Consider the following 270,940-nt stretch of genomic DNA (forward strand, 5'->3'; position numbering starts at 1 on the left):
ATAATATAAAGAGGTAAAGTTTTAAGCTTTTATAATTGCCAACAATAAGAATCAGGCGATATTATCAGTATTTGATTCCAATGAAGGAGGAGAGGGAGAGACAGAGACAGAGAGTAATTTAAAAAAGAAACAACGCATAAACTCTCCGTTTCAGATATCCAACCAAAAACTTGGAAGGAGACTTTTAGGTTCTCTACAAGAAGAAAACAAAGGGCATGAGCATGCTGACTAATGTTTGTCCATGCAACCCGAAAACGAAAACTTGATAACAAACAACTTCAAACTTAATGCCGTTTGAACACCCTTTCCAGCTACAAAACACAAAATCCAACTCGAACCACAACGAAACGGAAACCAGAAACCACCCAAACTCCCTTCTGATCACAAAATCACAGAATTAGCACGCAAGAGAATCACAGTACCTAACAACTACTTCCTCAATATTGGTTTGAAAGTATTCGATGTAAGCCAAGTCTTCCGCTACTTCCTTGCTTAGCGTCAGAGGATATTAAAAGAATAAACTGTATTCTGAACTACACTAGCACTGCTCCCATTCAAAACTGCAAGCATGTGACATGGCATGTCACCCCTTTGTCTCTCTGTCGTCCTCACTTCTCCTCCTCTTCTCCTCTTCTCTTCTCCTTCTTCCCTCTTCTCTCCCACACTCTAAGTTGAAGATCTTGATGGTATGGAATCCTGAAATCAACAACCAAATCAACCTCCAACTTCATTTTCAGATGATGAAGTGGAAACCCTTCAATTCATCCCCGAGATCTCAATCTCAATCCAAAATCTTGAAGTGAACCCAATTGACCCGAATAACCACGGAAAGCCACCTACGGAACCAAAGAACTATAAGTTCATGGTTGACCGTCCTCTAGAACAAATAATTGGTTATCAAAAAGCAAGATATCAACTCACGAAACTATGGTAAAATAGTAAGATATCAACTCACGAACCTATGGTTTTTGCTTCTCAAAGAGAGCCCAGATGCTTTGTTGAGGCCAAAAAAGAAAAAAAAATTGTTATAGTAATGCAAGAAGAATTGAATCAATTTGAAAGAAATAATGTTTGGACACTAGTTCCTAGACCCGAAAATCAACAAGTCATTGGAACAAAATGGGTCCTTAGGAACAAATCAAAAGAAGAAAACCAAGTAGTGAGAAACAAAGCTAGGTTAGTTGTCAAAGGATATAACCAAGAAAAAGGTATAGATTTCAAATAAACCTATGCACCTTTCCCTAGACTAGAGGCAAATCGAATACTCCTAGCCTATGCTTGTCACATGAAGTTCAAGTTGTACCAAATGGATGTAAAGAGTGTTTTCTTAAATGGGTACATCCAGAAGTATATTTTGAACAACCTGAAGGATTTGAATATACGAGGAAACATTGTATATAAAGGATTTGACCATGTATATAAATTACATAAAGCATTGTATGGGTTAAAGAAAGCTCCAAGAGCGTGGTATGAAAGATTAAGCGAATTCTAAGAAAAGAATGGTTATAAGAGAGGACGTGGAGATAAGATTATATTTACTCAAAACCACGATCAAAACAAGGAGAAAATATCTATGAATATTTAGCTCGATTCAGAAGCCTTCTTCAAGAATGGAAGTTAGTTCAGCCTAACTCCTCTAATGTCTTTGTCCAAGACAAGCAAAATGAAGCTTTTTCCACTGCCATTTGTTTAGCAAATATTAAGTTATATCTCAAGGTTGCTAAAACTCAACTCTTTAGCACCTCTACTATTCCCACCTTTGATGATGTATGTGTCTCATTACTCTGCATTCCTGACTCATCTTCCCCTTCTCCCACTAAAGTATCATCCTCTAAGTACTCCGGGAATAGGGGAACATCAATCGACCGCGGCCGAGGCCGTGGAAGAAGTTATAAAGGAGGATGAGGAAGAGGTGCAAGGAATGGTTCCTCCATAACAGAAGGCAAGGAATGCACCCACAGTGGGAAATATGGCTACACTATCGATCAGTGTTGGAAATCCATGACAAGCCAAAATGGGCCAAGGTTAATCAAGCCTCAATAAGTGGTACAAAGGAGAACAAGTCTGCCCCAAAACCAGAAAAGAATACCCTTACTAATAATGAGTATGACTTATTTCAGAAAATGAAAACTCTGATGGTCTCTCCTCCAAGTTCGTCCTCAACTGTTGCTGCCACCCCCGCTTTAGGTATGCACTCTACCACTTCCGCCTCTTCATCCTGGATAATTAACTCAAGGGCCTCCAAGCATCTCACAGGTAACAAAAATCTACTCCACTTTCTCTCTCCTTGTCTCTCAGATAAATTTGTTACCTTTGTTTCGCCATCACTTCCGCTCACAAATATTATTTTTTTTCCTACCTTTCCCTTGAATCTTTTATTTGTTAGTCAAGTTACAGAATATTTCAATTGCTCCATCACCTTCTCACCCATTTCCTGTGCGTTTCAGGATGTTACACCGAAACAAATGATTGGTGGAGGCCATGAACAAGGGGGGCTCTACTATTTGAATGTGCCTCAAATAAATGTCATCTAGACCCACACTGAGACAAGTCTATGGCACAATCAGTTGGGACATCCATCTGCACAATCTCTTCATCATTATTTTTTTCCTACCTTTAAGGATATGTCAAGTTTAAATTATGAAGTGTGTCAATTGAGCAAACACCAGAGGACCACATACTCTCCTCTACCTGAACTTAAAAGTATTGCCCCTTTTTCATTGATTCACATAGATGTATGGGAACCCTTGAGCGTCTCTAACATTTCCTGAGTTATGTACTTTATTACCTTTATTAATGATTTTACTAGTACCACATGGCTATTTCTTTTTAAAGAGCGATTTGAAATACCATCAATTTTTAAATCCTTTCATGTTATGGTGGTCACTCAATTTGGTCAGAAAATAAAAAGTACTTAGGTCTGATAATGTCAAAGCATATATCTCTAATGATCTTGATTCTTTTTGTAATTAAAATGACATTACCATCAAACATCTTGTGTCTACACTCCTCAACAGAATGGTGTGGCAGAATGGAATAACCTTCATCTTCTTGAGGTAGCTTATGGCATATTATATACCATGAAAGTACCACACTTTTACTGGCCACATGTCATCCTTACTGCATGCTTTCTTATAAATAGATTACCCTCTTCTATTCTCAATCATAAATCCCCATATTCCTTATTGTTTCCATATGGTTATCCTTTTTCGCTTCCCTTGAAAGTCTTTAGGTGTACATACTTTGTTCATATTACCTTGCCACAACATAGTAAACTTTATCCAAAATCGATCGAGTGTATCTTCTTAGGATACTCTCGCATGCAGAAGGGTAATGTTTGCTATAATCCTACTCTCCAAAGGTTACTTGTGTCTAGGGATGTAACCTTTTTTGAAGATTCTTCATACTACGAAAATGCCCCTCCATGTCTCTCCTTTGTACAACCTCTCCTCGACCAGTTGTGCCTCGTGCTACGGAAATTGTTCAACCCCCTGAAGCATTGGCTGACACCACACCAATGGAGTTTGTGGATCCCATTGAGGTTAGTCCATCTTCTCTTGTTCCTTTTGGACCACAATATGATACTCGACCCATCGCCTTAAGGAAATAACCCAGAGCTTGCACTAGGCCCTCTACTTCTCATCCCATATCAAATTTTGTGTCTCATCGTCGTTTTTCTTCATGTTGTCAATTTCTTGCATCTATCTCCTCCATCTTTGTCACATAGACCTATTAGGAGGCTCTGAGACATCCAGGGTGGAAGATGACAATTGAAGAAGAAATGCAGGCACTCTATGAAAATCAGACAAGGGTTGTAGTTCCTCTTCCATCAGGCATAAAACCCGTATCTTATTATCTCTTGCTGCTAATTCTTTCGGGTAGGTCAGTTGCTCGCCTTAAAGCCCACCTCATTTCCAAAGGCTATACTCATTCGTATGGGTTCTATTATGAGGAAATGTTCTCTCCTATGGCCAAATTGAACTCGGTACATATCTTATTATCTCTTGCTGCTAATTCTTCCTAGTCGGTCTTTCAGCTTGATATGCAGAATGATTTCCCCAATGGGGATATAAAATAAGAAATTTATATGCATCAACCACCTGGATTTGTGGTTGAGGGGGAGTCGGTATGTCAATTGAAGAAATCCCTCTATGGTCTGCAATAGTCTCCTCGTTCATGGTTTGATAAATTTAGCCAAGCACAGATACGGGCCAAATTTCACAGATGTTTCGTAGATCACTGTGTGTTTCTTAAAGACACGTCTAAAGGGAAAGTTCTTTTGGCCGTCTATGTTGATAATATTGTCTTAATCGACAGTGATCTTGAGAGCATTCAGAAAATAAAGGAAAAGATATGTGAAGAGTTCAAGAAAAAGGTCTTGGACTACTTAAAATACTTTATAGGTATTGAAGTACTACAGTCCAAAAATGAGATTATACTATCTCAAAGGCAGTATGTCCTTGATCTATAGGCACTGGAGAAGATGTAGATATCAAAAAATATCAAAGACTTGTGGGGAAACTCATTTATCTCTGTGTAACAAAGTCGGATATATCATATGTAGTAAGTGTGTTGAGTCAATACATGTACAAACCACAACTTACTCATTGGCAAGCACTGGAAAGAATATTGTGATACTTGAAAGGAGCTCCAGGAAGAGGGCTTCAATATAGAAAGATTCTCAGATGCAGACTAGGCTGGATCCTTGGATGATAGAAAATCTACTTCGGGTTATTATATAATGGTTGGAGGGAACTTGGTTACATGGAGAAGCAAGAAGCAAAATGTAGCTGCAAGGTTAGGTGCAGAAGCATAATACAGGGTCATGGCACACACAGTTAATGAGCTTCTATGAATCAAGTCCCTTCTCACTGAACTGGGATTCTATAAATAAACTCTTATGGATCTACATTGTGATAATCAAGCGGTGATTCATATCACCTCGAATCCAATCTTCCATGATAAAACAAAGCACATTGAGGTGGATTGTCACTTTATATGCGAGAAATTCTAAGCCAACATATTATTTTTCAAACATATCTCCTCACAAGGGCAAGTTGCAAACATATCCACCATTTGTAGCAAGTTGGGCATCTATGATATTTTCACACCCCCAACTTGAGGGGGAGTGTTAGAAAGTGGGACCAAACCCACCATGCCCACACGAGGTGGCATGATGTGTCACCACACAAGGTGACATGATGAGTCACCACACGACATGGCATGATGAGTCATCACGAAAGGTGAAATCCTCATCACATAAGGTGGAAGATTTGGCAATCTTCCGTGATGAATATAATTAATTGATCTTCCTTTGATTGATGTAATTTAGCTAATCATGATTTACGTAATTAGGGATCCTAATTGATTGAGGAGTTTCCCTAAATATGTAATGAAAATAGTATAAATAGGGATCTTAGTTGAAGCCTTCAATCAAACTCTCCTCTTCTCAAATTCATGGAAGAATCTCTCTCCTAGCCTAAAGTCCCTCTTCTTCCGTTTCTCTTCTCTCCTTTCTACCCGAGTTCTCTCTCTCTCTTTGTTCTTTTCTTCTCTTCTCTTCTCCCACTCTTATCTTGCTCGAGGTTTCAAGCATGGTCTTTAAATTCAACACAAAGCAAGACAAATATTAGCTTCAATGGAACCACCTAGTAGATCTAGGTGAAACTGAATCAAAAAGTTAGCTCAACTCCCGATATTTAATTAAAAACCTCCAAATTAAACAAACTAATTGAATGAATGAAAATGTGTAATGTTTGAATGAATGAGAATGAGATACCATGATTATTCTCAAGATCACAAAAAGAAGAGACGTATACTAATTGCTAGTATATTCAAAATTTATTTGTGCAATGCTTTTATGTTCTAATGGTAAAATTTGAAGGAACGATTGCATGCATGAACATATAGAGGAGTGTAAAAAAAAAGAGAAAGGAATTATACATAATAAAAAATGTACATGCCATATAAAGGGGGAGTAGAATACAATGGCTAAAAAAAAAACTATGTGATGATAGGGAGAGCATAATGTTTGACCAATGGTAAAATCATGTTGTCTCCATTATTGGGATAATAATAAAATGGGTAGCTTAAAAGTGTGCTACTAATGGTGTTATCAATATATTTTAGATTGATGCTTTGCAGGTCAAATATTATGAGATCTATGGCAAAAGTTCAAGAGAAAAGAATGATCAATCAAGTTGTCAAGTTAAGATCCGAATAAAAAAATACATTAAATATCGTTATTTTGAAATAGAACTTACATAAAGAAAAATACTGAAGACTTTAAGACTAGAGTTAAAGTCAAATAGAAAAGTTCAAGAACACTAGTTGTGTATGTAAATAGCCAACCAAACTTCAATTTTTGAAGCACATCTATATTATGGACCTTTAGTGCATAAAATATTTTAAAACCATGTTTTAACTGATAAATATTTTACAACTATAAATCCCTTTGAATAGCCTACATCATTCTTAAATGTCATATCATACACTAGCATATGACATGATCAATCAACCTACATAGGTTTGATCGATCGTCCAAAACTTAGTCTAACATAACCTATAAAGCATGATCAATCCTTGGCTCAAGCATGATCGATCATACAAAATGTTGCTAGGAAGATGATATAAAACATGATAAATCATCTCCTATTGCATGATTGATCATACAAAATTTTGCATATCCAGTTCTATAAGGCATGATCGATCGATCGAATTGGGTTGATTAATGTTATGAAAAAATTGAAAACTCCTTGATTGATGTCATGATCAATCAATAGGCTTAGGAAACACAAAATATATAGCCGGTATCCATGGTTGATTGATTATATATTTTCATTCATTGATCAACACTTTTTGCAGATTTTTATAAATGGTAAAAAAATGATTAGTTTGGTGAAAACTTATATTGGCATACCAAACCTCTAAAAAAATATTTCTTAGCTTCATATTCCAATTTTAGCCTTTTGAAGAGAAAAAAATCCATATTTGCCTAAACCTTCCATTCTCTCTTCACTCTCTTTGTATTCAAAGTTCCTTCAAACTTGTTACACTTCATCTCACTTGCTTAAAGTTTTTAGAGGTTTGGATCTCACTAGGAGAAAGGCCATTTCTTCGATTTTTTTTATAAGTTTATACTTTCCTTTATAGAGATTTTCTAGTACCTTAAAGCTAGATCAATAGACATTTTAGAGCCTGAACTCTAAAAAGGGATTATCAAATAGAGCTAAAATCTACTTTGTATTGAATCTCTGAGGGAGAGATCAATTTGTGTAGTTGGGGATTATACTTGGTTTAAAGAGAGCTTGAAATCTCTTTGTAATTTTTACCTAATAGAGCACATGAAGAAATTTTTTTCGAGCAAGGGTTCTTGGGTGGTGACTACCATTAGGGGAACATTGAGAAAAAAATCATTGTCTCCTTATGGTGTGTGCTTATTTTATTATTTGTCATACTTTACTTTAGCACTCCATGCGCTAAATTAAAAAATATCAATTCAACCACCTGGGCCAATAATTGGTATCAGAGCAAGCCAAACTTTGAAATCAAAATCCTAATTGATTTCCTTGAAATATTTCAATAATATTTTTAAAAGAAATTATGTCCTAGAGGCTAATGATCCCTATTTTGTACCCATGTTTGATAGTTCACAATACTTATGGTGGAAAATTAGAATGGGGTTTTTCTTACAATCTATTGGGTTTGAATTATGTGAATAAATAATTAGTGGACCCTTCATCCCATCCCATAATATAAAAGGAATGATTATTCCTAAACAAGTATATGATTGGGATGACCTAAACATTACAAAAGTTGATGGCAATGCTAAAGGCTATGGAACTCATTCTTAGTTTCTTAAGTGATGAATTGATACTCTTTTTCATCTTGTAAATCAACCAAAGATTTATGGATAAATTAGAATCTAATTTTTCTAGCATCATTGAATGTAGCTCTTCACACTTCGATTGCACTATACATAGTGACATTATAGACATTGAAGATTGTAGCACTCATGCTTAGTTGGCAACATCATCTTAGATAGAGATGCAATTTCAAATAGTGATAGTTATGGAGAATTGGAAAAGGAAGAACTTATGAGACACCTAGATGAATCCATGTCCTCACTTAGAAGACAAAAAAAAGAAAAAAAAAATTAAGAAGGCAACTTTTAAAATTAAAAAAGGAGATTGATTCCTTGAATGTGGATTGTTCCTCCAAGCTAGAAGAACTAAGAGAAGAAAATAATAGTATCATCTGAGAATGCAAAAGACTTGAACTCCATTATTAAAACATTCAAGAGTTGAGAAATGAAAATAATGTCATTTACTCTAGGATTTTAGAATGTCAAGAAGAAAAAAAATACTAAGATCTCTCAAATGGGTAGCTGAAAGAAAATCCCTTGACTTATCCCATGCTTTAGAGAAATTAACTTTAGAAAAAGTCACTCCTCCAAATAAATAAAAATATAAAACAAAAAGTGAGAAAAACAAAACTTGGAGTTGAGGTCCATGAGACAAGAATGAAGTGCATTATCCGAGTCAAGGTAGATACTAAATGAAAATCACCTTAATATCTTTGTGAGATATAAATTGTGCAAATTGAATTCTAAATCTGATGTCAATTTGGATATTCTATATGAAACTTGATTATTTCATCATTTAACATGATGCACCAATCCTTCACTAGTTTATGTAGATTAAGTGGTTATGATTCAAGTGATTGACTTATGTCAAATGAACATTTTGAACTCATATTTTGAAATCCTTTTCCATCTTAATCACTACAAAGGATTCTAAAAAACGTTGACAAACTATAATTGGACATTGAGAAAAAAACTCAAGGGAATGTTATGGATCTTTCCAAAATATCAAAATTTCAACTTGAAATTGATTTCTAGTGATAATTAATTACCCTCCTTTCTTTTTAAAGAAATATCTCCATGTATATCTATCGACAAAATGAGGGTATTTTCCAACGAGAGACTTTTGAGCAAAAGAGTCTACAAATGGGTCATTTACCATAATAGATTTCTCACCATGAGACTCTAAAAAACCCTCTCTCTAAAATTGGGAGAGAGACACCCACTGTAGGGGCCTCACTTTCATTTACATTTTTTACTAAAATTAAACCATTTTGTATGTTTCTTTGTCATTCAAAGTCTACCTTTTTGTTTCTAATCTTGTTCTTGATTGTTGTCTATGTAACCTCCAATAACTTTTTTGCATGTCACATTGTTTTATAATATTTTGCCCATGTTTTATGATTTATTGGTTATTACCCTTCAACATTTACATAATTTCCTATCATATAAATGTCACATAATGGTTGATTAATTTGACATTTATATGATAGGAAATTATGTAAATGTTGAAGGGTAGTTACCTGTATACTTTAGAACCATGATGTGCTTCCACTTCTTATAAAGTGTAATTACATGTAGGGGTGACTTCGAACCAAGTCGACTCACGAGTGGCTTGGTGCCAGCTCGGTTACATTCGGTATCTCTTGAGAAATCAGCTCATTTGAGTTAACGAGCCAAGCTCGACCGAATCAAGGTTCGGCTCAAAAGCTCGCGGGCCGGACGAGTCGCAGGATCGGGATTGGGGGGGGGGGGGGGGGGATACCGTGCCCCTGCCATCCGCCTCTGTCGGTGTCGATAGCTCCTCGCCGGCACCCCCACCCCCCTTCTAAAGTCGAGATCATAAACAAGTAAAAAAAAAAAAAATTCCCTTCCTGATGGTTCTTGAAGAAATTGAAAAGACATTTTAGTAGAAATACGTTTCTTGAGACTTTTAGTGGTTCAATAAATGTTGAAAAGATATTTTTAGTAGAAATATATGGACCATTAGTGCCTCATGTTTTTTGAAAATATTTTTCTAATAATAAATTCTTGTTAAAAATCATATAATTTTCTAAGTAAGATTTTTTTGCTAAGATAGGCTAGAAAACCGTATAGAAAAATTTTGAATAAGTATTTTAAAGTTAATGATATAATACTTTTAGCATGAGGCAATTTTCATAACAATTTTGTGTTTGACATTTTATTTGATTAAAAATTTATTGATAAGTATAGTAATATATTAGATCAATTATTAATTTTTATTTATTTCCTTAAAAGAGGCAATAAGAGGTCCGTTTAACTTTCCTAAGAAAATTTTAAAAAATTTCTTGTAAGTCTCTAATAGTAATAGGATTTTATTTAAAGTTTTTTTTGGAAATGTGTATCCGAGGAAAAATATTTCTAGTTTTTCCTAGAATATAAATTTTCAATGAGGGGGCACTAAGGAGGTCATAGTAAATTTATGGCCAGATTCAAAAATTACAAAATAAGCTAAACAATATTTGGGGTAAAAAATATTAATATTGGTGGGTTCTAATATATTATCGAGATTCAATCCTGAACCTCCCCTATTATTTTAATTTTTTTTAAATGCATGCATAATTTTATAGATAATTTATTTGACATATATTTTATGTAGAGTATTAAAATTAGGTTAACTTCGAACTCGGCTAGAGCTCAAGCTCGAACTCAGTTAAAATTATCAGGCTCCAGTTTGATTACAATTTTAGGCTTGAGGCTAGGTCGGCTCGAGCTCAAGTTCGAAATCATTAAATCAAACTCGGCTCGAACATAGGAAGGTGTAGACTCAGTTGGATTTGATGCCACCCTTATGCTCAATTTTAAGTAGAAGTCATGCCCAATTTTATGTAAAATGTATGTCAAATTTTATGTAAAATGTATGTCCAATTTTAAGTAAAATGTATGTATAATTTTATATACTATTTATTTGACATATATTTTTTGAAAAGTTTTAAATGTATGTTGGAGCTTGAACTCGAGACATGTAATTTTTGAAAATTTTAAACGAATGTTGAAGTTCGAGCTCGGTTAAAATTATTGGGTTTAAACTCGATAATAATTTTAGGCTCAAGGCTAAGCTCGCCTCGAGCTTGAGTTCAAAATATTTAAATCATGCTTGGCTTAATTATAGGCAAGTTCGGGTTTGGCTCGGGCTCCATGCCATCCCTAATTACTTGTATATTTTGAGCGGACCCAAAATATAACGGGTTCCTTTTGGACCGCGTTGTTTGATTGGTTTAAAAATCGGACCCGTTTTGGCCATGAGTTACCCCTGCGTTGCAGTCTTCTCGAAGCATTTCCGAATTCCGACTGGCGCATTTTAGCCAGCCACTGCAACTCGTTCTGTTTTACAATGTTGTAGTTATAATAACATCAAGCTCTCAGAAGCCCAGATCCGAACTCCGCCATCAAAACCAGTCCACGAGGATTGCCTTTCTCTGATCGAACAAATTTGCTGCTTCCCTTTTTGCTATTATCAAATCCTTGAGGTTATAGGTTAAGCAGTTAAGTCCGACTCGCTGGAGTTTGCGGATCTCCCAGCAAAAGCTTACATTTGCGATTTTATTTCTATGGATTGATGTGTCTTTGATTTGTGGCCATGGACTCCTTGCCGTCCCAATCAGGAAGGCCGTCAGCGGCTAATTCTGCAGAGATCTCGCTCTCGACGGTGAAGATCAAAGAGCCGGCGACGACGAGCTTCGGCCGGATAAATTCTTCGTCGAATAGATCCAACTCTGATGTCGACTCCCCATCCTACCACTCGCTATCTTCAATTCTGAATAATCCTCATGTCGGAAAGTCAGGAGTGTACTCAGCCGATGGTTGGACCAGTTGGTGGGCGCCGTCCGCCAATCCTCCAGAGATCGCACCCCCAGTGACACTCAACAAGACCTTCTTAGACATATCTCGAAGCGACTTCCAGACGTACCTGGCTGCCATTTCTGAGCCATATGGGCGCTTCGAGGACATACAGCTCCACGCTAGTAAAGAAAGCCCCGATCCCGAAATTCCATCCATCAGTTCTAGAAGCGGTCCTGGGGAGGCGCTCGTGGCGTGTTTGCGAGAAGTGCCATCGCTGTACTTCAAGGAAGACTTTGCATTGGAAGAAGGAGCGACCTTCCGTGCTGCCTGTCCATTTTCTACGATTTCTGAAAATATGGTGCTTCAGGAAAAGCTGTCTCATTATTTGGATGTCGTGGAGGTTCACTTGGTGAAGGAGATTGCGTTGAGGTCGGACTCGTTCTTTGAAGCGCAGGGGCAGCTTCAAGATTTGAATGTAAGGATTGTCGAGGCGTGCGGGAGGATTAGGGAGCTCAAGGAGACAATAAGGCTTTTGGATGCAGGTTTGGTAGGTCCTGCAAGGGAGATTCAAGAGTTGAATGCGACAAGAAGTAACTTGTTGGCGCTTCAAGAGAAGCTGAGGCTTATTGTAAATGTGAACCAAGCCCTTTCTGCTTTGAAATTGGTAAGCTTCCTTTGTTTATTTTACAATTTTGGTGAATGTTCCGGTGTCATTTGCATCAACTAGAAATGTTCTTCTTTGAAACTTTTATTATTCTAGAATTTATCTTAGTTTCAGTGAAACGTTTCCAAATGAGGGAGTATATTTATGAAACTTTCAGTAAATCTTGGCGTTAATAGGCGCTACTTTGAACTTTGTTTGGTTTTTGGGCACTTTCATGCAGATGTCAGCAATCTTGGTATCACTGAAGTTTTTCCACCTTGTTATTTGGGAATGCTGATTGCCTTGTGGATTTTTCTGTGTTAATGATCAATATGATGACCTAAGGCCGTTTGGTCTAGTGGTATTCTGTTTACATTAGGTGCGTAAGGGGTATTTCCCTCCAACATGTTGTTGTGGAGGAAAGCCTTTCTAGATTGGTATTGTATTCTCTCTCTTCTTAGTAATATATTCACACATTTCTCTGAAAAAAATGATCAATATGATGCATTGATCACCATTCTACCTATAATTTATTAATGTAATTGTAGGATTTGCAGAAGTTTGCAATGTGAGATGGGCAAGGTTGGTTACTTAAATGATATTAAAGTTGATTGTGCAGTAGTAATATAATTAGACATTAATAAATGGCTCTGCAGTATCGGTATTAGACACATGCTTCCAGGTATAAAGATCAACAATTTTTAATTGGTTATCTATGTCTAGGGATTCAATTCAATGCAATGAATGGATCATATTCCTCCTCTTTAGGGGGGAAAAAAACTTCTATTTTTTTTTGTGTAACTGGGTTGGTTAATGAACAAAGTTCCATTCTGAGAAGGTAGGGCTGAACGCAGACAAAATTCCTAACTTTTGAGACCTGAGATCCAAACTGGTTAAGGTTATTTCCTTATCCTGTTTCAATCTAGACCACACATTTATAGACAGTGACTCTGTGACCGTCCCCAGAATTAAAAAAAAAGAAAGAACCTGAGTGAAATATGGAACCACAGGTAGGCTTTCTGTATGAGAAGGTGCATTCTGTTCAACAACCCTTCATATGGGTTCCACAGTTGGAAAAAGTTTCAAGTGACCATTTCAAGTAGGATTGGCGTCTTGTGGCCTTAAAAGGGCATGGGTCAGTTTTGTAACTCAAATCTGATGACTTGGTTGAACATGGATAGAAGCATGAGGTAAGAAAAGATGAACAACACAACCAATTTAAATTTGAAATTTACATCTTGTTAACGTAAAGCCATCCTTATTGGTCTCCTTTATTCATTCCTCTTGAAGACTTAAACCTTTTCCTAATTTCTCACATTTTGAGGTCAGTTATATTTGTTTTCTTTATGAAAATCATCCCAATCAATTTTCTAGCACTTTAGGAAAGGCATGGAGTTTTATTTCATCAACACCTTGTGGTATTGAATAAGCAACGAAACTCTACGTTTTGTCTATGCACTTATCTGAGAAAATGAGATTATCTAATCAAGTTCTTGTCTCTATAAGTTTTGTATTTATTTCATTGTGTTCAAATGATTTTCCATATTTGTATCCTTTCTTATTCTCAGTGTGAAGGATAACATTACAAAATGAAATTGACTATATAGCCAGTAAATAAATGGAAATTGCTGCCTGATGTTGAGTGTTATCTTCTTCTAAGAGCACTATTTCAAAAAAAATAAAAAAATTGAAAATACTTTATCATTTACTCTTGTTTTATCTAGTGCATGTGGATTAATGAAGTTTATCGTGGATGCAGCTTGTTGCGTCAGGTGATTGCACTGGAGCCCTTGATGTCACTGATGACTTGCAACATTTGCTGGTGAGGATAACTTTTTTTCCTCTTGTCCTCTGTGAGTTTGTGTGTGTAGTTTAGAGAACTCTGTGTCTCCTTTGCTTTTTGTTTTTAACTTTTTTTTTTATTTGAAAATGATGAGCTTTGTTAAGCACAAGAGAGCAAACTACCAACAATCAAGGATGGAATCCCGAATCAATAAGCGATTGGAGAGGAGTCCCATTCCTAGCAAGGGCATCAGCCAAAGAATTGGTCGAAGGCAGTACATGCGTCCAAATAAAAGAAAGGGAAGGAGCTATCCTTAATGTCATAAAAGGCATTCCAGTGGCGCCAAGGAGATTCATAAATGGAGGAGGAGCACTAGGAGATCATCACCTTGGAGTCGCCTTTAACAATGACTAGACCGGAGAAGTGATCCCAAAATAGAAAGAGTCCCTGCGGAGGGCCATAGGCTCCACAATAGTAAAATCCAACATTCCCAAATGCCCAGAATTGCGGATGACACGATCAAGGCTGGCATGTCCCGGGTTACCAAGCGAACTCCCATCAAAATTGATCTTGAGAAAGCTCGGTAGCGGAGGGGTCCACTCATGAACAAATGGGCTGGGTGACGAGGCAGACATCTGTGCAACAAAACACCAATTGTTACAGATAGGGATGTTGCCCAAGTGGGTGAACTCCTTTAGTGAGGATAAAAAATGAAATCTTCCAAGTGATGCCCTAGTAACTTCCTTACTGCTGAAAAATTTAAAGTTGAAGTTGTAGTTATTTCTTTTCCTCCAAAGCCCCCAAGGGATGTGAGCCAAACAGGTAGAAAGAAGGAAGGGGATATCTGAGGAGTTGATGGCAGGCGGAACTGAGATTGCTAGGAGGCAAATTTGGATGCCAATATTGCTTGAGCAGAGTCCATATTCTCCAAGCAAAAGGGCCGTGAAGGAGTAAGTGAGGGACACTCTCCTTGTCAAGGCCGTAGAGGAGGTAGTGGGTAGTAGATCCCATATTGCCACGCTTTTGGTGGTTGTCAACCTTCAGGATTTTTTTTTTTTTTTGGATGGGTGCTCCATATAAAAATCTGATTTTTGGAGGGGCAGAGAGACACCAAACAAATGCTACATGGTGCTGCCAAGGCTCGGCACCCAACTGGAAAGGTGGAGGTAGACGGAGGCAACCAACAATTTCCCACAAGTAATGTACTTCTAGATGATCTTGTCCTCAAGCAAGGCATGAAGAGGAATTGAGCCAAGGTCCTTCAAGAGGGCGCAAGTATCAATGGTATCAGCATCATTGAGACTTCGCCTGAGATGAAGGTTCCAACATGCGTCAACCCTCCATGAGTCAGCTACAAAGATGGAATGGTTGCGACTAAGGGCTGACACAGCGAGGGGTAAGATTCCTTGAGTGGTCTAAGGTCACACCTTAACCCAAAACTGGATGAAGCGGCCATTCCCAACAAAGTATCTCATCACCTCCACAAAGGTAGGCAACAACAATTACATAGAGTGCCCAATGGGAGAAAACTTATGATATGGTGCTCCACTCGTCCACCACTGCATCCCCTTGTTGAGTCTTATAGCAACCATGTACCTCCAAATAGCATGTGGGGAGGTGTTAGACTTTCGAAACCACTTAAGAAGGAGAGCCAAGTTCATGGTTCTAGTAAGGCGAATACCCAACCCACTAAGGGCCTTCTGTTGGCAAACCTCCTTCCAATTAATGAGGTGGTACTTGAAACCGTCATTTGCTCCCCTCTAAAGAAATCTTCTTTTAATGCAGTCAAGGTGATGGCAAATGGACGCCCGAATGTGAGGAATGAGAGGTAATAATTGGGAAGCCCAACAAGACAAGAGTTGCGTAGTGTGAGGTGACCAGCCTTGGAAAGGAGCCTTCCCTGCCTAGTTGCTTGTCTACAACCTTTCTTCTTGATTAGAGGGGCCCATAAATTTTTATGAGGGCGATTGTTGAAGAGGGGGAAGCCCTACTAGGTTGCGAGTCTAAAACCTATCTTCTCGATTAGAGGGGCCCATAAATTTTTATGAGGGCGATTGCTGAAGAGGGGGAAGCCGAGGTATGTGGCAAGATGAGTGGTGGTGGTGGATCCAAGGCAATCAACCATGGACTGGAGAGCCTTTGGAGTGATATGGAATCCCATGATGGTGGTTTTGCACTAGTTGATCTATTGCCTGGACAAGATTTTAAACAATACAAGGAGGGTCTTGATTCTATTGACTTGCTCAAGGGTGCCGTCACCTAATCAGAGAGTGTCATCCACAAATTGCAAAATAGGGATGTCAAACTCCAGTTGCTCATCAATGGGGGAGAGCCATCCAATGGTCTTGGCTGAGTAGATCAAGGTAGATAGGTACTTTGCAACAAGGTTGAATAGGAGGGGGAGAAAAGATCTACTTGGTGGAGGCCTTTGGTGCTTCGGAAGTAGCTGCAAACAGTTCCGTTGAGGAGGATGGAGTAAGAAGCCGAGGAGATGCAACTCTTAATCCAAAATTGCCAATGAGCACCAAAATCCACCTGATCAAGGATGTCATCTAGAAGCTGCCAATAGACTCGGTCAAAAGCCTTCTCAAGGTCCAGCTTGATAACAATCTTGGGCTTTTGAGAATGCTTGAAGTGGTCCACGAGTACATGAGCTGCCATGGCATAGTTGAGGATAGAGTGTACCCTTTCATAAAAGGCACATTGTCCGTGATGGATGATGGTGGGAAGGGCAGCTTTGAGGAGCAAGGATACGTGAAATGATCTTGTAAGGGCTATAGACCAAGCTAATGGGATTGAAGTCTTGGGGCTGCTCCATAATAGCCTTCTTAGGGACGAGAAGCTCCCATAACCTGAAAGGTGATTCACTTGTGATCGAAACTTCAGACCATGAAGGCAATGCCATCCGCTGGTCCTCCAATTAGTCAAGTTGGGAAATCTGGGATAAGAGTGCAGATCTTTCCCTAGTGGCAGTAGTGCAGAGGTTGGAGGATCAGGCCTTGAGTTTTCCTTTGATGGCCTTGAGCTTTTGAGGGATCTTCCACCCAAAGGCTCTAGTGGTGGTAGTGCTAGACCACCAATCAGCAAGGAGGTGATCGAAGTCCTTCTCAAGAAGCCAGCAATTCTCGAACTTGAAAGGATTGGCACATCTGCCGGCCTTGGTGTCCAATTGGCCAGTGGTCAGAACCAACACGGTTGATGATCTAGCCTATGGCATTTGCATATAGTCTCTGCCAGTTCCCATTGTCAATGAAGTATCAAGCTTTGAAAGAATAGGCTGAGCTTGCCCGTTGGACCAGGTAAAGATCTTGCCAGAAGTACTTATCTCGTCAAGCTCACAACTCCTAATAAAGTCAGGAAAAGCACGCATAGAGGAGGAAATGCGGGGGGCAGGGGGTGATCGCTTATTGCAGCAGTGAATGGCATTGAAGTTGCCCGCAAACAGCCACAGTTGGCTCCATGTAAGTGTGAGGGACAAGAGTTCATCCCAGAAGATCTGCATATCTTGATATCTAGCAGGGCCATTGACACCTGCCAGGCACCAATTGGCCCCTAGAGCTGCGATCATGTAGGGATAGGGCAATGGAGAAAGTACTATGCACAGTATCAAGGATGCTAACAAAGTTGGAGTCCCAAAGAATGAGAATACCCCTGCATGATCCACCGCATCAAGTGCTGTCCAGTTGAAAGATGCATAGTTCCAGAGATCATGGGCGATCAAACCAGACTGAGCTTTAGCTTCTTGGAGAAAGACGATGGTAAACCTGTTGGAAGCCAGAAGATTTTTGATTGTAGCTCTCTTCCGTTGAAAGCCAACTCTGAGAACGTTCCAAGAGGTGATGATCATTTTGGTCTAGGTTTGGTTTTACTAACTCCTTTGCCATCGTCATCTCCTGGCAGGTGGCCCTTGTAGACGACTCCCTTGATCTCAGCCCACTCCATCATTTGACGCTAGGTATCATCATCGTATTTGTATCTTTCAGATTGAAGCTCGACCACAAAATTGCGAGATCTGTCATCTGGTGGTGGGAACATAATCCGGCCAGATAAGGAGTCGGTTTGGAATTGTTTGTAGTTGATGGATTCCCCATGGATAAGTCAGCGCTGAGTTCTTTTCCCTTGTATTTGGTATGTTGCAAGAAGAGGTGGGGAGGCATTCTCAGGGTAGTCCTAATGTGTAGTCTCTGCTGTTATGGTTGGTGAAGGGACTAGGTTTTGGTGGGGGTGGCAGATTCAGAATCAGAGTGAGGGTGGGGATGTAAGTCAGAAGGGTGGTCAGGATGTGGTGGTGAAGGCAGAAGGTCCTCAATGCCGGAGGTGGCAAGGCGAGGGGTTTCGTGGCAGGGGGCTTGTGCACTGTCTGAGTTAAAAAGGGAAAGGGTAGGTGGAATGGGATTTCCAGTCGGGGTACTGTGGTCATGCCAGGTGTCTAGGGAAAAAGCTTACTAGTGTTTTTATTGTTGGATTTTGGTTTCATGAGTCTCAAGAACCAAGATGTTTCTTGTAGTTGAGGTTTCTTTAGTGAGGACAATATCTTCTTTCTCTTCATCCTCTCTCTCTCTCTCTCTCTCTCTCATTGTGTATGTTTAGCGCTGTTCATGTACAAAGCAACATACAAAATATCAAGGTACTTTGAATCTATATTTTTTGATCAATATTTAGTGGTTCTCTTTGGAACGACTAAAGTTTTGTTAAAGTTGGGTCCACATCTATCCAAAATGATGAGCCAAAGTTACGAGGCTGATCCCTAAATAATGACGGATGTAACTTTTCTTAGCACGTACCTACTTTGGATTATTCCCACTAACATTCCCCCTCATGTTCAGGCTTATGTAAGTGGACAACAGGCTTGAGATATAGACAACACAAAAGAAGCCCAAACTAAACAAACACAAAAGAAGTACAAACTAAACAGGGTGTAAACTAGGCCTAACAAACAAATATCCTGCTCTGATGTTATGTTAAAATTGGGTTCGATTTCATCTTGAAATGACTAGCCAAAGTTAGAAGTTAATTTTACAAATAATAATCATATAATTTTTTTAGCACTTATCTATGTGTGATTATTCCCACTCAGAAGTTTCTAGTAGTCTAGGTTTCTTGGTGATGATAATTTCTTCTTCCTCATCTTCCTTTCTCACTCTCTTATTCTTTTTTTTTTTTTATGAAATGTGATTTTATTAAGAGAGCAAAGAGGAGGAGCTAACTCCTAACAACAATTCTCTCTCTCTCTCTCTCTCTCTTATTCTCTCTCTTACTTTGTGTGTGTACGGGCAAATGTTGCCAGTTTTATTATCACTACAACATATACAAAGCAGCATACAAAATATCAAGGTACTTTGAATGTATATCTATTGGGATTGACCATTATTTATGTACTTACCTGTATCTGCATCACAAATATGGACAATAGATTGTGGTGATTACTAGAACAAAATTTACTGCTGCAACCACAGTACAAATTTAAGATGGCGCAGGCATTTGTTGATTAGCTCATCTGAGGGCATTCTATGTATGGTTATTTGCTCCCATAGAAAACTCTCCTATCTTCCTATGCTGTTCTAAGATTTTATTTTTTCTGGTTTGACAGGACAGTGATGAACTAACTGGTCTCCACTGCTTTCGTCATCTTCGTGATCAGTTAGTGACATCTGTTGATTCCATAAACAGGTGAGCCCCCTCAGATCTGAAATGACCTGAGAGTTGAGTTTGGAATTTCTTGCTGATGATTTCATATTATTATTGTTATTATTATTATGTTGTTGTTTTTGTTTTCTTTCCTGCAAAAGTACAAGTGATATGTAATAGAATAAAATGCTTTGACAGTTGAGTATGCTCTTGTGTCTCTAAAACCCGCTCCAGTCCAACTGGTTGAATCTTGGATTAAGACTTGGAATTAGTTTGGGTCTTTTATACTCGGGTGAACCAGGTGACTTGACTCAGCTGGGTCAAGCAAAACGGACCACCCCACTTACTTTGAAATGCATGAATACATATTAGAACCTGCACAATGTGAGAGCAAGTGGGATAGAAGATCCATGAAGTACATTTTTTATTTTTTTGAAATAGTGCTGAGTTATTTTAAAAGGCTCCAAAGAGCCAAATTACAAGGAGGGGGAACCGACCCATGAAGTACGTTCTTGCATGCGAAGTAATTTGCTAAAGCAAATGATACAATGTATATTAAAGAAAACTTTTAATGCATTCTTTCTTGGCTTTTATGACAGGCTTAGTGGTATTCTAAACCAAAGTACTTTTATTTCTATGAAAATTATATTATTTATATGTACTCTTATCTTCATATTTCAATTCCTATGAAGATTATAGTATTTATATGTACTCTTATCTTCATATAGTTGAGTTTATTGTAACATTCATATTTTAAAATTATGTGTGTGCATGCTGTTCTATAAAGTGTGTATTTTCTATTATTGTCATTTGACCTAATATGTTTGTTATGTTATTTAGATACTAAAACTTTGATAATTCGTGCAATTAATATTTGAATCTGAAGTTTAAGGTCAATTAATTATTGTTGATGATTTGAATTAGCTGTAGAGAATCTCAAGAGGTGTCACCCTTCACCTGGGTACTTTCCCTCCTCTAGCTCGAGATGATGCTGGAAAATCTTATCAATAATTTTTTTTTTGGTGATATTAAAGATTTTTTGGAAGAAAAACAACAAATATGAAAGACACTCCTCATGGAGACAAGAGGACGCTGACTACAAGTTGCTGCATATTACATCCTTCTTTAGCAAGGTGGTCAACAGAGGAGTATGCCAATTGTAAAATTTGAGACCTAAGAACTAACTAGATTGTCTACTGTGGCTTGAATTTAAAGAACTTGCTATTCTTATTAGCATGAGAGACTAAGAGGGCAAATGATTCTGTATTCTAAGTGTTTTTTTTTTAAAATGATGTATTTAAGTGTGAATTGTTGAAACTTTACATCTTACTAGAACACCACGTATTTCAAAATCAACATTGATATTGGAAACCCCTCAAGATTCTCGAGCGATGCTTCGAGCCTCCCGAGTAGAGAGTGCCCTATTGCCCCCCCTCGGGCTCGGTACCCCTCCATTCAGGAGCGCCTCGTCACCACCCCACCTCGCCACCTCCTTTGGCGAGATTTGACACCGAAACTGACGGCAAAAGACCTTATCGGTAGAAGCAGCAACAGAACGGCACGCAAACGACGAGTTCCCAAGATGACTGTGATGCCAGTTGGCAAGCGGTGGTTAGCCAGACATCGCCAGAAGAGTATGGTTGACCTCGACCGGTGACACCTATTTTCAAGTTTTGATATGGGAAGGCGATCACATCTTGTCGGAAGACCCATGAGCGATTTGGAGATGCGGTGTGAATCCTCTCCAGATCGAGGACAAAGCGCTCTTTCGTCACAATACCTCTCTTGGCGGCCGACTCGTTCCTCCTACTATTTGACAAGGTCCTCTCAGACAAAACTGGTCACAACTTTGCCCACACACTGTGAGCCGGAGATTTCACCTTCCACCTCTTCACACAGCACTGCCGCGGCTCCCTAGAGTGCAACATCACCAACGGGGCGGAAATACAATCATGGGTATGCGCTTTTTACCCCAAAAAACAAACTGCGAATTTTGGTGGGCCACTTTCCGCTCTTGCATATTACAAATCACCCTTGCAACAAAAATACCTCCGTCTACTCAACCACCTCCGGAAGCCACCCCAAACAGGCCTGCCAACTCCCTTACTTTTCCTCAAATACCTCTGCTACCCCCTCGAAATTCACTATCGGACCCTCAACACCCCCCGTTCTCTTTGAACCCCGGCCAACCTGGTCACATGCTCCCACCTCCGCCTCCTCCATTGGTTCAACATTCTGTAGATTTCACATCCCTCGCCCTCCTGGCCAAGGCCCTCCCTCTCCGAAGATACTAGCCGACTTTCCGATGCCGTAGTGGTTACTGCCCAACCCTCTTGCTCCTTCGAGCCTCATATTTCGTTCTGGCTCGACACCCAATTTCCGCTCTCGGAAAAGCCGACTATCTCCCATAACAACGGCCATCACTGGTTGATCCTCTTCAGAACAACGAAAGATAGGTGCTTGGCGAAGGCTGCCTCTGATAAATCGACTCCCCTCTCGAGCGACTATTGGATTGGTCCCTGGACCTTTTGCGCTTCCTGATGGGACAATGAGTAACAGCTTAGGGAATCCCTATTGAACTCCGGTGCTGACACACTGAATGCATTGCCGGCATCTATGGTGACATCCTCTGGCATGATGATTGCTTTGATCTGCTGGTAGACCTCCAACATACAAAGTTTTTCCTCCACCTGAATCGAACGGTAAGTGATCATCAAAAACTCAAAACTCATTTCTCGCACATCTGCTTTCTAGGCTCATCTCGCGTTCGGAGACCTGGAAACCCTATGATGAGTCCTGGTTAGTCCCACATCGGTTAGTAAGGGTGGTCTTGGGTGTTATTTATATGGGTTTGTAAGCCTCCCCTCTTGAGCTAGCTTTTGGGGCGGAGTTAGGCAGGTTCATATCATCTGGTATCAGAGCCGTACCTTGACTAGTCGATGGGCCCATACGCCGGTTCCCTGCACGAGGACGTGCAGTTTAAAAGGGGTGAGATATGATGAATCTTAGTTAGTCCCACATCGGTTAGCCAAGGTGGTCTTGGGTGTTATATATATGGGTTTGTAATTGAGCTATTTTTTAGGGCGGAGTTAGGCAGGTTCATATCATCTGGTATCAGAGTCGTACCTTTACTAGTCGTCGATGGGCCCATACGCCGATTCCCTGCACGAGGACGTGCAGTTTAAAGGGGTCGGGTATGATGAGTCCCGGTTAGTCCCACATCGGTTAGCAAGGGTGGTCTTGGGTGTTATTTATATGGGTTTGTAAACCTCCCCTCTTGGCCTAGCTTTTGGGGCGGAGTTAGGCAAGTTAATATCACCCTATCCCCCATGATCCCCAACTTGCAAGATCCCCAACCCAGTCTTGCTCACCATGACCCTATACTGCTTCGTGCTGAGTCAATTCGAGCTCTCGCCCCAGCCTCCAACCCCCTTAACCTGGCCCCAACTTAGGCCGAGTTAACTCACCCACCTGTCACTTGTCAAAATTCAAATCATCTCCCCCCTTCCCCTCGATTGGCCCGCCCCTCCTGAGTTTGACAACCCCCTCTGCTAGATCTGTCCTCCTGTTCAATCTTGAACACCTAAAACTGCCGTCGGGGGTTCATCCTAGCATTTCGGGAACTGTGGTTTGCAGGTCTCCAAATCCCATCGAACTACCATAGAAACCGAAGCCTCCAGCCCTACTTTGGAAAAGACCCCTATGACATCGCCTGCTGCTTCGAGTTGTGTGCTCCCCAACCCCCCAAAAAATCTCCCCCATGCTGACACCTGGCAGCCCCCCTGCTTCCACCTAATTCCTCGCTCACCGAGCCTCTCCTGCACCTTTCACTTTCCAGGTAGTAACTGCCTGGGAAATTGACGAAAATCATTTCCCCTTAGCTTTATGATCAAGGCCACCTTTGTCAAGTTACCTGGATAAGATTGACCGGGCACTTGATGACCGACTGCATGACACAGATTCACATTTCCAGTGGAATATTGAGGTGCCAGACTCTTCACATCAACCACCTCTTCCCGAAATCTGGCTTCCGCTTCATTTTCCTTTCATTAGTTAGCCACCCACTACTGTATCTACCCCCCACCCACATTCTGTGTCCTACCCCGCTCGCCATCATGAAGCCTAGTGCACACTTCCAACCCGAACTCTCCGATCTTGAATCCTCCAACCAGTCTACCACTATCCCGATCAAGTGTACTTACTTCCATCGGCGAAATAAAACCCGGGCCTAGAAAGATGCCTTGATCGAATCCTGCAAATCCACTTATCTTCCCAACGGCTCCCAAACCGGGCCTGCCCCCCGGGCGCCCAACCCTATCCCCCAGCGAGCGCTCCCGACGATTCATTGAGGCCCTCTAGCCTGAAAGGCACAAATACCCCCCCTCATGAATGGGAGATGATGATGGAACTCGCTGTGGAATTCGGCGCAATCTACAACGACCAGCTGAACAAGGGAGAGGAGCCTGAACCAACCCCCCTCGTCCCCCTAATATGATCATTCTCTCTTGGATTATTAGGGGAATCGGGTCGTGCTCCAAGCGAGCCACTGTCAAATTCCCTCGTAGGCATCTATGGCCTCACTCCCCATCATGACCATGCCAAATTCTGGGATGAACTCCTACACCTTGTCCAACTTTGGAACCTTCCTTGGCTCCTCGTCGAGGACTTCAATGCCATCTGCCTTTGTTGTGAAAAATCCCCTCCATAAAAAAAAATCACCTCCACCATGCGGACTTTTGCTGATCTCATCGGTTGCTTTGACCTTTCTGAAACCCCTCTGTCTGGAAAAGAGTTACTTGCTCAAACGGGCAGTCCCCCCCCCCCTGATTCTTTCCAAACTTGACAGATTCCTTGAAAATCCTGATTGGCTCAACTTGTATGGGAATACTTTTGGACAAGTCCTCAACCGAGCTTGCTCAGGCCATTGGCCGATTCAAATAAACACTCACCCCACTTTTGGGGCCGCTCTCTCTTTTCTTGGTATTTGGATCCGCTATCCATTTTTTTGTGGGATGATGGCCGCAGTCTGAATTTTTGGATGGACTGGTGGAGTGGGGATGGCCCTGTGGTTAATTCTTTCCAACCCATTATGCAGCTCATAACTTGTCGGGACTTGACCTTGGCCGAAGTGTGGAGAAATGGGTTGTGTAACCTTCACTTGAGGAGAGGGCCCACTGATGAGGAAGCCTTTATGGCTTGTAACCTGGTTGATGGTCTAGCGTCTATCAAGATAAGCTGATTTGGCTTCTCGTTACCACCTGCCGCTTCTCTGTGGCCTCTGCCTACAAACATATTTTGGGATGGACTTGGTCTTCTGATGATCATATGGCTGTTGCTGCTGCTTGGCGTCTCATGGCCCCCCTATAAAGTTAAATTTCTCCTTTGGAACACCTACCTTAATAAGATTCTTACCGTCGACAATCTTCAAAGACGGGGCAATTTTGCCGCTTGCCCTTTTTGCCCCCTTTGTAATCTGGAAGAGGAAATTGTAAGTCACCTTCTCCTCCACTATTCATTTTCCTGACATATTTAGACTTCACTTCTCAACAAATTGGGAATTCATTTCTGCCTCCCTGAAGTTTTGGGTGAGATGTGTCGTTTCTCCTTTTGGGACTCGCTTCCTCAAATTAGATAGACTTTTCCTCTTGGCTGGTATTGCTCACATCCCCTGGTGCATTTGGAAAGAAACAAATAACCGAAGATTCAATGACAAGTACATCACCGTTGATGAGGTCATTTGTTACACCACTGGTCTCATTTCCACATGGCTTCACATCAGAAAGAAATTTGACTGCTTGAAAAATGTCCCTCTTCGCACCAACTAGCGTGCAGTTGCCCACATGCCACACCTGCCCTGCCTCCCCCAGTTGCATGCTGGCAACCTTCCCCACATGACTACCTTAAGCTCAACTTTGATTGAAGTGCTATTGGCAATCTAGGAGCTGTGGGTTTTGGTGGAGTGTTCCGATATTCTGATGGTATTCCTCTCATCTCATATTCAGGACCTTTGCGTATTGCAGATTATATCACTGCTGAATTTTTTGCCCTTTTCCATGGCTTTCGCATTTATCACGATCATTTCAGTAGCCCTCTCATCATCGAAGGAGACTCTAAGGTGGTGATCAGTTGGTGTTCTACTGCCTCGACACCCCCTTGGTGCCATTGGGATACTTTTCTGGATATTTTGGACCTTATTTCCTTTATATCATGTATTTGGTCTCATGTTCCCCTGTCAGCTAATTCTATTGGTGTCTCTTGTGCTAAGCTTGGAACCTCCATGCAATCTTTTGTTCTAAGGAAAAGTCTCCCTTGATGTAATTTCTGGCTTCTTTTTGCAATAAAATTATCACCTTTTCAAAAAAAGAAACTTAGGAGCAGTTTAGAGAAAAAAAATTAGGTGAGTGTTGTTTAAGAGGCTTAGAGCATTCTCTATTGTGGCTTATAATCCATTAGTGAGAAAAGTCTTGTTAAAGAGGTAGGCCAGAATTGACATGCTGGAAGTGGTAAATGAGACTTTGAAAGAAAGGTACCAATGAACCACATTTTTCTTATATTGTATTTTTTTAATTCTGTTATCTAAGAATGGAGTTAGGCATCTATTGGAACAGCAGGCCAATCAGTTGGCTAACTCTTTACAAGAAGCAAAGGCTCTTGACAACTTGCTGGAAGTTTCTTTCCCTTGATTCTTAAATTAACTCTTTACAAGAAGCAAAGTCTCTTGACAACTTGCTGGAAGGTCCCTTCCCTTGATTCTTAAAAGGATGTGCATTTTGTAACTCTTTGTATGTGATTGGTCTACTACAAAATCTTTTTTCCGTGAATGGAGAATCGGCTTCTTTTGAGGTACCTGTTGATGGAATGAAGGAGTGATAAAACATAATGGAGGATTATTCATGTAGTGCACTCTAACAATGTTGTGATGAGACTGTAGATAATGATATTGACTTGCAGATTTCTCATTGGAAGTGTCATTTCTCTTTGGAATCATCTGCTTTCTTTCAATAATCTCTCTGTGATTTTTATGATTTAACCTTTATTGGTTTGGTTTTAGCTTGTGTAATTGCTCTTTCTGGCCTCGATATTTGTTAAAGGCATACCTTTTTTTTTGTAAAAGAGGAATCTGTTTTATATTTAGTATTGATACCCTTTTGCTATTATATTTGTTTAGAGGGAAATACACGAAAAATTTATATGGTATTTTATCTTGAAGCTAAACTGGTGCAATTCATCTTGTGTAGCATTCTTTCAGCGGAGTTTATGCGTGCTTGCATTCACGATACGAAGGATGCTGATTCTGCAATTTTGTCCAAACTGAAAGTAAGAGCTGCCAATGCCATGATTGAGAAAGAAGATGAAGTGAGTTTTTTACATCTCAGTGAATATCTGGTAGCAACTGCTTTTTTTTCTTCATTAAATTCTGAATTTAGGTTTGTAAAAATTGCAAAAGTATATGAATTTGAGGGATTTAATACCATGAGCTTAAACACTCTCTCTTCCTCTCTTTGTTCCTCTCTTTGTTCCTCCCCTTCCACAGTTACACACCCACACAGATACTCCTATATTGCTCTCTTAAAGTTGGTTCTTTTTTGGTTTCTTGAATGTTGTACGCAAAATTTTATTGGCTTTGGGTTTTTAGATATCTTTGCATGCATTGTAACTGTTCTTCTAAGCTTCCACATGTCAAAATGCACTCTGCAATGAGAGCATTCCAGCTCACCTGCACATAGAGCTGGGGTGGGGGAGAGAGGGAGACGGAAAGTGAGAGACAGAGAGCAGTACTCTAGTGTTTTGAGTCAAAAGAAGGAAACAAGATTAGGGTTGTAATTGACTAAAAATTCAAAGAAAGATTTTGCCTTCACTTAGAGTAAAACAAACACAATTTGGAAAGAGAAAAAAACATTTGATCTAAGAAAAGATACCTGTTTTGAACTCTTTTTTGGTACTGTCTAGAATTTAGACTTTAAGAGGGGTCTTAGAGATCACGAGCTTGAGGAGGCTTCTTCCATCATCTTTTAGAAAGTAATTGTTTTAGGAAGGGATTAGATGAACTTAAATGGAAATATTGTTCAATTCAGTGAATTAGATGAACTTCTATGGGAATATTTTTCGTCCACGGAATTAGATGAACATGTATGGGAATATTGTTCAATTGGATTATTTATGGTATCTTCTTTTCATTTGAAGCTTTTGAATGTAGGTGCCCAAATTCAAAATTCAAAATTCAAAATTTTTTTCCCTGTCCCCTCGATCGGCCTGCCCTTCCAAAACTTGACAGTCCTTCCTGCCAGCTCAACCATCTCCATCAAATCCCCTGTCAATGCCGTTGGGATGTCATCTCAAAGCTTTGGAAACTACAAATTGTAGGCTTGATTTGAATCCTGGTCAAATCTCCTTTGACAATCACCAAACCTGAAGCATCCAGCCTTATCTTCAGGAGGCTTCCCCATTTCTAGAAGTGTCTCGTACCTTGACACCGTCTGCCATGGGGAGCCACGTGCCACCCAGTCTTCTAAAAACCCCCCCTCTGTTGACACCTGGTAACCCCCTTTACCGCCACCTGTTCCCTCCCTCGTTGAACCTCCCTTGTGTCTTCCTCGTCCCAACCAGTTGGCTGCCTTGGAAACTGAAGGCAATCAACTCACTCTGACCTTACATCAAGTCCTTGCGGATAGCCTCAAAGATCGATGCGCTCCTCTGTCAAGTCACCTAGATAACTCTAACCGGGTGCCACTCGATGATCTGATCCACGACACGGAACGACGTCTCATGTGGAATCATGAGGTGCCCGAACCTTTATTCCAAAATTCCCCTCCTGACATCTGGCAACTTCAATTCACTTCTTCGGGTCCACACGCTCTGTCAACCAACCACTTCTATATCTACCCGAACCACTTCCCTTTTGTGCCTCACACCGCTCGCCATCATGAAGCCAAACACGCCTCTCCCAGCCGAACTCTCTGTTGCCGAATCCTCCCGGTCCATCGCCACTACCCAACAATCTACAACCCTGATTTAGTACATCTACATCTGGCAACAGAGTAAATCCCAACCCAAAAAGCTACACCGACCAAATCCTATGAGTCTACTACACTCCCCATCGGCTCTCAATCTGCTCCTGCTTTTGGGTGACCATCCCTCTCCTCCCCAGTGAGTGATCTTGGCAGTTTATTGAGGCCATTCAGCCTGAAAAGCATCGATACCCACCTCATGGATGGGCTAAGATGATGGAGCTCGCCGTGGAGTTTGGCAAAATCTACAATGGCCGGCTGAATAACGATGAGGAGATTGCACCAATGCCCCAACTTTCCCCTCAATGATCATCCTTTCTTGGAACATTTAGGGAATCGGCTCGCGCTCCAAATGTGCTACAGTCAAATCTATCATTTCTAATTGTAAACCTTCTATTATAATTTTTCAATAAACAAAAGCACAATCTCTTGATGACTCTATCATTCATGACCTCTGGTACTCTCTGGACCCGGGGTGGACCGTTATTAATGTTGTTGGTCACACCAACGGTATCCTCATTGTTTGGAACTCCAACACTGTTGAAGCCACTCTCACTATCCCGGTTACGCAATTCTGTGATCTTTTCTGGGTTACACTTGGGCCCTTGCTGGTATCTATGGCCCCACTTGCCACCATGACAAGCCAACTTTTGGGATGAGCTCCTCCACCTCGTCCTGCTTTGGTACCTTCCCTGGCTCCTCGGTGGGGACTTCAATGCCATTCGTCTCTGTTGTGAGAAGTCCCATCCATCCACAAGAATCACCTCCACTATGAGGGCCTTCGCTGACCTTATCGGCTGCCTTGAATTCTCGGAAATCCCACTCTCTAGGAAAGAGTTCACCTGGTCAAATGCGCAGTCCCCCTCGATACTCTCCAAGCTTGATAGATTCCTCGCCAACTCGGACTGGCTCCAAGTGTACGGTAATACTTCTGGCCACATCCTCAATCGTGCTTGCTCGGATCACTGGCCAATCCAAATAAACACTCGTCCCCCCTCCTGGGGCCGCTCTCCTTTCTGGTTCAAGAACTGCTGGTTTCAAGATCGGAGTTTTTCTTCAAACCTCGGTAGCTAGTGGTAATCAATACCAACTAACCTAAATCCTGGTTGGGCTCTCCCACACAAACTGAAGGCTCTGAAAGCTAAGATTCGCCTCTGGTTAAACAACTGCCTAGGATTCATGTTTTTGTTGTGTGATGGTCCCCTAGGATTTGCTTAAACTTAATTTTGACGGAATTTCTAAAGGTAATACTGTGCGGCCCATAGGGGGAGGTGTTTTTAGAGATAATTCAGGCATGTCCTTTATGTTTTCTCTATTCCCTTATTTTTTTTTTAACTTTTTAGAGGCAGAATTTCACACTCTTCTCCATGGTTTGAGGCTCTATAAGCAATTCTTACAGCTCCCCTTGTAATTGTAGGAGATTCTTTGATTACATCCACCATGGTGGTTACTTCTTGTGTCTATGATGAGATTCGTCTCTTTATATGGGTGTGGTCTTTGTGGGCATTCATGTTTTATGAAGTGCTAGCTGTATTGCAGATTCTCTAACACAGCTGGGGGTTGGTTTACACGATATTATTGTGGGTGATTAATTCCCTTTAGATATGGGATGAGTCTTTTCTTTGGGTTGCTTCATGACCTTAATTTGTACTCATGTAATTTTTCTCTTTAATTGAATATCTCACTTTATTAAAACAAAAGAAGTTGAGGTATTTTGGTTGTTTGGAGACATGTAATTAGAAGTGCAAACTCCATGGAAGATTCTCTTGCTATGCATGGAGTTTCTCTAGAGAATGTTGTTGTGAGTGTTCCTTTCCTCTAGATACAGGTTGAATTGTTTGTTTTTTGTTTTGAAGGGCTCTCTTTGTTGCTGCCCTTATTTTTTCTTTCGTATATTCTTCTCTGGATGAAGTTCTCATCTTTTTGAAGAAAAAATTGTCACATGTATGCAACATGTCTTTGGAAATTTTTGGAACTGGAGTCCACTTGCGTGGTCTGAATAGTTGGTATGAATCATAGTTCAAATATTTCTCTTGAGCTATTCTATGTATTGTTTACCTGAGACATGAATAAATATCGGATGATGCAGAAAGTTATTAGACCAAAATATGCTCACTTTTAGAACCACAGAACTTGACACCTATATTTATAGTATTGCTTTTTTTTTTTTTTCCTTTTCTTGGTGACCCCCGCCTCCCCTGTGACCATTAAGCCAAAGGCCCAAGTCAATAACTGCAGAATTTCTGTTACTTAAGAATTCTTATTACATGCTAACAAAAAAGAATAACACTGCAGTTAATTCAGTGTAGAATTTTGTTCATGTGGTGGTGCTCTATTGGTTAAAGTGTTGAAATATGCCACAAAACTAAAGAAGGCAGTGAAGAAATAGATCTTGTTCTCTCTTCTCTTTAATCCTTCCCATTTGCCTTGTTTTAGAAAGGAATTATGCATCTTTTGAAGTCTTGTTTCACTTGTCGTTTTGTTGCTTTGCATTTGGTATGAATGCTTAGCAACTGGCTAGAATTGAGTAACAAAATAGAGGAAGAGGACTAAATTGACAAGAGGAAAAAAGTAGTAACCGGCAAAATTAACTAGAAGGAAGCTACCTTCTCTATTTAATTTATTTCTAAGCGACTAAAGAGATTTTATGAAGCAATAAGGCTCCTGGGCTAGATAGACAATTGACTACTATCCCACCTGAGAAGGTGTTATGAATTGGAAGACAATGCAACTAGTCTTATGTGCATATCTGTTAATGGACAAAGTGTTGAACGAGACTCTGTTAGTGTTTCTTATGGCAAACTGAGATCCAGTTCAAGGTTCCCTTTTTTTGGCACTCTTTTCTTACTGTAGTGTAACAGTTGGGTTTTAGCAATGTGTAATCTCAGAGTAGTGACTGACAACTTGGTTTCACAGTTTAAGTTGGATGAAGAAGAAAGTTCTGCTCTGCGAGACCGGCTGCTCCCACTTATCATTGGACTGCTCAGAACGGTGAGCTCCTATTTACTTGATCACCAAAACTTTGTCTTGTTAAAAAATTAAAAGATGAGAGAAAGAGATGGTAAGAGGTTCCTGAATGTATATTAGCTTAATGTGGTTGAAAGAACCGTGAGTATTACAGAATTTTGATTTACTATTGGGGCATGCATATGCAATTATATCTTTATTTTCATCTTAATTTTTTTCCTTTTCTTTTCTTCTCTTTTCTCTGGGAAGTGAGGTTCTTGATGGGTTTAACTGTTTATTATTTGTCTATCATTCTCTCAGGCAAGACTGCCTTCAGTATTGAGGATTTACCGTGATACTCTTGTCGCTGACATGAAGACCGCAATTAAGAACACAGTTGCAGAGTTGCTACCAATTTTGGTGGCACGGCCAGTAGATCCGGATTTTGCAGCTGGGGAACGAGCAGAGTTAGATGGTAAGAACATAACTGTTCTCTCTCTCTCTCTCTCTCCCTCTTCTCTCTCTCAAGTCATCTTGATCATGAATCAGGTACTGGTTTGTCACTCGCCAGCAAGCTAAGGAGCCTTTCATCTGAGGGCTTTGTCCAACTATTGGTTGCTATATTCAAGATTGTGCAGGTAAGTAGTGTTTGTGATTTTTATTTTATTTATAAAGAAATTAGAAAGAAGGTTAACTTTTCAGAACCATCCATTTCATGGTACTGGCTCTGGTAAAAGTTCTTCTTGTCTGGGATGAGATTGACCAGATGTGACAGCTGATACTGAACTACTGCTAATATTGTTAATCCTGTGGAACCATTAAGTGTCCTTTGGACATAGATTTTGAGTGGCGGTTGGGGAGAGAGTGCTTAGGGCCTTTGTTTATCTTTAGTCCTGTCTCAGTCTGTAGGTAGATCAAAGTCGGTTGGTCTCTCAGTTCAGTGCAAGTGACTCATAGATGAAACCTTTGTTCCTCTTTCAATACTTTTTCTTGGCTTTCTTCTCTCTGTAAAACCTATTATATATTTCCCTGTCAGCTAATTTCCTTTCAACGCTGCTAAAAGCTGAGGAAGGAAGAGATACAGAAATCTTTTTAGATGTTCTTCTATATTGGGGTGCTACAGTAGTTTGCTTTCAGCTATTGATGGTGTTAGTGGATCCCTTGTCATGCATAGGAAATTCCCAGAATCAAATAGTTAGATAATGAGCAGCTTTGTTTACTGTGGCCTTTGTCTTCTAGAGAAATCACAGATATTCAAGACATGTAGCCTAAATTAATTTGATTGCATGTGCCAGATTAATTAACTTGATAGTTGCTGTTTTGGTCATCAGGGAGTGACCTGTTAAGAGCTTTTCACTTGGAATCATATCCTTCTCTACGTGGCTTTCATCATTTTATCCCATTGAAGGATATTTGTCTTCTCTATTTGATAAAATCTTCACTCTTAGATTTTAGCCATTGCAGTAGTGGTGTTTTGTTAGTAGAAATGTGAAAGCTTATCTATTTAGGATGGTGTGTCTGAGATTGGTCAATTTTTCAATGTCAAGTTGTTGTTTTCATTAATTGGAGCAATGCATGGGAACAACGGATGATTGATGAGGAACTTTTTTTTGTTTGAAAATGATGAAATTTTATTGCAACAAACAAGCCAAAACAACAAAATCAAGGGAGCACTATTCTAACAACAAGAGATTGGAGGGAGGCTCCCTGCTTAGCAAACATATCAACAAAAGTTTTTGCTGATCTAGGAACATGAGACCAATTGCACAAAATTGAGGATACAATATCAGAAATTTCATAAGAAAACATTCCAATGGGGCCAATGTGGATCAAAAGAGGAAGAACACTAGCTGGTCACCACCTTAGAGTCACCTTCAATGAAAAGTGGACCATTGAGGTGATCATGATAAGATGAGTTCTTGGAGAAAGGCAAAGAGCTTAGTGGCAGTAGAACTAGTGATCCCTAAATGGCTTGAGTAAGAAGTGAGAGGGCTGCCATCCGCATTACTGGATACTCCACCAAATCCAGCTTTGCCTGGATTGCCAAGGCATTACATTAAAGTTTTAAGGGTGCCCGGTTGAGGAGGCTGCCATTCATTCAACATAGGGTGTTTGGGAGGAGCAAACATTTGAGCCACAACCTGCCAATCGGTACGTGTTGAAGAGCAGGTAAGGAAGAGTCTCACATGACTCTCACAACAAAAAGTCTTACAGAGCCAAAATTATTATAGGAGGCCTCACAAAAGAGTCTTAGTTCAAAAGGTGTTTTATTTATGTTAGTCTTCTATGTATGTTCAGTTGTTTAATTATTCTAGGACTTGTCTTTTAGTGTTTAACTTTGGGTGTAACTGGGATAATGGTAGTCTAATTGTAATTGGATTCTACTTGTTTCGTCTATTATAAACAAAGGCTCGTGTACTCAAATTATATCAAGTCAATGAAGTTTTTTTCTATTCCAGAAATTCAACATGGTATCAGGGTAGGTTTTGTGAGTTGACTCAGTCAATCCAGAAAGATAATGTGATCCTTTTCTGATCTTCATCTCAAATAGTTTAGGTTTATATTCTATTTTTTTTCTTTATGTCATGTTTCGATACTCGTTGTTTTCTTGCTGTTCGTACTTCTATACTGAGATTTTCATATTACAAATTATACATTGACGGAAAGATCTCCAAGTTGACTTTCCAACGCAAAAAGAATTTTGGCAATCGAAGTTTTTTACAAAGAGAAATTGATATTTGAAGTAGCAAATGTCAGACTGCAAGAGAGTTTCGAGTAGCAACAAAACGCTTCAACTTTTGACCCATTTATGCCATCAAGAACAAGACTTTATATGAAGATTTATATGTCAAAAGAAAGATCTATAAGTCTATTTTCTACCTTATCAAACCAATTCTCAATCTGAGTTTTCAAGAGGGAGATCAATTTCGCAAGCATCAATGGTCATGCTGGCCAAAGAAGAAAGAGTACTTAGTTCGCCAGATTACAGAGTTCAAAATCTACCAGATTCTTTTTCTCAAAAGAAGTATATTTTATGAAGATATATTTTACTTGGATGAAAGGTATCAAAGTCTAGTTTCAAAAGGAGAAAATTTCATGTCAATCTGATCTATATTTAAGGAGATATTCACATTGGAATCAACACAGGTCAAGGTACAGAATGAAGAGAATGAAGAGGTCATAAAAGATTCAAGAACGAATCTTTTTATGTCAAATTAGATATCAAATTAAAGCTTTTTGAGTATAGTTTCTTAAGCAACAAACCGTTTGTGATTTTGAGCTATATTTTGGGAGATATTGATATTAGAAGTACCAAAGGTCAGTTCTGCCGAAAATCTCTTCTTTCCTATTTCCTCTCTTATTATCTCTCCAGGCATTGACATGAATTGAGTTTCCTTCTCCTAAAATCTGAGTTTTTAGCCAAATTTGTCTTCTAATTAGAGAGTTTTGGTCCTACTTAATCACTCCATGATGTGCTCATTCAAGATATGCAATATCTTGCATCAGTGTTGTTTTCAAGTTTTTTGTTTTTGTACTTGGTTGTATATCTCCCGCATAGTTAACTCCGAAATATAGTGGTCACCCACAAAAAAGTTATACTTGGTCAAATTTGTTCAGTTGTTTCATTACTACTGTTACAATCTCCATATTAAGGTGGTAGTTATTTTCTCTTCCTTTAATTCTCTATTACCTTTTACTTGGTAGCCTTTCTCCTACCATCCTTTTTTTTACTCTCGTTTACCCTCTTTTTGGCCAACCCTTTGGTGCATTGCTTTGGTTGGTCTTTTTTTTATGGGTGTTTTTAAGTCCAGTAACAATTTTTTATTGGTACCCTTGGGTTTCTATCTTTGTCTTGTTAGTGACAAGCATACCCACTTTATTGATTATTGTCACTATTTTTGTTCGAATGCCTTTGAGGTTGATTTTGACTTATGTTTTTATCACCCATTTTTTGCTTTTTGAGGGTCTATGTCTGGTTCCGTACTTATCCTTGGGGACACCTTGATGGAGGAGATCATTATTACAACTATTTTATTTGTTTCAAGTTGGGAACATTGCCATTACCTTCTAGCTTGAGGGAGAGAATAGAAGGAGAAATATGGGGATGAGATTGGAAGTTGAGTGCTGCAGTGGTTGCACCTCCCTCTGAATTCCACGTTTGAGAAGTAGTATAATCTATAATGAAGAATTCTACATGTTGTGGTAAGTTTTATGTGACCAAAATAATCAAGAAAGGGGGAGAACAAAGATGGAAGTTTTTACATCTATGAAGAATTTTTTCAATTAAGAAGATTGAAGACCAAGAATCTTTTTCATAGCAAGTTGAAGTTATAAACTCTAGCTTGAGGGAGAGTGTTGAAGAGTAGGTATGGACACATGATTTTCACAACAAGAAGTCTTACAGAGCCAGAATTATTATAGAAGGAGGTCTCACAGAAGAGTCTCAGTTTAAAGATGTTTTAGTTATGTTAGTCTTCTATTTATGTTCAGTTGTTTAATTGTTCTAGGACTTTATCTTTTAGTGTTTAACTTTGGATGTAATTAGGATAAGGGCAGTTTAATCGTAATTGAATTCTACTTGTTTCCTCTATTATAAATAAAGACTCGTGTACTCAAATTACATCAAGTCATTGAAGTTTTTCTCTTTTTCAGAAATTTAACAGTACGAAGAAGAACATGATTTAAACAGTCAAACTCTTTCTTTGTGTCAAGCCACGAAGAATCCACGCTACTAATTCTGAAATTAAATCTCCGATTGTTCTTTTCTTTCTAAAGGCACCAAGGAATATAAGCAAGACATGTTGAGACAAGAATTTTTTCCAACTTATGAATTGTTGACTGTAAGGATCTTGTTGAGGCAGACACTCTAGAGAAAGAACTTGATTTTATGTGGGGGCCAAGAGGTGGCAAACAATAGCAACATCATGTTCGCTATCCACCTGTTGATGTGCAAATAAGTTGATGATATAGAAAAAATTGCCACTTTCCCCTAGCATCCAATTCATCTGGTCATTTACATGCCCATAGATTCTCACAGATTCAATGTCATTGATTAGGCGACAAACAACAAGAGTCTCATCGTCATTTAGCCCATGCCAGCCTCCTACCTGGGATTACCTCTCTTGGATAGCCAACCTCTCAAGCAACTTTGAATTCCCGTCATTGAAAGACTTGAAAAAGGACTTGCCACTTGGAGATGACGCCTTCTTGTCACAGCTGGGCGTCTTGTTCTTCTCAATTCTTGCCTCGCGGGGATGCCCCACTACTTCCTCTCTTTCATTCATTGCCCATTGGTGGTTTGTCACCAGATTGACGCTCTCAAGCCTCACTTTCTTTGGTGAGGGGCTTTGGTTGGCTTCAAATACCACCTAGTTAAATGGAATGATATCTGCTAACCAAAACTCATGGGTGGCCTTGGCATTCTTCGCACCAAGGATATGAATCATGCCTTCATTCTCAAGTGGTTTTGGAAATACAACATGGAACCTAAATCCATTTGGCGCCCTATGCTTGCCGCTAATATAAATTGGCGCTTGACTTGGTGGATCACTGGTGGAAGGCGCCCCAACCTCTCTCTCTTGTGACATGCTTTTTTCTTCTTCTCAATTTCTTCGGGAAAGGAATTCGTTTCTTTGCCGACAATGGAACTATGTTGAAATTCTGGTCTAATATGGTGGTGTGGTCGAGGACCTATTTCCTCCACTTATCCAATTCTCAACTTGATTAGCTCTTGTCCTCTTGCCTTAGTCGCAGACTTCTGGTCCCCTCCCGATGATTGGAATTACCGCTTTTGTTGAGGACTTAATGATGTGGAGGCAACAATGGTCTCTGCCTTATCCTTGGATTTACAACAAATTAATCTTTGGCCTCACATTAGGGATAAGATTGTATAGCACAACGAAGACAATGACACCATTATTTCATCATCATACAATCTCATCAGAGGATGGTCCACTGCCTCTCCCCCCGATGAGGTATCCTTTATCTGGAAGCTGGTGGCCCCTCTCAAGATCCTTTTCTTCCTCCTGTGTGCCACCCAAGATAAGATCCTCACAACCACTAATCTTCACAAAAGACGAAACAATATGCCATGTATCTTATGCCCCTTCTGCAATGCTGTTGAGGAAACAACTTGCCACCTTCTTTTGCATTTGTCGCTTCGCCTGGACAGTTTGGACCAACATCCTCCGCCGAACCAGGATCCAGCTCTGCATGTCAAACAATCTCCTTGACACCTAAAGATACCTCGGTGGTGCTCCCTTTCCTACCCTTGGTAAGCTCATCCTGTCCTCTTGTTGCGGCCACATCCCTTGGGCTCTTTGGAAAGAATAGAACTAGAGACGTTTCAATTTCAGAACCAGTAGTGTCGACATGGTGTCCAGTAGTATCATCAACCTTGTTTGCCACTTGGCTATCCACCAAAAAGGAGTTCAACTCGATTGGTTTTCCCCTTCGCCTCATTTAGAAAGAAATCGCCAATTTATATCATTGTGGACGCTCACCCATTAATCTTGCCTGGACTCCTCCTCTAGGTATTCTCAAGTTTAACTTTGATGGGAGTGCACGTGGTTGTCCCGGAATTGCAGGTTATGGGAGTGTCTTACGCAATGCTGAAAGCCATATATCCTCATCACCTACTTGGGGCCAATGGGTCTAGCTGACTCCATGGAGGCAGAATTATTCGCTCTATTGCATGGACTTATCATCTTCAAGAAATACCTCTCCAACCCCCTCATCATTGAGGGCGATTGACCCGTCTCCTCCCTCCCTTGAAGACATTGGAATGTATTCAACAAATTTTTTGATATACTTTCTCCTTTTGACTTTTTTGGACCATGTACCGAGGTCAACTGACTCCCTAGCTGATTCTCTTGCTAAAGATGGAGCCTCCCTCCAATCCCTTGTTGTAAAGGGAGTGCCCTATTAAGTCGGTTTGTATTCTTTCTCTTGAATAAATTATCATTTCACTAAAAAAAAAAATCGCTAACTAGTAACGAGTCATTGATCGAAAAGCTGGAAGCAGGAAGAATATAGATCTCCAAATTGGGGACAAACTGTGATGTCTCCTACCAGTGGTTCACCAAACATCCTCCAATTGAAGCTTTGTAGCAACCATGGGCCGACAGTCAAACATAGGTAGACCGAGGTAGGTGGCAAGAGGGTTGGCTAGAGAACAACCCAAGTAGTCAGCCATGGAATGAAGCACATGTGGATCAATATGATATCCTAGTAGAGTAGTCTTGCACAAGTTGATCTTCTGCCTAGAGGTAAGCTCAAATAGACCAAGAAGAGCTTTAATCTTCTTAATTTGGTCAAAGGTGCCTTCCCCAAAATATGTAGTGTCATTGGTGAACTAAAACAAAGGAATATCAAACTCAGCTTGAGGAGCAATTGCACTAAGCCATCCCAAGTTCTTCGCCGAGTAGATCATAGAGGATAGATACTCAACAATAAAGTTGAAGAGAAGTGGGGATATGGGGTCTCCTTGCCGCGTGCCTCTAGTATTGCTGAAGAAACCACAAACGGTGCCATTGAGGAGTGAGTAGGATGCTGAAGAGATGCAGCTATTGATCAAAGATCTCCAACACTTTCGAATCCCATATGCCCCATGATGTCATCCCAAAGCATCTAGTTGACTCGATCGAAGGTTTTCTCAAGGTCAAGTTTCAAAACAAATCGATGCAATCTAGACCGCTTAAAATAGTCTAGGATTTCATGAGTAGGCAGAATCAAGTATGCATCGCCACTTCACAAAAGCACTTTGTCTTGAATGAATTGCCATTGCAAGAATAGCCTTGAGTGGATGGGCAAGTAGACGAGCAATGATTTTGTACGAGCTGGGCACAAAGCTGATTGACCGGAAATCACTAGTGTTCTTCACGTTTGCTGTTTTGGAGATAAGGGCAATGAGAGAGGTGTCAATGCTTCGAAATGATATGCCCCAATTGTAGAAGTTGTGTGCTATAGATAAGATATTATCCTTGATTATCAACCAACTTTGCTTATAGAATTCACCTTTGTAGCCGTTTGGCCCAAGCGCACGGTCATTAGGCATGCCTAGAACAGCAGCCTCCACCTCTTTTGGTAGAGAATGGCAGCTCAAGAAGCACAACTGCTGAGGGAGAGATCGTTGAGAGATGGATTTCTTGGAGCTTTGGTATGTCAAAGCGTTTCTCCTAGTAAAGAGCTGCATAAAAACTCACTGGAGCATTAGTTATTGAGGGTCTATCTGACGTTACTTCGTTATTGGCGCATAACAAAGTAATTCGGTTAGTCCTCCTCCTTGTTGAAGCAACTGCATGGAAGAATTTTGCATTAGCATCTCCCTTAGCCAGCCATTTAAATCGTGCTCGCTGCTTCCATTGCACTCGCTCACAGTAAACAAGCAATTCAAATGTGTTTTGGAGAGAATTTTTTTTGTAAAACTCAATGGAGGTAAGGCACGAGTGAAGTGGTTGAATGCAACAACAAGAATTAGACTAGCAAAAGAGATTGAAGTGATGAAGATGAAGAGAGGTGGACATTGGTGCTTTGTAGGAGAAGAATGCCAGAAGGGAAGAATCAAATGAGAAAGGGCCAATCCGCTACAATGGCAAAGAGTTTCTTTTGGGATTAGAGGTGCTCTCTATTAAGAGAGATGAGAGGAAGAAAGAATGCAGGAGAGTGGGCAATTAGAAATCGCCACAAATATGGAGATTGCAGTCGAGGGACTTGCTGAGGACTGGCACCCGTGTCTTGAGGGCAAGGAGAGGCTCGAGTTGGTTGTGGACTAGTGTGAGGACGATGGCTGGACTGTCATGGCGAGGAAGGAGGAGGCTACCCATCGTGCATCAGCCAGGTCAAGACTCTTCCGATATGAAGCCACAATGCTGAAGATGGATGAACTGCAAGAAACTCTGTCAAGATTATTGTCAGCAATGGTGCAAAGTTTTCCATTGTCAAGATTCCTTATTCCATTTAAAGGCTCTTCCTGTTGTAGTCACAATCCATCTTCCATGGCAATAACATCCACACCCGATCCAAGGAAATTTGGGAGGGGAACCTGCAATTCATCCTTTAACTGTTTTATTACAAAACGACTGAATGCAAGATCATGCATCTTTGGGAAGGAAGGTCCTTGGCTGTATCTACAATCCGAAAGCAATGATGGATGACTTTGATTGGCATAACCTCACTAGCACCCTAGAGATATTTTTGGGAGCCGAACTTGCTCTCCCTCCACCTGTTGAGAACCATCACCACCCTACCAAGCAAACACACACCACCACCACCCCCGTATCCGATCACCACGGCCTGGGTCACACCTATCCAAACCGTCCTTGTCTTTGAACAATCGAAATTCCCCTTTCCCCCAATTGCCTTGCTGATGGTCGAGCCGCCTTAGCTAACAAATTGGTACCTCTATCTGCTGAAACCTCCATAAACGTTGTAAAATGAGACGAGAGAAGATATTGATGGAGGAAGAAAGGAAGAAGAGAGAGATGGTAAGGAAAAGAGGGCTCGGTGAGAGGCAACTTGATTTGGGGGGGGGGGGGGGGGGGGGTTGGTGAAGTTTACCTTCGTCTCTATTTTGTTAGCCTCTTAAGATGTACATAAGAATGTACATCTTACATAGGGACATGTACATAAGAGCCAAAAAACAGCCTCTAAAATAATCTGAAAATTATGTACTAACTATCCTAACTCCATACTATAAATCTGTGACCTCTTGGCTACATCATCACAGATTTATCACCACTATGAAATGACTCCAGTACTCTCCCTCAAGCTGGGGCGAATATATCCAACAAGCCCAGCCTGGTCCCATGTTCTCTCGGCTGCCAATAACTTAGCAGATAGTTAGCTAATGAGAGCTCTGGCATATAAGTTAGCTAAAGAGGGCTTCTATCTTCAACATCATGTTGTGAATATTGTTCCCCCCTTTACCTTGTTGTAGCCCTTTGGTTTTTTTTTTTTTTTTTTTTTGTACAATTTTCACCATTTTAAAAAAAAATCACTATTAAGAAAACTAATGTGAAAATTATCTCAAGAACAAAACTTCAGGGGACAGAATATGTAGTTATGGAATTTGTATTGCTCAATATATTTAGACAAACCTGATCCTTGTTTAGTGGTAATTTAGGTCAAGTTTGCCAAAGCAATTGTAGCCTCTGGGATGGCCAAATCAATCACCTTTCACTTGACAATCTAAACAAAGAGTAAGCAGCCATATTTGGGCATAAGTCAAATATGGCCTTGATTTCAAATTATCTACGTGGTTTTAACATTGGGTGTAAGTATTAGCTGGATGATTTCAATGTTCTGGAATGATTGTAATCTAAGTATGACATAATGTAATTTTTCTTCTTTTAGTGAATGCAGGCACATTTGGTTCATGCTGCTGAAGTTAAGAAGGTCATTGAGTGGATCATGGGAAGTCTTGATGGCTACTATGCAGCCGGTGAAACTGTTACTACAACTGGTGCTGTTTATGTTGAAGAGACCTCCAGTCATGTGAGTCCATATCTGCCTTACTTTCTTCAAAAGAATGCCAGTAGGTTCCCTTTGGTTCAGGGAAAGATGAATGAGGCAGCTGCCAGTCCCACTATGCCGAAGAATTTCCGGTAATCTCATTTCTAATTTTTTCCTGTTCACTTATTCTGTTAAACAACAATTGGTTTTCCATGTTATTCTAGATGATATTCTTGAATGAGATAGCTTAGGTCTTGTGTTGCATATAATTTTTTGTGTCTGCTAGTGTTGGTTTTATTTATTTTTCTTTTTTTGTTGAATGACATGTTGATTAGTAAAAGAAAGAGGCACAAGATAAAATATATTTTTTTATTTTTGTGAAGAAGATCCTATCAAGAGGAATGGTCTTCACATTGAAGGGGTTTGTCAATTGTCATCTCAGCCTTTGAGAACTATTTGGTGCTTTCTTCACTTGTTTGATAAGATGAAGATTTGAGTTGGCTTTTGACCATCTTGTCAGCTCACATGCCCTAGAGTGCCAACAGCCTTTCTAATGCCTTATCTAGAAGTGGGTTCAGATTGGTTGCAATGAAATAAGTGCGCAACACAAGCAACAGTTGTTCAGAGCTCATGGAAATGATGTAGCAAGGAGTTATGTGGCCTGTCGGATGACTCCCCAATTGAAAAAATTCGGCGTTAGTGGATATGAGTTATGTTGGCTGCATCTTCGACACTTATGAATTTGCAGTTGAATTTTCTATTCTTCCTCCTTCCAGATGCCTCATGGGGTTTTAGCTAAGTAGGCCAAGAGGATAATTTTTCCTGGCTTTGAAATGTGGGTGGCGAGAATCATTCTGCAGGTTTCAAGAAGATCATTCGGAAGGTAGAGTTGAAGGCCAATATGGTTGAGCGAGTGTCCAAACTCTCCAAGAATAGGGATAGTGGAGAAGGAGATGGGGGGCTGTTTCATCAATACCATTGCGGAGATGACAAAGTGTGCAAGAGGTGAAATTACCCCTCTTCCTTAGATTACCCACCGTAAGAATTTTTTGAGAAGAGCACACCAAAGGACAAAACAAACCTTTAAAGGCCCAGATAGACGCTAGACAATATCAGCTCCATGTGGTTTGGTATTTCTCGTCCAACCATTGAGGGCATTGTAGGCTGAGGTAACTGAAAAAAAGCAATTGTCTTCGTGTCTCCAAATAATCTTATCCTAAGCATGGCTACAAATTTTAGTTGGTTGTCTTCTAAAAGATTGGAGACAAGCTGAGTCTCTGAGTCATTTAATCCTTGTCGGAAATGAAAGTTCCAGAAATCATTAGAAGTCTTCAACTTTTAACTATAGTGACATTTTTTTTTTTTGAAATAGTGCTGATTTATATTAAAAGGCTCAAAAGAGCAAGATTACAAGGAGGGGGAACCATCCTAAACAATGAGAGATTGTTGGGAGGTTCCAAATTTAGTTAGCCTATCAACCACAAAATTGGCTGACCTAGGAATGTGATTCCAAGTATAAGAAAAGGAAGATACAATATCTGTAATTGGCCAATGCCGCCAAGGGGGGAGGCTGAATTAGAGCACCAGCTGATGACCACTTGTGAGTCCCTCTCAATTAGCAGCTTCCCTTGTAGTCGGTCTTTGAAAATCTTCAACCCAAAATGAAGAGCATTCATAGAATCTGCGATGCCAACTAGCCCAGCATAGGAAAGAATAGTCTTCTCCACTATGATTCCTGAGTACCTACCCCCCCCCCCCCCCCCCCCAATCCCAGAGCACTACCGTCGAAATTCAGCATAATGCAATCACTAGGGGGAGGCTCCTACTCAGCCATGATCGGAATCTTCTGGGGAAGACACCAATTCCATCAAAGGGAGCAACAATGGCATTTTGGCAAGAGCTTATTTTCATCGGAGTGTCGTATCTATCGTAAAGGGGGCTTTGGCAGTCCACCAGTCATTCCAAAAGAGCCGTTTTGTCCCCTTGCTACCATAGAATCGAACTCCATTCTCAAAAATTGGGAGGAGGGGGTAGAGAGATCGCCAAAAATTGGGAGGAAGGGGGGAGAATTTCTGACGTCGTCCACCAGCAGTCCACCAAGGCTTAGTGCACCCAAGTTTGACAACAATCATGGGTCACCAAATAGTGTTTGGAGAAAAGTTGAACTTCCATATCCATTTGAGTAGGAGTGCTTTATTCATATCATGTGTAAGCCGAATCCCCAAACCACCAAGAGATTTAGGCTTGCAAACATTATTCCATCCTACTAGGTGTTATTTGTAGTCACCACTCGAGCCTCGCCACAAAAATCTTCTTCTTAACATTTCAATTTGTTGGCAAACAGCCGCAAGACAAGGCATGAAGGATAGGAAATAGTTCGGTATTCAGAATACATGGGTTGAGAAGCACAAATCTCCCAACCATAGATAGAAGGCACCCTCTCCATGTGGCAAGATGCCTTTCCAAGTTTTCAATCAAAGCATAGGATGCACACTTCACTTGAACCAGCCATACTTTTTTTTTGAGGGAAAGTGTGTGAATATTCAATAAAATAGAGAAAAAATATACAACCTACTAGGGAGGGCCGACCTCCACAACAAGGCATATGATGCACACTTCACCTGAACCAACCATACTAGCAGAATAGTATCACAAAACAGCACAATTTCACTTTCCAAACAATTGTGTTGACCAAGTATGCGGACCCCACCTAAAAAAATTAGGGTTAGGGCAACAGTATGATATGTGCACTTCAAACAACTTCAAACAACCACGACAATTGCGATTTCGGAGAAATTAATCCCAAAAACCCTTTAATTAGGTTGACATCAGCCTAGAACGAGATGACACAATCACTGGGCTAGGCAGGGCTAGCACACATTCCAAGTGTTAAAAAAAACCCACGTGTGTAGGGGTGGCATGACTAGTAAATAAGGAGAATTTCCTTAGATATGGCATAAAATTGTAAATATGTAAGTTGGTGTATGTCCTTTTATGTTTTTTTTCCTTTTGAAGCCTGTAGCCATAAGGGCATTGTAATCATTGTAAACACCTTCCCACAACTATAAATACAGCCTCAAGGCATGGGATCGAGTATTCAAGCCTCTTCCTCTTAGCTCAAATTCTTCCTTACACCTCTCTCACTCTCTTCCTCTTCTTTCTCTCTTTTGGTTTCTTCTCTCCACTCTTCCAAGAGTTAGAGTTCTTCTTTTCTCTCCTTCCCTTGAGATCTTTTGTGTTGATGTGTTGACCCTAGAAATCAACACGAAGAAAAGCTCAATAAACCCTCATACGACAATTAAATTCCAGAGAACTGCTCAATAAGTAGCTAGGGTATGGCAGAGAAAGAAAAGAGAAAAAATGATTTTTTACCAACCAGTCACCAAAAAACTTGAAAGATCTCTCTTCTAGAAGTTCATCTCTTAAAAAATGAATGCCACTAAGAAAAAAAGGACTCCCAGATGCGATCTGTTGTTCGGATACCATGAAAAAGTGAAGATTTGAGTGAAATAAGAGAGAAATAGAGAGGGAGAGAGGAGACTTGAGAAAAACTCAAAAACAGAGTTCATCAGGGGTTGTGCTCAACCTCCTTCTTTATTTAATGATTGGTTTAGGAGAATTACAAAAATGCCCTTCTTACACTTAAACCACTTAACTTCTTGTATCTTCTATTCTGCATATCCTATGTACATGAAACTTGGACTATAGACATAACTAAACATGCAGAACAAAATAACATAGAAATAGAAAACATATGCTAAGGTGAAATGACCAAAATGCCCTTGAGTAGAATTTCTAACAGGAAGTTTGCAGTGAACTGTAGTATTTATTCTCTGGCGAGAATACAAAGCTTGGTGTTACCATTGATTCTTTTGGGCTTGGATTGTGATGCAACTTAAAGTTGGAATCTGGTTGTGAATGAATTCAGCAAACAAAATTAAAATTGCTCTTGAATTTTATTAATTTCAATCTAAAAAATAAAGTCAAATCGGTACTCTCCTATACCAGATAATCATTTCCTGGAACTGAGTTGTTATTAAAACACAGCTATAGACTTTCTGATTCAAGTTACTAACTAACATAACGCTTTCACTGGAGTAAGCTGACTAATTAAATTTCAGCTTTGACTTTCTAAACCAGGCATAGAGAAAATCCCAGCAACTACATAGGAAAGACTTACTATCAATGGACTTCTTAATATAAACAATCTACTAAAATAAAACCTGCTAACTATAGACTTTCTCCAATATGACTTTCCTTAAAAACAATGCTGGTTTGAAAAATTAGCTTCACCGCTGCATTGACATTCCAAGTACTGGCTTTCCAAAAATAGAAATACTAAAATAATATTTCTGAGAAGCTTTCTTCCCTTTCCTCGAGTATGTCTTCCCATAAAATTTGCCCGTATTTGCTCTGCATCACATTGGTTTTGGAAAATTTCTTATTGATGTTTTTTATGCCTTTTGTCTTATTATCACTGTGAAGACAATGGATGGGATGTGGAATTTTTACTACTCTTTCTATTTTCCTTTATTTTCTTCTTGCTATGTTGGAATGTCTATCATTTTAGCATCCTTAATGTAATTATTGATGACAGTGCTGATGTATTGAGAGAAAACACAGAAGCTATATTCGCTGCTTGTGATGCTGCCCACGGTAGGTGGGCTAAGCTCCTTGGTGTTCGTGCTCTTCTTCATCCTAAGTTAAGACTACAGGAATTTGTGAGCATTTATAACCTAACTCAAGATTTCCAGGCTACTACAGAGAAGGTAATCTCATTGTCAAACTAAAATACATTTGGTCATATAAACATGAAGTGTCTAGCTCACTTGGCAAAGTGTTATTGTAGATTGGTGGAAGATCAGGATTTAGCATACGAGGAACCCTGCAATCACAGTCAAAAGCGTTCCTGGAGTTCCAACATGAAACTCGAGTGAGTTAGTTGTCTTTGATAATTTCACATGCCTAGATTAATGATGCAATTTCACCTGAGCTGCCATTGTCGGAGCTAAACATGCCAGTCTCTGTTAAAAGATCAACAGTCTGATGACCTGGCACATCCAATTAGTGGTCCAAGAGTAATCTGAATGCTCATCTTTTTCTCTTTTCTTTCTGCTGATTGCTAGTTGGATGATTTGTAGTATTTAAGCAGTGTGCTTATGCATGATTGGCAGTCTCTTGTTGAATGCACCTGATAAATGGTCCATATCCAGATATGGAGGTTCTTAATCTTACATAGGCATAATTGCTTTGCATACTGACAGTATGTCATGGGGTTTTTGGTAGATGACGAAGATCAAGGCAGTTCTTGATCAAGAAACGTGGGTTTCGGTAGAAGTTCCTGATGAATTTCAAGGGATTGTTGAATGGCTTACTGCTGAAGCTTCAACTAATGGGCGCTTTGCGGATGCCCATACTACTGCAGCACTTTCCAATGATATTGGATGGGCCCCAACAAATAATGATGTTTCTGCAGATAACTCAATTGGCCAACCTAAACAAGTTAAGCCATCTTCTGTTAAGAAAGATGGTAATAACATTATTGAGCCTGGAAAATCTACATCACTGACTCTTATGTGTCGAGGTGTCTGTTATCACATGGTAAACTGGTTAGTTTTCTTCACACTGAACTTATTAAGTTGAATGTTGTTTATGTTTGTTATCTAATTATTTTTGTCATTGTTTTTTTTTGTTTGATTTGAACTTGATACTTCTGAGTCCACACTACAGTGCACCATGCTTGCCTTAGTTGAGAACCACCTTTGAATCTCCTTCCAGTTGAAGCAGGCCATTGAAGGACCTTTCTAGATAATCACTGCCAAGAAATCCATTTCAGTCATTTTTGAACCAACTACTACCCAAAAGGGGCAGAGATGGTTCAGCCAGTTGTGTAGCCTTATCATATTTAAACAATTTATAAGCATCCCACCAGGTTGGGTCACTAGAGCCCCTGCCAAATTTGAGCTCAAATTCTTCCGATGAAATAAAGAATACATTAAATACATCGAATAGTATGCAAGATAACGTCGCCAAGCATCCCTCTTCTTTCTCCCTTTCCTCTTTCTGTCGCCGATGTCCACAACCATCACCGTAAACCAGTCCTCCACCGTCCAACACATCGTCGACAACACCCAAAGTCGACGCCTTCGTCACGCCGTAGAAAATACCCATAGAAGCCGCTGAGAAGCTCGTCGCTGTTGTCGCCGGCTGCCATCACCAAAGTTGAACCTCCGGACGCTGTCCGTCGCCACCGCCATCGCCCACTGCCCTCTCCTGAGCCGACTCCCCAATGCACCCTTCCCTTTTGACCTCGCCATCGAGCTGCTGATTAATCAGGAGCTTGGGAAGGAGAAGGCGCCCAAACGTGCAAATTTTGCACGTGTGAGCGAGAGTAAGTGAAGCACGTGTGAAAAAAGTGGGTTTATAAAAAAACAAAGCATTATAAAAAATAAAAGAAAAACGCTTCCGCTCGAAGACTGCTTGCTTGCTGTTTAGCTCCAGCTCATTGCCTATTTTACCTACGTCGAATCGGCCCGTTCTAGATCGGTTTACGAGGTGACGTCGTTCCTACCCCTCTTTGGTATTCCACTATTTGTTTTAAATTGCATCAAGTATCTATTTTGTGCTGGTAGCTAGCTTTTTCATTATTAAGGCCTACTTGAGCTGAATTCAACCTCGAGACCCGTGCCCAAAAAAGAAAAAAAAAATTATTTGGTTGATTGTACCATCTCTGTGCGGTTAATCTTTGGTGTTAATTTTAAAGCTCAGCTTGTAGGTACAATTGTTATGGGCTCATAACCCACTGTTCTTGGGGTTAAGTACCTATGTCTTCCGCTCCTAACAGGCCGGTCTTTTGGGTAGTATTGGCTAGGTGCTTAACATTTGGTATCAGAGCTAGCGCTTCGACACGAGTTCGAATCCCAGCGTGGGCGATCGCGAATCCCAGCGTGGGCGATCGCGAATCCCAGATGCAAGCAACCATCCTCGTCGCGCTGTGTTAAGCAGCCGGGACGTCGGCTTTTGAAGGTGGGTGTGATGTTATGGACTCATAACCCACTAGTCCTGGGGTTAAGTACCTATGCTTTCTGGTCCTAACAGGCCGGTCTTTTGGGTAGTATTGGCTAGGTGCTTAACAACAATCTACATCATTGCTAAGGATTAACCCTTTCTTTACTTTAGTGGTGTCTGCACTCTTAATTTGTTGATTTGAATCTTGACTAGTCACCAACAAAGTAATAAATAATTAACTAAAATATGCATTGAGTTTGTTTGGGATTTACTTGCTAGGATCCACTAGTACATGCATTTGCGTAGTGGTAACGTCATGTCAGGTGTTACTTCATCTTCAGTTGTAGACAACAAAGATGACACACTCAAGCAAATCCTAGAACAGTTAGGCACCATAAATGATAGGCTCACTGCCCTAGAAGTCGATCCTCAAAAGGGAAAAGTCTTGTAGAAGTTAGGTCTCCTAGGGGTTATGACAGTGAAGATGGGGAGTTTGCTTTACGCGTCCTCACATATTCGCCTGTTCTAGGAACCACACACCCTATATCCCCTGCCACGAAGGGTCTAAAGACAAAATGTTGAAACATATAAAGGTCGAGGCCCCTACATTTGATGGTCGCTTAGGCCCCTGGGTATTCTCCTCATGGGTTCGTGAGATAGACAATTTTTTAGTGGTACGAGCTTTCTGAGAATAGAAAAGTTAGGTTCGCGAAAATGAAATTAACAGACACCACTCAACTTTTTTGAGAAAACATTAAGAAGGATATCATGAGAAGACGCGAACTTCCTATTACCCATTGGGAGGAAATGAAACTCAAAAGTCCAAATTAAATATCTTCCTCTCCTATAGGAGCACTCTTTTGGACTAGTGCTCAATCTTAGGCAGGGAAATAAGTCGGTTGCCAAATACTTTATTCAATTTAATGAGTTTTGGATGTGGTGTTATGTCATGGAAGATGAGGTGATTACTTTGAGCAGGTTCCGAAAAGGCCTGAACGATGACCTTAGGTGAGAGATGATGCTTTGGGGTGTCACTACAATGGAGGATGCTTATGCATTTGCGCATAATTACGAGTTGGCCTCCAAGTTTCATCCAACACGTGGGTTAGACGCCTGTACAACTTCTTCTAGGTGTCCCGCTATTAGTCCTCCAACCACAGGAAAGTCAATTTTAGGGGCTCCCCCTCAAAGACTGAATCGCAATGTGGACCTCCCTACATCATAGGCAGGGAATGAAATGTCAAAATTCAATTTGAGGATTCAGTGTCACAAGTGTCGAGGATTTGGGCACGTCGCATCTAATTGTAGCACTCAGATCCTTCTTATCGAGGATCAGGAGTACTCATAGGAAGAACAGGAAAATGTGGAGTACGAGCCTGACCACGCCAACTTTGATCTCTTAGATGAGGCAGGTGAGGAAAGCACAACCACTCTGAATTGTGTTAGGCCTTCTCACACTCTCATCCACAGACTGGATATTGTTTGGTATGTGCTGACTCAGCCCAAGGAGTCTGATGATTGGCGTCAGACTACTATCCTTCACACTTACATCAAGTGTGGAGGGAAAGGCTGCAAATTCATCATTGATAGCGGTAATTGAATCAATGCCGTCTCATCCCACACTATTGCCTGCCTTGGCCTTAAGAGTGTTCGACATCCTAGACCTTATCAAGTTTCATGGGTCGCTGACACTTCCATTTCAGTTGAGGGTAGATGTCTCGTTCTCATTCAATTCCTCTTCCATTTCAGTTGAGGGTAGATGTCTCGTTCTCATTCAATTCCTCGAATACAAGGAGGACATCTGGTGTGATGTAATTACTATGGATGTGGGTCATATCATTTTGGGTAGGTTCTGGTTGTATGATCGAAATGTTACCATTTATGAGCGCTCTAATATTTGCTGCTTCTTGTTCAAAGGAAAGACCATCCACCTTAAATCACTGCCACCAAAACCTGTTACGCAAGGTAAAGCAAAATTGAGCTCTCAAAAGATAACCTTGCATTTCATGAATCCCATATATTTGGAAATACTACATGAGTCTGCAGTTTTTGTAGTGGAGCTCACGAAGTACCCATGAATTCCTCAATTGACTCCCCAACAGAGGTTTGAGTCCATTTATAGGTATTCCAAAATGTCTTTCCCAAAGGAGCTTCTAGAGACTCTGCCACCTATGCGTGACATCCAACATGTCATAGATTTGGTATTGGGAGCTATATTGCCAAACTTACCGCACTATTGGATGAATCCTACCGAGCAAGGAGCATGACAATGGCAGGTGAATAAGCTCCTCCAAAAGGAATTCATCAATGAGAGCTTCAGTCCTTGTGCAGTACTGACCCTACTCACATCGAAGAAGGATAACACTTGGCAAATGTGTGTGGACAGTAGGGCCATCAATAAAATCACCACGAAATATCGGTTCCCGATTCCCCGGTTGGATGACATGATAGATATGTTGATGGGTGCCACTATAGTTTCAAATATAAACCTCAAAAGTTGTTACCATCACATTTGTATCCACCCAGGAGACGAATGAAAGACAACCTTCAAAACAAAAGATGGGTTGTATGAATGGATGGTCATGCCATTCGTACTATCGAATGCACCTAGCACTTTTATCCGCATGATGACGCAAGTGTTTCGACCATTCCTTGGCAAGTCCTTAGTGGTATATTTTGATGATATCCTCATTTACAGCCAGACCAAAGACCAATACCTTGACCATCTCCACCAAGTTCGCCACGCGCTTCGGAAGGAGAAGTTTTATGCCAATCTCCATAAATGTTCATTCCTGACTCATCAAGTGGTTTTCTTGGGTTTTGTGTTGCATCACTACCGACCCCGAGAAGGTGAAAGCCATCATTGAGTGGCCAAAACCATCTACTCTCCATGAGTTTTGCAGTTTTCATGGTCTTGCCACTTTCTTCCTATGATTTATTAGGGGATTCAACGCCATCATGTCCCCAATCATTGATTGCATGGAGAAAGGGAAGTTCTTGTGGTCGAAAGCTGCCTCTCATGCTTTTCAAGAAATCAAGAAACGTATGACAAAGGCACCTGTTATGAGATTACCTGACTCCTCTAAGGTCTTTGAGGTAGAATGCGACACATTAGGTATAGGCATAGGAGTGCTTAGTTAGGAGTGACATCTAGTTGCGTATTTTAGTAAAAAACTTAATGCCGCCAAACAAAAGCACTCAATCTATAATAAGGAGTTCTATGCGGTGGTTCAAGCCTTACGTTACTTGCGTCACTATCTACTCTTGCAAGAATTTGTCCCGTACTCTGACCACGAGGCCTTTCGCTACCTCAACTCCCAAAAGAAACTCAATCACAGGCATGGTTGGTGGATCGAGTACTTGTATGAGTATTCGTTTGTTTTTTTTTAAACAGTGATGATTTTATTACGAAGCAAAGCAAGAGAATACATCAAGGGAGGCCTCCCCTTACAACATGAGAATGTAGGGAGGGACCCAATTTAGTATACGAATCAACAGCCGAATTGGCTGAGCAAGAACATAAGACCAAGTACAAGAGGTTGTGGAAACAATGTCCATAATATCAAGAAAAAACTGCCAGTGATGCCACGGGGGGAAAGAGGCAGTGGAACACCACACTAGTTGATGATGACTTTGGAGTCTCCCTCCACAATAAGCGGACCTTTGAAGTGACCCTGGAAAATGCGAAGCCCGTGGAGGAAACCAGAGAGCTTAGCAATGGTCGAGTTTGCAACGCCGAGAGGACCAGAGTAAGAAATAATAGTTGTGCCTCCAGGATAAAAAAAACATCCCACCAATGCCAGCCAATCCCGAATTCCCAAAAGTGTCGTCGTCAAAGTTAAGCTTATAATAGCCGGTGACAACAACCCGATTGGGCGCAGAGGGAATGGACATATGAGCAATAATCATCTAGTAGGTGCAGGAAGGGGCACAAGAGAGGCAGACAAATTCTTTTCGAGTGCGAATCCAAGTGGAGATGAGGCTCGTAGTAGTGCAGATCACCTCAACGACAGTGCAAAGCACGGTTAAACCATCTGGAGTTCCTCTTTGTCCAGAGGCACCGAGGGATGTAAGCAATGCAAGCAGCTAACAGGAGCTTACTGAGGTTGGAGAGATGAGTCCCAGATGAGTAGCGGCACATGGTGATCAGGTCAAGGGGGATGCAGAAATTGAGGCCCATGTTGTCAACCATAGAAGTCCAGACCTGCCAAGCGAAAGCACAGTGGAGGAGAAGGTGGTTGATAGTCTCGGCTTCCACCCCATAGAAGGGGCAGAGAGGATCAAGAGTAGTGTTTCCATGCCTAATAAGATTGTCAATAGTGAGAATTTTGTTGCGGCAAACACTCCAGAGGAAAATTTTCACCTTGGGAGGAGCCAAGAGCCGCCAAGCAAAGGCGGCTGAGTGAGGGGCAGGAGGCTGGGTCCAACCCATAAGATGACGATAGGCCGAGGAGACCGAGAAGCACCTGCTGTCATCTGGAAGCTAGATCAGTCGGTCAGTCACCAAAGGGTGGACCTTAACACTGCCAAGACCATCAATCATGTCACACACAGATATGGCCTCCACGTCAGTAAAGCCACGTCCCAGAAAGAGATCCCAAGAGTCATTCTCCCATGCATCAGAGACTGAGAGGTCACGATAGGAGGTGATCTGAAGAAGAGCCGGGTAGGAAGAGGCAAGAGGGCTATCGCTCGACCACCAATCCGTCCAAAAACGAAAGCTGGAGCCATTCCCAACAAAGAACCGAATAGCATCACGGAATGTGGAAAATAGATGGAACATGTCCTTCCAGATAGGTGAGAGGTGACGTCTGTTGCCATTAGAGATCCATCTATCACCAAGACACCGAAGCTTGGAGGCCACCATTGGTTTCCAGGAGGCTCCCAAGGGGGAGTTGAGTTTCTGGAACCACTTGAGTAACAAGGACTGTCCCATCTCTTTGGTGCGTCTAATCCCAAGCCCGCCCAAAGACTTCGAGATACAAACATCGTCCCAACTGACAAGATGGTAACGGAACCCATTCCTAGTGCCACGCCACAAGAAGCCTCTTGATCGTGTCAATGCGCCAGCTGATGGAGGCGGGGTAGGGTAGGAATGAGAGAAAATAGTTGGGAATACCCACAAGGCACGAATTGAGAAGAGTCAGTCTATCCACCTTAGAGAGCATCCTACCCTTCCAAGTAGAGAGTCGCCGCTCAATTACCATGGCCTATAATCTCATTCGGGGCCGACAATCAGTAAGAGGAAGGCTTAGGTAGTGAGAAGGCTCAATATGATATCCCATGATGGTCGTCTTTCCCTTGTTAACCTTCTGACCAGAAGTGATCTCAAATAGGCCAAGAACGGCCTTAATGTTGTGGACCTGATCAAGCGTGCCAGCACCGAAGCAGATAGTGTCGTCTGCAAAGTGGAGTAAATATCAAAGCAAATCTGGTCAGAAACGGCTTCAAGCCAACAAATACTGCGAGCAAAGTAGAACATAGATGGCATGTACTCAACAATAATGTTGAAGAGAGGAGCATTTGTATGTCCTTAAGCATAAATTAGTGGCTGATACATTTTAAAAAAGAAAATAAAATAAAGTGGCTGATGCCCTAAGCCGTAGAATTACCCTATTGTCCACCATGAGCACTCGGGTTACAAGCTTTGAGAAGCTCATAGATGAGTACCCTTCATGTCCCGACTTCGATAGCATTTATATTGAACTGTGGAAGGCACTGCATTGTACATTTGATGACTATCACATTTAGAATGGTTATCTATTTCGGTCCAACAAGTTATGCGTTCCCCACATGTCAATACAAGACTTCTTAATTTGGAAAACTCATGCAAGGGGACTCGGTGAACATTTTTGGACACAATAAGACTATCACGGAGGTAGAGTGTCGATTTTATTGGCCTAGTTTAAAAAGGGACGTTGCCAAGTTGGTAGGAACTGCCAATTCACAGTAAACAGAACACAAGATTTTAAATTCCCCTACCAGTCCCCGTATATTTTCGTCTTAGGCCTTTCCCATACCTTTAGGAAACACGACTCCATCTTCGTTGTGGTGGAACGTTTTTCCAAGATGGCTTATTTTATCCCCTATACTAAAACTGTTGACGCCTCCAAGCTCGCTTGACTTTTCTTTGATGAGATCGTCAAGTTATATGGCCTACCTCAGACCATTGTTTCAGATAGGGATCTCTGCTTTATGAGCTATTTGTGGAAAACTCTTTAGCACTTGATTGGTACCAAATTGAAATTCTCTAATGCCTACCTCCCCCAAACTGATGGTCAAACTGAAGTCGTCAATCAGACCTTGGGGAACCTCCTTCACTACCTCGTAGGAGATCACCATCGCACTTGGGATTCGATTCTCTCCACGACTCAATTTGCATACTCGGTCAATAGGTCCATAGGCATGAGCTTGTTTTAAATTGTCCATGGTTATCGGCCTAGGAAGCCTTTGAATCTCATACCCATGTCACCTCATGCTAGGGTTTTAGAGTCTGCCACAATATTTGCACTTTGGGTTCAAGACTTGCATGTCAAAATCACTAAACGAATCCAAGCAAGTAATGCCCAATATAAACTTCAAGCCGACGTGCATAAAAGTGATAAGCAATTTAATGTGGGTGACTATGTCATGGTTCGGATTAGTCTTGAGCGGGTTTGCTAAAAAATTGCAAGCTCGTAATGCTGGACCTTTTATAGTGCTAAAAAGGGTAGGTCAAAATGCTTATGTTGTTGATTTGCCATCAGATTTAGGCATTAGCTCTATTTTTAACTTTGAAGACTTGATGACTTATAGGGACCACACCTCTATTCTTGATGACTCTTTTTTATCACCTTCTAATTGCGCCTCATCACCCAATACACCCCCTCCTTCCTTGCCTGATACCTCTTTGAATGTTGTTCCATTACCCATAACACCAACACCTAAAGAATATATTGATGCTATTTTGGATGAACTAGTTGTTTTTACCAGAAGTGGCGTGGTTCAACGTTTCCTAGTGCGATGGACAGGACGACCAAATTCCAGCTGCACATGGATTACGAGAGACACATTACAGCAGTTCGATCCTGATTTGTTGGAGTACTATCAGAGTTATCAAGAATCTTACTTGACAGGGTTGAGTATTCCCCCAACTGAGAGAGTTGGTGAGGACACCTCTCGTGTACAGCTGATTACAGGAGTCTATACTTGAAGATGGTGACTACGACAAGACCCACCTTGTTGTGGTTGGGGAGTGAGGCATTTAGGACAGATTAGTTGTTATTTTATTTATTTATAGTTTGTATTGTCCTTATAAGTAATTGTTTTATTTGTTCTAGGAAATTTATGTCTGCAGGGGTATTTTGGTCATTTTGAAATGTCCCTAGGGTTTTGGACTCCATTTAAACTCATGATGTTTGGAAATCAGCATTATTGAATGAAATTGAAATTTTCCTCCCTGACTTTTCTCTCCTTTCTTCCCTCCCTGCTCTCGGCTCCCTACTTCCCTTCTTCTTTCGTCTCTTCCCCCTCACGGCAGCAGCACACCACCATTGTCCTGCGTCACATATAGGACAAATGACCAAGATAAACTAGGTGTGGCCTGAACAACATCCTCCCCTTAAACACTAGACTTGGAACCATCTGCCAATGCAACTTTTTTATGAGATGATATTCCTAACATGTGTGCTGAAGCACTTGAGTCAAGGATCCAATTAGAAGGGGAAGACACATGTAAGGGTGGCATACCTGAAGTTACAAGAGTGGAACTGGCAATTGAAGGAGGTTCAGAAACTGAACTAACAGAAGAAGTGGATATTTGTCCTAACTTTTGAACCAACCATTGAATTTATCCAAGTCAGGTTGGACCTAGTACTTGCTTTACCCATGAGCTATGTATCACTGTTTTAGGTTGTACTGCAGAAAACACTGCCTGGCTTCAGTGCATGAGAGATGCTAGTGGGTGAACTTTTAAGTGAAAAGTATATAATGTTTTTTATTTTTGGAGTTCTTTACTTTATGTCTTGTAATCTTGTATGGAAAATATTGCATTTGCTTGAATTTGATCACTCAATTTTTTTCTCTCTTGTTTTTGCCAGTGGTTTGATATTGCTGAAAATGTTAGCTGAGTACATTGATATAAGCAAATGTTTGCCATTACTGTCTCCTGAAGTTGTCAACCGAGTTATTGAGATTTTGAAACTTTTCAACACAAGGACTTGTCAGCTTGTCCTTGGTGCTGGTGCCATGCAGGTAACTGTTGTTTCCTGATCCTCTTCCTTATCATCATTATCAATGCTAACTGCTGCTAAAAATCCCTATACATTAAGTGATTTAAAGAAACTGGTTTAATCTATAATGGAGGAGAGAGAGATGGAAATAGAGAAGAACTTTTTAGTTAATCTGCTGTTGAAGTTGAAATTTATTTCCTTCATTTATTTTGAAGGATGCGAAAATTTAGTGCCTCAGCTTTAGTGAGTCTTTCTTAATGAGACTCATTAATGAGGGCTAAGGATCAGAATTTCTACACCTTGATTGGTGAGCTCTGCCCTAACATTGGCAGGCATAATTCTTGAACTGGTGACCAAGGTCCACTTCTAGGTTTTGTTTGTTATCTATTGTTGAAACAGTTTTTGGGAAGTACATAGTTGTAACTTCTTTTCATTGTGTCTGCAAGAAGAACTGGTCTTGCTAATTCTAGGTTTTGTTTGTCATCTATTGTTGAAACAGTTTTTGGGAAGTACGTAGTTGTAATTTCTTTTCATTGTGCTTGCAAGATGAACTGGTCTTGCTAAGTTTAGTTTTTATTTCCTGGTTGGACCCTTCTGTAAATCATGATATCCTATTATTGGTTGTTGAGCTCTAGTTCCGTGATGGGGGGTAATAAGTAAGAGGAGAGAGCTAGAGCACCAAGACACCAAAAGAAGAGAAACAAGCTACAAAAGAGAGAAGAAAGGTTGATTATCATCTTGACACTACACTGGTTTGTTTGTAACCTTTGTACATGAAGGCATCCTAGTTTGAGTTGGTTTCAACTAGTACAATTCTTCATATATCTTGGACTTATCATCTGACTAGGATTCTAATTCCTTAGGCAGCCAGAACAATCGTCAAAGTTCTTTACATGGTTCTTTTTTTTTTAAATGATGTGTATAAACTATTAAAAGAAGAGTGAAGTACAAATCAAACCTAGGAAAGAGGGCCTTCCTCCACAACAAGGTGTTGGAGTGAAATGCCCGCCTTAGCCTGAATGTCTGCCAAATGATTGGCAGAACGAGGAACGTGCTTCCAAGTACAATTCAAAAGGGAATTAAATTACAAATTTATGAGTACATGTCCCAGTGACGCCACGGAAGTCTGATGGAGTTTGCACACAGGTTAATGACAATCTTTGAGTCTCCTTCAATGCAAAGTGGGCCGTGAACCGGCTAGAGAAAACTCAAATTCCATTCAGCAAGCCCGAGAGTTTTGCTGTTGTAGAGTCAAAGATACCAAGAGGGCCTGCGAAGGAGAAGAAGAGATGACCATTTGCATCATGGATAACTCCCTCCATATCCCCCAGGACTAGGGCAACCAAGAGCGCTTCCATCGAAGTTAAACTTGAAGTGGTCCGATGGTGGGGGTGCCCAAATAGTCATGATCGGGGGGCGAGAGGGCTGAGACAGCCCAACAACCAGCTGCCAATTTCCTCTAAAGTTTGAGTTGCTGAAGTTTCTGAATTCTTTTCGGTTTAGAAGCCAGATAGTTACTTGGCCCGTAATGTTATCAGTCAGAATTTCAGTAGGGGAAGATTTGAATTTGAATTTCCTCCTATTTCTTTCTTTCCATAGTCCCCGTAGGATATGCCCAATGCAGCACAAGAGAATCATCTTTCCTAGCTTTGGGAGGCTAGTGTCAATGAGTGAGAGTAGTGGATGACAGATTTGATGCAGCACAGTACTGGAGCCCAATTTTTTTTAAAAGAGTGGTCCAAATAGAATGGGTATAATGGCAGGATAGGAGAATGTGATTGGTTATTGCTGGAGCATTTTGACAGAAAGGACACAAGGGGTCTGGGATGTGGGTTCCCCGCTGGATTAAGGAGTCAAAGGTGAGGATTTTATTCCCGCAAGCGGTCTAGATGAAAAAATTTGCTCGCGGAGGGGCAAGGAGATTCCAAGTAGTGGCCGTAGGGTGATTTGATTAAACTGAGCAAGAGTTACAGAGGAGGTTGTATGCTGAAGTAGTAGAGAAGGAACATTTTGTACAAGGTGTCCAGATCAAAGTATCTTGGCTGTTATTGGGTTTGGTTGTGGGTAGGCTCGATAGGAGATTGTAAGCCAGAATGGATTCCAAATCCGAAAGATCTCTTATGAGGTTCAACTTCCATCCCCCAGTTTCAGACCACATTTCGGAGATAGCGGCATCAGTATTTCTGGCAAGGATTGAGATAGATTCATGGCTAAATTTGAGGCTGGAGTGGCCAATCCACCAATCGGACCAAAATTTTGGTGAGGTTCCATTGGCCAACATAGCATTTGACTGCTTTCTTGAAATCAGGGAGTAGTAAGACGATTTTTTCCCTAGCAGGGGATAGACGAGAGTGTCTTCCCCCCTCTGTCCACCAACCCAATTGCTTGTTAGCTTTTGCAGATACTAAAGCTCTCTAGATTAGATCAGGGAAGAGGTTGAATTTCCATATCCATTTAAGGAGAAGAGCAGAATTAGTAGTGGTAGTATCACGAATACCCAGTTTTCCAAGGAATTTTGGTTTGCAGACCTCTTCCCATTTTCCTAAGTGATATTTGTTTTTCAATATTTGGCCCTACCCACAGAAATCTTCTTTTAAGTAGCTCAATTTTGTTTCTAATAGAAGCAAGACATCAGAACATAGACAGATAGTAGCTAGGGATTCCATGGAGACAGGATTTTATTAGAACCATCTTTCTAGCTTTGGAGAGGAATTTTCCTCTCCAGGATGCCAATCGCCCTTCCAGTCTCTCAATGACTGGGTGCCAAGAAGACTTTGAAGGTAATCTAGGGGTCAGGGGAAGCCCCAGATAAGTGCATGTAGACATCTCCTCAATTTTGCATACAAGATAGCTTGACATGGAGTTCAACAGGTTTGGTTGAATGTTAAATCTAGTAATAGATGATTTTGACCAACTGACTTTCTGGCGGATGAGATTTCAAATAGGTTAAGCAGGGCTTTAATGTGGTGTATTTGATTTAAAGAGCCTTCACAGAAGAAGATAGTGTCATCCACATATTGAAGTAGGGCTATGTCTTGTGGAGGATCACAGGAGATGGGGCTGAGTCATCCTGATCTATGAGCCAGTCGAACCACGGCAGACAAGTGCTCCCCAATAAGGGTGAAGATGAAAGGAGAGAGTGGGTCTCCCTGCTTGATACCCTTAGTACTATTGAAGTACCCAAATGGCTTACTGTTGACAAGAACAGAATATGAAGCATTAGAAATGCAGCAGCAGTTATTTCAGATCATTTTGGAAATCAGCTCATCACTTATGCTGGCCCTCTTGGCATATCTGACTCTATGTCTGCAGAGTTACATGGTCTCCTCTCCGGTCTCCGCGTCTTTAAAGATAAATGCAGTGGGCCTCTTCATATTAAAGGTGACTCAAAAGTGGTTATAGGCTGGTGTGAGAATGCCTCTCCCCCGTGGAGGCGTTGGAATACCTTTAAGGAAATTTTAGATATTACCTCAATTGTTTCTTGTATTTGGACTCACATTCCGAGATCCGCAAATTTGGCGGCATATGTGCTTGCCAGGCAGGGAGCTACCCTACAATCGCTGGTTGTAAGGGACATGATCCCCCAAATTTTTTAATTTCTCTTGTTTTATTAATACTTCTTTTTCAAAAAAAAAAAGCATTAGAAATGCAGCTTCTCATCCAGAACCTCCAGCGGGTGGTGAAGCCCATTTCACTGAAGAGGTGGTTGATCAGCTTCTTGTTGACCCAGTCAAAGGCTTTCTCGAAATCGAGTTTGATGACAACTCTTGGTTGACTGGATTTTTTGAAAGAGTGAAGTAATTCATGTGCTGCCATTGCTGAGTCCAAGATATTGCGGCCTCGGATAAAGGCACTTTGGCATGGGCTAATAACACGGGGGAGGATAACCCTTAGACGGTTGGAAAGAATTGGGGTAAAATTTTGTATGTGTTGGTGGTTAGGCTGATAGGTCTGAAGTCCTGAGGGAGGGTTGAGTTGGCTTTTTTGGGGATTAGGGCAATGAAAGAGGCCCCGATGGATTTGTGGGTGATGCCAACTTGATGGAAGTTTTTAACAAAGGCATGGACATCATTCCTGATTGCTCTCCAAGATTTGTGGTAAAATTCTCCATTGAACCCATTTGGGCCGGGGGCTCGATCCTTTGGTAGACCAAGTGCAACCGTATCAATTTCCTCTGGAGAGAAAGGGCACTCCAGAAGAGCTGCTTCTGAGGTAGAGATATGATAGAACTCGAGCTGATCAAGAGTAGGACGGTTGAAACACTCCTCTGTATAGAGATCTGAAAAAAACTTCGCAAGGACATTAGCAATGGAAACGCTATTCGTAATCTCCTTATCTTCATGATTAATAAAGGATATACGGTTAGCTCTCCGACGAGCTGAGGCAATGACATGGAAGAATTTGGTATTTCCATCCCCGTTGGTCAGCCTGTGGAATCTGGCCCGTTGCTTCCAGTGAGTGGTTTCATTCTTAAGAAGATTTGAAAGATCAAAATTTAAATGATTTCGAAGAATAAGTTCAAAGGATGGAGTGACTTTTGCTCTTCAAGGAGATCAAGCTCAGAGAGACGGAGCTATATAGAATCTTTTCCAGATGCAACAGTAGCACAAAGGCATCGAGCCCATGATCAGATCTTTAGCTTTAGTGCTTTGAGCTTCAGGGGAAAGGACCATCCAGGATTTGGGTGGTGACTGAATTCTTCCCACCAGTCTTTCAGTTGGGGGACAAAAGAACCATTAAGAAGCCAGGAGTTTTCGAAACGGAAAGGAGGGTGTCACCAGGCTTGGGGGTGGGTGTTGATTTGGATTGGCCAGTGGTCAGAGCCAATTTTGTTAAGGACTTGCCAAAAAAGGGTCTAATTTGGATAGGATAGAGGGGTTTTGTCCATTGGATCAAGTGAATTTTTTTAAACAAGGGGATTCCTAACTTTCAAAAAATAAGAAATAAAAGAGGAGTGTCGATTCAGTTTGGTTTTCTACTGATCCTATTTAAAATGGTAACTTGGAGTCTTGACCAAGTAATGGAAACATGACTCAATGTGTATGTATACTATAAAACTCAAAACTAGAAGAATATGGTAAGTAATACTATAAATTTGTGTGATAATTTGGTTCAAAAGATCATAAACCATGTATTATCTCTAATAATTGAGTGGATTCCACTTCTTGAATGTTGGCTATAGCTAAACTTTGATGGGAGTTCTAGGGGTATCTGGACCCATTTGAGGCTGAATGGTATGGTCTGCACTTGTTTCATTAGTGTTACATTTCTCGTCTTGTAATTGAAAAGGATCCCCCCACCGATTTCTCCATATTTTATGAGATTGAAGTGATCCGTTGGCTTCATTAAATTCATTGCATTCATGCTGCTTGTTGCCAACTCAATGACAGATTAGTTGCTGCATCATGATGTTTCTGTACAGGGGCTATTAGTGGGGGATTTTTTCCCCTCTGATGTTTACTGACCGTATTTTGTTTCTTTCTAGGGCTCTTTGTGTATTCTCTCTCTTTAATGAAATTCTCATCGTTCTAAAAAATATAAACCCGTTTCGCTTAAATAGTAAGGGTCAAAGAATGCTTTAATTTCTTAGACAGGTAAGGAATTATATGGCGTATCCTACTATAGTCAGGTGGTATAATTGGTTAAATTGCAAGCCATATCTCCTACCTCGTACTCAGAATACTAAAAACAGTGGACAGGCTTCTATCATGAGTTAGCCAAGATAGCCCCATAGCCAATTATCAGCAAGTCTTTCTGACTTCAAGCTCATGTCCTAATTCCAGTGGCAATTTGTGGGTGTTTTATATTTTTGATTCGTCTCAAATAATATTATTTTTCCTTACATTACCATTTTAAGACTTACTGCCTGCCCTCCTTTTGCAGGTGTCTGGATTGAAGTCCATTACTTCAAAGCACCTGGCTCTTGCAAGTCAAGTAATCAGCTTTACCTATGCTATTATACCAGGTATTGTGCATACATAGTCATCATGTGTTTTTTGCCTATGAAGGGGAATTTTTCATTTCTTTCTTTTTAACAGTGAGATTTTCATTAAAGAAGGAAAAGAATGTACAAGAGAAACTAGCAAAAGTTATCTTGTCTGATGCCTTGTCAGCCTGATGATGAAGTATTATGTTGTTTTCCAAATTGACTTTAAATTTTCTTCCCTAAAGTAATCAATCCTAAGGAGCTGTGTATTTGATAGTTTTTTACTACCATTGTGTTTTGGATTGTATGGTCTCATATCACAAGTCTAATTACTCTTGACTCAAAAATAAAAACATCAGCAGCTTGTGAGTAAACTAGAGAAGAGGAGAATTACATAAGGCAGAAAGGAGAAGAGAGAATAGCGAGATGATAGAAAAGAGACATCTTTGAGAGAAGAGATGCAGTTGAGATTGCAGTCCTTGAGCCCTCTCTAAATTGTTTAGAGGAAGGCTTAACTTCCAAATTATACCAGCATCCTTCTATTAGTAACCTAAAAGCAGGAATGTCTCAATTAAATATTACAGTAACTCAAATTACACTTATTCGTCTTTTCTCTGGAACTTATTAAATAATGAAGAAAGATTCTGTGAATGAAGATTAAAAGCAAGTGAAAGAATTAGTGAAAGTGCCAACAATAGGCCGGACTATTGTTTTTCATTTTTCTCATTCCGGTGATTTTATTGCACGAACGAGAAAGCCTGAAAGGGGATACAGATAACAATCACATGAAAAGAAAATGGACAGGACTAATGTATCCAGTTAGCACATTAAAAGGAAGAAAGATTTTCACAACAAAGTGTTTGGAACACATTCTTGCATATTGGCAGGAAATTACAAGAATTTGGGATCTTCAAAGGTGGAGGTTATTCGAGATCCTGTATTTACAAGTCTGATAAGTTTCATAAATCATGCAAAAAATTGTGCTCTGTTTTTAATCTTGCTAAGAATTGGAAGGCTAGAATTAAAAATTGTAAATCAAGACCCCAAAGAGTGGCATGGCCCAGCAATATTTATGCCAAAGCTAATATTGCTTTATTATTTGGTATTTTGCATTTGGTATAAAACATTAGTTGTACCAGAAAAGAAGTATATGATGCATGTTAGAAGAAACAGAATGCAAATAGGCAAGCTTCAGCCCAACAACCTGAAATTCTCTGGCGCCTCCTTATCTAATTAATATAGCAACTTGGTGAAATGCTGCATTTTGTTTGTTTTTTGAAAATATCTCTTTAGACGGTTCATCTTGGTGGAGAGTCTTCATGTACAGTTGGTCCTTTCGTTATTAAAAATGTTATGAACAGGTTATTATCACTTTTCGTCATTTCATGTGTTTGAAGAAGAAGCATCAACATCTAGATGAATAAAGCACTGGCTGTTTTTTAGAGAAAGTAGAGGATGCTTTGACATGAAAATGAATAGAGCACCAGCCGTTTAATACAGAAAATAGAGGATGCATCTACATCTATTTGCAACACCAGCTCTAACACAAATTATCTTGTCTCTAATGCATTGAAGTACTGATTATTCAAAAATGCCTGTAGTCTCTGTTAGTGGGATGCAAAATATTTAATGGTGTTACAAGTGTTGAGAAATTTTTTGCATTTAGGAAAATCTGCATAGTAGGTTACTTTAAGGACTAGGACCATATCCATATGTAATCTAGTTAGTCATTTTTGTAGTTATTATTATATTATTTTTATGGTGGGTATACTTTCTTAAGAGGGAAAAAGAAGGACAATTGCACAACCCAACCCAGAGAGAAGTGAGGCAAAGAAAGGAGAAAGAAAAAATATGTGGCTAGGCAACATGCAGCCAGAGGGAGAAAAGAAAAAGAAAACTCTAAAGTGAAGCTGTTCAGCACAAGATAGTGATATCATCCCCTCCTTAGCAAGCACATTCGTAGTGAAATAGCTGATCTAGGTGTACATGCATCCACAGGATGGAGTCCGTCCTTATTATAAGGTTTTAGTGTATTGAACAATTGACATGTTTGTTTAGTATGTCCTGTGGTCCTGTGTTTTGTCTTATCATTTGCATGTAGCTACTTCTAACTGACAAAGGGTTATCTAAAGTTTTGAATAATATACATTAAAAAAAGCTATAGTTTTTTTTTTTTTTTTTTTGAGAAAGAAGCTATAAATAATATATGAAGATAAATGTTCATGAGCCATATGGCTATCATAAGTTTTATTTTCTTTGTATATTACTATATTTGTTGAGATAATATTTTCTCCCATTGATTTTGGGTCTTGATGCTCCTGAAATTGAAGGTAGGAATTGGAACATGATGCAATCATTAAAAATGGTGGAACAATTTTGCTTTTAGTTTTCACCTTTTTTGGTCTCACATCCTGAGATCAGCAAATTCTGTGATCGATTGTTTGGCCAAGCAGGGAGCTTCCTTGCAATCTCTTGTTCTTAGGGGTTAGCTCCCCCTTTTTTCTCTGTTTCTTTTAATAAAATCATCCTTCATAAAAAAAAAAATTTGCTTTTAGTTTTCACTTGATTGTTACTGTAAAGTTGGGTCCAAGGCCCATCCCAAAATGACTAGTCAACTAAGAATCATCTTTCCCAACTAATAAACTCAAAATATTTGTACTCACAAATCCATTTGGGACTATTCCTTAACACTCCCCCTCACATGTAGGCTCTTCTTTTGTGGCTCTACAAGTGGATAACTTAGGTTGATGCCCGCATATGAGTACCTGCTCTGATACCATATAAAGTTGTGTCCAAGGCCCAACCCAAAATGACTAGTCAACTTAAGAATCCTCTTTCACAACTAATAAACTCAAGATCTCTGTACTCACTAATCCATGTGGGACTATTTCTTAACAGTTACCATCAACAGTTCTACCTTTGCATACTGGTTTGTTATCTCCCTCTCTTTATGTATCAATGTATAGACAAATGGATAGAGCGAAAGGAGGTAGGTCTCAAGTTTGAGTTAAGTTTGGCTGCTCTCAACTTTTCCCTTCTCCTTAAATAGTTATGCTCTTTTCAAGTCCCAATAAACTTGCATCTAGTTTGTCTATTGAGTTCCTCTTTTTCTTTCTGGCTACAGTTCAGTCTTGGAAAGGGTTCCACTCGCTGCTAAAACTGCTTGAGGTTGATCTAGGGTGCTGCTACTCTGTTCCTTCTTGTTTTTCTTCTTTGCGCCGATTGTCTCTTGACCATATTTGTCTGATACCATTTGATTAGAAAAACTTTGTGAACTAGGTTTCTTTAGGGATATTGGATAATTTATATAAGTGAAGATGGTTGCTGAGCACAGAAATGGAAATCTCAGTGTGATTATGGCAAACGTTACTGATCTTTAGAGGGCCAAACCTCCGGAAGACTGGGTTTTAAAATGTTCGATCTGTAGTCCATCTTCTCTTCTATTACAAACGATTTGACTAAATTTCCCTTAAAACTGACTTAACCCTGCTAATCCACTCTGACACTTGGGCATGGACCTGTCGTCTTTTTCTTTACACACCCACACTAAAGGTATGTATTTACATATGTATCTATGTAATTACAACCTGTTAAAGTCATAGTTTCTATTGTTTGTACATTACTCAGCTAATGGTTTTAGCTGATTCACTGGCTAAAGAGCGGGGGACCCTCCAATCCCTCATTGTAAGGGCTCCCTCTCCTTGATTGTTTCAACTTTGGCCTTCTGGTTATCAAAAAGTGCCTTATTTGGGGAAAAAATTACTTGTGCTTTCCTGATTTCTGGAGCCTGACATGATTTTTTTTGTTTTGCAAACCTAGATATTAGAAGAATACTTCTCCTCCAAATTCCTGAATCCAAAGCACAGATGCAATCAGATATTATTGATAAAGTTGCTCAGGTACAAATATTTTCTACTTCTTTATCTTCAGTGTTTGTGCTTTATTCTGGAATAGCTTGAGTTGTATAATTAAAATAGTGTTTTGTTTATAGTTGGTACACTCATTGGTGTCAATCTTTTCTGTTAATGGTTCTTTTAGTTTGATAGCACATTTTGTTTCTTCTCATCATATTTACTGTTTTACTGTTGTTTGAAAAGGTATTTTCATCTAATAAAGCTATGCTGGAACATAGTGCTTCTTAGTGTTGAAATTATTATATTTAGAGGCAGGGCTATAGTTGTAATTTTGTGTAGTACTCTTTTCTGTTTGTATTTACCTTTATTTCCTTTCCTTAAATAAAGCTTCTCACTTTTAAAAAGAAAAGATAATGCAAATAAATGGAGGTCTCATGGAGGGTTTTTAGTGTGAGGTCTTGGGTTCAAGTCTCACTAGGGATAAGAACGGGGGGGGGGGTGGTGGTCATGTAATCAACATGCAACAAAAAAGAAAAAAAGAGGTAAAAGTTGAGGAAACAGAACTTATACATCTAACATCACATTTCACTTCATCTCTCTCTCTCGTCCTCTGTCTCTCTCTTCTTCTTCCTCTATACATAGTCCTACAATTTCTCATGCTTAACTATGTACTACGGTATACTCCCTGTGTTTGCCTCACTTCTGTGCTTCTCTTGTTTCGCATCATGAAACTTTATGATGTTGTATAGCAATGTTGTCATGGTATCAGAGTAGCAACTTGGGAATTCATTATCTGCTCAAAATGTTTAGAGTATACCTTGATTGGATGAATTAGAAGACAACGATCTATGGAAGTTTCTCCTTTAATTATGTTTGTTCTTGGGAGGAGTAACTTCTAGATGGAAGATCTGCTTTTCTAGTGCTCCTCAACCAGTCTCGATTGATGGTTTAAATGGTCAAGAATCCGTAGTGCAAAGCTGTCCCTAAGCTGGGTTGGAGACTGAATTTCGGACTCCAAATTGTCAGGAACCGAGTGTTCTGTTTATGTTGATGGATGCTACTATTGTGTGGAAGAGATGATCAAGTATTTGCCAGTTCTGCTACCACTTTCCCCGTCTGTGAAGTGTGGGGATTCTAGTTTGTGTCTCACAGTGTGCCAGGTTAGAAGAGTTTTTTGGTTTGTTACTAGTTATTGCTGGATTTAAAGTCCAGGTTGCACTCAGACTGGTTACCAGCTGAGGACTATTAAACTTGATGTGCGTCAATATATGTTTCAAATTACTACCTGATATTCTGTGAAGTTGGTTTGTCTGCAGACTGTCATCCATGCGTGCTACAAGTTTGGGTGGCCATGGCTGAGGGTGGTGAAGTTATCACTCTAGTAAGTAGTGTGGAGAAATCTGGTGAGAAGTATAGTAGGATCCAGTCACAACCGTTAATTAAATAGGAAAAACTATCTCATGTGAGCAAGAGAAATTGAGATCCGTATAGAAACAAAGAAAAAAGAGAATATATTTAAAACCCCTCCTCCATCACAGTCAGCAGAGTGGAAATTTGAGAGCTATGTTGCCTTGGCTACTAAACAGTGTGAAAACATGTATTAGTCAAGTTATTTTTTGTAAAACTGCTAGGATATTTGAAAATCCCTCCAAAAGAAAATATTATATGGAAATCCCTCCAAATTTTTTTTTGCCAAGAACAAGCCTATCTAGAGTGTATGACTTTGTGATAGTTTAACATGTGTGCAGTTATATTTGTGCTTTTACTGTTTTATCCTTTCTTGTTTGACTCTTTGTTTTTTGAATGGCGAGTGATTAATAAAAAGTCAAAATAGTATGTATAAAAATAAATAAGAAAAAAATTACAAAAGAAAAGAAAAGAAAGAAATTCTGATAAATACATAAGAAAGACAGAAATGTATACATCTTGTAACTTACCACTTTGTATCAGCTGTAATTCTGTTATCGCTATTGTAACTTATCCTGATTACTTCCTGTGCTAGGCTATAAATGAGAACTGTCCCCACTCTTTGTGGGTCTGGCCTAAAATCTTTCAGGGTGTTGAGGCTTATCACCTAGGCTTCTTTGAGTTTCATCCAGAGCTTTCCTGTTCTATCCTGTGGTTTCCACTAGAGAGTCATCTTCCTCTGATGGAATTACTCATACTTATTCTTCCTCACTTGCCTCTCGTCTTCTCGTCATCAACATCAAGTCCCTCATACTAGTTGAACTCAATCACTCTAATAATCTTGTTTGGAAATCTATTTTCCAGCACATTTGCCCCTAATAGAGTATGCACTCAAAAGTGGGTATGCATCAAGGATCCCGACAGCCTAAGTGACTTGATTCCACATCATTTACTTATGCTACATGTGCCTATTGGCAACTTCAATGGTGCACAATTTTTTTTTTTTTTTTTTTTTTTTAAATGATGTTGATTTTTATTAAGACAAAAGCTCAAAAGAGCAATTTACAAAGGAGGGAAGTTTTCCCAAACGATGAGAGATTGCTCGGAAGTTCCGAATTTTGCCAATTTATCAACCAAAAAGTTGGCTGATCTAGGAATGAGATTCCAATTACAATGAGTAGAAGATACAATGTCAGCAATACTATCAGTGATGGGTTAGTAGCGCCAAGGGGGGGAGCTGTCTTTGGAACAACTAATAATAGTCTTCGAGTCGCCTTCAATGATTAACTTGCCATGGAGACGATCCCTGAAGATTTGGAGGTTGAACAACAGAGCACTAACTTCATCAGTATTAGAATCGGCAATGCCCACTGGACCAACATAAGAAAGAATAGGGTTTCCATTGTGACCTCTGAACACACCGCCTGCTCCAGCCGGCCCAGGACATCCAATAGCACTACCATCAAAATTCAGCTTAATGCAGTCGCAAGGGGGACGATCCCAGATGGCCATACTTGGAGTTCTGCAGAGGCCATACATATAGGCGATCAAATTCCAATTTTCCTGAAGGGAAACCCACGATAAAGTGGCAAAATCCTTCCTTGTATGAAGCCAGCTCGAGATGAGTCCAACGGCATGAGAAGCCGTGTTGTCCAGGGTGCTAGCTTTGGAGTTGAATCCTGGTTGTTCCGCTCGAGCCAAATGCACTATTTTGTTTCAGTCGATATGTAATCCCTTGCAACTACTTGAGAAATTTAATATGCAAAATCTCAGTGTCTTGTTTTACACCTCTTGCTATTTGTGCTCAACTTTCTTCTCATGATGGCAAATTATTTGACAGCCTTTCTGAGTATAGATAAGTTGTGGGTGGTATACAATATTTAACCTTTATATATTTGGGTCTCTCATATGCAGTCAATCTTGAATCATATTTTATGCCATAGCTGAGAGACACACATCTTAAAGAAGTCAAGTTTATTCTTTGGTATCTCAAGGGATCCTTACATTGTGGCCAACATATTATGAAGTTTAGCACTTCTTCACCAATTGTGTACTCTTAATGTAGAGTAGGTCTACTTCAGGTACTTGTATATTTCTTGGTTCAATCTGTTAAGTGGGTTTGCAAAGATACAACCAACTATCTCGAGATCAATAATAGAAACAGAATATAGGTCTATGGCTACTTCAATACTTGCAGTTTCATCTACCTATTCCTGTGACACTCAATTGTGATAATGGTAGTGCGACATCTTTGGCAGTCATTCTGTCTTCCATGGTCTTAGAACATGTAGAACGAGACCAGCATTTTATTTGAGAAAATGTGCTAAATGATGATGACCTTATTCTCAAGCATATTTTGTTTGCTAGTCAGGATGTTGAAGTGTTTACAAAATGCTTTTCTGACACTAATTTTCAATAACTGCAAAGCAATCTTGACATCTTTCCCAAGGAGGTTCAGATTTAGGAGGGCTCACAAAACAAAATGTGTGCAATTATACTTTTACTGTTTTCCCTCGTGTACCAACTGTAACTCTGTTATCACTACTGTAACTCTGTTATCTCTATTGTAACTACCTGTATTGGTTTGTAAATGAGAAGCATCCCCACACATCGTGGGTTATCTAGCCAAAAATCTTCCAAATTGTTACCTGTTGAGATACGTCTGTGATTGACTTTGTTTGAGAGTTGGATGGGAAGAACTTGCTAGAGGAGCTTAGGGATGTTAGGCTTTTCGATGGCTTTTGACCTGAAATTGAAGTAATCAGGTCACAAATTTCAGCTGGTAAAGAGACTCTCCTTTGAGAAATTAGTTTCTGGGGTCTTAAACGCTGAACCAGCTATTCTGGGATCAATAAGCCAATTCTTTGGCTGACTTTCTTGCTAAAAGCGCAGCTTCCCTGCAATCTCCTATTGTAACAGGAACGCTTCCCTAATTGTTTTGTGTGCTTCACTGCTATATAAAACTCATCAATTTCAAAAAAGAAAAGGGAGTTACCCTCTACTCCCTCATTGTAAGAGGTCCTCCTCTATTATCTTTTCTTTGTCTGTTGCTGTCTGCCTTCAAGCTTAATGAAATCACACCCTTTCTCAAAATAAAACAAAAAAAAAGTGTTATTACAACTTAGGGACACTATTTTCTCTCAGTTGAAACCAAATCTATTGTAATTTAGGAGCTGATGCTATGAGTAGCTGACAACATCTTGTTTTAGTGCTTAATTAGAGTTACTCTTTTTGTAACTTTTCTGTTTTATTTTGGTTTCATGTTATTGATGTTGGCTATTTTAAGTGACTTCTAACAATCTGGCTTCCTTGGATGTATGAACTTCTCTTTTACAAGTTTACATACAGACACTATTTAGATTCTGTTTAAAGTGCTTTGTGGAGCATTTTATAGTACTGCTTTAACCCATCGTTTCAAATCGTGTTTCCAGGATTATAAGGTTCACCGTGACGAAATACATACGAAACTAGTTCAAATAATGAGGGAAAGGGTTTTGGTCCATCTACGTGGACTGCCCCAAATTGTTGAGAGTTGGAGTAGAACAGAAGAAAATGAGCAACAACCTAGTCAATTTGCTCGGTCCCTCACTAAGGTGTGTTCTTGTATGTCGATTCTGTTTCTCATTTTGTATGTAAAATTTAAAATATGCTAGTTTCTGTTTACTTATTTAGGTTTAATTTTTTGGATTAGAATGTTTGGTTGTGTTAAATTGGGTCCAAGGCCCTATCCCAAAATGACTAGCCAACTTAGGAAACCTTTTTACCAACTAATAAAATCAAGATCTTTGTACTCACTAATCTATGTGGGACTATTCCTTAACACTCCACCTCACGTGTAGACCATCTTTTGTGGTTCTACAAGTGGATAATTTAGGAGTAGGCAGTTTTGGTGTAGGCCCTCTTTTGTGGCTCTACTGTACCTGCTCTGATACCATGTTAAATTAGGTCCAAGGCCCTATCCCAAAATGACTAGCCAACTTAGGAAACTTTTTTACCAACTAATAAACTCAAGATCTTTGTATTCACTAATCTATGTGGGACTATTCTTTAACAGGTTGTGTTTAAGCCCTTGTGTCACAAGGCACTGGTGTGGCCATTGGGTCAACTGTCCAGTCACATAGATATATATACCACATTCGCACACCAGCACGATTGAATTCAATGTCTTTTTTGAGTTACATTGTTTTCTTGAGTTAAAAATACGAATTACCAATCATAGAAGGTTCCTTGACAGTTTATGGAACTCGAATGCTTTTGGAAGATCCATGAAAGTTGAAAGTTGAAAATTGAAAAGCGAAGACATGCTCTGTTTATTGTTGACCCTCTGATGAAAATTTTTGAGTCACTTTATAGTACTGCTTCCATGTCTTTTATGGTTAATAATTAATCCGACGTAAAAAGGTGGAATATTCAATACTTGTTGAAATTTGCAGGAGAAAAAAGATGGGAGAGCTTAGGGTTCATAGTCCCCTCGCTTCTATCTATGACTTAAATTATAATAAAAATTACTTCTATATCTTTGCAACCCATAAACCCTAGGAAACTACATTCTATAACAAACAATTTTCCTAGAAAAAAAAAAACTAAATAGACTCTTAACTATAACTTCCAACACTCTCCCTTAAGCTAGAGCATATAGCTTTAGCTTGTTACAAAATTCGTCTCTCGATTATTATTTTAAGCATAAAAAGAAAATACAAAAATTGGTCTTAGAAAAGCCACTGTGTATGGGGCTTGAAAATCTTCAAAATCTGTGGCTTTTGGAGTCTTTGGCATCACACACTTGTACTTTTTTCCCTATCAAACTAGGCAGTACTTGAAAATGATCCTCGACTTGATCATAATCAAAACTTTATATTGCAAATGTTTTCTTAATCCATCTCCCCCTGAATAACAAACCATCTTGAGGTATCCTAACGATAACTATGAAAGCAAAGGACTTTCACAACCTTAACTAGAGTGTAAAATTCAAGAAAAGGGTAAAAGACATATGAATGACACAAATAAGAAAATTCAAAATCGACATAAGATGATTTCGAATGCAAATAGTGATAACAATCACTAAGCAATCAAAGCCAATCACTAAGGAACAACAATAGAAGACCCACTCAAGGGCAATACAATACCCACTTAATGGCAATAAAACACCCATATAAAACAAAAATAAGAAGTCCAACCAAAGGAACTCGTTTAAACATAGGTGTCACAGAAAGCAGATGTCATGTTTACTTTGCCATCTTTGCCTGTTGTGGATTACTTCAATAATCAATAATTAACATCAATTGTTGTGATGTGAACACCATGTGAGATGAAATTCAGAAGTTCCTTGCAATCTCATGGCAGAAGGTGACAGGGAAATGTCTCTTGATGTCAAATAGAAACAAATGGCCAGGTGCAGAACTTGAATGGTGACAGCTGTCCCGTCATTACAACATACATGCTGTCTCTAAAAAGTCTCGCTGAAGTTTATGCCTATTTTTTATCTTTAACAAAAAAATTAATTGACTGTCAACTATTCAAAATTTAGGTTCCTATATTGCAACACTTCTTGCCAGGATCTGACTTGATTTACTATTTATTTTATTTACTTATTTCTCAGGAAGTTGGGTATCTTCAACGTGTATTATCACGTACCCTACATGAGATGGATGTTCAATCAATTTTCAGGTAGAGGCACTATCTTGTTTATGCGTGAACTGATCATTGTTCATTGATGGATGGATAGCAATTTACTTATTTGGCATGTAATGCTTAATTAGGTGAGATGAATCCTGGGGAACAGATTTGACTAAAGAACTGTGTACTTTGAAATTGATATATAGCATCATTTCAAAAAAAAATTGATATATGTCAAAATAATGTGGAATTCATGAGAATGTTACTGCAGAAATTGTTGAACGTGGTTCTATTGGTCTTTCTGGCATTTTGAATCTTAAATTTTGAGATCTACAGAATAATTTAAAGAGAGAAGCACATCAATTGAATGTATAAACATTTTGGGAACTGCAGGCAAGTGGTTGAAATCCTGCATGCACAACTTTCAGAAGCTTTTTCTAGCATAGACATTAGCAATACCCAAGTAAAAAAAAGGTGAGACTTTGACAAAGTCATTCTTTTCCAATCAGAATAATGTCAATCCCTTGTTTTTCATTATTTAAACTGCAATTTAAGTGCCACTTCTATACTGTAGATTATATCAAGATATTCAGCACATTCTTGGTTGTATACATACATTACCTTCTGGAATTTCGATGGAAAATAACATGCCAAACTCCGGGAAGCTTGATGAATTCTTGGCACAAAGACTTCGAGCAGAAGAAGCAGATCAATGAGTATTCGTCTGTAAATTAGAAATCAATTAATCTCTATTTGAGGAATAACCTCACTCCAAGGAAACTTGATCAAGTGGTCTTCATGGCATCTGAACATATTCTGTAAAATTGAGATAAGGTATGTTTCTACTGCACCTTCCTTTTTCCTTTTTTTTTTTAGTCTCTATACATGAGTTCTCCAATTCAATGAATTATAATACTTCCTTGCTTCAATCAGATAGTTTTCCTGATACCCATTATTTGGTGTGATTCCTAGTCTTTTAAAAATAATTTAATGGGCGCTGCAAATTTAATAATATCTAGAAATGAGCATAAACAAGACCCATTCACTAATAAGGAAAAAAAATTGGGTTCAATGGAACAACAAAAAGAATTCATATAACAGTTTATTGTGATTGAGAAGGCTATACTTTGGAAATAAAATATCTAAATGCCTATCTTTAGAAATATCTAAAAGGGCTATAATTGAAAATTTACCTTATATTTTACAGCAATCTGACACCTCAAACTGTCAATTTGTAATATAATAACGGTATTTTTGTAATTATGGGGTTTAGATATGTTGTTGGTATAGTACTTCTAATGGGTAACATGCAAATCTGAGGCTTGTAATTTTGATGTCTGAGGTATTGTGGTAGTTTGTGTAATGAATGATAAGTCAATAAAGTATGGGAGGAAGAGGGGGTTGTTTATGAAGACCTAATTTTCTTCTTTCTCTTTGACACAAACCTGTTGTGCCACCACCTTTTGGTTGATGGTTTAAGTGTGTATCCTGTGTTTTGTTCGTTTGAGGTTGTGTTCCAATAGTTTACCTGCCAGACTGCCAATAAGCTATTTTTGTGTGTTTTGGTGCTGCAAATTGCTGTATTTGGTGTGCTGTTTCTACCTATTGGTGGTATAAATTACCGTTTATGTACTGTTGTTCATCATTAATGTTTTATTGTACAGTTGTTTGTCATTTGGCACTGTGTTTTTGTATTTTTATTACATAGTTTTTACATTTAGTTATAATGTTATTCCGTTTATTTACCTGATTACCCGTTTTACCTGAACAGTAATCAGTATATAAATGGTATACAGAACAGTCAATATATAATCGGAATGCCATGTGCAATAACTTATTTCATTCCACTTATATACCACTTACACCCATACTCACAGGTAATATAAAAAAGTTGTCTTACCTTTCTTCTGTATTTCAGGCTTGGACTTCTTCAAATTTAAGTTTGCTGCTTCTTTTATTTCCCATTCTGATAATAAAAGTAATTTTTCTGAAAAAAAATACTATACATTCCTTGCCAATACAAGAAAAGCATTCAAGCTCACTCTTTTCATTACTTTCTTTGGATTGGCCGCAAGTAAAGATGAGTGAAACAGTGTAGTACTTCTACAAGTCATAAAACTACAATGAATTTCATCCACATCATATTGGTGATATATGTTTCCGTTTATGCTTGTTAGAAACTGTTTCAGGTGTACCTTTTACTGCCTTGATGACTGGCGGAAGTGCGACTCAAGTATCACAGAGATTATTTCAGTATGTTAACACTAGCAATCTTGTAATCTAGCTAGAATTTACTTTACCCTACATGCATACATTAAGAAATGTGAGGGCTCTCCTGCTTTTGCTGTTCCTTCTGTCAGTTAAGTGATTTTTTGTGCCATCTGGCAATTCGAGTTGCATAACATTTTCATTTGTATCAATTCATTTTTTTTTTTTTGTTATTTTAAAAGTGAAGTTACTGTTAAGCTTTTTAGTATTAGGTGTCCACATGAGTGGTTGCTCTATTTGATTCTAATGTATCTTTTGTAGTAGAACCTCAAGACTAGTGGTGGACAGAGAAATCTCTTAAATTTTGGGTTGAATTTGGAATGAACTTCTTTTCTTCGATTTTGGTGTTACTGAGTTCGACCCCTTCCTTAAAATGCATGGGTGGAGCACTTCACCTAATATCAGACCAGCCTAGACTATGGAAATGTATTTTGACATCTAATACACAGTTTTAACTTACATCTTGAAAGATTGGACAGATGGATCAGGCTTATGTGTTGATAGCAAGAAAGACTAGTCTTCACTACCAAGTAACCTAGGTACTGAAGTAACTTCTTTTCTTTTCTAGGGGTTCCAAATAGATGGTAGAAGTTAAAATTTCCTCTCCGAAAATTGTTGGGAGAGGTATTCCTTATTCCCTCCCTCGGTCTCTCTTTAAACCATGTCACGATGATACAGAGCATATTGACATGCAAATCATCCTGTTCAAGTTCAGACTATACCAACCAGCCAAGTATTTATGCTTTAAGCCAAAAATCATTCTTATGTGAGAACCACAAAAGGGTCTGGTTTCGATCTAGTCATATTGAACTAGCTGATTTATTCTGATTTTGATAACATCTGTTTTAGCGTGGAGTTGGGAGGAAGAATCCTGATTGCTTTAAAAGGAATCTAAGAAATTTACATATGCAACTCTCTCTTCAAAGTGTATGGTTTACATTAGCAATTTGTTGAATAGAGAAACCCTAACTTTACATGGTTATTGAACTAATATTGGACAAAAACGTTAGCAAGTATTATTGAACCCTAACTAATATTGTGGAAATTTTCCACAATGGGTGCAAGATAAAATTAAACTCATAGAATATGATTGTAAAGATACCGTAGAAAAGTCCTTTGCTCGACTACTTAATCAAATACTGAATTTCATTCCATTTAATAAATGGTAAGTTGGTAATCGGGTAAAATTATCCAAATGCCTAACTCGGAATGAATTTTTATTCTATTTTCATTCAATTTAATAATCAATAAATAAAAAAGGATAAATCAGTAAAATTGACACCTCTAACAAGATTATAAGAGGGTCCAAGCATCTTAGCGTCTTTGTTTACTTGCCAATGAATTTGCTCATACAAAATCAGCCAAAGTGCAGATGAGCGAGAGGTCAATAAATGAATCCAAATAGGACCTTATTTCCAAACAATGAAACGAGGAAAGTACCCAAAATATGTGACTTGAGGGGCATTATAATACATTAATGGAGGGGTTAGCGCCCTTCCATGAAGGTTGGGACCTGTCCACCTTGCATTGAGTTCCTCTAGCTTTTTAATTTTTCAATTTACATGTTTATAAGATTATATCAATTAACATGGTTGAACTGGTTCAATCAGAACAGACGATTTTTAAAGATTGGAGTCAGCCAAGGAGTCTAGCACTTTAGAAAATTGCTCATTTTAGCTAAAAATATCTTAATTAAAAAGGGAGGGAGGAATCGTGCATAAACACCAGCAACATTCACCATTTGCAAGTGAAAACAAGCCGAGTCCCTCGACCTGATGCGTCGATTAAACTACGCAAATTTCATGCAGAAGCTTGAATCTTTTCGGTGTTCATTGTAACTAGAATATCTTACTTTATCTCGGAACAATTATATGGTCCCACAGGTTCTCTCAAGCAACTGGATATTGCCATAACTGCAGCTTCAATAGATGCATCTTCCCCCTGTTTCAACCACAGAAGAATTGTGTTTTTTGAGATTTTTCTTAGTCGTTTAGAAGGAAGATTTTAGCAAAACATTGGTCAAAAGGATCCCTCAAATAAAGCTACATAAAACATTGCACCTTCTCTTTCCAATAGAACATAGTCCCATACTTGCCCGCCAAGCGGCTCCAAAAGCTCCTAGGAATGTCTAAATCAACAGTCTCACCAACATTGAAGTTCAAGATGTTACCTGCCCCATGTGTCCAACAAAATAGCCAAACTCACTCAGAAAATTAACTATAGATGCCATCTAAACACAATTACTTTTCCCTTTGGGTATTTACATTGAATTTCTTACCAAAGGTTGGGTCTGCAACAAAGACAATAGTTCTATCATCAACTTGCCAGAAATCTCTCACTGCTAGTCCTGCCATATAAAGAAGCGTACAATGACAACTTAAAAGGCAAAAGTATTATAGCATGGGTGGAACTTTGGTTTAAATATTACCTGGTGTTTCAGGATAATTCTGAGCAAGAACCCTCAGCTTGAATCCAGTGTCCTTCTCAAGATTCTGAATTTCCTGGATAAGTCTATTCTCCTAACCACATCCCAGTATATGTTAGTAACAAAAACGTCTAGGCCCCATCATTTCAAATGATTCAATATCTGGGATTAACAGCCAAACAATAGTAAATTTCATAGTTGGAAGCAGAGCAGAATCTAACAAAGAAGGTAAAAAAATAATTTGGAACCAGAATGACAATTATAGTGACTAAGGGTAAGTAACAATAGGAAATTGAACAGCATTTAGAAAAACTAATGGTTGACTGAATATAGAACCATGATGGACACTGTCACTATTTTCTACAGTGGAGAGAAACAAAATTAAGAAAGGAAAGTACAAAGTGTGCTCCAAAAAACCACGCAGGAAGCATTATAAAGAAAATAAAAAGAACAAAACAATATAAACCAATGATTATGGATACGAATCTCCATGACAAGGTATTGACTAGAGATGTTACTTGTGCATCAAATAGACTTGTGGAAATTGCACATACATAGAGAAGAGAGAGAAAGCAGAGGAGAAAAAACACAGAGAATGAGCGAGAGACTTAAAAGCAGAACTAGTGTAATGAGAACATCAGGGTTTTGGATGACCCCTCTCCCCTACCTATAACTTTAAGTTATAATGGAAAAGTACAAAATTACCCTTGGTCTCCCAAACACCCATGGAAAAAGGATTCCACTAGAAAAATCATTCCTAGGAAACTTTAAAATGAATTCCAAATTACATAATCTAACACTCTCCTTCAAGATGAAGCGTATAAGTCAAAGAACTTCAACTTGTAGAAAATAAATCACACTATTTCCCATTTTAATCCTAAGCAAAAATATCACCCAACCATTTTCTGAATGCAATCTGGGCATCTGACTTGTCAGTGCTACGTAGCATCGACTTTGTCTACATTGTGTCTCACAGAAAATATGCTATTGAAAAAGGTTCAAAGCTATGAATGGCCTCTTAGGCTTGCATTTTTAACATAATTTCTTGGACCAACCTTCATCAATACAAATGGTTCTTGTATCATGCTTCATCAATACAAATGATTCTTGTATCATGCTTCATCAATACCAACATCCTTAGACTGTAACTCTCCCACAAGCTATGGAGTACATATCACAGGGCCCTAGCTTGAAGATAAAGGAAAAGACTTCAGTTGTTGGAGTATATGAAAAATCGAAGTTCTAGTCAGACAATGAATCCTAGTTTAATGGAAAATATATTTAAGTCTTTGGAATACTGCTTAAACTATGGTTTTTTATGTATAAAGTTATAATAAAGTAGTGTTAGTTTGAGATGATTATCAACCTCTATCATGAAATCTCTCCTCTCTTCTCTTTTCATTTTTCTCTCTCATCTTACTCGTTCTTCCCTACAGTTGGACTTTAGTGCATAATTTGGTATCCAAGCATGTTCTAAAGTCCCTAATGCTACTAGTTGAAGTGTAAAAAGTGTGAAAAACCTAGAGAGAGAGAAGAGGAAGAGAGAGAAAGAGAGGAAGAAAAGAAAAAAGGAGGCAAAGCTCTGAATGAGTTGTGTTGGGGGTTGTGCACGACCCCAATGCTATTTATTAGGTTTTAAGTCATAAATTACAGAAATTACGACAATGCCCCTCTTACATAGAAAACACTTATTTCTTTATAACTCCCATTTTACTCTGCCTATGAATATAAAAATTTGTACATAGACTAAAACAAACATGCTGAACAAGACAGTGTCATAATATTTTTTTTTAAATGATGGTGATTTTTATTAAGACAAAAGCTCAAAAGAACAATTTACAAAGGAGGGAAGCCTTCCCAAACAATGAGAGATTGCTGGGAAGTTCCGAATTTTGCCAATTTATCAGCCAAAGAGTTGGCTAATATAAAAATGAGATCCCAATTACAATCAATAGAAGATACAATGTCAACAATACTATCCGTGACGGACCAGTGGCGCCAAGGGGGGGGGAGCTGTCTCTAGGCACCAACTAATAACGGTTTTCGGGTTGCCTTCACTGATCAACTTACCATGGAGATGATCCCTGAAGATTTGGAGGGAAAACAGCAGAACACTAACTTCAGTAGTAATAGAATCGGCAATGCCCACCGGACCAGCATAAGAAAGAATAGGGTCATCATTGTGACCTCTGAACACACTGCCTGCTTTAGCCGGCCCAGGACAACCAATAGCACTACCATCAAAATTCAGCTTAATGCAATCGCAAGGGGGAAGATCCCAAGATGACCATACTTGGAGTTCTACAGGGGCCAGACATATGGGCGATCAAACTCCAATTTACCCGAAGGGAAACACCTGATAAAACGGCAAATTCCTTCCTTGTATGAAGCCAGCTTGAGATGAGACTCACGGCATGAGAAGTTGTGTAGTCCGGGGTGCAAGCAAGATAGTGTCATAATATAAATTATTCGATCATGTAAAATAACTAAAATACCCCTAGCTGATTTTCTCACACTCTTCAAGCTGGAGTATATATATCTATGAGGCCCAACTTGTCACAGAAGTTCATGAATTCACACTTCCCTAATGCCTTAAAACATCTCAAAGTTGATCAGCCGACCAAATATAAAGGGTGATCACATCTTTCTTCATCACAGCATCTCTAACAAAATGGCAATCCACCTTTATGTATTTTGTTCTCTCATAAAAAACTGGATTGTTGGCAATAAATATAGTGGACTGGTTATCACAAAACATATTCATGGCTTCATTCTGATGGAAGCCTAACTCCTTAGAAATCGATCTCACCTACATGAGCATGCTAACAACATGTGCCATAGTTTTGTATTCCGCTTCTACATTGGATCTAGCTATCACCCAAAAAGACATAGTAGCATGTAGTTGATTTTTTGTCTAGCTTTGACCCAGCATAGTCTGCATCAAAGAAAGCCTCATTTTTCAAGTAACCATTATTTTTAAAGAAAAGACCTTTCCTTGTGGCTCCCTTGAGATATCTCAAGATCCTCTGAACTGCTTCGAGATAGATCTTCCATGGGTGTTCCATAAACTGGCTTACTACACTCACTACAAAAAACATATCCAGGCACGTAACTGTGGCATATATAAGCTTCCCAACCGGTCTCCTATAAAATGTTTTATCATTCAATTCTACTCTCTGGTCATCGTGCAGTTTGAGTCCAACTTCCATCGGAGTATCTACCGGTTTAGCTCCCAATAATCCATATTTATGTAGCATATTGGTTATATTCTTTCTTTGAGATAACACGAGTCATTCTTTGCTTCTTGCAACTTCGACACCCAAAAAATATTTAAATGCCTCAAGTCTTTGGTTTGGAAGTGAGTAGCAAGCAACCTTCTTCAACTCCAAAGGCATCAATACCAAACAACATAATATCATCCACATATACAAGTAAAATTATGATCCCCGAAGGCCTTTTCATGACAAACAGCGAATGATCGCAGTGCTTCTAGAGAAGCCCATAGACATTCACTACTCGGCTAAATTTTTCAAACCAAGTACGAGGACTTTTTTTCAGGCCATAGATTGCTTTCTTGAGTTTACAAACCTTGTGCATCTCCCCCCGAGCAACATAACCTAGAGGTTGCTCCTTGTAAACTTCTTGACACAGAACGAGCGTTGTGTATGGTTGTAGTGAAGGAATATAGCGAAATAGAGGAAGAAGAAGAATAAGGAAGAGAGAAGGAAGAAGAAAGCCAGCTAGGGATCTCTTGTTGTTAGGGTTTCGCTCCCTCTTCCATCGTAATTTTTTCTCTGCTAATAATATATACATCATTTTCAAAAAAAAAAAAAAAAACCAAGTAGGGTAAAGAAAATTATCAATTCATTCAATGATCCTCAATTACGCACATAACGGATTTAAATAGTGATCCAAAACCTAAAAAATTTCAAAATGACCCAAATGCCCCTGATAGTACAAATACCCCTAAAGACCAAAATGCCCCTGAACAAATAATACAATTACTTCTAAGGACAATACAAAATATAAATAAATAACATAACAATTAATTTCTCTTAAACGCCTCACTCTCCAACCACAATGTGGTGGGACTTGTCATAGTCCCAGTGTCTCCGATTGTATAGATTCGTGTAATCGGCGACACATGAGGGATGTCCCCATCAACTCTCCCAGATTGGGAAAAACTCGAGTCTGTCGAGCATGACTCCTGCTAACTTTGGTAGTACTTGAACAAATCAAGATCCAATTGTTGTGGTTTGTCTCTGGTAATCCATGTGTAGTCAGAATCTGGTCACCTTGTCCATCGCACTAGGAAACATTGAACCGCACCACTCCTGGCAAAAACAACTTTTTCATCCAAAATAGCATCAATATGTTCTTTATGTGTTGGTGCTAGCAGGAGAGGAAGGAGGGGGGGGTGTCATGCGATGGCGTGGAGTCAAAAGGTGAGGAAAACTAATGGAGGTGTGGTCCCTATATGCCATCAAATCTTCAATGTTAAAAGTGGAGCTAATGCCCGAATTTGATGGCAAATCCATAACATAAACATTATGACCAACTCTTTTCAGCACTTTAAAAGGTCCTGCACTACGAGACTACACTTTTAGGCGGGTCCAGTAGGAAACTGCTTAGGCCTAATCCGAATCATGACATAGTCACCCACTTTAAATTGTTTATGATGTTTATGCATAACATCCCTATTAGATACAATGGTATGAGGTAGACCATATAGCTTAACGATCTCGCAAAGAAAAGTCGAGCAATTTTCAAGTCGTCACACATTTTAGTGCAAGGGGTAAAATGTGCCATATTGGAAAAACGGTCTACTACGACGTAGATGGAGTCGTGATTTCGAAAAGTACACAAGAGGCCTAAAACAAAGTATATGTTGAGGTCTTGCCAAGGATATGTAAGGACTAGTAGAGGAGAATATAGCTCATTGTTTTGTTTAGTGCGTTTGGTTAATTGGCATGTCCTACACTGTCCTACTAGCTTGGCAACATCCCTTTTCAAACTAGGCCAGTAAAACTGACACTCTACTTCTGTGATGGTCATATTGAGCCCAAAATGTCCCCCTAGTCACCCTATATGAGTTTCCCAAATTAAGAAGTCTCGTATAGACATGTGGGGAATGCATAGCTTGTTAGACTGAAATAGATAATCGTTTTGGATGTGGTAATCCTCAATGGGAGGATTTCATTCACTTGCCGTTGTAATTCTCCATGTTCAACGAGATTCATTCGATAATGTAGTAGATTTGGCAGTGTGGCTCATGGTACCAAATCTATGGCATGTTGGATGTCACGCAAAGGTGGCAGTGTATCTGGAAGCTCTTCGGGAAAGACATCCTAGAATTCTCATAATATGGACTCAACTTCAGATGGGGGTCGCTTGAGGATTTCACAATTAAACCACGGGCTACCACTACAAAAACTGCAAATTCGTGCAATGTTTCAAATCTTTGGGACTGATGAAATGCGATGTTTTCTTTTCTGAGCTTGATTGTGTTTTACCATTCGTACAACGTTTTGGTGGCAGTGGTTTAAGGTGGATGGTCTTTCCATTAAACAGGAAGGAGCAAATATTTGAATGCCCATAAATGGTAACATCTCAATCATACAACCAAGGCCTACCCAAGATAATGTGACCCACATCCATGGTAATTACATTACACCAAGTGTCTTCATTGGATTCAAGGAATTGAATGGGAACCACACCTACCCTTGACTGAAATGGATGTGTCATCAACCCATGAAACTCAATAGGGTCTGGGATGTGGAACTGTCTTTAGGCCGAGGTGGGCGACGGTGCGAGATGAAACAGCATTCATGCAACTACCGCTATCAATGATGACTTTGAAGCCCTTATCTCCATACTTGATGTAAGTGTGAAAGATAGTAGTCCGACATCAATCGTCAGACTCCTTGGGTTGAGTCAACGCACATCAAACAACATTCAGTTTGTTAACGGGAGTGTAAGCAAGCCTAACGCAATTCACGATGGTTATGTTTCCCTCACCTGTCTCATCTAGGAGATCAAAGTCGGCAGGATTAGGATCATATTCCACGTTTTCTTGGTCTTCCTGCGGATATTCCTAATCCTCAACAAGAAGACTCGAGTGCTACAATTGAACACGATGTGCCTAAATCTTCGACACTTATGACACTAAATCCTCAAATTAAATTTTGACAATTCTTTTCCTGCCCCTGATGGAGAGATGTCCAGATTGCGACGCAGTCTCTGAGGGAGAGCTCCTAAAATTGTCTTTCCTGAAACTTGAGGACTAGTGGTGAAAGACCTAAAAGGCATCGTACAGGTGTTTGACCCTCATATGGGTGTAAATTTGGAGGCTAACTCGTAATTATGTGCAAGTGTGTCAGCATCCTCCATGGTGGCGACACCCAGAAGCATCATCTCTTGTCTAAGGTCATCATTTAGGCCCTTTGGAACTTGCTTATAAATGATGACTTCATCTTCCATAACAGAACACCACATTCGGAACTCATCAAATTGAGCTATGTACTTGGCGACTGATTTATTCCCCTGCCTAAGATTGTACTACTGATCTAGAAGGGTGCTTCTATAGGAAGGGAGAAGGTATTTTGTCGAGAGCTTGAGTTTCATTTCCTGCAAGTGAGTAATGGGAGGCTCTTACCTTCTCGAGATATCCCTTTCAACGTTTTCCCAGAAAAGTTGAGCGGTACCTATCAATTTCATTTTCACAAACCTAACTTTTCTATCCTCGAATAGGTCGTACCACTCGAAAAATTGGTACATCTCACGAAGCCATGTGGAGAACACCCAGGGGCCTAAGCGACCATCGAACGTAGGGGCCTCAACCTTTCTGTGTTTCAGCATTTTGTCTTTAGGTTCCTCATGGCGAGGAATGTAGGGTGTGTGGTTCTTAGGAGGAGAAAATATATATAGGCGCGAATGGACAAGTTCCTCATCCTCAGTGTCATAACCCCTAGGTGTCCTCACTCCTACTGAACTTTTCCCTTTCGAGGTCCGAACCACTAGGGCGGTGAGCCTACCATTGATGGTCCTTAATTATTCTAGGATTTGCTTGAGTTTGTCATCCTTGATTTCTACAACAGAAAATGAAGCAACGCCTTATATGATGCGACCACTACATAATTGCATGTACCAGTGGATCCTAGCAAGTAAAGCCCAAACAAACTCAATGCACTTTAAAATTAATTATTTATTAGCTTAATTGGTGACTAGTCAAGATTCAAAACAACAAAATTGCAAATTACTAGTGCAGATGCCAGTAAATAAAGAAAGGATCAATCCTATGCAATAGCGGATAACACCGATGGGCTGGGCTCTAAAAATTAACATTAAAGATTGACCACACACGGTACTCGAATGAGTTTTTTTTGGCACAGATCTTGAGGTCAACGTCGGTTTTAGTGGGCCCTAACAATGAATAAGCTACCAGCACAAAATAGATACCTGATGCAATTTAAGACAAACAATAGAATACCAAGGGGTAGGAGCAACGTCACCTTGTAAATCAATTTGGAACTAACTGAGTCGACGTACGTAAAATAGGCAATGAACTGAAGCCAAAAACAGCAAGCAAGCTGTCTTCTTCCTTGTTATTTTTTTCGCACATGCGAGATTCACACGTGTCACTTACTCTCGCTCACATGTGTGAGAGGCTTTCTCCTTCCCAAGCTTTTGTTTAATCAGAAGCTCAATGGTTGACGATGGTGAAGGGTGTGCCGGGGGAATCTCCCAACGACGGTAGTGGCGACGAATGGCCCTCGAAGGCTCAGCTACGGCAGTGGCGGCGAACTCTTCAATGGCTGTTGCGGGGGTAATCGACTTCTACCCTGCCTAAATACCACTTCAAGTGAGAAAATAAGTATAATGATAGTATTACCCCTCTATATCAATCTACCCATTACTCTCTAATTACAAGACATAAAAAGCTCAAACTTTAATCAGTTAACTACTAAGTAACTCATAACACTTTCCTAGTCCTAGAAGGGTAAACTTATAGGAATGAAATGACAAAATGCCCATGTTATATATGATTTATTAACCCCTCAAGCTAGAGCATATATATCAAGTAGCCCCAACTTGTTACAAAAGAACACAAATTCTAGTGTTCCTAAGGCCTTGGTAACAATATCACTAAATTGATCTGCAGTTTTGACATAGAGAGTGACCACTATATCACTCATGACAACATCTCGAATTAAATGGCAATCAACCTCAACATGCTTGGAACATAGGGTTACTAGCAACAAAGTTGGCAGCTTTATTGTCACAAAGGATCACCATAGAGTCCTTTCTGATGAACCCAAACTCAGTTAAAACATATCGTTCCCATATAATTCCATTGATTGTGTGAGTCATTGCCCTGTATTCTACTTCTACACTAACTAAGCAACCATGTTTTGTTTCTTGCTCTTCAAACTAAAGAGATTTCCTCCAACAAACATACAATACCCGGTGGTTAATTTCATGTCCAACCTATATCTAGTATAGTCAACATTAGAATACCCACAATCTCCAAAAGACCATGAGGTTCATGTAGAAGCCTTTCCCTAACGCCCCTTTGAGATACTTCAAAATTCTTTGTGCCCCCTCCAGATGAATCTTCTATGAGTTTCTATAAATTCCTCACCACATTAATAGCAAACGAGATGTTCAGCCAAGTTATAATTGCACAGGTCAATTTGCCCACAAGTCTTCTATACATGGTCCTATCCTTTTAAGTATTGGGCTAGTGTCTTCGAGAAGGTTATGATTCACCTCCATAGGTGTTTCACCAAGTTTTGCTACCAAGAAACCATATCTTTTGCACCATGTATGTGACATACTTTCTGTGTGTCAACACAATTCTTGTTTACTTCTCACTACCTCAATACCAAACAAATACTTTGCGACCCCAAGTCCTTTATTTGAAAGCGTCTCCAAAGATGTTACTTCACTTCTTCAATCCCCTTTAGATCAGACAGCACTATGTAATCAATATACACCATCAATACCACCACACTAGTTGGCCTTTTCATAACAAACAATGAATGGTTACAATGACTTCATATAAATACAAAAGACAACCACTTTATTGAACTTGTCAAACCATGCCCTAGGACTTTGTTTATGGTCATAAATAGGCTTCTTGAATTTATACACTTTCTAGGCCTCCCCTTGAGCAACATACCCAAGAGGTTGTTGTATGTAAACCTCTTTCTTTCTTTTTTTATGAAGGATGTAAAAACTTGTAAACCTCTTATTCTAAATCATCATATAAGAATGACCTTTTAATATCCAAATAAAAGAGGGGCCAGCCTTTGTTCACTATCACAAAAATCAAGATGAACTAAGCTCAACCTTGCTATATGAGAAAAAATTTCAAAGACATCTAAACCATAGATTCGGGTGTAACCATTAGCCTAGTCGTGCTTTACATCACTCGAAAGACCCACCAGCCTTGTACTTCACAGGATAAACCCAGCGATAGGCCATAATGGCAACATCTAGTGGTGGGTCACACAATGTCCAAGAGCCCCTTTCAACTAAGGCATCCATCTCCTCATCCATAGCTTCCTTCTACCCAAGAGGAGACACTCCCTCCTATACGGAACAAGGAATAGCACAAGAGAATAATGATAAAGCAAAAGTCTTAGAGGAACCAAACAAAGAGAAAAAAGAAACAAAATTAGAGAGAGAATGTTGATTACATGTATGGACACTTTTACAAAAGCAATGGAAAGATCCAAATTACTTACCTCAGAAGCCACAGGCCAAAAGGGAACTAGGAGGGAGAGAGAAGGATTCTTTGAAAGACATCTTGTGTGGTTTTCTGCACTGATAAATCGGCAAGGGAAAGCCAATCTCCAGTAGATTATCTACACTGCAAAGGCAGATCTAAAGATATGATTTCATAAGATTATGAGAGTGTGAACTGTGTCCAAAACTTTCTCAAGCAGACCAGGCTTCCTCCAAGGTGATGGGGCTGAGTAAGATAGTGCAAGTCAAATAAATACCTTTTAAAAAATGCTGAACATATGGGAGAGTAGAGGTCGACCAAACCGAGGATCAGGCTTGGTGGTACTCGACACTACCATCGAAAAAATGCATATTTGAAAGAAGAGGCAGTATATATAACTGACAAATCAAACTTCTAAACTGTTTGCAGGGGAAATTTGGTCATTTTCTCTTGTGGGTAATTTTAGGTATTGTGCCTCATTCTCTTAGGGTGTTTAACTCTTCCTTCTTCTCTTCTCAGTTTCTCCCTCTATCTCTGCTAGAAACTTGTTATTCTTCAATATTTCATCATACTTTCCACTTGCAGATGTTTTTATAAAGGCCTTAACATCAGCTATGTTGTCATCTGTCTTTGGCAAGATGGACACCTCTGATGCATATGGGCCAGATTTAGGGGAAATATTGAAGTATACTAAAGAGAACTGCTTGAGTAAAAGACAAATTAGAGTTAAAAAAATGGAAATATTATTTATAGTTTTATGTTTTGATTCATTTACTGTTATATATATTTATTTATTTTAAATGATGCTGCATTTACTGTTATATTACTCGTACTAGTATTCATGTAATGAAATAAATAAATAAACTATGAGGGAATGGGAAGGATATACCCCCATCACCCTCTTCCTATCCTTTCTCAACTTTCTCCCAAATTCCTAATTTTACTCTAATTATTGAAGCCTAACATAACCTCTAAAATTGAGTTTCCTATTAAAACTTGGCCATAGTTCCATCACAATAATAGAACTTTCCAGTAACTAAACTTTTTAACTACTAAAATTTTTTTACTTCAGAACTAAAAAAAATTATGGGAGAAATTCCAGCAGCTAGGTAGAAAAAGAAACTACTAATCAGAAATTACTAACTTCAGACTTTCTAAGTGATAGATGTCATATTCTGACATGAGAACTAGGTTAATTATAATAGAATAACCTTTATAATTGTGTTATAGGTGGTTACTTATCGGTTTTCAAATGAAATGAGCATTTATTGAATTTGGCATTAATCACTGTCGATATTGCATATTTCTCTCTCCTGAATTATATTTCATTATTTTTTAGTATTATTTCTTCCTGAAATGCTTTTTATAGATTCAATTATGGAATTTCAGGAGAATTTGGGTGGAAAAGAAGATATTTACCAAAATGCCCTTAGTGAAATGGAGGTAATTTCTAGGGCAAATCGTTTTAAAATAAGAAAAATCATATTTAAAGGAAAAGGAAGCGTCGAACGAAGGGGGGAAGGAGCGTGAATAGAAACCGAAATGGAGACCAAAACAGAGGTTTTTTGACCGGAAATAGGGGAGGACCCGAGAGGAGTTCCCCACCGTCGTTCGCCGGGCCAATATCTTCCGCCGCGCCACCGTCATCCACCGCCGTCCACTGCCGTCCAGCAACCGAGAACAAACCCGAGGAGAGCTCGAGAGAGTCTCCGTCGAGGTGAGTTCGACAGTCGTCGCTCGCTAGACCGAGAAGTGATCCGAGAGGGCTTCTCCGGTGCAACTTCCGCTTTCCGACCATCCTCCGGCGTCGGTTACGTATTTCCGACCATTCCCGGAGCTATTCCGACTCCAACCGAGACTCGAGAGAGCCGGTTAGAGAACGTCAGCTCTGTTTCGCTCTTCGCCGGACGTTACCTCCGTCCGTCGGCTTCTAACCGTCGTCGCCGGCGTCGTCTCTACCTCCGGCCACTCACTCTTGCCAACCTAAAGCCATTGATTTCTGGAAATTGCAGCACCCGTGAGAACGAGTTGCTGCCCGAGCGAGAGGAGGAAGAAGGGGAGTAATTCGTCATTATTGAATTTAATTTTTCATATAGTTTGAACTTAGGTTTGAATGTTAATTGAATCTGATTTGATAATTAAGGTTTATTTAAGATTTGTTTTCTTGATATTTGATTAAATTAGCTAATTAGGGTAAGATTATAATTGAGGTTGGATTTTGGTATTTTAATCCGATTTCTGTCTTTAACTCTAGGCGCCCGAGAGGGGCTAGACGCAAGGATTGAGAATCCGGATTCGTGGTTACGTGGCGCTCGAGAGAGGCACAAATCACGGTAAAATCCAGAGTTGACGTTTCCTGTTGTGCAAGTAGTTAATTAAATTATTGCTTGATAATTTAGGAAGTAGTTAATTAAATTATTGCTTGATAATTTAGGATATAATTAGTGTTTAGTTCAGATTAATTCATCATATTTGGTTAGGCTAGTTGACTGAAGAATACACAAAATTCAATCCTCCCTGTGGATATGACCCTCGCTTACTGCTAGATTACATGAACGATTCGTACACTTCCGAGGTATAAAAGTCGATGTAACTAAAATTACACATCACTAAGCTACTAAATATTAAAAAAAAAAACTATCCTGACAGACTAAGCAACTACTAAAAGTGGATTGATTTCCTAGAATCCAAAAAGGTACTAATTTGAACACACACCCCCCTTCCCCCCCCCCCCCCCCCCCCCTTTCTTTCCTCAAGTGTGGTCATTGTGTGAAAGGGATTGTTTCATTTTTCTCCATATTCTTCAGCTAATTTTGCCACATTTGACATCTCTACTACAGCAAATAACATTCAAGCTTAATTCCACATTTAGAAACAGATAAAGGAATTATGATACAAAGCCAAAAATCAGAAAAGCAAATAGTCACACACCTGGCCTGTGGAAAGGAAGCCAGCGATATCAATAACCGGGGTGGACTCCTTCGGGAGCAATTCTGGTTTGTTAACCCCAACTTTTGCATCTGCATATTGAAGCCCTAAAAATTGAAAGAACACTAACATAAACCACCAACTCAACAAGAAATCTTTACAACACAAACACAAACAGCACTTAGAAAGTTTATAAATAAACAGATGTTATCTCCTCCACTGGTAGGTCATCCATCTAATGAGATAGCTCACAGGATCCATGATCAGATGGCAACCCTGCATAACACCAAAAGGCACTAGGCTAGATGGCATGAGCCAAAAGCCATGTTCTAGACAAGACATAATAGCAATTTTTTTAGGGCATAACTTATTTTCCAATGTCCCTGATAGTATTATGTAACCTTAGGGATTTACAAGGGTGTCTTTGTAGTTAAGCTAAATAAAGTAAGTTTTATCATTTAAAAACCTATAATAAGGCTAGCACTACATCTTTTCAGTAAAAAAGGAAAAACATTAGGGTCGCACTAGCATGGCTGCATCACCAAAGGAGTGAGTAGCAGGAATAAGTAAGGATTAGCATATTTATTTATTTTTAAATGATGCTGATTTTTATTAAGACAAAAGCTCAAAGAGCTAATTACAAAGGAGGGAATCCTTCCCATACAATGAGAGATTGTTGGGAAGTTCCGAATTTAGCCAATTTATCAACCAGAGAGTTGGCTGATCTAGGAATGAGATTCCAATTACAATACAAAGAAGATACAATGTCAACAATACTATCAGTGATGGGCCAATGGCGCCAAGGGGGGAGGCTGTCTTTGGAACACCAACTAATAACCGTCTTCGAGTCGCCTTCAATGATTAACTTGCCATGGAGACGATCTCTGAAGATTTGGAGGCCAAACAGCAAAGCACTAACTTCAGCAATATTAGAATCGGCAATACCCACCGAACCCGCATAAGAAAGAATGGGGCCTCCATTGTGACCTCTAAATATACCACCTGCTCCTGCTGGTCCAGGACATCCAATAGCACTACCATCAAAATTCAGCTTTATGCAGTCACTGGGGGGAGGATCCCAGATAACCATTCTAGGAGCTCTGCTAGGGCCAGACATGTGAGTAATCAAATTTCAATTTTCCCGAAGGGAAACCCCTGAAAGAGTGGCAAAATCCTTCTTTGTATTAAGCCAACTCGAGATGAGGCCGACGGCATGAGAAGCCGTGTTGTCTGGGGTACTAGCTTTGGAGTTGAATCTTCGGTTGTTCCGCTCAAGCCAAATGCACCATGGAACATGAGCAAGACAGGCTGAAAGAATTAACTTGCCCAGCCGAAGAAGGAGCATCCCTCGAACCATCTCAAAGGTGCCAAAGAGGTCCTGATGTAGCCCCAGTTGGAGTCCGATTTCCTGAAATATCTTCATCCAAACTTACCACGAAAATCCACAGTGTAAGAGGACATGCTGGACTGTCTCTTCACACTCACCGCATAGGGGACAAGAAAGATCGGGGGCAGTGAAGCCTCTTCTGTGAAGGTTGTTTGAAGTAAGAATTTGTTCTCTGATAGTTGACCACACGAAGAACTTGATTTTCCTTGGCATTGAGAGTTTCCAAGCCAGATTTGCCTTGTGCTCATGAGGACTATAGTCTTGCTTTCTGATATGAGAGTAAGTCGAAGTGATAGTGAATCGACCATTATTACTGGGCTTCCAAATCATTTTATCAATTGAGTGTTCTCAAAGAATAGTACTACTAAGTTTAGTAAGGAGAGAACAAAAAGCCAATGATTCCTCATCATTTAATCCCCGACGAAATTGAAGACTCCACGAGTGATCACTCCATGAATCAGCCACAGAGCAAGAGAGGTTGTTTGTCACCCTATGCAGCCCCAGAAAGTCTTCTGAGAGAGATCGGGGGCCACACCATTCGTCCGACCAGAAGAGAAGGGTCCTTCCGTTGCCCGTGTGATATGCAGTAGCATCTCTAAATACTGGAAGGAGCTTGAAAACTGATTTCCATATCAGGGATAGGAGGCAAGCAGCACCACCCTCCCTCCACCATGCACCCAAAAACTGAAGGTAAAATTTCACCATATTCTTCCATAAACGGTTGTGCTTGTTGTTAAAATTCCAAATCCATTTGAGCATAAGAGTTTTGTTCATTTCTTTTGTAGGCCAAATGGCCAAACCTCCCCTATTATGGGGCATGCAAATATCCTTCCAACTGACCAGATGGTATCTAAAGGTATCTTCTGAACCCCTCCACAGAAATCGTCAACAGATGGCATCAATTTTGGAGCAGACGGAGGTTGGACAGTGCATGAGTGATAACAGATAATTTGGAAGCCCCGCCAGACAAGACTTGCGGAGAGTGAGACGCCCCGCTGTTGATAAGAGTACCCCTCCAAGTGGCTAGCCTCTTTTCAAATTTCTCAATGAGGGGGGCCCATAGTGAAGCCAAAGGCCGAGAATCAAAAAGTGGGAGCCCAAGATACGTAGCTGGCATATTTCCCACAGAGCATCCAAGATAGTCTGCCATATTCCGAAGTTCAACTGGATCAATATGATAGCCAAGGAGAGTGGTTTTTCCCCAGTTTATGCTCTGACCAGAAGCCAATTCAAATAATCCAACTATGGCACGTAATTTTCTGATCTGATCCATAGTACCAACCCCGAAGCAAATAGTATCATCTGCAAACTGGAAAATCGGAATATCGAAAGTTGTGCAGTCCGTTGTGGGCAGGAGCCATCCCATGTTCTTAGCCAAGTAGATCAAGGAGGATAGGTATTTTGCTACCATATTGAAGAGTAGGGGGGAGAGGGGGTCTCCCTGTCTGATTACTCAGGTTCCCTTAAAATACCCTTAGCATATTTTGGAGATAATTAAAGCATTTTTTGGGAATATCTTGAGGGGAAACTATCAGACACCCACCCTACAGCAAACCCAGTTTTCTCTATAAATACAAGGCCATCCAAGTAAAGACTCAATTTTTTTTAGCCCCAAACAAATTGTTTCTCTGTGTTACTTTGTTTCCCATGTTCTTGTACTAGTTTTCCTTCTCCTCAATCCTTCTCTTTTGATTCTCAACTTCGATGCCAAATAGTGCTGCCTGGCACAAAGGAACTAGATTCATTGCCCTAGGTTTGTACCAATTTGGTCACAGACCAACGGTTCAAGGGCTGACACTAAAAAGGAGGGAGAGCAAGTGCAAAGAATTTTTTTTTCTCTTTTATTTGGGGATTTGTAAATTAGGAAGCCAAACTGAGCATCTCTCTCCATTGTTTCAACTGAAGAAAACAATTTCTCACCCCGAGAAGACTGAAGACCCAATCTATGTCCCACTCAAGAAAAGATTTTTGTCGAACGCAACAAACAGTTTGTCAAAGTCATTTGTCTATAGAAAAAATTATCATAAAAAACAACAACAGCCTAACTACACAACCCTCTCCATTGTTTCTATTATGTACCTCTTTCACATGCATTAGGTGCTGGGTTAAATTTGGTGAACCAACATGGGCCAATTCGTCTATTCATGACAGCAGTGAAACCCCAACTGAGGTGGTGAATACTGTTACACCAGGGGCTCCAAATAAGATGCACCAGTTACTTCAGCAACAGCAGCAGATTGTGCGACATATGGCTCTACTTTCAGTTGCCTCCTCTTCAACATCTATGGCTCAGACTTCTGCTCCTACAACCACTCTAGCAAGCTCAGGTATAGCTGCCCTTCATGTGCGTCCGTCATCTACCTAGGATCTTGACTTAAGGGCTACCATTCATATGTCAAGGATAATGCCTTTGTTTTCTGATATCAAAAAGTCTTTGACAGGGCTCATCTCTACTTGGATCCGCACTCAGAAAGAATTCACTTGCCTCTCTTGTGCCCCGACCCACACCAATTAGAAGATTATTGCTCAAATGTCCATCCCCTCTACCGCCTGCCGAATTGTTGTTTGGGCGCCTCCTCCCACCGGATATTATAAGTTGAAATTTGATGGCAATACCTTTGGGAACCCGGGTTTGGCTGGTTTTGGCGAGGTGATTTTTTATCTAAGAGGCATTGCCATACTCTCTTACTCTAGCCCTCTCGGTATTGCTGAGCTCTCTGGTCTCCTTCACGGCTTGCATATTTTTCAGACCGCTTTAGTGGTCCTCTTATCATGGAGAGAGACTCCAAGGTCGTCATCGAATAGTGCTCCACCTCATCCTTCCCCCCATGGCATCACTGGCAGACTTTTCTTGATATTTTGGACATTGTTTCCACCATTTTTTGTACTTGGTCTCATTTACTTAGATCAACCAATTCCGCAACTGATTTTTGTGCTAAATTTGCCTCCCCCCCCCCCCCTCCCCTCTTCAATCTCTTGTTGTTAAGGGAGGTCCCCCTTGATGTATCCTCCTCTTTGAAATAAAATTATCAACATTTCAAAAAAAAAGTCTTTGACTGTAAAGCATGTTAATCTAGCTGATGGGTTTATTTCTTATGTTCAGAGAGTTGGTACTGTCACTCCTATTGTCTTTCTTATCTTCTCAATCTGCTTTACTTGTCCCTAAATTTCCTTTGAATCTGTTGTCTGTTAGTCAACTAACCTAGCCAATGCATTGTTCTTTGTCCTTCTATCCTACTCATTTTGTGTTTCAGGATCTCGCAACGAAGAAGATGGGCGCTTCCTTTATTGCTCTCATACCCAAGAAGGTGAACGTGGATAGCCTAAGGATTATTGCCCTATCAGCTTAGTCTCCAACTCTAATAAGATAATTACCAATCCTCTTGCCCACCGGCTCAAGGTGGCCTTGCCATTGGTCGTTCACCGGGGACAAAGTGTTTTTGTTAAGGGGAGAAATATCCTTCATTCTGTTATGGCTGCTCACGAGCTTCTAGCTTTTTTTAAGAGATCCAAGTTACCACATTTTGCCCTAAAGTTTGACCTCGAAAAAGGCTTTCGGCAGAGTTAATTGGACTCTTATAGCTGATTTGCTTGGGATCGTGGGCTTTGGGCAGAGATGGAGATTCTAGATTAAAAGTTGTATATCTTCAGCTTCTTACTCCCTCATCCTAAATGGCATCGCTTGTTGATTTTTCAAAGGCTCAAAAGAGGCATTCATCAGGGGGCTCCTCTCTCACCTATGCTCTTCAACATCGTGGCCAAGTATTTTTCCTCCATAGTGTATGCGGCCAAGGATGCTGGCCGGATTAGACCTATTGCTACCAAACCAGAGTTTGATATTCGCCTTCTCTAGTTCACGGATGATACTCTCTATTTTGAAGAGGGTACACTGCAACAGATCGATAAGATCAAGGCTTTACTGGGGTTATTTGAACTGTCTTCGGGACAAGGAGAATCAATTGGAGAAAAACCACTCTAATGGGATATCACATTAACACTGAAGACCTTCGTGCTATGGCAGATTATTTGGGGTGCACATTGACCTCACCCCCCCCCCCCCTCTACTTACCTTGGTCTACCTCTCTTTGATTATCGGCTACAAAAATAGTTTTTGGCTCCCCTGATTGAGAAGATCGAACAGCACCTTGCAACATGGAGGGGCAGCTCCTTTCTAATGCTAGTTGCCTCATCCTACACAACTCTTGCATTGCAGGACTTCCAAATTACCATTTATCACTCATGTCATGTCCTACCTCCATCTATCGACGTATAGAAGCTATTAAAAAGTGGTTTATCTAGAGGGGATGTTGGGATACATTTAAGTACCACCTCGTGAATTGGGCTGATGTTTGCATGCCGAAGACTATGGGTGGACTAGGCGTTCAACTTAGGAAGAACATGAATACGGCACTTCAAGTAAAATTGGAAATTCAATTATTCTCAGACCAGCATTTGGAAGCCCATGGTTGCTGAGAAGCTGAGGCTGAGTGGCTTTCTAGAGGAAGGCGTAGTCGGCTCTTGCCCCTTTGGAGGTCCTTATTTCTCCTCCTCCCTTCTTTTCAATCCGCAGTCAGACTCTTTATTGGTAATGGCCAGCGTGTTCTATTCTGGAATGATAGATGGGCAGGGAGCGAGCCGTTATGTGATCACTTCAGCACCTTATTGCAAGTCGGTCCAAGCAATAGCGACATCATGAGGGGTTGTCGGTCTGACCATTGATGAGTCTGTAGGCCAAAGTAACTGAGAAAAGACCGCTCCAAAATTTTGGTCCTGATTGTTAAGCCAAATTCTGATTGGCTAGAGACCAACAAGGAGTCTTGTAACTAGTTGGGCTTCATCGTCAGCCAATCCCTGTCAGAAGTTGAGATTCCAGCAAGCATTGGAAGCCCATGAATCAACAACCGAGGTGTTCTTCCTTGTACTGATTTGAAGTAGTAGCGCATAGTCATTGCAAAGGGGGCCAATGTCACTCCAATCAAACCAGAAACTTAAGGACGAGCCACACCCAGCATAAAATCTAATTCCATGCTCAAAAGTGTGGAGGAGAGGGAAGAAAGATCGCCAAAAGGGAGAGAGCCTCTGCCATCTACTACCAGAAATCCACCAGGTTTCGGTCCAATTTAGCTTGGCTGCTAGCATCGGTCTTTTGGGGAATAGTTGAACTTCCAAAACCACTAGAGGATGAAAGCCTGGTTCATGTCCTTCGTAAGCCAAATACTCCAACCACGTTGCTCCCTTGGTCAGCAAACCTCAGTCCAGCTGACTAGATGATATTTGAATGCATCATTTGATCCTTTCCAGAGGAAACGTCCTTGAGAGCCTCAATTTGGTGACAAACAGTTGGGCAGTGAAGAAAGGAGAGATAATAGTTGGGGATCCTGGCAATAGAGGATTTCAAGAGGGTGAGTCTTCCAGCCTTTGATAGAAGACACCCTCTCCTAGTGGTCAGATGGCTCTCGTGTTTTTCAACAGCAAGGCTCCAGAGCTGCTTGTGGGGATGGCAATCAAGTAGTAGAACACCGAGATGAGTAACAGGCAATGTCCTAATCTTGCAACCCAAGTAGGAGGCCATAACTTCCAGGACCCTTTCCTCAATGTGTTAGCCGATGATTGAGGTATTTTTCCAATTAACTTTCTGACCAGATGTTCTTTCGAAGAGACCAAGGAGAGCTTTCTGACTTTAACTTATATGAGGTTATTTTTTCACTGACAACAATCATGAACATTCACACTTCAGACTCCATGGGCTATTTTAACAAGATCATTCTAATCACAGCAGTATATCTCACCAACCACTTTGGACAAAAGTTCTGAAGCAAATAAGACATATTATTCACAGATGACTTGTATTGATAGCTCATACAAATTTGTCACTAAAGTTTCTCTTTTCTTATTCATTTTATTTTCAACCTCAGGAATCTTCTGCTTCTTCTGTTTCGGATCTTCTAATCCCTGGTTAATAAACCTGATTTTCTTACTTTTCTTTAGCATCCAATAGACCTTGCTTCTGCCTTTAGAAAAAAAAATGAATGCCAAGAAAAATACTTTTAACTTTTTTACCTTCTGAGGTGTAAGTGTACGAGAACTAGAAAGCCTCTCAATAATCTACCACATGCCGACGTGATTCGCAAATTCTATGGCTCTGGACATCCCATAGGCACACTGGCAGCGGAAAGCATCTAAGACGCCCACTTAGCAAACAATGAAGAAAAGTGTAAATTTGACAGCGGTTGCTATCGAACAACATGGAAGACTCACTCTACAATCAACTAGACCACACTGTCTCCAAGATTACCATCACCCAGAAGAAGCTCATGTTGAAAGAAAGGTATATGCTGCTTTAGCTAAATTGGGCATTAAAACAGTTTTCCAATAAAGAATTTTCCACGAATACACTCCGAAGTAAAGACAGCATGAAAAAGAAAGACTTACATAAAATGAGGTGAATGCTATTGACAACGATAATACGCAAGCAAATGGAAGATAGATTCAAGTAAATAAACTCACCATTGAAAAAAAATCCAAGAACAAGTGCGCTGGAGACCGCAAATTTAAGCGGTTTCTTCCCAAACTCTAGTATCGACTTCGTCAGACTCTTTGAAGAAACATGAGGTGTTTTCGCTTCGGCATGGATGTCGCAATCCCATTTCACGAAATGGGCCCTAAATGAACGAAGAGACGATTCTGAAAGACAGGAAAGTGGTTGCAACACTCTAGTGCAGCAAGTGGCCATCATTCTGAAGTCCAGAGAGTCGGAGACCTGCAAAGTCGGAAGAGCCTTTGTCCAATCGTATCGCCTCTGAATGGGTTTATCGGGTTGATCGAAAGCATCTTGATTGGACCAATTAGGTAATTCACCCGTACGGCTAGGTCGATCTGTTCGCCTCTCCAGTTTTTTTATGCTCTCCCCCCCTTCCCCTTACCCTCTCTTTCTTCTAGCTGTCCGTGGCTCTTTCTATCCTATACTATAATAAAAAATAAAAAATAAAATTTCTGTACATTCCATTAATTAACACAAAAGAATATTTTTGCTATGTAAAACACTTCACTTCCGGGTAATCTACTTTCATTATGCACTAAACCCCTTTTAAATTCCTTGAGCCTGGTGAAAGTGAAAATAGAAATAGAAAAGACATAATGCACTAAACCCCTTTTAAATTCCTTGAGCATGGTGAAAGTGAAAATAGAAATAGAAAAGAATAAAAAGAATAAAAAGAGAAAAAAGAAAAGAAGATGATTTTTTCTTGTTTAGATTCTCATGAAAAATGAGAGAGAAAACGAAAGAGAAATATGGTTTCTCTTGTTTGGATGCACATATAGAATGGAAAAGAAAAAATTATTAATATTTAAAAAATTAAATGATTAAAATCAATTTTGAACTAAAATACCTATAAGTATTAAAATATTATCAAAATTATTAATAGAGTTTTATTTGTTAATTAAAATAAATATTAACAACAATCTTTTATTTGTAAATTTTATCATAAATAAACATGTTATTTCTTAATAATTTTGTGAATTTGAAATTTTTTGAGACAATACTTGCATTTTTTTATAGTATAAAAATATAAAATATTTAAGAAAATAATAGTATAAATTATAGCTATTTTTAAAATAATATTTCTAAATAAATTTTAAAGTCTCTAATGATAACAATGCCTCAATCTAACCTAAGAAAATAATTAGGGAACATCAAAATGAACGTGGCATGACCCACCTTTTCAAAACTTTGAACAGGAGAGTTCAATTTCGGTTTGGACTCCAGTCATCACCTCATCCAATCCAATTCCTAGATTATTTTCTACCATAATTTTCTATTTGCTTAGTATTGCTTTCATTTTTTTAATCATTGTTAAGGAACAATAATCGACATACATATAAATATTAAAATCACAATGAAATATGGATCTTGGTGGATTTGTGCATAGTTTGTTTTAATCCTTTTAAGCGCAATTTTATGAGTGCCTAGGTGTTTTCGATTCAAATTCCCTATTTTTTCTTCTCTCCCTTTTTTTGTCATACTAAAAAAGATAGTGAAATTAAACACATAGAGTACAACAAAAAGTGGTTCAAATGTCATATCATAAAAATGTTCAAATAGTTACAAAGTTATGTGTACAAGTAAAAAACCATACATACAAGTATATCAAATATACACATGTACATTGGAAGTAAAAAAAAAAAGTAGACAGATGGATCTAAGGTCAACTAAGCTAGAGGTGGAAGTCAGCTGAGGATGGTGTCAAACTGTTGCTTGATCCTTTGCAATTGTGCCTTCACCTCGTCAAGGTTAGACATAATTGCTACTGAGTAGCCTGAACATCTGTTGCGTCTTCGAGAGTGGAGAGCCAATAAGTGACGATGAAGCACCTTCTTCCATTCTTTTCCTCTTCACAAACTCGTACTGATCCACAAAAGGTCTTGACTAAGCTTGTCTCTGGAAGCGACAAGTTGTGGGGCTGATTCATTGGGTATCTTCTCTTTTTGGATCCATTGTCCATGCCATTCTCTAAACCCAAATTTTCCAACCTTGATTTCTCTGATGGACATCTTCCTTGTTATGTCCATAGATACCTCATCTGAGAGGTCTACACCACTGTGGAGAAGGATGGCAGTGATTTTTTGTGCACAAATAAATAATAAAAATAAGATTAAAAGTAAAAAGTAGGTGATAAATAATTAATTAAGTTCTTTTTGGTTTATTTTTAATTTTTTTATTGAAGCAATAGGAAACTTATCATTCAATCTTTTTTAATACTTCTTAAAGATGAGAAGAATCAAGAAGAATCATAAAAACAAAATTTCATGTCCCAAAAATGCAAAAATATTGAAAAAAAATTATTCAGCAAGAAAATTCTATGGTAACATTTTTCCTATATTTTACTATTGGCAAAACACACCCCAATAGTCTACTAATCTATTTTGAGACTACCGATTCTTCAAACCACAAGTGTAAAATGATAACACTGCAAAATTCAACTGAGGAATTTTTTTCTTTTAATATTTCTCCTCACAATCGGTATTAAAAAAACCAACATAGATATTAATATCACAAATACCGACTTTGAAGTTACGTCCAACGAAGTATCATTGGTACTAAAGTTCTACTTGTTGGAAGATAAATAACATGTTTCTAAGTCAGTTGAAACCAAGAAGCAAGGAAATCATTTTTGTTGGATGTAAGTTGTCATTTTTTTAATCTAGAAAAAACAACAAGTTCTACTAAAGATTATGGACTTCTTTGAAAAAAAAAATTGAATTAAAGAAATTTTTTTCTAAGACTAACAGTCAGCCAATCTTATTTTCGAAACTACCTATTCTTCAAACCGCATTATTAGTCAATGTCCACATAATCGTAAAATGATGACACTGCAAAATTCAACTTAAGAACTTTTTCTTCAAATGATTCTCTTAAAATAGGTATTAAAAAAATTGATGAACAAGTTGGTATCACAAATGCCAACTTTGAAGTTAATATTACATCTACCAAATTTGAAGTTGGTATCACTGACATCAACTTTAAAGTCGATATTGCGTCCAAATATTTATTTTGAAATGAAATAAATGAGTAAAACTGCATAATAGAACTAATTAGTAGTTATCAACTTTGACAATGACCAAAACAAGACATTTGTTTCCTTCACTTGTTCCCTTATTTCTAGAGGCGGGAAATGAGTTAGCTCAATATTGAGACTTAGTGCTCGTTGCTTTGATATGCCTAAAAAATTGCTCTCTCTTCTTTCCTTTTCTATGCCTTTAACAAGCAAAGAATAATAGATTCAAAACTATTACAAGTCAAAATTTTGAAACTTAGAAACAAATAACTAGTAGTGAAATATGAAGAGGAGAAAAACAAACATTCAATGACAACTTAATGTAAAATGTCCAGTGAAAATGAAAAAACGAAATGACAGAGAATATAAAAAATTAGAAGTTTAATTGAAGTTCGTATTAGATTTAGGATCCCATGACAAGGTCCTCGACCAAGGTAGTGAGAGAGGAGAGGAAGAAGAAGAGGAGAAGAAAGGAAGAGGAAGAAAGAAGAAGAGAGGTAAAGGGGAGAGACTTAATGATCCACCCCATGTCTTAAGCCGCTATTTATAATTGTGAAAGGAGGTTCAGAATGACTACAATGCCCTCAGGGATACAAACTTTGAAAAAGAAAAGACATAAGTAGACATACGTCATATTTCTTAATTACACTCTTGTGTTATCCCTATGAGAGGACCTTTTAATTACCTCATTTGCCATCTCTTTGACGTGGGAGAGGTATTTACATTGATTCTAATTAGAGATGTCTTCCAACAGTTGGAATCATAAATACCAACTTCACTTAAAATATAGTCAATATTTGTGAAGGAGAACTGATCGGTTGATCTGCTTAGTGACCTTACCCTCAATATCCAAGATGTTATACAATTATTAGTTAGAAAGATATCATGAAGCTCATACTAAGTGAAGATCAAGGACCTCAATATGGATAGGAGGGTCATCATAGAGATTGTCACACATGTCTTCAACTGAGGAAAGGGACATTTTCCCGACTGACCAAGCTAAAATCTTTTGGATGTGAGCCATCACACAAAAAGTTCAACTCTACTTCAGCTACTTTATGGCGATTAGGATGATGAACATCACCTCGAGTACACGAGCGGATGCACTGCCACTTGCTCAAAAGATCACCACAATCCAACAACATTGCAGAGTTGACCTCACCAATAACGAGAGTGTGCACATCACAAGGAAGATGTCGATTGGTGAGACCAAGGTAAGCAAATTCATCTATACCAAGTGGAGCAGCAAGTGGATTTTGAAGGATACCATGGGAAGGAGGCACCACAAATAGTCGGCTTCAGTGATGAAATGAGCTTGAGATCACCAATCGAGTAGTTTGAATTTGCAAAGAAAAAGAGAACTGAAGAAGCATCCTTCTCTTCAAACCGATTGAATGAATTGGAAGATGATATGGATGATGTGAGGGCCACCCAGTAGATATTCTTGCCACTCAAGAACAGTTGAAGATGGGTCAGACTGAGCTACATGAGTGCCAGAGAGGGATTGAGAGTATGCTAGAGATTCTCATCAATAGCTCAACTCCACCTCCACCGCTTCAATAGTTGCATTCCTACCTATTTTGACCAGCCGAGTCCTTTTTACGTACATGTACTTGTTTTGAATGTATTTTTTTGCTTTAAACACTTGTAATTACAACTCTTTTTGTAACTTTTGACTTCTATATATATGAAAAGGCCATTGAGCCAACCTTTTACTCAAACTTGTAACTGCAAATCTTTTTGAATATGACAAAAAAAAAGGGGGACAAAAGAGAAGATACATACTACACAGTAAAAATAAAAAATTAAATCTTAAAATGTGAAATCAAATATGCATAGATTAAGCGGGAGCTATTCCAAAATTTTCACAATCTACTTATCTCCAATTCTTAGGGATGTAATATTTTTTATTTTTCAACATTAGGTTTTGTCATCATAAAAAGGGGAGGTTTTTTACCAAGCGTTGATTCCCTTCTTGATTTTGATGATAACAAAATTTAATTGAGCTAACAATTGCAATTATAGTATTTCAAATACATTTCCTTCAAGAGACAAAATTCAAAGGTCAAATTGACACAAACTTCTCAAAGACCTCAAGCACCATAGAATGTCAAAGTACTCGAAGAACCTCCCTCATAAAGAAGAAGAAAATTGAAGACTAGAGTTTATGAATCATTGAAATGTCAAAACTCAATCTATAAGAGAGCAACCATATTCTTCCAAAACTTGAGGTACAATGTAAATTTTGGACCTTTAAGACATAATTTGCGTTTAAACATGTTTTATAAATGCCTACACACATTTCATACATGTTAAAATCACTTAGATCACACATTGCCATGCTTTAAAAATTCAAATATTGAACTGGCACTGGAATGATCGATCGACATTTGCCAATGATTGATCAACCAAAAGTACGCAAGCCAAGAACATAAAGCATGATCGATCAACCAAGATCAATTGATCAATCATCTAGAACATGACCTGTTATGGTCCTGGGTTAAGTACCTAAAATGTTAAGTACCTAGCCAATACATCCCAAAAAAATGGCCTATTAGGAGTAGAAGACATAGGTACTTATCCCAAGACCATAACATCACATCCCACCTTCACAAGCCGACGACCACGGCTACGCAGTGACATTGGCCCAACCGCAGCCTACCAGTAATTTTAATTTAGCCTCGGTGACCTACCAGTAATTTTAATCCAGCCTATGCGCTCCTCGAGACTCGAACTCGCGACGTGGGAGCCCGTTCTGATACCAAATGTTAAGCACCTAGCCAATACATCCCAAAAGACCAGCCGGTTAGGAGCGAAAGGCATAGGTACTTAACCCAGGACCATAACATGGCCAAACTATGCTATAGAGCATGATCAATCAAACCAAGAGGACTAATCAATTAATATTGTATAGGTTGATTTATCAACCCTCAATGACTTATCAATTATACAAAATATTGCCAACTAGGGACATAAAGGATGATTAATCATAGCAATGGGAATTCTATTGATCGATCATGCCATGTACATTAATTGGTCAACTTAAAATGTCAAACCAACGGGAAGTTATTGATCATTCATACAAGTCAATCCATAAGTCATATTATGATTGAAAAACAGTCGTTACACTCGATTAATAGATCAACCACTTTACACTGATTGATCAATGTAAAATCAACTTTTTTGTACAAGGGCAAAATACCAACTAGTTTGGCTTGGGGAACTTAAAAATACCCCACCAAACCTCCTATTGAGAAACTAATGAGCTTTTATTGGCATACCTACAACTATTCATTAGCATTGACTTGAAATTCCTTCCCAAGTTCTATTTTGAGAAAGAAATAGCCTATTTTGTAAAACTCTACCATTCATTTCTCATTCCAACTCTTTGCATTCATATTAGTCAAACTCCTATCTACTCCATTATGCATCAAAGGCTAGAAGCTTGAAACACACAAGGAGAAGATTATCTCTCCATAATTCAAAGGGTATAAATTACCTTTCTTTGTAAACTTTTATTTTTTGAAAGGTCCATCTAGACCCTTACTAAATCTATATAGAAAGGCATGCTAGAGCTAAAATCTAGCTAATCTCTTGGAGAGATGAAATTTTAATCGTGTATATGAGTATACACATGGCTTGAAGGAGAGTCGAAATATCTTTCTTGTAATTCCAAGGTAATAGAGTGATTATTAGTGGAATTTCCCAAACACAAGTTCTTGGGTGGTGAATAACAATAGAGGAATATCGATAACAAAACATTTGCTATTCAATTGTGGTGTGTGTAATTGCATTCTCCCCCTCCCCTTCTAGAGAAGCCACTTGGGCCAACAATTGGTATCAGGGTAGGCTAAAACTTGATTTATGTCAAATTCTACTTGACTTTGAAATTTGATTATTATGATATTTCAGGATAAATTGTTCATTCCCGAAGGATAATTCGTCAACCATCCCCCATTTTTTAACAGATTTAACTATGCGTATTGGGAGGTAAGAATGAAATTCTTCCTCCAATCAATGGATTGGGAAATTTGGCATGTGATAAAGAATGGCCAATTTGAGGCTCTAAAACTTGATAATGACATTCTTGTCACAAAGAGCTTCAATGAGTTGACTAGGAAAGATAAAGAGAAACGCACAACAAACGCCAAGGCCATTGACTTGTTGTTGTGTGCCTTAGGACCAAATGAGTTAAATCAGGCCTCCACATGTAAGAACACCAAGGACATATGGGATAAAGTAGAGGTCACACATGAAGGGACCACTAGAGTCAAGTGTTGACCTTAGGTTGACTCCCTTATTGATTTTGATGATAACAAAACTTAAATAGAACTAACAATTTGCAACTAAAGTATTTTAGATATTTTACCTTCAAGTGACAATGCATTTCAAGGTCTAAAGTTTCAAAATGATCAAACCTACACAAGTCCTCAAGCAACATTGAAGGACTCTTGAACAAGCACCTATTAAGAAGAAGATAATGAGAAGACTAGAGTCTTAAGTGTCATTGATGTATATCAAAACTTGATAAAAAATGTAAGAGCAATCTTAACTCCTTTTATTTAAAGTATAATGGTGCACGTGGAGCTTTAGGACATACGTTGCATATACACATGTTTAGGAACATCATACACATATTCTAGAACATGTTAGAGAACTTAGATTAAATCATTCACATGATTTAAATGTCAATTTAGTTAACCTGGCACTGAAATGTTGGAAGATAGGCCCAAGCCTACAAGACCAAGGTAGGTAAACATATTCAAGAGTGTTGGAAGATGGGCCCAAGCCCATAAGATATAGACTCACCATGATCACGAGCTAGTGGGATCCACCATGATCACGTGAGGTAGCATGAGAAGTCTTACACAATAAGAAGTCTTACAGAGCCAAAATTATTATGGAAGCAAATCTCACAAAAGAGTTTCAGTTTAAAGGTGTTTTAGTCATGTTCTTCTTCAATTTATATTGGGTTATTTAATTATGTTATGACTTACCTTTAAGTGTTAGAGTTTGGGTGTAATTGGGACAAGGGTAGTTTAATTGTAATTGGACTCTACTACCTTCCTCTATTATAAATAGAGGTTCATGAACTTTGATTATAATAAGTCAATGAAGTATTTCTCTTTTCCATAAATTCAAAATGGTATCAGATCAGGTTATGTGAGTTGACTCGGTCAACCCATAGAGATAATGTGATCCTTTTTTGATCTATTATCTCTAGCAGTTTAGGTTCGTATTTATTTTATTTTTTTCTTTTTTCAATCCCTAAACCTGTTGTTTGCTTTGTATTTTCACCTATATACTAAGATTCTCATATTGCATATTATATATTGATGGAACGATATTCGAGTTTAATTTCCAAGAAAATGACTTTTTTAATCGGAGTTATCTATAAAGAGAAATCGATATTTGAAGTAGCAAAGGTCAAATTGCAAAAGAGGGTCAAGTAGCCGAGCTATTTGATGCTATTAAGAACGAGACTTTGTATGAAGAATTATATATCCAAAGAAATATGTGTAAGTCAATTTTCTTACCTATTCAACCAATTCTAGATCTTAGTTTTTTATATGGAGATATTGATCTTGGAAGAGTCAATGGTCATACTTGCAAAAGGAGAATGAGTACTTAGTTCGGCTGGATTATAGAGACCAAAATCTATCAGATTATATATCTCAATAGAAGTATATTTTACGAAGAGAAATTATACTTGGATCAAAGGTATTTAAGTCTATTTTTAGAAAGAGAAAGTTCCATGTCAATCGGATCTATATTTAAGGATATATTTGCATTGGAATATTCAAAGGTCATGTTGGTATCATGTTGCATCGAAAATTCCGAATTTAAGCCGAATTATTTCATGTGTCCTTATTACTCTTAAGGACTTTCATTATTTACCAGTTATCAACTGTTATACTACTACTATTGTGTCTCTTAGACTGAGATATTATTATGAAAGAAGGACTCCTTGATTGCTATCTATAGTCTGCATTGGTTATCTTGATGAAGATTTGAATAAAGAACATTGTGGCTCCAACATCTTATCTTCTTTTGATTCCCATTAGCACGTTATTGTTATTTGGCATACTTACTCTACTATTACTACATATATGTTATTTGGTTCAAGTTGGGATCACTGTCATTACCTCCTAATTTGAGGGGGAGAAGTACAAGAAGTAAAAGAAAGAGGTATTTTATATGTTATAGTAATGTGACAAAAAAATTCAAGAAAAGGGGAGCACAAAAGATGAAGCTTTTGCATCTAAGAAGAAATTTTTTCAGCAAAGAAAATTGAAGACCAAGAATCCTGATTCGCAATAATATTTGTGATACTCGCATCGGATTATTTCATGGGTCATTTTACAAGGTTTATTATTTGGTTCGTGTTATACGGGCCCAAGCTCATTGCGGCTGTTGCTATTGTGTCTCTTTGGATGAGACATTATTATTGAAGAAGTGGTGACCTCAGTATTTGATGAGAATGCAAAATGTCATATTTTTCTCCCTTAATACTTAGGCTTTTATAATTATTTGGTGCCTAAATATACTCATTATTCTTATATTTTGATTTAGGATGCAAATGGTGGCGTTAAGTGCAAAACGAAGTTAATTGGGCGATTTTGGACAGTTTCAACATTGCTTCATACTCTGGGCATAACTCTCTCATCCAGGCTCTGATTGAGATGATTCAAGATGATATGGAACGCAACGGAAACGTTCTACAACTTTTATGCTTTGAGCTGAATCTAGGTCAAAATCTGGCTTGAAGTCGTAGCATGTGCACTGTGACGTCCTGGAACCGGAAAAGGGGTGGGGGGGTGTGGGCTCTATTGGTCTTCTCCAGCTTTTCCTTCTCTTTTCTCTATTTTTTCCTTCAATTCTCTTCATGGCCCTACATGGCTAAACTTTCAGACTTGGTCAAAGGAAATTGAAGCCATCAGAATCAATAAAACTGTGAGATCTGATTTGTTTTCATCGTTCAATTTATGTTTTGAGTATCAGATGTTCTTCTGTAATTTTTTGTCATGATTGCCTCGTTTAATCACTAGGAGACCTACTAGTTTATTACTCGTTGCAATCTACTGCTAGGTTAGATGTCAAATTCGTAATTGTTTGATCCCTCTAACTTCTGAAGCAATTGAGATTTGATGATTTGTTGCGTCAGGAATTATTAGATCTTAAGAAGGACACTTGACTAAATAAAATGTAACCGCTTGTGCTTGTGTTATTTAGTTTCATCGATCTCTATAATTCTTAAGGTTGTGCTAGATTAAATCTTTAACACTTGTCTTGGGTTGTTTAGTAGTTAGGGTTAATTGGATCACTTGTTTTCTAATTAACTATGACTAAGGAGAGATAGGAAGATAGTTCCAATGGTGAATACTCAAGTGCAAATTGTTATATGCTTGCATCGATGATCAGTTGTGAAATTTTGATGGTTGATGTTGACTTAGACCAAGGTTTGTTCTTTTGATTTTTTTTATCCTTTAATTTGAATTGTTTATCAGTTGTTTTTCTTAAAAGTGTTTTCGTAACACTAGTCCCTCCCCCCCCCCCCCCCCCCCCCCCCCCCCTCGTCCTTGTTCATGGAGCATAAAATTAGATTAATCAATCTTTGTGGGAACGATCCTTACTCGCACTGCTACATATATTTTTAAAAGTATAAGTTTTATTTTTTGGTTGCCTACGACAACACACTAGTATCCTATCTCCTACCATCCTTTATTTGACTCTCACAAACCTCTTTGGGCCAACCTCTTGTGTGTTACTTCGGTTGGTTGTTTTTAAGTCCATTGAGACTTTTTTATATATATAGACCCATGGGTCTTTCATCATCGTCATGTGAATGATAGGCATTACCCACTTATCATGTCTTTTATCATTGTCTTATTAATGACAGACATTTATCATGTATCACGTCTTTTATTGTTGTCATGTGAATGACAAACATTTATCACCTATTTCTACCTGTGAGAGTCGGTGCCCGGATTGGGACACCATGAGGGAGGAGCTTATTACTACATATATGTTACCCCCCTTAATTGGCATTTATTACTCCTACCACTTGAGAGTCGTTGTCCTGTGGAGGGACATGGTGATGGAGGAGTTTTACTACACTTTTGAGCACTGTGTATAGACCCACTACCTAAGAATGATAGGAGTGTGCCCTACATCCAGCATGGGTTATGACTGGAGTATGGAGCGATGCCATACGATATCTTATGCCAGTTGGGCCTCATGGAAGAGATCACTGGTGTGAGGGAAATATTGGAAGATATGGATGACTGCCATTTTTATGAGAAAATCTTATACACCATTTGCAGCAAGCTGGGAGTTTATGATGTTCTCTCTCCCCCAGCTTGAGGGACCGAGTTGGAAGATGGGCCCAAGCCCATAAGATATGGACCCACTATGATCACGAGCTGGTGGGACCCACCATGATCATGTGAGGTAGCATGAGAAGTCTTACAAAGCCAGAATTATTATGGAAGTAGGTCTCATAGAAGATTTTTAGTTTAAAGGTGTTTTAGTCATGTTAGTCTTCTATTTATGTTGAGTTATTTAATTATACTATGACTTATATTTAAGTGTTAGAGTTTGGGTGTAATTGGGACAAGGATAGTTTAATTGTAATTGGACTCTACTACTTTCCTCTATTATAAATAGAGGTTCATGTACTCTGATTATAATAAGTCAATGAAGTATTTTTCTTTTCCATAAATTCAACACTATTAAAGGAATTGGTAAAATCGGTACCTCTACCTCTTTCATATCCGATGTTTATTACATTGAAGGGTTGATGCATTATTTACTAAGCATTAGTCAATTTTGTGATAAAGGAAATAGGGTTTCATTTGAAAAGTACAAACTCATAGTAAATAATGAAAAGGATGAACTAGTTCTAGAGGGACAAAGAAATAGGAGTCTCTATGTTACTAACATAGTCAATATATCTTCAACTAGTGCTATCTGTTTTGGTGAGAAAATTGATGAATCTTGGTTATGGCATAAGAGACTAGGACACATAGGAATAAATTATTTGAACAAATTAGTGAAAAAGAACCAAGTGAGATGACTACTGGATAAAAAATTTGTAAGAGAGAAACCTTGTGATACTTGACAACTTGGAAAACAACACAAAACTTATTTCAAGACTAAGAATGTAGTTTCAAGTTATCGCCCTCTTCAACTAATCCACATGGACTTAGTTGGACCTACCCGAACCTTAAGCTTAAATGGGAAGCGCTTCACCCTAGTGGTGGTAGACGACTATTCAAAGTTGACTTGCATAGATTATCCTAGCCCACAAGGATGATGTTTTTGCCACCTTTATTAAATTATGTGAAAAAGTTCAAAAGGAACAAGGTTATAATATTATCAAAATTAGGAGTGACCATGGAGGAGAATTCAAAATTTTACATTTTGAGGAATATTGCACAAAGCATGGTATATACCATATATTCTTAGCTCCTCGAAATCCTCAACAAAATGTTGTTGTTGAGAGAAGAAATTGAACCTTAATTGAAACGGCTAGAGCTATCATGCATACAATATGCCACATAGGCTTTGGGCCGAAGCTGTGAACACCGCATGCTATATCATTAATCAAGTAAGCATAAGGCCACTTCTCAACAAAACTCCATACGAGTTTTATACAAGTACCCTTCCCTACATTACTTAATTTAAAACTGTTGAAACTTAGGATTCTATGATGTATAATCACAGTAGAAGAGGCTTAAGGGGTGAGAAGAAGAAGAAGAGTTATGGAGATATGGTTTTAGGAGTAGAAGAGGAAGAGTGATGAATTTGGAAAAAAGAGGAGGAAGAATAGGGTAATGGACTTTTCCAAACCCTCCCCATTAAGTTGTATTTTAGATATCAAAAGTAATAATATTATAAGAATACCCTTCACCATAGTAAGAGTGAATAAGAGACATAAATCATAAATTAATTACATCAGTGTCACCCTAATTACATCATATTTTCAAACACTCCCCCTCAAGCTGGGAGGTAATGGCAGTGATCCCAACTTGAAGTAAATAACATAGATGTAGTAATAAGCTTCTCCATCACGGTGTCCCAACACCAGGCATCGACTCAAAGGGTAGAAATGGGTGATAAAATATAAGTCAAAACCAACATCAAATAATTTTTTACCAAATATGGTGGTAATGATCACTAAAGTGGGTAACGCCTATCATTCACACGGCGATGATAAAAGCCTCAAGGGAACCAATAAAATGTAGAGTGGGTGATGCCTGTCATTCACAAGACAACAATAAAAGGCCCATGGGTACCGGTCTCAAAGGACTTAAATCACCCATATAAATAAAAGGGACCAACCAAAGCAATGCTTCAAATTTTTTTGGCCAAAGGGGTAAGTGAAAGCCTGCTAAATAAGAGGGTAATGGGTAATGAGGAAGATATGATGTTGAGGCTACCACTTTACATGGAGAGGTACCGGTCTCAAAGATATGATGTTTTATTTTTTTAAGAAACTCAAATTATGCATCAAACGAACCACTGCTGACAATAGTTAGCAACCTAGGAGTCCTTCAATAATAATGTCTCAGTCAAAGAGACACAATGGCAACAACGGATATAGGCCGATGCCCAAATAATGAAAGTCCTTAATAAGGACACATGAAATAATCCAATGTGAGTCCATCTTTGAATAAGGATGATATGCACCAAAGAACACACTGGAACCAAGTACTAAGCAACCGATAATCCAAGTGTTATTAATCTTTTAAAAAATAATAATTGAACTGAGTGTTGTTGGTTCCGAGAGAAGCTGCAAGGTATATCTTTCTTTTGATATATAATTCTCCATGTAAATTGATGGCATAATATGGCTCAAAATTTGAAGCTTCCTACTGCTACACAAAAGTTTTTTGTTGTTTGACCTTTGCTGCTTTAGATATTGATTTCTCTTTCTAGAAAAGTTTGATTTCAACAATTCATTTTGAGTTGGAAACTAGACTAAAATACATTTCCAACTATATACAACTTTTTATATGAAACAAACGATAAGATAGTTAAAAATCCAATGAAAAACTTGAATTGGGAAAAAAGACTAAAGAAAAAAAGAGAAACTTCTCTAGTTTTTTTTTTTTTCTTCCTCCCCTTATTCTACATCTCAAATATTTTCCAGCTCTGATACCATGTTGAAACTTAGGATTTTATGATGTATAATCACAGTAGAAGAGGATTAAGGGGTGAAAATAAGAAAAAAGAGTTGTGGAGAGAAGGTTTTAGAAGGAGAAGAGGAAGAGTGACAAATTTGGAGAAAAGATGAGGAAGAATAGGGCAATGGACTTTTCCAAACCATCTCCCTTAAGTTGTATATATAGATATCAAAAGAATTAATATTATAAGAATACTCTTTACCCTAGTAAGAGTGCATAAGAGATAAATCATAAACTAATTACACCAGTGCCAACCTAATTACATCATATCTTCCAACAAGAACCTTTTGATGCAAAGTATTCATATTGAAATAACCAAAGAAAAAATTAGGGAAAATTGACTCGTGCTAATATAGGAATTTTCTTCGATTATTTTACTCATAACAAATTTATATAGTTTTTAACCTCGGTTCATGTTGAGTTTTATGAATTTAATTCGCTAAATCCAACTCCAACTCCAATTTCTAATTCATCCCTGGGATCTCAACCTCAAGACCATAATTTTAAAGATAATCCAATTGACCCAAATAACCCAAGAAGAGCCACCTGTGGAGCAAAAAAACTATAAGTTCATGGCTGATCATCCTCTAGAATAAATCATTGGTGAACCTCAAGGCAAATTGCAAGTAGAGGAGCAACTCATGGAATTGTGGCAAATAGTGCCTCCATTTATCAAATGGAGCCCAAAAGCTTCGTCGAGGCCCAAAAAAGATGATTTTTGGATTACGACAATGCAAGAAGAATTGAATCAATTTGAAAGAAACAACGTTTGGATTCTAGAACCTAGACTTGAAAATCAACAAGTCATTGGAACAAAATGGGTCTTTAGGGACAGAGTGAATGAAGAAAATCAAGTAGTGATAAAGAAAGCAAGGTTAGTTGCCAAAGGATATAACTACGAAGAAGGTATAATTTTTTAAGAAACCTATGCACCCGTGGCAAGACTAGAGGCATTTCGAATCCTCCTAGCCTATGCTTGTCACATGAAATTTAAGATGTACCAAATGGATATAAAAAGTGCCTTTTTAAATGGGTACATACAAAAAGAGGTGTATGTTGATCAACCCGAAGGATTTGAAGATGTGAGTAAGCTTGACCAAGTATAAAAATTACATAAAGGAATATATGGGTTAAATCAAGCACCAAGAGCGTGGTGTGAAACATTAAGAGAATTCTTAGAAAAAATGGATATAGGAGAGGAGGTGTAGATAAAACTCTATTTACTAAGAACCATGATCAAAACTTGATTATCGTTCGAATTTATGTTGATGATATCATATTTGGTTCTACAAATCCCTCTCATTGTGAAATTTTTTATAGTGTAATGAAAAATGAGTTTCAAATGAGTTTAATGGGTGAACTCACATTCTTCTTTGGACTTCAAGTAACTCAGACTAAAAATGACACATTCATAAATCAATCCAAATACACTAAGGGATTGCTTATGAGATTCAACATCGAAAATCTTAAGTCAAGTAGCACACCCATGAGTTCGTCCTTGAAACTTGACTCAGACAACTCCGATATGGCCATAGATAAAAAACTGTATAGAAGCATAATAGGATCCCTACTTTGCCTTTCAGCCAGTAGAGCATATATAATGTTCTCAGTATGCCTATGTGCTAGATATCAATCTGATCCTAAAGATTCTCACTTAGTGGGAGTAAAAAGAATTTTCCGTTATCTACTTGGGACACCCAACTTTGGTCTTTGGTACTCAAACTCTTCAACCATTTATCTAGTTGGTTACTCGGATGTTGATTATTTCAGTTACAAAATTGACAAAAAGAGTACAAGTGGTAGTTGCCAATTACTTGGCAATATGCTTGTCTCTTGGTTTTCCAAGGAACAACACTCAGTTGCACAATCCGCTACCGAAGCTGAATAAGTAGCATGTGAAAGTTGTTGTGCTCAACTTTTTTGCATGAAACATCAACTTGACGATTATGGCTTAAAACAAAAAGAAATTCCAGTCCATTGTGACAACATGAGCGACATAAATCTAAGTAAGAATCTAGTTCACCACTCTCGATCAAAACACAAATAAATTAAACATCAATTTATCAAAGAGGTGGTCCCAACCAAATTTATTAAATCTGAGTTTGTTCCCATTGAAAATCAATTAGCAGGTATTCTTACAAAGCCATTAGGATTTGACTATTTCTCTGAGCTTTAAGGAGAACTAGGCATGAGAAACCCACCTTGATTCACTTCAACTGAAAAAACTTGAGCTTAATGTACATATCCCATAATTATAGTGCCTAAAGATTGAAATGGAAATCAAAGGATCACATTTCAGTCGCTTTGCACGAGTCGTTGATCGATCAACTTAAGCAATTGATCAATCAATCAAAACAGAACGATCGATCATTCACGGTGCAAACAAAGGAGATGAAGAGTCACAATCAAAATTTTAACTTATCTCTTCGTCCCAAATTATTCCAAAATCCATTTCAACGATTTTCCAGAGCTCTACTAACCCCAAATCTTTTTTTCATTTTCATTTTTGAGAGATTTTCCATCAAATCATAGGCTAAAAACCTCATTTCTCCATTTTCTCTAAAAATTTGAACTAAGCATAAATGTTAGAACAAAGCTCATTTTGAAGAAGAAGACTTTGAGGAAGGAGAACGACATTTGCGAGGAAATGCCAAATTGGAGGGAGTACTTCCATACTCGGACTCAAAGAGAAAGGCATTTGTCTACTTTTGAGAGTCGTTGAACCAACGAAAGTGGATATTTCCTTTTGTGAAAGGGAAATAGAAGGTTTTGCAGAGATCTTCCAGCCTTATAAAGGCTTTTTGGAGAGAGAGGAGTCAGTGTATCTCCTTCTACTGAACTTGTTTTCCACAAACATAGAAATTGAGGAGATTGGGCCTCATAGTCTCAATATTTCTTCCTATGTGAGGAAAACACCCATCTGCATTCAAACCCCCTCTCTCAATGATCTCTTCGGCTCCACCGTCACAGGCATGATGAGATACCTTGAGGAAAATTGACCGACGGATCTCCATGAGGACCTCATTTAGAATATCAAGAGGTTATCTTCATGATCACTGGACAGACAGTAGGGAACTCCTAAGAGGTGAGAATAAGGGACCTCACCATGCTACATTGAGTCGCCTTGGAGATGGTGACTCACATATTGAATCCTAGGAAGGGAACCTTCTCTTGGCTTACAATATTGATATTTTCCGGTTGATGTCTATCTTCTAGAAGGTCCCTTTGAATTATGGGTATTTCATGGCCAGTAGGATGCCCCATATAGCTATAAATTCAAAGGTGAACAATACTTATTTCTAGTGTAGATGCAAATAACTTAACTAATTTTCCATTATTTCTAATAGCGGACCAAATACAAGAAAACCAGCAAAAACGATTTCCTGGCTTCTCAGTCCCACGTGAGTCAGGAGCACGTTTTATCTTCCAACCAACAATTGCCACGTCCTAAAATTTACTCCGACCTTGCTCTCTGCTTAAGGATTTATAACCGCTTTTTTGACGATCTTCAGTGGGTTGAAAAGACGGTGAACTTTTGCTTTGGAATTTGGATTCTCGTTGGGTGTCGATGGCGTCGAAGATTAACCGATTGTCGTTTCGTCCAATATTTAATTGCATGACTGGAAACGGTGATTCGCCATCTGCCTTAGCCGGCTTGTGTCACAAGAAGAAGAGCTTATGCTCTCTCTCCCTTCAGTCGGACGCTCTTATGTCATCTTTGAAAAGGAAAAGTGATCTGTAACTGTCGGTTTCAAATTGTTTCTCTGCTACCTATTATTCCTTGAATTCCTTTTCCTTTTTGCAATGGTTGGTGACCTGGGGGAATTTTGAGGAAATTGGTGGAGAAAAATGTTCAAGTTGCATCGCCACAAGTCACATAAATCTGGGGAGAGATTTGACTTCAAGTTTTCTCACTTCGAGGCTGTTCAGGTACCCAGTACGTACGATGCATTTTTTTGTTTTCTGTTGTCATCTGTATCTTTTGAATTTATTTGAGGGGAACCCCGAGCTTTTTAGGAATTTTGAAACGTCATGTCTCTGGAAGTTTAGATTGCCGTAGGAACCGTTTGGTTTACTTCATATTATGTTAAAGTGAATTAAAATAATTTGATTATTTTCTGCATTATTTATTTGAATATTGAGACCCTTACCTCAGTGAGACTTGATTCGATACATCACATGAAAAGCCATCTCGTAATGTTAACCAAGAATGGGTGTTTTTTAACCGATTTGAGCTGTTTGAAAAGGTACTGCTACAATCTTGAATGGGTGGCGAAACAAAAAATAGCTATGCTTAGAAAGAACAGTATATCTTGCTCATCTAGGAATTTCATTGACAGATACTCATAATTTTAGCCCAGAATAATATCTATCTGATCCTCTGGTAACTAAAATACTCTAGAAATCTGTTCCCACGGATTTACTCCAATGAGATCTCTCTAGCATGTATAAAAGGTCTCGCCAAATTGTTCCTGGGATATAGAATTATGAAATTTTAGTGACACCTGGAATGTGGTAAGAGAGAAATAGCTGAGACAAATAATCAGGCTGATGGTCGTCTTCTCTCTATGATGTAGTTGGTACTAAATTCAAGTATGATACTTTAATTGAAACTTACAGCTAACATGCTCAGACATGAACACATTTAGTTATCTAGCTTTCCTGAATGTCATCTTGGCCAATGATGATCTATCCTTCTCTCAAAAAATGATCTTTTCTTTTGAATTTGGGTATTTGAGTTTCCAACTCATAATACGTTTCATCTTGAAATGTTGTTTATTGTTCTTTGGTCAAAACATGTTTGACTTTAGGGTGAAAGGTTATCTTTGTGGAACTTTCTGTTACTAACTTATGCTGTTATGACATTATTAAGCCACATGGAAAAGAAAAAGTACAGCTGAAGACGAAAAAAAGACATACAAAGAAAATCCGTTTTTATCCAAAAACATTAATTAGTTGATTTAAGCTGATCAGTGGTTGTCATAAGGATGATTGTGTTGTCCAATTCAGTGGGTGTGAGATTTCATGTAATTACAAACTGACTAGAAATTGATTAATCTGAAGAAAAAAAGAAAAAAATACTACAAGGTTATTTACCTTAGTATCTGTATGCTTGAGTTGGTGAGATCTAATGAATTTTATTTGGTATATGATGTTGAAAATTCTATTAATTCTCTTAGCTATTATTATCAGTGACGTTGTTGTTTTATTCTCGATTATGACAGCTTTTACCAGATATGGGCATTTTGTTTGGACAAATAAGTGACTTACTGTTAAATAATTTTTAGCCATTGATGTGGGTTGGTTGCTATGAGCAAGTGCTTTGGAATTTTGTGATTGATCCAGCTGACTCCTCTAGCTATCTGCTCTAGTGTCTTGTGTCAAGCTAGATGATATGTTGTTTTCCTTGTTCAGGTTAATTGTTGTTTTTTATTGAGTAGTTTATTTAAATATTTGTTTGTTTAGCTTATTTAATTTGGACATTTCAAAAATAAAGAAATTAATCGAATAATTAATAGCTTAAAAAATTAATTGTTCCAATAAGTTAAAAACAAGTGGCTATTTTAGTGAAAAATAAAATGTTTTAAATTCTATTTAAAATACTATTAGCATCTGATGTTCTTCAAACAAAATGCCCCATATGTCATGTTAAAGGGATCAAAACAGTGAAGAGAATTTAGAGTGTGCTGTAGGGTCTATGGATTGGACCTACTTCAGAATTTTTATAACTTGCTCAATTTATTATTTTCTGTTGTAGGCATTTTTTCTTTTTCCTTGGGATGATATGTAAGATCATAAAAACAGGGCAGTTGAGGCATAGAACTGTTGTTCAAGTGGCCTCACCACCATGGATTTAAGTATGAAATCTTTGTTTTTCTTTAATTGGTAGAACTTGAAAACTGATGGCTCTTCTGTAGTGATTTGGGCTTTTGGCTCAATGGTCACATGGGTGATTTCTAGTGTGAGGTCCTGGGTTCATGTACCTGCAAGGGTTAAGGGTGTGTTTTTGTGTGTGTATGTAATGTTAAAAAAGAAAAATTGTTTCAGAGAAAACAGTAATTAGGATAACTGGAGGATACCTATGAAACTGTTCTAGCATAAAAAAGTGAAAAATAAAGATTCCTATCTTGTTAAAGTTGGATCCTACTACATTCCAAAATGATTAGCCAGTGTTAGGAAGTTTTTTTTGCAACCAATAGCTACAAATTTTTTCTTGATGATAATTAATGTCATATTATTCCCACTAGCGCTCCCCCTACATCTAGGCTTAAACAAACCGACGATAAGCTTGATACGTGGACAACATAAATGAGGTACAAATTGAACTGGGTATGAATTGAGCCCAATGGAACAAACAATCCAGTTAAAGTTAGGTCCAGGTTCATCCAAAATGACTAGCTAAAGTGAGGAGATTTTTTTGCAACTAATGACTGCAACATTCTTCTTGATATTAAGCTATATGGGGTTATTCTCACTACACCATTTTAAAAGTTGAAAAGAAATTGTTCCTTTTCTTCTAGTAATACATCCACACCTTTTTCTCACAAAAAAAAAAAAAACAATTGAAAAGAAATTGTACTAATTATTGAAACTGATGCAATTTATAGTCTCTCCTTGTTTATAACCTCCTAGATCTGATAAACCAAATGCTATTGCCACTATCGCACTTTCCTAAAAGTGAACTATCTAAATATAGTAGAACTTTGGAGTGTCTAAGCTGAATCAACTAGCCATGGAAAGAAATCCCTTTTAGTTAAGACAATTACTCATTATGGTTTTGCTAATTCTAGACTTCTCAAAACAAATACTATTATTTAAAGGAAAGAACTAAAACTTTTGAACTAAGCCCAAAACAAACAATTCTATGTGAAGAAATATGTATATTCTGACTAAAAACTTCCTCGTAATAAAACTCTATTCTTCATAGGACTTCATATTCTTCCTTTTTCTTGTTCTTCTTCCTATTCAACCTTAATTATTGTCTTTCTCATCTTTCCTTGTTTCATTAATTATCAATTTCTGTCGGTGGATCTATCTTTTCTTAAATTCTCCAAGTACTTTTTCCACACCAGAGCCATGCTTTTGTGTTTGAAGTAGTCCCTCTGAGCTCAGTTGGATATAATTATTGCTAGTTTTTTTCTAACAGTAGAGAGTGGTTTCATGTGGGTGATTTAGCTTTTCTTGACAGATGTGGGTGTTTTAGCTTGGAAATCTATAACAGATTTGGCTTGTTTAAAGATAATCTGTATAATTTAATTTGAATACTGGTTCCCTACATATGATTAGAGTTAGATACCTACATCTCTATTTCCAATTATGATTCTTTAAAAATTATGTAGCAGGTGGTTTGGGCCGATGCTCAATAGCCACATGGGAGGGTTTATTGTGCGATTTTTTTGCTTCAAGTCTGTTGTGTTTGTGTGTAATCAACATTCACAGAAAAGAAAAAAAGAAAGAATGTTACCTTTCAGAAAAAAAGAAAGTTGCCTAATGTCTTACCATAAAGTGATTTACCCAGGTGCCTAAAGGGTGGGACAAGCTTGTTGTATCCGTCACATCTGTTGAAACTGGGAAGACTGTTGCTAAATCAAACAAAACATTCGTACGCAATGGAACTTGTCGATGGACAGAAACACTTTCAGAGTCTATATGGATTGCACAAGATGCTTCGAAGGAACTTGAAGAATGCCAATTCAAATTTGTTCTTGCCATGGTTTGAACCTGACTTTCCTTCACATTAGATTTCAGTTTTAATAATTATCACAGCCTTGTCCATCCAGATGTCTGCATTTAGTACTATATATATATATATATATATCAATGTATATATTTTTGTTTTGCTTCGTTTGATGATAACTATACTTAAACAATTTCTACTTATGAGTGACAGGGTTCTGCTAGATCTGGTATTCTTGGCGAGACTACGGTAGACCTGACAAAATACATCAACTCAAAAGTTGATGTTAGTGTTTCACTACCTTTAAAAAAGTGTAGTTATGAAACCATTTTGCAAGTAAGTTTCAATTAAATTTTTTTTTCTGTCTTTATTTAAAAAAATTTACCAATTATTTCTGTTATGCTTATGTCAAGATTAAGGTATTATGTCACTCACATTTTCCTCTTCTGTTTTTTTTTTTTTTTTTTTTTTTTTTTTTTAACTTATATTCGTCGGTTCTTGCTGATATATACTTCACTAATATATTGTAGTAAACCTAGTGATAAAAAAGCCCTGAATAAAACTTGATAGGAAACCTGTTATTTGGGTTTAGTGGTTGTTAAATTGGGTCCAAGGCCTTATCCGAAAATGACTAGCCAACTTAGGAAACCTCCTTACCAACTAATAAACTCAAGATTTTTGTACTCAATAATATATGTGGGACTATTCCTTAACACTCCCCCTCTGTGTAGACCTTCTTTTGTGGCTCTACAAGTGGATAATTTAGGAGTAGGCAGTTTAGGTGTAAGCCCTATTTTTTTGTGGCTCTACAAGTGGATAGTTTTAGGTGTAGGGCATCTTTTGTGGCTCTACAAGTAGATAGTTTAGGTGCAGGCCCACATATGAGTATCCGCTCTGATACCATGTTAAATTGGGTCCAAGGCCCTATTCGAAAACGACTTGCCAACTTAGGAAACCTCTTTACCAACTAATAAACTCAAGATTTTTGTACTCACTAATCTATGTGGGACTATTCCTTAACAGTGGTAAACAAGCATATATTAGTTTGGTGAAAAAATAAGTGCTTCTTTGTGTTGGGTGGACTCAATAAGATGAAGAGGAAAAAGACAGAAAGAGGCACAGAGTTGTTCTTGCATTAAACCATTGAAGTTGAAACAAATCCAGGAGAACTAAAAAATTAGAAGGGCTTCGCTAAATAGATTCCTGCATGTCATGATTTTTTTAGCATAGTGTATGTATAACTAATATCAGCTTTGATAATGTTAAGTTACTTGTGACTTATGGCTTCATCATTTGAGAGAAGGAAGAGAGCCAGAGAGAACAAGGCTAGTGCAAAGCAGAATAAGGGAGGAGGAAGGCTCAGAAGTTGGAGATGAGAAAAGAGAAGAATGAAAAGACGAAAAAGGAAGAAGAGAGAGTTAGTGGCTGAATGAGGGAGACAAATCTGCCTAGTTTTGGCCCCATAATACAAGTTAATCATATAGGAAGCCTCGGAGTGTTGCTCAACATTTGGCTTTTCCACTTCTTTGTTCTTCCCTTGAGGAGGGATGACATAACAAGAAATCCAAATGGACAGGATCTATGGCAAGTAAAAGATCCAATAGGCTAATACAAATAATTAAAATGCAGAGAGGAGCTCTGAAAACCCATCCAGAGCTTAGAACTGAATACAAAAGAAAAGGAAGATGGGGGAGGTGGGTTGAAACAAACAAAGAATAAAAAATTTGATATCAACAAAACTATGTAAGATGATTTCTAACAAAAAATAGTAAAAAAAGGATGAAAAATTGAAAAACATATGGGTGTAAATTTTTTCCCACTAATAACTAGTCAATCATGAAGGCAATCACACAACAAAAAATTCTTTGGGAAATTAAAAAAAAATCAGTAAATTCTAAATAAATCTTGAAAAAATTACGGGAAATTTTTCAAAATTTTTAGATATGCAAAAAATTCTTGTAGAGTCCAAGAAAATTCCATAAGATTTTTGAAAATTTCCAACCTTTTTAAAAAATCATATAAATTTCAAAATTTCTTGAAAATTCCATAAAGTTGTAGGAGTTCCCTCCCTTGTTTTCTCAATCAGTTCTTTCCCTCATTCCGACATGCTTCAACAGACCAATCCATCTTTTACTGGATCCAAATAGGGTATCTCTTGGCTTTTTGGTTCTTCGTTACCCACATCAATAAGGTTATTTTATAAGAGTTTTGGTGGGGAGGAGTATGAAGACTCTCGAGTAGTAATTCCATCACAACAAAAGCAAATGAGTAAAAGAGGACTTCTTTCTATCTATTGAGATCAAAATCGTATTTTTTTTGTTTTGGAACTCTCAGTTTTTTGTTCTAAATTAAGAGCCACTTCTATTTTCTTGTTTGAACCTTGTTCATACTTGCTCTTGTTTGAATTATATTTTTATAAATAGTATTCCCATTGTTTTTGGATTTGATTAAAGCCTTTATTTTGAATTTTTTTGGTTGCTTTTCTTTCTTTGGAGAAATAGCCTTTATGGAATTTTGAAGGACTTTGAGAAGTTTTCTGGAATTTGATGAGTTTTTTTGATGGAGTTATGAGGACTCTAAGCAGAAATTTCATCTCAACACAAGCATATGATTGAAAGACAACTCTTCTTTTCATTTGGTGAGATCAAACTTTTGTTTTTTTTTTTTTAAATAGTGCTGGATTATATTAAAGTCTCAAAAGAGCAAAATTACTAGGGGGGAACCGTCCCAAACAATGAGAGATTGTTGAGATGTTCCAAATTTAGCAAGCCTATCGGCCAATGAATTGACTGACCTGGGAATGTGGCTCAATGTACAAGAAAGGATATACAATGTCTACTATGGAAGAAATGGTGAGGCAATGTCGCCATGGGGGGGAGGCGGTGTTGGAGCACCAACTAATGACAACTTTAGAATCCCCTTCAACCATCAACTTTTGTGAAGACGGTCCTTGAAAATTTCTAACCCATGGAGAAGGGCAGTCATATCTGTGGTGTTGGAGTCGGCAATACCAACCGGCCTTGCATAAGAAAGAATAGTCTCACCTTTGTGGTTTCTGAAGATACCACCCATACCGGTTGGTTCTCAGCACCACAAAGCACTTCCATCAAAATTTAACTTCATGCAGTCACTAGGGGGAGGCTCCCATTCGGTCATGGCCGACACCTTTTGAGGACCCGCCATATGGGCCGGAAGATTCCAATTCTAGCGAAGGGATATTCCCGCTTGAGGCGCAAATTCCTTCCTAGTATGCAATTAGTTGGAGATCATTCCTACTGCGCAGGAGATAGTGCTTTATAGGCTTCTGAATTTGAGGTTAAACCTCCTATTGTTCCACTCCAACCAAAGACACTACGGAATATGGGCAAGACATGCAGAGAGAAGCAGTTTGCCAATTCTTGGCACACGCGACCCCAATACCATCTGGAAGGTGCAGAAAAGGTCTTGATGAAGGCCCACTTGAATACCAATTTTTTGGAAAATCGCCATCCATACTTGCCATGAGTACCCGCCGTGAAGGAGAATATGCTGAACAAACTCCTCACAAACACCACAAAGAGGGCAAGTGTTATCAGGGACGGATAAGCCCCTCTTTTGAAGGTTGTCTACTGTGAGGATTTGTTCTCTGATGGCTGTCCATATGAAATTTTTTATCTTGCTGGGCTCTGAGAGCTTCCATGCAAGATTTTCCTTGTGCTCAGGAATGTTGGGGTCATCTTCTTTGATATGGGAATAAGTTGAGGCCACCGAGAAGATACCGTTAATGCTAGGCTTCCAGATCAATTTATCATGCACCCGATGCCGAATGACAGTGTTGCTGAGGCTGGAAAGAAGCGAGCAGAGGACATTGGCTTCATCATCATTCAGACCACAACGAAAGAGGAGGCTACAAGACTGATTACACCATGAATCGGCCACCGAGTAAGATGGATCCATAGCAATCTTCGCTAGCTCCAGGTAATCCTCCGACAATGGCTGGTGACCGCACCACTTGTCGGTCCAGAAGCGAAGGGTCCTCCTGTTACTAAGATAGAAGGAGGTTGCAGCCTTGAATGTGGGAAACAATTTGTAAACACATTTCCAAATTGGGGATAAACGGCTAGGGGCACCCCCCTCTCTCCACCAGTGGCTTGGGAGCTGAAGGTAGAATCTCACCATGTTCCTCCACAAACTGTTGTGCTTGGAATTGAGGTTCCAAATCCACTTAAGAAGGAGAGCACTATTCATATCCTTCGTAGACCGGATGCCCAAGCCACCTTTGATTTGGGGCTGTCATATTTCTTTCCAATTGACCAAATGGTATATGAAAGTGTCTTCAATACTCTCTAGAGAAAGCACTGGCGAATAGCATCAATCTTTGAGCACATCGAGGCTGGGCAATGAGTGAAGGATAGGAGGTTATTGGGCAGACCCGCCAAACATGATTTTAGTAGGGTAAGTCATTCTGCTGTGGATAGAAGCTTGCCCTGCCATGTGGCAAGTCTCTTCTTGAACTTCTCAATGAGGGGGGGGGCGGGGGGGGGGGGGGGGGGGGGGGGGATCAAAGAGCTGCCGTGGGGCGTGTGTCAAACAAAGGTAGGCCCAAATATGTAGCAAGTGTGCTCTCTAGTGCACAACCCAATAATTCCGCCATATCTCGAATCACTGAGTCATCCATATAGTATCCCAGAAGAGTGGTTTTCTTCCGATTGATGCTCTAACCCGAAGCCAACTCAAATAAGCCTAGAACTGCTCTCAACTTCCTGATCTGGTCCATGGTGCTCACACCAAAACAAATGGTGTCGTCCGCAAACTAAAGAATTGGAGTATCAAAGTCCTCTGTGTCAGCTATGGGGAGAAGGATCCAATTCCTTTGGCTGAGTAAATTAGAGAGGAGTGGTACTCGACAACCACATTGAAGTGCAGAGGGGACATGGGGTCTCCTTGACGGATACCACGAGTTCCCTTAAAGTAGCTGCAAACAGTCCCATTAAGAAGTACCAAGTAGTTGGCTGAGGAGATGCAACTTTGAATCTAGAATCTCCACTTGTCTCCGAACCCCCTTTTTCTCATAAAAATATCCAGAAGCTTCCAATTTACTTTGTCAAAAGCCTTCTCCAAGTTGAGCTTGAGGATAAATATGGGTTGCTTCAAAGTCTGGAAGTGATGAAGGAGCTCATGGCAAGCCATTGCCGAGTCCAGAATATTCCTCCCTTTGATGAAGGCACTCTGTCCCTGATGAATGACAACCGGAAGAATCGCCCAGAGACGGTTGGCAAAGAGACGAGTAATTGCCTTATAAGGTGCTGGTGGTGAGGCTAATAGGCCGGAAATCCGAAGGAAGCTCTGCCCCATCTTTCTTGTGTATGAGGTCAATGAAGGAAGCCCCAATACTCTTGAACACAATGCCGTGGTGGTAGAATGAGTGGGCCATGTGGGTGATGGCCAATGAAGAGCCAACAATGTTGGTAAAATTCTCCATTGAAACCATCCGGCCCCGAAGCTTTGTCTAGAGGAAGGCCCATAGCAGCTTTTTCAATTTCTCTTCTTGAGAAGGGAAGCTCAATAAGATTTGAAGCCGCTGTGGGAATAGCCAAGATGTTGACACTCTGGAAGAAAGGCTGAAGTGGTTGGCATTCGGTATAGAGACTTGCAAAAAAACTCACCAAGGCATTAGAAGTAAGGGATCGGTTTGAGGTAACTTCTCCATTGATGCTAAGCGAGGTTATCTTGTTGGCTCTTCTCTTGGCTGTGGTGATGACATGAAAAAATTTAGTGTTAGCATCCCTCTCCGAGAGCCATCTAAATGGAGCTTGTTGTTTCCAGTACACGAGTTCGTAGTGAACGAACAATTGCAATTGCTCCTAAAGGGCATAGCGCTAAGCCATTTCAGCATTGGCCAGGCTTCTAGACTCCTCTTTCGAGTCAAGAGCATCCACCTGAGCAAGGGTGTCAGCCTTGTTAGCCGAACAGGAGGACTGGCGCTCTAATGCCCAAGCGTACAAAAGGGGCTTTAGCAGCTTGAGCTTCATCGGGAGGCCCACCCACTTGGGCCAACCGCAACAATTTTTTTCCAGAAGAATTGGACGGAAGTATCAAAGGTGAGGTCTTTGTTCCATGCATTGTTGAACCTGAAGGGAGGAGGGTCCTATTTGTTTTTTTTTTTTTTTTAAATGACAATTTTTTTTTTTTTTAAATGACCCTAGTTGTTTTTTTTTGGAAATTCACTATTTTTTGGTTTTAAATTTAGAACTGCTTCAATTTCTTGTTTTAGACCTTGTTCTTACTTTCTCTTGTTTGACTTTTTTTTTTTTTTTTTTTTTGAAAATGTGATGATTTTATTGCAAACAAAATGAGAACAAAATTATATCAAGGGAGACCTCCCCTTGCAACAAGAGATTGCAAAGAGGAACTTAATTTTGCACAAGAGTTAGTAATAGAATTTGCTTATCTAGGAACATGAGACCAAGTACAAGAAATAGAAGATACAAGATCCAAAATGTCCAAAAAAATGCCAGTGGCACCAGGGAGTGTGACGAAGACGACACCTACCAGTTACCACCTTGGAGTTACCTTCCACGATGAGGGGGCTACTAAAATGATCGTGGTAGGTGCAAAGGCAATGAAGAAGGGCAGAGAGCTAGACAGTAGTGGAGTCAGCAATACCCAGAGGCCCAAAATAGGAGATAAGGGGAGAACCCTCTAAGTCATGGAACACACCTCCGAATCCTATGGCTCCAAAGTGGCCAATGGCACTACCATCAAAGTTGAGCTTGAGGTAACCAGGCGGAGGAGGCACCCAACAAGCTACTGGGGTGAGGGGGGGATTTGACTGCTTGAAGAATGTCCCCCTTTGCACCAACTGGCATGTGGTTTCTTGGATGTTCGTTCCTGCCTCCAACCCGCCAAGTGAACGAGCAATGAAGAAGGAGATGACTCATAGTTTCCTCCTTCAAGCCACAAAAAGGGTAGAGCGGGTTAGGAGATGAATTGCCACGCTATAGAAGGTTATTTGCAGTAAGAATTCTGTTAAGGCAAGCTCTTTAGAGGAAGAACTTCACTTTGTGGGGAGCCATGGGACACCAAGCGGTTGCGACTATGTGGGTGTCGGAGGTCTGATTCCACCCCATGAGATATCGGTATGCCGAGGAGACTAAGAAACACACTGTCAACGAGGAGCCAAATCATCTTGTCTTTCATATGACTCCAAACCTTAGTGGAGCTTAGGCCATCAGCCAGATTACGAAGAGTGAGAGCTTCCTTGTCCATGAGTCCACGTCTCAGATGAAGATTCCATGAGCCATTCATCCAAGCATCAACCACAGATAAGTCTCAGCGAGTAGTGAGCTGACAAAGGGGTTGGAAGGAGTTGATGAGGGGGCCATCCCCACTCCACCAATCCGTTCAAAAATTCTGGCTAGACTCGTCCCCAACAAATAAACAAATAGCGCAGCAGAAAACCCTTCCCAGCCCTTCTACTGGGGGAGGGGGGTGGAGGCAAGAATGGACATCGAAGAAACCACACACTAGTTGGTGCAGAGGGGGGCATTCTTCAAGCGGTCAAATTCCTTTCTAGTGTGCAGCCAAGTACAGATGAGGTCGGTGGCATAACAAATGACTTCGTCTGCTGTGCTGGATATACAGTTGAATCTCCAAGAATTCTTTTCTTTACAAAGGCACCATGGGATGTGGGCCACACAAGCAGAGAGGAGAAACTTACCCAGTTTGGGGAGGCGGGGCTCAAAGGGGAAATGACTCATCTCGCTAAGGTCACGAGGGAGGCAAATCTGGATGCCCAATTTGCTAAGAAGAGAAGTCTAGACCCACCAAGTGAACGAGCAGTGAAGAAGGAGATGACTTATAGTTTCCTCCTTCAAGCCAAAAAAAGGGTAAAGCGGGTTAGGAGATGAATTGCCATGCCATAGGAGGTTATCTGTAGTAAGAATTCTGTTTTTTTTTTTTTTTTTTTTTGAAATGATGCTGAATTTTATTATGAGAGCTCAAACGAGCTGATTACACGAGGGGAAGCCTTCCCAAACAATGAGAGATTGCTGGGAGGTTTCGAATTTTGCCAATTTATCAGCCAAAGAATTAGCTGATCTAGGAACGAGGTTCCAATTACAATAAATGGATGACATAATGTCAGCAATACAATCAATGATTGGCCAGTGGCACCAAAGAGGGGAGCTTTCTTTTGAACACCAGCTGATGACAGTCTTTGAATCGCCTTCAATAATCAGCTTGCCATGGAGCCGCTCTTTAAAGATTTGCTGGCCGAACAGAAGAGCACTCACTTCAGCAGTATTTGAATCAACGATACCCACTGGCCCTACATAGGATAAAATAGGGTCTCCACTTCTATCTCTGAAAACACCACCAGCTCTGCCGGCCCAGGACAACCTAAAGCACTGGCATCAAAATTGAGTTTGATGCAGTCGTAAGGGGGAGGATCCCAGGTGGCCATAACTGGATTCCTACGAGGGCCCGCTATGTGCGCTATCAAACCCCAATTTTCTCGAAGGGAGACGCCCGATAGAGAAGCAAACTCCTTCCTCGAATGTAGCCAGCTCGAGATAAGGCCCACTGCTTGAGAAGCTATATTATCCGGGTTGCTAGCCTTGGAATTGAATCTCTGGTTGTTTTGCTCTAGCCATTTACACCATGGGACATGTGCAAGGCATGCTAAGAGAATTATCTTGCCCAGCTTAGGAAGGCGCATCCCCATAACCATCTCAAAGGTGCCAAAAAGGCCCTGATGTAGCCCCAATTGGAGACCAATCTTCTGAAATATCTTCATCCAGACTTGCCATGAAAAGTCGCAATGTAAGAGAACATGCTGGATTGTCTCATCACACACACCATAAAGGGGACAAGTGCGATTGGGGGCGGTGTAACCTCTTTTATGGAGGTTGTCAAAGGTGAGGATTTGTTCCCTGATGGCCGTCCACACGAAGAATTTGATTTTATTAGGCGCTGAGAGCTTCCATGCTAGGTTTGCCTTGTGCTCATGCATGCTGTAATCTTGTTTTCTAATGTGAGAGTAGGCGGATGCAACTGTAAATCGGCCATTAATGCTGGGCTTCTATATCAATTTATCAACTGCACACTCACGAATACTAGTGCTGCTGAGCTTGGAGAGGAGAGAGCAAAAAGCAGTAGTTTCCTCGTCATTTAATCCCCGGGCGAAATGTAAGACTCCATGAGTGATCTCTCCAAGAGTCAGCCACTGAGCAAGAGAGATCCCTCGCCACCCTAGAGAGCCCTGGGAAATCCTTAGAGAGGGGGCGGGGGCCACACCATTCATCCAACCAAAAGAGGAGGGTCCTTCCATTTCCTGTGTGAAAGAAAGTTGCATCTCTAAATATTGGGAGGAGCTTTTGAATTGATTTCCATATCGGGGATAGGAGCCGAGTAGCGCCATCCTCCCTCCACCAGGCACCCAAAGGTTGAAGATAGAACCTGACCAGATCACCCCATAGGCTGTTATGCAAGCGCTCTAGAGGAAGAACTTCACTTTGTGGGGAGCCATGGGACACCAAGCGGTTGCGGCCATGTGGGTGTCGGAGGGTTGAGACTCTTTTGTGAGACCTTTTCTTGTGAGACTCCTGTAAGACGCCACCATATTAATTCTAGGTCTATGAGAGTTCTTACTGTGAGAGTCATGTAAGACCCTTCCATACTTGTTCTTCAACAGATTGAGACAGAGAGAGTTCTAGAGAGGACTGCTCTAATACCAATTTGATAGAGACCCCTCGGGGAAGTCCTATTTATTTATTTATTTTTAAATTGCATGGAGGGATTGAAAGAGGATTCTGCCCGGGTCTGGCTGGGTTTGGAGTAATTATTGATGATGATAATAACTGTCTTCTCTACACCTTTGCGGGCCCTCTGGGTATCTTTGACTCTACCACCGCTGAACTCACCGAATTGCTACAAGGGCTTATAGGCATTGGGATATTTATTTTGAAATTTGTAACATAACTTCTCATCTAAATTGTACATGGACCCACACCCCCAGATCTACCAATCATTTGGCAGACTTTCACACTAAACAGGAATCTTCCCTCCAACACCTTGTTGTGGATGATGGCTCACCTCGCTAGGTTGTTTTCTCTCTTGTTTTATTGAATATTCACACACCTTCCTTCAAATAAAAAAAGGAGGGATTGAAAGTGAGGTTAAGAGGGTTAGAATAAGAGAGAAGGGAAGAAGAGAAAAATAAAGTAGAGGAAGAGAGGGGGATAGAGAGAGCTAGAAGGAAAAGATAGAAGAAGAGAGAAGAAAAGAGAGGAGTTAGGGCACGAATTTGAGAGAGAGAGAGAGAGGGAGAGTAAAGTAAAATAAATTCTTTGGTTTTGGATGATTTGTTCACACAGCTTCCTCTATTTATAGTTTTTCCTTTCCGTTCACTAGGAAACTCCTACTTCGATTAGGATTTCCAATTACATCAATCAAGGAAAAGATTACATAAATCAAGGAGAAGATCGCATAATTTAAGGAAATTGCTAAATCAAATGAAAATTCTATCTCTAGAGAATTTAATAAGAATAGGAAGGTAATATTGCTTTGACTTGTTTTAACCAGCCTCTTGGAATTCCAGAAGTACCCTTGAGTTGACTCCAACATGAAAATTTGGTGCAAACTCCATTTTTGCCCCTGGGTGAGGTCCCCTTGCTTTTTTTGCTTTTGACGCCACCTTCACTGCTCATTCTTGTTTGTGCCTCCATTTGCTAACTTGTGCTTCTTTGCTTCTTCTTTTCTTCTCATTTAGATTCTTTTGAGGGTTAATTGAGTATTCTATCATTAAATTTGATCGAGTGCCCTTGGGGAAGCCCTATTTTTTTCCTTAAAATTGCAAGGAGGGATTGAAAGAGAGGTCAAGAGGGTTGAAAGGAAAAGAGAGTAGTAGAGGAGGAAAGGGTGATAGAGAGAGAGTTAGAAGAAAAAGAGGGGAGAGATGCTAGGGTACAAATATGAGAGAGAGAGAGAGAGAGAGAGGGAGAGTAAACCAAAATAAATTCTTTGGCTTTGGATAATTTGTTTATCCTAGCCTCCTATATTTATAGTTTTTCCTTTACATCTTCTAGGAAACCCCTACTTTAATTAGGATTTCCAATTACATCAATTAAGGAAAAGATTACATAAATCAAAGAGAATATTGCATAATTCAAGGAAATTGCTAAATCAAATAAAAATACTCTCTAGAGAATTTAATAAGAATAGGAAGGTAAAGATTGCTTTGACTAGCTTTGACCAGTCTCTTAGAATTTCAGTAGTACCCTTGTGTTGGCTCCACATGAAAAATTGGTGCAAATTCAATTTCCCCCTAAGGTCACGCTCCCTTGCTTTTTTGCTTTTGGCCATCTTCACTTGCTAATTCTTGTTGGTGCTTCCTCCACTTGCTATCTTGTGCTTCTTTACTTTTTTTTCTTCTTCTCATTTAGGTTCTTTTGAGTGTTTATTGAGTATTCTCTCAGGATGTTGAAGGGCAACTCCAGTATAAGCCAAATAATTCATCATTCATCCAAGTTTCTTCAGTTTAATTAATATTGCCACTCTTTTCCCTATTTGAAACCACGATTGTTTCATAAAATTTTTCAAGAAGTTAAATTATTTGAGCTCCTGAATATTTGGCCTCTCTTGCTAGGTGCTGGCTGGTTTTATCTCTTTTTTATCATTTGATTTGTTTAATTAATAATTGATTTATTGTTTTGCAGTTCAAAATTCAGTGTCTGACCCCAAAATCAAGGTTTGGATTGCAGTTTCTGCAATGAATAGAAGTGATATTAATTTTTCTTTGAAAAAATAGCTTTTCCTTTTGCTTAAATTGTCGCATTTGTTACAGGGATGAAAAGCAATTGAAAGAAACAACTCTGGTTGTGGAAGATTCGAGCACAGGTTATGATGATATTGACAATAAATCAGATGGATCTGATATGTTTTCTAGGAGCATTGAATCTTCATCAAGTAATCAATTTGGCAGCAATTATTATCCTGGCGACTTTGGAAGTCAGGTGAGCTATTTCACTTAAACAATTTACCTTCAAATTCAATTGTGTAATCTAGTCTATGGAGTTCCTAATCTCTGTGGCATGACACTCATTCCCACGTGTACATAACATGCCACTCTGAGCTGTCATAAAAGAATACTTATAGCTTTTTGGGGATTTTCAGGAAAAAATTAGATCTAATTGCTGGTGGACATGTTGAATTTCTAGAGACCAAAATAACTTTAACATTTAATATTATATACAGTGAAACATATTTCTACATTCATCTTCAATGGAGATCCCAACTGCAATTTGTTGTAGATCTGAGTTTTTAAGTGTAATGCATTTTGCATTAGCTTCTGTATTTCAAGTTTAGGGAGTCCAACTAAATCAGTAAAGACTATTTTGTGAATAAATCCTGCTAGAAATTACGTGGATACTCAACTCTGTTGTATTTCTTGTATGAGCTAATTATGTAAAAGACCCTAGCATGCAAAATAATTATTGAAAGTACACAAATCTGTCACCCGTTGATATATAGCAAAGGCATTGCAAAGGAAGGGGCATATGGACAAAGATCTAAAGCCAAAAAATGAAATTTATATATGTTGAGAAGAGATCAAGGAATACATAATTGCATGAAGAAATGGTCAAGGTAAAAATTGACCCCTGCCTATTTCTATTGTGTTACTTAAGTCACAAAATATGGATAAACTAGAATGCCCTTCTTTTTCTTTTTATACGATGATTGCTTTTATTAAGCTAAAGAATTTAATTGAATAATAAGATACGAATAACTCAAACTACAATGGAAGGGAGAACCTGGATACAAGGGATAGGTGAGAGATGCCCTCTCTAGAGGATACATCAGCAGTGGAATTTGCAGCCCTTAATATATGCTGCCTGCAACCATATGATGTCTACAAATGTCCACGATCTTTTCACGAATGTATCTAAATTGCCAGTGAGGCTTGAGCTTGTCCTTCAATAAATGGGCAGAGAAGTTCTTCAAGTGCAACTTGGCCAAGCCTTACTGAATCCTTCCAACCAATAGAGCTCGAGAAAGCTATTGAATTTGTAGGAGAAAAGTGGCGGAGAAGATATGGGTTTAGAGACCTGTTTCCCCTATTTATAATGTAAGCAATATTTGAAATCACACTTATGTTCTTACAAGCCATAAACCCTAGGATTCTACTTTGTACAAGACTTTCCTACGAAATAAACAAAACTACATAAAATTGAAAATATAACATCTAACACTTCCCCTTAAACTGGAGCAGTCATCTTAATTTTATCATGTCCTCTGATAGGTTAGACTCGTTCCCTATCCGTTTTACGGGTAAAAATTACAGTGCCTGGGAATTTCAGTTTTGTTTATTTGTTATGGGAAAGGAGTTATGGGGTCATATAGATGGGACTGATCCCGCACCTCGAGAGGCCGAGGCTTTGTCCAAGTGGACAGTCAAGGACGTTAGGGTCATGACCTGGATCCTTGGCTCCGTTGAGCCTCACTTTGTTCTCAATCTGTCGCTTTATAGAAATGTGGCTGACATGTGGAGTTACCTCGCCCAGGTTTACCATCAAGACAACACGGCTCGGCGTTTTCAATTGGAGTATAAGATGGCTAATTTCACAAAAGGAAGTCTATCCATCGAGGCATAATTTTCTAGTTTTCAAAACCTTTAGGCTGACTATGCCGACATTGTTTATTCTACTGTTCCCGTTACAGCTCTCTATGCTATTCAAGAAGTGCATGAAACCAGCATGAGAGATCAATTCTTGATGAAACTCTATTCCAATTTTGAAATTGCACGGTCTAATCTGATGAATCGTCATCCTGTACCATATCTAGCTGCTTGTTTTAGTGAACTTCTCCGTGAGGAGCAGCGTATAGCAACTCAGGCTGGCATCGAACATCGGGCTAATGTTAGTGCCCCTGTTACTGTGGCTTATGCAACCCAGGGGAGGAATTAGGGACAAGACATAAGTGTTGTTCAGTGCTATAGTTGTAAAGCTTTTGGTCATTGCTCGGGATTGCCCTAAGAAACTAGGTCATATCATCTCTACTTGCCCCATTCGACCTGAAAGGAAGCCGGATACTGCTTATCATGCCTATGCTGGTGCCTCTAGTTCTACTGCATTGCCTGCTGCCTCGCCGGTTGTTCCTGCTGCACCTACAACTTCCACCAACCCGAACATACTCACTCCTGAGATGGTACAACAGATGATCATTTCTGCTTTCTCTACTTTTGGGCTCTCAGGTAATCATAAAGTTTCTTCTAAGCCATGGTATTTTGACTCCGGAGCTTCTAATCATTGTTTCTCTTTCCAATGTCAGAAATTATGATGGAAATCAGAAAATTAACACCGTTGATGGCAGTTCTCTGCCTATCAGTGCTATTGGTGGTCTTTCCTCTTGTTTAACTGATGTTTTTGTCTCTTGACCTCTCCACAAAATCTTATTTCTGTTGGTCAATTGGTCGATAATAATTGTAATGTCCATTTCTCTGGATCTGGTTGTGTTGTGCAAGATCAAGTGTCCGGGATGATGATCGCGATGGGGCCTAAAGTGGAACGACTCTTTCCTCTTTATGTTTTTCCTCCCACCATTAGTCCTAGTTTTCCTTTCCTTTCCTTTGCATGTAATGTTGTTGGTTTTAGACCTAAGATGTGGCATAAACGTATAGGCCACCCAAACTCTGATGTACTTCGAAAGTTATTTAATTCAGGTGTATTAGGACATACAACATGTTCTTCTCTTGATCTTTCTTTTGACTGTCCATCATGCAAACTTGGCAAAAGTAAAGTTCTACCTTTTCCTCATTATGCATCTCATGCCTTACAATGTTTCGATATTATTTATACTGATGTTTGGGGGATTGCACCTGTTGTTTCTCATGCGCATTACAAGTACTTTGTCACCTTTATTGATGACTGTAGTCAGTTTACTTGGGTTTACTTTCTACGGGTTAAGTCCAAAGTTTTTTTAGTATTTAAGCGTTTTCTTGCGCTTCTAGAGACTCAATTCTCTGCCAGCATCAAGGTCTTGCGCCTTGATTCTGGCGGCGAATACATGTCTAATGAGTTTCAGGACTTTCTTCAAAGCAAAGGGATCGTCTCTCAACGCTCTTGTCCTTCGACACCGCAACAAAATGGTGTTGTTGAGAGGAAAAATTGTCACCTTCTTGATGTGGTCAGAACCCTTTCACTTGAATCATCTGTTCCTACTCGTTTTTGGTGTGAAACGCTTTCTACTTTGGTTCATTTGATCAATCGTTTACCTTCTCCAACACTACATCATGCTTCTCCCTTCTTTAAGTTGTTTGGCCATTCTCCTTCCTATTTTGATCTTCAAACATTTGGTTGTGTTTGTTTTGTGCATCTCCCTGCTCATGAACGACATAAACTTACAACCCAATCAGTTAAGTGTGCTTTTCTTGGTTATGTTATACCTTAAAAGGGTTATGTTTGTTATGATCCACATGCTCGTCGTATACGTGTTTCTCGGAATGTGGTTTTCTTTGAAAATCAATTTTTTTTCCATCTCATGTTGAGCCGCCATTTGCATCTTTCTCTCTTCTACCTTGTTTTGATGATTCTCCGACAATTGTGGAAAGGTTCAAACCTGGTTTTTGTGTATGGAAGACGTAGTGGACATGAGTCTGGGTCTACTTCCTCTGTGCCCCCTCACGATCTTGTCCTAGTGCCTGATCCTACTCCTGCTCCAGCGGTCTACTCGCCTTTCTAGGCCTCTTCATTGGTATGGTTTCTCCTCCACTGTCTCTCCTGTCGCTACTTTATCCTCTATTTCCATTCCCACTTGTTACAAACAGGCCATGACACATGAGTGTTGGCAGAATGCAATGCAAACAGAACTTCGAGCACTTGAGGAGAATCACACTTGGGATATTGTTCCTTGCCCTCCTACAATTAAGCCTCTTGGGAGTAAATGGGTTTTCTTTGTCAAACTTCGCTCTGATGGCTCTTTGGATCAGTACAAAGCTCGTCTAATAGCTCTGGGCAACAAGCAGGAATATGGGATTGATTATGAAGAGACATTTGTGCCAGTTGCCAAGATGACCACGGTCCATACTATATTCGCGATTGCAGCCTCTCAGTCCTGGCCATTGCATCAGATGGATGTGAAGAATGTCTTTCTCCACGGTGACCTCCAGGAAGATGTATACATGAAGCTCCCTTCGGGTATGACTACCTCCTATCCTGATTAGGTTTGCAAGCTTCGTCGTCCTCTGTATGGGCTTAAGCAAGCCCCCCGGGCTTGGTTTGAGAAATTTTGTGGCACCCTTATTCTCCACAGGTTTACACAAAGTCAGTATGATTCATCTCTATTCTATCATAAGTCTGCCGTGGGCATGGTCATTCTCCTAGTTTATGTGGATGACATCATTATTACTGGCACCGACTCTGGACTGATTCCCAAGCTGCAACAGGTGTTACATGCCACTTTCCATATGAAAGATCTTGGCCAGCTCACGTACTTCTTAGGGCTGGCAATCCATCATCAGGCCAATGGTATTTTCTTAAACCAGCATAAGTATATTCAAGATATTATTACCTTGGCTGGTTTGGAGGGCACCTCTTCTGTTGATACTCCTATGGAGGTAAATGTCAAATACAGGAAAGATGAAGGGGACCTTCTAGATGAACCTACTCTCTGTCGGCGCCTGGTTGAGAGTCTCATCTACTTGACCACTACTCGCCCTGACATCTCCTATGCCGTTCATCAGGTCAGTCAGTTTATGTCCTCTCCTCGTCATCTCCATATTGCTGCAGTTCGACGCATCATCCGCTATCTTTGAGGTTCTCCTACTCGTGGATTATTCTTTCCTACAGGCTCATTTCTTCAACTTATTGCTTATAGTGATGCTGATTGGGTTGGGTGTCTGGATACCCGTCACTCTATTACATGTTGGTGTATGTTTTTAGGTGATGCCTTAATTTCTTGGAGATGTAAGAAACAAGATCGTGTTTCTAAATCCTCTATTGAAGCTGAGTATCGTGCCATGTCTACTGCTTGTTATGAGATTGTATAGCTACACGGTCTTCTTGCAGAGCTTGAGTTCCCTCAGACTACTTCTACCCCTCTTCATGCTGATAACACTAGTGCTATTCAGATTGCCACCAACCCTGTTTTCCATGAACGCACCAAGCACATTGAGGTTGAATGTCATTCTATCTGCGATACCTTGGATAGTCGGGTGATATCTCTTCTTTACATTTCTTCGGATCTCCAAGTGGTTGATGTCTTTACCAAAGCAATGACTCGGCAGCGGCATCAATTTTTGGTCGGCAAATTGTTGTTGGTTGACTTACCAGCATCAATTTGAGGGGGGATGTTATCGTATATAAGGGCATTATTGTAAATTTGTATCTTATAAGGGCATTATTGTAAATTTGTATCTTATAAGGGCATTATTGTAATTTCTGTCTTAAACTTCTATATCTATGTATCGAACAGAAAATCAGGTATCGAAATCGATCTCTTGGTTTGGGAAATCTTGTCACTAACAAGAAGAGAAAGAAAGAACTAAGTGGACCCATTTAGGGTCACATGTCACACAACTATGCAAAATGGTTCACAGGCAATGCCTTAGTAAACACTCTGCTAGTTGATCTTCAAACTGGATAAATGAGTACTAATTCCCACTCTGCACTGCTTCACAAATAAAGTGTGGTATGCTCATAGAATGCTGAACTGTTGGCAATGAAGGTAGATGCTTGATTGTCACAGGCTATAGTCATTGACAAAGGAACTCATATCTGCTGTGTGAGCTATAGTCCTATATTTTTCTTCAATACTTGATCTTGCCACAACAGTTTACTTTTTATTTTTCCATGAGACCAAGTAAAAGTTAACATGTCATAACACACAAACACACACAACTATGGACTTGCAGCACTTACAATCAGCAAACCCAATACTCAAAAAGAGAGTTTTCACGATTGTACGACTGGTAACCCTACCAACATCAGCAACAGCTCTCCCACATAAACCTCATTTTTTAATTATTTTTTGAAAAAGGATGTATATATTAACAAAGAGAATTACAAAGAGCCAAGGAGCATAACCCTAACAACAAGAGAATCAAGGAGCATAACCCTCCCACATAAACCTCATGCAGCAACATATATGCAGAAACCCTCTCTTCAACACTGGAGGGCTCTGAGTTGAGCATTATGTAGGCTATCATCTTGGAAGGTTCCAGACAGAAAAACACATGATGAAATCTTTTAATCAGAAACCATCAAGAAGCATGCAATGATTCTACTCACCATTTTGCAGCTGAAATCCAATGAACGTCTCGAGATGTGCTTACTAATCTGGGATTGGTTTTGAATTTGAAACAAGGTTCTTTACTTGTTTGGTTTGAAACCTCATTAATGTCAAATTATAACCCTGCCCCTCTGAGCTTACAAGCTGAAAATAAGAAAAAAAGTAAACTCAACACCACTAAATAAAATTAATTAATTTCTCACAATATGATCTTCAGACTCATTATCTAAAAGACAATGTTTGCATTGTTTAACCTAAACCACCTGATCTATGTTGAGAGAATTTTGCCATTAGAGACAACCTACATAAAAGGCTTGACTTTTAGCTGGACTTTGTCATCCTCTGCAGATAAAAAATTGAAAAAAACCTAGTGCAAGGGAAAAAAAAAATTAAAAAAGAAACGTTTTTCCAAAAACAGCAAGATACAAACCCTGCAAATGGCTAAATTGTTTAAAAGCCATCAAAATTATATATGACCTGAAAAGAGGAATCTTTTCTTGCAAACCAACATAGATACATAGATAGATAGAAATAATGTTACTAAATTCATATAATATGGTGAAATAAGAGGATTTTAATGGTCAAGTTCTGTCCTGATTTCCAACATTCGCCACTCACATGTCATTTCAAAAAAAAAAGTTCTGTCCTGATTTAATCAACCTAGGCAAACTACTGTTTTCTCGTGTATGGAAAAATATCAGCTGGTAGCACAAACCCTTTTTGAAACAATAAATATCTTGAAGCTCCTACATGGTTTTCATTATTCACACACATCATGGACTGCCTTGCCCTCATTTTGATATGCAATTATTGCAATTCCTGGTCTGTCTAACATTTCTTTTGCTGTAGGACATGAGTCGTTCGGCATCAGGGTCCCACCATAGTTCTGATTCTGGGGAGGTTTCTGTTGGCAGGATTTTCTCCTCTCCTGTAAACAATTTTACTGGGGATTTATACAATCCCTTTGGGAGACAAGATTCTGCAGGCTCCCAGAGCAACACTGCATTTAGCATGGGTGCCAATGATGACCCTCCCAGATCCAATCCTCCATCCTTTAATTCAAAGACTGTTCTTCCAAATCAGTGGCAAGAAGTTGCAAGGTATAGCCCTTCCCGTGTCCGTACAGCATTAGCACAACGGACTGCTAATTCTTCCTCAAAAGACCTCCTTGAAGCTGCAGAAGATAAAATTGAGGAGCTCCGTTCAGAAGCCAAAATGTGGGAAAGAAATGCAAGGAAGTTAAAGCTTGATCTAGATACACTAAACAAGGAATATTCTGAACAGTCAAAGCATCAGAGGGATATGAATTTGGAGCTTTCTGCTTCATATAGTGAACGTGATGGCTTGAAACTTGAGATTGACCAGCTTCAACAGTTATTGGAAGAGCAAAAAGCTTCTGATATTTTTAAAAAAACAGAAGCGGTGGCCAACTTGCAAAGGCAATTGGAAGATGAGCTGAAGTTTCATAAACAATCCAATTCTGATTTATCTCTTCAATTGAAGAGAACTCAAGAGTCGAATATTGAGCTTGTTGCGATTCTCCAAGAACTGGAAGAGACCATCGAGCAGCAGAGACAGGAGATAGAAAATCATTCATCAAGGAAGACAGAGATGTTAGAGCTGCAGGAATCTGAAAAAAAGTTGCAGGTTTATGTGGAATCATTAGAGAGGAGCTTGGAAGAGACCATCGAGCAGCAGAGACAGGAGATAGAAAATCATTCATCAAGGAAGACAGAGATGTTAGAGCTGCAGGAATCTGAAAAAAAGTTGCAGGTTTATGTGGAATCATTAGAGAGGAGCTTGGAAGAGAAAACCCAAGAGATTAAGCAGACTCAGTTAGATTCTGATGAAGAATGGAAAAGTAAACTATCTGCCAAACAGGACGAGCTTACTAAATTACAGGAAAAGTTATCAGATACATGTGTTGAAAATGATGTTGATCTGATAACGGAAATCAATTTCTTAAAAGCTAAAGTCCAGGAGCTTGAGATGGACTGTAATGAGCTTACAGAGGAAAATTTGGCACTTATATTTAAGATGAAGGAATCACAAAGAAGCTCAACTGGGACGGAGGGTTCTCTGGATTTGGAATATCAAAATTCTGAACTTAAAGCAAAGGTGTATGAACTTGAGCAGAAAATAAAAGAGAAGGAAATGGTAGAGAAGGAGCTCATAGAGCTTCAGAACAAGTGCACAGATTTAGAAACTCAACTTCATAATTTCAAGGAAAAGGCTTATGATCTTAGTGAGGAAATCCATAAACGACTCCAAGCGGAAACCAATGTGAAGGAATTTGCTGAATCAGAATGGCAGTTACATCATTTCCAAGATAGAGAACTTTACTGGGAAGATCAGCATTCTGTTACCTCAACAAGTACTGCAGACACTGAATTATGTAGGCCTGTTGAACAATTGAATAGATTCCCAAATCCATTTATGTTGCATCAGATGAGTTGTGAGAACGGTGAATTTCAAGTGAATATCGTAAATGAAAAGTCTACAAGCTTGGAAAATACTAATCTTTCTGTCCAGCAATCCAAAATTATGAAGCCAAAACTGCAATCTGATTTTTGTAGGGAATTAGCAGAGAAAAACTATGAGATTGAGAAATTGCAAGCTTCCTTATCATTCAAAGAGGAGGAGAATACTGCACTAATAAATTCAGTAGCAGAGCTAGAAACTATGGTTTCTAACTTGCAAAAGCAAAAAGGTGAATTGGAGGAAAAATTAGAAACTGCAAAGAGGGAAACTGACATTACCTCCAAATGTTTGGATGATGTAAAACAGGAAATGATGGTGCTCACAAGCAGTATGGATTTACAAATATCTAACTCTAAGTTGCTCGAAAGAAGATCAAGGGAGCTAGAAGCTACAAAAGCTGAACTTGAATCCCATTTATCAGAGCTTGAAGAAGAAAATATACAGTTATTTGAACGTATATCAGGTATGGAAGCTCAGTTACGATACTTGACAAATGAAAAAGAGGCCAGTAGATTGGAATTAGAAAACTCTCGTTGCAAAGTTATGGATCTTCAGAATGAAATTGAAAGACAGGTTACTGAAATTGAGAGACAAAAAGTGGAAACAAAGCAAAGACTGCAGGAAAGCCATAATAAGTTTTCAAAAGCTCATGAAGAATCAGAAATTTCTAAGAGGGGGAACTTAAAACTGCAAACTACCATTGAAAACCTCATGGAGGAGTGTAGTTCTCTTCAGAGTGTGAATGAAGATTTGAGAAGGCAAAGAGTGGAATTACAAGAAAAATGTACCAATTTAGAATCCAAATTAAGAGAATCACAGCAAAGTCTTACCACATTTTGTAAATATTTTGAGATTTTAGATGTCAAACTCTCTTCAATGGAAAGGGAAGTGAGCTCCAAAGAGACATATCTGATTTCAGAAATAGAAGCTCTTTTTCTTGAACAGAAGGACTATGACAGGAAGCTTACTGAGGCACAAAATTTGTTAAATGGGGCTTACTTTGAAAAGTTGGCAGAAGTTGAGAGCCTTCATAGAGAGGTTACTCACCTCTCTGCACAGATATCTTCAAGTCTTGATGAAAGAGAGAAAATTGCATCTGATGCTGTACTTGAGGTATCAGGACTACGTGCAGATAAAGCAAAACTGGAAGCTTCTCTTCAAGAAGTTGTTCCCAAGGTCAGGGTTTATGAGAGCGAGCTTAATGATCTCCGTATAGAATCAAAAAATACGATACAAGAGTTAAACAATAACCTCAATGCTTCTAAAGATAAGGAAAATCTCCTTAGACACGAGTTTGAGAATATGAAAAAATTAGTGGAAGATTCAAAATTTAGTGAGGAGAACAGCAACCTTGTGTTGGGTGACCTTGAAGTGAAGCTTAAAACATCAGAATATAGAAGGCAACAGCTGGTAGAAGATGTTTCCTACTTGAGAGAGGAACTACAAAAGATATCATATCTTCAAGATGAAATTTTGTCTTTAAAGAACTCACTTGATGAAATAAAATTTGAGAAGGTTAAAGTGGAAGAGTTATTACAATTACTATCAGAAGATTATGAAGAACTGAAAAGAGAGAAATTTTCTCTATTAGAGAAAATTTCTAGCATGCAGAAGGGTTTGGCTGAAGGTGAGGAGGCCAAACTCGGTAAGGTTGCCTTAGAAGAGAAGCTTCTACGGTTGGAGTGTGATCTAAATGCTAGAGAAGCCTTGTGTGCTCAGGATGCTGATCTGAAAAATGAACTTGGTCGAGTTAAGAGATCAAACAGCCAATTTCAACGAAAAATACAACAGCTTGAGGAGGAGAAAGATGAATGCATGAGGAGATCTAAAACCCTTGAAGAGGAACTGCAGGTGAAGAATGGCCACAAAAATTCGATGGAGAAAGACATTGACTCGAGACATGGACATCTTCTGGAGTTCCATGGCTCAGAGAAGCTGCAATTCTTACAGGTTTGACTTGATTTAAATCTTTCCGTTCTTCTATATATAATCTTATCCAGTAGTGCATGGAATTGAATAAATAATTTTTGTGATTGTGTTAAAGTGTAAGGGTATTTTGTAATTTACTATGGTGTGTTGTGTCCTTAAGTTATAGTTAGAAAAGTGTTGATTAGACATGTCCAATGATGTATTTTTGCCTTTTTTGTTGTTTTCTATGCTTGTAAGTGATATAGGTGTAGTAGGGGTATTATGAACTTCAGGTGCAATGGAAGCAATGGGCTTGCTTTAAGTGGCTGGCTGAGGGCGACGCCAACACAAAGTTCTTTCATGCTATTGCCTCGGCTTGCCGGAGGACTAACCGAGTCACCTCGGATAAGGCCTCTATTAATTATGCTCTTCTTAAGTTTTTTCACAGATCTTTGCAGGGAAGACTGCCACCACCGCCCCCGTCTATCTAGCCTTTGCTTCACCTCGGTCTCTCCTCCTTGGTGGCCTTTATTGAGTTACCTTTCTCGGATTTGGAATTTTTTTTTTAAGAAGTGTGTCTATAGATTAAAAAAGAAAAGAACAAACAAACCTAGGTCAGGGGGCCTGCCTCCACAACAAGGTGTTAGAGTGAAATGCCCTTTTTGGCCTGGGTGTCTGCCAAGTGGTTGGCAGAGCGAGGAATGTGCTTCCAATTACAATTTAAATGAGAAAATAAATTACATATCTCCGAATACATATCCCAGTGATGCCATGGGGGCTTGATGGACTTTGCACACCAGTTGATGATCACCTTTGAATCGGCTTCAATGCAGAGAGGACCCGAGAGATGATTTGAGAAAATTTTGATTTCGTTTAACCATCCCGAAAGTTCCACTGTTGTAGAGTTAGAGTTGGCAAGGGGGCCCGCATAAGAGAAGAGGAGGTCGCCATTCCCACATGACCCGAGCATTCGAGAGCACTCCCATCAAAGTTAAGCTTGAAATGGCTCAGTGGGTGCGGGGTACATATAACCATGATCGGAGGGTGAGAGGGCTGACAGAGCCCTGCAATCATTTGCCAATTTTCCCTGAAGTTGGTGTCACTAAAGTTTCTGAATTCTTTTCTGTTAAGGAGCCAGATAGTTGGCTGGAGATTTGCTCTGTTAGAACTTCGATAGGGGAGGATTTGAATTTGAATTTTCTCTTGTTATGCTCTTTCCATAGAACCCAAATGATATGACCAATACAACATGATATAATCATTTTCTCGGATTTGGAAGTTGAGGATGCGGTTTTGGGCCTCGACGGGTATATTGGAGAATTCTACAGAACTTGTTGGCCTACCTTGAGGAAGCACGTTATCTCCATGGTCTGCAACTTTTATGATCGTAGTATCACTTTTAAAAGCATTGGTGCCTCCAACATTGCGCTGGTGCCCAAGAAAGCTAATGTTGAGTGCCCCCATGATTTCAAACTGATCAGCCTTGTCTCTAGCCCGTACAAGATCATTGCTCGCATCCTGGCTCGCTGTTTCAAGGCTGTTCTCCCCATCATCATCCATCGTGGTCAATGTGCTTTTATCCGTGGCCGTGACATCCTCGACTCTGCCATGGTCACTCACAAGATTATTGTTCACTTTGTCAAGTTGGGCCTCCAACAGTTTTTCCTCAAGATTGATCTTGAAAGGCCTTGAGCTGGTCCCTTCTGGATGGTATTCTTCAGCACATGGGCTTTGGGGCCAGATGGAGATTTTGTATCCACAGTTGTATCTCTTCGGTCTCTTACTCCCTGCTTCTCAACGACACACCTGTGGCTTTTTTCATGGCTCTTGCAGCATTCGGCAAGGATATCTCCTCTCCTTGCTGCTCTTCAATATATTATTGCGGAGTAACTATCCTCTATGTTTTGCCCGTAGCCTTGGCTGGCTTGACACTGTCTATGACCAGAGTTGCTTTGATATTCCTTTACTTCATGAATGCATGCTGGCAGACTGGTCATATGCGCTAAATAGAAAAGCTTGTGCGCGAGTTCGAATCCCCGCGGGTGCAAAATTTTGATTTTGAGAATCGAGTCGGCTCGGTCCTCTCTCGAGCGAGCCGACTCAGCCTGTCTGAGTCGACCCGATCCTCCCGATTCGACCCTTAACATCCGAGTCGCGCCAACCCGACCGACTCGTCTCAACCAGCCTGATTCTCCGCAATTGATTTGAGTTGACTCGTAATTTAAATCAAACCTAACTTAGGTTTAAAAAAAAAACAAAGGTGATTCGGAGAAAAATGGCGCTTCTGGATCCAAAGTTGCATCTCCTCTGCAACTTTGGATCTCTCTCGATTGCTATTGTGCTCTTGCTATGTCAAAAGCAGTCGTTCTCCTTTATTTTCCTTCATTGTCGCTCCTCACAAGTGAAAATAAATTCATTTTCTCTTTCATTGATCATTATATGCTAGAAGAATTTTGATATGCAATTTAATGGTTCTCTTCATGAGGGTAGGTTTAAATTAAAATCTGATGGTAGCTCAAGAGGAAACCTACGCCCTGTGAGGGGAGGTGGGGTTTTCACGAATCATTGAGTAATATCATTTGCATATTTTCTACTTCTCTTGGGTATTGCGACTCTACTAAGGCTGACCTTCGTTCTCTTCTTTATGGTTCCGGAATTTTTTAGTAGTTCTCTTGTCCTTTAGAAGTGGAGGGTGATCCAACTAGGATCTTTAGTAGGTTCTGCTCAAGACAGATGCCTTGGTGTTTTCTGCATTTTTTTTTTTTTTTTGGTGAGATTTTTTGACATTGCATGTTAGCTTCAGACCCCTAGGAGTGCCAATTCTATAGCAGATAGCATGTGCTGGGTTCTCTCCGTCGCTTTCTTTCAGGAGAGCAGTTCCCTTAGTTTATCTATCTTTCATGTACTTCTCACTATTTTCCAAAAGAAGAAAAAAAGAAATGTGATGATAAGATTAGCTCCCTTGCTTATTGCTAAGTCTGTGTGTCATGCGAGTAACAAAATATTTTATACATTAGAAACAAAGAAAATGTGTACCATATGCCATGTGACACCTAATAAGACATAGCAACTCTTATAGTTAGACGTGCTTGTGTAGTGACATTTTGAACGTGCTGTTTCTCTTCTATTTAAGGATGAACAGGAGGGCCATGACAAGAAAGACTCATCACTGGTAGAGAGGACAGATCATCTTGATAAGATCCAGATGCTTGAAACTAAACTTGCTGAAGCTATGGAAGCAAACAACCTGTATAAGATGCAGCTTAGGAGGTAAGTTTTTCTGCTCAATTTTGATATTTTAACCTACTGTAAAGAACACCATCCATCTGATTATGCCTTCACGTTTGTGATTGTCTGACTTTAAATGAGGGAAAAAAGAAGGAAGAAAGAAGAAGAAAATGGTAGAAAATATGAATTGTCAAGCCTAATGACTCTCAACATATGACTATTTGTTAATAAGTATCTCTAGATACAATATACATCAACCTTCCCTAGTTTGAGTAGGAAACAAATATGTAATTAAAATACACAAATAGTACGTGAACCAAGGCAGAGTCTAGTAAGTTTTCTCTTCTACATAACATAAGTAACGTTCCCCTTCATATAGACCATAGATATTCTACTTGTCACCAATAGATGCCAACTGAGTTTATACCGAAACTTTCTAAAGAGCTTTGCTAGCTAATCCTGGAAAATGGAATGTGTTGATTGGTTGAGTTCTTCCTACACCTTGTGGCAAATTTGTTGGCTGTGTATGGGCTTTGCAACTGTTAAACACACTTTTTGGACAAGATTAGTAATTAATTCCCCCTCAAGCTGGGGAGTTCATAGCATGGAGGTGTAACTTCAACCTGACGAATATCTGAATGGACAGAGTATAGGGCAGATTAAAAGCTTACAGGCTACAAAAAATAATTAAGATGAAGAGAGGGACACCCAAAATTCTAACTAGACAGTAAGACAGAATAAAAAAGAAGGGCGATTAAACACAAGAGTAAAAATACAATCAACAAAAATATGAAAGATAGTTTTGAACTGAAAATAGTGACAAGAATCACTAAATAGAAAAACTTGAGTAGGAAATATTGGAATAATTTTATTGCACTAATAACATATCATAGTTAGAAAAGAATCATCCCATAAATTTACAAAAAAGGAGATCAGCCCAAGAAACTAAAAATGAAGGGTCTAATCAAATTCCAGAATAGAAGGAAGCTTTATTGTCCAAAATAAAATAGAAGGACATGTTCCAATAAAAAAGAACTTGGGAAAGCCATAAGAAGGCTTGGACAAGGAAAGAGGATTGGTTCTAAACTTAGAAAGAAAAAATACTAGAGTTCCCAATGTAATAAGAAGGTTGATCTCCCAAATAAAAAAGGAGTCCTTATTTAGATTCCACACAGCCTTCTCCATAAAAAATATCACCGAATACCTATATGTCTAGTTGATAATAAGGAGTGCAACTAATAGCATAAAGCCTGTATCATTCCAAAAGAAGGTAGAAAAGCTAGTGCATGTAGAAAATAGGGATAACATCTCTTGAATTTCTAGCCGACAGAAGATTGATCACATTGTTAGATTTTAGGGTTCAAGCTGGACTTGATTGAAATATTGTATTCAAGTGGGGAAGAAGAGAGGAGGAAGTAGGATACACATGGGAAGGAAAACTTAAATGAAGTGGGTTATGGTGTGGAGAGAGAGAGAGAGAGAGAGAGAGAGAGAAGGTACAAGGGTGTAATTTTCTGATATCACATAAGCTGTTGTAGGGTGTCACACATGAAGGGTATTTTTAATTTTCTCCTTCGGATCAAGCTCAATTTTGATGATAGCGCCCTTGGCAGCCTTGTTGTTGCTGGCTTTGGTGGCGTTTTCGGGACTCTAGTCACTCTCCTCTTATCACTTTCTCAGGGCCCTTAGCTATTGTTGATTCTACCTCGACGGAAGTCTTTTCGTCTTTTTGGACGACCTTAATGGTCCTTTGCTCATTGAGGGTGACTCCAAAGTTGCTATTGGCTGGTGCTCCGCCTCTGCTTTGCCCCCTTAGAGACATTGGAATGAGTTGTATCAATTTTTTATATTACTTCTATCATTATTTTTGGTCCCATGTACCTAGATCAACAAATTCTTTTACTGACAAGCTTGCAAAGTAAAGGGCCTCCCTCCAATCTCTTATTGTAAAAGGAGGACCCCTCTTTAAGTTGTTTGTTCTTTGCTCTTGTCCTTTGCAATAAACTTGTACCATTTAATTTATATATATATATATATATATATATACATATATATATATATTTTTTATTTATTTATTTGACTTGAACAAAACCTATTCAAGTCTAGTTTTAAATTCAACAAGTTTCATGTCGATCCTATCTCCCTATAGGGAGAAATCTCCATTTGAGTCTGTAAGGGTCATGCTGCATGCGTATTCAATCACGCAGTCAAGGAAGATAAAATAACAAAGATTTGTATATCGAATTCTATATCAAATTAAATCTGTTTTGAGTGTAGTTGAGTTTTATTGAAAATATATCTGCATTTGAAGCAGCTATCTCTTATTTTTCCTTGCATTAGAATCCCACTTGACCTAGGTCTCCCTCTCCCTTTACTCAGAACACTATTTAGATCAAACTACCTTGCTTTCCTACTTCATACACGTGCCTAATCCCTATCCCAATAGGATTTCTCCACCCCTTCAACAGACCTTATCCTAACCTATTCAACTCACCTGGTATCCTACTTCCTCCAAACCATCTCACTCCCCTTTAGCAATTTTCCTATTTTTTTCCTTTTCTATATAAAAACCTCTTGACCTCACCCCCTCACCTCTCCTAGCCATCATTTCAGATGTCCAAAGGCTTATGTAGTGATTGAGATGGACAAACATTTCTTCCATCAAGTGTGAAGGGAAACATACCATCAGTTGAGTCACTACGGGAAGTAGGAAGATGCGGGACCACCACAAGAAGAACAAGTTTGCTATGAGCATCAGGGTTATTCAAGTTTCTAGTAGGGTTGATCACTAGTAGGGACCCACACCATTGCAACAACAGAAAGGTGATTCATGCCAGACAGATGCCTACTAACCAAGAAGCAAAAACCAAAGGGCAGCTGAGAAAAAGGTTGCAACCGTCTCTAGCTACTCCTCTAATGGTTCCTCACAAGACGATACTTCTCTAAAGGTTTGAAGTTACTAATATCGTATTAGAGGAGTAGAAATATAGCTGAGATTCCAGGAGTTGAGGTAGATGGAATATCCTATTGAACTTCATGGAAGAACTCAAGGCATATGTGGACCAAGTTGGTACGAAGAAGAGTATTCTTGCATGCATGCATATGTGTGTGTAGGTGTTTTTAATACTTGTATGTGGGGGCAAATTTGGTATTTTGAAAAATGGAGCTGCAAACCTAATGGGAAATAATAAAGAGCAGAGCACGAGAAGAGGATCATTGTTTTCCTCCTTCCATGTAAACTGTTTCTTTTTAGTTCTTCGTCTTCTTTCTTCTCAATCTCTCTTTCTCCTTAAAGTTTTACACATTCGGTTGAGCTTGTAAAGAACCTAAACAAGTCGTTTTTTAGATGGAAAGAAGCAGATTGAAGATCTAGATGATATCCTATTGCTTGCCACCCAGTTGCTTTAATGGTCAAGGAGCATTGAGTACATTAGAGGATGAAAAGATCAAGTGCCATCAAAACAACTGACGCCTAAGAAGCCCACACAAAGAGACAAGCAGGTGAGCCTTGAGACAAGGCCCTGTGAGAAAATCAGCTCAAGGGTATTTTGGTCATTTTACATGATCGGATATTTTATATTGTAGTAAAATCTTGTTCAACATGCTGGATTTAGTCTGTGTACAAATTTTGTACTCATAGGAAGAGTAAAATGGGAGTTATAAGGGAATAAGTGTTTTCTATGTAAGAAAGGCATTTTGGTCATTTCTGTAATTTATGACTTAAAACCTAATAAATAGCATTGGGGGTCGTGCACAACCCCCAACACAGCTCATTCAGAGCTTGTGCCTCTTTTCTCTCCTCTTGCTCACTCTCTCTCTCTCTCTCTCTTGCTCTCTCTAGATTTTTTCATACTTTTTATATCGTATCAGAACAGTGATCGTTGCTGGGAGTATATCTTAGCCAAAAAACCTCTGTTAAAAGACACCCACATGTGTAGGGTGGCATGGCTAGTAAATAAGGACTAACTTCCATAGAGATGGCATAGAATTGTCATTATGCAAGTTGGTGTATGTCATCTTATGTCTTTTTCTTTTTGAAGCATATAGCCCTAAGGGCATTGTAGTCATTGCAAATGCCTTCATACAACTATAAATACATCCTCAAGGCATGGGGTAGAGTATTCAAGCCTCTTCCTCTTGGCTCAATTCCTCTTCTTTCTCTCCCATGGTTTCTTCTCTCCTCTCTTCCAAGAGTTAGAGTTCCTCTCTTCTTTCCTTCCCTTTAGATTTCTTCTATTTATGTGTTGGCCCTAGAAGAAGAAGAAGAAGACGAAGAAGAAGAAGATGAAAAGAGGAGAGTTTCTCATTTTTCCTTTAGTCTTCTTTCCCAATTCCTGTTTTTCATTGGATGTTTTACTCTCTTACTGTATGTTTCATATAGCAAATTATATACCGTTGGAAAGATCTTTGAGTCAAGTTTCCAACTCAAAAATAATCGTTGAAATAAGATTTTTTTGGAAAGAGAAATCGACATTTGAAGCCACAAAGGTCAAACAGTAGAAAAGTTTTGTATTGTAGTAGAAAGCCTCAACTTTCTGAACAGTTTGTACCAAAATAACCGAGAATTTACATTGAGAATTATATCTCAAAAGAAAGCTATGTGAGTCTACTTTCTGTCTCAATAAATCTTTTCTCAATCTGATCTTTCTAGAGAGAGATCCACATTGGAAGAATTCGTTCTCCTTTTTTGTACAAATTCATCACTCTTCCTCTTCTCCTTCTAAAACCTTCTCTCCACAACTTTTCTTCTTCTTCTCACCCCTTAATCCTCATATATTGTGATTTCATGGAATCCTAAGTTTTAACATGGTATCAAAGCCGGGAAATATCTCAGATAGAAAAGGAGAAGAAGATGGAGAAGAAGGGGAGGAAGAAGAAGAAGAAGAAAAAGAAAAAGAAACACGAGTTTCTCGTTTTTCCTTTAGTCTTCTTTTCCAATTCATGTTTTCATTGGATTTTTAACTCTCTTACCATATGTTTCATATAGCATCTTATATATCGTTGGAAAGATATTTGAGTCTACTTTCCAACTCAAAATGAATTGTTGAAATCAGATTTTCTAGAAAGAGAAATCGACATATGAAGCAGCAAAGGTCAAGCAGTAGAAACGTTTCGTACAACAACAGAAAACTTCAACCTTCGACCGTTTTATGCCTTCAAGGATGAGACTTTATATGGAGAATTATATATCAAAAGAAAGATCCGTAATTCTATTTTCTTAGCTATTCAACCAATTATCAATCTGAGTTTTTTATATGGAGATATTGATCTTGGAAGAGTCAATGGGCATGCTAGCCAAAGTAGAAAAAGTATTTAGTTCGGCCAGATTACAGAGTCTGAAATCTATCAGATTATTTATCTCAAAAGAAGTATATTTTATGAAGAGAAGGTATACTTGGATGAAAAAGTATTTAAGTCTAGTTTCAGAAAAAAAATTATGTCAATTTGATCTATATTTAAAGAGATAATTCACATTGGAAGAATCAAAGGTCATGTTGGTATCCTGTTGCATGAAAAGATCTGAATTTAAACCGATTTGTTTGCTTCATTTTTGAGTTGTTGTTATTGATCAACAATAACAGGAATGTATCTCATGATCTACCCTTGGAAAGTTTTTGTTTGTTAACTAACAATATCTAGAAATTATCTTTAGAAGATCATCTTATTTTTAGAAACTTTCCTTTATTTATTTGTCAAAGAGAAGAAGCTATCCTGAATTATGGCAACTTCCCAAAAAAAAAATAGTTATTTGATTTAATGCTGCAAATTACAGAAGTATATATGTAAGGAGATTCTGATCAAGGATCAAATTCAAAACATGTGTTTTTTCTTTGGTTATGAGAAATCTTTGTAGCATGTTGGAGCTGGACTCGGTGTACTTATCCCCTTATGAAGTGAACAGCCTCGCTTATCTTATCACTCAATGAAATCCTTTCAAGCTATAATTGGACACTTATGTCGTTGGCTGCTAATTAGTTGGTTTTATATGGCTAGCTCTCGGTTTGGTGTGTGAATTAATCACTGATGCAATAAGCGAGGAAGCAACATCCATTACTGATTTATTCACTCTTCTTTGTTTTTTAGAAGACCTTGCAGCTGCTCTTGGGACCAACAACACTTAGTTCAGTTATTCTTTTTGAGAAGGTTAATAGCACTTGGATTATTGGTTACTTATTACTCGGTTCCAGCGTATTATTTGGTGCATATCTTCCTTATTCAAGGATGGACTCGCAACGGATGATTTCATATGTCCTTATTAAATACTTTCATTATTTGGTACGTGTTATTTGGGCCTTGACCCATATCCGCTACTACTATTGTGTCTTTTTTACTGAGGCATTATTATTGAAGGACTCCTCGGTTGTTGACTACTGTCAGCATTGGTTCGTCTAATGCAGAATTTGAATTTCTTTGGAAAAAGCACATGGTGGCCTTAACATTTTATCTTCCTCATTACCCATTACCCTCTTATTTGGCAACCTTTCTCCTACCGTAATTTATTTGACTCTCACTTACCCCTTTGGCCAACCCTTTTGGAACATTGCTTTGGTTGGTCCCTTTTATTTATATGGGTGTTTTAAGTCATTTGAGACTTTTTATTGGTACCCATGGGTCTGTTATCGTCGTCTTGTGAATGACATGCACCACCCACTCTACTTTTTATTGGTACCCTTGGGTCTTTTATCGCCGTCTTGTGAATGACAGACATTCCCCACTTTAGTGATTATTATCACTATATTTGGTCGAAATTCTTTGAGGTTGGTTTCGACTTATATATTATTACCCATTTATACCCTTCAAGAGTCAGTGCCCAGTGTTGGGACACCGTGATGGAGGAGCTTATTACTACATCCATGTTATTTGCAACTACTATAACTCAAGTTTTGCCTGATTCATACAAGGCACAACCCAAAGGAGAGAGCTAGTTTTTAATACCTTCCAATAGCTAGCAATCCAGTTTTTCACGAGAGAACAAAACACATAGAGGTGGATTGTCATTTTGTTAGAGATGTTATGATGAAGAAAGATGTTATCGGGTTTGTTCGTCCAGCTGATCAACTTGGATATGTCTTCACCAAGGCATTAGAAAATCGTGAATTTCTGAACTTCTGTGACAAGTTGGGTCTCATAGATATAAATGCTCCAACTTGAAAGGAGTGTGAGAAAATCAGTTCAAGGGAATTTTTGTTATTTTACATGGTCGGATATTTTATATTACGACACTAACTTGTTCAGTGTGCTTGATTTAGTTTGTGTACAAATTTTTATATTCATAGGAAGAGTAAAATGGGAGTTATAAGGGAATAAGTGTTTTCTATGAAAGAAGGGCATTTTTGTTATTTCTGTAATTTATGACTTAAAACCTAATAAAATCGTGCACAACCCCCAGCACAGCTCATTTAGAGCTTGTGCCTCTTTTCTCTCCTCTTTCTCACTCTCTCTCCTCTCTCTCTCTCTAGATTTTTCTTACTTTTTACAAGTTCATCTCAAGCAGGGAGGATTTTTTTTCAAACCCCTATTATCAACTTGGGTCATACTATGTTGGCCATAAGGGATAAGCTGAAACAGTAAGGGTGAAATTCTCTTGCATGGGCTAATAATGTATGATCGAGTCCGTAGAGTAGAATTGTGACTAGGTTTCAAGTAAGTTAGGGTCTAGGTTCAATGTATGCAAAGGAGTCCTAAGGCAAGAAGAAGTAGCTGGGTGGAGAAGCAAGCTAGAAGATAAAGTAAAAGAGTCTCCAAGACAAGGAGCAAACTCCAACCTTATCAAGAAGGATGAGCACGAGCCCACCGGAGCAAGGTGACTTGCAGAAGAATTAAGGGCAAGGAAGTCCAGATTCGATGCATCAAGTAGTAGAAGTCAGAGTTAGTGTTGAAGTCCTAGAAGTCTATATATAGTTGTAGGCTTTATGCCATTTTCATCCAATTCAGTACAAAACAAAACCAGCTTTTGCCACCCCAAGGCTTCTGACCGATAATAACAGGTCACTGGGTGGCTAACCCCCGATTCGAGGGTTTATATCCCACAGATCTTTTGAGCTCCATCAACCATTTTCTTATGTCCACCTCTGCCATGATGTTTCTGAAATACTCGAGCCTAACCCACTCAATCCTAAGCTCACAATTCAGCTGTCCACCCAAAGAAAGTTCCTCTTACCCATGTATTTTTCGTTGGCACTACCTTCCATCCCAGCCATTCTAACTCTTAGTCACCTAGCCATCCATGTGAGTCTCTTATTCCACCCTAGTTCACATTCACTAGCCAAGCCACCGCCAATGACTTCAACAAGTCTTCCCATAACCTCCAGTCACCTCTCCTCCTCCCTAGAGCAGCCTAAATTCTAACTCTAGCTTCCCTAACCTCTCCTTACGTCCTGGATTTCATATTGGAGTCTTCCCACTTCTCTTTCTCTTGCCAACCTACCTTAACCCAATTCTAGAACTGGAACTCTAATTCGGCCTTGCCGGCCGAAGTTCCATCGGAAGTACCCTCTTCCTCAATTGCAAATAGTCCTAAAGGTCCCCAACCCATTGCTCTGGCCTCTGAAGCTCTATAGGAAACTAGGATCGTAACAGCTTATGATTAGAAATTCCAATATGATAGACAATGCATGAGTTAAACAGACGAAATCAACTTATTGATTAGACCAGCAATCAACCAAAGCAGAAAACACTATGTTTAGCATATTAGATGCACAAGACATGCATAAACAGAAGTCAGCCATGAAACCTGTTAAACTGAGACTAAAACTGGCCAAACAAATAACTGCAACTTATTGTAAGACAAACCAGATTGAGTTCAGAGGCTAAACCACTAAGACAACAACTCAATTCATTGGAAGCAACTAAAGAAGTGCTTGCATATCACCACAGGGCACTCAGATCAAGCAATCTAGATTAAATGTAAACTGCAGACAATAACTGACATACTGGAATTATCTCAGACTTGAAACAGGGAAAAGACACATATCTCTGTAGGCAAAACTCAAACTTAACATAGATTGCCTGATCTTCGATGGCTGATGTGAACTTCTTCAAAGAAAGAGCAGGTCGAACAGCAATATTGTAACCCTAGAATTGTCACTCTCGTACCATACTGGCTTATTGGGTCTCATGTTGAACTGATTGAAGTGTTGTGTTTGAGTGAGGAGAAGAAGATTTGAGGAAGAAGAATGTGTGTGGGAAGGAGAACTTTGGAGAAGTTATTTAGGGTGAAAAGAGAGAAACAGAGAGAGGGAGAGAAGAACAAAAGTGTGGAGCAAAAAGAGGGAATAAAGAATAATCCTTCACTTCCCATAGTGCCTTGTTTTTAACTTATTTCCCCTGGTGACAAAAATACCACGGTACATAATAACTCAAGTAAGGGTAAGCACATAAGTAACCAAATTACAAAAGAACCATAATAATGTAAGGTATCGTATACAAATAAATCGTTCTGGTAGCTTCAAGCATTCACCAATGACTTATTTTGGATAAGTTTTGAGTGGAAAGGTAGTAATTTGTAGGATTTCCAGATTTGCCTCTAGCCATGGACATAACAATTTTGTCAGCCATAGACCACTGGTGAGACAAGGAAACGAAATGATGGAGTAAATAAGGAATGAGACTCAAAAAACATTTTGGAACTTCATAGGATTTTCTTGGATTTTTTCTAAGATTTGTTTAGAAAATTTCTAAAATTTTTGGGGATTTTCTTCCTCCAGTTTAAACAATGAATAACACTCTCTTTTACTCCAATTTTTTCCTGGTTTTGTTTTGCCCTAATGGTATATGAGGCAGTGCGAACTCGGTCCTTAGCTCATATGTTAACACTTCTTTGAATCCTTAATAGCACTCTAAAAATGTATATACTTTGATTGCCAAAAAATGAGAACCTGACATGCAAGCTCACTTAAATCAGTACGTAAAAAACTGTTTTCTAGATATAAACTAAAGACGTATGACTGCAAATCTTTATATTTGTAACCGTTGTCAGTCATTATTTAGGTAAAAATCACCCAGGACTTGTAAACAGATCATCCAAAAGTATTCTCTCATTATACCATTGTCTGTTTAAGGGATCCAACATCATTTAATACATACAAGATTGAGTGACAACCATTTTATAGTCCTGATGATTTTTATTTTATGTAGTTTTCTATCTGAGAATCAAAATGCTCATGGGAATGCTCTAAATAAATCTTTGTATGAAGAAGATGTGAGGAACAATGGATTTGAGAACAAGGATTTGTCACTTGAGGCAGAGCTGAGAGATTTGCGTGAACGCTACTTCCATATGAGTCTAAAATTTGCTGAAGTAGAAGCCCAGCGTGAAGACTTGGTAATGAAGGTTAAGTCTCTAAAGGGTGGCACGAGGTGGTTCACAAGAACGTGAAATATTTTTTATTTTTTATTATTTTCATTAATTGTGTATTTCACTTGTTATTCATGTAATCGAGAGAGAACATAGTGCAGTAGTAGTTCATTGGAGGCTAGTATATATCTGCTAGAAGTTCAAGATTGTCCAGATCCTAGTTTTAAATAAAACAGATTAGGGGGAATGGATCCCAATGTATCTATCAATAAAAAGCTAAAGTTCATTTTCTAAGAGCATTGTTTGAAATATTTTAGAAGTTTCCTCATTTCAATGTTTAGGCATAATACATTGTTTTGATTTTTATTGGTTAATTTCTCATTGCTTTGATGAAGAAGATAGGTAGGGGTGGCATGGAGAGCCGAACCCGAAACCTGTCTATGTTCGAGCTGAACTTGATTTAAATATTTCGAACTCGAGTCTAAAATTGTTATCGAGCTCGATCCTAATAATTTTAACTGAGTTCGATTTATTTAAAACTTTTCAAAAAATACAAGTCTCGAGTTCGAGTTCTAACATACATTTAAAATTTTTCAAATAATATACTTTAAATAAATTGTATGTAAAATTATGCATAATTTTACATAAAATTGAGTATACATTTTACATAAAATTGGACATGACCTCTACATAAAATTGGACATAACCTCTACTTAAAATTGGGCATAAGGGTGACATCGAATTGAGCTGAGCCAGAACTTTCCTATGTTCGAGCCGAGTTTGATTTAAATATTTTAAATTCGAGCTCGAGCTGACCCTAGGCTTGAGCCTAAAATTGTAATTGAGCTCGAGCCGAGCCCAACCTCGAGCCTAAAATTGTTATCGAGCTCGAGCTCAATAATTTTAACCGAGTTCGAGCTTTAACATTCATTTAAAACTTTTCAAAAAATACAAGTCTCGAGTTCGAGCTCCAATATACATTTATTACTTTTCAAAAAATACATGTTAAATAAATTATATATAAAATTATGCATACATTTTACAAAAAATTGGACATAACCTCTATTTAAAATTGGGCATGACCTCTACTTAAAATTGGGCATATGGGTGACATTGAATTAAGTTGATCCCAAACCTTCCTATGTTCGAACTGAGTTTGATTTAAATATTTCAAACTCGAGCTCGAGCCGACCCTAGCCTCGAGCATAAAATTGTAATCGAGCTCGAGCCTAATAATTTTAACCGAGTTCAAACTCGAGCTCTAGCCGAGTTCGAGCTTAACCTACATTTACTCTACATAAAATATATATCAAATAAATTATATATAAAATTATGCATACATTTTATAAAAAGAATGATAGGGGAGGTTCGGGATTGAATCTCGACAATGGATTAGAACGCACTAATATTAATCTTTTTTATCCCAAATGTTGTTTAGCTTATTTTGTAATTTTTGAATCTGGCCATAAATTTATTATGGCCTCCTTAGTGCCCCTGGTTAAAAATTTATATTCTAAGAAAAACTAGAAAAAATAAAATCATATTTCCAAAAAAACCTTTAAATAAAATCATATTACTATTAGTGACTTACTAAAAAATTACAAGAAATACTTTAAATTTTTTTTAGGAAAGTTAAATAGACCTTTTATTGCCTCTTCTAGGGAAATAAATAAAAATTAATAATTAATCTAATATATTATTATACTTATAGATAAATTTTTAATCAAATAAAATGTCAAACACAAAATTGCTATAAAAACTACCTCATACTAAAAGTATTACAACATCAACTGTCAAATACTTATTCAAAAAATTTCTATACGGTTTTCGTAGGAAAATCTTACTTAAAATATTAAATAATTTTTTTAATAAAAATTTCCAATTAGAAAAATATTTTAAAAAAATATGTGGCACTAATAGTCTCTATAAACTTATTTATACCAAAAAAAATTTTTCAACATTTATTAAAAAACCACTAATAGTTCCTAAAATATTTTATTATTTTTTTCACTTGTTTATGATCTCACAACCAAGGAAAAGTAAGTCATTTTCTAACAACCGTTTATTTTAAAAACAGTTAAAAATATTATATATTCCAGAAAAAGAATATGAACAACAGATCAGGAAAAGAAGTTCTTCATCATCAAAAGAAATTTAGTAATTCCGTTATGTATCATATAAAATATGCGAACATATAAACTTGATCGCACCACAGACAGCCGAGATCAGACAACAACAACAAAAAAACAAAAAAAAACTGTTCAGCAATCCTAACAGCAACAAAAAAATCCGGAGAAGTTTGCAGGAAAAAAATTTAATACCAGTCTTCGAATCTTCTGGGCAGGAGAAGACAAAGAAAAGTCGGAGAAATCATCATAAACTTCCTCAAGATCCTTCTGTTTCGACTTCACCGACAGGAAACTCGCCATTTTCGAGCCAAAAAAGGGGGGGAAACGCTACAGAAACTTGACCGAGATCAAATCCCTTGCACAGACAAACAAAAAACGACTAAAAAGTGAGAAATAGTGATGATAGCGCTGCGATTTCCAAACCCTCACAAGTAAGAGTGACAGGTAGTTGAGGTCCTCTGGTTTCCGCCGAGGACGAGGAACGACGCTGAGGGAAAAGCTTCCACCGGCGCCGGCGAGGAACTTTCATCGGGGATAACGGCTGCGACGATGAGAGGAAGAATTTTTCCTCCCTTTTTTGGCTCGAAAATGGATCAAAGGCATTTAAATGGATTTCATACAAAAGGTTGAAAATGCATCAACCAGTCATCCATTCGATTGTTTGAAGTTGCAGAAAGCAACAAGAGCTTAGAATGAAAATACCATTTGAATGAAGTCAATTCATTTGAATGGATTCAACAACAGGAGGCAAACAAAGCTCAAAATGAAAAAGAACAGTCCAATAGAAAATAACTTTTTCTCATGCCCCCACGTACCTGATTATATTAGCACTTGCAGCCCACCACCACCGGTGGGCAGACCAGCTTGTCTTTCCAGAAAAACGCAAAAGGGGGCTACCATTATTTGTTTATTTGGAATTTTGTCCATTCCAGATCATATGACTCGGTAAGGTCCGCTCCCAATGGATCTGGTCAAAATCTGCAGATCATCGTCCCCAACAGGAGTGACTCCATCACATGGCATCTTATCCGCATCGGCTTACGTGTACCTGCTTTAGCATCTCCAGTCTAGAATGTTTTGGAGTGGATCCTCGTCGTGCTGCCAGTTGCAAGTGGCGAAGAGCCGCCGAGATTGAAATTCTGAAAGCCTCCATGGACCACAACTACCTCAACGTGTATGCATTAAAAGGAAGCCACCTATATAAACAGCCTTTTGCTTCCAGTCAGTCTCACGAATCAAACACTGGATCGAACTCAGTTCTTTAGCAACAAGAATGGGTGTTCGGCTTGTTTCCTGCTTCGTTCTTTGTTTCTCTTTCCTCTCCACAGTATCCCGAGCCATTGTCCCCGACTCCCAGAGGTTCAAGTACGTCAACGAAGGTGAATTTGGAGAGTATCTCACCGAATATGATGCCAGTTATCGGCTTCTTCCTGTGGACGCCTTTCCCTTTCAATTGTGCTTCTACAACACCACCCCAAACGCCTTCTACTTGGCTCTGCGCATGGGTCATCGCCGGTCTGAATCTATTTTACGATGGGTCTGGGAGGCTAACCGCAACGTTCCTGTCCAGGAGAATGCTACTCTTACCTTCGGCCGGGACGGAAACCTGGTGCTGGCGAATCCCAACGGTCGCGTGGTTTGGTCCACCGGCACGGCCAACAAGGGCGTCGTGGGTCTGAGACTACTTCCTACTGGCAACTTGGTCCTCTACGATAACAAAGGGAAGTTTCTGTGGCAAAGCTTTGATCATCCAACAGACACTCTCTTGGTCGGCCAATCCCTCAAAGTCGGAGGAGCTACCAAGCTTGTTAGCCGTGTATCCGACTCCGATGGGTCTGAGGGGCCTTACAGTTTCGTGATGGAGTCCGGTGGGCTTTCCATGTACCTTAAAGTGGCCGGGAGCAAGGGAATTTCTTACACTTCCGACACCTTCAGCGTGACAGGAAACCCCCTCAGTGCGGTCACATTCAGCAGTGAACCTGAAACAGCCGAGGCACATGCCTACGAGCTGAAGTTGAATCTCGCCCAAGGTGGCTCCTCCGCCGGGGCTTTCATTCTGGGCAGAGCAAAATACAACGGTACATTATCCTTCTTGAAAATTGGCTCCGATGGAAATCTCAGGACCTACACTTACAATGAGAAGGTAGATTATAGAGCTTGGGAGGTGACTTTCACTTTCTTCTCCGGTGACGGACGTCTAAGTGGCTGTAGATTACCCGCCAAGTGTGGTTCCTTGGGGGTATGCGAAGACGAGATGTGTGTTGCTTGCCCACGGCCTCAAGGGCTAGTTGGATGGAGCAAGAATTGCCTACCTCCGAAGATCAGTTCCTGTAGCGGGAGATTCGATTACTACAAGGTGGAGGGAGTGGAGCACTTTCTGAGTGCATCAAATGATGGTGTAGGGCCTGTGAAGATCGCACAGTGCAGAGACAAATGCAGCAAGGATTGCAAGTGTGTGGGTTTCACGTACAAACAAGAGTCTTCCAGGTGTTTGTTGGTTCCAGTGCTTGGCACCCTCAGCAGAGTTGAGAATGCCTCTCGCTCGGTATACATCAAGATCGCCAAGTAGGGACTTTGTCTTTACAACTTGATGCAAATAAAAACTAGCTTAATTCGGCTGGTCATGTTTCTCTTTTGTGTGTGGCAGATGGTTTCACTTTATTTGAATGTATGAGAGAGTTGAAGAAAGATGTGAACAGCTTTTAAAACATCAAAAGTATTAGATATGAACTATCATCCTTGGTTTTGTATACAGGTAACATAGTTAGCAAAATTTTGGTTTATTGCATGAATCAAGAGAAGTAATACAAAAAGACAAAATTATGTACAAAAATTCCTCCAATCGGTTTACTTAGAGTGTCAATTTTGTCAGTTTATCCGATTTTCTATTCACTATCTATTAAATAGAATGAAAATGGCACAAAGATCTTACCCAATTAGACATTCGGATAATTTTACCCAATTAGAACAGAAAGGGATAAAGGTTATTCCATATCTGATTATCTCATTTTATAGTTTAAGTTTCAGGGGTATAATTATAATATTATAGTTTTATTCATCTATAATTAGAGCTCAGGGTCCATAACCTCATTCTTCCTCTTGTTTTCTCCCCAACATGCCTTCTCTCCTTTTCTCCATGGCGTAATCCATAGAGTCTTGAAAATCAACATGGTAAGTTTCCGGGGTATAATTATAATATTATAGTTTTATTCATCTATAATTAGAGCTTAGGGTCCAGAACCTCATTCTTCCTCCTATTTTCTCCCCAGCATGCCTTCTCTCATTTTCTCCATTTCTCCATGGCGTAATCCGTGGAGTCCTGAAAATCAACATAGTATCAGAACATTGATTTTCAAGACTCACAAGTATGGTTTTCTATTCACTATAAAATGGCACAAAGATCTTACCCAATTAGACATTAAGATAATTTTACCCAATTACTGATATACCATTTATTAAATAAAACAGAAATGGATAAAGGTTATTCCATATATGATTATCTCATTCTATAGTTTAAGTTTTAGGGGCGTAATTATAATATTGTAGTTTTATTCATCTATAATTAGAGCTTAGGGTCCAAAACCTCATTCTTCCTCCTGTTTTCTCCCCAGCATGCCTTCTCTCCTTTTCTCCATGGCGTAATCCATGGAGTCCTGAAAATCAATGTTCAAGACTCACAGGTATGATTTTCTATTCACTATCTATTAAATAGAATGAAAATGGCACAAAGATCTTACCCAATTAGACATTCGGATAATTTTACCCAATTAGAACAGAAATGGATAAAGGTTATTCCATATTTGATTATCTCATTCTATAGTTTAAGTTTCAGGGGTATAATTATAATATTATAGTTTTATTCATCTATAATTAGAGCTTAGGTTCCAAAACCTCATTCTTCCTCCCTTTTTCTCCCCAACATGTCTTCTCTCCTTTTCTCCATGGCGTAATCCATGGAGTCCTGAAAATCATCATAGTAAGTTTCAGGGGTATAATTATAATATTATAGTTTTATTCATTTATAATTAGAGCTTAGGGTCCAAAACCTCATTCTTCCTCCTGTTTTCTCCCCAGCATGCCTTCTCTCCTTGTGGCGTTCAATACCGACTTATCAAACGGATTTCCATCACCGTTTGTCGCGTCTTCACTATACCAAGGTTCTTGTTTTGCTAAGCAACGGGTCGCGGTTTCCATCAAACTTGAAAGATCTTGGGAACGATTTCCAGATTTGGTATCAGGTTTCATCATGGGTTGATGTGGTTTGTGTCAGAAGGTTGCTATCCGACAATGCTCCGTTTATTTTTGGAAGTATCAATTGTTGTCAAGCCGAAGGTTTCTTTTTCGTATGAATCTGAGTTTATTTATGGAAGTTATTTTGATTTTGAATAGTCGCTCAATCAGTGTGAAATTATCACACGTCTGGATTGTTGTCATCCTGGCATTACTGCTGTCCACCAACTCATTATATGCTGCCAGAATTTTTGAGAGATTATACAAGTTGTCGAGTTGTTAATTATTATCAGCAAAACGTTAAAGAGAGACTTCCGAATTGTTGGTTCATCACTGTTTCCATCCCAAGAGTTGCTATTTTCAGAAACTAATAAGCTGGCTGATTTCCCGTAATTCTCGTTGTTATCCTATTGCCTATTTCTGCAACCAGCCTCTGCATTGCTGTTTTCTGGAGGACGAAGCCCGGCTATTTCTAATTCTCGCTCGTTTATCGCCATCAACGACTCTCTTGTTGTTGCTCCGCTGCAAAAACAAGAGCTCCATTGCCACTTACAAAGAGCAGTTTTTTTTAAACCTCTCAGCTCTCGCTGTTGTCCCGCTCTCTTCGGAAGCAAGCAGGGAAGAAGATATTGTTAATAAAAGTTTCAGGAAACTTGAATTAATCTAGCGCTGGTTCTGAGTCTCGTGCCAGGCCGCGCCTATTTTGACCCAACCCGCACCGGGTCGAGTTCACCCAGCGAACCAGAGATCACTTGATATTTTAGATCTACCAAGTTAACTTGGCTCAACCTGGTCTGGGTCAACTTGGTCGGGTCAACCTGACTTGGCCCACTTATTTTCTGCCTCGGATATACGAGTTCGGGTCACAAGGTTTATACCTATTTCCCTGCGACTCGGCTATAGTGGTTTGATATGTTATTCCATTCGACTCGATTCTATTTCTCCATCTAGATTATTATTTTGAGGTATTCGAAACATACTTCTTGGTCAACATATTATTTGGTACAGGTACTCGCATCGGATTATTTCGTGGGTCCTTTTACAAGGATTTTTATTATTTTGGTTCGTGTTATATGGGTCCAGACCCATTTCAACTGTAGTTATTGTCTCTTTGGATGAGACATTATTATTGAAGAAGGACTTCTTAGTTGTTGATTTTTATCAGCAATTGCTATTCTGATTGATGATGAAAACGGTGGCCCCAGAATATTATCTTTCAGTTAATTACCCGTTACCTCCTTTAATTAGCATTTATTACTCCTACCACTTGAGAGTCAGTGTCCCGAGTTGGGACACGGTGATGGAGGAGTTTTATTCCCACTACCTACAGAAGATAGGAGTGTCTCTTACATCCAGCATGAGTTATGTTACGGTTCCGTATCTGACAAGATGATTCATAGGTAGGAAGAAGATAAAGACGAAAATCAAGCCAAAGGGAAGCTTGAAAACCCTAGGTTCTTTGAGGATAACACACAACCTGAGCTCATTGAGGAGAACTCAAAACCCTTGTTTACTCTAAATCAATGTTTGCTTTTTCTCATTATTCTTACCCCTTACATAGGGTTCACCCTTACAAGGTTCAAGATAAAATATTACAAAAATACCCCTGTGGCGTATTAATTCTTTAACTGAAATAAAATAAAGTAAATTATAGGAAAATAATTAATTAGACTCTAAATAACTTAATAATGTTATTGCGTGCATAACATTACACCAACCTTGGAGAAAGAGCTTGTCCTCAAGCTCGAAGGTAGGGTCTATTTGCCAACGTTTCCACCTGGTCTTGAGTAGCATCTGCGGAATCTGTGTCAGCCCACTGGTCGACAAAACTGGAGCATTCCACCTGAGAAGCAAATTTGTTTTGGCGACACTGCCAACATCACGTGTTGTAGCACACCCCAATACGGTTAAGCAACCAAACAACAAGTTGAACTTGCTTTATTCTGGCAACTTCGGCTTCTACATTAACAACCCTTGTGTGATAAGACCCAATGGCTGCCTCATGGCCAAAAAGGAGCATGTCCCCGGTAACCTTAGTAACCTGATTGAGCATATTCCTAATTACTACTGGTTGCCCAAGTTCATCCAGTGGTACGTCCCTTGTCAGAGCATACATTGCTACTATTGTCAAAAACAATGTAGAGGGCACAATACTCTTGTCAGCCAATTGGCATTGTGGATGATCGTGTAGCATATCAACCAAACTATGTTGGAGGTCTGACTTGGCAGCAGCAATGTTGCTGGAATTGGCAGTGGCAATGTTGCTCTAATACCAGTTATTATGGTCCCGAATCTGACATGGCGATTCGTAGGGAGGAAGAAGAGAAAGACGAAAATCAAGCTGAAGGGAAGCTTAAAAACCCTAGGTTCTTTGAGGAGAATGCATACCCTAAGCTCGTTCAGGAGAACTCAAAACCCTTGTTTACTCTAAATTAATGCTTGATTTTTCTCAATACTCTTACCCTTTAAATAGGGTTCACCCTTACAAGGTTCAAGATAAAATATTACAAAAATGGCCCTATGGCCTATTAATTCTTTAACTAAAATAAAATAAAGTAAATTAAGAAAAATAATTAATTAGACCCTAAATAACTTAATAATGTTATTGCGTGCATAACAAGTTATGACTGGAGTATGGAGCGATGTCATACGATATGGAGTGATTTTACTCTCATTTATCTTATGCTAGCTAGGCCTCATTGAAGAGACCACCAACGTGAGGGGGAGTATTGGAAAATATGGAGGACTGCCATTTTAAATGAGAAGATCCTATACACCATTTGCAGCAAGCTGAGAGTTCATGGTGTTCTCACACTCCCAGCTTAAGGGGGAATATTGGAAGATGGGCCCAAGCCCACACGACCAAGGAAGGCTCACATATCCAAGTGTGTTGGAATATGGGCCCAGGCCCATAAGATATGGACCCACCATGATCATGTGAGGTGGCATGATGAGTCCTACACAATAAGAAGTCTTACAAAGCCAAAATTATTATGGAAGTAGGTGTCATAAAAGAATCTCAGTTTAAAGGTGTTTTAGTTATGTTAGTCTTCTATTTATGTTGAGTTATTTAATTATGATAGGACTTATCTTTAAGAGTTAGAGTTTAGGTGTAATTGGGACAAGGGTAGTTTAATTGTAATTGGACTCTACTATTTTCCTCTATTATAAATATGGGTTCATGTACTCGGATTACAACAAGCCAATGAAGTATTTCTCTTTTTCATAAATTCAACAATATCGATATTAGAAGTATCAATGGTCAGTTCTACCAAAAAATCTCTCCTTTATCCTACTTCAATGTTGTTTTCAAGTTTTGAATTTTCATTACTTGGTTGTGTATCTTACTCATCATCAACTCCAAAAATTTTAGTCACCCAAAAAAAAATTATACTTAATCAAATTTATTAAGTTCTACCATTATACTCTCCCCTTGTTTTTTTTTTAAAGGTAAGTTTTCTACATTGAATTTTCATAACCTTTGACTTCGCATTTCTTCTGGCATATTTTAGGTAAGAAAATGTAGAGAATAACTCAACAATTGGATGGTTAAATCATTGCAAAATCTAGCAGCTTCTTTCCAAAAAAAAAAAAAAATCCTTCTCTTAATAATCAAGAATAAGTTTTCAATGAACTCTATAGAGAGCAAATCAAACAAATAACAACATGCAATCCAAAGATGCTTCAATAATCTCAAACATGCTTTTAATCATGGTAATCCAAAGATACATAAGAAAACTAAAAGATCTTAATCCAACGTATAATTTTCTAAGGAAAAAATTGAACTTACATGCATAAGTTTTCGCTTTATCGAACTTGCATGATTTAGAGCAAACCGAGTACTAAAATCTTATGCTAAAGCATAAGTCATATAAACACTTAACCTTCTATCCAAATTGGACTAGAAAGCTTATATGTCAATCATCTTTTAAGGATCAAATATCAGTAAAACATCTCATCAAAGAAGGGAGAAAACAAAAAAAAAAAAATTTTGAACAATCTGAATCTTTGCTTCACCAACAAGAGTCCCACGTGAAGCTTGATAAAAAATTCAATTTAACATCATCTTAACCTCGAGATCTTAAACCCATAACTTTGATACCATATTGGATTTCATGATAAATAACGCGAACTAATCAATCAAAGGTGTGAAAGAAGAAGAGAAAAAAGAAGAGAGAAAGAGAGAAAGAGAGAGGAACGACTTGAGAGAGTTTGAGAGAGAGAGAAGGAGGATTAGGGATTGAGTGACGTGCCTAATTCCTTCCCTCATCATCTATTTATAATAATGAAAAGTTACATATTTACATCAATAACCTTTACCCTAATAAGGGAGGAAATGGACAAAAAGTGAAGATATTTTACATCATTGCCATTATACTCATGTTACATCTTTCAACATAATACAAGTAGCAAAGTATTATAAAGCATGATCGATCATCTTAATAGGCATAATCTATCATACTCTACAGGATGATCAATTATCCAGAATTATGCATAGATAGCGATAAAGCATGGCCTATCAATCAAATAGGCTTGATTAATAAATTGGGTTTTATAAGAGATTTAAAACATGTTGATCGATGCTATGGTTGCTCAACAAGCCTAGGAAACCAAAAAAATATAATTGTTACACACGGTTGATCATTCATACCTTGATCAATTAATAAATCTATTAGCTTTTCTTTTCTTTTTCATTTTCCAAGTGTATCCAAATATGAAGAACTATATTTATCTTCCATTTTCTTTCTCATTTTCCATGGGCGTCCAAACAAAAGAAAAGAAACCTCTTTTATTTTCTTTTCTTTTTTGTTCTTTTTTTCTTCACCTCCTTCTCTTTTCTCTCCATTTTCTGTGTTCCAAACACAACCTTGGAAGTGTTCATGCACCTCAATATAGGAAGGAAAACCCCACTAAAGCTATAATCTAGTTGTATAATCTCTACAAGAGAGATTTTTCATAGAATATAATTGGGAATTACACTTAGCTTAAAGAAAGTTGGAATCGCTTTGGAGTTGTAAAATTTCAGATAATAGAACTAATTAGTAGAATTTTCTCTAACAATGGTTCTTGGACTGTGATTACCATTATGGGATTTTGGACGAGAGGATCTCTTAGAGATTACATTTTGTCCTCAATGGATCTTGTGAATAGGGATTTTGTGCATACAGGCATCTCCTCGAAATCTCAAATAGTGGTTGCACCAACTAACGAGTTTCTTGGAGAACTAGACCAAGTAAGAGCCGACAGTAGGCCGGCACGCCTCGTGCGAGGTGTGCTAGCTCGTCATCTTCCTTTCATCCGAGAGGACTTCACACAGGGAACGCCAACATTCGCCACTGATGCTTCCAAAGCATCAATCCGGTGGTAGCAAGAAACTTTTCTGACCACCAAAGAAGAAAGAGAGAAGGAAAAGTGGGGAAAATAAGAGAATCGAAAAAAGGAGGACATTGAAGGAGGTCTGGCAGAAGCGAGAGTTCCGGCCACTTTCATCCCAAACCCAGAAACCGAAAACAAAGAAAAGAAAAAAGAGACGAGGAAGGAGTAGGACAAAACAAAGAGAAAGAAAAAAAAAAACAAAAAAGAGTATAGCTCTTTGCTCTCGGGTGGCCAAGCCAAGCCCAACCACAGCTCTAATCTCCATGGATGAAGGGTTGAAGAAAAACAAAAAGAGTTGCACTCAAACCCAAGTCTAGAAGACCAAAAACAAAAACCTAAATGTAGAAGAAAAAAAATGGAGAGAAGAAAGTTAGAGACACCGAGCAATGATCTCATCTGCTCTAGTCCAAAAGATTGGAAGTAAAAACAATGAAAACAAAGAGAAAAAAATGGGAAAAAAGAGAAGGAATAGATAACGGAAGAACACAATCAAGACTTATCACGGGAAACGTTGCTTGGAGCAGACTGGTTTTAGTGTCAGAACTTGGGTCCTATCGTCGGTGCAAACCAAACAGAGAGAAAGAACGGAGTTGAATTCAAATTTTCATGCAACTGCAAGGGGTCCACAACAACCAAAATCCAATGGTGGAATTTTCATCGTCAGTTTTAAGAGCCAAGATTTGACAGAAAAGACAACTCGTACCCCTCAAGAGGGGGCACTTAATGACATAATATTATGGACATCAAAGGGTTATTTTCATAAATTCACCTCTAAGGGTATTTTGATCATTTTGACTAAAATTGTCAAATTTATGGTCTAGAAGTACAAGCCCACGGCAGCTCAAGCTCAAGGAATCCAACAAAAAGCCCATCACCAAATCAACTTTTCAAATCAACCCAAATCGAACTAGAATGAAGCCAAGAGACAAGCAACCATAAGGTTTCTCAAGATTAAAATTGGATGTCATCAAATATTGGACGAACAAAGAGGTCATGGCCCTCCAAAACTATAATGCTCTCTATTTGTGCAGACTCCTTAAATGGTAAGAGGCTAAGATGTTGGTGAATTAATTCCTACTTAAGATCTTTAGTACTCAACCTAGATGAAGCTTTTTTAGTACATTTGCTCTATATGACTTGTTAGGTTTGATGAGGAATAAACTTAGAGAGTAGGTGAATGGAGGTTTGTTTATTTTTTCTGCTAATTTGACTTTTTTATTATTATTTTCATCTTATGTATTTACAATCTTAAATGCTATTTATGTGCAAAATTCATTTTACAATCGAAGGTGCGTACACAAAGCATTTGAACTCACAAAATTTTTGTAATGGTTCACATGTTAGTCTAAACGGTAAAATCATGTTGTTCTTCATTACTTTGATGATAACAAAATAGGTAACTTAAAAGTGTGCTACTAATGGTGTTATTAGTGTATTTTAACCTAATGCTTCTAACACATTTATTAGGAGGTCTATGGCAAAAGTTCAAGACACAAGAACTATCAATCAAGTTGCCAAGTCAAGACCTGAAGCAAAAATACGTTGAAGATTGTTCCTAAGAAGAACTTACAAAATAAATAAGAACAAAGATTTAAATACTAGAATCGGAGTCAAATAGAACATCTCAAGAACTCTAGCATGTAAATAGATAGTCAACCAAACTTCAATTTTAACCATATTTATGTTATAGATTTTTAGGGAAAAAATATTTTCAAAATCGTGTTTATTTGATGCATATTAATGTTTTCAACTTGTTAGAAACCCTTTGGATCAATTTTATCATGCTTAGGAGCCTAGTTTAGAAAACTGGCAATTGGCATGATCGGTTATACTATTAGTAATGATCAATCATCCAGAGTGCAAACTAGCTATCTACTGGTAATGATCAATCATCCAAAGTGCAAACTAGCTAGCAGTATAAAGTATAATGGATCAAACAAATAGGATTTGTCAATCACCCAAAGTTATGCCAAAATGAGCGATAAAAGCATAATTGATCATCAAGTTGTGCCAAAATAAGCGATAAAGCATGATCGATCAACCCCAACAAATTAATTAATCATACCTAGTCCAAACATTGAAAAGTATAAGACATGATAGATCATGCCTAGTCCAGACATTGAAAAGTATAAGGCATGACCAATCATACCTATAATATTGATCGTTCAAACAAAACCATGCCTTTAAGGACATAAAACATGATCGATAGATCAAACCTCTTATATTGGTCGATCGTACTTAGTTTTGTATAGCTAGAGTTTCACCACTTGATCGATCAATCGACTAGGATCAATCAACTTATTTTTTGAAGGCTTGAAAACGGATTGATTGATCATGTGATCAATCATTAAGCTTAAGGTTTCATAAAAATATAGCTGTTATACACGATAATGGGTGATTGATCATACATTTTCGTTGATCTAGAGATTTGTATACCAACTTTTTGGCAACAGGTAAAAAATGGTTAGTTTGGATGAAAAACTTTTAAATAACCCACTAAAAGTTTGTTGCATCATTCATTGAGCTTATATTGGCATACCAAAACTCTAGAAAATTTGTTATTGCCTTAATTTCCTATTACCATTTTTTATAGAAAAAGTGGCATTTTCTCAAATCCCTCTTCTTTTCTCAATTTTTTTTTTTTTGCATACTTAGGTCCATCAAACTCCAAATAAATTGTATCTCGTGCTTAAAATTTTGGAAGTTTGAATCTCGCTTGGAAAACAACTCTCTCGATTACAAAGTTTATAAATTTGATTTGATTTATATTTTATATTTTCTTTGTTAGAGGTTCACTAGTACCTTAAAGCTAGATCAATTGGCATTCTAAAGCGTGTAATCTAGAAAAGAATGCAAACTATTGGAAGATGGGCTCAGCCCACAAGACCAATGAAGGTTCATACGTCCAAGAGAGGTGTGTTAAAAGATGGATGCAAGCCCACACATCCAAAGAAGGACCACACGTCCAAGAGAGGTGGAAGATGGGATCAAACCCACATGACCAAGGAAGGCCCACATGACCAAGAGGTGCCATGATGGTAAATAAGAAGTCATCTCATAAAGATGGAACTGATGTAATTAGTTTAAGTTTTTTGTCTCTTTTTTACTCTTCTAGGGTAAGGGCATAATTATAATATTATAGTTTTATTCATTTATAAATAGAATTTCAAGGGGAGGGTTAGGACACAAGTCCATAACCTCATTCTTCCTCCTATTTTCTCCCCAACATGCATTCTCTCCTTTTCTCTATGGCATAATCCATGGTGTCCCAAAAATCAATATGGTATCAGAGCATTGATTTTTAAGACTCGTAGCTATGAGTTTTTAGACCAGTTTATGCCTCGCCTCTACCTTCTCTCTCTTCTACTCTGAAACATTTTTTTGATTTTTTAGAGATATGTACCATGATAAATTTGACACCTTTAGACAACTTCGAAGGTCATTGTCTCCATATCATTTAGACTTTTCTAGAGGAGCAATCAACAAGGACACTTGTCATGCAATTCAAAGCTCATGGCTGAGAATAGCATCCACTCCCTCAAAAACATTGTCCATACAGACTCCTTCTATTGCATGCTGAAAGATGTACTTGTCAACCATCTCCGTAGAGGCAATAGAAATAGAAATAAGAAAAGACTTCCAATGGCTCCACCATTGATCAGTGCATGTTTGTTTCGTTTTTTTTTAGTCTTGTTGGCGACCACATCCCTGGTCAGTGGAGCTTGATTTATCCACTTGCAAGAAAGACCATTTAGCAGAAGCCCATCAGTCAAAATCTGATCCTTGGGTAACCTTCAAGTTCTAGAGCAGACACAGTGTTATTTTTTAGAACATCGCACTTGGCTATGGGAACACCAACTTTGCTCTAATTTCTTCTACTAGGTGATCTGGTATCTCTGCTTCAACAATCAGCCAAGCATCGTCGTCGTCGTGATTTTTTTCTGATTCATCATCGTCTAGAATTTTTTGGAAAGTTGACTCATCAGCCAACAATCTGATACAATATTTTTGCTCTAGATCTTATCTACATCATTTTCGGAATTTTTTTCGTTGGCACTTCTAATATCCTGCACACTAACGAAAGAAACTCAACCAAGATTGAGATCTTATTTTTGGAATCAACAACTAGCACTCCGATTGGTATCTTTGTTATTTCTGGAAATACATCTTTGGTATCTTAGTGTCCAACTGGTTCGGTAGTTGGAAATCATCTAGCTGGTGGCAAAATCCAACCTTTGTTTCCACTCAAAGTCAGAAACTAGTTCGGAAAGTTCTCTCGAGATCGACCTTCTGCACTATGGCTGGAATAGTTGGTCATCTCACTGATTATTTCCCATCGCCATTGTGTTGCCGTTTCTGGATGATGAATCAATATGCTATCCAGCTCTATTCGAAAGCTTGCATCATGGGGAAGATGAAACACTGCTTTCAAATTAAAGTACCGCTTAGGTAGTTATTGATTTTCACCTAGCGAGGTAGCCCAACTAATCGGACCAGTATTCTACTCGGGGTAACTCTGACCGAGTCAGCCACCATATTTTTTGTTGTTATGCCGGGTTTAACGGAGTCAACTCGGTCTTAGTCAATCTAACTCCGCCATCTCAACCCGGTCTCTTGACTCGACGTGACTCATTTATTGACTCGGATTATTATCTTGGATAATTGACAACTTAGTATTTGGTGTTCAACTTTCTGATGAACTTGCAACGGATTATTTGAAGGACTTTCATTATTTGGACCCAAACCCATTTTCGCTAATACTATTGTGTCTCTCTAACTGAGACATCATTATTGAAGGACTCCTCGGTTGTTGACTGTTGTTAGCATATGTTATTTTGATGAAGAAAATAAAGCACATGGTAGCCCCGATATATTATTTTTTGGTGATGCCATATTACCCTCTTGTTATTTGTTAAAATCGCTTTTGAGTAATGCCTATAGACCCACTTCCTACAAAGGATAGGAATGTGCCCAACATCCAATGTGAATCAAGTCTATTATTCACCCAAGAGGAATTTTTTGTGCTACCCTTAGAAAGTGAGTAAACTCTGTGCCCCACAGTTGGGCTACTTTTCCACCTTTGAAATTAAGCGAAGAGTATTTCATATTATGACCATTTTGACTGAAGTTGGTCTCTTTTAATTCTTGTTGTGTCTTGGCAAGCACCTGTGCATTAGTTGGAGGGCAGCCATATAGGGTTTACATAAAGAAAAAAATTATAAACTAAAGGGTTTTTGAAAGAATTAAAAGGGTACTCTAATTTTATTTTATAATACTTTATATCAACTAGCTCTTACATTTTGAGAAAATTTGAGATGAATTAAGCTAATAAGAACCTTGTCTATAAGCTAAACTAAATCATTATATATATTATATTAAATGACAAAAAAAACATGATTTTCATGAAAATAGTACCATCTAAATGCCTATTGTGTTTAGATAATTATTCTACTGCTGCTCACTTCATGAAATTCTACATCCATGAGATCATTCATTTGTCATAGTGAGTGAGGCGGGGGAGCTTCAATGAATCTTCTCTGAAAGAGAAAAGGAGAATCAGGTTCAGGCATTTAACAATCAGAAAATAGTGTTAAATAAGGCTCTTTCTGATAATTCGGATAGTTTCATTAACCTAAATACCAAACAGGCAAAAAAACAGCAAGAATCTGGTTTAAATTTTCTATACCAACTCAGAGAGACTAAAAACTGTAGTAGAAATGATAGCTAAAGTTGCTTGTCAACATTTGATCTTCTGTGGAGGAGCCCTGCCTGGTTGCAACCTCCTTCCCTGGCTCATAAAACGTAGAACTTTCATAGTTTGGATTGGAAAATAAAATAAAACAAGAATCAAAAGCTTGGTTGCATGCAAGAACCAATCATGGCATAGAAAGAAGTCGATCTCTCGCTTGCCAATTAAAAAAAAAAAAAAAAAAGGGCTCCGAGATGGATGCTTGGAGAAGACGATCCAAGGATGCCCGTGAGCCAAAGCTGAGCCCACAGCAGCAGTGACTTGAAACTTAAAACCTTCGCCATTGACTACAACTGTAAAGATGACCAACTTTAAAGCGACAGCCACCAGCCCCACATTACCAACCAGTTTTTTACCTTGACGGAAAACCCTAGAAGATGCCATGCAAGTGGCATTCTCGTTATTATCGCCAAGCAGAGACTTGTATTGTTAATCCCGTAACCCTAGAAGAATAAAGAAAAAACGAAGAGTAGTGGGACTGTAGTGACGTAAATGTGATAAGGATTGCCAGCAAGCCGGAGGATTGTTCCTTTTGCAGGTTCTGATTAAATTTGGGAGACTACACCAAAATAATTATTTAATGAGATTCGGATTGAGATAACTCCGGAGAAGATTTCTTCTTCACTCTCTAGTCTCAGTAGCTGAGTTTTTTCAAAGTAACGTCAGTTGCTCTACCTTTTTCATTTTTCTCAGAAAAGCCTGCTTTCTTGCTATATTCAAACCTCAGTGAGAAGTGAGAATACTTGTTCTTCTTCAACTTTTACACTTTAATCCCAATCTGGGTAGTTCTAAACTGGTTAAAAAGAAGCATGCAGAAAGATGTCCAGAACGGGAAGGATGTATCTTTCTATCTGTTTTTGGCTACTGAGCCTAAAATCCCCATGTTTGCAGAGAGAATTATAGCGTTTTTTTTTTTTTCTCTTTTGTTTTCGATATGATTCAGTTCATCTTTTTGTTTTTCACTTTTAAGCATTGAAGTCATCCAGTTTTCATTTAACCTCACTTTATTGAGTTGAATTATATAAAAATGTTTCTGGACTCGAACCATTCACTGAAAGGTTGTATCTGCTGCTCGCTTTTTGTTTTTTTCTTTTTGTTTGGTTTCAAAATTAGTCTGAAGATGGGAATCCGAGGGAGGTTTTAGTTTACAGGTGAAGCTATACCACTAAATGAGCTGCGATTTTAGACCATACAAAGAGAAAGTTTGTCCACTGGCTGAAGAATCGAATCGGACGGCCTCCACAGTCGAAAGCCAGGTTGAATAGAGGTTAGAGAAAGAGATAGTGCAAATGGATCTCATTCCTGCCAAGCAGATTTTTGGAAGCTAGCGATCTGAGTAAATACACGTAAACACGTTTGTCTGTTTATGGAGCCAATATATCAAGATTAAATTGTTATTATTAGTAATATTAATAATTAATTAATTAATAGTCTCTTTTTTAGTCTAAATGGGTGATTTTCTATAAAGAATTTTGGACCAAGAAATAACCTATGGATTGCATGGCCTTAAGTACCTAAAAACTCATGCATGCTTTCGAATTTAACTTTAGGGTAATTTTTATATAAAAAATGTCGTGTCAAAGAGTCTAAGATGAATCTCATGTCGAACCTTTTTCACAAACTTCAGAAAGTTTACGATGCATCTAATGTAAGACAAGTCTCACGAGTGAAACAAGCTCAAAGAAAAAAACTAGGAGGACGTTTCTTTGTTAGATCGTATCAGGTAACTCCTTTGCAGTTGTCTAGCAGAAGTGCAACATCTACCAAGTTGTACTAGGCAGTGTTGTCGGAACCTGGATTAGCCAATTCAACCCGATTGAACCGGAAGTGAACCCTTTTTTGGTTCTCACATAAAAAAAAAAACGGATTTGACATAAAAACTTGAATCATTTTGATCTAAACTTGAATCAAATCAGTTAGTTTGATGTGATTCAATCATTTTCTTTTGAAGAAGGTGAAACAATTCTTACCAGAGAGAAGATTCAAAATTATACCTACTTAGAAAAGGTAGTATCAACCAACTAAAGCTTGATTCATGATCTAATAAGAGTACATGAATTTTGATAATTTTTTACTTGGGAGCATCTATATTTAAGATAAAAACATGATTAAACAACCTTTTTTTTAACAACTATGTAAATTTTTTTTAAAATTTTTGTTATATATTAGTATGTTTTTTCTTATATGATGATATAATTTTATATTTTATAAATATTTAAATTCTTTGTTTCACTTATTTACTTGATTACCTATTATGTCGTCGTATAAATAGGTAAATATAATATATATATAAATAACTGAATAATATCATATATGAATATTACTGAATATACCCAAAAGACCGACCTGTTAAGAGCGGAAGGCATAAGTACTTAACTACTTAGGACCATCACATCACACCCGCCCTCACAAGCTAACGTCTACGACGGCTTAATATTAAGTACCTAACTAATACTATAAAAAAAATCTGGCCTATTACGTATTGGAAAGCCAAAGACTTAACCAAGGACCGTTACAATCACTGAATGTTGTTGCCACCCTAATAACCCTAACACAATTATAAAATGAACAACACTTGGTTGGGCATCTATACCTTTTAAAATTCTTACACGCTTCACACTCGTGTGAAGTGAGAGTTGCCAAATGGGACGACGCAGGATCGCATTCTTATCAATCATGGCCGGGTGGGCCATAATTAAAGTCGCAACTCGCAATTCTCACCACCAAAACCCCTTATCTCGTGGCGGAAGTGGAATTTATGGACCCCACCCACGAATTTTTGGTCCAACCATCATGCGTGTGGCGTCTATGATGAGAGTGACCCACTCCAAATCTCGTCACTTCGGAAAAGACGCTGATTTCAAAACCCAGCGTTTGTGCTCCTGAACAGAGGTTGACGATAACGATAAAAAAGAGGGAAAAAGATGATTTCATTGATGGACTCAACCTTTGCGAAGACGATGCGATGACATTTATCTTTCAAATCACTTCGTTTTTCCCCTCTTTTTTTGTTAAAAAAACAGAGAAATCTTTGGCAGGTTTATCGATGGGTTGATGTAAGTGAAGGGGAGAATCAGTCACTAACTTTGCCGACAGGTGAAAAATTTCTCCCCAAGTAGAAGACACCCGCTTTCATCATGGCACCGACTTTCAGATAATATCAAGAAGCCTATCATCATCTATATTAAAACCAAAAAGCTTCCAATTAATCTTGTATTATATCAATCGTATCGCCGATTCATAATTTGAGGAAGTCGCAAATTAATTGAAAATACCCCGATTTTCTGCTTCGATTTTGTATTTCTTCTTCGGGGTATTTCTTGTTTAAGAAAACCGCGAGTTCCGCCTGCGACTCTGCTTTCGGACCGCAAGGTAGATGCGTAGAAGATGTGAAACAGGAGGAAGATAGCTCATGAGGTTCGTCATAGATGCGGATATGGAAGTTTATGGGTTCGAATACTCTGACGAGGAACCTGAAGAACAGGAAGAAGGTTTGGTGGAAACTGAACCAGAGGGAGCACTTGGTGGTTCTGCTGAAGCTCTTCGTATGGAAGCAGAGAAGATAGAAATCTTCTGGAACTTCGAGCCAGAAATCATTTCTTTGGAATTAAAAATAAATATTATTCATAAAAATAAATAATTATTTATGTGATATTATATAAGAACTTCCAAGTGATGTGATAATAAAAAAAACAAAAAAATTAATATTTTTTATAACTAGAAAAAATAATTTTAATATTTATATTTTAATAATTATTCTTAAAAATAAATATATTATTAACACACTTAATATTTATGCTTATATTTTTTAACTTATAATTTCATCCCATAAAAAATAAAATAGGAAGTAATTTAATTATTAAATTAGTAGAACATAAAAAAATTAAATTAATGAATTATTTATATTATAAAATTTTAAATTAATTAAAAACTATTAAAAATAGTAATCAATTTCTTTCTTTTTTATTTTAATTTTAAAATATATTTTGCTTAAAATAAAAATAAAAGTATCATGTATGAAATATAAAATGAAAATAACTATATTGAAAATTTTTAAAATTAATTATTTCTAAATATTTATATGATAAGAGTATTATAAATCTGTATTAAATATTAAAAAATATTAAATTTATAAAATTTAATCATGTAAATGTAAAATTTAAATGAAAATAAAATTTATATTATTTTCTTATTTATAATTTGACTTCGTAAAATCATAAAATTATAAATTTAATTTAAAAATAATAATTAATTTATTTCATTTTAAAATTAATTGATTTAAGATTGTAATAAAAATTATCATGTTAAATATTAAATAATTATCACTAAATTAAATTAGATTGTTTTAAAATATTTCAAAGTTAGAAACATTTACATCATGAATGTATTGAAGAAACTAAAAATATATTTAAATAATAAATTAAATAATAAAATAATAAAAATAAATAAAAGTATGAAATGTAAAATATTTGAAAATCTTAAAATATAAATATTTTAAAATAATATATATATATATATATTTTTTTTTTAAAAATAAAATAAATATTTATATTTTTATGTCTCCTCAAGCTTCATATCCATTCAGAGAAGATGCGATGTCACTAGTTCGTTTAATTTCATGGACGGCGAAGAAGGACTGAAAGGGGCATATCAATTCTCGTACCGGGTCGTATCTGGAATTGAACTCTCTCAAGTCCTCTCCTCCAAAAACACGCTCAGATGATCTCTGTGTATCATCTCTCTGTTTTTAATCAATCTATTTGGATCATCCGTCACCTCCGATTTGTCCCTTCCGGAGAACCAGTCTCTCGCTTCACGACACGTTCGTTTTCCTATTAAAACATTTGTTCTTCTGGTTTTCTGACTTCTCTCTCGGAAAACTCGATTCTGACGAAAAAGGCGAACCGGGTGTTGTTGACGACGAAATCGAGCGATTTCTGGGCGACTTGGAAACCAGAGGGCCTGTAGAATATCGGCTTGGGTTGAGGAGCGGGGAGGTAGAAGAAGTGTCGGAACGTCTTTTCTTTGCCTCGTTTAAGGGTAAAACCAGTCGTCCACGCAAAAGATCGTCTGCCGCTTCAATTCACACTCACGCCCACGGCTGACTGCCCCCGTACAACCGGCACATAACGTCATCCTTCTCCCGACCGCTCTTTTGCAGTCGCTCCTCCGTTTCCGCCGGCTCTTTTTCTTTAAATTAATTTAATAATTTATTTTTTAATTTCTCTAATTTTTTATTATTAATTTTTTAAAATTAATTTAAAAATAAATAAATCACTTAAATTACTATTTCAAATTAATAATTATTAAATAAAATAAATAAACGAAAAGAAAACGCTTGTGTACGCGCGAGTACAGAACGTAGCGAGAGTAGCCATAAATGGGGCGACTCACGAGCTTCAGTTATTTCTTTAATTCGTCACCTGAAGTGCATACGTCAGCCGGTGACAGTTTGACCGCCAGACGACTCGTTCACTCCAGTGGTATTTTCGAAAATTTCAGTTTAAGTGCAGCATCTGTCCGGCGACAAAGCTTCCTTGGAGCTTTCAGCGAATTGGATCTGAACACGTGGCACAAACTAACTGTTCGGGAGATCCTTCAATCTTAGTAAATTAACGCTGCAGCGTGGGCAGTTATTTCGTCAGGCAGCCGGAACAAATCATTTACAGTAGTGGCAATTTTGTATTTTTAAGAAAAAGTAAGGGCGGTTGTTCTCTTCGTGTTCGGTTTTGGAAGATATGCCTGCTTTTACAAGAGAGCTTGTGTTGTGCAGGGAGGGAACCACGCTCTCTCCATCCACTCTCCCACCGGCCACTCTCCCACCGGCCTCTCACCGAGCTCTCGCCGTTAGATGTAACGGAGACTGAACTTGGGATTTCTTCGTCGAATTCCGCCTGGTTGTTTTTGGGAATTTGGATTGCGAAGAGAGTTGTAGGATCAGCTCGGGTTGTTGCAATTCGTTCCATTTTGGAAGGTAAATTTGTTTGACAAGGTTTGATTTTATGGATTTTGGTTTCCAATCGAGATCAGGTTCGGTTTCAGCGTCTTTCACCAAAATTACTGCTCTCCATTTTTGGAGGATCTGCTCAGTCTCATACGCTTTGCTTTTGATTTCAGTTGAGTAGATCAGAATCTCTCTCACCGGAAAGTTTTTTCTCCTTTTACTATTTATTCTTTTTTTTTTTCGCGAAAAGAATCGGAAACTGTGGATTTTATTGCAAGATCCGTTCCTTCCTGAAAGTCTGTCTGAAAATTATCGTTTTCTCTTATGGTACTTCTTTTCTGGGTAAGCGGAACTGTGTTGATGGCTGTTCTCTTGCCGGTACTTTGATTTTTTTGGGTATTATATTTCCAACTTCTCGTATTTATTAATTTGTTTATTTTATTCTTGAAGTTGTGGTATTTTTTAGTACCTCTGGAGCTCGTCGCCTACATTGTCATGGAAGGAAAACGTCTGTGAATTTCTTAGGTTGGAATGCTGGAAGCTATGCGACTGATTTTGAAGTGCAGAAGAGTCGATACCAGAAATTAAGCTGTTGATTCTCCGTATACTGTCAACAACATCTTTGGTTTCTGCAAGCTTATTTTACCTTCTGGTTGCGATTTTCGTTCTTCTTTCGTTCTTCCGTTGATCTTTCTCAAACAACAGTAGGCTGTTATTTCCATTTCTTGTTTGCTTATTTGTATGTTTTTATTTTTATTTTTTTCTGTGTCTTCCCCTTCTTTCTTATTTTCTGAAGTGCATCGCAAGAGTTCTTTGCTGTTATCAGACTAATATTCTTATATTTTGTGGTGCTTCAAATACGATTTCTTGATCTTCAGGTTTGTTTGTCTTTACTTCAAATGTACGTATTTCGATCGCATCGTTCCTTCTTTGTTGGCTTTCATCGTCTTCTCTCATTCATTGCCATGTTGCTCAGACAAAACCAAATGGACTTACAGGAGCGTGGTAGTGGCTGAAAGCAGTTTTGCGAGTGCTCGTAGTCGAATATCTGAGAGATGTTACTCTAGCTTCCAGAAGTGAAGCAGGTAGCTGCTTGTGTCTCCATTTGAAAGAAGGCATATAGACACATACAGCAATCTTCATGATTATATACACAGATGAAGCAAAATCTTGGTGAGATTTGAAGTGGTGATCATTAGAGCCCATGTCAGAGAGGTTTGACGGAGGAGGATGTTTGTTCCCAGCAACAGGCTTAGAGAAATCAATGCTTGGAATGAGCAGTTTTAGGGCGGAATCCCATGTTGCACAGCAAAGCCGACGAGACAAGCTGCGGGTCCAGCAAAACTCAAACCAAACAAACCATATCCAAGAGCTACCGAGTCATCTTCTCCATCAGTCGCGAGAGCCATTACTGAGCCCGGATGTTGTTCAAGTCCGGAAAAGTCGAAATTGCGAGCTGTTGAACGATCCCACTGCCATGTTCTCCTCCGATATGCTCAACTTCGCATCCAGTGCCCACCTGCTCCCTCACAAGGAAGTGGTCTCGCATCAGGAGCAGCTGGGTGTTGATCGGTCCGGCAGGCCGGAGGAGGCCCCTTTTGGATGTTCTCCGTCACAGCACCATTCCTCCAAAGGTGGTGAGGCTCAAGGATCGAATTATTGGAGTGCAAATTATTTGAGTGGGTCAGGAAGTAATGTCTGCAATCAAAGTCCTTTAGTTGTTGGTAGCATAGTTCCTGGAAATATGAAGGAAAACAGTATCTTTGCAGCTACTTCTTGCTTGAAGCCAGGCCAGGGTGGGTACCAGGATGTTCAGGCTTCCTTGAACTACCCACCTAGTGAGCTTTCAAATCAAGATGCTCACAAGCAGTTGGGAGAGATGTGTTTCAGCTCCCCATCTTTTTACCAGAATGCCCTTCAAGAGGTTGTCACGTCCGCCAGCGTTGGCAGCCAAGGATTCGAGATGCCCGCCTTGCTTCATCCAAACGCTAGGGAATGCGGTCATGGGTCGTGGAACGGTGCAGGCAACGAACTGGTTCTTCTTCCTAACTACGGAACGGCTCATGCTACACCTCCGAGGCTTTGTAACGCAGGCCAGTGGAGCAACAGGAGCACGGAGAACAATCACAGTGCCGGAGGAGGCTTTCTTGCAAACAAAACTGATGCAAATTTTGGAACCGTTGGGAGCGTTGATAATACAGCTCAAAGACTCTCCTTGTCACTCTCATCCCATCAACCTTCTGAGCTGAACGCTATCCAGATTGAACGTAGGTTTGGACCTGCATCCGTGGTATTTCCGTCAAGAGGCGGAGCTTTCCATTCTTTTCAAGACTCGAAGTGTACCCATGATGTTGGGTCCCCTAGTTTCTACTCCAAACCTTTGGTTGGTGGCAGTAAATTCTTTGGGAACTCGACTCACAGTGTCGTGACTTCTTCCATGGATGTCCGGCGGAGTCCTGCAGGCCCGCTCGGACCCTTCACTGGATATGCCACAATCTTGAAGAGCTCAAAGTTCTTGAAGCCCGCTCGACAGCTCTTGGATGAACTCTGCTGCATTTCTGGGTTGAAGCGCGTGAAAGCAACTGAAACGTCGGAGAGGGGTTCCGGTGAAGCAAGCACCTCCGGTGACGCCTTTTATGTCAATAATGAGGTTGGTGGGTTAGGTGGGACCTCAGGTGGGTCTAGTTCTTCTCCTTTTTACAGCTCCACTGAAATTTGCACGGATATTGGAGGTAGCAGCGCTGTTTATCAAAGTTTTTGCCCTGAGTTTCAGAGGAGGAAAGCAAAGCTCTTGAGCATGCAAGAAGAGGTTTGTAGATATCCATCTGATACTCTTGCATTTGCTATAATAACCCAACTGGCTTTTAAGTTTGTTAATTCATTAATTAAGTTTTTGCTCTAATTCATACTCTTTCATGGTGAATTTTGGCTGAATATTCAAAGTTTGTTCCTGGTTAAATATTCCATCCGAGCTTTTTCGATCTCAGAATTTTATAACATAATTCTCGAATTCGTTGTTGTTTATTGAAGCCTTGAGAACTCTTTCGGTTTTTCGAAATCTCGCGATGTAAGGGGGAAATATTCTACAATCTTATGTACTCAATTATGAGATTTCATGGAAAAAAACTGAGTGAACTCAAAAAAAGAGGATGTAGGTGATGAAAACAAATGTAAAAGAGAAATAAATGAAATTTACGGGAAGTCGGTGCACATCAAATCTACATAAATTACACATTGTAAATGTTCGATTCCTTATATTTATCGATATTATTTAGTGTAAGGGAGTAGAAGTTTTTCATTTGGGGTTTTGCTATATGTTTTCACATACTGACCTGTTCCCTTAGGTGAAGACTCTAAATGTAGTACTTTGGTGTGCCATGATGGCTTACATCAATGGATGGCCAGTTTGCTAATTTGGTGTAATTAAGTAATTAAGAATGGTAATGAAATAGGGATGCTCGGTGCAGAAGCTTGCTTTGAACTATATGGGAGTCATTTTGTTCACATCATTACATGAATGAGGCATGTTTCTGTGCTTGGTTGTGCCAACATTGTGTGACAATCATCAGTCAATAACTAATGCTTTCTTTCTACTTAATTTTTTCGAGAAAAAACAAAACCCGTAAGTCACATTCTGATGAAGAACTTTTGCATGTTACTGTTCTAATTTGCTTAATTATTTTCTTTTTTGTCTGAGAGATTAGTAAAATTATTGATGTTACAGAGTGCAGGTAATTTTGATACTCACCTGATCTTGAGATTTCAGATTTTTCTAGGATTAGTTAGGAAGGGAAGACTAGTACATGGCTGAATTTGCATTTTGTTTTTTCACTCAAATCTTCGTGTTATGAGAAAAGAGTCTTGAGTGATGGGAAATTTGGTCTCTACATTTTCTTTCTTTTAATTTTCATTGAAATACTTAACAACCGAGGTGAAGGGATGTGCTGCAAACAATTTTTTCATACACTTGGTTTTATGTATTTTTGCATTGCAGTGTTAGAATTAAACAGGAAATGATAATCTTTCGACCAAATTAACGATGGAATGGTGTTCTAGAGTTGTTTCTTTTTGCTGCCTCTGTTGGTTCTATTTTGAAATTATGGGCAATAATATCTCGTGTTCCAATCAGATTTTCCTAATTTTACTACCCCTTTGTATTTATATCTTGCTTCATCAAGCATGTGATTTGATTGCGATTAATTCAGGATCAACTGCCTAAACCTGTGGCTTTCTATTCCTGTAAACATTAAATTAGATGTTCAAAAGTATTTAAGTTAGGGTTACTGAATTGGTACTGGTAGAAATTCTCAACTAGACATTACATCCCCTGAAGTTTGAGATATAACGTATTAGACTACATGCATATAGACCTGCTACTTGAAAGAGTATCATTCACATCTTTGAGAGTCCTCACAAATGCAGGTCACTGTAAAATGCTATCACAAAGACATTGCTGAGTGCTGTAGATACATGGTTAAATTCAGAGATGATCATGAGTAACCTTGTATTATATATTGCAAATATGTCTATGTTGTATTTGGTCGAACAGTAGAAAAAGATCGGATAGTTTAAGGGCGGAGAAGAGCTGCTTCAAGAGAAAAGCATGGAGAATCCTAGATGTCCAGTCTGTACAATGAAATGCTTTATAAGCTGTGTACTTCTTCCTGGTGGTGAAATTTCTTGTTCCCCTCTCCCAAATCCATTTTTAGCAATGTATGAGGTGCCTTAAGTGAAGTAGTCTCAAGTTGCTTGCAGTTTCAGGATTCCAATGAGGAAGCTGGTAACAATACTTGAGCTTTGTTTTGGGCAATGAGAAAAAAGATGCATGTGAAAGCCAGGAGTGGGTTATTGATGATTAGCCAATGGATACTCTTCTAAGTAAATATGCTCTTCTCTGAACCAAATAAGAAGGCAAGCTGCTATGCAGGATTATATCGATTGCAGTGGCCATTCAGTAATGGAATGGAGTTCTAAAGCTGAGAAAAGAAATAGTAAACAGTTCTAGAAATAGTGTTACACGCCTAATGGAAATATGCTCTTCTTTGAACCAGATAAGAAGGCAAGCTGCTATGCCGGATTATATCGATTGCAGTGGTCATTCAGTAATGGAATGGAGTTCTAAAGCTGAGAAAAGAAAGAGTAAACAGTTCTAGTAATAAAGTGCTACACGCCTAATGGAAATATGCTCTTCTCTGAATCAAATAAGAAGGCAAGCTGCTATGCAGGATTATATTGATTGCAGTGGCCATTCAGTAATGGAATGGAGTTCTGAAGCTGAGAAAAGAAAGAGTAAACAGTTCTAGAAATAAAGTTTTACACGCCTAATGGAATGGAATGGAGTTTTTTTTTTCTTCTTTGGCTTACTTTTCTTCTCATAAAATGCAAATATCGTGTTTTAACATTTAATGGCTATTTTACTAATGTATTAATAACTCTCTTTGCTGAAGGTTGGTAGAAGGTACAAACAGTACCACCAGCAGATGCAAATGGTGATATCCTCCTTCGAATCGGTAGCAGGCCTCAGTGCAGCAACTCCTTACATCTCCTTCGCTCTAAAGTCAGTTTCCAAGCACTTCCGAAGCCTGAAAAATGCAATTGCAGAACAGATTAGAACCGTCGGTAAGGCCTTGGGGGAGGAGCAAATATCTGTTGCTGCCACCAACGATGATATAGCCATGCAAAAGCTGAGATTTTTCGAGCACAGCTTTCGAAAGCACAAGGTTGGCGACAATCTAGCTTTCCTGGAGCACCAGCAACCTGTCTGGAGGCCTCAAAGAGGCCTCCCCGAGCGTGCCGTGGCTGTGCTCAGAGCTTGGCTCTTTGAGCATTTCCTTCATCCGTAATCCCCCTCTCTCTCTCTCTCTCTCTCTCTCTCTCTCTCTCTCTCCCCTTCTGTACCTTACTGCTGAGTCTTCAGGGGAAAAAAGAAAATTTGCCTTTTGGTCTGAATGGTACAAAAGTTCTGTAACCAGCTCCATGCAAAGTCATTTGGCTTCTCGATCTTGCACAGATTTATATAAACCTTTTTCCGGTTGCTTTTTGCAGGTATCCCACTGACACTGACAAACATATGCTAGCAGCTCAAACGGGTCTCTCTAGAAATCAGGTACGAACAACATTGTCACTTCCACTTTTCGTTTATTTTTTGAGAAATCACTTGAATCGATGCACTTTGTTGCCATGAGACGACTTTTTTTTCCATTCTGGGAACCTTTCAGGCTTTGAAATAAGTAGATGTGATGCCAATCCATTTTGGCTCTAACTCAGCCTTCACTGCCAGGCAATGCTAGATAATTTTAGGGCTTGTTTGCTGAAATTCCTTCTATGTTTTGATTGGCTATTGTAATTTATTACTATTTTACTATTTTATTTTTTGTGTTTTCTACAGTAAGTAATATCGATGTTTGGAAAAATAAAGGGAAAAAAATATTTTTTTTTACATTTAAAATATAGATAGACAATAGAATTGCAGTACTTGGCTTCAAAATGTCAAATCCGATCCAATCGGTAAATCTGTTGCTAGTGCTAATCAGGGGTGGACCTCATTGTATTGTGTCCCTTGAAATCCTAATGTGTATCATGTTTGATCCTAGTGTCTTGTTTTGGACTAACAAAGTTATTAAAAAATATAAAATGTGAGATGTCATGTGTTGAGAATTGTGTACTTGGTACCTCCAAAATCTGAGAGATGTTTCTATAGTTTATGTTGGGGTTGTCTTCTTTTTAAAGAAAATGTAGCAGATGTGATTTTGATTAAGGCTGTCAACATTTGGGAAGGGGCTGCAGATACTCAAAAGAGTTTCATGAATAATAGCTTATTAACCCTCTCTCCTCTCTATCTTGTTCTACTTGCCGATCAGGTGTCGAACTGGTTCATCAATGCTAGGGTTAGAGTGTGGAAACCCATGGTGGAGGAAATACACATGCTTGAAACCAAGGGATCAGGCGAAATGGACCTCAACCGTGTCAAGATTGATGGGAAGGCTGCTGCAAAAGAGGCAGGGAGGACTAGCATGTTGAATCAACCCCATGAGCCTGCCGGTGCCGCAATTGCCCTGGAACAGGCAAATTGCTCGAATGCAGTGACTCTTGACAACTCCCAAAACAAGTCTAATTTAGATCAGTGGCACCGCGAAAAGCGTTCGAAGATGGAAGAGTGCCAAATGTCGGCAACTATGGAGAGTGGAATGATGGATTTCATGCCTTATCCAAGTGGGATGGAGATCATAGGGCCTGGAGCAGTGTCTTTAACTTTAGGACTGAGGCATAGTGCAGAAAACATGCAACAGCAGCAACAACAACTGCAACAGCAGCAGGAACAACAGCTGAGACAGCTGAGAGGCCATCTGGTCCATGATTTTACTGGTTAGTGAACCCTGCTAGTGTTGGGATTAAATGTTCAAACTTCTCAGAGGAAGTGATGAAGGATGAACTTATGTAACTCATAATAAGAGTGGGCATGTGCAATGTGCACGGGAAAGATGAAAAGGACTTATAAAGCCGACAATTCACTGGCTCGATGAAAGGGAACATGATTCAGTACCTAATTGGCGGATCTTTGTCAGGTAACTGCACAAGGACCGCTCATTCCAGAAAGAGGTAAGGAACTTGGCCATGGTTGAGTGAGTTTGCAAATTGGTTTTACCTGGTTGGCTTTGTACTGTAAATCTCTTCATGTTCAACACAGTTTTATGATAGAAAATCTTCTTTCTCAACATTATGCACTATCTGGGAAAATTTATATTCATATGGGAACTCGAGCTTGAGCCCTTATGATCCTCCACCGAAGTTGAGTCACCTCATTGGAGATTTCTTGTGGATGTATTAATGGAAATATTGTTGGTGCTTGATTGGAAAATGGGAAGTCTGTAAATATGAAAAATAGGAGGAAAACAGACAGTAAATTTGTAGGTGCCGGGCATGCAGTGACCAGGCAAGTCTGCTTCAAATCATTATGTTCGAGGATTAGTGAAAGGGAAAATATGTAAAAGAGTGTTTTCAAAGAATTGCAGTGTCTGCTAAGCTTGTGGTCATTGGGCCACTAGACGAGCCTTAAATTTTATAATACTATCATCAAAATGATAATTTTTTTTTATAAAAAAAACCTATCTAGAACCCACAATGTGCATGTTTAGCATTTTGGAGCAGGATCCCATATATTTATTATGATTATTATTATTATTTTAACTAGAACATCATACTCATATTGCATGGATGAGTTCTAATGAGGAATTGTAAGTGCTCTTTCATAAGAGGCCGGTTCAGAAATGTTCGGGACAATGTGAGTTTGAGGGTGATGGTGGGTAAAGAGGCAAAACTATTTCAAGGTAGCTTGAAAGAAGTGATAACAGAGAAGGGTAGGATGAAGAACTCAGGGTAGAGGATTTTGTATGTGTGGACCTACTAGTACTAGAGAGAAGATGTGGGGGTAAGAAAAACTATTTATTCATTAAATATGCTTATTTTTAGAGAAATAATCTGATCAATTTTAGATTCTTTAATCTGGTCGAACTGTTTCATTTTTTGTCAGTATGACCATTGAGTCTTTCGAGATCGATATCTCCCTTTAGAAAATTTGGATTGAGAATTAGTGGGATAAGTAAGAAAATAGACTTACATATATATTTTTTTATATATAATTCTCTTCATAAATTCTTGTTCTTGATGGTATAAAATGGCTCAAAAGTTGAAACTTTCTATTACTACTAAAACCTCTTTTGCACTTTGACATTTGCTGTTTCAAATATTGATTTTTCTTTGTAAAAAACTCTTGATTGGAAAATAGACTCGAAGATCTTTCTGTCAATATATAATTTATAATATTAAAAGTTCAATATGGAGGTACAAATTCCAAGAAAACAAAGGGTACTAGAACAAGAAAGAAAAAAAAAAAAAACGAAACACGATCCTAAACTAATAAAGATGATAGATCAGAAAAGGATCACATTATCACTGTAGGTTGACCGAATCAACTTACAAAACCCACTCTAATACCATGTTGAGTTTATGGGAAAAAAAAAACTTTACTAACCTGTTGTAATATGAACCTCTATTTAATAGAGAGGAAACAAGTATAATTTAATTACAATTAAACTATTCTTATCCCAGTTACACCCAAAATTAAACACTCAAATATGAGTCCTAGAACAAATAAATAATTGAATATAAATAGAAGACTAATAGAACTAAAACACTTTGAACTGGGACTCTTCTTAGACTCCACTATATTATTATGGTATTATGAGACTTCTTACAGTAAGAATCATGTAAAACTCTTCCACATTTGCTCTTCAATAACCTAGGTCAAAACTAGACCCTCTTCCTCTTTGTGTCATGTGTGTTTATGAAGGGATTCAAATTTTGAATTACTTTTTTCTCCTTTACCTTGATTTATAGGATATTGATTAAGAGAGTTGAGTGAAGTAGGACCCATGAGTGAGAGATTGTAGGGGTCTATTTTTTATTAAAATTTTCATTGGGAAAAAAAACATAAATATTATTTGCATGGCCAAAAAAATAGTTTCATTCCTTGAGTTGAGTTTCTAGAACTTAACAATAATCTTGTGTTATGGGTACTTGGAATGATTTAAAAGTTTGTCCAAAATTTACTTAGGACAAATGGTTAGTTTTAAATATTTATTATCATCAAAGCTAGGTAGAAAGAGGATAACCAACAAAACATGTACTTGTAAGGGTGTTAGTATTTAAAGAACTATAAAGGTAAGACTATACACACTTTTCAAAAGTTGCCCTTTGCTCATAAACAACCTGTTTGACATGTTAGCTACGAGGGGGAAAGAAAAAGATTACAGGATTGAGACACATCTGAATAACAACATCCTGAACCGAAAGAGGCAATCAGAACAACCAAATTGGGTGAAAATTGTTACTAATTTACATAAGAATTACCTCTTCTATATGTACTCCACAAGGTGTAAATTGTTGTGACCTTTTTTTTGTAAGAGAAAAGACTAGCACAGAGCAAAAACAAAAGTATAAGAAAATCACACAGGATCAGATCTTGTTTGTTCGGTTGCAGCGTCTCCAACACCCTCCCTCTCTTTGAGAGCACAGGGGAAGCAACCCTCGTCCAGGTCTCGCCCTTCACTCTCCACAGTCACCTGTGGCAACACAAGGGAGCTTGAGCTGACAGGAGTTTCACTTATTAAACTGGTCAAACCATTCTGCTTCAAATACACCTCTAGAGGTCGAGTTGCCACTTGAAGAAGGTTCACCATACTCACACGGTTTGATCCGGAATTTGCATCTTCCTCGCGGTCAGGTTGGCAATTCAAGTCTATCCCGACTTTACCCAGTTCGGCTCTTTCCAATAGAATCCTGCTCTGAACTGACTCAGAATCATCTCGTCTCAAAGTGCTGTCCTCGTCACCTTCTTCCTTGATCCATACCTGTTTTTTATTGGCAGTCTCAGCCTCCTCCATTTGGCGCTTCTTCTTTCGCATCATTAGGGTTTTGAATCGGCGCTTCACAGTCATGCAAACATTGCATGTACATGTAGGTTTGTGTTTTGGGCCCTTGCCACTGGGGGGTTGGATACACACAATGCACATGCAACCAGGACGATGGCGAGGATGTTTTGTTGTAGGCCCTGCCAATGGAGTTGGGTTCCCATCATCTCCAAGAACAGCTGCAGATGCCAGAGCATCAAGCCCTGCATGTGGTTCGGCTGGCCTTTGACTTCCAGCAACTTTCCGCCTTTTAAAATCTGCAAGGACGAACTTGAATGTAACAGCTTTTTTTTTTCTTTTTTTATAGTACAATAATAAGAGAAACATCTAAAACCATAATGATATATCATATTTAAGAGATCACGCAACTGGCCAACTGGCCACATGCACGTTGCACTTCTTCCAATCGTAACGATTCCTAACTATACAGTTATCGGATGACATAATCCTATATAGGTCTCGTCAAAATCCAGTACATATTGCCAGATATACAAACCGTCCCAACAATATGGAGAAACCACTGTGTACCACAAAGGATCCATTTAATAAGACATCATTTAAAGATGTATAAGCAACAAAATTCTATCCAGATTCTGGACAGACACTTAGCACTCAAGCAAAGCCCAGTGAATCCAGTTTATGTGATTACCCCTCGATCTTTTCTTCCTAAGTCACTGTAAATGATGTCCCAAACAGAGCTACAGTGAATCTAGTTTATGTGGTTAGCTTCTAATTTTTCTTTTTAACTCACCATACGTGAAGTCCAGGCCAATCACCAACACATTATTATCATCAAGCTGGGAATGAAGTGTGCCCAAGTTCAAAGGTCAATCAAGCAGGGTATGACCATCAACAAATTTAACTCTGTGAATAACCTTGGACAGTGTGTTATCATTTAATCACCATAATTGGAATCTTCTACTAGAAGTTTGTACAACGACCTCTTTACTAAGTTATGGTTGGGACTCTACAGGAAGTGTCCCCCATTTCAATTATTTGCCAATGCACTTGATAGTTAACCTTCTTTACACTTCCTCGTCAAGTATGGCCATCCTCCATTCTTGCCCGCAAATGGTCAATATACCAGTGGTGCATACTCCCACAAATATTTTAACCCACACAACTTGCATTCAAAAATTTGCCAATTACTTTTCATTTTACCCTCAGCTTTCTTTGGCCAAGCTATTTTTTTAAATGTGAAGGGGCTTCCAACTAGCAAATAAAAATCTTAATTTGTAACAAGTGGAAGGAAAGCACATTCACTTACCCATATTCATCCGCACAAGATTTTCTAGGTCCTTCGGACTTATTTCATCAGGTGCCGAACATGTATTTCTGGAATACACAATGGCAAAATAAGTTATCATCAAGCATTATTACCACAACCAAATTGAAGGACAATTGCATTTTAAGCAACCTAACAATTTTTTGCGAAGCATAACAAGAACTTTTTTTTAAAACAATAATAAGTAAAAAATACAGACAGTTGAATCTCATCCATCTTTACCAAAATCTAAGTTGATTTTGCCAAAGAGTTGTTTAAATGTTATAGGACTTCAAAGAACAAGAACATGAAAAAAAAAAATATAAGTTTTCTTTCTTATTGATGTTTCCCTATCCCAGCACCCGTTTTTTCACCTTGGAGTTCACACTTTCTATACTACAAATAATATATTTCCGAAAAATATGCAAAAAGATTCTTTTCAATTAAAGTTTTTTACAAAGAAAAATCGGCATATAAAGCAACAAAGGTAAACCAGTAGAAAGAATTCATGCAACAATTTTGTTTTTCGAGATATTTTTTACCATCAAGAACATGAAATTATATGGAGAATTATATCTCAAGTAAAAGTTCTCTATGTCTATTTTCCAACCCAACAAATCGTTTCTCAATCCGATGTTTCCAGAGAGAGATTAATACAAGAAGAACCAATGGTCATGCTGGCAGCCTATTGCATGTGAAAATCCAAATTTTAAGCCGATTTGTTCTCTCTTTTTGGAGTTGCTAATTTATTTTAACCAAGTGTCCTATTTGTTTTCAAATTCTAGTGCAAATCTTTAACAATATAAGTCCTTCTTGTTGTTCTTCTAAGTTGTTTTATCCCTTCGTTGTGTCAAGACTGGTCATTTTTATTAATCTATTGATTTGATGAGTGCCTCCTTATTTGGAAGTATAAATATTGTTTTTTTTCTACTTACTTCCTTGATTTCAAGTACAACCTCTAGTATTTTTTTCTCATTTTTTCATTATTTTTCATTATTTCAGATCAATACCTATAGACCCATTACCTACAAAGAACAAGAGTGCCCTCAACATCCAATATGAGACAAGTTTTTTCATTCACAAGTGGTGATTTTTTCTTGAGCTACCCTTAAATTATGAGTAGTCACTTGTTTTGTGCCATAAATTAAGCCTTTTTCTACCTTTGAAATTGAACAATGTTTTTTTAGACTACGACATTTTTTGACTGGTATATGGAGCTTTGCTGTTCAGCAAGGAGTGATTTTTCTTCTCCTATAATTGTTTTGTGAAAGCCACTTCTTTATGTCCTTTTCATCCCCAGTTTAAGGGAAAAAAAGTAGAAGAAGAGGTACAAAAGAGTAGTATTTTATTCTAGATGTTATGATAAATTTTATGTTACCAAAATATCTAAGGGGGAGAACAATGAAGAATTTTTCAGTCAAAGAAGTCCAAGTTTGTAGACCAAGAATCTTTTTTTTTTTTTGTTGCAAACTGAAGTAACAAACTCCAACTTAAAAGGGATTGAAGAACAAATATGGAAAAATCTTACTACATGGAAAGGAGTCATGGGAAGTAGGTTCAGTAAAATAGAACTTCTAGCATTATCAAACCTCTACTTTGTTAGAGTTGTTCAATTGTTGTAGGCTCATCTTTTAAGAGTTGTATTTTGGGTGGAACTAGGAAATGGGTAGTTAAATTTAACTCATATTCTATGTATTTCCTCTATTACAAAAAGATACCCAATATATTTAATTTACAACAATCAAAGAATTATTTTCTTCTCTAGAAATTCAATAGGAAAAGAAATTCAACATAAATTAAAAGCAATTCAAGCAATAATCTTCACCTTTTTGAGTCCCACATGTTGTCAGTGCATATCCACTTCGACTGTATGAGTACATCCAAAGGCAATTTGCGCCATTTGAAGCAATTATCACACTGAACCCATTGATCCTGTCCCCTGAGAAAAACGAAGTTCATCACTCCAGCATTACCATACACAAGTTTATTTTTTTTCAAAAAGTTATTTATTTTTTATTTTTCCTTGAGAATAAGGCTTTTGAGCATGGCCATTACAAAAAAACAAACCTTCTCCAAATAATCATCAGTAGACCCGAAGAAGGCCACTAGCAAATGTACAATGAGAGGATACAAGATCCAAGAAAATGAGTAATTTCCTATCAAAGAGTAGCTACCTCACAGAATTCATGAAAATTGAGCATTCTCCCAACCTTTGGATGAGCTCATCATAGCAGGAAGCACAAAAGACTGTAAGTTAACTGGACTTACAGCTTTTGCAATAAAATTCAATACATCCATTTGTTCCTATGTGACCTTGTTTATAATCAAATTGTAAAATTTCAACATGAATTCTTACTCAGATGCTCTTGCCGTGAAAATAGTCCGCTTCCCAAAAACTGGTGGTTCCTAGATAGATGCAAGATACAAGTTATCATTAGACCTAGTTTCACTTAAAATAGATATGGAAGAAAAAGAGAGAGAGAGAGAGAGAGAGAGATGTTTCTCACTTCATATTCTTCAAATTCATGGTCATCAATCACAACGACACTAGGTTTCACGCTTGGAGGAGGGCGAAGCAATTCTTGTGCCTCTTCCCATGTGAGCTTTAGCTCAAGAGCATCCATAGTATCAATGACCAGCCGCTTACTTTTAGACCCAATATTTCGACTCCGACTCCTCTCAATAATAGGCATTGAAGGTTGGAAAGGGAAGCCCTCAACTGGCTTGCCACCATGCTGCTCAGGTTTAAGCCAGCTAATATCTCCTTCTGCCGAATTCAGATGTTCAGATAAAGCATTCAAATGAGGGTCTGCAGTTCCCTTCAGTGACTGAAGAAGCCCTGAGTAGCCACTAATTGTGGGCAGATTCTCAAGAACGCCGGAAATGAAAGATTCTTTAGATTGGGCACCATTAGAAAAAGCTGTTGGAACTTGGGTATCCTGTTCATACTTATTATGTTATTAAGACAACAATAACAAAAAAAAAAAAAAAAAACTGATAGGAAGATCAATATACTGCAGAGATTTAGAGTATTTTCTGACAAAGCTCAATCTAAAGATATCATATTTTTCTGAAATGGTGTTTTTTGTTTTTGTTGAAATGGATCTAAGGATACAATATTATAAGATAATACTCCCCTCCTACCTTTATGACTGTTAAAAGCCTAATGTATTACCTTCAGTTAGTTGTTTTAGCCCTCTTGCGTTATTCATAAGAAGTCCTAAGGGGATATTGTAATTTGTAATTAAACTCATAATATAAGTTCATCTTAGGAAGAGCTCGACCCCATTCATGACCTAAGGCCCCCTCAACATGCCCTCAAATATCTTTCTCATCTTGCCTTCTCTCTCCCAACCTCACACCCTAGCTTCATCTCTTCTCTCTTCTTCTCCTTCTACTCTTTACACCTTAAGACTATGAAACCCAAGAATCTAACATGGTATTAAAGCAAAGATTCTAGGATTTCAATTTGAAGCTGTTCGGATTTTTCATACAATTTTAGAAGAACTCAATTCATATGTCATGCAAGAAAGCAACCAGAAATTGTAATTCAGCCAAGGGTTCTCCACAAGTCTTGAGTTTTTTTGTTGAGAAATCTCTTAAGGCAGATAAGTATTCATAATCCATGTGTTTTTAGCATCTCTCCTTGAGTTCCACAAGGTTCAATTTGAGTTTCTTATTTTTTTAAATTTCCAGAATTTTTTCCTCCCATAATAGCCTCTAAAACTTGATTTTTTGAAAGCCTCTTAAATCTTCACAAAAGAGGTCAGATTTGAAATATGTTATGGTCACGAAAATTTCAAGCACTTGTCTTGACTTTCTCCTCTTAAAGTATTACATTTTTTTGAGTTATTGCATCTCATATGAAAATTAAAAGCCTAATTTAGGGTTTGATGCAATTCAGCCATTGAGTCTACTTCTATTGATTCTTACTTCTAATGCATATATGAGGTTTCCTTCTCTGTTAAATTTAAACTGAGTTATCCTCTTAAATATGTTTTTGCATCAATATCAAGTGTTGTAAAAGACAAAATCATGCCTTTATATGCTGCCACAGAAAATTCAAATTCTACATATTGCTCCTTTGTCTAACTCTTACATGCTAAGCTTGTTGATTTAAGTTTATTCTTATAAGTCTCTTTGTGTTGCTTCCTTCATATCTGAGAGTGTCTCCACATTCAGGCTAAGGCGGGCATTTCACTCCAACTCCTTGTTGTGGAGGAAGACCCTCTTTCCTAGGTTTGTTTTGTACTACCCTCTTCTTTTAATAGTTTATATGCATCATTTCAAAAAAATAAAAATAAAACTATTAAAAGATAAGAGTAAAGTACAAACACACCTAGCTAGACGGACCTTCCTCCACAACAAGGTGTTGGAGTGAAATACCCATCTTAGCCTGAGTGTTTGCCAAATGATTGGCAGAACATGGAACGTGCTTCCAATTACAATTTAAAGAAGAAATTAAGTTACAAATCTCAAAATACATATCCCAATGACGCCATGGAGGTCTAATAGACTTTGCACACTAGTCAATGACCGTCTTTGAGTCCCCTTCGATGACGAGGGGGCCCATGAGCCTGCTTGTAAATACTTGAATTCTGTTAGGCAATCCAGAGAGTTCATATGAGGTGGAGTCGGAGACTCCAAACGGCCCCGCAAAGGAGAATAGAAGATAGCCGTTTGCATTGTGGATAACTCCGCCATAGCTTGCCGGCCTCGGGCAGCCAAGGGTGCTTCCATCGATGTTTAGCTTGAAGTGACCCGTTGGTGGAGGGGCCCAGATAGCCATTATCGGGGGTGGGAAGGCTGAGACAGTTCAACAACTAGCTGCCAATTTTCTCTGAGATTGGAGCTGTTGAAACTTTTGAATTCTTTTCGGGTCAGTAGCCAGATTGATATGTGGCCCGTAATGTTATCAATCAATATTTCTGAGGGGGAGGATCTGAAGTTGAATTTCCGCTTGTTTCTTTCCTTCCATAATCCCCATAAGATATGCCCAACGCAACATGAGCGAAGCATCTTAGCAAGCTTTGGGAGACTAGCATTGGTGATTGAGAGGATAGTGGATGACAAAGTTTGTGAGGCGCAGTACTGAAACCCAATCTTATTTAAGAGGGTGTTCCATATAGTATGGGCATAATGGCAAGATAAGAGTATATGATTGGTAGTTTCTGGAGCATTTTGGCAAAAAGGACAAGAGGGATCTTGGAAGGTGGTTCCACGCCGAATTAAAGAATCTGAAGTAAGGATTTTATTTCTACAGGCGCTCCAGATAAAGAATTTTGCGCGTAGTGGGGCAAGTAGGTTCCAAGAGGAGGCCACAAGGTGATTGGACTGATTTGAGTTGGGGTTACTGAGGAAGTTGTAAGCAGAAGTGGTTGAGAAAGTACCTTTTAGCTATGGAAATGCTTGAGAGAAGATTAGATGCCAGAATGGCTTCAGTATCCGAGAGAGCTCTTCAGAGATTCAAATTCCAGCCCCTGGTTTCAGACCAAAGATCTAAGATAGAGGCATCAACATTTCTAGCTAGGATTGAGATAGACTCATAGCCAATGCTAAGGCTGAATGGCCAATCCACCAATTGGACCAAAATTTTTTGGAGGTCTCATTACCGACGTAGCATTTAACAACTTTCTTGAAATCAGGAAGTAGCATCGTTATTTTTTTCCAAACAGGGGATAGGCAGTAGTGTCTTCCCCCCTCAGTCCACCAATCCAAATGTTTGTTGGCTTTGGCGGCTACTAAAACTCTCCAAATCAGATCAGGGTAGAGATTGAATTTCCATATCCATTTTAGGAGGAGAGCAGAATTCGTAGTGGTTGTATCTCGGATACCAAGTCCGTTTCTCTTCTAGTATTGAATAGAGTTCTTGGAAGTTTTTAAAATTCTGAGTGTTTACATTACTCATGGCTGAACACTCATCCTCTTCTCAAGAAGTTGGGAAATCTGATTTCTTAAGAATCACTATAATTCCTTTGAAAGGTGTCTCAAATTATTTGGCATTTTCTCAATCTATCAAGAGATTTCTCATCACTCGTGACTTAGAAGAACGCCTCACAAAGGCACATCATTCGTTAAATGAAGAGAATTCTAGCTACAAAAAGTGGCATCAAGAAGACACTTTGGTGATTAATTGGCGTATTAATAGTATGGAAGAGTCCACGTCTAATAATGCAGTCCACCTTCTAACCACTTCAAAATGAACTTTGATGGAAGTGCTTTTGGATGTCCGAGTCCTACGGGGTTCGGCGGGGATATTTATGATGGTAATAGTCGTCTCCTATAGTCCTTTGCGGGCCCTCTCAGTATTTCCGATTCCACTACTGCAAAACTTGCTAGGTTGCTTCAGGCCTCTTGGTTTTTTAGGACCATCTCAATGGGCCCCTCATCATCGAAGGAGATTCCAAGGTCGTCATCAATTGGTGTGCCAAGAAAATTCGCCCCCCTCTGGCTGCACTGGGATATTTATTTCAAAATTTTTAATATAACTTTTAATCTAAATTGTAAATGGGTCCACCCCCAGATCTGCCAATCATATATATATACATATACACACATATTTCCTAAAAAAAAAGTTCTTTAGAAAATCAAGACTATGTTGACTTCTTCTTCTAGTACCCTACTAGCCACTATTGCCACTACTAGTTTAGGTATGTCTTTTTTTTCCATGCTCCAACACTCTACTTGGATTATTGATTCAAGTACCTCAAAACATCTCACTAGGAAACTAGGTAATTTATCTTCCTTGTCCCCATGTACTACTGACCTATACGTGTCTATTACAGATAACTCACATACAAAAGTTCCCAAGGGATTAGTTCTTCCTCTCCTTCACCAAATTTGCCTTTGTCAAAAGTCTTATTTGTGTCTCAATTTCCATTGAATCTCATGTCTATGAATCAAATTACTTTCTCACTTTCCACCCTCATTGTGTTTTTCAGGACAGGCAAACCAAGCAAGTGATTGGTAGTGGCCATTAAAATGGAGGTCTCTTTATTTTCAAAATTCTGCCTTGATTTCACCGATGCATGTTTCATTAAATCATGCTTTTCAGGGAACAATTGGTTGGGGTATCCTTCTTTGAGCACATTACAGTCACTAGTTCCCTCCTTAAAAGCCAATTTCATCTTTACCATGTGAAGTATGTGAATTAAGCAGACATCATCAAAGTTCCTTTAGTTTTTTATCTAAGAAAGTTAGTTTGAGTCATTTTTCTTTGGTACATTCAGATGTATGGAGACCTGTTCGAGTTCCTAGTATTACCAAATCAAAATACAGTGATTTTTGTAGAAGATTGTACTAGGTCACTTGGTTATTTGAAAGATAGATCTAAAGTCTTTTGCTATTTTTGAATCATTTACTATATGGTTTTTTTTTATAAAGATGTATTATATTAATAAGAGAAAAATCATTTACTATATGGTTGAAACTCAATTTCAAAAAAAAAAAAAAAAACTTCAGGTCCTTCATTCTGATAATACCAAAATAATTTTTTTCCTCTTAGTTTCAACAAATTTGTCAAAAGAAAGGCATGTCATCAAATCTCATGTCCTTACACACCTCAACAAAACGGTGTAGCTGAGAAGACAAACAGGAATTTTATCAGAGGTTGCTCGACCTCATTTATTGTCCATGAATGTCCCTCAATTTTACTGGTCATATGCTATGTTGACTGCATGCTTTTTGATTAAATGCATGACCTCTAGTGTTCTTGGTCATAAGACCTTGTTTTCTTCTCTTTTACCCACACAACAACCCTTTCCCATTCCAGCTTGAGTTTTTTGGCGTGTATTTTGTTCATAACCTCTTGCCAAGCAAAACTAAACTTGATCTTAAATCCTTGAAGTATATATTTTTGGGATATTCAAAAACCAAAAAGCATATTTGTGCTATAGTCCATCATTGCATAAGACCTTGTCTCTGCTGCAGTGACCTTTTTCTAAGAGCCATTCAATTCCAAGGCTCCTCCACCTCCAGGGTTTGAGAAGTCCACAAAGATGCCCTGATTTGTTAAGCCATAGGACCAACATTTTTCCAGCCGCAAAAGCATTCACCACTACTTCCCTCCTCACCATTGGTCAACCATTCACCTACTCAATCTGCTAACTCTGAGGTTAGTGAGCACATCTCTCCCTCTTTTCCTATTGTTTTTGGTCCTCCCTTTCATACTCGTCCCATAGCTATTCTAAGAGCCTCAGTCATGTGTTCCTTCCAAGGCATCAACCTCCCATCCGAAGTCTAATTTTATTTCTACTCACTGACTTTCAACATAGTGTTGTACTTTTTTTACTGGCTTATCTTCTCTGTCTATTCCCATGGATCACATTGAGGCTCTGAATCATCCTGGGTGGAGAGTTGCCATGGAAGAAGAAATAACAACAATGTATCATAATCATATATGGGACTTGAGCTCTTACTCAATGGAAAAAGATATATGGTCGTAGATGGATTTTTACAATCAAGCATAACCCGGATGGCTCAGTTGCTCAGTTAAAAGCCCGATTGGTTGCTAAGGGCTTCACTCAAATATATGGACTCAATAATCAAGAGACTTTCTCTCCAATTGCCGAACTCAACTCTATAAAACTTCTCATCTCTATAGCTATGCAAATTCCAAGTGGCTTATTCATTAACTTGAAGTGAAAAATGTCTTTCTCAAGGGTGACCTCCTTAAACAATAGTATATGCTCCAAATGCCTGGCTTTGCGGTTGAGAGGGAGAAGGTATACAAGCTTAACAAGTCAATTTATGGCCATAAGAAATCTCCTCATGCATGGTCTGACAAATTTAACATAGTCGTTTGTGGGTTTGGCTTTAAGAGGTTTGAAATGGATCCTTCAATTTTTGTTAAATATACTTTTTTTTAAATGATTTGTTAAATATACTACTAATGATATTATTCTTATGGTTGTATATATTGATGATATCATTCTCACTAGGAGTGATACAAGGGATACTTACCAGATTAAAGAAGACTAAATAAGGGGTAAGTAAGGTTTTCCAAACTAAATATTTTGGTTTACTCAAGTATTTCCTGGGCATTGAAGTCTTGCAATCTCAGTATGGCATAGTTTTATCACAAAGAATGTATATCATAGATTTGTTTGAAGAGATAGGAATACTAGGTTGTAGACCTATTGATACTCCCATGGATCCACATATGAAGTTATGCGCAACATCAGGTAATGAAGTAGATGTTGGTAAATTCAAAAGGCTGGTTGGAAATTAATCTATTTGACAGTCACAAGACATAACATCTCTTTTGTAGTAAGTATCATTAGTCAATTCATGCAAAAGCCTCAACTCTCTCATTGGTAAGCATTGGAAAGGGTATTGAGGTATTTAAAAAAAATCCAAGCCAAAGACTGTTGAACAATGGTCATTTCAATATTCAAGGATTTGTAGATACAGACTGGGCAGGGGTCTCCTGATGATAGGAAATCCACATTTGGCTATTATACCACTATTGGAGGTAATTAAGTGACTTGGCACTGCAAGAGGCAGAATGCCGTAGCTAAATCAAGTGCAAAAGCAAAATATAAAGTAATGACACATGCCATGAGTGAGATGCTTTGGTTGAGGTCTTTACTCACAAAACTTGGGTTTCCAATTAACACTTCTATGCAACTCCATTGTGACCATAGAGCAGCTATTCACATACAAACAATTCCAATCTTCCATGAGAGAAGAAAGGACATTGAAATTGACTAGCACTTGATCAGAAAAAAGTTCAAATCTGGAGTTGTTTTCATAAACTACATTCCTTCAAAAAGTCAATTGGCAGATATTTTCACCAAAGCAGTTCAAGTTGGTCTTCTTAAACAGTCTTCAAGCTTGGTGTGCTTTTGTATTTGCACCACCAGCTTGAAGGGGTGTTGAAAACATAATATATTACCTTGAGTTAGTTGTTTTAGTTCTCTTGTATTATTGATAAGAAGCCCTAATGGCATTCTTGTAACTTGTAGTTAAACTCATAATATAAATTCATGTTAGGAAGACCTCGACCCCATTCATGGCCTAAAGGGGAGCTCTTCAACGTGCCCTCAAATTCTCCTCTTGCCTTATCTCTTCCAAGTATTCACACCCTAGCTTCTTTTCTTCTCTTCTCTCTTCTTCTCCTTCTACTCTTTACATCTTAAGACTAGGAAACCCTAGAATCTAACAATGACAACCAAAAATAGAGAAAAAAGAATTTTTGTGTTCATCTCTCTTGTAGTTCTATATTATCCACATAAGACAAAATAATGGAAAAAGATGAACAGACGTGCTACATATTCAAGGTTCTTTCCTAGCAAATAAGAATGGTCATTGAAAATGGTTATAAAAAATCAGAGTTTTTCAATTTTAGCTGAATAAAAAGTAGAATAACTGATAATTACTGAGAGAGTACAAAGCACTCCACCTGCATAGCAAGAGAGTTCGAGGCCTTTCGAAATCCCATAACAAGTTTTCCTTCAGGTTCTAGCCGGCTGAAAGTTACTGTAGGAAAAAACAAAATTTAGTATAATTAAAAAATCATTACAAAGGCTCACTTTCAATGCCAAAGGTGGTGCTCTACTTCAACTACAATTTTGGCCCCGTTAAAAGATCGATATTGTCTAGCAAGTGTTAATCTGCATTATCAGCACCCTTTTCACCATTTTTTCATCTTTTTTGTAAAAATCTTACAGATATCACAAAACTGGTTTCTGCGTGGCATATGATTCAAAGAAAAAAAAAAAAGATTATGCCAGACATGATCAGAAGCCTTAATAAAATAGAAACATGATACAATTACAAGTCATACTATGCAGTTCATATGAGCTGTGTTGGACAATTGTAACCATCCACAAGCCAAAGATCGGGTTGGAACTTATCACCAACAAGAGCTAGGATCTACAGTAACCAAAACAAGAGTATCAAAGAATGTAACTCACCAGTATCACCAGCTTGTAGCTGCATGGATTGTATGCATGGTGTCACACCCTCAAGGACATACATTCTACTATTATTGTTCGGCCAAAATCTGAACTGGAAAACCCAGTCTTTCCCCTTTGCATCTTGGATCTTTAACGGGAGGCCTTCTGGTTGAGAAATTGGAGGGAAGTAAGCCTGTGCATAAATTCATTTGACAAGATACTTAATGAGATAAAGGTAGCCTAAAAAGAATAACATCTATAAAAAAAAAAGTGTCTGAACTAGTGCTATCAATACTGGATGAGACGACCGGTTGTTTTGGGTTCAACCAGACCCGGCCTCCTGTCTAGGTTTATAAGAGATAAAACAAAGGGAGGAGAAAAACAACCCAACCCGGCTGATTTTCGCAGTTCGACTAGAGAACCACAAAAAGACTGGTTTTGGTTGAACTCACTGCCCCTTCAACTGTGTAGACAGGAAGCCCCACAATCATAAAGTGAAAGGGAGAGGGGCAGTCCCCCCACCCAGCTGAACCCAGTTGATTTTCACAGTTCAACTAGAGAACCACAAAAAGACTGGTTTTGGTTGAACTCACTGCCCTTTCAACCGTGTAGACGGGAAGCCCTACAATCATAAAGTGAAAGGGAGAGGGGCAGCCCCTCGCCCACATCCCCACCCCAAATTTCTCTGTCAAGGGATCCACCCCTCCCCCTCCTATGCCAGCCGGGTGGGGCCAACTTCCACATGCTGGTGGGAGGACGGTAGCCCCATCCCCTCCAGCATAAATGAAGGGAGGAGGGCTCTGCTGCCCTCCGTGATCAAGGGAGGAAATTTTTCCTTTGAAAAACCAGTTTAACAGGTAACCGGGTTTGACTGGACCCTATCACCTCCTGGTCTATAGCCTCACAACAACCATATAAGTAATGCAGTATTTACTTTTTTTTAGAGCAATGATCACTTGCTCACCCAAAAAAAAAAAAGACTTAGGAACTGCACTATGGACCTGAATCTAAATGAGATTTAATTATGTTACCTCTTACAGCTGAGTGCTGTATTGACTTTTATTAGTGGGAATAATCCCACATGTTTTTTTTTTTTTTAATGAAGGTGTATAAGCTATTAAAAAATATGAAGATTACAATACCTTGCTAACCAGGGCCTATAATCCCACATATGTTAATATCAGGAAAAATGTTATATGGTCATTAGTTGGGAAAAAGGCCTCCATACTTTAGCTAGTTATTTTGGGATGGGCCTAGACCCAACTTGGACATGGTATTAGAACAAGATATCTGCCTTGTGGGGCTTAGTTCGTGCCTCACCCCAACTGTGCTGTTCACAGATGAGACCCACTGTCTATTTTAATAGGCCAGGACGTGAAGGGGAATATTAGTGAAATCAATCTCAAAGTATCAAAATAATTAATGAAGTAGTAGTTGAGAGTAGGTATCCTAACTTTGGCTAATCAGTTTAGGATGGGCCTGAACCCAACTTCAACAACTTCATAATTCGTTTAGATCTTCAATCAACAACATCATAATGCATGCAAGTCATACAGTATATCGTCCATTGACACATGATTTTACTTTGTTTGTTAGGTGAAAAGTGCCAAAGAAGTATGCAGGTTGTTCACAATGACAAAGTATGCAGCATAATCAAGGATATTCTGCATTGGCACTGATCATAGAAAACCGAATCAGAATCATGAACTTAAAGCACATGGAAAACTTACTTCAGCACAAGCTTTAGGGAGAACTAAACGACCAATTCTACCCGCATCACTGGCACTCAGAACCTTCTCAAACAAAGGCACTATTGTAGAATTTGAACTAAAAGACAGTTCAAGGAAATACAATAACAGTGAAATGAAAGCTAGGCAATACTGTGCATGCATATAATTTGTACAACTATGAGAAGAAGGAGAACAAAAACAAGCCTAGTAGTGGATACTCTCCAGATATTTGTTGCAGTTCTTGGTCTGTAATCCTTGGCCAATACCGTGGAAGCAACTGGTTCCTTCCCCTTCCTTCCCCAGGTGGTCTGGCTACACGAATCTGAGAAACCACATCCTTTGAAGTCTCCAAAGCTGCATTTGGACCTCCCTTTGGGAGCTTTGGTAGAAGATGACGGGACCTCTGCCCTTGTTGAAACGTAGACATTAATTTACTCATTTCCCTCCCTTCTGTGACCAAATTGGAAATAGGAAGAGCAGGGTTTGGATTTGAAACCCCTAAGGTGATATTTAAACATGAGTTAGCCAAAGCCTCAGACTCTTTAGCATCATCTCTCTTCACAGCTTGAGAAGGGCCAGCAGACAGTTGATTCACAATTGGAAAGTTAGTGGTTCCCACATCCCCAAGAGGAAGAGCAATATGCTCCCTTTTGATAGTTCCATGACTATTATTAACTTCAGCTGCAGTATTATCATCTATTTTAGTATCAGCAGAGGAAGATTGTTGTTCACACACATTGCCTGATGTAGTGACTCCACTTGGCTTATCATCTTTAGGGCTTTTATGGTGTAACTTCAGAACCTTGGAAGAAGAGTCTACTGCAGAATCCTGGCATGCATAGCCTGGAATCTGGACAAATGTTGGATAGCAACAATGAGATTGAAATAAATTTATCATGTATGCTGCATGCACAAAAAAGAAAAAGATAAAATTTGAATTGAATTGAAATGCATTGTAGAAAGACATAAATCAGATCAAACATCTTACAGAAGAATGTTCTGAATTCCTTGCACAGCTAACACACTCAACTTCCCCATTATCAAGTAATTCAATCGAAATCTTGGAAACAATACATCCACAATGGAGACGCTGCCATTACATATTTGGTTAGTTTTATGGAACAAGTCAACGAAATATTAGGAAATGAAAATTAAAAATTAGGGGAAATGTGATTACAGACTTACTTTACCACAAGAACTGCACTCTCTCCAACCAGATTCATTAAGGTGAAACGTGTCACAGAAAACTAGTTGCTCAAATGCAGATCTGGAGCCCAAATAAAACTTGTCAGAAATAAAAAAATTATATTTAAATATTTTATCTCTTATTCTTGAAAGAGATGGAAAATCTTCCCCTGTAAGTGGCATGTTCTTTGAAACTGGTTATCCAAAAACATACAAGGTTAAATACGAGTGAAGAGAACTGTCTAACAGTACTAGCGATACATGGAAGAAAAGAATGATCTATGGTCAAACAACTAAAAGCAGAACATGTGATCATGATATCAAACCATGAAGTCAATGGAGAGGACAGTAATCCAACATTTCGGACAAAAATCATGTAGGAACTGGTTTGAGTGAAATAGTGCAACATAAAGGGGAAATACATGTGCTAAGCACAAGTCCACGTTTCAAAAAATAGAAAGCTCCATAGCAAGTAAGGAAGAAGTACCCGTTGTATAAGAAAACCCATCTATATCAGACATGGATGTAAAGGGTGTCAGAAGCCTAAGTATGATTCACAGAGGATTGCAGTTTTGGTTCAAAAGTTACATAATGCATTAGTTAGATGTTAATAAGCTGCCAATGGCGACATACAGTTTTCTTGTATTTGGTTTCACATTCCGAGATCTGCTAATTTGGCAGCAAATGTGTTTGCCAGGACGGGAGCAAACCTTCAATCTCTTATTGTTAGGGATTTGCTCCTATCCCCTTTGTAATATATACATCTTTTTCAAAAAAACAATAAAAAAAAAAAGCTGCCAATGGCAATATAAAGAGATGGCAATGAAATTTCGCCCTTATAAGCTCACCCTAACCACTCAGACTAATTATTAAGTCCTAGATTCAGTATGTCTATTTCCATAGATCACATTTCTGTATGCTATTTGCTGAAAGAAGTTATAGACGTTCAGGTAAATTTTTAATATCCATTACAAATAACAGTGAATAACTAAGCACAAAAAAAAACATGAGCAAGTTTACAATTAAAGGAAAAATTAGCGTGTTCCAAAGGAAGAACAGGCAGCAAGCAATTGTAATGGAAGATACCTTAAAGAAGATACAACTGCCAAAATAAAGGAGTTCATAAAAATGCCTGTGTGCTAATCAATGCACATCTAGTGCAATATTACTCGATAAAAGAAGTAGGTGGAAGACACATGCAGTATGGAAACCAGCAGAAACAGGGTAACCTAGCCCATTATACACCAACTGTGCAACTTGAGTAGCAGCGACAGGAAATCTCCAAGGTTATTCTACTTGTGGGAAGATGTTGGATCCCAGTAGCAACTGCAGAAGCAAATTTGGATGAAACCAAAAAATTCCAGATCAAAGAGAGATATGTCCAATCCACAAGGATCAGTGTACAAGCAGAAATCCACCATTTCTTCCTCACTGTTTTAAAGTTTGTTTCTTATTATAGCAGTCTGCGCCCCTGAGCTGCAGACGTTATCCACCATAAGATCTTTGCATCTTGCAGCAGTTTTGTATAGAATAAAGAAACCTTTTGAAGCTGCCCTTGGTGCCTAAGTTGATAATGCAGAGATAACAAGACATGAGATCTTGCTCAATCTGTTTGCCATATCTTCATTTCAGCCTCAAATGGCACATAACTGTTCCTAATCTGAATGTTACATCCTCTCAATATGATTTTACAAAAAAGGGACCATTTACTTTTTCATTTTTTTTTTAATGATGGGATTGTTATTAAGGGAGAATGTACAAAGCACAGCTCCCCACTGGCCAGGGGTGCCAATCATCTACAAAATGAAGAAAAAGATAACAAAGCAACCAGCAAAACAGAAAAAAACAGTACCAAGATAAAAAAAAATAAAAAAAAGACACTAGATGGCCAGCATAACCCATGCAAAAATCCTTCAAAAATCAAGCCACATTATCTCCTCTTCCATCAGCCCCACCACCCTGTTCGCCTGTTTATCTACTTTGACATGAGCAGAACAAAGAGTGCAAAACCAATTGATGTGGAGCTGCTGGGCAATATAGAAATTTCTTGCAACTGCAGAAGCAATCTCCATGGGGGCTACTCGACTCTTCAGCCTTTAGCTTGCATTTTTCATCTCAGTAGCTCTCTCTCTCTGGCAAACTCCAGCAGAAGAGAAATTTTCAGCTCTGAAATCTTATTTTTTTCCTTTTCTGTGAGTGAGAGACCAATGGCTTCTTTGGGAAGGTCTGCTGCATATTCTTTGATCCTTGTTTCACTCCTTCTCTGCTTCTCAGAAGCTAAAGATTTCTAGGTTGGAGGCAAAGCGGACGGCTGGAAAGTCCCATCATCTTCAAGTGAAACTCTCAACACATGGGCGGAAGCAAACCGATTCAACATTGGCGATTCACTTGTTTGGAAAACCGATGACGAGAAAGACTCGGTTCTGCAAGTGACTAGGGAGGACTAACAAAGCTCCAATACATAGAACCCGATTGCGTCCCACAAAGACTGTGAAGTGAAGATCAAGCTTGATCACTCTGGACCATTCTTTTTCATCAGTGGGCTGAAGGGGAACTGCGACAAGGGCGAGAAGATGATCGTTGTCGTCATGTCCTCTAGATCAAGGGGTTTCTTTGCCATTTCTCCTACGCCTTCTCCAATGGAATTCGAAGGTCCTGCGATTGCTCCGACCAGTGGAGCTTCTTCCATGGTGATGCTGAAGGGAGCAGTTTTGAGTGCTTCGGCTGTTTTGGTGGCCGTGGTTTTCTAAACGAGAAATGAGGGATTTTGTTTTGCATAGATAGAAATATAGTATAGCTAGCAGCTATATAGAAGTTACATTCTTTCTGAGATCCATTGCCTGTGGTTGTATTTATACTTTGCTTATTATATTCTTTTTTTTATATATGGAACGGAGCTATACTCATTACATCGTAAAAAAAAAAAAAAAAAATCTCCATGGGGGCTGGTGTTAATTGCACACCAGCCAATAACTGTTTTGCGGGGAAGTGGTGGAGACCTATGCAGATCGAGGAGGAGAGTGGACACTTCTGCAGCAAGTGCATTGGAGATGGCAAGGGGGCCTACCGTATTTAACCAGAACTTTAGCCTCCCAATTTCTGACGATGCAGCCAAGGCAAGCTTCAAGTGCCAATGGATGGGTATGTGCATGAGTCGGGATTTGCCAGTTCTCCAGTATGTAGGAGCTGCTTCCATTGTCACAAACTAGAATTCAAACTCCAAAGAAGCTAAGATCAGATTGGTTCTGACGGGTGTGAAATTTTTTAAGCAATATTTATCTGCAGATCATCTTATCGTTGAGGACAAGTCTTCTGCAGACAATGGGTGCAAGACAGCCAACACTACATCTCAAAGATTCAGTTCATTTGTTTCTATCAGACTCTGACTTAATTGTATTCCTGATTCTTGGTAACATGCAATTCAATGACCAATCATGAAGGTCCCCCACCCCAACCCTACTGCTGTTGTATTCTCTCTTTTTTCTAATAAGAATTCTTTACAATTTAAAAATAAATAAAACCTAAAAGGTTGAAATCAGATCTAAGTTTTACGGATGTAAAAGAAGTTGGAATAGAGTCAATTCACCTCCACAAAGATAAAATCAGATCTAAGTTTTACGGATGTAAAAGAAGTTGGAATAGAGTCAACTCACCTCCACAAAAGCAGTTTTTGTTAACATAATAAGCTTCATACCTAGAGATCAAATAAAAATTAGAATTTAGAATTATAGAACAATAGACAATTTGCCATCATCACTCTTCACTTTCAAAACCTAGGGAGCCATTCCTCAAATGTTTCCCCTTCAATTTTTCCTCCCAAATTCTTTTCTAAGTCTTTGCAATCTAGTGTTGTTTCCATGGGAAAAATGGATAGAAATCTATATTTGCATCCTTAGAGGCAGTATCCTGGTGCATCTAGAAAGTAAGGAATGGGAAAACCTCCAAGAAGAAATGCAGGTTGGTTGTGCCAACAAATTGCCCGAGCTTAGTCATATGACTTGTTCCCGTTATCACAGAGATAGCAGAAGGTGGACTCAATGGATTCAAATGATCCATGTGTCAGATCCGGGACCATAACACAAACCTCCTACTCTAACTCTAAGAATGGCTTCAAAAGGTTCCCCTCATATTGGCTGGCTTTGATGGGAAAGATACAATTGTGCTCACAACTAAAAAGTTAAATGGACAAAACTACTTGAGTTGGTCAAAATCAGTCTAGATTTATCTGAAAGCCAAGAGAAAGATAAAATAAAGAAGAGATGATTCCCCTGTTCTGGTAAATAATGACTAAGAAACAGAAGACAGCCAAATGATGATTTAGTTACTCCTGGGTATGTTGCTCAAGGGGAGATTAAGAAGGTATGCAAGTAGAATAAAGCTATATATGGTCTTAAGCAGAGTCTCAGGGTGAGGTTTGACAAATTCAGCAAGGTAATCATGGCATTGGGTTTTACCAGAAGTCACTAGGGGTGGGTAGAGTCAGGGTCGGGGTTACCAAAACCCAAACCCAAACCCGATCCCCAACCACAAAACCCAAACCCAAAAAAAACCAAATCACCAAACCCGACCCCAACCCGATCACCATCCTTGTAACTCCGTCCCCACCCCATTCCTGTAAAAATAACTTAAACCCAACCTGTCCCCACCTCATTCCTATTAACCTGACTTAAACCTGACAAATCCCAACCCTATGACCATAAACCCGACCCGTCTCATCCCTGTTTTATATCTCTAACTCGTCTGTGGGTCAATCTAGGTCAGGTTTCCCGTAAAACCCAACCCAACCCAACACCCACTCCTAAAAGTCATTGTGATCAATCCTTATTTATTTTGAGAAGACAAACTAGAATTGTTGTGATTCTTGTTTATATGTGTTGGAAGATGGGCCCAAGCCCACACGACAAAAGAAGGTCCATCCCAAAATGACTAACCATCTTAGGAAGCCTCTTTCCCAACTAATAAACTCAAGATCTTAGTACTCACTAATCCATTTGGGACTATTCCTTAACACTCCCCCTCATGTGTAGGCCCTGTTTTGTGGCTCTACAAGTAAATAATTTGGGTGGGGGCTGACATATGAGTACCTGCTCTGATGCCATGTGAAGTTTAGGATTCCATGATATATAATCACAGTAGAAAAGGATTAAGAGGTGAGAAGAAGAAGAAGAGTTGTGGAGATAAGTTTTAGGAGGAGAAGAGGAAGAGTGACAAATTTGGAGAAAAGTGGAGGAAGATTAGGGTAATGGACTTCTCCAAACCCTCCCCCTTAAGTAATATTTATAAATATCAAAAGCACTAATATTACAAGCATACCCTTCACCCTAGTAAGAGTGAATAAGAGACATACTTCATAAACTAATTACATCAATGTCATCTTTATGAGATGACTCTTTATTTACCATCATGCCACCACTATGTGGGCCTTCTCCTTGGTAAGTGGGTTTGAGCCTATATTCCCCTATTCTCCCCCTCAAGCTGGGAGATAATGTTAGTGATCCCAGCTTGAAATCAACAAATATTTTGCAAGCTCAAGTGCTAACCCACCTTTTGTATGATCAAGTAAAATAAGGCAACTATCAACAACTTCACTAGCTCAAATATTGTAAACCAAGTCACTCAAGCCAAGCCAAATATTTCAATCTTTTTTTGCCTTATTTTTTTAGGCAAGGATACTAAATCAAATTCTTTGTAATCTTTCAAAATACCAACAAAATCTCACAATATTCGTGGCTGGAAAAATCTTGTAAATCAGGTAGTTTCTTCCTTCAATTGGTACCAACTTAGCAATCAAAGATGACACCTTTCCTTGCCTTTTTTTTCTTGAAATCTTTAGGTAAGACAATCTTTGACAAATAAATCAAGGAAAGTTTTTGAAAATAAGATGATCTTCTAAAGATTCTTTCCAGATATTGTTAGTTAACTAACAGAAACTTTCCAAGGGTATATCATGAGATACAGGATATTGTTGATTAATAACAACAACTTAAAAAGTTAAGAAAAAATTCAACTTAAATCCAGATCTTCGCATGCAACAATATACCAGCATGGCCTTTGACTCTTTCAATATGAATATCTCCTTAAATATAAATCAGATTTACATGAAATTTTCTCCTTTCGAAACTATACTTAAATACATTTCAACCAAGTATAACTTATCTTCATAAAATACACTTCTTTTGAGATAAATAATCTGATATATTTCGGACTCTATAATATGGCCGAACTAAGTACACTTTTTTCTTTGGCCAGCATGACCATTGACTCTTCTGAGATTGTTATTTCCATCTAAAATACTCAAAATGAGAATTGGTTGAATAGGTAAGAAAATAGACTTACAAATCTTTCTTTAGAAATATAATTTTCCATATAAAGTCTCGTTTTTTATGGCATAAAACGGCTCAAAAGTTGAGATTTTCTGCTGATGCATGAAATGTTTCTGCTACTTTACCTTTGCTACTTCATATGTCGATTTCTATTTCTAGAAAAATCTGATTTCAACGATTTACTTTGTGTTGGGAACTAGACTCAAATATCTTTCCAAGGGTATATAATTTACTATATGAAAAATACGACAAGAGAGCGAAACATCCAAAGAAATATAAAAAATGAGAAATAAGACTAAAGGAAAAACGAGAAACTCCTCTTTTTTCATTGTCTACTCCCCATATACCTCGTTCAATGCAGGAAGCTTTATGCTCTCCAGAAAGGAAACAAGATATGGATGATAAAATAATATAATATTATCTAGGAATGACAAGCAAGGAATTGAGGAGGTAAAAACTCATCTTGCAACACATTTTCAAAACAAAAATTTAGGGTCTCTGAAATACTTTCTAGGCATTAAGGTTGCTGGGAGTAAAGCAAGAATTGTGTTAACTCAAAGGAAATATGTGACAGATATGCTCCATGAGTATGGAATACAAGGGGCAAAGCCTGCATAAACTCCTATGGAAGTTGGTCATAACCAACATGAAGATGATAGTCCAAAACTTAGGGACAATATTATGTATTTGAGGTTTGTAGGTAAACTCGTTTACGCTACTACCACTAGCCCAAATATATCATTTGTAATCAGTATGGTTAGCTAGTTCATGGAATGCTCTCGTAAAATTCATTTTGGAGGCAGCCAAAAGAATTTTACAATGTTTGAAATGAACACTAGGAAAATGGTTGTTTTATGCACCCCATGGCCACTAAAAGATTAAGGGTTACTCATATGCAAATTATGCATAGACAAAATTGGATAGGAAATCTACTTTTGGCTACTGTATATTTGTTGGTGGAAACTTAGTTAACTGATTAAGAAACATAATGTAGTAGCTCGTTCAAGGGAAAAAGCTGAGTACAGAGCAATAACTCATACAATAAGTGAAATCATATGCGTCAGATCACTATTTTAGAAAATGAGCTTCACTACTACAGAGGCCATGACCATGCACTGTGAGAATCAGGCTGCAACCTAGTATTCCATGAATGTACAAAACATGTACAGGTTGATTGTCACTTCATTTGTGATGTGGTAATGAGTGAAATGGTAGTCACACCATATGTTAGATCAGCTGACCAAACTGGTGACATTTTCTGAAGCTTTGGGCAAGAAAGAGTTTGAAAAGTTCTGTAACAAGCTGGAACTTCTTGATATATGCGCTCCAACTTGAGGGGGATTGTACAAATATATTGAGGGGTTATTTGGTCATTTTCAGTTACTAGTATTTACTTCTGGAATTAGAAGTAGGTTATATATCATGTTGGGAACCAATGGTTCAATTTTTATTAAAGTCTGACGTGCACACATGAAGTTATATGTATAGAAGCCATGAGGGGCATTGCTGTAATTTTACTCTTGCAATGACTTAAGTGAAATAAGAGAAAGAGAAGGTCGCCTTTTTGAGCCTCCAAAGAGTGATTCACCAGCACCCTCTCCCCTCATCTCTCTATGCTCTCTTTTATCCATTCTTTCTTCCTCAATTTCTTCCTTTTTACAACATACTCCATAAGGCAGCAAAAAGCCAGAGTCACAAAAATTAAAAGCAAAAGATACGTAGTCTTTTACCACATAGAGATTTTAAAAAGCCAAGATAGATGGAATTATCAGTGTCGATTGATTACAGCCATGACTAAGAAATTCATATCACTAACTCATACTCTGCAACAACTTCCATTTTTCAAAAGTTGCCTCTTGCACAACTCAAACTCCAGTAATTGCATCTCTGCCAATAGAACTCTAAGTTAACCCTTAGAAAAAATAAGTAAACCTCATGAAACTCAGTGGAACAAGCTCAAGATAATTATCCCTTGATTCCTAATGTAGGAAACTTCATGGATAATGAAACAGCTCCTATGTGAATTTTCAGTTTAGAAATTGTATTTCCTTGAGACCATGCAATAAAAAAATCAACAAATTTTGTTGACATCCTGTATGCGGGAATCGTACCAATAGAAATTGTATAGGACCTCCACAATTATTGAATCATGCTGATGCAAGAAATCTCTAAGACGACCTGTATGGGGGAATGGTACCAATAGAGCATCTCCTCATCTAGTAATCATAAGACTCTCCATTATGAGAAAATAGTTGAAATGGTTTTGACGTTATAAGTTTCCCTTTTACCTACAAAAATATCGGTCCCAATGGAGTTCATTGACCCATGCAATGCAACGACCAAAGTCTATGATGTTTCATTCTAGTATGCTTCATGAGAAAGAGAGAGAGACTGTCCGTCCTAAACAACTTCTCCTTTATTAACCAAGCCAGCCACTTATGACCAAATGGTTTGCACAGGTTTGGTTTCATCTGGTGCCAAATTTGTCTTTTCTATTTTACGTTCTTCTCACATGAAGACAGTGACTGTGCATAAGGAAGTTTTAAGAGCAGCATCAAAGAACGAACATATACAATCAAAACTGGCTTCCATTAATGAACAAAACAAGACATCATAATGCTTCATCCTAATCTTCCCCGTATTACTACAAAAATAATGGGGTAGTGTCTAGCTTGTTACTTAAAAGGAAACTAATATGGTATCACAAAGAAGAAAAAGAATGTGTTATCTGACACTAAAACATGTGTTTAAGAGCTCTTATCTTATTTGAAGTCCCAAGTTGATACTATATAAAAGCCAGGAGTCAGCAAAAAAAGAGATGAAAACAAAATAATCAGTCTAACCAGCAAAACTTTTTTGGGGGGATGAAGAAACATACTTTGTTTACCGACCAAGCACAAGCACCCATAAGCAGAAGAAGAAGAAGAACAACAACAACAACAACAATTGCAATAAGAATAAGAAAAACAACAATTGCAACTTCATGAGGTTCATCAATAAAAAACACAAAGGTCCATGGTCAAAGTAATCCACCTAAATCAACCTCATAACCCTACACATACAAATGCAAAAAATGCTAGAAAGAGAGAAATAAAAAGGAAATGTACAATATAAAAGTTGGAAATAGAACTATATTTTTTTGGTTTCAGAAATTTCTTCTAAATATAGCAATTGGAGCAATAAACATACCATACATAGCAGTAAACTATGATAATAGCATTGAGGACTAAATAGGATAACCTCATGCCAAAATGGGGAAGGCCAACATTTGCCAAAAATAGAAAAGAAAAATATGACCGTATCAAAACACCAAAATAACCAAAATTTTGCACAGAAAGATAGGCTCATGTACCACTGTCAGATCAAACTACCACCAACAACCTAATCTAGCGATACCAAAACTCAGAGAAAACCCCAAAACCCGATCCTTGACTAACTCTAGGGTGAAAGCTCAAATATAAAGCCCAATAGATTAGCTCGAAAAAGTGGACAAATGAAGTACCCGCACTTGTCGCAGAGACAAGCAAATCCACCAGATCGCAGTCCCCAACCTTTCCTCCACTCGGTTGCCGCCCTGGCTCCACATGAAGGATTCATGCAGACTCTAGCAGACATTTTCCAGTTTGCACAACGGAAATCTGCAAATCAAAGCCAAACGGATAACCAATATTTTCCCCCAAAAGCAAAACCAAGAATAAATATCCCACTACAGACGGAAAATTGCCTCATTTACAGGCCACAAACGCATAGTTCCCCAAGCTTTCAATGGCATTACATAACTAAATATCTGAAACCACCCACCAAAACAAAACGAGAAATAATCTAAAAGTGGCTGATTACAAATTACAACAAGCCGAAAATAAATAGATCGAATTTTTTCCCTCATAAGAAAAACAAAGCACAAGGTTTTTGTACGACGCTCAGCTTGTCTAAGTTTTCTCCGTAAGATGTAAAATACAACTCACAAACAAAAACAGCTAAATCTCAGTAGAGGGTCACAACCCAATAATGCGATAACCATACCACCGTACCAATCCCGACAAAAGAAGTAACAAACACAAGCTTAACAAGGAAAAAATAAAAAATAAAAACCAGAAACAAAATCCAACGGCTCCTTACCTTCCCTTCACTTGGTGAACAAAAAACTCCAGCGGTTCCACTCATTTCCCCACCATCGGCACCATCCCTTCAACCTCTAAAAAAACCGTCGAATTGGAGAGGAGTCTAATCAGATCCGACACAAAGGCGGGTTCAGCAAAAGGAGACCGGCATTAAAGGAGCAAAGCGACGAAGAAGAATAAGAAAGAGTAGCGTGTGCATGCAGAGAAAGAGAGAGAGAGAGAGAGAGAGAGAGAGAGAGAGAGAGCGAGATGCATATAAACCTTGCATGCACGACACTTCAGGACAGGCGGCGAAAATGTGGACTGCTTGCCGCAAAACAGTGGGTCTGGTGGGATGGGGACAGGAACACCGCCGCGCTCTCCGGCGCTTCTTAGCGGTCGGCACTTGTTTGACTTCAAGTACACCCCATCCTCAACTCCATGGATCCCACTTTTCACCAAGAGCATCGATCAACCGAAGGCGTCGAATGGATCGGAAACACGTATCAGAACTGATTTGACGGCTGCCATTCCAACTACCGCTTTTACAAGATAATGAAATGGAGAGAAGAGAGTTGAATTAGATGGATCTGGTTCACAATCCCTTTCACGAATATTTATTAAAAGATATGGGATAGTGGTCCACTTTGAGGCGGATGGACCATTTTTTAAGGATCCCCTGAAGAATAGCGGTGGGGCCCCCGTTTGACACCTGGCTATGGGGAGAGGAGTTGACGAGGGCTGTGGAAATCGGAATTTGGAAACTTAGATGGTGAACCTTATCGTGCGGCGGCGAAAATAGGCGGAGAATGTGCGATAGCGACGACCGACGGCGACGAGCACCCAAGCGGAATGCGGAAGCACTTTGGCCAAAAAGGTCAAAAAATTGGCGACTCAATGCCGGCCGGTCATGGATTTTCTGGTGGAGCCCCTAGAAAATAAAATAAATTTTATTATTTAAAAAAATAATTTAGTGAAATAAGAAAATTATGAAAAAAAATTATTAATTATTTTTAAGAATAATAATAATCAAATTCTTTTTTTTCTTTTCCATGGGTTCCACCGACTAGCCGTATATGCGGTATAGTTAGTAAAAAAATTTGATCATTATCTCGTTTTTATTAATTATTTTTTGGAATAATAATGATTAAATTTTTATTTTATTTTCTAGGGATTCCAAATAGTAACGGTTAAATTCTTATTTTTTATTATTTTTTAAAATAATAATAATCAAATTTTTATTTTATTTTCTTTTCCATAGATTCCAAACAGACCCTAGGGTCACCGGTGATCGATTTTTCGTGGTCTCGGGTCTATTTTGAGTCTCAAGAAAAGAAAATAAAAATATAATTATTATTATTCTTAAAAATAGTTAATAAAAACGAGATAATAATCACCATGGTCCTTGCTAAGGGAACGATGGGCCCACGTGATGTCCATGTGATGTTGACGAAATAAGGGAAATGAACCGAACCAGACTAAGTTGCTTGAACCGGTTGTACCGGTTCAATTACAACCGCTTCCTGATCCTTCCGATGGGTTCTAAATTTGAACTCTTGTAACGATTCAACCGCTCGGTTCAATTAAATCACGAAACAGAGGAGAAAAATAAAAATATCAAGAATACAATCCTAGATCGCATAATCGGACCATTGGTTTTGTTTCTCGAGTGTGATTGATCCAACGGTTGCGATGTAAATTGGCCATCCGGCAATGGGAGGGTGATTTCAAGTGCAAGACGATTAAGACAGAGCACCATCCAACACTCGTGCAACGAAAGCCACGGGAGTCATCACTGAGAGGGTCTTCAAATCATGAAATACTTATGAGAGTAAAACAAAAAAATTGAGTGGACGGCCACTAAAGTACCTCTCCTCGGCTCATCTCCCTGCCCTTCCTTTCTCTCTCATCTCCACGGCTCTCTCCCGTGATCTTCATCAAACCTATTGGCAGACAACTCCAAGTGGCATTAATATAATTATATTCCCTACGGCAAGGAGGTAACAAAAGAGGTAATTTAAAGGTCTTCTCATAAGGACGACGCAAGGGTATAATTATCCAAGAAGATGTATGTTTATTTATTTATTTTTTATTTTAAAACTTGTAGCCTTAAGGATATTGTAATCATTGTAAACTTTTTTCTACTACCATAAATAGAGGTTCAAGGCATAGTGTAAATCATTAAGTCTCCTCTCTCTTCTCTCAAATTTGTGCTTAAAATTGTCTCCTCTCCCAAGCTCTCTCTCTCTCCATCTCTCTAGCTAAGTTCTCTTTTCTTTCTCTCTTCTCTTTTCTTCTCTTCCTTTTCTTCCTCTCCTTTTTCACTACCTTGGTCGAGGACCCTGTCATTGGATCCTAAATTCTACACGGTATCAGAGCAATGGATTTAGGATACCCACGTCTAGATGAAAATTTGAAAGGCTCTATTGATCAAGCTTCACGTAGAGTTCTTCTTGCTGATGAAGTAGTTTTCTCTTGAAGTTGCGCTCAGATAAGTTTTTTTTTCTTATGAGATTATTGTTGATAATTTTTTTTTATCTCTATAAGATAGTTTATGATGACTTTCTCGTTTAATCTGAATGAGAAGCTGGTGATTATATTTTGGTTTTGAAAGTGGTTCGTCCATGGTGATTATGCTAAGTTTGTATTCCCCATGCAAGACCAATTATGTTATTTCCCTCTTGCATATTATGCTAATGTTTGTGGCTAGAATTCTTGTATGAATCAAGGTTCACTACATCTGTTATTGGCATCCAAGTATGAGTTAAGCTTGTTTTTCTACCAATTTTTTGAGTTATTATATCGGTTTAGTTGGTGCTCTGCTTGACTCTTCCCAAAGAGCTCAATAAAAGATTGTTTGAGAGGTTATCGAGAAGGATTTTTTTTATAAGGTTGTTTGTCTTTGCAATGGTTTTTTGGTATTTCATTGGTTGTCTTATCCTCTCTTGTATCTTACCTAAAATATTTGAGGGAAAAGGAGAAAAAAAAGAGCCAAAGAAAGCATGATTCTATCATCCAAAGATGACGCATAACTAGAGAAGGGAAGTTTCCTTCTTAAACTCATCCAAAAATTGTTTGTTTTAAGAAAAGAAAGTGTCACCGTTTTGGCTAATTTGGAGTTTTCCTTTATTAAAAGATTCAGTGGTATTTGTTTCCTAATCAATTTAAAGAAAGAAGAAGAAGAGGTTGTGCTATTTTTTGTTTGCTAGGTGGTGCACTGATAAAGAAGGCACGTTTCCCGCTTTGAAAAATTTGATTTGATTTCATATCTAGATTCTGATTTGATTCAAGTTTAATTTCAGATTTGATTTGATTTGAGATAATCTCCTAATTAAGGAAGATTGTAATCCTCTCTAATTAGCAAGAGCAACACATGATTAGCCTCACATTCACGTTTTAGTGGTTGTTTAAACAAGACAATAACTTACCTATGCTCTCTCGATTGAAGGCTCTTCTCCAATCTGATTTTGAGTTCATGTGTGGTAAAGGTATGAGATCTATCTTCTATGATACAACACTTGGACTTCTCTTGAATAGAAGATTTATGGTGCATAATGTATGAGTTCAAGTTGCTTCACTCTTCTCAAATTGATTTATATATTTGCATCGGTTTGCTTCTCAACCTACTTGTTGGATTTCAATATTGCACATAAGAAGTTGTTTACTTGTTGATTATAATGGTTGAAGACTATATGGGAAGTAAGAGTGATCTCCTTAAAATTATTCCATACTTTTGAGAGGGTTACCTAATTATCTGAGTTACTCCCAATTAGTTAAGAGGTTTCTCATTACTCTATACCTCTTAGGTCACTTAACCAAACTAGCTCCACCCATTGATGAAGAAGATGGTTCTTATGTAAAATTGTTCAAGAATTACACCTTAGTCATTAGTTGGCTTATTAATAGCATGGATGAGCATGTGGCCAACAATGTTATTTACCTTGAAAATGCAACACAAATTTGGGACACTTGTGTTAAGTTGTACTCTAGTACAAAAAACTTACAGAAGTTGTATAATGTGTTCCAAACCATGTTCAAAACAAAGAAAGAGGACAATCCACATGAATACTTGGCTCGATTTAGAGGAATGATTCAAGAGTGGAAGATTTTAATACAAAGTAAGAGGACAATCTACATGAATACTTAGCTCTATTTAGATGAATGATTCAAGAGTGAAAGATTGCTCAACCCTACTCCATTGACATCTATGTTCAAGAAAAGCAGCAGGAAGCCTTAGCAGGTGCTATTTGTTTGTCAAACATCAAGCCATATCTTGAAGTGGCTAAGACTCAACTTCTCAGCTCCTCCACGCTTTCATAATTTGATGACATTAGTGAAACGTTAGTTTGTATACCATATCCTTCCTCCACCTCTCATACTGGAGTATCATAAGCTATGTACTCAAGAAATAGGGCCACATCTTCTACCACCCTAGGGTTTGGTACAAATTTTATAGGAGGCCAAGCAATGGGTGGTAGAACTAGCTCTGGTACATCACAGTCAGAAAACTGGGTTTGCACTCACTGCGATGGATTGAACCATCCAGTCAATTCCCGTTGGAAGCTTCATGGCAAACCAGACTGGGTCACGGCCAATCAAGCCTCGGTTCAAAATGAGAAAATTGCAAACCGGTCTAAGTAGCAAAATGGAAAGAAGATTATCAATGATGATAATTATGAATTCTTGCAGAGGATAAAAACTATGATGACATCCCCTCCATCTTCTCCTGCATCTTCAACAACTGCAACTGCCACCACTGCCTCAGCTATGATTTATGCCACTTCCTACTCTTCATCCTGGATCATTGATTATGCGGCCTCCGAGTATCTTACAAGTAATAAGAGTCTATTACATTTCATATCTTCATGTCTACCAAAAAGTTTGTGACCATAGCCGAGGAATCCCACACAAAAGTTCTTGGGAAAGAATCCTCCTCTGTTACACCATCATTCTTGTTTAATGATGTCTTATTTATCCCTCAATTTCCCTTAAATTTGCTATTTGGTAGCTAGTTAACAAAACAGTTTAATTGTTCCATCACCCTCTCACCTTCTTTTTGTGTTTTTCAAGATCTAACAACGAAGCAGGTGATTGGTCGAGGTCGTGAACACGGGGGCCTTTATTACTTGAACTTGCCTCCAGTCACTATGGTTTCCACTTCTCAGCCAAAGGCAAAATTATGGCACAACCTGTTTAGGCATCCATCAGCAAAATTGCTTCAACACTTATTGCCATATTTGAAAACTTTATCAAATTTAAATTGTGAAGTTTGTCAATTGAGCAAACACTAGAGGACAACATGTTCTCCTCGAACTAAACTCAAAGGTGTTGCTCCCTTTTCATTAATTCATTCAGATGTATGGGGACCCTTAAGTGTCTCAAACAAAGCTCAAGTTAAATACTTTGTCACTTTTGTTGATGACTTCACATGAGTCACATGGTTATTTCCGTTCAAAGAATGGTCTAAAATTTTGTCCATATTTAAGTCTTTCCATGGCTTGGTGTCTACTCAGTTTGGAAAACAAATACAAGTGTTTCAGTCAGATAATGCATAAGAGTACCTATCTCGTGATTTCAATCCTTTTGTTAGGATAATGGCATTATATTTCAAACATCGTGTGCCTAAACCCCTCAACAAAATGGCATAAGCAAATGGAAAAGTGAAATTTTCTTGAGTTAGCCTGATGCCCACTTTACTCTATGAAGGTGCCCTACTTTAATTGGCATTATGTCATTCTTGCAGTATGCTTCCTTATTAATAGGCTACCATCTTCAATACTTAGCCTAAGTCTCTTAAGTATAATTTTTTGGGTTACTCTCGTACCCAAAAAGTTTCTATTATAATCCTTCTCTTCGGAAGTTAATTGTCTCTAGGGATGTGACCTTTTTTTTAGGACATATCTTTTTATTCCTCAAAAGATACACTTTGGGTCTTTCATTAGTTCAGGCAGCTCTAAAGCCCGTTGTGCCACTTGATGCGGATCTACATTAGCCCCATGAAGCCTCGGTCGACACCACACCATCTTCCAACACATATAACACGAACCAAAATAATAAACCTTGTGGAAGGACCCATGAAATAGTCATAATCCGATATAAATATTTTTTCTTAGATGCATAAGCTTCATCTTTTATGTTCACCCTTTCTTGAATATTTTGGTAACATAAACTTATCTAGAACATATGGAATAAAATACTTATTTCTTATACTTCTTCTTCTTCTCCCTTCAAGCTAGGATGTAATGGCAGTGATCCTAGCTTGAACCAAATATCATAGATGCATCAATAAGCTACAATAATATATGTAGTAATAAGCCCTTAAACCAACGAGAAGTGAAATATTTTTCTGATATAGCAACTCAAACAGTGACGCAAAACAAAGGGAATAAATTTGAATTTTTCAATACAACAGAATCCAAGCATGACCTTTGATTCTTCCAATCCAAATCTATCTTTAAATATAGGTCAGATTGACATGAAATTTTCTCATTCTGAAACTAGACTTAAATACCTTTCATCAAAGTATAACTTCTCTTCATAAAATATAATTATCAAAAGATAAATAATCTGATAGATTTCGGTCTCTGTCATCTGGCAGAACTAAACCTGTTTCTCCTTTTTTTCCAACATGACAATTGACTATTCCAAGATCAATATATCCTTATAAAAAAACTCATATTAGGAATTGGTTGAATAGTTAAGAAAATAGACTTACAGATATTTCTTTTGATATATAATTCTCCATATAAATTTTTGTTCTTGATAGCATAAAATACCTCGAAAGTTGAAGCTTTCTACTGCTGCTTGAACCTTTTTTTCAATCTAACCTTCACCACTTCAAATATCGATTTCTCTTTATAGATTAATCCGATTGAAAATTGGTTGACCATGTAAGAGAATAGACGTACATATATTTCTTTTGATATATAAATATCCATATAAATTCTCATTCGTGATAGCATAAAATACTTTGGAAGTTGAAGCTTTTTTTGCTGCTCGAACATCTTTCGCAATCTGACCTTTGCTCATGCAAATATCAATTTCTCTTTGTAGATAACTCCGATTGGAAAAATTAATTTTTCCATGGAAAGTAGACTCAAATAGCTTTCCATAAATGTATAATTTGCAATATGAAAATCATTATAGAGATAAAAAATATAAAAACCTAACAGCTGTAGGGAATAAAAAAATAACTACGAACCCTAACTGCTAAAGATGATAGATCAGAGAAAAGAATCTCATTAGAAAGCAAGAGGACAATCTACATGAATACTTAGCTCTATCTAGATGAATGATTCAAGAGTGAAAGATTGCTCAACCCTACTCCACTGACATCTATGTTCAAGAAAAGCAGCAGGAAGCCTTAGCAGCTGCTATTTGTTTGTCAAACATCAAGTCATATCTTGAAGTGGCTAAGACTCAACTTCTCAACTCCTCCACACTTTCATAATTTGATGACATTAGTGAAACGTTAGTTTGTATACCATATCCTTCCTCCACCTCTCATACTGAAACGCCCAAGTCCCATTTTTGGCCCCTAATTCCCCTGCATCTTATGTCTGAGTCAACTCACCGCGTCGCCTCTGGGTGACTAGTCCTACTATCGAGTCCACAACATCACTCCCCCCCTTAAAAATGAGATTGTCCACAATCTCGAATGTGGGGTAAGCCTACTAGAAAACATCAACGTCCTCCCAGGTAGCGTTGCTGGCGTCGGAGTGGGTCCACTGAACTAACACCTCCTTGCGGTGGGCATTCTGACGAGCATTTAAAATGTGGTGTGGCATGAGGGATAACTGACCTTCTTCCATGGGTGGTAGAGATGGAGTGTGTGGATGATCACTGCCCTTGACGGGCTTGAGAAAGGACACATGGAAAACATCATGGATCCGCGCTTCTGGGGGAAGGTTGAGTTTGTAGGCTACCTCACCCACCAGCTGAGAGATGGCGAATGACCCAAAATATTTGGGCGATAACTTGTGTCTGCCACTTTCCATGGATGACTATCTGTAATGCTGAAGTCGCAACCAAACCAAGTCACCAACGGGGTATTGAACATCTTTGTGGCCTTGAGCATAATACTCCTTCATTTTGACCTGGGCCTGCCACAGACGAAGGTGAATAACCACGAGCAACTGATCCATCACTATAAGTGCAGCGTCAACTGTGTCCACTCTGGTAGACTCTGGAACATATGAAAGGAGCTGAGGGGGGTCCCTGCCGTATACAACCCGGAACGGAGTCTCCTGTAAAGCCGTGTGGAATGAGGTATTGTAAGCATACTCTGCCCAAGGAATGCAGTCCACCCACTGATGTGGACGATTGCCCACCAAACATCGGAGGTACATTTCAATGGTACGGTTGAGAACCTCTGTCTGGCCATCGAACTGAGGGTGATAGGCTGAGGAAAAATTCAACTTGGTGCCGCATAGGTGGAATAAATCACGCCAAAATTGGCTAGTGAAAATGACGTCCCTGTCACTGACAATGGACTCGGGAATGCCATGGAGCCGCACAATGTGAGTAAAAAGGTTTTTGCTACGGAAGCTACGGTGTAGGGGTGTTCCACTGGAAGGAAGTGCCCATACTTAGAGAATTTGTCCACTACTACCAGAAGAACAAACTTGCCATATGACTGCTGCGGGGATGTAGAAATACGCTGATCCAGCAGATATTTCAAACTATAATGGTCAGTGAGGATGGTAAAATACCTCCCCCATAAATAAGGGCGCCAGTGGCGCACCGCCTTTGCTAGACCAATCAATTCTCGTTCATAGGCGGCCAGTTTATGTTGGTGTAGCGGAAGTTTTCAGCTGAAATAGGCGATAGGGTGGTTGGCTTGTAGTAGAACCGCTCCTATGCCGCCACCTGAGGCATCACATTCAACGACAAACATTTCCCAAAAATCGATTAGCCGTAATACCGGGGCAGTCGCCAGTGTTTTTTTCAGATTCTGAAAGGCGATGGTGGTCTCATCATTCCACTGGAAGGAGTTTCTATGCAGTAGATTGGTCAATAGTGCGGCGAGGGCTGCATAGTCCTGAATGAATTTGCGGTAATAGCCCGCTAAGCCCAGAAAACCCCGCAAAGCTGAAATGGTGCTCGGTACTGGCCACTGGGTAACAGCTGCAATTTTGTCTTGGTCCACTGTAACCCCGACTGTTGTAATAAGGTGCCCCAAATAAGTAACATCTTGGCTCCCAAAGGTACACTTTGTTCTCTTTAAATAAAGACGGTGAGCTCGCATAAGTTGAAAAACCTTTTGGAGGTGTTGCAAATGTTCTGGCTAGGACTTGCCGAATATGAGAATGTCATAAAAAAATACAAGAACAAATTTCTGGAGATAATCAGTAAATACCTCGTTCATCAATGCTTGAAATGTGGAGGGGGCGTTAGATAGGCCGAATGGCATGACAAGAAACTCGAAGTGCCCGTGATGAGTACGAAAGACTGTTTTTTGAATATCCGGACTTGATGATACCCCGAATGCAAATCTAACTTTGTAAAAAATTGGGCCCCAAATAATTCATCTAACAATTCGTCAACCACCGGAATAGGGAATTTGTCCTTGAACGTTTTAGAATTGAGTTCTCTGTAATCCACGCAAAAATCTCCAAGTCTGATCATGTTTCTTGACAAGGAGGACTGGGGATGAAAAAGGAGACGTACTCCTCCTGATGATTCCATGTTCTAGCTTAAGCTTACATTGTCGCTCAATTTTATCTTTCTGTGAATGAGGGTAGCAATAGGGCCTCACTACTACCACCTCAGAGCTTGCCTTCAAACAAATCTTGTGGTCACATCTTCGCAATGGAGGAAGTTTCGTAGGTTCCTGGAAAACATCAGAATAGTCCTCCAGTAAATCTTCCAATGACGCTGTCTAGGGGGGTTGTTTCTGGAGTAGATGCAATTGCGGTTGAAAATTGGATTTGCGCCCCTATAACTGTAATTGTTTGTTTGCCCACTCAAACGTCATAGTTAATGCAGCGAAGTCCCACTAGATTGGTCCCAAGGTTTGCAACCACTTAATGCCAAGAACCATATCAAAGCCAACTAATGGAATAATCAGAAATTCTGCTTCAAACTAAGTACCTTCCACAGGCCTTGCTGATTCCTTAACTCGGAAGTTTCTCCCCATTGGCCACTGACACGGAGGCCACAGGGTGAGGCTGCACGTGCAATTGTAATTGCTGGGCTGCACTGCTGCTAATGAAGTTATGGGTACTCCCGGAATCAACCAAACTAAGGAGAGGTTGATCATTGATGATGACGCACAACTACATAGTTTTAGTAGATTGGCCTGTTATTGCGTAAAGTGAAATTTCAGGTTCCAGTTCTTCCTCTACTAGCTCTGTGGGAATGGGCTCTTCCTCTTCATTTTTGTCCACTTACAACCAGAATAGTTTCTGGCATGGATGCCCAAAAGTATACTTCTCATCACAGTTATAACACAACCCTTGTGATCTGCGCTCTTCCGTTTCTGTTCTAGACAATGTTTTTATAAATCCGGGTGTAGACTGAGCAGCCTTAGGCACTGGAGAAGAGCCTGCAATGGTACTGGATCGCCATGTGCTGCTAGGGCCCGACTTGTTGTTTGCCCAAGGTCTACGATTCAGAATTTTCTGTTTGGCCTCTAGAGTGCGGGCTAAGTTCACTGCTCGGGCAAAATCAGAGGGAGCAAGGAGCTCAACCTCCAACCTTAGTGATTTTGATAAACCAGCAGTAAATAACCCCACCTGTTGGTCCACCTGGACTATCTTACTGGCTCTAGCCAATTTTTCCTGAAATGCCTTCTGATACTGCTCTACTGTGCTGGTCTGACGTAGCAGGACTAGGTCCCCTAATGGATTACTCTGAGCAGGCGGTCCAAATCGAATCGTGCATGATTCCTTAAATTCCTCCCAGTCGATGTTTAGATTTTCCATTTCGAGTTGGTGGCCCCATAGCTGGGCTTCATCGAGCATATGGAATGTGGCTATTCGAACCTTCTCCGTTGCCGCCGTTCTTTGATGGGAGAAAAAATTTTTCGCATCTATATAACCAAATTAAGGGGTCCTCGGATCCCTTGAACATAGGAAAATCCAACTTAGTGTACCTAGGGATGGTCCCACCACCAGAACCCTAGTTAACACCATTTTCTGTGTGATCACTTCGACCCATACAGTGGTCTCCCTGCCTTGCCGCAGGGCTCATCCTATCTTCTCGAGGAGTAGGGTTTCTTACCCCAATAACTCATCAAGTTTTTCAGAAATCTGTTGGATTTGAGCATTTACCTGAGACCCTTTGTTGTCCATCAAAATTGCCAGACGTCCCTCGATTTTGTCCTGACTCGCTTAAATCATGCCTCTGACGGTAGATACCCAATTTTCGCTATTCGAAGGTTCTCCCATTTCGGCCTACTCTGATACCAAGTTGTTGTGTGCCCGGACCATAGAACGAGTTACACGACGGATGGAGGGATCACCTTGCCATTTCTGAGTCGAATTTGGTCATCGAGACCTCTCGGGACAACCTATGGTGTCGATTTGAGGGAGATGAAGACCGGGAAGGGTTTACGGAAAATCAAAAGCGATTACGGAAGAAAAACGCAGCCAGAGGATGCCGGAAGAGAGATTAGGGCTCGTCGTCAGGAGCCGTCACCGGGGGTTCCAGGGGAACGCTGACCCTGGTTCGAAAGGGAGAACTCAAATCCCGATTAATTTCTTCCCCTTTCATTCGTTCCACGGACCTTACGTTAAGTCCGAAAATTCAAATTATTACAATGTTGCCCTAAGGCTTCCATATGCGTGACTGAAATGAATTTAAATTATAATTACGCCCAAGTCCCTTTTTTGGCCCCTAATTCCCCTGCATCTTATGTCTGAGTCAACTCACTGCGTCGCCTCTGGGTGACCCGTCCTGCTATCGAGTCCACAACACAGTACAAAGCTCGCCTCTTAGCTCTGGGAAACATGCAGGAATATGGAATTGATTATTAGGATACATTTTCTCCAGTTGCCTAGAGGACCACGATTCACACTATTTTAGCTATTGCTACTTCACAATCCTGACATCCGCATAAAATGGAGGTGATGCATTTCTGCATGGTGATTTATAATAAGATATCTACATGAAGTTTCCCTCTCATTTGACTACTTCTTCTCCTCATGATGTCTACAAGCTACGTCGTCGTCTGTATGGGCTTAAGCAAGCTCTCTGGGCTTGGTTTGAGAAGTTTCGCGGTACACTTCTTCTCCACCGCTTTACACAAAGCCATTATGACTCTTCTCTATTCTTTCACAAGTCAGCATCGGGCATAGTCCTTCTCTTGGTCTATGTGGATGATATTATCCTTACTAACACTGACTCTAGTCTGATTACTAAGCTCCAGCGGCTTCTGCATTCGATCTTCCATATGAAAGATCTTGGGTAGCTCATGTACTTCTTAGGACTAGAAGTACATCATCGAGTCAAAGGTATTTTCCTAAATCAACACAAGTATACCCAAGATATTATTACCTTAGCTGGTTTGACAAACACTTCTTCTATTGCTACTTCTATGGAAGTGAATGTGAAATACCGGAAAGATGAAGGGGACCTTCTTGATGATCCTTCTCTCTATCGGTGTTTAGTTTGGAGTCTCATCTACTTGACCACGACACGCCCAAATATCTCCTATGCCTTTCAACAGGTCAGTCAATTTATGTATTCTCCTGGCATCTTCATCTTGCTGCAGTCTCACGCATAATTCGTTATCTTCGAGGTTCTCCTACTTGTGGGTTATTCTTTCCTACCGGCTCGCCTTTTCAACTTGTTGCCTACAGTGATGTTGATTAGGTTGAATGCCCCAATATCCGTCGCTCTACTACAAGTAGATGTATGTTTTTAGGGGGTGCCTTGATTTCTTGGAAATGTAAGAAACAAGATCGTGTGTCCAAGTCATCTATTGAGGCAGATTATTGAGCCATGTCTACTGCGTGTTCTGAAATTATATGGTTCTACAGTCTCCTTGCAAAACTTGAGTTTCCTTAAGACCACTTCGATGCCTCTTCAAACGGATGACACTAGTGCTATTTAGATTACTAACAATCATTTTTCCATGGATGCACCAAGCACATTGAGGTTGATTGTCATTCTATCTGCGACACCCAGGAGCATCGAGTGATATCTCTTAGTCACATCTCTGCGGATCTCCAAGTGGCTGATGTCTTCACCAAAGCCATGACTCAACACCGTCATAATTTTTTGGTTGGCAAATTCTTGCTGGTTGACTTACCCACATCATTTTGAGGGGGGATGTTACCATATTTTTGAATTTATATTAATGTTAGTTGTTTAGATAATTACATGTATATAGGTTAATACGTTATATGGGTTAGATTGTAATTAAGCCCATGGGCTATCTTGTTTAACCTAAACCTAATTCCATGTTTAAATAGAGAACGGAAAAGGGGAAGGGAGACTCCCCGATTTCACAAACTTCTCTTGCATATCGGTGGTCGTCATTCTCAGAGCTTGGAGCTCTCAATTGTGGGAGTTCCATGACCTTATCAAGTATATTCTCTTGATCATTGCTGCTTCCGCCAGCAATTATAATTCTTTTGAAAGATTTAGAGTTGAGAGCTCTTTATTTTGGCTGCTCACAACAGCACCTCTTGGTGGAAATAGTTGGTTGTTGCTGCTTTCTTCAGCAACTCAATTTGGTTGTTCCAATAGCCTATCTTGGGATAAACATTATTGACAAATTGTACTGCCTACGCATAGTTAGAACCTAACTTATTTATGCAAGCTTTTCAGCGAGATAAAGTTCAGCAGGACGTTGACATTGAAACCAACACTCTTCAATATCCCCAAGGCCATTAACTTTGCAAGCAGTAATAAGAAACAAAAGGCTCAGTTGATCTATTAAAATTCAGGTACTTGTATTTGTCAAATGTGTTGTAATCACTGTGTAAACATGGCGAAACTCTAAATTTTCAATAATCTCACATATTGTATAAACCTCCATTAAAGTAGATAAATCAATTATCTGAGCTAACTTGACTTCGTAGAGAGAAAGAGGGTCGAGCTTCTTATTTGGATGACTCTCTCCAAAAACCAAATCCATAACCCAAATTTTCCTCCTCTCACTTTCATCATCGTTTTTCCTCCTGGAAAGTTGTTAACCTGTGGTTCGTTTACACAAAGACTATCTTGTGACATTTCATTATGTAGTAAATAGCTTGTAATAATTATATGATTACAGATTTTCCATCAATTGTTCTGTTCTCTTGTATTTAAAATTTATAATTAATTTTCATGAGCTGGTTTATTTCCAAAGAATTTGTCATTTTGGGCACTCGATGCCATTCGTATTTTGCAAATTAAATTGAAATTTTTAGTGGTAGCCCTGCTATTTCAAGTATTCATCCTTTTTTTTTCTGGTTGGATCCACCATAAGTGAGAATATGTTTCTTATTGGACAGGTCACACTTGAGAAGATGGTTAATGAGGCCACAACTAATATTCCTAATTGGGATAATGAAAGATAGTGGGAGGTGAAAAATGTAGATGCCGATATCATTTGAAAATTTTCCATAATAGATTCATCAAAAGATAGTCCTTGTGTAAATCAACCACATGTTAACAGCTTCCAGGAGGTAAAATGGGGATGGAATTTAGGGGAAGAAAATTTGGCTTTTGGATTTGGTTTTTGGCGACTATCATCCAAATAAGGGGCTCGACCCTCTTTATCTCTATGAAGTCAAGTTAGCTTAGATAATTGACTTTTCTACTTCAATGCAGGTTTATACAATATGTGAGACTATTGAAAATTTAGAGTTTAGTTAGGTCTAAACAGTAGTTACAACACAATTGAGAAATACAAATACCAGGATTTTAATAGTTCAACTTACCCTTTAGTTTCTTATTACTGCTTGCTAAGTTATTTTGCGGCCTTCAGGATATTGAAGAGTGTTGGTTTCAATGTCAACGTCCTGCTGAACTTATCTCGTTGAAAAGCTTGCATAAAAAAGTTACTTCTTTTTACTAAATAACTTATCTCATTGAAAAGCTTGTGTAAATAATTTATCTCTTCTTTTTAATTCTTCCTTATTACTTCTTCTTATTTATACAAGTTTTTCAATGAGATATGTTTAGCAGGACGTTGACATTGAAACCAACACTCTTCAATAGCCTGAAAGCCGCAAAATAACTTAACAAGCAGTAATAAGAAAACAAAGGGTAAGTTGATCTATTAAAATTCTGGTATTTGTATTTGTCAAATGTGTTGTAACTACTGTTTAGACCTAACTAAACTCTAAATTTCCAATAGTCTCACATACTGTACAAACCTCCATTGAAGTAGAAAAATCAATTATATGAGCTAACTTGACTTCATAGAAATAAAGAGGGTCGAGCCCCTTATTTGGATGACAATCACTAAAACAAAAGCCAAAAGCCAAATTTTCCTCCCCTAAATTTCATCCCCATTTTACATCCTGGAAGCTGTTAACCTGTGGTTTGTTTACACAAGGACTATCTTTTGATGAATCTATTATGGAAAATTTCCAAATGATATCGGCATCTACATTTTTCAGCTCCCACTATCTTTCATCATCCCAATTATGATTTTATTAGTCGTGGCCTCATTAACCATCTTCACAAGTGTGACCTGTCCAATAAGAAACAAATTCTCACTTATGGTGGATCCAAACAGAAAATAAAAAGGATGAATACTTGAAAAAGTAGGGTTACCACTACAAATTTCCATTTGATTTGGAAAATACGAATGGCATCGAGTGCCTAAAAATGACAAATTCTTTGAAAATAAACCAACTCATGAAAATTTATTATAAATTTTTAATAGCAGAGAACATAACAATTGATGGAAAATCTCTAATCATATAATTATTACAAGCTATTTACTGCATAATGAAATGTTGCAAGATAGTCCTTGTGTAAACAAACCACAGGTTAACAACTTTCCAGGAGGAAAAACGACGATGAAAGTGAGAGGAGGAAAATTTGGCTTATGGATTTGGTTTTTGGTGACAATCATCCAAATAAGGAGCTCGACCCTCTTTCTCTCTATGAAGTCAAGTTAGCTCATATAATTGATTTATCTACTTTAATGGAGGTTTGTACAGTATGTAAGATTATTGGAAATTTACTGTTTCGCCATGTCTAAACAGTGATTACAACACATTTGACAAATACAAATACCAGAATTTTAATAGATCAACTTCGCCTTTTGTTTCTTATTACTGCTTGCAAAGTTAATGGCCTTCAGGATATTGAAGAGTGTTGGTTTCAAAGTCAATGTCCTGCTGAACTTATCTCGTTGAAAAACATGCATAAATAAGAAGTAATAAGGAAGAAGTAAAAAGAAGAGATAAGTCATTTACGCAAGCTTTTCAATGAGATAAGTTATTTAGTAAAAAGAAGTAACTTATTTATGCAAGCTTCTCAACGAGATAAGTTCAGCAGGACGTTGACATTGAAACCAACATTCTTCAATATCCTGAAGGCCGTAAAATAACTTAGCAAGCAGTGATAAGAAACAAAAGGATAAGTTGATCTATTAAAATTCCGGTATTTGTATTTGTCAAATGTGTTGTAACTACTATTTAGGTCTGACTAAACTCTAAATTTTCAATTGTCTCACATACTGTACAAACCTCCAATGAAGTAGAAAATCAATTATATGAGCTAACTTGACTTCATAGAGATAAAGAGGATTGAACCCCTTATTTGGATGACAGTCACCAAAAACCAAACTTTCCTCCGCTAAATTCCATCCCCATTTTACCTCCTGGAAGCTGTTAACCTGTGGTTCGTTCACACAAGGACTATCTGTTGATGTATCTATTATGGAAAATTTTCAAATGATATCGGCATCTACATTTTTCACCTCCCACTATCTTTCATCGTCCCAATTAGGAATATTAGTCGTGGCTTCATTAACCATCTTCACAAGTGTGACCTATCTAATAAGAAACAAATTCTCACTTATGGTGGATCCAACTAGAAAATAAAAAGGATGATTACTTGAAAAAGCAGGGTTATCGCTAAAAATTTCCATTTGATTTGCAAAATACAAATGGCATCAAGTGCCCAAAAATGACAAATTCTTTGGAAATAAACCAGCTCATGAAAATTTATTATAAATTTTAAATAGTAGAGAACAGAACAATTTATGAAAAATCTGTAATCATATAATTATTACAAGCTATTTACTGAATAATGAAATGTGACAAGATAGTCCTTGTGTAAACAAACCACAGGTTAACAACTTTCTAGGAGGAAAAACAACGATGAAAGTGAGAGGTGGAAAATTTGGCTTATGGATTTGTTTTTTGGTGATAAAGCGAGGCAACTAATTGCATCATCCTATTTGTCCTTTATGCAATGAGGTGGAGGAAACAATCAATCATTCTTTATTACACTGTTCGTACTCTTGGAGGAATTGGAAAGAAAGGAACAATAGAAGATTCAACAACAAAATCAGACCAACAAGTGAGACTGCATCCTTAATTATTGGCTACACCTCTTCTTGGTTATACAAAAAATCTGAATCCAGCACCATGAGAGACATCTCTCTTGGAGAAAAATGGAATTCCATGACTCATATGATGGTTCCAGCTCGTCCTCGTAGTGTGGCTAGGTGGATCCCACCTCCTTTTGGTTACTTGAAACTCAATTTTGTTCGAAGTTCCTTTAGAAATTCAGATCAAGCTGGGTTTGGAAGAGTTATTAGAGATACAATGGGTGTCCAACTCCTAACCTTTTCAAAACCAATGGGACTCTCAGATTCTACTAGTGCTGAATTAAGAGCTTTCCTTCAAGGTCTTTTGACTTTTCAAGACAATTTTAATGATCCTCTTATAATTGAAGGAGATTCAAAGGTGGTTATTGAATGGTGTTCTGAAGATAAAGAGCCCCCTTGGTGACATTGGAGAGTTTATCATCAAATAATAACTATTGTCTCAACCCTTGATTGTTACTGGTCTAATGTTCCTAGATCAGTAAATGATGTGGCTGATTTTTTAGCAAAACAAGGAGTTGTTCTTCAGTTACTTGCTATTAGAAAATTCCTATGTAATTTATAAATTTCTGCTTCATATTTAATAAAGCATCTTATTCAAAAAAAAAAAGTATGGTGAGTGAAATCATCACAAAAGGCAGTTAACAAGTAAGCATTTATTGTAATTTATTTGATAAAATAGTTAACAGGTAGTAGACTCAAGTCGCAATCTACTGCCAGCATGTACTTTGTGAAAGTCTTGGGAGATTTCCATTTTAGCAATAATCAAAATGTGCAAAGGTAATAACAATTTCAAAATTGAAAATAAAGATAATAAAACTAGAGATAGACATCTGTGAGCTGAAAAAGGTAGAAATTTGGTATTTAAAGAAATTATCAAAGAAACGAGTCACAATGATGACCCTGAAGTCTCATACACTAATGGGAATAGACACAGATCCAAAGAAGATATGAACAAAGTGATAATTTGCAATATGAAAATAGTTATAGAGGTAAAAAAATATAAAAACCTAACGGGTGTAGGGAATGAAAAAAATAACTACGAACCCTAATTGTTAAAGATGATAGATCAGAAAAGAGAATCTCATTACCTCTGTGGATTGGCCACATCAACTCACATAACCTGCTCTGATACCATGTTGAATTTTTGGAAAAGAGATATACTTCATTGACTTCATTAACTTATTATAATCGGAGTATATAAATATCTATTTATAATAGAGGAAGGTAGTAGAGTCCAATTACAATAAAACTACATTTGTCCCAATTACACCCAAACTCTAACACTTAAACATAAGTCCTAACATAATTAACTAACTTAATATAGATAAAAGACAAACATAACTCAAATTAGAACTCTTCTTGGATGTGACCATAAGATAATGATGCCTTTGTGAGTCCTTCTTGATATTCCAACTTATGTGATAAGGATGTCAACTCGTGGTAATCATGGTAGGTCCTATTTCTTATGTGCTTGGGCCCATCTTGTGGGCTTTCCTTGGTCATGTGCCCAAACCCACACGACCACGGAAGGCCCACATATCTAAGAGTATTATCCCAAGAGCTATTCCTCTCTTCTCTCCTTCCCTTGAGATCTCGTGTTAAAATCCTCAATCATCCACTTCTTTCTCTTTTTATTAGGGCTAACTAACACTTTTACATAATGGCAAAAATGCCTCTATGAAGCTGGGCGTGTGCCCTTGGCTGTGTTTGGGTGACATTGTACACAAAGGCTCCTTAACCTTTTAAACTGTATTAAAAACCAGAAAAAAGACTACTAACATGAAATTCGTTAATTAAGAATGGGACTGTTGAAAGTAAATAACAAATTAGCTACTAAGAGTTTTCTAACATCCACTATTTCACCTTTGTTAGCATATTATATGTTATTAGCATCTTACCTTTAGAAGCACATCAAACGAAAATTTTAACTTATAGAGGAGATGTTAAATTCTAAACCAAAGAACCAGCTTCAACACCTTGAGGAAGAGGAGGAAAGCTAACTTCAGAAAAGGTGACTACTGAAAAACAACCTGAAGGATTGACCTTCCTGACCATTTCATCTTGACCATGTCCTTTTAAAACAATGTTTATCAAGAAGAGAGAGATTACTTTCCTCTAAAAAATTGTAGTCCCTTAGATTTCTTTGAGAGTTCGAGTTCCAAGACCCATTTAACAAAGTTTGAGAAACAAAATATTATGGTTCCAAGCAATGTTGTACTAAGGGAAGTTTTAGATTAAAATTGCAGCTATATAGAGAAGATTGGCAAGGCCCTTGTCCAAGGAGGCACAAATGAGAAATACAGTTATGAGTGTTAATTATTTTTCTTTTCTCTCACCTTTTCATTGAGGACATTCAAAGCAATTATGTGGTAGTTCCTCTCATTACTTGAACAGGTCACAATTGTGAAGAATGGTTAATGAGGCCACAACTAATATTCCTAATTGGGATGATGAAAGATAGTGGGAGGTGAAAAATGTAGAAGCTAATATCATTTGGAAAATTTCCGTAATAGATTCATTAAAAGATAGGCCTTGTGTAAACGAACCACAGGTTAACAACTTTCCAGGAGGAAAAACGAGGATGAAAGTGAGAGGAGGAAAATTTGGCTGATGGATTTGGTTTTTGGTGATGGTCATCCAAATAAGGGGTTCGGCCCTCTTTCTCCCTATGAAGTCAAGTTAACTCAGATAATTTGTTTTTCTACTTCAATGGATGTTTGTACAATATGTGAGATTTTTGGAAATTTAGAGTTTAGTCAAGTCTACACAGTAGTTACAACACATTTGACAAATACAAATACCTGAATTTTAATAGATCAACTTAGCCTATTGTTTCTTATTACTGCTTGCAAAGTTAATGGCCTTCAAGATATTGAAGAGTGTTGGTTTCAATGTCAATGTCCTACTGAACTTATCTCACTGAAAGGCTTGCATAAATAACTTATCTCTTCTTTTCACTTCTTCTTAGTTATTTTTTTTAATTTTATTATTTCTTAATTTTTAATTAAATTGATTAAAAATCTTATGATTATTATTATTATTGTGTATAAATAATCATACTAGGTAACTATGAACTTACTTTGTTGTAACAAAATTCAAATTCATGCTATTTAATTCAAAGTTTTATCAAAATAAAATTAATTTACCTATTAAGTCAACCTACGAACAATAGTTAATAAAATAAATTTATGAAAAACATATAATAGCATCAATTAGTTATATTTTCCTGGCCTTTTGTAGAGTTGACAGTTGTATATTAATTATTCTTTAACCATCTATCAAATGAAAGTTGAAACAGTATATTAATTATTCTTTAACAGGTGGTACTTGAGAACACTGAAAAATTACCTTATTTTCGAGGAAAATATTTTTTTTCAAGAAAGAAAATACATTTTAAATTAGAAATCGGTGTCCAACATGTCCTAGAGAAAGCACTAACGGAGCATAATTGTTAGAAAAAGCATTACATCAAATTTCTAGTAAAATTGTACTGCCTACGCATAGTTAGAACCTAACTTATTTATGCAAGCCTCTCAACGAGATACGTTCAGCAGGACGTTGACATTGAAACCAACATTCTTCAATATCCTGAAGGCCGTAAAATAACTTAGCAAACAGTAATAAGAAACAAAAGGATAAGCTGATCTATTCAAATTCTGGTATTTGTATTTGTCAATTGTGTTGTAACTACTGTTTAGATCTGACTAAACTCTAAATTTTCAATAGTCTCACATACTGTACAAACCTCCATTGAAGTAGAAAAATGAATCATCTGAGCTAACTTGACTTCATAGAGATAAAGAGGGCCGAGCCCCTTATTTGGATGACAGTCACCAAAAACCAAATTCAAAAACCAAATTTTCCTCCCCTAAATTCCATCCCCATTTTACCTCCTGGAAGCTGTTAACCTGTGGTTCATTCACACAAGGACTATCTGTTGATGAATCTATTATGGAAAATTTCCAAATGATATCGGCATCTACATTTTTCACCTCCCACTATCTTTCATCATCCCAATTAGGAATATTAGCCGTGGCTTCATTAACCATCTTCACAAGTGTGACCTGTCCAATAAGAAACAAATTCTCTCTTATGGTGGATCCAACCAGAAAATAAAAAGGATGAATACTTGAAACAGCAGGGCTACCACTACAAATTTCCATTTGATTTGCAAAATATGAATGGCATCGAGTGCCCAAAAATGACAAATGCTTTGGAAATAAACCAGCTCATGAAAATTTATTATAAATTTTAAATAGCAGAGAACAGAACAATTGATGGAAAACCTGTAATCATATAATTATTACAAGCTATTTACTGAATAATGAAAAGTCACAAGAATAGTGGTGCATCTTGCTTAAATAGCCTATTCTCCCTGCACAGCTCGCAATTTACCCTTTCTAAGCTTCTCTGAACATAAAGGTGAGAAAAAAACAAATAATAATTAACACTCATAACTGTATTTCTCATCTTTAGAGGAAACTAATCTCTCTCTTCTTGATACACATTGTTTTAAAAGGACATGGTAAAGATGAAATGGTCTGGGAGGTCAGTCCTTCATGTTAGTAGCCTTTTTTTCTGGTTTTAATAAGGTTGAAGAAGGTTAAGGAGCCTTTTTTGTAAAATGTCCCCCCAAACACAGTCAAGGGCTCACGCCCAGCTTCATAGGGGCATTTTTACCATTATGTAAAAGTGTTAGTTAACCCTACTAAAAAGAGAAAGAAGTGGATGATTGAGGATTCCAGATCCTCACTAGAAAACCTGCCTTCACTTCTGGACATGATCTGCTTAGCCAGGATGTAGGAGCACAAACTCATGGATTCCCAGGGCCGCTTCCTATATTATCCGGGTATATCTAGCTCTCCCTTCCCTCCACTATGACTTCTACCATCATGCCCTTAGCCACAACCTTGCCATTCCGCTCCACCAGTGAAGCCATTCAAAAAATTGAATAAGGCTGAGATGGAGAACCGACGTTCAATTGTGACGAAAAGGACCCTGGTCTTGCCAAAGTTCAGCAGGTACACCACAAATGTTGATAAATTGTTCAATGGCACAGTTAGGGGAGAGCAGTTCCCATTCATTGATCTTATAGAAGCGGTGATCCAAGGCTGGAGGGACTTGTAGTGCTGCAACTTTTTCCTCTCAGGTGTGAAAGTGGAAGAGGCATTTCAGATCGTCAATGAAAGAGTAAGGTGGGAGATAATCAAGTTTGAGGGATTCAGCAAACCAGTTGGATATTGGAGAGGCACAATGATGAGCCTGAAGTCTCATACACTAATGGGAATAGACACAGATCCAAAGAAGATATGAACAAAGTGATTTCCTATTTCATTAGTGAGAAACTCCCAATCCATGTGATACAATTGCACTTTTCTTTTACATTAAAAATTAAATATTCATAATCTGTGCACTTTTGGCTAAAAAATAAACAACCAACCATGACGCAGATCACATAAGGTATCTAATTGAAGCAACAACATGAAGAAAACAGATTTCCTGATTCATACAAGATCTCATTTGTCAAACAAAACAGATTTCTAACAGTCGCTCAATGTAGTTTTATTAATGTTTTGCTAGTAAAATACTAGTATTATTGGATAAAAAAAATAAAAGACTTCATACATACCACACTTTCTGGGACTTTGGGAGGTGGCAGCGGGAGGTTTCTAGGTAGAGGCCCACGAAGATATGATCGTTTATCAAATCGCCACTCCCCAATTTTGCCATATGTTAGCTCACCCTGAATAAATATGAAACTTAGTTTACCACAGAAACCAATAGAAAAAGTATAATATAAATCAGAACAAGGAAGAACAAGAAATTAATGCAAAGGTGACAGAAAGGGACTCATGCACATAGCATAAACCAGGTTGCAGCTTACCATAGGAGAGATACTTTAATTAGTTATATGTACACAATGGATGCTGTTTGGTCCTGGTTCCTTGCCTAAGTCTCTGGTGACCTTTGGCCTCTGGCAGCAATAAAACAAAATAAACGAGCTCTCACTCTCAAACCACTTATTCAATTTCCTCCTATGGTACATCTAAAACAATTTCACTACAGTTTCTCGTCTTGACAAAATCAAGTTACACGTTCTAACCCTCCCCCCATACAATAATTTCTTTCCTGTCTTTCTTTTTAACCTAAGTAGATCTCCAAAGATGTTCTCCTTCATGGGCATGGGAGACAAGTCCGCCTAATGGCTATCCACTGGTAATCTTTCTATTTCTGATGCAAAACCTCAACCAATCAACTGCTGCTCAAAGAAAGCAAAAGAGTAAAAAATCCTCAACAAGGGGATGCTATGGGTAAAAAAAAAAAAGAAATAAAAGTGGGATGGATCAAGGGGACACTCCAAAGGATCCCCATATCAAAAGAAAAAACACAGCTGCAACTACTTGGTTTTGAATAGAGTACATAATGTTCGAGATCTGGAGAACTTGAAAAGGCTACATGCTGAGAAACTTCTTCAAGGACAGGATGAAACAAGAGATCACCTTCTCCACATCCTAAGAGGATTTGCATCGACATGGCAAAAGTTCCATGAACAACTCAAATTTGGATGTGCCTCACTCAAAAAGCATCAAACAGGAAATTAATATTTTACAGTAAATTCAACTACTGCTGAGGCCACATGAATTGGTCAAATATTATGCCTATGCACATTATTAGATTTTAAATTTAGTAATCTAACTAAAAGAAAAGGTTTTACTTGATTTGGTCACCTAATGAGCCATTGATAACCTTTTATTTGGAAACAATCCAAACTAGGAAACATCCTTGTGAGTTCGGAAAAATTGAAGCTTCTAGCAACTTTCATCACTTCATACTTGAGTGAAACTTCTTGTGGGCTTTCTAGAAAGGCTCCTTGACATTTCGAGCACCATTTCAGAATGCTTGTGAACAATGGTTTTGAGCTTCATTTGGAAGGAAACAGGCTTGTTGATCTTATAGAACCCTAGTTAGAGTGGTTTGTTATAAATTGACTCTTTTTTTTTCAGAAAAGGCACAATGATAGATTGACACTTCGGGGCTTAGACATCTTCTTCGGAACACTTTTTTTTTTTATGAAAGGCGATTTTATTAAGAGAGAGAAAAGAAGAACACAACCTCAGGGGAGCGAACCCCTAACAACAAGAGATTGATAGGAGGCTCCCTGCTTGGCCAAAACATCGGCCACGGAATTAGCAAATCTCGGGATGTGAGACAAAATACAATAAAAAATACTAACAATCTCCATAATCTCATAAAAAGAGCCCCAATGACGCTAGGGAGGAGCGGACGATCTCACGCACCAACCAATCGCCACCTTGGGATCCCCCTCGATGTGAATGGGACCACTGTAGTGGTCCCGGAATACTCAGAGCCCATTGAGGAGACCGTGAAGTTCATCAAAAAAGGAGAAGAAGACTCTACATGGAGCATGTTTGGGAGGAAGATGTCATCCATATTTTCTTAGTTTTTGTTTCTTTATTATAATTTATCGTGATTAGATATAATGGTATTCTTTGGTGTAACTGGAACTTTGGGAGAGTTTATTTTTAGTAGCATTCAAGTTGTATTTCATTATAAAAGGACATGATGAAAGAGAGCAAGACATCCCTCTCATTGTTCACTTTCATTATTCTCTCAAATCAATACCATATGTCTCTCTTTATCCTCTCTCTCTCTCACGTTTCTTCTCCACTCCTCTCTTCTCTTCAATCTTCCACGCTTCCTCTCTAAAAGTCAACAATTAGGAAGTCCCTTTCCCAACTAATAAACCTACCATTTTTCTACCTAGTTTTCCATGTGTGGCTCTTTTCAACACTTTGCATCACGGGTGGACTCTTTTTTGTGGCTCCTACATGTAGACAATTTTGGGTTGAGGACCATGTTTGAGAACCTAGCTTTGACACCTTGTGAAGTTTAGTTACTAGCCAAGTTAGGAAATCTCTTTCCCAACTAATAAACCCAAGAGTTTTCTACTCGTCTTTCTGTGTAGGACTATTCTTTACAACAATGACAACTAAGTTGTCATCTTCATTACTAGTAATCTTCAGCTTCATGAAAGAGTCAAACATATTGAGATAGATTTCCACTTCAATCATGATGCTTTGAGGAGTAGTGCAGTGGTTACACCGTATGTTACATCTGTTGATCAACTTGGTGATGTGTTTACCAAGGCATTGGGAAAGCGAGGGTTTTGATAATTTTTTTAACTAAGCTAAGGCTTTTTTTTTTATGAAAGGTGATTTTATTAAGAGAAAGAACCAAAGGAAACAAAAAAAGGGGGGAGCTAACCCTTAACAACAAGAGATTACAAGGAAGCTCCCTGCTTGGCCACAAAATTTGCTGATCTCAAACCACAACGCAAAGCCCTGAAGCTCAGCTTTAGTTGAATCACAAATCCTAAAAGAGGCAGAAAGAAACACAAAAACTTGTCATGATCAATCCCAAAACACCCACCACCACCAAACGGTCCCAGGTACAAAAGTCGAGCTTCTTTTCCATTAAAACCTTACTTTTACTTGATTGGTTGTTTATACCTAGTTCAAACAAACGTGGGACTTCAAATTTTCATACTTTTCATAATGCCTATTCATAAATCTCAAACAAAAAAAACCCCAATACAGTGAATCACCATTGGCAGCACAGCACAAACATAATCCCTTGGCTGACTCTCGTGCTAGGAGTGGGAAGTCACCTAGCTTTTACTTTTTCTGTTTTATGGGTGCGTGTATTTCCTGGATATTTTCTTCTTCTCACTATTTTTTCTCCTCTTTCCTCTTGGAGTATTTCCCCCTTGGGGACACCATCTGCAGTTTTGCTAATAATATCTAAAATCAAAATCAAAATCAAAATGGTGGCACTACAATACAGAAAAAGTAATCACAGTAGTGGTTAACAAACATTCTCAAAGCATAGTGGTACTTGTCCCCTCTAGCATCATATGTATGTTACTGAAAGAAGTTCCCAGCAAGTTTGGTTAGAGCTGCCCATCGTATAACCTTGACCACAAACTATTATTCCAATTGACACAAGAGTATGCATACTTAAGATCACCATAAAATCAACGAAAATAACAAAAGAAGAATGAAGGTAACTCTTCGTATTTAGACAGTCTTGACCAAGATATTTCCATATGTTATTACCTTTAGTGAATAGTCACATCCATACGTGTAATGGATTATGAAATTTTTCCCAATTTCAAGATCCCAAGGAGGCTGAAATCAAGCAAATGAAAGTCTACTTAGCAACTGATACATAACCAAAAGACAGCACTTTGTTTTATTTTGTTAAAAAGGGAAAGGCCGGTCTACAGTTGCTAACTCACCTGTATCATGAAATCCTTCCGAAGTATGTGTTGCACTCCATGCAAAGCAGATGCAACAGCATATCCATACCTAATTCAAAAAGTAAACAACAAATGGAACACAGAAATGAAAAAATATGGAGATTAAAATACTCAGAGAAATGCTTAAACTTATTCTATTACTGGCCTCACATTTCTAACACCCATCCAAAGGCTTTATCAGTCTCTGGGTCATCTTTCATCCTCAATGAAACATTCATCCACGTTGGTGCAATTTTCTCTAGCTGGCTCTGAAATAAGCAATTCATTCATAGAATAAAGGTAAAACAAACATAACATTCTAAACTATAGATAAAAGCAAGGTAAAATGATACTAGAATCTTCTGGCATATCAGTTATTAGAACAATTTGACCATCTTTCAAAAGATCCAATTCCAGGAATATATTACCTTTTTCATGATAACTGGAGAATTGCCAATCGGATCGATATTCGTCACAGGACCCATGTCTTCTGGGTAGAACTTTCTTATGACACTCTCATGTTCAGTAGGCTTAATATAGAAAAAGGGATATCCTGCCGGGTAGTCTCCACGTGCTAAATTGGGAAGAGGATGCACGAAAATGTGATCTGGCTCTGCCATAAGTATATAGCTGCATTGTTCATCATATCGAACAGTTTAAATTATTACAGAGAGGGAGGAAAGAGAAAGTAAGAGTAAAAAGGAAAAAGGAATGGAGAAAGGACTGAACAAGTGGAAGATTTAAACTTACTCCTCCTCGATGGTTGCTTTTTCCAACCACTGCACAAAAGCCCATGGTCGGTTCAAAACAATATAGCCCTGAAAAAAACATCCAAATACTTAAAACTAAGTGGTAGGAGTGCAACGAGTATACATAATTACTGCTCCAAAATCCTTGCTTGGTAAAAATACAAACAAGCAAAAGGCTGTACAGTGATCAATATCTTTTGCAACCATAAAACGGACTTGCATACATAATCCATTCCACTTGACAGGGTAAATGTAGGAGTATAAACTGCTATGCGGCAATCCACGTTCCAACTAAACATGGCCATCAAGAAACTCAGAATGCTGGGGCCAAAGGCTTTACAAATATATTAAGTATCTGTGGACAATGCTCGGCATAATTTAGCTTTTAAAGAATCCTAGTAATCAAGGGGTACCTATCTATGGATGATTGAGGTTTGTCAAATTTTGGTTCCAAATGCACATCCAATTTACTGATGTACAAAGACGCTAATTTACAACCTATTCTTAACTTCAGCTTGGAAGAGGATACATGGGCCACTGGCCCTTCAACCAAAATCCATCCAATTTTAATAGCGAAAAGGATGGCCCACAAGTGGGGAGAGTAGTAGAAATAGTCCCACACGATCCAATATTAGAAAAATCACGGTTTAGGGTTTAGGCTAGTCATTTCTTAACTTCAGCTAGTCATTTGGGGATGGACTTGGATCCAATATAACATTATAAGAAAGCAAGATGTATGCCATTGGGCCTAATCCGTGCCCCCTTTAATTTTTACCTCATTTGAGTTGTCCATGGTCAAGCTCACTGTTCGCTTGTTTAGACCTAGATGAAAGGTGTGCTAGTAGGAATAATACCACATAGGTTAACGTTGGGAAAAATCTTGTGGTTATTAGTTGAGAAAAGACTACTAATGACTGAGTAGTTATTTTGAGACTGACCTAGATCACCTTCAACAAAAATAAGCCAAGTGTATTTTTCACCAAATGAAATCTCAAAATAATGTAAACAAGATATAAATCATTCATTAGCATATCAAGTTATTGAAATGGTTCAAAACATATAAGTCAAATATGAGCCAAGAAAATTTTAATTACGAAAAATTCTTTACAAGAACACCCAGCCATGCATGGTAGGATGTTACAAACTAATCATCTAAACTAGAGATACACAGACGTTCACTCCAACCAACCATTATTTGAACAATACCGAACTGAGCAATAACTATATAAGTTAGCCTAACATGAGCAACCTATGAGTACCGGTTATATGAAAAATAAGGGCCTCAATTTCATTGCATTGGGCCTTTTATCACAAATACTAAGGAGGGTGTGAGGGGACATGTGAATTCTCAGGTTCAGTATCACTGGCGCCAAACTTGAACAATGTCATTCATTTAAATCATATAATCAATCCACAACCCCAATAACATGAGCTTGGTATACCAGACAGTGATACCTATTTGTATGAGTAACAACATGTTTTTCCTCATAAACAGAGTAGACAATTTTTGCTCTTGCATTCTTTTGTGATAACAAACGCTCCTGAAGTTACAGATATTACAGAGTATATTTAACTATTAAAGGCATTAAAATTTAAATTTAAAAAGAAAAAGCCCAACCTACTCAAAATTATTTTGTATTTCCTTCTCTTCATGAAAAATTGAGAACATAACCCTTTTCCATATGCACACTGTGGTCAAGTATGGAAACTCATGCTTGAATCCAGTACAGGTTTAATCCTTAGATTAGGTGTCAAACCGATTTTAAAGTAGAGGAACAAAATCAAAATAAAAACATTTTATCAGAAGTCAAACAAGACCACTGTTTGAAAGGACAAAATACTAACCCGGTCAAGTCCTGCAGGAAGAGGATCCACAACAAAAGTTGGAATTTCATCCATTAGATTATCAGGATTTCCTGAATGGAGCACCCGTGTAAATCCTCCCATCTCTGACCCTGGCATGTTCTTAACCTTCTTATACCAATAGTACATTATACGACACTGCCATTTACTATATGGAGCATCAGTTGCAGTGAGAGCCACATGAAATAGCATTTTGTCCTTCTCCGTTTTCTTCACATGATCTGGCATCTGTACTACTGGATCAGAGGAGAAAGAATTTTCTAAAGTTTCGCTGCCTGAGAAGTTGTTTCTATTTTGTAACACCAGGGTTAGCAAGTTATAGGTTGCCAAGAAAAATCCTAGAGCCAAAAGAACCAGAAAGAGAGAGGCCCGGCTCATGCTCTTTCTTCCGAACATTTACAGATTTTCACAAATTTGCTGTCTTTTAATGATTTACACCCACTTCAGATATTATGATCTTCCAAGGAGAATTGAATTGCTTCAACAATAAGAAAAACTTTGCTCCAGAGAAATCCACAGAAGAATTGCTCCTGAACCACATTAATTGCAAAAAACAACTAGTTAAACTAAACTGAAAAATCCAAAATCACAAGAAATGTACTCAGTAAAAAGAACCTCATTACGATCTGGAATTGCAATTGTAAAGAATGAACTGAGAAGAGATTAAATCACAGCAACATACTAAAGAATTTCACCAAAACGAATGCATGCAACATTGCAAGAATTCAAGTAATAAAAGAAAGATTTACAAGAAATATTGAGAGGAAACTTGAACCGCAGAAACATTAATTAAGACAGATATAATCTTTTGACAAAGCCAGAATAATTTCTGCAGCAATTAAAATTTTCATTCCAATCCATGGAGATTTTTTATCCTCCCAATCCATGGAGATCTATTCGAAATCATGCAAACGAGAGTTGGCTTGACATGCTCAAATAAACCTGAACAAGAATAACAGAAAATCAAACAAGCATTTATGCTGAAACGAATTTCACCAAAACGAAAACATGCAACATTGCAAGAATTCAAGAAATAAAAGAAACCTGAACAAGAATAACAGAAAAGCAAACAAGCATTTATGGTGAGAAGAATTTCACCAAAACGAACGCATGCAACATTGCAAGAATTCAAGAAATAAAAGAAGGATTTACGAGAAAGATTGAGAGGAAACTTGAACCGCAGAAGCATTAGTTAAGACAGATATAATCTTTTGACAAAGCCAGAATGATTTCCGCAGCAATTAAATTTGTCATTCCAGTCCACGGAGATTTTCTATCCTCCCAATCCATGGAGATCTATTCGAAATCATGCACACGAGAGTTGACTCGACATATTCAAATAAACCTGAACAAGAATAAAAGAAAACCAAACAAGAATTTACTGGTGAGAAGAAAATTTCAATTTCGTGGCACTGTAGAATCGTTCACAATATTAAGATAAAAAAAAAATATCAACCAAAAAGACCTTGATCTAAACAAACAAAGTCAAGAACCGACAAGTTTAAATTGACTCCATAGCGACTACAAAAGAATTTGCAAATGCTCCTCCACAAAAACTCAATTCTGTACGTGTTCCAAAAGAGAAGACTCATTCCTAGACAAAAAGCCGCAGATCTAGAACAGGTGAAAAGGATACCTGGGAATTGCAGCAGAAGCAGCAGCAGCAGAAAGTCTACGAACCAGAGAATAGAAACCAAGGCCTTGTCTGGTCTACGTGTTTTTTAAAGCTCTCGTCGCATTACACGATTTGTGCGTGAGTAGTAAATGTAATAGAAAAACGGAAGGGAGCCAGAGAGACAAAAAACAGACGAACGTTAAAAAATGTGTCTGAAAGCGGAAAATATGTGGGGGGCAAAATTGGTCCGGAGGAGTCACGAGGTGCGCATGCGATTAAATTCGAGAAGAGGAAAAGTGACGAGGACTTAATTTGCATTTCAGGAAACAGACATTATTAAGTTCAATATCTCAAAGAAAACAAAATGCAACCAAAGGAAGCGTCAAGAACATGAAAACATCACTTTCGTGGGGTTGTATTTATTCATGTCATGATTGAACTCAGTGAGTGAGATCACTTAGAAAGATACGTTACAAGAAATCTACCCAAGAAAAAAAAATGATAATTTCATCATTATTATTCCCAAAAAATAGAAAACTAGGGGAGGCTATAACGGTAGAACTTAATAAATTTGACCTAAGTATAACTTTTTTGGGAGAAAATTATAATTTTTTGGAGTTAGCTATGTGAAAGATATACAACCAAGTAACAAAAACATAAAACTTGAAACAACATTCATGCAAGAAATTACATATCTTGAATTAGCACATCATGGAGTGATTAAGTTGGACTAAAACACTTTGATTAGAAGAAAAATTTGGCTAAAAAACTTGGATTTTAAGAAAGAAGGAAACTCAAATCACGTCAATGCCTCGAGAGATAATAAGAGAGAAAATAGGAAAAAATGAGAGATTTTTTACAGAACTGACCTTTGATACTTCTGATATCAAGGTGTCCAAAAACATAGCTCAGAATCACAAATGATTTATTGATAGAGAAACTAGACTCATGTATATTTAATTTTAAATCTAATTTGACATAAAAATATTCATTCTTGAATCTTTTATGACCTCTTGATTCTCTTGATTCTATATCTTGACCCTTACCGACTGCAATGTGAATATCTCCTTAAATATAGATCAGATTGACATGAAATTTTCTCCTTCTGAAACTAGACTTCGATACCTTTCATCCAAGTATAACTTATCTTCATAAAATATACTTCTTATGAGATAAATAAGCACTTCTATCATTTTTCGGGAATTTGTAATCTAGTTGAACTAAGTACTCTTTCTTCTTTGGCCAGCATGATCGTTGACTCTTCCAAGATCGATATCTCCCTCTAGAAAAATTAGATTGAGAATTGGTTGAATATATAAGAAAATAGACTCATAGATATTTCTTTGGATATATAATTTTCCATGTAAAGTATCTTTCTTGATGGCATAAGATGGCTCAAAAGTTGAAGTTTTTTGCAATTGCTCGAACCTCTCTTGCAGTCTATTATTTTCTACTTCAAATATCGATTTCTCTTTGTAGAAAACTCAAATTACAAAATTTGTTTTCCATCGTAAAGTAGACTCGAATATCTTTCCGTTAATATATATTTTTTAGTATGAAAAACTCAATATAGAGGTGTGAATGCCATGAAAATAATGAGTATTTGAACTAAAAAGAAAAAAAAATATAATATGAACCTAAACTACTAGAGATGATAGATAAAAAAAAGGATCACATTATCTTTGTGGGTTGACTGAGTCAACTCATAGAACTTGCTTTGATACCATATTAAATTTTTGGAAAAGAGGAAAAATTCGTTAACTTATTGTATTTTTAGTACATGAGCCCCTATTTATAATAGAGGAAAGTAATGGAGTCCAATTACAATTAAAATACCATTGTCCTAGTTACACCCAAAGTCTAACACTTAAAGATAAGTCTCGTCATAATTAAACAACTCAACATAAATAGAAGACTAACATAACTAAAACACCTTTAAATTGAGACTCTTCCGTGAGTCCACCTTCTGTGAGACTCTTACAAGACTCCACCATATTAATTTTGGTTCTGTGAGGCTTCTTATTGTGAGAGTAATCTAAGAGTTTTCCATATATTTTCTTCAACAGAAGATGGACTCAAGCTCACACAACAAAGGAAGGCCCACATGTCCAAGAGAGTTGGACGATGGGCTCAAGCCCACATACCAAGGAAGGCTCACACATCCAAGAGTGGTGTCATTTCATAAAGATGGCATTAATGTAATTAGTTTAAGTTTTAGAGGCATAAGTGTAATATTATAATTTTACTCATCTATATTAGATACTCATTCTTCTTCCTATTTTCTCCCCGACATGCATTCTCTCCTTTATTCCTTGAGCTAATCCAGGAGTCCTGAAAATCAACAAAAAAGTGTTTCTCAATTGTGACCTATCAGAAGAGGTCTATATTTGACAACCACTAGGTTATGTGGTTGAAGAGGGAAAAGTGTGTTGCCTCAATCACTCCAATTTTATGAAGAGACATAGGAAAGAGAGAAAACATGGGAGAAGAGAGACTTCACATTGAATTGAGAAACAATAGAAACAATTAAATCCTTGCTCCTCTTAGATATTTGATTTTATGAGAAAATACTTGCTTTGATGTTAAAGTAAATTGTAATTTCAATTTCTTCCACCGTGCTTCAAGCTGAAGTTTATAACTTCAACCCTTTCATAACATATCACAATAAAAAGGCAAATTAAACGTTTTTTCGCTTAAGTCTTCAAATTGGCTCATGATGTACGACTTTCGTCATGTTTCAATTTCAAATTGTCATAGTTTTACTCGATGAGATAATATGTTGTATCTAAGTTCTTAAGTTTATACATGTTTATTTTTTTCTCTTTAAGAGGCGAAGGGGCATTCTTATAATTTCTTCAAGACCTTATTATATAAATCAAAGTGAGAGGAACTAATTGTATCAGAACCCTAAGAGGAAAGCTCTCTCTCAACTTTTTTTCCTCTTTTCTCCTCTTACCAATAAACAATATAATGAATTAAACCCTAGAATCTAACATGATATCAGAGCGAATATTCTAGGGTTAAAGTTCTAAAGATACTCAAAATTCACATACAAAGTTAGGAAGGTCGACCTCATGTCATGCAAGTCCTTAATGCATAGTTTTCAAATTAGCCGGCATAAGTGATTGAAAAATCTCTTCTCCAACCAAGATAAGTTCTAGTTCATCTAGTTTCAACCTCTCTATCGTAATTCATAAAATCCATTTAATTGAGAAAGTTATTTGTGGCTGCAATTTTGAAAGAACGTGATCAAAGGGCCGAAATTTTTGTTTTTCGCAAAATTCATGCTAAAACGAAGTTTGTTGAAAAAAATTTGTGGCCTTTTAATTTTTGAAAACTTCTCTTAGGGGAGTTAGTCCACAATGAACTTGAATTGAAGTGAAAAATTGAATTGAACTTAAATGAATGGATTCAACTTCAACTCATCCTTGGGTGTTAGTGTAGACAAGTTAAGTGCACTAAAAAACAGATTTCAGTGTTAGTACTCCCAAATGAAAAGTATGATATAAACAAGAGAATGAGTAACATTTTATAATATACTTAAATAAAACATATACCTAAATAGATAATTAACCAAAATAAACATGGTTACTACACTTATAAGTGATTTAACGTGTAGTATTAAAATATGTTAATATCCTAATTAACGAAAAACTATATTATATTACTTAATGATTATAATTTATTATAAATTAATACAATAATTACGTGTGACTAGAATAAATCATTAAAAATTAATAAAAAAAGAAAAAAATAACAGAAGCGCATATAATAAATAAATAAATTATTTTGTAATAACATAAGAAATATTTTAACATTAAAACTCACTAATTTAATATAATAATAATAATAAATAAATATAATAAATAAATAAATATATTTATCAATAACATAATATATATTTTTATGTATTAATAATTAATAATATATTGTCACAAAATTTAAAACCATTGGTTTAATTAATTATAGCAATGGGATAATTAAACCAAAACAATTTATCAAATATTTATTTTAAAAAAATATTTTAATTATGACTATTAAATCACTAATTTAATATAATAATTATAAAATAATATATATTAAATAAATAAAAATAATTATTTTATAAATAATAAATATAAATTATTATTCTCATTATGATGGTTTAATTTTTCCTTTAAGGAAAAATTAAACCATCATCTTCCTCATGGGTGAGCCAGCGGGCAACGCCGACAAAGGCGGCACTCTGCAACGAAGGTCAAGAGGGAGAGGAGAGGGAAGCAGAGACGGGGGGGGGATGGGATAATTAAACCAAAACAATTTATCAAATATTTATTTTAAAAAATATATTTTAATTATGACTATTAAATCACTAATTTAATATAATAATTATAAAATAAATATATTAAATAAATAAAAATAATTATTTTATAAATAATAAATATAAATTATTATTCTCATTATGATGGTTTAATTTTTCCTTTAAGAAAAAATTAAACCATCATCTTCCTCAGGGGTGAGCCAGCGGGCAAAGAAAGTTGTTGATTCAATAGGTGGGGGGGATTAGTTCCACTTCATTGTGGACTTACGGAAGGCCTTTCAAGTCTCCTCCTAGCTTTGAGAGTTTTAATAGTTTTTTGTTGGCTAAAACCCTAATTTAGGGTTTGGTAATTTCCAACCATTTGAGTGGCTTTCTCTTCTCCCATGTTTTCTCTCTTTCCTATCTCACTCTCTCACTCACTCACTCGATCACTCCCATTGATGGTAATTCAAGTTGAGTCTAGAAAAAGTCGAGGTTTAAGAGGACTCCCCTGTAAGAACTACTGTAACCTGAATGGTTATAGCGTCGACGAAGGCAAATATTTCTTAGGAAACTAGTGATAATCCAGACAGCCAAAATATTGAATTACAGAATCATCGTTGAAGAACGCAAGAGAAGTGAAATAGCATCCAAGGTAAGAAAACAGAGAAGAACACAAAATCAGTAGAAAATACGTCCACTAATCTGATTCCCAACCAGACCAGCTGGTGGCGCTACTCATGTTTAGAATTGTCGTAAGCCTCGAGTGCTTTGCCAGTCAACCTGCAAATCCTCCACTCCTGGAAGACCTCAGCACCCATATCTTCATAGAACTTGATGGCATTAATGTTCCAATCCAGTACGCACCACTCCACCCTCCCAAGTCCCAACTTCACAGCCTGCGCCGCCACCGCTGACAGAAGCATTCGCCCAAAACCCATCCTCCGGTAACTCTCTCTCACAAAAATATCCTCAATATAAAACCCGGGTTTCGCCAAAAACGACGAATAGTTGGGGAAGAAGAGAACGAATCCAACAACCACTGCATCCTGGCTTCGACGGGATTTAAATGTTTCGGCATCCCGATCGTTGATGGGATTCGCCAAATTGACAGTACGGATAACGTCGGAAAAATTCGGATCTTCGGGATTTTGGGAAAAGGGGGCTTCTGATGTCTCGAGGAGGAACACTGTGAAGGACTTGAAGGGTGGAGAGTTAAAGAGAGTTTCTGAAAGGGACTTTTCCGTAGCGGAGAAGAGATGCGTCAGACGCTCGAAGACGGCCATCTGGTAGATCATCCGGTGGATGTGTGGAACGTCTTGCCCATCGGCTAGCCTGATTCTGACGTGCATCACTTTTCCGGCGCACTGATCTAGAGACTGAGTGGTTGTGGTGGCCATTGGCTCTCTAGTGCCGTCGCCTTTGCTTGCTGTTTAGGGTTTATGTATACGGATGCGTGGTAACAAAGACCAGTTTGTCACCTGGCGGCTGCCGCCTAGGTGAAGAGAGCTGGATTTGTTTTTTTTTGTTTTTTTATCAACTATCAATGAATAATTAATAAAATAATTATTTCGCTAAAATTATCCAAAATAATAATTTTTTTTATTTTGAGATAAAAATACATATGATTTTGATTTTACCCTACCTACCTAAACTCAACCTTCCCAAAACCAAGTTTCCTCAACCCTATATGAACAATTGCCATTCTCTTAATTTTCATTGAATGGGAAAGAAACATTTGCAATACTAACTTTGCCTTATCGGCCTTCGACTATTTCGTCTTCCATCTATAGAAGACATTCGTCTTTTGACAGATAACCGATCTTCAGGTAATCGATTTTCCATTCCTTTCACCCGATTTTACTTTCATTCTCCTTGTTTCTCTTTGCTCACATTCTTTCTTATTTCCCTATTGAATTTGTATTTCTCCGACTACTTGCTTGTATTCTTTAAGAGTTCATATATATCTACTTCAAATATTTATCCAACCTTAGATATGTTGGTTATGCATAATCAGATGAAGCAACAACCTAACATTGTATTCAGTTACAAACACTTGTAATAGAAAAGTAAGTAGATTTCATTTATGCATAATTAAAATTTCTTGGGAATTCTCTTTCTTTTGAGGAAATTGCTATGGTTATTGATGAAGGTTATATTATTGAATGTGAAGGTGCCAGACCATTAGATTTAGTTTCGAAGTGGGTAGATGATACCATTGATGATGAAATTTTTAATTTCTAAAATTGTGCAAAGTGTTTTTTCTTGGCATGCATTACTTGATTGGTAGTTGTATATTATCAGAGTCATGGATTGTGCTAATGCATTAAGAAATCAATAGAAGTATTGAATTTTACATTCTCGATAAAATGCATTTCAGAAACAAATTAAAGAAGTAAAGAGTGAAAAGTCTATGCTTTTTTATAGCCATGTGGAATAAATTTTTGCTACTAATTTGTCGGTTGGTTTTCTTTTCTATGGAAATTTTATCTTCCCTCACTTTTTGGTTAATGAAAACTGTTGGGTTTCTGCTTTCATTTGAGACTATTCAAAGTGATCTTCTTGTTATTTCTTGTTAAATTAATTTTCATATTTATGTTAAAATTTCAAATTAGTTATTTGAGGTTGCAAAAGAAGCTTGTGGCTAAAAATAGTTCCTCATTTCAACCAAATCTTCTCTTGTAAGAGAAGTGAACTGTTTTGATACCAATTGTTAAGAAGAACCTGTTCAATACCAATTGTTAAAAGCTTTCTTACGTTTCCAATGGACAAAGAAGAACACACTTGACAATTGGAATAAGGATTTTTAGAAGAAAAGTAAGAAGAGAGGCAAATTGAAGTGTTTGTATTTGTATTTTTCCAAGAAGGCCAAAGAGAGATAAACAATAGATAGGGTTTTTCTAAGTTCAAGTTCCCTTATGTTGGCCTAGGTGGCTTCTCAAGAGGGGAGAGAATTGAGAATTACAAATTTAAAAAAATTTAAGGCGTGAAATAATAAATCATGCAAAGTAATGCGTAGAAATTCACACACCATAGAATTGACACCAATTATTTTGTTATCGATATTCCCTATTGGTATTAACCGCCCAAGAACTCAAACTTGGAAATTTTGACTAATCTAACTCTATTAGCTGGAACTACACAAAAAAATATTGGCTCTCTTATAAGTCACGTGTATGCTAAAATACACAATTTACAATTCAATCTCTCCAAGAGATTGGCTAAATTCTAGCTCTAGTAAGACCCTTTCTATCTAGATTTAATCAAGTTCTAGATGAACCTATTTTAAATGAAAAATATAAAAGAAAGGTAAAAACTTTCACTCTTATCAATTGGAGAAAAACCTTCACCTTTGAGAGATCCAAGCCTCCGCTTGATTAAGATGTATGCAATGGAGATTGTATGAGAAAAGAGAAAGAATTTTCCAGTTTTGGATCACTCTTTCTCAAAAATATACTTCATGAAGAATTTCAAGAAATTAAGAGTAAATGCTTGTGGATATATCATAAAAACTAATAAACTTCTTAATTAGAGGTTTGGTGGAGTATTTATAAATTTCCAATGCCAAACTAGCCATTTTTTGCTCATTTGAAAAACGTTGAGTTTACATTGATCGATCAGTGTAAAATGGATTATCGATCAATCGTGTGAAACAAATATTTTTTTGTCAGAATATGACTTATTTATCAATGGCATGATCAATAAATATCTTTCCACTGGGTCTGACATTTTAAGATGATCGATCAATGTAAATAGGATGATCAATCAATCAAAATTCCCACTGGCAGTGTGCATTGCAAGTATGATAAATCAATGACCTTACTATGACTGATCATGTTTTATGTCCCTGACTATCAAAGTTTTGTATGATCAGATCGGTTTGAAAGGTTGATCGATCAATCAACATGAATTTGCTTTGCCTGGACATTATTGATCAATTAGTCCAAATGGGTTGATTGATCATGCTTTATATTTTTGGCCTATGTATTTCTAGTTGTTATATTATTGGCAGATACTAATCAATCATTCCAGTGCTAGCGTATCTTATAGACTTTTAAAGTATGAAAATTAACCTAAATGATTGTAACATGTATAAAATATATGTATGCATTTTTTAAAACACGTTTGAATGCAAGATATGTCTTAAAACTCCAAATTTATATTGTACCTCAAGTTTTGGAAGAAGTGGACTGCTCACATATATAGATTGAGTTTTTGATATTTCTCATTGATTCCAAAGATTTTAGTCTTTCATTTTTCTTCATCTTCCGAGAGTGCTTCTCCAAGAGTTCTTAACATTCCATGAGGGTTGAGGTCTTCAAAAAGCTTGTATTGATTTAAGGTTTTACACATTGAAAAATTGATGTCTCTTGAAGGAAAAATATCTGAAATACGAGACTTGCAATTTTTAGCTCAATTAAATTTTGTTATCATTGAAATCAAGAAGGTAGTCAACACTCGCTCGATAATCTCCCCCTTTTTGATTATGACAAAGCCTAATGTTGAAAAATTAAAAATTACAACATCCCTGAGTTCGAGCTAAGTAAAATGTGCAAGTTTGTGAAATGGCTCCCTCTTAATCTATGTATATCTTATTTCACATTTTAAACTTAAACTTCTTATTTTTAGTGTGTCGAATGGGTCATTTATTTTTCTCCTCCTTTTTCTCATATTCAAAAATATATAAAAATTGCAAATATGAGTAACAAAATGTGGCTCAAAGGCCATCTTAACTTTACAAAAAGTGTAGTAAATACAAATGCTCAAATATATATACAAAAGGGATTTTTAAAAAAAAGAGGTTTGAAGGCAACTAGAAAGCTAGGATGGCAGTGTGGTTTGGCTAAGGGGAGTCTCGAACATATTCTCGAACCTCTGCTAATTTGCTCTAATCTCAATTTGGTCGGTCTTCAACTGCTCTTGAGTAGCAAGAATGGTTGCTTGTGTGACCCGAACGTCGTCCACTGCATTTTCTAAAAATCTCAATCGGTCCGTAGAGGAGGAAGATTCTTCAATGGTCCTTCTCCTCTCCATGAACTCAAACCGGTTGACTTGAGGTTCTGGTCTCAACTCATCCCCAAAGTCGACGACTTGAGGTGCCTCATTGCCTAACACCTCCTGTACCCATTGACCTCACCATTTGGTGAAGCCAAACATTCCAACTTTGGTCTTACTAATAGAAATCTTCCTCATCATGTCTATACTCTCCACATCAGTGAGGTCCACCCCGCAATGTTGTAGAATAGCGGTAATCTGCTAAACAAATGGGAGATCATCCACTCGTGAGCTAGTAGCAATGTCCATCATTCTATTGACCATGACGTATCTGAAGTTCAATCTAATCTTCTAAATCATGGCCCACATCCAAAAGATGTAAGCCTTAGTCTGTCAAGAAAATGTTCCCTTCCTCGGATTGAGGACATGGGTGACTATCTCCATAATGACTCTTTGCGCCATGGTGAGGTCCTTGATCTTCACCTCATATGAACTTCCGACAATCTGCCCAAAAACCAACTAAATGGCATCTTGAAAATTTTGTGGTGGGTCGTCATGTAGGTTGATTAGCCAACTTTCTTTCACGTATCTCGTCATTCCCATGAAGGTGCTTCCCAGGATATCTTTCAAGTCAATAGATTGAATGGACCCAGTTGTTTTCTTCACACATGAAGTGATTCTTAAATTTTTTGGGGAAAGTTCCTCTATTTCCATGTTTGTGTAGAAAACTTTTACCAACATATGGTAAATAACCTTCCCTCTCACCAAAATTCCCATTTAAAGGAGGAACAATTCCTTAAAGTCTTCTATTTCCGTATGACAGAATTCCAAATCTATCCTACTAGGTTCTATAATGCTTACTCTTCCAAATTATGAAGATACTTACTCTATTGTTGGTGAGTACAGAAATGTTCTCTCTAATTTGGCATTTCCTTGCATGTATCAGTTTCTTTTGACGGAGTGAACTTCTTAGGCATGACTTTGTGCTAATCATCTTGAAATCTCGGATTTCATGGAGGTAGTGAAGAGAAAGGGTTTCTTTTTCGGATTTAGAGGTGGAATACCTCTAAAATCGAAATGGGATTGAAAAGAAAAGCTTTGGAATGCTGAGAAATTGCTAAGGCTCAAAGTTAGAATGGGTTTGAAATGAAAAAGGAAGTGAAACATCATTTAAAACCTTTTAAATTCTCATTTTTGCACCGTGAATGATCGATCACTCTGTCTCAATTGATCGGTCAATCGCTTAAGTGGATCGATCAATCAGTTTACATTGATCGATTAATGCCCTTCACAGAGTGACTGAAATGTAATCTTTTGATTTCCTTTCACTCTTATGGCGCTACTACTCTGGAACGTCACCTTTAAGCTCAATTTTATAAGCCAAATTGAATCAAGGTGCATTGTTCATACCTAGTTCTCCTCGGAGCTTTGAGAACTCATCAAATCCTAATGGCTTTGTGAAAATGTTTGCTGGCTGATTTTCAATAGGAATGAATTGTGAATTCTAATTACTTTGGTTTGAACCTACTCTCTCATGAAGCGATGTCTTATTTCTTTGTGTTTTGATTGAGAGAGGTAAACCAAGTACTTAGGCTTATGACACTCATATTATCACAATGGACTATAATTTCACTTTGCTCTAAGACATAATCAGCTAGTTGTTGTTTCATCCAAGGAAGTAGAGCACAACAACTTCAACTTGCTTTGTATCCAGCCTCAGTGATCGAAATGCAATTGAGAGTTGTTTCTTGGAAAACCAAGAGACAAACATATTTCTAAGTAATGGGCAACTACCTCTCGTACTATTTCCTTCAATTTTGCATGTGGTAAAATCGACATCAATGTAACCTACTAAACAAATGGCTGATGAGTTTGAGTACCAAAGACCTAAAGTTCGATGTTCCAAATAGACAACAAAAAATTCTTTTCACAACCACTAAGTGAGATTCTCTAGGGCCATATTGAAATCTAGCACGTAGGTATATTGAGAACATTGTATTCGGTCTACTCGAGTTGGATACAAGATTATAATTTCATTTTGAGTCTATCTTGAACTTGTATTTCGATCAACCCTTATCCTTATCTCTATCAGATATAACTATTATAATTTGTAGCTATCATTCAAACAGTTCTATTGTATCAAACAAACCTAACTGATCCACACTCTTACACCAACCAAGCAATGAATGGAAAAGATCAGGAGTTTTCTTTAACTAATTTTATAAACAAAAATAAAGTACTTAAAACAAAATACTTGCTAATAAAAAGAGGGTTTAATATTGTTGAGTAAAATGACTTAGGAGTTAGCACATCTCCGAGTAACTAAGTACCCAGGGAACAACTCCTTGTAGTGGCCTTACATTGGAGGGAGCAGCTCTTGTCACTGTCCTAGCTACCTCTCTTGATGACAAAGAACTTGCCTCATACCCACCTCAACCTCAACGAAGAACAAAATGTGTATCGATAAAATATCTTACTCTTACGTATTTTATATTTTATTATTGTCAATATAAGGTAATAAAATGTGTACTGATAAATTAGATTTTTAAACTCTAAAATAATTTTTTCAATTAATAAATATTTTAAATCGATAATAAAAGGTGTTAAATATGTAAGAGTAAGAATTTTCAATTAATCGGTATACTTATTTTATTTTTATTATTTTAAATATAAGGTAATAAAATTTGTACCAATAAAATTGATTTTTAAATTCTAAAATATTTTTTCATATATTTTTAAATTAATGTATATTTTAAAATCGATAATAAAAGGTGTTAATTTAGTAAGATTGAGATTTTTTAATTAATTAGTATACTTATTTTATTTTTTACTAATTTAAATATAAGGTAATAAAAAGTTGTCGATAAATTTGATTTTTAAACTTTTTTAAAAATTCAAATATTTTTTCTATTTAATAATGAGGCAAATGATATAACATTCTACATGGGTGATGACATGTCTTAAAGATAACGTGTTCATTGATGTGTCGTTCGACTCATCGAGTGCCGATGTGCCATAATAACATAACACCACATAATCGGTCAAAACCTATATGTCACTTTTGATTATACACATGTATAATTAACTTATCAAAGTTAGGTATTTTTACAAATAAGTTAAAAAATTAATTATTTATCTAATTATATTTAAACAATTGGGTAATATCATAAAATTCCCTTTCATGTGATCTACTCTCGACTCTAGAAAGCTCTAAACTTTTCCAATACTCCACTAAAAATATCAAGCTACAATTCCCTTGCCCTGGGTCCATTCCATGGCAAGGTGGTGATTTCCCATTTGGGAAAGCTTGTGTGGACGCGTCGTCTTCTCTGCAACATCATTTACACCTTTTAAAAAACTATATCCATCAATAATTACAGGTTGACAGGGCACTGGTGGGACGCCCACAATCGAGGCCTTTTTTTCTAAACAATCTCCACTTCCGCGTTTTCTCCATTTCTCTGTAAATATCGCCTCCCATCTTTTTGCCGGTCCTATATATACTTCTGGTCTAATTCTCTCTTCCCCATTCTGGTTGAACTGTAAAGTATGAAGCAGCTGGTACTTCTGGTTTTTCTCTTGGCAAGCTTCGCTAGTGCCAACCGGAAGGAGATGATTGGTGTGGAAGAAGACATGGCAGAGCAGAAAAACGGCGCAGGAGAGGAGGAGAAGAGCAACTTCGATAATGACTACTTAAACAACCACCACTGCATTCCGCGGCATGATTGGGGTAATAACCACCACTACATTCCGCGATATGATCGGGGTCATAACCAATACCAGCATGAAGTTAGAGACGGTCAGGTGAATGACGGCAACAGCAGCAGCAACGAGAACCCTTGAAGAAATAATTGCAACAAGAGGATTCAGATACTAGGACTGTAAATAAATCGACGAAGACTTCGAAATTGGCTATCGTTTTTTCCTCATTAATGAAAGGTTACTTACTATTCAGTAATGTTCATATGGAGTAACTGTTTCAGAATTTGAAATGGGTTTCTACTTTCAATGATTTTCTTCCATTATAAATATCTGTTGCAGTTACAGATTTTCACACCCAAAAAAGGGTCCAAAAGATGAAGATTGTAAATGAATAGGAGAAATCCTTCTAATCTTTCTCACCCACTGGATTTCTAAGTACTTAACTCATCAGCTTAATAAACAAAATATTAAAACCCGAATATTTGGATAGAAAAATATTTCATTTGACGGCATACAAAGGCGGAATGTTGGATGAACCTTTGTGAAAAGCCATTTAGTGCAAAACATGTAAAATGCTATCTCAACCGTTCGATCAATGGTCTCTCAGTCGCCCGATCAACAGCTAAGATAAACGTTTTGCATGTTTAGCATCAAATAGTTTTTTGTATAGGATAAACCGTGTATGTTCATTTTCTCAAATGAACACACCAACATCTTTCCATTGAAGAGTGGGGAATGCCTCTCTTTCGTCCCGACCTCTATCTTCAGGGATATGGAAAACAAGGTGGACGACTGTAGAAGTTGGATGTTCACGACAATATGCAACAATGCTCACTCATTCTATAATTTTGTAAAGGGATGAAGTAAGAAAAGGCTAACTTCTGATTGCTTTGCTAAACCACTATCATTTGGTGATAAGGTTGGAGTTTTAGCTACACCATCACCCTCATCACCCTCCTGAAATTCTTTGTTAGTTGTTTTTGTCTACCATTTGCTTCATCTGGTTTTGCACAATTTTCAAATTCTGATGTAATTGGTAGATTGTCTTGGCCCTATCAATTTAGCATCCAAATCTTTGAGAAGGTAGAGGGCACCCATAAATCACCTCAAAAGGGAGACATATTGATAGAATCCCCATTGGAAGGTTTCGGCTTCTTTAAATACTATTAAAAGAGAAGTGATAGATGTAAGACGATTCATAAACCGTCACGTAGACTGCTCACGATCCGTCACTTAAGTGACTTATCCGTCGGACGTAGGGTGCATGAATCTTGACTTGGCATTTAGAGTGGATGAACCTCCGAAACCCACAGAATCCAATACCCAAATTGAGAAAACATCATTTGAACTTTGGGAGAGATCCAATCGATTAAGTTTGATGTTTATTGAGTCTTATATTGGGAAGAATATTCGTGGATCTTTTCCTGAATGTGTCAAAGCCAAGGACTATCTTCAAACTATTCAGGCACAGTTTAAAACTTCAGATAAGGCATTAGCTAGCACCCAGATAACCCAAATGTGTTCCATGAAATTTACTGGCACCAAGGGCGTACATGAGCAAATCATGCAAATGCGGGATATGGCCGCAAGACTAAAATCGAAAGAGATTGAGATGTCTGAGTCCTTTTTGGTCTACTTCATCCTTAACTCGCATCCGTCTGCATATGCATGCTTCAAATCCTCTTATAACACACATAAGGATAAATGGTCAATCAATGAACTTTTGACCATGTGTGTACAAAAAGAAGGGAGGCTTAATCAGGCGAGGATCAAAAGTACGTATTTGGCGACTCGAGACAAGAGACCTTTTTAAAAAGGGAAGAGAAAAATGCCTCTTAATAAAGAATCTAAGGCGGTGTCAAATGTTTCTTCTGCAAGAAGAAATGACATATCAAGAAAACTTGTCCCATGTTCAAGCATTGGCTCGAAAACAAAGGTAATCTCATATCCGTAGTGTGTTTTGAATCTAATATGACTCATGCATCTTATAACACTTGGTGGATTGATTCCGGTACTACAATCTATGTTGCCAACACCATATAGGGTTTCTTGAACCACCGAAAACCGACGCCAAGTGAATGCTCCATCTATTCAGGAAACAAGATGGGTTCACATGTAGAGGCGGTTGGAACTTTAAAACTTGTCCTAAATATTGACTTTATCTTAGATTTGAAAGGATATTTTATGTTCCATCTTTTTCTAGAAACCTTGTCTTAGTTTCCAAACTTTTACCCTTTGAATTCAGTTTTAATTTCTTTGGAAATTCCCTTTATTTGTATAAAGACCATTTTTTTGTTGGAAATGACATTTTGGAAGAAGGATTGTTGAAAGTTCTTTTAAACCCTACACTTGATAGCAGTCTTACGACTGTGCCTGGTATTAATGTTGGCATTAAGAGAAGTCTTATAAATGAGAAATCCTCCATGTTGTGGAATAAGAGATTCGGTCATATCTTCATTGATAGAATTAAAATATTTGTTAATGATGGAGTCTTTGAGGCTCTTGATTTTACTGATTTTAGTACATTCATGAATTGCATTAAAGGAAAGCAAACCAACAAGTACAATAAATGTGCCAGGAAGACTTTTGATGTCTTAGAAATCATACACACTGATATTTTAGGTCCTTATGATGCATGTTTCAATGGTCAGAAGTATTTCATTACCTTTATTGATGACCATACACAAAATATGTATCTCTATCTGCTTTATGATAGAAGTGAAGCACTAGATGCTTTTAGGAAAGCAGAAGTAGAGAAACAATTAAGCAAACAAATAAAAATCATGAGGTAAGATAGAGGTGGTGAATGTTATGGAAGGTACATTGAAAGAGGACAATTGCTTGGTCCTTCTGCAAGGTTTCTTGAGGAACAAGGTATTGTGCCACAATACACAATGCCTGGCTCACCATCTCAAAAGGGTGTGGCTAAAAGAAGAAACCGAACATTAATGGACATAGTGAGGAGTATGATTAGTAACTCCGATCTCCTACTGTCTTTGTGGAGTGAAGCTCTCAAAACTGTAGTCTATGCCCTCAATAGGGTTCCAACCAAGGTGGTTCATAAAACACCATTCAAGTTATGGAAAAGTTGAAAACCTAATTTAAGGCATGTACATGTTTGGGGATGTCCAGTTGAAGTTCGGCTTTACAATCAACATGAGTCAAAGTTAGACTTTAGAACACTCAATGGACATTTCATTGGCTATGCAAAAAAGTCTAAGGGATACATATTTTATTATGCATCTTGTTCGACAAGAATTGTCAAATCAAAGAATGCAAGGTTCCTTGAGAATGATGAGATTAGTAATGATTAGCGAACTTCGAAACTTAGTTTTTGAGGAACATATAAGTACTCCACCTGCTTCTACAACTTCACATAGCTTGGTTGTTGTTCATGAAAATTATCAAGATTCGATTATTCAAGTACAACCAATAGTTGAAGAATCATCTCATCATGAGGATACTCCTATAGATCAGGTTACTCAACATTCTCAACCTGAAAATGTTGAAGTACCATTAAGAAGATCTTCAAGAGTTAGGAAACCTGCAATCTCTTCAGAATATGAAGTGTACTTTCAAAAATCTGACATGGACATTTGTGCTGAAGGTGATCCCCTATTATGTTTTCACAAGCCATGAGTGGACAAAAATCCACATTATGGAATAATGCCATGAAGGAAGAGTTGGATTCAATGGCTAAAAACTAAGTCTAGGATCTTGTTGAATTGCCTAAAGGGGGGAAGGCCATTGGCTGTAAAGGGTTTTCAAAACCAAAAGAAATTCTTTAGGCAATATTGAAAGATATAAGGCAAGACTTGTAGCTAAAGGATTTATTCAACAAGAAGGAATTGATTATCATGAAACCTTCTCTCTTGTTTCAAAGAAGCATTCATTTTGGATAATTATGGCAATAATAGCTCATTTTGATTTGGAGTTACATCAAATGGATGTGAAAACGGTTTTCCTCAATGGAGACCTAAAAGAAGAGGTTGACATGAAACAAACTGAAGGTTTCATTTAAGAGGAGAATGATCACTTGGTTTGTAGACTTAATAAGAAATCTATATATAGACTAAAAGAAGCCTCCCGTCAGTGGTATTTAAAATTTTCATGATGTTTTTCTTCATTTGGTTTTACGGAGAATATCATGGATCAATGTACATACCATAAGGTTAGTGGGAGAAAAATAATTTTCTTAGTCCTATATGTTGATGATATTCTACTTGCTTCAAGCGATTTCGGATTACTTCATGAGGTCAAACGATTTCTCTCGATGAAATTTGATATAAAGGAAACGGGTGAAGTTGGTTATGTCATAGGCATGAAGATTGATAGAGACAGATCCAAAGCCTATATTAACAAAATTCTAGAGAGATATCGTATGAATAATTGCTCATCTGGTGTTGCACCTATTGTGAAAGGTGACAAATTAAGTTTGGAACATGGTCCACGAAATAATTTAGAGAGGGAGCAAATGAAAAAATACTCCATATGTTTCCGCAGTTGGGAGTTTAATGTATGCTCAGGTTTGCACAAGACCTGACATAGCATATGCAGTGGGAATGTTGGGTAGATATCAAAGTAATCCCGGTTTGGACCATTGGAAAGCTGCAAAAGAAAGTCATGCGATACCTTCAGCGGACTACAAACTTCAAGCTTACGTACAAACGATCTAATCTTCTGGAAGTGATTGGATATTCAGACTCTGATTTTATTGGCTGCCTTGATTCGAGAAAGTCGACATCGGGATACGTCTTCTTATTAGCTAGAGGGGCCATTTCTTGGAGAAGTACAAAACAATCTTTGATTGCTACTTCTACCACAGAAGTAGAGTTTGTAGCAGGTTCTGAAGCATCATCACAACCTATATGGTTGAGGAGTTTTATTTCAGGGCTTGAAATTGTTGACACTATTTCTAAGCCATTAAGGATTTATTGCGACAATTTCACATAAGTGTTTTTGGCCAAGAACAATAAGAGCAAAAGTCGTAGTAACCATATTGGCATAAAAGTTTTTAGCTATTCAAGAACATGTAAAAGCAAACAAGGTGGTTGTGGAATACATCAGCACCAAATTAATGATCGTTGATCCGTTCATAAAAGGTCTACCATTTGCTGTTTATAAGGGACATGTTGAACATATGGGACTCAGTTCTATTAAGTAATTTCTGTAATTGAGATTCCCTTTATGTTTGTATCGCAATTTTGTCAATAAAAAACTCCATTAAGCTCATTTGTGTCTTCTCCTTTTTGGTTGTATACATAAAGTTTAGAGAATGACAATATAAGATGATCCCGAATGAGCATTATGAAAGTTCATTTATAAAGAAATGTGCCACATAAGGCTCTCATTCAAAGAAGACAGTTGCATTGTAATATGTGAAGGTAATACTTACTCTAAAGGACTTACTGCCACGATTCATGTAATTTAATATTCTTTGCTTGAGTATAAGGATATTATATCTTTGGAAAACATTCATGAAGATGTATCAATGATACATATTACGTAGACGTATGGGTCAAGTGGGAGAATGTAAGACGGTTCACGAACCGTCACCTAGACGGTTCACGATCTGTCACTTAAGTGACCCATCCATTAGACGGTTTTCCATTGATGGTGGCTGTTGGTTACAACCTGACGGTTTCCTGTCAATTTGGTGGTTTCCTTTGATGGAGAGGAGGCTATAAAAGGGGGTGTGGTCTAGCAGAGGTATGCCTGAACGTTGCCATAGACGAGCCTCTGCGATAGATGAGACATTCTGTTCGTCGGAGACGATAGCCAAGAAGTTTTGTTCGCCAGAAGTTGACGCCATGTCAAAAGGTATGATTTTAGTTTATGAATTTCATATATGCCTTCGAAATTCATTAAAGTAATCCTACAATAGATTCAAGCTAAGATGGCCGAAAATGGGAGTCTTAGGGGGAAGCAAAGGGGTTGAGGAGGCAGTGATGATAATTTCATTGGAAGGAAAAAGGAAGAGAACGAGAGCCAGGATTTTCAACATCAAATAGTAATAATAATCACTATGCATGATAAAAGGCCAATCACTGTGCTTTGTCCTTATTCTGTCTGTTTGTTGCACTTACAAATCCATACTCCAATATCTCTCAATCGATTTGAAAATTCAATCCCTGTCAGCCATGGAAGGTTTTGACCGGGAAGAAACCTTTCCATTCCATCAGTCTCTCAGTTGTCAGTAAATTTTTTGAAGCTGAAGTGTTTGCAAGTTCTGCAAGACAGCAGTAGTCATGCCCGACAGAACATCATTTTTTTAGACGAAGCAAAGTTTCTATACAAGATTAAACAGAGAAAATCTACATAAATTGGAGACAACAAGACAAGAAAACATGAAAGAATTATGAATTTAATGGTAGTATTTGAGAATAAAAATCTCCAACATTTGAGAATGCGGTGAGATCAATGGGAAGATGAACATTATGAAGAGACAAAAAAAGGATATTAAAGAAAAATAAGGGAGAACCAAACTGAGTTATGGAGAATCAACTTTTTAAGATTGATTATTATCTCTGATCAAGCATAGACTGAAGGCTTTACAAACCACTCTCCCCGATTTAAAATATAAAAAATTATATGAGTATCCCTTGAATCCTAGGAAATTAGTTTCTAGAGAAAAAATATTTCTATAAAATAAAATAAATAAAGTATAATTACACTTTCCAACACTATGCTTATTTTACAATTGTTATTTTTTCACATTTGCTGAACTTGTGTTTAGTACTAGGTTTAATGGTATTGTAGTTTGAAAATTTGAAATTAATTAAATCAATATGCTTGAAATGGTTGGGTTTGCTTATCTACTACATTTTATGAACTTTTTACGTTGAAGTTCAAATTTTATATCCCTCGTCAAAACTAGAAGCCATACATATCAGCATTCCCTCAACAATTTCAACTTGACTTAACCATAAGAGATGTCGAATCTTATTAGATTGATGATCCCATGTTGAGAATAATAAACTAACTAGAATAAGGTAGAGAGTGTAACAAGAAAGAGAGAGAGAGAGAGAAGAAGAGATGATTGAGTGAAAGGAAGAGGAGAAAACGAGAGCGGATAGGGGAGAGAGAGAGAGAGAGAGAGAGAGAGAGAGAGAGAGAGAAAATGAAAGGAGGGAAGGAGGATTTGAGGAAGGTGGTTTACCTAATCCTCCCCCTCATTGTATATTTATGATAATGAGAACAACTATAATTACATCATTACCCTTTACCATAAGAAGGGTGAGAAAGGGACAAAAATTGAGAGAAAATTATATCATGCCACTATACTACGGTCTTATCTTCTAACACTAGAGAGAAAACATCATAGATACACAGATTGGATATAGAGGTCTAAATCTTGAATGTAATTGGTGTCACAAGAATGTCTGCCACTTGCCCTTGAGATGAAATATGTCTAAGAGATAAGATACCAACCTGAAATTTCTCCCATATAGAAGACATCTGATCCATAGAAACCCAATTCAGTAAGAAGACATCTGATCCATAGAAGCTCACTTACTGCGTGGACGATAGCTCTGCACTAGATCTCGCAACAACATTTTTCATTTTGCTTCTCCATGTAACCAAGTTACCTCCAACTAAGGTAAAATACTAGGAAGTGGACTTCCTATCATCATATGATCCAATCCAATTTGCATCCAAAAAACCTTCTATGTTGAAGTGGTCATGATTTTTATAGAGAAACCCCTTCCCAGAGCTCCTTTTAAATATCCCAATATCCTCTCTAGAGCTTCCCACGTGGTAAGTTTAGGTTCGTACATATACTAACTCACGACACTTACCGCATGTAATATATCTTGTCTGCTCACTGTGTGGTAAATAAGTCTTCCCATAACCCTTTGATATTTACCTATGTCAACATCTTCTCCAGAGCTTGCACATAGTTTTGTATTGGCATCCATAGGAGTATTTGTTGGTTGACACCTCGTTATCCTTGTGTCCTCAAGTAGATCCAAAACATACTTCCTTTGAGAAAATACAATCTCATGTTTTGACTGGAAGACCTCAATACCCAAAAAAAATATTTTAGAAGTCCAAGATCCTTTGTTTTAAATTATTTGCATATCTTCTCTTTGACCTCTTTTATATTGTTTGCATCACTACTAGTTAAGACGATATCATCTACATAAAATTGATAGTAATATTGTTCTCTTTAAAGTATTACAAAGACAAAATGATCTACTAAGCATTGTCTGAATCTAAAACGCAACATTGTTTGGCTAAATTAGTCCAACCAAGCATGATGATACTATTTGAGTCCATATAAAGACTTCCTTAATCTGAATACCGACTCCCCCTCAACCACAAAACCAGGTGGTTGATGCATAGATATCTCTACTTTAATATCCCCTTTCAAAAAGGCATTCCTCACATCCAATTGATATACCGGCCAAGAGGAATTAGCAATGAGTGATAATAAGATGCGTACTTAGTTTAATTTAGTCATCAGGGAAAACGTTTCCTCCTAATCTACTCCATAGCTTTGAGTATACCCATTTTACAACAAGTTGGGCCTTTAGGCTAGCAATATAACCATCCGAATTGTGCTTGATAGTGAAAACCTATTTACAACCACGGGTATCTTGCCGAGAGGAAGTGGAACTAGTTCCCAAGTCAGATTCTCGTACAATGCATTCATTTCTTCTTCCATTCTCACTATCCATCTTAGATGCCACCAAGCCTTCTAATACGACCGTGGAATGAAGCTGGAAGTAATAGATGCAAAAATTGATAGCATGAAGAAGTCAAACGATGGTGAGGAAAAAAATTAGATATAGGATGAGTAGTGGAGGGTCTAGTGCAAGTCCTAGGCTCAGGAGATGTCGGTTTTTTTCTTTCGGCTACACCATTTTGTTGAGGGGTGCAGGTACAAGATGTCTAATGGATAATGTCATTATCCTAACAAAAGGATTGAAATTCATTTGATAGGTATTCTCTGTCATTATCAGAACGGAAGACTTGTATTTTTTTACCATATGAGTGCATACCATAGCATGAAAGGATTTCAATATTGAAAAATTCAGACCTATCTTTGAACTAAAACATCCATGTGACTCAAGTGAAGCCATCAACAAAAGTAACGAAATACTTGAGAAATGTTTGAGACACTTAAGGGTCCCCATACATCTGAGTGAATTAATAAACAAGGAGCAACATCTTTAAGTTAGTTTGGATCATTCTTCAACCATTTCATATAGGAGTTTTGATCCACATCAACGGGTGGAGCTAGTTTGGTTAGATATCCTAAGAGGTATCAAGTAATGAGAAATCTCCGAACTGACTGTGACCAGATCAGGTAATTAGGCAACCCTCTCAAGGGTATAGTAGCAATTTTGAGGAGGTCACTTTTACTTCCCATGTAGTCGTCAACCATTAAGTATCAACAACAAAGTTCTTATGCAATATATATATATGAAAGAATATCCATCCAAGGCTTTAATATCCAAGCCTTTAGAGAAGAAGACCGAGGCCAAGCAAGTCGAATAAAAATATATGCAAGTCTTGACCATGTATTAATTCACTTCTCAAATGATTAAGCAAACAAACTTGAGCCAAGGCACCAACCCAAGCTAAAGATGAACCAAGTAGATGGGAGAGAAGAACCAACTTGAACTTAACTCATCAAGAGGAATCAAAGCTAGGGATCAACTTGAGCGTAAATCAATCATAAAACCCCTCATTCTGTTTAATATCAAGTAGACACACATATATCTTTCTTAATCACGAAAAGTATCAATCAAATAAATCTAAACAAGGAAGATCTTCCTCTAAAAGACAGAAAAGAAAACTTCTCTTTTGCAATAGGTTCCACTTTCAAGAGGATCATTATGTTAAATTTATGCAACCTCTACATAAATACAAAAAGGTCTTAATTCTTAAAGTTAGGTTTAGAAACCAAAATAGAGCCTGCAATTGAGAACATAAAAGTGTTGGCCTAGGAGGATTCTCAAGAGGGGGGTGATTTGAGAATTACAATTAAAGTTGAACTAAAGCATGGAAATGTAAAACATGCAA

At 38.2% G+C, this 270,940-nt stretch overlaps 8 protein-coding genes and 1 pseudogene across 20 annotated transcripts; 5 read left to right on the plus strand and 4 right to left on the minus strand.

The window, feature by feature from the left end:
* Nucleotides 1-11,164: 11,164 nt before the first annotated feature.
* LOC137944215 (vacuolar protein sorting-associated protein 54, chloroplastic) lies at nucleotides 11,165-76,611 on the plus strand. Of its 3 annotated transcripts, none has more exons than XM_068789800.1 (19): nucleotides 11,165-12,329; nucleotides 14,068-14,130; nucleotides 19,682-19,761; nucleotides 26,958-27,075; nucleotides 31,644-31,718; nucleotides 31,995-32,148; nucleotides 32,223-32,311; nucleotides 42,036-42,277; nucleotides 46,723-46,894; nucleotides 46,975-47,058; nucleotides 47,412-47,734; nucleotides 57,212-57,365; nucleotides 63,227-63,308; nucleotides 67,089-67,168; nucleotides 71,962-72,123; nucleotides 74,130-74,197; nucleotides 74,540-74,620; nucleotides 74,721-74,980; nucleotides 76,324-76,611. In XM_068789800.1, the coding sequence occupies exons 1-18, from the start codon at nucleotides 11,463-11,465 to the stop codon at nucleotides 74,860-74,862; spliced, it is 3,036 nt and encodes a 1,011-aa protein (XP_068645901.1). In that variant the 5' UTR covers nucleotides 11,165-11,462; the 3' UTR covers nucleotides 74,863-74,980; nucleotides 76,324-76,611. The 3 variants fall into 3 exon arrangements, with proteins under 3 accessions (XP_068645901.1, XP_068645899.1, XP_068645902.1); XM_068789798.1 differs by having other exon boundaries at nucleotides 76,336-76,611; XM_068789801.1 differs by having other exon boundaries at nucleotides 26,958-27,036; nucleotides 76,336-76,611.
* A 1,543-nt stretch (nucleotides 76,612-78,154) lies between these two features.
* LOC137944381 (thylakoid lumenal 15.0 kDa protein 2, chloroplastic) lies at nucleotides 78,155-99,797 on the minus strand. The gene is made up of 6 exons (XM_068790050.1): nucleotides 99,392-99,797; nucleotides 91,501-91,604; nucleotides 78,843-78,933; nucleotides 78,693-78,761; nucleotides 78,475-78,584; nucleotides 78,155-78,355 (listed from the first exon to the last, which is right to left on the minus strand). Exons 1-6 carry the CDS (start codon nucleotides 99,618-99,620, stop codon nucleotides 78,263-78,265), a joined length of 696 nt encoding a protein of 231 aa, XP_068646151.1. The 5' UTR covers nucleotides 99,621-99,797; the 3' UTR covers nucleotides 78,155-78,262.
* Nucleotides 99,798-117,206: 17,409 nt separating this feature from the next.
* Nucleotides 117,207-157,752, plus strand: LOC137944226 (uncharacterized). 3 transcript variants are annotated; one of them, XM_068789827.1, is made up of 8 exons: nucleotides 117,207-117,557; nucleotides 121,147-121,341; nucleotides 121,519-121,641; nucleotides 133,002-133,033; nucleotides 133,130-133,298; nucleotides 140,419-144,000; nucleotides 147,092-147,228; nucleotides 157,324-157,752. In XM_068789827.1, exons 1-8 carry the CDS (start codon nucleotides 117,477-117,479, stop codon nucleotides 157,562-157,564), a joined length of 4,560 nt encoding a protein of 1,519 aa, XP_068645928.1. In that variant the 5' UTR covers nucleotides 117,207-117,476; the 3' UTR covers nucleotides 157,565-157,752. The 3 variants fall into 3 exon arrangements, with proteins under 3 accessions (XP_068645928.1, XP_068645929.1, XP_068645930.1); XM_068789828.1 differs by having other exon boundaries at nucleotides 147,101-147,228; XM_068789829.1 differs by having other exon boundaries at nucleotides 157,386-157,494.
* Nucleotides 157,753-160,749: 2,997 nt separating this feature from the next.
* On the plus strand, nucleotides 160,750-162,298 carry LOC137944428 (EP1-like glycoprotein 2). Its single transcript, XM_068790118.1, has one exon. The coding sequence runs from the start codon at nucleotides 160,886-160,888 to the stop codon at nucleotides 162,179-162,181; it is 1,296 nt and encodes a 431-aa protein (XP_068646219.1). The 5' UTR covers nucleotides 160,750-160,885; the 3' UTR covers nucleotides 162,182-162,298.
* An 18,461-nt stretch (nucleotides 162,299-180,759) lies between these two features.
* Nucleotides 180,760-188,628, plus strand: LOC137944621 (uncharacterized). Of its 3 annotated transcripts, none has more exons than XM_068790317.1 (5): nucleotides 180,760-180,941; nucleotides 181,888-183,720; nucleotides 186,359-186,750; nucleotides 186,957-187,017; nucleotides 187,772-188,628. In XM_068790317.1, the coding sequence occupies exons 2-5, from the start codon at nucleotides 182,116-182,118 to the stop codon at nucleotides 188,279-188,281; spliced, it is 2,568 nt and encodes an 855-aa protein (XP_068646418.1). In that variant the 5' UTR covers nucleotides 180,760-180,941; nucleotides 181,888-182,115; the 3' UTR covers nucleotides 188,282-188,628. The 3 variants fall into 3 exon arrangements, with proteins under 3 accessions (XP_068646418.1, XP_068646419.1, XP_068646420.1); XM_068790318.1 differs by having other exon boundaries at nucleotides 181,910-183,720; XM_068790319.1 differs by lacking the exon at nucleotides 180,760-180,941 and adding an exon at nucleotides 181,800-181,812.
* A 2,024-nt stretch (nucleotides 188,629-190,652) lies between these two features.
* Nucleotides 190,653-217,328, minus strand: LOC137944228 (B3 domain-containing protein Os07g0679700-like). 5 transcript variants are annotated; one of them, XM_068789833.1, is made up of 14 exons: nucleotides 217,163-217,328; nucleotides 216,900-216,975; nucleotides 216,283-216,418; nucleotides 206,458-206,539; nucleotides 206,261-206,362; nucleotides 205,491-206,122; nucleotides 205,273-205,369; nucleotides 203,561-203,735; nucleotides 203,047-203,123; nucleotides 195,152-195,583; nucleotides 195,001-195,050; nucleotides 194,470-194,583; nucleotides 192,648-192,715; nucleotides 190,653-191,637 (listed from the first exon to the last, which is right to left on the minus strand). In XM_068789833.1, exons 3-14 carry the CDS (start codon nucleotides 216,393-216,395, stop codon nucleotides 190,916-190,918), a joined length of 2,664 nt encoding a protein of 887 aa, XP_068645934.1. In that variant the 5' UTR covers nucleotides 216,396-216,418; nucleotides 216,900-216,975; nucleotides 217,163-217,328; the 3' UTR covers nucleotides 190,653-190,915. The 5 variants fall into 5 exon arrangements, with proteins under 5 accessions (XP_068645934.1, XP_068645933.1, XP_068645937.1 ...); XM_068789832.1 differs by having other exon boundaries at nucleotides 216,900-217,004; XM_068789836.1 differs by lacking the exon at nucleotides 217,163-217,328 and having other exon boundaries at nucleotides 190,653-191,032; nucleotides 191,156-191,637; nucleotides 216,900-217,099.
* Nucleotides 208,665-209,207, plus strand: LOC137944432 (early nodulin-like protein 13; annotated as a pseudogene).
* Nucleotides 217,329-238,007: 20,679 nt separating the features above from the next.
* Nucleotides 238,008-248,096, minus strand: LOC137944100 (hydroxyproline O-arabinosyltransferase 3-like). 3 transcript variants are annotated; one of them, XM_068789624.1, is made up of 10 exons: nucleotides 247,954-248,096; nucleotides 247,470-247,662; nucleotides 246,300-246,847; nucleotides 244,456-244,523; nucleotides 244,134-244,335; nucleotides 243,877-243,974; nucleotides 243,706-243,775; nucleotides 243,524-243,595; nucleotides 240,016-240,129; nucleotides 238,008-238,450 (listed from the first exon to the last, which is right to left on the minus strand). In XM_068789624.1, the coding sequence occupies exons 3-10, from the start codon at nucleotides 246,711-246,713 to the stop codon at nucleotides 238,385-238,387; spliced, it is 1,104 nt and encodes a 367-aa protein (XP_068645725.1). In that variant the 5' UTR covers nucleotides 246,714-246,847; nucleotides 247,470-247,662; nucleotides 247,954-248,096; the 3' UTR covers nucleotides 238,008-238,384. The 3 variants fall into 3 exon arrangements, with proteins under 3 accessions (XP_068645725.1, XP_068645726.1, XP_068645727.1); XM_068789625.1 differs by lacking the exon at nucleotides 247,470-247,662; XM_068789626.1 differs by lacking the exons at nucleotides 247,470-247,662; nucleotides 247,954-248,096 and adding an exon at nucleotides 247,067-247,256.
* A 4,750-nt stretch (nucleotides 248,097-252,846) lies between these two features.
* Nucleotides 252,847-253,680, minus strand: LOC137944278 (GCN5-related N-acetyltransferase 8-like). The gene has a single exon (XM_068789914.1). It carries the CDS (start codon nucleotides 253,609-253,611, stop codon nucleotides 252,946-252,948), a length of 666 nt encoding a protein of 221 aa, XP_068646015.1. The 5' UTR covers nucleotides 253,612-253,680; the 3' UTR covers nucleotides 252,847-252,945.
* Between the last annotated feature and the right edge of the window lie 17,260 nt (nucleotides 253,681-270,940).

This window comes from Aristolochia californica, unplaced genomic scaffold (assembly GCF_029961685.1).
Source record: "Aristolochia californica isolate CCGP_79_NKW_82.1479 unplaced genomic scaffold, dmAriCali1.0.hap1 SCAF_11, whole genome shotgun sequence".
NCBI classification, from domain to species: Eukaryota; Viridiplantae; Streptophyta; class Magnoliopsida; order Piperales; family Aristolochiaceae; genus Aristolochia; species Aristolochia californica.

Bases quoted from the DNA above. Each gene is read 5' to 3' on its own strand.
- LOC137944621 (XM_068790317.1), top strand. From the start codon at position 182,116: ATGTCAGAGAGGTTTGACGGAGGAGGATGTTTGTTCCCAGCAACAGGC. The intron at 186,751-186,956 runs GTAATCCCCCTC...TGCTTTTTGCAG, and splicing joins TTTGAGCATTTCCTTCATCC to GTATCCCACTGACACTGACA. The intron at 187,018-187,771 runs GTACGAACAACA...CTTGCCGATCAG, and splicing joins CGGGTCTCTCTAGAAATCAG to GTGTCGAACTGGTTCATCAA.
- LOC137944226 (XM_068789827.1), top strand. From the start codon at position 117,477: ATGTTCAAGTTGCATCGCCACAAGTCACATAAATCTGGGGAGAGATTT. The intron at 117,558-121,146 runs GTACCCAGTACG...TGATTTACCCAG, and splicing joins CTCACTTCGAGGCTGTTCAG to GTGCCTAAAGGGTGGGACAA. The intron at 144,001-147,091 runs GTTTGACTTGAT...CTTCTATTTAAG, and splicing joins AGAAGCTGCAATTCTTACAG to GATGAACAGGAGGGCCATGA.
- LOC137944215 (XM_068789800.1), top strand. From the start codon at position 11,463: ATGGACTCCTTGCCGTCCCAATCAGGAAGGCCGTCAGCGGCTAATTCT. The intron at 32,312-42,035 runs GTAAGTAGTGTT...TAGTGAATGCAG, and splicing joins CTATATTCAAGATTGTGCAG to GCACATTTGGTTCATGCTGC. The intron at 57,366-63,226 runs GTAACTGTTGTT...CTCCTTTTGCAG, and splicing joins TTGGTGCTGGTGCCATGCAG to GTGTCTGGATTGAAGTCCAT.
- LOC137944228 (XM_068789833.1), bottom strand. From the start codon at position 216,395: ATGTCTGCTAGAGTCTGCATGAATCCTTCATGTGGAGCCAGGGCGGCA. The intron at 195,584-203,046 runs GTGGAGTGCTTT...AAGTATGAACAG, and splicing joins CGAACTCTCTTGCTATGCAG to GATACCCAAGTTCCAACAGC. The intron at 194,584-195,000 runs GTAAGAATTCAT...CGTTTTTCTCAG, and splicing joins TTCACGGCAAGAGCATCTGA to GGGACAGGATCAATGGGTTC.
- LOC137944100 (XM_068789625.1), bottom strand. From the start codon at position 246,713: ATGTTCGGAAGAAAGAGCATGAGCCGGGCCTCTCTCTTTCTGGTTCTT. The intron at 243,975-244,133 runs GTAATATATTCC...TGCTTATTTCAG, and splicing joins CTCCAGTTATCATGAAAAAG to AGCCAGCTAGAGAAAATTGC. The intron at 240,130-243,523 runs GTAATAACATAT...ATATTTATTCAG, and splicing joins GATGTGACTATTCACTAAAG to GGTGAGCTAACATATGGCAA.
- LOC137944428 (XM_068790118.1), top strand. From the start codon at position 160,886: ATGGGTGTTCGGCTTGTTTCCTGCTTCGTTCTTTGTTTCTCTTTCCTC.
- LOC137944278 (XM_068789914.1), bottom strand. From the start codon at position 253,611: ATGGCCACCACAACCACTCAGTCTCTAGATCAGTGCGCCGGAAAAGTG.
- LOC137944381 (XM_068790050.1), bottom strand. From the start codon at position 99,620: ATGATGGCCACTTGCTGCACTAGAGTGTTGCAACCACTTTCCTGTCTT. The intron at 78,762-78,842 runs GTAATATTTAAA...TTTATATGGCAG, and splicing joins GAATTATCCTGAAACACCAG to GACTAGCAGTGAGAGATTTC. The intron at 78,585-78,692 runs GTAAGAAATTCA...CACATGGGGCAG, and splicing joins TGTTGCAGACCCAACCTTTG to GTAACATCTTGAACTTCAAT.